Source organism: Talpa europaea (genome assembly GCF_964194135.1).
Source record: "Talpa europaea genome assembly, chromosome: X".
Classification (NCBI taxonomy): Eukaryota; Metazoa; Chordata; class Mammalia; order Eulipotyphla; family Talpidae; genus Talpa; species Talpa europaea.
The window spans coordinates 66,158,660-66,447,017 of NC_140081.1; the positions used below are offsets into that span (position 1 = coordinate 66,158,660).

The following is a 288,358-nucleotide window of genomic DNA, read 5'->3' on the forward strand; positions in this document are numbered from 1 at the left end:
GATTCCATGCCCAGATAACTGTCATTATTTGCCCTTTCTAATAGTTCCCTACACTATAAGCACTCACAGGGTTTTCCATTTTCTCAGCTCACCCAGCGTGAAAAACTTTTTCCCTGGGACCTGTGGTCAAAAACAATCAGTGGCAATTGTTTAACATAGCAGTGGCTTGAGGCAGTGACAAAAGCTGGGACAAACAAAACTTAAAGGGAAAAACGGAAGCATGAGATGTACAAGGGAGGTATGAAGAGCATCAACATATGCCAAAAAATCAAAAATGTCGGGGCCTCCCCTTGTGGCGCAGCAGTTGAGCACTGGGCTGCGAAGCTGCCCACAGCCTCTGCAGCGCCAGTTCCATGGTGCGCAGACCTTTCCTGCAGCACCCGCTGCTCCCCTCAGCAGTGTATTTCCTCAGTCTGCCTGTTCCGCTCCCCGTTCTGGCTCTGGTGAATTCTCTCACCCTCTAGCACTTCTGACTGTATCCAGTGCTTGTATAAACATTTTTTTTAAAGATTTTTATTTATTTATTTATTTATTTATTTATTTATTTATTTATTTATTTATGCAAGCACTGGGTACAGTCAGAAGCACTGGAGGGTGAGAGAATTCACCAGAGCCAGAGTGGGGAGCAGAGCAGGCAGAAGGACCGAAGTACACTGCTGAAGGGAGAAAGCAGGCACGGCAGGAGAGGTCTGCGCGCCATGTGGAACCCTCCTCTGGTGGCCAGGGAGCATCCGGGGATCGAATCGGCGCTGCAGAGGCCGCGGGCAGCCCCACAACCCAGTGCTCAACTGCTGTGACACTGGGGAGGCCCTGTATAAATAAACCTTAAAAAAAAATCAAAAATGTCATGCACACGTTTAAGGTTTCGTGCATATTCAGGGCTGTGCACAAGCACAGGAAAGACCTGAGAAGGTTGACTGACCTTGAGGATCAACATAAATAGTAAATGAAGACTAAGACAATGGACAATTTTCTGCCTGAGTGTCAAAAGTTTGCCCCACCATGCACATAGACCCCCAGGGCAAATGCTGGGGAACTTCTTGATTCCAGGAACTTAAGGAACTAATTCTCCATTCATTACCTGACCAGTAAGTTAACTGAGCAGACTTCAGTGGCCAAATACAACAAAGAACACAGCCTTTACAGAATTAGCTCAGAAAAGTCACTAAATAAATAAAACAAAAAACATGTGACAGGCATGATCTAATTTCCAGAGTTGCCATATTATTTAAAATGTTCAGTTTTCAACAAAAAATATGAAGCATACCAAAAAAAAGTATAACCCACAAATAGAGTGAGAAGCTATTAATAGAAGTTGTCCTTGCCGAAGCCCAGGCACTGGATTTATATATTAAAGCTTTTAAACTATTTTAAATGTATTCAAGAAGCTAAAGGAATCTGTGTGTAAAGAACTACAGGAAAGTATGAGAGTGTTTCATAAAGTAGAGAATATCAATAAATAAATAGACATTCTAAAAATAGAACCAAAGACATATTGCTGAGTTGAAAATTAAAAGTGAATCATAGATCTGAGGCATCTAGGAGGGAAGGATGTGGGGAGGGGTCAAAACAGTGGGGAAGAGCATGAGAACTCGGAGGATGGACTGTGGGTGCCTTGGAGTTGGAAGAACTACGTGACCACTCCTGAGGGGAGAAATCATATATTGTCTAAAAATGAATAATGATGTAAGAAAAAAGTACTAAAAAAGAAAATTCTCACTGAAATAAAAATTCAATAGAGAGACTCAAAACAAATTTGAGCAGGCAGTACAAAGAATGAGTAAACTTAAAATCAGTTGAAATTATCCTGTGTGGGGATCAGAGAGAATAAAGAATGAAGAAAAATGAACAGTCCCAGAGAAATGTGGGAAACCATCAAGTATATCAATGTATGCATAATGGAGTACCAGCAAGAGAGGAGACAAAGAAAAGGACAGAAAGTATATATGAAAAAATGTTCAAAAATTCCTGCATGTGATGAAAACTTAATCTACATCTACACATTCAAGAATTTCAACAAACACCCCTTTGAGAGAGCCACACATCATAACGAAACTGTTAAAAGCCAAAAGCAAAGAGAAAATCTTAAAAGCATCAAGAGAAAAGTGATTTACACATACAGGTGAATTTCAATAAGACAAATAGCTGATTTCTCATTAAAAGCCATGGAGGCCAGAAAGGGAGTGTTGCTGTATTGAAAGCAGTGATAGAAAAAGAATGAAGAATTCTATGTCCAGTAAAACAATCCTTCAAAATGAAGGAGAAATTAAGACATCCCAAGATAAACAAAAAACAATTCTCTGCTATTATAGCTACCTGATCAGAAAAAAATATAAATTCTTCAGGCTGAAATAAAAAGATACTGGACAGTAACTGGAATCAATATGAAGAAATAAAGAGCATAGGGGCCTCCCAGGTGGAGCAAGGGTTAAGCAGGGCACTATGAAGCTGTCTGCAGTCTGTGCATCAAGTTTGATCCCCGGTTGGCCAGGGAACAACACACGGCATAGCGGACCTCTCCTGACTCGCCCGCTGCTCCCCTCAGCAGTGTACTTCAGTCAATCTGCCTTTTTCATTCCCTGCTCTGTCTCTGGTGAATCCTCTCACACACACCCCCCCACCGCTGGCCTGTACCCCAGTTCTTGTAAGCATAAATAAATAAATCAAGAGCATAGGTAGTGGCGACTACATATGTAAATATAGGAGATATGATAGATTTTTTTTGTTTGTAAATTCTTTTCTCCTATCTTAAAGGATATTTGCATAAAACACTAATTATCCATGCATGTTGATGAGAAAACAATGTACAAAGGTGTAACTTATATGACAAGTACAAAAGAGAGGGAGTGGGAATAGAGTTATATAGGAGCAAAATTTTTGTTAATTATTGAAAGTAAATTGGTGTCACTCCAAACATGATTGTTATAAATTAAAAATGAGAAGCCATCCCATAAAAATGGGAGAAAAACTTTGCAAACCATATACTGGTAAAGGTGTAGTATCCAGAATATATAAAAAAAAATTTGAATTTTGAATTGACAAAGAATGTGAATTGACATTTCAAAGGAGATACACAAATAGCCAATAAGCACATGGAAAGATGCTCACATTTTTATGACAATTTTCATCCGTTATTAATTATTAAAGAAATGCAAGTCAAAACCACAGTGAGATATTATTTCACACTCCCCACATGTTTATAACAAAGAAAGTGACAAGCGCTGATGAAGACATGGAGAAATTGGAATTCTCAGATACTGCTGGTGAGAATGTAAAATGATAGAGCCAGTAGGTAAAAACAGTTTTGCAGTTTTTCAAAACGCCAAATATAGTTTCCATATGACCCAACAATTCCAACACTAGGTATATATACCCAAGAGAAATAAAAACATTTCGTTCTACAAAATTTGTACATGAATGTTCATAACAGTGTTATTCACAATACCCAAATTTGGAAACAAACCAAATGTCTATACATTCGTGAATGAATAAACAATATATGTTCTATCCACGAAACGGAGTATTTTTCAGCCAATAGAGAGGGCTGGAGTTCTGATATATGTGATTACAAAAAGAATAAGCTAAGTGAAGTAAGCCAAAACAAAAGACTACGTATTTTACTATTCCACAATAGGTAATCTGTAGAGACAGAAAGCAGATTAGTGGTTGGTTAGAGCTGGGGTGTGGAAAAGGCCATGGAGAAGGGGATGTTAATTTGTATGGGGCTTCTATTAGGGGTAAAGGAAATGTTTTCAATTTTGTGGTGATGTTTGTGGATTACATCTCAATAAACAGAAAATAATTTTTACACAGACAGAAACTTCAACAAGAACAGGTTTTTTTCTTCTTCTTCTTCTTATTTTTTTTTTTTTTTTGGAATGCCCTACATAAAGCTAGGACCCTAGAGACCAGGGTCTTTTTGCAATGAATTTTTCAGTGCAATGCCAATTCCAGCGCTACCACCTCCAGCATTCCAAGAATGGAAAGAGATACTGGCTGAAGACAGCAGTGATGCCTTTCAAAGGTATTTGTGCTAGTCACTAATTCTGAAGAAATGTGCAGGTACAGTGTAGCCCTAAGGCAGAAGTAGCCCTATCACAGAATTGTAGATCCTCGTTATTTTTCTGCTAATTCCAGACTGTAGGCTTGTGGTTTCACTGGAACAGCCCAGCCATTTGGCAGAAAAAGCATAGTCAGCCCAACTTTACCAGTGGAGCTGAGGCCCAAGAGACAACAGTTTGCCAGAGTTGGCCATGTGCTGTGGAGTAGAGAGTGCCAGGGTTTCGCTGAATCCAGGCTGAGCTAGGATTTAGATCTTAGTTCTCTGCCAGCTGCTTGGGAAAAATAGATGTTTTCAAATAGTTCTGTTAAAAATGGCCCTTTGGCAAAGAGCCCAATGGGAAATGAGAGGAAACTTTCAGACCAAAATGGATAAGAACAAAGGGAAGAAAAACATCATTTTTGATATAGCAGGAAGAGCCTGAGGTAACTGGGACATCTGAGTTACAGCCCAGCCACTTTAACTCAGGAATGTCCCTGTACCTTTCTGGGCCTTCTTCCTCATAGGTAAAGGAAGCCATCTGATTGGACTAGATTAGAATTGTTATCCAACATGTTTCAGGGAACTCTAGATATTGCTGTGGACTAAATTAGTTTCCACAAAATTCATATGTTGAAACCCTAACCCCAAATGTGACTGTATTTAGAGATAAGGTCTATAAAGATGGAATACAAGTAACACCTTAACAAGATAGCACAGGCATCCATATAAGAAAAGAAAGAAACACCAGAAACCTCCCCCTTTCTCTCCCCAAGTGCACACAGAGGAGAGGCCGTGTGAGGACACAATGAGAATGTGGTTTTCTGCAAGCTAGGAAGAGAGTCCTCACCAAGAAACAATCCTGACTGTTTCTTGATCTTGGACTTGTAGCCTCCAGAACTGTCAGAAAATAAATTTTGGTTTTTTTTAAGCCACCCAATTTATGTGTGCTATTTTGTTATGGCAACATGAGCTGGCTAATTTAGGTGTAGCAGAGGTGTATAAGTTCACAACCTTCTATTTGACTTAATTTTTAAAAAGTTGACTTTCATAACATAATAAAAGTCAAGGATACACTTATATGTGTCACATGCCGAATGTTGCAGACCACTGATTTTTATTAAACTTTGCTGCCAGGTTAGCTCATTTTTGGAAGGGCTTTGAATAAAGTTTCTTTTCCTATCAGTTTAAATGAAAAGTACAAGGTTATTTCAGGGTAAGATGTATTTTGTTTTGTTTTAGTTCATTAATACACTTAAAATGTTCTTTGACTCTTCAAGTATGTATTGTTTGGAGGTGCAATGTATGCATTGCGTTTTTAAATGCCTTTTTACAATTTTATCTCAAGGATAAGACATTTTATTTATTTTAAAGATTTATTTTTATTTATTTATGCATACAAGAACTGGGGTGTAAGACAGAGGTGGGGGGATAGGGGGGGTGGTTGAGAGGATTCACCGGAGACAGAGTGGAGAGTAGAACAGGCAGATCTACTGAAATACACTGCTGAGGGGAGCAGCAAGCACGACAGGAGAGGTCTGCTGTGTCATGTGGGTCAGCTCCCTGGCTGGGGATTGAACTCAGGCTGTAGTGGTGATAGCACTGAGACTTAACCCCTAGGCCACCAGGGAGGCCCCCAAGAGTAAGATGTTTAAATGAACCAGTCACTAAGCCTAGATTTAAGGAGAGAGAATGTAGAGCCAACCTCTCAATAGTAAAAATGTGAAATAATTTACACGTTTTGAGACTACTATAATTTTATGAATATGTATCTATGTGAATCAGCATTTTCTCAGTACTGTGCAACCAAATACATTAATAAATTCAATCCTGAGCCTGAAAAAAAAAAGAACCACAGCAATAGAACAATCTCACCAATGAAAATAAGAAAGTCATAAATAAAATATTAATGAAATGAATACAACGATGTGTTCAAAGCCATTATATCTTGACCCAGAAGGATTTACACAGGGAAATGAAATGACCAGCACAAAATAATTTACTTATGTTGACTGTGGTAATCACTGGATAGTGGGAATATGTAATTTAATTTTCTTTTTTTTTTTATGTTTCCTAATTTTACTGCAATGCACATGTACCATTTCCATAATAACTAAAGGCTATAAAATTTTAAGAAGGACAATTGGGAGAAAATATTTGCAAAATGTATGCTATAGCTAAATACATGAAGAACTTTCTTAAATAGAAAAATAAAAGATAAAAATTATAAAACTATTATTTCAAACTATATTCATAAAGAGATTAAAGTGCTACCTAAGTATATTAAAATATTCAAGTTTACTTATAAGGTAAATGCATTTATTATTTTTTGCATATTTACAAGACTTTTGTAGAGCAGTTTTAAGTTCACAGCAAAGTTGAAAGAGAAGTAGAGAGATTTCTCGTATTTCCATGCAAAAGTTTCCCGTTTCTCAGCACCCCATTCACAGTCGGATATTTGCAGCAACTGATGAATCTATATTGACAAATCATAATCACACCACATCCATACTTTATAATACATCTTACTCTTGGTTTATGTTCGATATCCTTGTCTGCATTTGGTGCTGTCAGTGTTCCAGATTTTGACCATTCTAATAGGTATATAGTATATCTCATTGTTGTTTTCATTTGTATTTTGCTGATGACATATGATATAGAGCATCTTTTCATACCCTTATTTGTCATCTGTATATCTTCTTTGGTGAGAACTCTGTTAGGGCCTTTGGCGTAGTTTTTTTTTTTTTTTTTTTTAAAGATTTATTTATTTATTTATACAAGCACTGGGTACAGTAAGAAGCACAGGAGGGTGAGAGAATTCACCAGAGCCAGAGCAGGGAGCAGAGCAGGCAGAAGGACCGAGGTACACTGCTGAGGGGAGCAGCGGGCGGCAGGAGAGGTCTGCGCGCCATGTGGGACCCTCCTCTGGTGGCCGGGGAGCAGCCGGGGATCGAACCGGAGCCGCAGAGGCCGCAGGCAGCTTCACAACCCAGCGCTCAACCGCTGCGCCACCGGGGAGGCCCTTGGCGTAGTTTTTAATTGAGTTAGTTGTTTTCTTATTGTTGAGTTTTAAGAATTCTTTGTGTATTTTGGATAATAGCCCCTTATTAGATAGATCTTTTGCAAATGTTTCCCCCAGTATGTGGCCTGTCTTCTCATTCTCTTGGCATTGTCTTTCACAGAGCACAAGATTTTAATTTAATTTTTATACAATCTGACAGATTTCTTCCATGGATCATGTTTTTGGTGTTGTATCTAAAATGTCATCTCCATACTCAAGGTCATCTAAGTTTATTTCCATGTTATATTTTTGGAAATTTTGTGTTTTGCCTCTTACATTTAAGTCTGTGACCATATTTAGATAATTTTTGTAAAGGCTGTCAGGTTTGTGTCTAGATTCCTTTTCTTTTTTTTTTTTTATGTCATCTGTGGAAAGTTTTTTTTCTTCCTCATCTGTTTACCTTTTATTCCTTTTCTTGCCTTGTAGCATTAGCTAGAATGTCCAGTACAATGTTGAAAAGAGGTGATGAGATTCAACTTTGCTGCTTTATACCTGATACTAGTAGGAGAGCTTCAAGTTTCTCAACAATAAGCATAATACTAGCTATAGGTCTTTTGTAGATGCTTGTGTCAACTTGAAAGGGACCCTTCTTTTCCTAATTTACTAAGTTTTTATTATGAATGGGTGATGGATGTTGTCAAATGCATTTCTGGCATCTACTGATAAATTTTTTTCCTTTTTGATAGTTTATGTGATAGATTACATTAATTGATTTTTGGACCAGTGTTAAATACACCATGACAGTATCATAAAGAATAGATTCACAACTGTAAAAGTTCCCCGTACTCCACCTATTTATCTTCCCCCACTCTTCAGACAACCACTGATTTTTTTACTGTCTCTATAGTTTTTCCTTTTCCAGAATATCATATAATTGGAAACACACAGTTTATAGGCTTTACAGACTGGCTTTTTTTTTCACTCAGAAATATGTTTTTAGGATTCCACCTTGTTTTTAGCAGCTCAATAACTCTTTTTTTTTTGATAGCTCATTTAAAAAACTATTGAATAATATTCCATGTATGGGCAACCACAATCTGTTTATCCATTTATGTATTCAAGGGCATTTTAGTTGCTTCCAGTAATGAACAATTGTGAATAAAGTTGCTAATATATTCATTGACATACAGGTTTTTGTGTAGACATTAAATTTTCAACTCAGTCAAGTAAATAATCTGGATGTGCCATAGTTTATTAATCTCATTGACTGAAAGACATCTCGGTTGCTTCCAAGTTTTGGCAATTAGGAATAGAGCTACTATAAAAATCCATGTGCAGGTTTTTGTGTGAACATAATTTTTATCTCCTTTGGGTGAACACCAAGGAGCAGGATTGCTGGATCTTTTGTTAAGAGTATGTTTAGTTTTGCATGAAACTGACAAACTGTCTTCCAAATTGGCTATATTATTTTGTACTCCCACCAGCAGTAAATGAGTTCCTGTTCCACATCCTCACCAGTATTTCGTATTGTCTTTTTAATTTTTTTTTTAAATAAACATTTGCTAACTGGATTTTGAAGGCCAGGGAGATTTCTTAAAACAATTGCATTTTTGCTTTGAAGTTATTCTCAGTCCCCCAGTACTCAAGGAGGGGAAAATAAGAATTCTTCAAGGCTACCTTTAATTAACTCCTTGCAACTTACATTAAAAAAAAAACTTTCATGATTCATTTGTTTCAAATGCTCATGAAGCTATGTTTAAATAAGCAGCATGCCGATTTATAAATACCAGTTGATATAAATGATTCAAAAGACACTATAAAAAGTAAAAATGCAAGACACACAGATAGACTGAAATTTCTAAGACTGTATAATGGATTTATATACACAAAATATAAAGAATGATAATACATCAACAAGACAAATAGACTAACAGAAAAATGAGCTAAGGATGTAATTTGCTACTTCATAGAAAAAGATGCACTACTGAACAAGAAGCGTATATTAAAAAAAAATACTTAACCATGCTCATTTTACAGTCATCGTTGAAAAGAGTCAATTCCTGATAACATCAAGTGTGTTGATAACGTTGGGAAGTAGGAGCTCACACACTTCTTGTGGGAGGGTAAATTGGTTCAACCACTTAAGAGAATTGTTCAGAAACACTTTATACACATTCCCTAACACTTAGCAATTACACTTTTAGGTGTGTGCCCTAGAGAATATAATCTCTAGAATATATTGTATCTAAGGAGACTCTGCCTTACGAATGTTCAGCAAAAAAGACTAATCAATACAAAGTAAAAATCAAAATCAACAAGCAACTATAAATCAGAGACACACTACAGGGGTGGCGAGGGGGAAGGAAGGGGTAGAGTCAAAATAAGGGAGGGGTACACTTGTATGGGGAATATAACCAAAATGAAAATGAATACATTGTGCAAAGATGAAAAAAGATGTAAGAATTATATAAAGTAAAATATTTAAATAAAAAAAAAAGAATGTTCAGCAAAAAGAAAGTAGGGTGCAGGGGGGGGCGGGGAGGGAAGGAAAGAAGAGAAGTATCTTTAACAATCAACAAGAGACTGGGTAAATAATTTATGCTATATCAGACAATTGTACTGGAGTCAAAATGTATGAACTAGATCTACATGTGTCATAATGAAAAAAATCTTAAAAACCTTATCAAAAGCAAGTCAAAAATCAAGTTTAAATTTAAGAAAAATTTAAAAACACACAAAGCAACAGTGTCATAAACTAAATGTGTGCTCCCAAAAAATTCATATGCCGAATTATAATCCCCAATGCAATGATATTTGAAGGTGGGGTATTTGGGAAGTGCCTAAGAATGAATTAGGAAGTGGCCTCGAACCTGATACTAAATCTGCTAGCACCTTGATCTTGCACTTCCCAGTCAGAACAGTGAGAAATAAGTTTCTGTTGCTTATAAGTCACCCAGCATATGGCGATTTTTATAGCAGCCAGAGTGGACTGAGACAAACAATGTATGTTTTAATGGCTATATACATAGCGGAGCACAAAACTATATATGGTAAGTATACACACCAGCTTCAATATGACGGCTACCTCTGCCAAAGGCGGAAAGGGGTAGACATAGGGGATGGGATTTTAGCTGCATCAGTAATATTTTGTTGAGAGAAGAGCCTGTAGTAAGTACAGTAAAATATTAGGTTGCGGTAAAAGTCATGATGCATTTTTGCTTGAAAAACAGAGAAAAATAGATCATGATTTTTCCGACAACCCAATATTAACATCTCTTTAAGCTTGGTTACTGGAAAATAGTGTCTATTATGTCTTTTGGTATATGTTAGTTATTTTTAAATTAAAACTGTAAATTTAAAATTGTAAATACTCTAGTCCATTAAATAAGTTCACATTGAATGAACAAAAATATATCTCCACTTCCCATTCTACCTTACATCATTCTCACACACTTCAATTCTCCACCCTCATCTTCTTCATTGCACTTTATTTATTCTTCTTCCTTTTATAGCTAGGATAAGTTTTTCATTTATTCCTGCACTTCAGGATTTACTTTTCTCCAATCAACTTATTTTACAAATGATTACAGAGGGTTTTATATACAGATCAATTCACCAATCTATGCTAAATATTTATTGTTTTTCTATTGCATGGCAAGCACTCTGCTAAATGCTGAGAATGCCAAGGTGAAAAAGCTACAGAAGCTTCCAAGTCACCAGGCAATTACAACATAGTGTAATTAACACTAAAAGGAGGGCAGTACAAGATGCTATCGGTGTATCTATGAGAAAAAAAACCTAATCTATTTTATAGATGAGATAATCGAGACTTAGTTTACATTATGCTCATGTTCACATAACTGAGAAGGGTTGGAGAAAAGGATTTCACTTAAGCTCTCTAACTTCACATAACCCACAGGTTTAACCAGCGGGCATATTCTCTCCCATACATTAAAGGCCTTCGCTGTTTAAAATAAGCTTGTTGAAAGCCTTAAATTGTTCTCTAAACTTATCCAGAGTGAGTGTGCAGGTTCGTCCTTGACTGAAATCAGTTATATTAAGGTTTTTTTTGTTCTACTTTATTATGAGTAAATTTACTTTTTATGGTCTGCTCAAAGAATGTCCATACTGAGGAGCACAAAAGCTAACGACGAAGCCATAATCTCTGCTTTGAGATTTGCTCCACTATATGTGTTATATATATTAAGGGGCAATCACGAACATGACAGGGATTATAGCAATTATATTTGGGTCTCATTTCTGATGCCTACTTGTGATTGTCTAGGAAAGAATCACTCTTTTTATTTTGAGAAAACATGTTTTCTAATAACATGCAGCTTTGGGGGCACACATAATGTTTCTTGTAGATAGGGGACTCCTCCCTGGACAGATACTGTAGCTGACCTAACCCTGTTGATCAAAACCTAACTGTCTAGGGCCTCCCTGGTGGTGCAAGGGGTTAAGACGCAATCTATGAAGCTATCCACAACCACTGCAGCACAAGTTCGATCCCAGGCCAGGGAGATACCCACATGGCGCAGCAGACCTCTCCTGACTTGCCCGCTGCTCCCCTCAGCAGTGTATTTCAGTCAGTCTGCCTGTTCTGCTCCCGGCTCTGTCTCTGATGAATCCTCTCACCCCCTGCCCCTGCACTTCTGGCCTGTACCCCAGTTCTTGTATGCATAAATAAATAAATCTTAAAAAAAAAAAAACCGTCTAGTACCTTTCATTCCTAATTGGCATGACTTAAATGTCACGTCTAGAAGTCAGTTATGACACACTTTTACCACTTGTTTCATTCTTATCATATCAACAAGGACTGTTTTGATTATTTTGTGAGCTTTTCTTCCTAATTTCTCCTTCAGTTTTCCATTTAAAAACATGTGAACCAGTAGACAAGACATGTTTATTAATTTTAGTTATGTTTTCTTTCTCTCTGACATAGCTGTCAAACTCGCTGAGTTGAGTATCTGTTAGTCTTTGAAATGTGTGCTCAAACTTTCATTTGGTTAAAAACATAGTCATCTAAGGCTCCATTTCATCTGACATGGGAATTGCAGAAAAAACTCTCCAATGGTGGACTTCGTGACAGGCTTACTGGGAGACTGAGGAGAATGAGTGAGCACTGATGCAGCTGTGACAGTGGATATAATAAGAAAAAGGGATGTAAATTTTGGAGAGTCCACTTATGAAACTGTTAATTCAGGTGGATGAGAGTTTAAATCCTCTGTAGTAGCTTGGTATTCACCAGAGGTATAAGTGGCTTTGGAGACAGAGATTCTAAGGGTAGATGGACTTCCTAAGGGATATCATCAGAAAAACGCTCAATGCCTACAACATGTGCCTATTGTTTTTAAAGGATTATTTGAGGGCCTCCCTGGTGGCGCAAGGGGTTAAGACGCAACCAACAAAGCTCTCTGCAGCCACTGCAGCATGAATTCGATCCCCGGCCAGGGAGCAACCCACATGGAGCTGCAGACCTCTCCTGACTCACGCGCTGCTCCCCTCAGCAGTGTGTTTCTGTCTATCTGCGTGTTCATTTCCCCACCTGTCTCTGGTGAATCCTCTCACCCCCACACCTCTGGCCTGTACCCTAGTTCTTGAATGCATAAATAAATAAATAAATATTTTTTTTAAAAAATAAAGGATTATTTGATTGGAGCTAAGAAACCGAGGCTCAACCAAGTTAGTTGTGAAAGGAATGTCTGGCTGTAAAGATGCATGTGGAGTCATATTCAGATCTCTTCCTTTTCAGGCAAGGCTTGGAGTACAAAGCCTAGAAATTTTGCTCTTGAGTTCCCTCTAACTCTTTCAGACATAAATCTGCTCTTCATTTCCAGCATCCACTGTGTCTGAACCTACATCACTTCCTTTAGAGTCTCTTTTCCTTCTGACACCCACACCAAGTACCTTTGTTAGCCTGTCTTGGCTTACTTACCTCCTGTTCATAAAAGTAACTGACCTTGACATGGGGCTTGGACACAATTGCCAGCGCTGCTGCACAACACCTCTGAAGGCAGCACAACTAGGTTCTCAGAGGAATGCCTCAGAGTCTGAAAGCCAATAAAATACAGCTAATCTAGTCTAAAATGTTCATAAGAGGCTGATAGAATTGGTTAATAGACATGTAGCCGTGGAGAGACGTTGGGAACATAGGCTTTGTGTTCAATCTTGTTTTTTTTTTTTTTTTTTAAGTGGGGTACAGGCCAGAGTCGTGGGCAGGGTGGTGAGAAGATTTCACCAGAGAAAGCGGGGATCAGAACAGGCAGATCTACTGAAATACACTGCTGAGGGGAGCAGCGGGCAAGACAGGAGAGGTCTGCTGCGCCTTGTGGGTTGCTCCCCAGCCAGCCGGGGATTGAACTTGCACTCCAAAGGCCGCGGACAGCCTCACAGAGCTATGCTCAACACCCTGAGCCACCAGGGAGGCCCTTGGTTCTTCTTGATCCTTTTTGATTTAGCTTAAAAGTAGTAGTACTTTCAGCTTTTAAGTAGTATTTTCAACTTAAAAGTAGTAGTAGTAATACTTTCTCACATGTACTGAAAGGCAAGACACATTATCCAGGATCTAGCCCAAAAAAATGCCAATTATCACTTATGGTATGTGAAACTCTGACTGCGAAACAAGAACATCTTTGAGAGCAAGACTGTCAACTTCATCTTCTTCCCTCCCAAGTGATATCCAGTAGCAAGAATCTACTTAAAATTCAATTACTTATATGCATCTAATTAGAGGTCATTTTGTTTGTTTTGGTCTTGAATTGTCCTGCAGTTAAAGATGTTAGCAGTTTCTCAACAAAATCTGAAACTAACTGGCTTTTCCCATACCCTTTGAAAGACTGAGTCCAAGGTCTTTACAAGTTCTAAAACACTGGCCTGCAGCCCGGTGAAAACAGCTTGTGATGGCTGCTGGTATGTCACCCAAACCAGCTGTCTTGGGCTGTGGGTCATCCTCTCTTCTACACAACCAACATCTTAGTCATTTTCACAGATAGTGCCCTAATTTCTGCAATTCTAGTAGGAATTCTGAGGCTGATCAAATCATAAACTACAGTTAGTTAAGGATCTCCTCATGCTTTTTTTTTTTATACCTGTAGAGAATTTTAAAATTGATATTCAAATAAAATACAATTCACCATTTTTTAAAAAGATTTATTTGTTTATACAAGCACTGGGTACAGTCAGAAGCGCGGGAGGGTGAGAGAATTCACCAGAGCCAGAGCAGGGAGCAGAGCAGGCAGAAGGACCAAAGTACACTGTTGAGGGGAGCAGCGGGCGGCAGGAGAGGTCTGCGCGCCATGTGGGACCCTCACCGGCGGCCGGGGATCGAACCCGCGCTGCAGAGGCTGTGGGCAGCTTCGCAGCCCAGCGCTCAACCGCTGCGCCACCAGGGGAGGCCCCAATTCACCATTTCAATGGAACAAAGTTTTCGGGATTACTACAATATTGTACAAGTGTCACCACTATCTAATTGTAGGTAGTGGTTTCCAGAAAGAAACTTTTTACCTGTTAGCAGTCACTCCAGCTCCCTTTCCCTCATTCTTTTTTGTTTTTTATTTTCTTACATGGTTGTTCATTTTTGCACAATATTTGATTTCTCCCTGCAGGTGTAGTCCCATAATTCTCTCACCACCATAACACCCATGAGCCATCACCACAGTCTTTTCTGCTCTTCCCTCTGCATCCCCTGCTATGTGCCTCAGCCCTATGAGGTCAGCTTGCAAGTTTTGTCTTTTTCCTGAGCCTTTTTTTGGTTTCCCTATATTCCACCTGTAAGTGAAACCATCTGATATTTTTCTTTTTCCTTCTGATTTATTTCACTGAGCATAATTCCTTCTATCTCCATCCCTGTTGCTGCAAATAGGGTGAGTTTATCTTTTTTGATCACTGAGTAGTATTCTGTGTATATGCACCACGTCTTCTCGATCTCTTCATCTGTTTTTGGGCATTTCTGTCATTTCCATGTCTTAGTTATTGTAAATAGTGCTGCAATAAACATAGGAGTGCAGGTTTCCTTTCGAATTAGTGTTTTTCTGCCCTTTGGGTAGATTCCTAGGAATGGAATCGCCGCTTTCCTCATTCTTTGGTGCTTCCTTTATTCTTTACAAGCCACCGATCTGCTTTCTGTCCTGGCTTTGCCTACTATGGACATATTACATAAATGAAATCATACAACACGTGGCCTTTCGTATCTGGGTTCTTTCATTTAGCATATTTTTGAGATTAATCCATGTTGTAGCATGTATCAAAAACTCACTCCTTTTTATAGCTGAATAATCTTTTATTGTGTAAATATACTACATTTTGCTTATGTGCTAATCAGTTGATAGACATTTGGGTTGTTTCCATTTTTAACTATGGTGAACAATGCCTGTATTAATATTTGTGTACGAGTTTTTGCAAACCATGCATTCACTGGGTGTAAACTTAGGAGTGGAATTACTGGATCACATGGTAACTCTATGTTTAATTGTTTGTGAATGCAGTCTATTCTGCTTGCTCTGGTACTTGGAATGTGGAATGTCATTTTCAAGGCTACCCTGAGCTGGAGGGCAGGGGATTAGAGTAAGTTAAAACACCACAAAGCTTGCTGTTCTTACCAAGAACTGGCTTTTTTTTTTTCTTGAGGAAGTGGCTCCTTATGTTACCAAAAGCATTTGACTTGTTTCCAGATTTCCTCAAATGTCTGTCCTGACAGTTTTTTTTTTAAAATCAGTTTTATCATTGTTTGTTCTGGGAGGGGCAAAATTCCAGAGATCAATCTTTTGCTGATATCCAACATCAAATGTTAAATAAAAATAGCTCACATCTACTTGGGGAAGATTTTATTACTGAACTAGTAAATTGACAACCATTGTTATCAGGATGCAGGTACTCCGGGTGTCACAGTGTCAAACCACTGTTGGGCTGGTAATAAGTTCACCTTCATCTCATGCTGGAACTCTACCGGGTGCAAGTCCACAGAGAACAGCCTTTATTCAGCTGCCATAGAACACTTAGGAAGGGATGACAAATATGACCAGCCTGAGACACCCCAAAGCTCAACTTTGAGCAGGAAAAAGATGGGCCAAAACATTCTCTGAAATACAGGCTATGACTAGAATCTGGCTGACTCTGCGCCTCTTTGGAAACTGCTAAATCATAAAGTTGGATAGAAAGAATAAAGTGATAAACTAAAGTTATAAAATGAATTTCAAATAAGGAACTGAGGACATGTCATCATGTCAGACATGCAAAGCCTCACAATAATAAGGCCTACAGTTTGGATTCACATCCACATTCATAATCTCTACAGAATTTATCCGGAATCAGCATTTGATTGAGAATTTACGAAACTGAAAACGTAGGGGGGATTCTGCAGAATATTCAGAGACAAATTTAAGGACTAGGGCCCTAACATTCTTTTTCAGGTTCTTTGACAGTGAATTAAGCAACTAGAAAACCAGAAAGCTGTCCAAGTGCATTGCATGGCTTTGACAACTGACACACTAGACATTAGACCTTCAGAGACGAGAATATGCCCGTCAAACCACTTGACCTAGCGGTGCTCAGTATGTAAGAAGTCATCATAATGTAACATTGTTTTTTGGCTTTTAAGCTTTAGAATCAACCCATGGACAGGGCCTCCCTGGTGGCCTAAGGATTAAGTCTCAGCCCTATCACCACTATGGCCTAAGTTCGATCCCTGGCAGGGACCAAACCCACATGGCACAGGAGACCTCTCATCTCACTTTCCCAAGCACCCTAATTCTCACTCATTTTCCAGTTTGTGAGCCTGTTGTTCTTTCTACCTGGGGTGTTCTTGCTTTGCCTTCCCTCCACCTCATGGAATTAACTTTTCAGCCTGATGGCTTTATTTTCAACATCTTTGTCTTTGAGAGGCATTCATGATCCAGACAGGGTTGGAATCTCGCCTATGTGTGCCCATAAAATCCTCAAACAGAGTTCAGGTAGTAACTAGGAGTAGAAGCACCACTTCCCGTCCTGCTGAAATCCTGGTGAGAGTTGAGCTAGGGCCAGATGCAGTTGGGCATATTGGTCTGTGCTCTGGGAGAGGGACCAGACCCTGCTGCTCTCCCTTTTTAGAGAGCAAATGAGAGGGCAGCCTTGCCAGAGGAGCAAAAGGAACTCAAGATTTGACAGCAAATTATCTGAGCTTAGGTGCCAGTTTTCCTGGGAGTTGCTGATAATGCCAGCTTCTCATTACCAAGAAACCTTAGGGAAAGTTGGGGTCATATGCAGCCCCTTCTTACTGAGAGGAGAAGGGCACCAAATAGGTCATCTATAGGCAATCCTGGGAGGATTCTTGGTGTCATTCATCTCTCTTCTATTTTAGTAATTATTGTACTCCATTAAAATTGGATGTTTACTTTGTCTCTCCGATTAGTCTGAATGAGTTTTGAGGCCAGAGACTTGTTTCATTGACCTTTATATCCACAACACTTAGCCAGGTTTTATATAACTTTGGTTCCTTTGAATTAATCAAAGAATTAATGATATACCCTCTGACATGATCATTGGAAAGAGTTGCCCAATTAAAATATTTTATAGGCCCTTGTGATTTACACTTATGTTACTATTTGAGTCTTTAAAAGGATAGGCGCCCTGGTGATGGAAAAACTCCTCTATGAGCCAAGTGAGAAAACTCTCAAGGCTGGATTTGAGAAACACCTTAGTATTATCAAGGTGAAGAATCAAGTTCATTTGACTCCTTACTCTGTTTGTGTTGTGTATGCATGTGTGTGTGTGTGGGGGGGCGCGTGCGCACACACACCCACACAAACCCATCATTCTCACTGGCTTCAGTTATGATCACTGAGAAGGGAAAAATACTCATAATGCAACTTGAATTGAAACCATATCAGAAGGTTTACTAATTCCAAGTATAGTCTCTGAAGACATAAAGATAATATAAAACATTGGCATGGGTATTGAAACAAAATCTCCTTTGTGAATAAATGTAAAACATCAAAAATATCTCTAAACTTTTTTTGGAACGTGTTGCTGTATTTCTAGATGTTTGTTGGATAATTTACAAAGCCATAGCAACAGAGGAACTGTTTATTTTACTGCAATGGCATGGTTCTGAGTATCTTCTCCCTGTCTAAGCACCAGCCAGATCTAGTCCCTCTTCCCCGCCCCCACAGGGGTGGACATAAAGACACGACCCCTTGAAGTAATACAGGACAGGAGTCCTTTCTTCTGTCTGACTCCCTCGCAGTTTTTCTCCTGATCCCGCTGTAAATCTGAGGCTTCTAGGGAGCTAACAGACAATTCAAGGGCTACTTACGGTGAAGGAGGGAGCATGGTTCAGTAATAATACTCGGAGTCTAATCCATTGCAGTGAGGAGCATCGTGAAAATACTCAACAGGAGAAGTACATATGTGAATATTCAGGCCCATCTGAAAGAAATGTCCCATTTGCAAATTGGCAAGTAAGGCCTACCCTGTTTCATCTTATTCAGGTCTTAAAAACATCAAGACCTATATTGTTCTCTCGAGAAAAAAATTAGATATATTTTAGGTTGTGCTTAGCATGGAGAAACACTAAGTTTAAAGTGATGAAAAAAAACTGCAACTCAATTTTGAAAAACACGCTATTGTGCCATGAACACAATTGGTTTTAAACTTAGAACTCAAAGGAACTTTATTGTTTTTAAGAATTACCTGTTCTCTTCACTCGGAGAAGTTCTGTCTTCAGAAGTCAGATAGGTTTCCCACTGTAAATGGGCTGATTCTACAATGTATCTCAAAACAAGCCTAACAGGATTAACTTACATTTGGCAAACATCTTATTTGGCCAATATGTATGTGTTACTCATTGTAATTACGTGGATGAGAGTGGATGAGATCAAACGGCTAAATAATGAATAACTTACAAATAGATGACTTTAATCAGATGGTGGGGTCTTAAATTGCTGTTCCTTGGACTGTGAGTCACTAAATATCTAAATACCTTCTCTAAAATCATATGCAGAAAATATTAAAATATTTCATGATTAGTACATGAAGGGATATTTGTCATATATGTACATCAGCCATTGTACTGGAATTATATCCTATACATACAAAATTCCAACAATAATGTCAGCTAACATCACTTCATTAAAAAAAAATTTTAGATTTCCAGTAAGCACATGCTTTCTTGGTGAGGATCAATTTTTTAAAACACCGTGGGATTAAGGGAAATGTCTGTGATAGGATTACTTTTTTGGAAACTGATTTTTTATCTTTCTGCTGCTATGGTCTCATGGGTCAGTGAATGTAAAAATAATTCCCCTACTACTACTGGGGGTTCAGCCAGTTCTCCGTACCTTGAAAGCTATGCTACTTGCTCAGAGAACAAATAAGAATTTATTGTGCTTCAGGGGTGGTCAAAAAGGGTAGTTGTCAGGAATGTAGGAAACTCTAAACGGGGTTTGCTTACGAAACTCTAGGGATGGGTTGATTTAGACCACCAAGCTAACTTGTCCTGGCACAAGGGAAGGGACCTACTGCTTTGAGGGGAAATAAGGTTTAGCATATTTTCTCATTGGTACTAAATAACCCAGAAGATGGGAGAAGAGTCATGAAATGTAATTGATTCTGATCTTCTCATTGACTTTGAAAATTTGAGGACTTGACATCAAGTCTGAAATATACAAAATAAGAAAATTTATAGAGACAGAAAGTATATTAGTGGTTGCTTAGGGGTCATGCTAGGAGGGAATAACGAAGTGGCTACTGGGATAGTTTTTTTTTTTATAGAAAGGGTGAAAATGTTATAAAATTATAACCTGGTGAAAGTTGCTCAACCTTGTGAATACACTACAAAACATTGAGTTGTATATTTTAAATAGATGAATTTTGTTTTATGTGAAACACATCTCAGGAAACTGCTTAAAAAAACAACTTTGGTTGATGTTGGAATGACCCTGAGGCTAATTGCACAAGTTTTTACCAATACAATGTGACTACAGATCTATCTATATCTAAATGAAGTAAGCATTCTGTTTCCTGGTTTATATGAGAGGCAACTTATTGTATTAATTCAGTATTTGCCCTACCATCCATGCATAATGATTATTTTAAAACAGAAAGCACAGCCCAACAGATAGTGAAATGACACCGATCATATTAATGTCTTGAAATTTTGTCTGCCCTACTGAGTCTAGCGTTCCATAGGATTAAGCAGGCACTTGAATCTCCCCCATGCCACAGTTTATACAGCGCATAATTTCAACTACAACCAGTCATGATTATTTGTATGGACTTTCATAGTTATTTGTATGAATTGCATCAACAATTTTTCAGAGCTGTTTTTTTTTCTTCCCTACAGAGGGCAGAATTGAGCTCAATAATCCATGATCTACATAAGATACATTTTTCTTTTTTTAAAACAAAGATACAATCAAACTTTTTTTAAGATTTATTTATTTATGCATACAAGAGCTGGGGTGTAGGCCAGAGGTGCAGGGGCACGGGGTGAGAGGATTCCCCAGAGACAGAGTGGGGAACAGAACAGGCAGACTGACTGAAATACACTGCTGAGGGGAGCAGCGAGCGAGACAGGAGAGGTCTGCTGTGCCATGTGGGTAGCTCCCTGGCCGGGGATCAACCGCGTGCTACAGTGGCTGCCAATAGCTTCAAAGTGATGAGGCTTAACCCCTTGTGCCACCAGGGAGGCCCCATAAGGTAACTTTTTCTTTCCCCAGTGGACATCGCTGTATTTCCTGATTTCACACACTCTCTTTCCTTTTTCTCTTACTCTGTAAACTTTCTCTAAACTTTTCACAATTGCACTTTGTAATAGTAACATCTTCCAACAAACTTAGATGGAGACTTGTCCCCCTGGAACTCCTTGTGGCTACTTTCCAACCACAGAGTGAACTATAGATTCTTTAAAAATATTGGGGGAAGCAGGGAAAGAGTTTATATTACGCAGCTTTGTGATACTTCATTAGATAGTTGTCAAACACTGTCTTTTAGTGAAGGTTGCTTCTCACCTGTTGCAACCCTTTCTTCTCAGAAATTATTTCTCAGGACCCCATCCCCAGTTACCTATAGATAACCAACTCTGACTTTCACCTTGGCACCACACTTAGCCAAAGACAACCTAGTGGTCAGTGAAAAAACAACAGTCTACTCTTAGAAGTCATTGTCCCCATGAGAAACTTGCCCTTGTCCCAGTAGCTTTTCAGAATGCTTACCCCAACAAGATTATGTCTATGTATCTTAGGCAGCTGGGATGTTGCTGTAGAACTAAGCACTTATATTTGTAATATTCCTATGTTCAGATTGAGTGCAAACTGCCAGCTATCCAAAGCAGCTTTCCAATTTACATTTTACCAGCAACATATGTGAGGTTTTTTTTGTTGTTGTTGTTGCTCCATAACCTCATCATTTGTTTTCATCACTTAAAAATTTAGGACAATCTGGTGGGCATGTAGGGGTGTATCATTGTGGTTTTTATATGAATTGCCTTGATGACTAATGGTGTTGCGCACCTTTTAATGTGTTTATTTGCCATTTGTATATCTTCTTTGAAGTGTCTATTTAAGTGTTTTACCCATATTTTCTACAGGGTTTTCTTTTTCTTATAGGAGGTCTTTGCATTTTGCATTACAAGTGCTTTGCAAATTATATATTTTGTGGACATTTACTCTGGCTTCTATTTTCACTCTTTTAGTGGTATAATTTGATGGTAATTTGTGTTCCAATTTATCAAGTTTTCATTTAATGGTTATGTTATTTTTGTGTTCAATTTAAAAAATGTCTTATTACTGCAAAGTCATGAATATAATCTACTATGTCTGGAAACTTTATTATTTTACTTTTCACATTTAGATCTACAATTCACCTTGAAATTGTTTTTTTATAGATGTGAGGTTGAGGTCAAGATTAATTTCTTCTTTTATGGATAGTCCATTGAACCAGAAGAATTAATTTAAAAGAGTTCCTTTTCCATTGCTCTGCAGTGTCATCTTTGTCATAAATCAAATGCTCATATTTATGTTAGCTTGTTTCTCTTTTTTAAATTAAAGTTACGTTGCATTTTAAGATTGTATAAGTTTCAGGAGTGCACCCTTGAAAGTAAGTGCATAGTGCACAGATTACATTAAGTTCACCACTAAATGTCCAAACCTTTCCTTCACCACCTCCTTGTCCTCTTTTCCCCATCTACTTACCCTTTACCCCTTCCTTTTTGTTCCACTAATTAGTCCTATGGCCCAAATGTTAGTTTTCTCTATATACCGTATGTGAGTGAAATCACAGTGTTTGTCTTTTTTTGGTCTGGCTTATTTCACTGAGCACAATTTCCTCTAGGTCCATCCATGTGCTTGCAGATGGCAGGATTTCATCTTTTCTTTATATGTGAGTGAGTAGTATCCCATGTGTATACACACCACATTTTTTTTTTAATAGAGGCATGTTTTATTTATTTATTTGTTTGTTTGTTGTTTTGTTTATACAAGCACTGGGTACAGTCAGAAGCGCGGGAGGGTGAGAGAATTCACCAGAGCCAGAGCGGGGAGCAGAACAGGCAGAAGGACCTAAGTACACTGCTGAGGGGAGCAGCGGGCGGCAGGAGAGGTCTGCGCGCCATGTGGGACCCTCCTCTGGTGGCCGGGGAGCAGCCGGGGATCGAACCGGCGTTGCAGAGGCTGCGGGCAGCTTCAGAACCCAGCGCTCAACCGCTGCGCCACCGGGGAGGCCCCACACCACATCTTTTTATCCACTTGTCAATCAATAGGCAGGTATTTTCCAGTTTTTGGCTATTGTAAACAGTGCTGCAATAAGCATGGGTATACATATATCTCATTGTATTAGTGTTTTTGTATTTTTTTTGGTAAATACCCAGAAGTAGAATAGCTAGATCATAGGATATTTGTATTCTTAATATTTTGAGGAACCTCCATCATGTTTTGAGGTGGTTGCTCCAATTTACCTTCCCAACAACAGTGGACAAAGGTTCTCTTTTCTCCACATCTTCACCAACACTTGTGGTTTTGTTTATTTTGATAAGAGCCATTCTAACAGGTGTGACATCTCATTGTGCTTTTAATTTACATTTACCAAATGATAAGTGATGACGAACATCATTTTATGTGCCTATTGGACATCTTTGGAAACATGTATTTCTAGTTCCACTGCTCATTTTAAAATCTGTTTTTGTTGTTAAATTGTATAAATTATTGATATATTTTGGATATTAACCCCTTGTTGGATATATGATTTACAATATCTTTTATTTAGTTGCTTTTTCATTTTTTTTAACATATTCAATGTTTTTATTTAATTTTTTTAGCAGGCAATTTACATGCCCCCCCTTTCCTTTAAGTTAGTGTGACAATTTTTAGTGATAAATTTCTCCATTCTTTGGTCAAGAATGGAAGGAAATAGTACAAAAAAACAAAACAAGGTCCAAATCACTGCTGCATTTAAAAAACCAACACTTTCACTAATTATATTCAAATAAAATCACACACACATTATTGACAAGCTATGTCTTCAGTGTTTCCTTGTGGCTGGCTTTCCTCACCATTTTGCAAATGGTATTAGTGATACCGGTTAGTTTGTCACTCTGATCTTGGAGGCTCACTCAGCTTCACATAAGTTGAAGGCCCTGGATAGTAGATTCAAAGGTCTTAAAATTCCAAATTGTCTGGCCTCCCCCGGTGGCGCAGCGGTTGAGCGCTGGGCTGCGAGGCTGTCCACAGCCTCTGCAACGCCGGTTCGTTCCCCGGCCGCTGGCGAGGGTCCCACAAAAAAAAAAAAAAAAAAATCCGAATTGTCATGGCTCCATCAATACCAGTAGCATAAAATTTTCAACAACCTGGCTGGCTCACCTCAGAAATAGACACTTGAGAGTGATACTATTCTGGTGCAGGGTCTCCATGGCTTGATTGCCATCCTCAGTCATGGCCTTCTTGTCGGTGTTTCAGAAGTTTCCATGACAGACACGTTATGTTGCATGTTCTCTTTTGGGATGTCTAACTTGGAGGCAAAGGTAAAGCAGCCACAGTCATCATAATTAAAGAGCACTGGGCAGCAACCGTGGCTGGTAACCACAACACGGTTCTCTGAAACAGATGATAACATTCAGGATGAGCAAGGGACTCTGTTTTCCAGTGAAACATGAATGCTTTTTGAGGCATTGGCAACAAATACAGTGCTCTTGTGGCTGACCCAGGCGGCTGCTGCTAGCTGAGAAACTAAGCCCATGCACCAACCACCCATGCCACCGCCACCAAACTCTGACAGCGGTTGTCCAAAAGGCACCTTGCTGGCCCAGCGTGCACTGGCTGGCATTTCATCTGCTTCTTTAATGTAAGCAGAAAACACTCTGCATTTGCTATCACACCATCCCACTGTCAACAAAGCATTGTTGGGATGCCAATCCACAATGAGCGTTGGAGCCAATCGGCTTATTTATGTGCTTGCTTGCTCATCAGTCATGTTCAGATTGGAAGTAAAAGGAGAGATGAGTCATGCTAGTCTCTATTTGTGTACTAGTCTCTATAGTCACTTCAGTAGCTCTAGGTGTCCTCTTCTTCCTGACATGGGACATTAGCATTCCCTTCTCTCCTTGCCATACCATGCGCACCATGTGGAGGATGAAGGAATCTGTCATTTTGTGGAAACTGAAACTTCAGCTGTGAGCCTGTCAGTCCCTTCAGCTGTGAGTCCCTGTCTGGACCAGAGAGTCTGAGGAGAGTCTGATCTTCCTCATCAGTTGTTCTCTTTTGGATACACCCCGGACACACCTGATCGCCTCTGCTCTCAGAAGCTAAGCAGCATCAGGCCTGCTTAGTACTTGGCTGGGAGAATTGTCTTTAAACAGTATCAACAGTCTTAAACCCTGAGTGGATAACTCCCCACACCACACCCCACTCTCCCACTCTGCGAAGTATGAAGGAACATGTTCTGTACACCCGAAGGCTCTCCACGCTCCCAAATGCCAGCTGCTGCCATTCTAAATGCAAATTCATATTCCTGGAGTACATAAATGACTTTATCTTTTTGATCCTTGCTCTTATTTTCTACAGCTAGTATATGCCTCTCCCCACATCTTAGCATGTTAGCATGTACCTGTCACAATTTCTGTTATCTCCTTTGGGTGCTGGCATAAGGCTCCCTGAGGACATCTTCAGTTCTCCATCACTTGTGGCCCACAAAAGACTAAGACTAAATTATTTTCCACCAACTGTCCTAATAATGGGTCCAATTTTTCATGTGAGATGATAAGGCTTTGCACTGCAGAAATGTTTTCATACCCAAAGAATCTGGGCAAACCAAATTACACCTGCCCCTCCCCTCTAGGTAAAGACTCATGTCTTTTTTTTTTTTTTAAGATTTATTTATTCATGCATACAAGAACTGGGGCACAGGGCAGATGTGCAGGAGGGTGAGCAGATTCACCAGAGACTGAGTGGGGACCAGAAAAGGCAGACTGACTGAAATACTGCTGAGGGGAGCAGCGGGCGCAACAGGAGAGATCTGCAGCGCCCTGTAGGACCCTCGCCAGCCAGCCCAGAGGCTGCGAAAAGCTTCACAGCGCTGCGTTCAACTGCCTGCGCCACCAGGGAAGCCCCCTTTTTTTTTAAGTTGGGTAGATTTTTAAAAATTAATTCATTTTCTTACTTCATTGTTAATTTGGGGGCAGTGTTTGATTTCTCCCCTCAGGTGTAGTCCCATTAGTCCTCACCACCATAGCACCTGTGACCTGTCACCACGTTCCTTTGTGCTCGTCCCTCCCCTGTTGTGACCCCCCCTCCCTCCCACTCTCCTGCTGTGTGCCTCAGATCCATGGTCAGCTTGCAAGTGTTGTCTTTTCCTGACCCTTTGTTCCGTTTCTCCATATTACACATATAAGTGAAACCACCCGATATTTATTTTTTTCCTTTGGACTTAATTAATGGCCCATATTTAAAAAAAAAAAAACTAGAAACAACAAATGTTGGTGTGGATGTGTTGGAAAAAAAGGAATCCTCATACACTGCTGGTGGGAAATGTAATCCGGTCCAGTTACTGGAGAAAGCTGTGTGGAGGTTTCTTAAAACACTAAAAATGGATCCACCATATGATTCAGTGTTTCCACTCCTAAGAATTACCCAAAGAACACAAAAGCATGAGTTTGAAAGGAAACCTACACTCCCATGTTTACTGCAGCACTATTTACAGTAGCCGAGATAAGGAGACAACCCAAAGGCCCTGAAACAGATGACTGGATCAAGAAGATGTGGTCTATACACAATGGAATACTACTCAGCAATCAAGAAAGATAAACTCATGCCATTTATGGCAACATGGATGGAGATGGAAAGGATTATGCTAAATGAAATGAAATTCAGTCTTTTAAAAAAACTAGATGTCAATTTATAATACTGTACATCTGAAACCTATACAATGTTACAAACCAATGTTACTTCAATAAAAATTGTTTTACAACCCAAATGCCCAAAAATAGATGACTGGATCAAGAAGATGTGGTACATATATACCAGGGAATATTACTCAGCATTCAAAAAAGATAAACACATGCAATTTGCAGCAACATGGATGGCGCTGGAAGGGATCATGCTCAGCGAAATAAGCCAGAAAGAAAAAGAAAAATACCGGGTGGTCTCACTCATAGCAGGAATCTAGAAAACTTAAATAAGGGACCAGGAAAAAGAATAACTATAAGAAAGTGAAAACCATAATCAACAAACAACCATGAACCAGAGACACTCTATGGGGGGTGAGGAGGGGAGGGATTGGGTCAAAATAAGGGGGTCGCAATTGTATGGGGAATATAAAAAAATTTATATTAAAAAGTAAAAAAAAATTGTTTTACATATTTATTTAAGAAGTCCTAGCTACTAACCTTAAAAATTACTTGCCAGGTATTCCTCTCTCCCCTTTTACTTTTCCATAGCTCGTAGAGTTTATAGAATAATATGTTCAGGAAATGGCTAGTAAGACCGTCTTTACATACTCTTCTCTCCTGACTAATTATCAGGCACTATATAATTGCTTACTAAATAAATACATGGATTAATGGAAATATAGTTGTTACATAATAAGTGAAAAATCAAGCCATAAGACATGCATAATATTATCCTTTCTCATTAAAAATTCTTACATATTTAAATATGCTAAGTTGAAAAGTCTGGAATGATATACTAAAAATCTTTTTAATAATAGTTTATCTCTGGATAATTTAAAATTTTTGTTTTACATTTCTTTTTTTTAAAGATTTACTTATTTATGCATACAATAGCTGGGGTACAGGCCAGAGGTGTGGGGGTGAGAGAATTCCCCAGAGACAGAGTGGGGAACAGAACAGGCAGACTGACTGAAGTACACTGCTGAGGGGAGCAGTGGGTGAGACAGGAGAGGTCTGCTGTGCCATGTGTGTTGCTCCCTGGCCGGGGATGGAACTCGTGCTGCAGTGGCTGCGGATAGCTTCATAGGTTGCATCTTAACCCCTTGCACCACCAGGGAGGCCCCCTTGTTTTACATTTCTTATTTACTGTATCCTCCCTTCCTCCATCCCTCTCTTCTTTTCTTCCTCCCTCTCTCTCTCACTCCATTCCTTTTCTCTTTTCCCCTTTTTTATTCTTTATTTTCTGGTCACCGCAATCAAGTATTACATTTTTAAATGTTGTTTTTTTTTTTTTACTCTGGAATACAGAAAAGTTTTAAGGATAAGCCTTGTATGAAGAGGAAATGGTACTAGACCAGGGCTTGGGAAAAGAAAAGTACCATTAGAACCTGGGGCCTTTCCATCACATTCTCTCATGGCAGAGTTCTCTCTCTGCAGATATCTGTGTGTAGGGACAACTCACCAGGTTCTTGCATGTGGAGACTTTCCTCAGTATGGAATCTCCCACGATGGTGATAAACACTGATTACATTGGAGCGTAAAAAGCACGGTGTTCCTGGGTATAAAAAGAATGGGCTGTGTGGCATTAACCCCAGATGATAGTTAGTTTACAATATTGAGAAAGGAACTCTGTGTGACATCTGTGACTCCAGCTTCAGAAAGGGGATTTTTTTTTTGCTTTTTATTGAGGTACATTAGTTTACAACACTATATAGGTTATAGGGGTACAGTTTCTCACCTCGGCAACTGTACATTACCAGACCACATCCATCACCAAATGTCCAGTCACTACCCACCAGCAAGCAATGGGCCCTCTCTACCTATTCCCTCCCTCCTCCTTCCCTTCCTGTAACCACCATTCCGTTTTCAGAGTCTGTTTGTTTTGTTTACTTGCTTTGTTTCTTCACATTCCACAAATAACTTAAATCATAGTATTTGTCTTTCTCCTTTTTATTTCACTTAGCATAATCCCCTTAAGGTCAATCCATGTTACTGCAAATGGCAAGATTTCATCTTTTATATGGCTGAATAGTATTCCATTGTATGTATACGACACATGTTCTTAATCCATTTGTCTGTAGATAGGCACTTGGGTGTTTCCATATATCTTGGCTATTGTGAACAGTGCTGCAATGAACATAGCGATGTGTATATCTTTTCAAATTAGTGTTTTAAAATTCCTTGGGCAAATACCCAGAGGTAGGATTACAGGACTATAAAGTAGTTCTATTTTTAATTTTTTGAGGAAACTCCATACTGTTTTTTTAGTGATTTTTTAAGACCCTTTCTGGCTTAAAGCATAAAAGAGAAGCCTCAGATTGAATTAGTATTGCAGTAACAAATGTAATTATTTTTAAAATTTTAGTTTTTCCTTCATATTGTCATATTATTGATATATTAGCATGGCACATTTGTAAAAAATAAGAAACCAACATTGGTACGTTATTAGCTAATCTCCAGACTTTAATATTTTACCAATTTTTTCACTAATTCCATTTTTCACATTTAGCATCCAATCTAGCATACCATATTGCATTTAGTTGTCACGTCTCCTCAGTCTCCTGCTTAGGGACAGTTTCTTTCTGCATTGTTCGTTTATAATTTTACAATCAGCTAATTTATAAAAATGTTTCTCAACTTATATCTATCTGATGTTTTATCATTAGACAAGGTGATGAGTTTTGGGAAAAAAAGTCATAAAAGTGATATACCCTCTTTGCATCATATAGCCACATGACATCACTGCTGTTAACCTCCATCAATTGGTGAAGAGGGTGTTTCCCAACTTTCTTCACTTTAAAGATACTATTTTTCCCTTTCCAGTATGCATTAGTTTTACAATAAAATATTTTTAAAAGGAGGAAAAATTATTCCAAGGACCAAATGGCTCCCTACAAATTGGAGCCTTTCTCAGGAGAGTCAGACATTGAAAATATTATTTTCCAGAGAACAGAGAAATATGACTTACTGGAAACTTATTGAAACTTACTGAATTTACTTTCCTCACAAAATTAAATTTCACTCATATTCTTTCTATGCTTTCCTTCAGTAATATAGGACCTGCTTTGTGGAAGCAGTTTTGAGTAGTAAGGGAAAAAGAAAGTTTCCACTTTGTTTTACAGCAATTTAAATAGGAATACTTGGAACTTGATTCTTGGAAGTAACTTGAAGTATTCTACGAGGATCCTTGACCACCGTTATGCTGAATGTACCTTTAGGGTATGGTATCATGGGATGTTTTACCTGCACAACTGAAATGACATAACGAAAACTTTCTTCTGGTTTAAATTTAAATAATTAATTCCTTTGTGGGGAAGTTATTCGATGGGTGCCATCATTTAATTTCAATCATGAAATTATCTGTTATTAAACTTAAGAATACTGTGTAGTATTTAAAAGCATAAGCTAGTTCTGAATCCATTATTTACTTACTATTGTGTAGGTTCCATAATGTTTTTGAGAGTGAAATTCCTCATTTGTATAATTTGGAGACCTTGTCAGGAGCAGGGCCTTGCTGAAGTGGTTTTAAGAGAAAATAGAAGTAGAGTCAATGACTATAGACAAATTTTGCTGTGAAAGAGAGAAATGGAACAATAGCTTGATGGGAATGTAAGGTTATGAAAGTTTTTTATTTATTTTTAATAAAACGGGACATGAAAAAGGAGCGGCGGGGGAGAGAGTAGATAGACAGATGCAACGTGTGTAAGGCCTTATCAGAGATTGGAAGCAGATTCTGCGACAGGGATTAGAGTATAGAGCAGACTGATTAGGATCCATGTAGAAATCGTTGGTTCCAGCACTGAGGTAGGGAAAGTATGAGTCTGGAACATCTGTGGTGCCAGAAACTAAGAGATGAGTCAAAATTGGGGATATGTCAAAATGACAGAAGCTTACAATGGCCAAAGTTGGAGCAATTTGAGCAACAATGTAATGATAGTATTAGTTGAAGAGAATTTATAAACTAACATTCATTAGTTCATGCTGATTTTTTTTTTTTTTTTTTTTTTTTGTAGAATTCAGTCATATTTATTCACCAGATACAAATTATTTCTCCATTATAAATTCAGTCCTGAATTATTCTTTTTTTTTTTTTTTTTTTTTTAAATAAATTTTATTGTTATATTCCCCATACAATTGCAGCCCCCCCATTCTGACCCCAATCCCTCCCCTCCCGCCCCCCTAAAAGTGTCTCTGGTTCATAGTTTTTTGTTGATTTTGATTTTCACTATCTTATAGTTATTCATTTTCCTGGTCCCTTATTTAAGTTTTCTAGATTCCTGCTATGAGTGAGACCATCCGGTATTTTTCTTTTTCTTTTTGGCTTATTTCGCTGAGCATGATCCCTTCCAGCGCCATCCATGTTGCTGCAAATTGCATGTGTTTATCTTTTTTGAATGCTGAGTAATATTCCATGGTATATATGTACCACATCTTCTTGATCCAGTCATCTATTTTTGGGCATTTGGGTTGTTTCCAAAGCTTAGCTATTGTAAACAGTGCTGCTATAAACATAGGGGTGCAGGTGTTCTTTGGAATTGATGTTTCTGTGTCCTTTGGGTAAATACCTAGGAGTGGAATTGCTGGATCATATGGAAGCTCTATGTTTAGTAGGTCCAGAAATCTCCACACAGCTTTCCACAGTGGTTGGACCAGTTTGCACTCCCACCAACAGTGCAGAAGAGTTCCTTTTTCTCCACACCCTCGCCAACATTTGTTGTTGCTAGTTTTTTTAATATGTGCCATTCTCACTGGTGTAAGATGGTATCTCATGGTAGTTTTGATTTGCATTTCCCTGATGACAAGTGATGTTGAACATTTTTTCATATGCCTGTTGGCCATTTGCATTTCCTCTTCAGAGAAGTTTCTTTTAAGCTCTTCTGCCCATTTTTTGACTGGATTATTTTCTTTGTTGTTGTTGAGTCTCATCAGCTCTTTGCAGATTTTTGTGATCAGTCCTTTATCATTAGTGTTGGGTGCAAAAATGTTCTCCCAGTTGGTGGGGTTTCTCTTTGTTTTTGTTATTGTCTCTTTTGCTGTGCAAAAGCTCTTTAATTTGATGTAGTCCCAGCTGTTTATCTTTGCCTTCACTATCACTGCTTTGGGTGATGTGTCTGTAAAGATGTCTTTGATGTGCAAATCACGTAGTGTTTCGCCTATATTTCCTTCTATATATTTTATGGTTTCAGGTCTTATGTCTAGTTCTTTAATCCATTTTGAGTTGATTTTTGTGTATGGTGTGAGGTGGTGGTCAAGCTTCATTCTTTTGCATGTAGCGACCCAGTTTTCCCAGCACCATTTATTGAACAAACTTTCTTTGCTCCAATGCATATTCTTTGCTCCTTTGTCAAAGATTAGTTGACCATAAATCTGTGGGTTTATTTCTGGATTTTCTATTCGATTCCATTGGTCTGTATGTCTGTTCTTGTTCCAATACCATGCAGTTTTGATGATTATGGCTTTGTAGTAGAGTTTGAAGTCTGGGAGTGTGATGCCTCCATTCCCTTCTTTTTTTTTCAGGAGAGCTTTGGCTATTCGGGGTTTTTTGTGATTCCATATGAATTTCATCAATAATTGTTCTATTTCTTTGAAGAATGACATTGAAATTTTGATTGGAATAGCATTGAATCTGTATATTGCTTTTGGAAGGATGGCCATTTTAATAATGTTTATTCTTCCAATCCATGAGCAGGGGATGTCTCTCCATTTCTTTGTGTCTTCTTCTATTTCTTTTAACAGTGTTTTATAGTTTTCTTTGTATAGGTCCTTTACCTCTTTTGTTAGATTTATTCCCAAATATTTGATTTTTTTTGTTTCAATAACAAAAGGGATGGTCTTTTTGATTTCTTCTTCTTCAGATTTATTGTTTGTGTATAGGAAGGCTACTGACTTTTGCGTGTTGATTTTGTATCCTGCCACTTTACTGAACTGGTTGATGAGTTGAATTAGCTTTTCTGTGGAGTTTTTGGGGTTCTCTATATATAATATCATATCGTCTGCAAATAGTGATAGTTTGACTTCTTCTTTTCCTATTTGGATTCCTTGGATGTCTTTCTCTTGTCTTATTGCCCTGGCTAGGACTTCCAGTATTATATTGAAAAGCAATGGTGAGAGTGGACATCCTTGTCTTGTTCCAGATCTTAATGGAATTGCTTTCAGCTTTTCACCATTGAGAATGATACTGGCTGTTGGCTTGTCATAGATGGCCTTTATGATGTTGAGGTATGTTCCTTGTATCCCAAGAATTTCAAGGGCTTTTATCATGAATGGGTGTTGCACTTTGTCGAAAGCTTTCTCAGCATCTATTGATATTATCATATGGTTTTTATATTTCTTTTTGTTGATGTGTTGGATAACGTTGATTGATTTTCGGATGTTAAACCATCCTTGTGCCCCTGGAATGAATCCAACTTGGTCGTGGTGAATTATCTTATGGATACATTGTTGGATTCTGATGGCTAAAATTTTATTGAGGATTTTTGCATCAGTGTTCATTAGGGAGATTGGCCTGTAGTTTTCCTTTTTTGTGTTGTCCTTGTTCGGTTTTGGTATTAGTGTAATGTTGGCTTCATAAAACGTGTTTGGTATTGTCCCTTCCTTCTCAATTTTTTGGAAGAGTTTGTGAAGGATAGGCACTAATTCGTCTCTGAATGTTTGGTAGAATTCATTTGTAAATCCATCAGGTCCTGGGCTTTTGTTTTTGGGGAGGTTTTTTATTACCATTTCAATTTCGCTAATTGTAATTGGTCTGTTTAGGTGTTCTATTTCTTCTTTATCTAGCTTTGGGTGATTGTAGAGTTGTAGGAATTTGTCCATCTCCTCTAGATTGTTGAACTTGTTTCCATATAACTGTTCATAGTAGTTACTGATTATTCTTTTGATTTCTGCTGTGTCCGTTGTGATTTCTCCTCTTTCATTGATGATCCTGTTTATTTGTGCTTTCTCCCTTTTTTCCTTTGTGAGCCTGGCTAGGGGTTTGTCTATTTTATTGATTTTTTCAAAGAACCAGCTCTTGGTTTCATTGATCTTTTGGATTGTTTTTTTAGTTTCAATTTCATTTATTTCTGCTTTGGTTTTTATTATTTCTTTTCTTCTACTGGTTTTGGGGTTTTTTTGTTGTTCTTTTTCTAGATCTTTGAGCTTCGAGATTAGGTTGTTTCTTTGCGTTCTTTCTTGTTTCTTGATGTGAGCTTCTATTGCTATATATTTTCCTCTTATTACTGCTTTTGCTGCGTCCCATACATTTAGGATATTGGTGTCCTCCTTGTCGTTCAATTCAAAGAATTTTTTAATTTCCTCTTTGATCTCCTAATTAGTCCAATGGTCTTCCAGTAGTGTGGTTTTTAATCTCCATGAGGTATGAAAGTTCCTTGCCTTCTTTTTATGGTTTATTTCTAGTTTGATGCCTTCATGGTCAGAAAAGATGGTTGATATGATTTCAATCTTGGTGTATCTGTTGATGTTTGTCTTGTGCCCCAGTATGTGATCGATCCTGGAGAATGATCCGTGTGCGCTTGAGAAAAATGTGTACTCCGTTTTTTTGGGGTTTAGTGTTCTATAGATGTCTGTTAAGCCCAATTGCTCTAGGTCCTTATTTAGAGCTTTAGTTTCTTTACTTATTTTTTGTCTTGTTGATCTATCCATTGTTGATAGTGGTGTGTTGAAGTCTCCCACTACGTATGTGTTTTCTCTGATGTCTGTTTTCAGAGAGGACAACAGTTGTCTGATATATTTTGGTGCTCCTTCGTTTGGTGAGTATATGTTAATGAGTGTTATTTCTTCTTGAAGTATTGTCCCCTTGATCATAATGTAGTGACCCTTGGGGTCTCTTTTTATCTTTTTGAGTTTGAAATCTGTTTTATCTGATATAAGTATAGCTGTTCCTGCTTTCTTTTTTGGTCCATTTGCTTGTAGGATTGTTTTCCATCCTTTAACTTTGAGCCTATTTTTATCTTTTGTAGCTAAATGTGTTTCCTGGAGACAGCAAAAGGTTGGGTTTTGTTTCTTAATCCAGGCTGCAACTCTGTGTCTTTTTATTGAAGAGTTTAGTCCATTTACATTCAGAGTTATTATTGATATGTTAACATCTGTATTTGCCATTGTGTTTGTCTTTCCTTTGATTTTATTTATTTATTCTTTTAATAACTTTTTTTTTTGGCCTTCTTTCATTGTTATTCGTCCCTCTGAGGTTCTGGCTTTAGGACTCCTTGTAGTATTTTTTGGAGTGGGGGTTTAGTTGCAATGAAATTCCGGAGTTTCTGTTTGTCTGGAAAGGTCCATATTCTTTCTTCAAAGAGGAAGGAGAGCTTTGCGGGATAGAGTATTCTTGGTTGGCATCTGTTTTCTTGGAGTCTGTTGACTATGTCCCTCCACTCTCTCCTTGCCCGTAGTGTTTCTTCGGAGAAGTCTGATGTCAGCCTGATTGGTTTTCCTTTGAATGTTATCTGTTTCTTCCCTCTTGCCAGCTTCATTATTTTTTCCTTGTCCTGGATTCTTGGGAGCTTTACTATTATGTGTCTTGCTGTATTTTTCCTTTCGTCGTGGAAGTTTGGTGTTCTTCTTGCTTCTTGTATATCAATTTTCAGCTCCTTCTTCACATTTGGGAAGTTCTCTTCAATTATCTCTTTGAATATTTTCTCTGTTCCTACATCTCTCTCCTCTCCTTCTGGTATTCCTATAACTCTTATATTTCCTTTCCTCATGGAGTCAGATAGTTCCCGAAGTCTTTCTTCGTTCTTTTTCCTTCGTACTTCTCTTTCCTTTTCTGTTTTGGTTCTTTTTATTTCTGTGTCTTCAAGATTACTTATTCGTTCTTCCATTTCATCTATTCTGCTTTCATTGCTTTTCCCAGAATTCTTTAGTTCTTCCATTAATTCTTTGATCTCCTGCATTTCTTTTACTTCCCTCTTTAGGGACTCAATTTCTTTCTTCTGACCATCGTTTTCCCTCTCTAGGGACTCAATTGCGTTCTTCTGATCGTTGATTATTTTTCCCTTATCATTGTTTTCCTTTATGACTTCTGTTAGTTTTTTAATCACGGCAATTTTAAATTCTCTTTCTGGAAGGCTCAGAAATTCTTCCAAGTTATTGTCTTTGCAATCTGGGGGCTGGCTTTCTTTTTGTGGTGTGCTTTTTCTCTGGAGAGTTGCTAGGTTGCGTGTGGTTCTTCTCTTCCCTACTGTCTGTTTTCTAATTTGCCGTATGCGTTGGGACACTGTGTAGTTGGGACTGGCCGGCATCTTGGGTGGGCTTCTCTGTTCCCCTCTGGTTCTTCCAGGAGTCATCTGTCAGTTTCAAGCAGTCTTTACTGGAGAAAGGTCCCTGTTCTAAAATGCCGATGTAGGGACACACTCCCCTGTGCGCCTGGTCTGCCCCGGCGGTGGGTTCCTGCTCCCCTCTGGGCTTGGACTGCAGGCCAGAGGGGGTCTGGCGTGGGCGAACTTACCCCGCTCACCTCTGGCTCCTGAGGAAGCCTTCTGCAGGTAGTCTTTACTGAAGAAATGTCCCTGTTCTAAAATGGTGATGTGGGACACACTCCCTGCGTGTCTGGTCTCAGGCACACTCTTCTGCGCACCTGGTCTGCCCCGGCTGTGGGTGCTCGCTCTCCCTGTGGGCTCAGACTACTTGTTCGGAAGGGGCCCGGTGTGGGCAAACTCCCCAGCTGGCCACTAGCTCCTTCAGGAGCCTCTGCTGGCTTCAAGTCGCTAGGTGGTGCCAGAGATCTCTCCTAGAGCCCTTGGGGAGCTGATTTTCCACCCCGTGGGACAGGGAGCAGAGCGGGGATGGTAGGGTACACCTCAACGGCTTTGGGGTGCTGTGTCTGCCTTGTGCCCCACCGTCGTGGGGAACCCACGCCCCTAATTTCGTGCCCCGGGTCTCTGTTCCAAAGCCCTCAGTTCCAGGACGCGGGCTGTAGCCCAGATCAGTGGGGCGGGAATGGCGCCTTTTGAATCCTGCTCCCCTGCCTGGGCGCCTTGTTCCTGCTCACTCAGGATGGGCCTCCGCCGTCTCCCCCTAATTTCGTGCCCGGGTCTCAGTTCCAAAGCCCTCAGTTCCAGGACGCAGGCTGTAGCCCAGATCAGTGGCGCGGGAATGGCGCCTTTTGAATCCAGCTCCCTTGCCTGGGCGCCTTGTTCCTGCTCACTCGGGATGGGCCTCCGCAGTCTCCCCCTAATTTCGTGCCCCGGGTCTCAGTTCCAAAGCCCTCAGTTCCAGGACGCGGGCTGTAGCCCAGATCAGTGGCGCGGGAATGGCGCCTTTTGAGTCCAGCTCCCTTGCCTGGGCGCCTTGTTCCTGCTCACTCAGGGAGGGCCTCCGCAGTCTTCCCCTAATTTCGTGCCCCGGGTCTCAGTTCCAAAGCCCTCAGTTCCAGGACGCAGGCTGTAGCCCAGATCAGTGGCGCGGGAATGGCGCCTTTTGAATCCAGCTCCCTTGCCTGGGCGCCTTGTTCTTGCTCACTCAGGGAGGGCCTCCGCAGTCTCCCCCTAATTTCGTGCCCCGGGTCTCAGTTCCAAAGCCCTCAGTTCCAGGACGCGGGCTGTAGCCCAGATCAGTGGCGCGGGAAGTTCATGCTGATTTAAATAAATGTGCAAATTATTCCCCCAGAGAATTTCAATGAATACATATAGAAGAGATTGAAGAAACAGAAAATTAATTTTAAGAATACACCACAATAACAACAATAAGAACAACTGATGGATGCTAAAATTGGTGGATAAAAGGTATGACTAGCAACAGGATGTTTGAATGGCTTCAACCTATCTTCCTGTGTGTGTTCATTACAAAGTGGAAAATAGTGATTTTATAATGAAAAAGCATAGTAAACACCTTACTCAACTGACCAAGGTTAACATCACCAGTATTAAGTAAGACACAGCATCAGGTCTCTCCCGACATGTGCACAAAACAGGGCACATCACTTCTGTGATATAAATGTATAATCAACCACCAATTAGGGACATTCTACAAAATAACTGTTAGTCTGCAAAGTTGTCAAGGTCATCCACAAGAAGGACTGACAAGTGTCACAGATGGGAACAGAATAAGGATACATGATAACATAACTCAATGTGGGATCCTGGACCTGATCCTAGATCATGAAACACTAGTGGGGCAAATGGAAAAAATTCAAGTAAGATCTATAAATTAACAGTAACCAGTAAGAAGCCATTTCTTCTGAAAAATCAAGCTTAAGAACTATGTTCCTGGGCAACATGTGCAGAATATATTCCTGGGCAATATGTGCAGGTTATAATAGGACAACTTACCTCTGGATGTTATTTCCCTGGTCTTAAAAATTGTATTATAGTTATGCAAGATGTAATATGTAAGATGTTAACATTAGGGGGAAAAAGATGAAGGATATATGTGAACTTTTGTTTTGTTTAAAGATTTATGCATACAAGAATTGGGGTGCACGCCAGAGGTGCTGGGAGGCAAGAGGATTCACCAGAGACAGAGCATGGAATAGAACAAGCAGACTGACTGAAATACACTGCTGAGGGGAGCAGCGAGCCAGTCAGGAGAGGTCTGCTGTGCCATGTGGGTTGCTCCCTGGCTGGCTGTGGATGGAACTCGTGCTGCAGAGGCTGTGGCTAGCTTCATAGTGCCATGCTTATTAACCTGTGCCACCAGGGGGGCCCTTAAATCTAAAAAGGCTTTTATCGGAGAGCTTATTATCCTAATTTGTATTACTACTCTGAACATTTTTCTTAGTTTATTGATCATTTTTATTTCAGCTTCTGTACATCTTTTCATTTATACACTTTTTATTGGATTATTGATGTTTACAAATTAATTATATATATATTTTATGTTAAGGAAGTCAGTTTCTTCCTTGTGTGTGGCAAATTATTTTCCAGTTTGTCTTTTGATGGTTTTTTAATGGCTCGCACAGGCATATATGTTTTAAACTTAATGATTTCTGCTGATCTGTGGGCAGAAAATAAGGAAGAGTCAAGTAGCTTTAAGTCTTCAACAGTATTCAAAAGAGCACAGAAAAGGAAAAACACTATGGAAATGACTCTGAAATTCTTTCCTCCATTAAAAATTAATTTATTTAAAAATGTACATACAGTAAAATTTATCCTTTTTGGTGTACAATTCTAGGAGTTTTGGCAAATGCATACACTCATGAAACTACAATCAATACATCAAAATTTCCATTATTAAAAGATTCCATGTGCTACTGTGAAATTAGTCTCCCATTTTTAACTTTTGAGTCTCCCATTTTTAACTTTTGACATCCTGATTTATCCTGTCTCCAGTTTTGCCTTTTCCATAGTATGTAAGTGGAATCAAACAGTAAGTAGTCCTTTGAGTTTGACTTCTTCTACACAGCAAAATGCATTTGAGAGTTATCAAAGTCCTTGTATGTATCATAGTTCATTATAGTTTTTATTGCTGAACAGGATTCCATTGTATGGATCAACCAGTTTGTCCAATGCACCAGTAGAGGACATTTTCCATTTTCATTTTTCTCTATTGTTAGTAATCCATAGGTCCAGTAAAGGGCAGAGGTGAGATTTTCCCACCCAATAGGAAGACATTTCTTCTGAAAACTCCAGCTTAAAATTATGTCCCTGGGTAACATGTGCAGGAGGTTATACCAGGACAACTGACTTCTTGTCCCTTAAACTATATTTAAAATTGGAAAGTTAATCCTAGATGAGCAGTATATCAAAGGAATAGGAGTTTGTCCTGAGTATAGTTAGATGATATCCTCAGAGCTGACCTGACAAATATCCTGGAAGTCAAGTGATTGGCAGAGTATTAAAAAACATCTTATTTTAACAATTCTGAAAAAAAGTAAAAACCACCCAAATCATACCATTTTAAATTTGTATAAAGCAAAAGTCCACTTTTAGTCTGTCCAATTCCACCTTCAAAAATGTGTAATTTGTTATGCATATTTCATGTTTTCCTAAATTTACCCAGAAATATATATATGTATATACATATATACATACATACACACATATACCATACACATACAAATATTTTCATTTACAAAAATGAATTACACATATTTCTTAGTTTTTACTTAATACAAAAAACTGGATACCATACAGGTCAGAATGTACTCATTATTTTAATGGCTGCATAGTATTCCACTAAATGGAATACTATGTGTGGAATACTAAATGTGCCATAATTTACTTATTCATTCTACTGATGGGCATTTGGGTTGTAGCCAATTTTTGGTGACTTCATTTAGATATAATTCATATGCCATACAATTCACCCATTACAAGTGCACCTCCATGGTTTGTAGTATATTCAGAGTTATATACTGTACAATTTTGGAAATCTTCAACCTCTAAGGAAACCACCTCAGCTATCACCTGCAGCCCTAAGCAACCACTCATCTACCACTTTCTCTATGTCTGCCAATTTTGGACACTTCATATAAATGTAATAATAGTCTTTTGTGACAAATCTAGTATGTTTTCAAGATTCATTCATGTTGTAACATGTATTAGAATATAGCATGTTCCCTCTGCTTTTTGGAAGTTTGTGACGTATCTGTATGAATTATTTAATAGCTGCTAGAATTCACTTGAGAAAGCTATTTGAACCCGGGCTTTCCTTTATTGGTATTTTTTTTTAATTACTATTTTAACCTCTTCACTTGTTATAATTTTCTTTTTCAGATTTTATTTTTTTCTGTTGGATCAGCAGTTTGTGTTTCTAAGGATTTGTTCTTTCATCGAGGCTATCTTATTGGTATATAGTTGTTCATGCTGTTCATTCATGATAATTTTTATCTCTATAAAGTTGGTAGTAACTTTCCCTCCTTTACTTCTGATTCTAGTAATTTGAGTCTTTATTTATTTAAAGATTTATTTATTTATACATATAAGAACTGGGGTACAGACCAGAGGTGCGGGGATGAGAGGATTCACCAGAGACAGAGTGGGGAACAGAACAGGTAGACTGATATACACTGCCGAGGGGAGCAGCGGGTGAGTCAGGAGAGGTTTGCTGGGCCATGCGGGGAGCTCCCTGGCGGGGACTGAATTCGTGCTGCAGTGGCTGCAGATAGCTTCATAGGTTGCATGTTAACCCCTTGCACCATCAGGGAGGCCCCCGAGTCTTTATTTTTAAAACCTGGCCAATCTAGTGAAAGCTGTCACTTTTGTTTAACTTTCTATGGAACCAACTTTTGGCTTCACAGATGTTCTGGTTTTCTAGTATTTGTTATTTATTTAGCTCATCTTTTTATTTCCTTCTTTTTGCTTGCTCTAGGTTTATTTTACACTTCTCCTTCCAGTGTCTTAATGTCTAAAGAGAACTATTAATGATGTAATCTTTCTTTTCAAATATAGGTATTTATATAGATAAATATCTGAGCACTATTTTAGCTGCATTCCATAAATTGTTGTATCCTAATTTTCATTTATATCAAAAGATTCCCTTATTTCTCTTATGATGTCTTCTTTGACTCACTGTTCATGCAACAGATGTGTCTAATTCGTATTTTTTAGTTCCCCAACATTCTCTTATTGATTACTAACTTCATTTGTTTTGATCAGAGAACATACTCTGCATGACTTCAGTTCACTTAAAGATTTGTTTTATGGTCTATGATATGGTCTATCCCGGCGATATTTTATGTGTACTTGAGAGGAACATGTATTGTTTTTGCTGAATGAAGTGTTCTATAAATCTCTTTAAGGTCTAGTTGATTTATAGTGTTGTTCTTCTATTTTCTTGTTTCTCTTCTGTTTAGTCTATTATTAAAAATGGGGTACTGCGTTTACTAACTCTCTGTAAATTTCATTTAGTTCAGTTTTGGGTTCATGTACTTTGATGCTGTTTTTAGGTGCATATTTGATTATAATTGTTACAACTTGCAATGCATTTTCAGTCATTATGTCTATTTTTAATGACATTTTTTTCATTTTAACATCTATTTTATCTACTATTGGTATTTATAGTTGCCATTTGCATATTTCCTTCTATCCTCTTACCTTCAATCTATTTGTATCATTGAATTCAAAGTGTGACTCTGATAAATAGCAGAGATGAACCTTGGTTCAGCCCTCCCCTCCCTAGTCTGAAAAATCTCTAGCTTTTGATTTTTCCCCTTCATTCTTCCTCTTGCTTTTGTCTGCATTAAACATTTTCTAATGTAACATTTAAATTTCCTTAACATTTTTCACTATATATTTTCAGTTATTTCCTTAGTGGCCACTCTAGAACTGTTCATACATAACTGAATTGGCTTCAGATATATTAATTCCAATGAGATATAAAAACTTTATTCCTATATAAACCCACGCCTTTCCCCATTTTTCTTTGTGGTATCACTGCTGCACATATTATTTCTACATATCTTATTAAACCCAACAATATAATGTTACAATTTTTACTTAATATAACTTCATCTTTTAAAAAAGCAGAGGGAAGAAAGTTGAGCAAGCATATATTTATAGTTTAATATTAACCTCGTTATTTCCCATTTCTTGCTTACTTCATTTGTTCCTGTGGATGAGTTACCATCTGCAGTCACTATAGGTCAATACAATTTTGCTTCTACCTATCTCCTCTGTCTTATTAATGGCAAATATATTATAGTTTAGGCCCCACAATGCAACTATATACACATTGCTTTATAAAATTTTTAAATCATTTAAAACAAAAATACATTTAAGACTGTCTTTTATAATTACATGATTACCTTTACCCATCCTTTTTTTGGTATGTAGATTCAAACTGCTGTTTCAAGTCACTTGTTTTTCACCTGAAGAATTTTCTTTAATATTTCCTGTAAGTCAGGTATACCGGCAACAAATTCTCCGTTTTTCATTATGTGGGAATGTCTTTATTTCATCTTCATTTTTGAAAATCAGCTTCACTGGATATGGGATTCTATTCTATTCTGAGCACTTTAAATATGAGTTGTTTTCAAAAGCTTCTCTTTGTCTTTGGGTTTTAGCCTTTTTATTATGATGTTTATCCTGCTTGGGGTTCATTGAGATTCTTCGATGTGTAGATTAATGTTTCTCATCAACTTTGGGATGTTTACAGCCATTATTTATTGCTGTTCTTTTTTCTTTTCCTGGTACACCATTATAAGTATGTTGTACAGTTTAAGTATCTTATTTCTGTTTAATTTTCTTCATTATTTTTCTGTCCTTCAGCCTAGATACTTTTTCATTTTATCCTTCAAACCTAATGAGTACAGAGTATTACTACCCTCATTTAATAGATGAGAAAACTGAGGTTCAGATGAAGTGACTTGCCAAGATCACAGAATGGTAAGTGTGACTGTTAAGTTCAAACACTGGTCTGACTTCAAAGGTTACGCTACGCCCTCTATACTATTTGAAAAGTGTCTTTTTAATCTCCAGGAACTCAAACTACAACTGGGGGATTTGGGGATGGCTACTTGTCTCTCAGAGAACTCTTTCTTCATATCCCTATTCAGCATTCTTTGCTAGTATTTCCTCTTCTAAAATTCATATACCTAATACCTAACATATATTAGACTTATTGTTTATTGCTTTGAATTAATGGTTACTCAATGGTAGCTAGCTTCAAAGATCACGAGAAAATCAATATTTTGATTTAAAAGCTTTCATTAGAAAAATATATAGCTTTCTGAAGACATGTGTAGGGAAGCATTCATTAAATATGTGAACTGACTTATGAAACTACCTACTATCTCTGTTGATAGTTTTCATTTAACTGCATCTGCTGATATTTAGGACTGGGATACTAGTCATTTATTTACAGGTGGATAACTAGGGACAAATGGAGTCTAGTGAATAGTTCAACATTTGCTTTTTAGTTCTGTATACAGGAGGCAGTCTTGAAAGGAATTTCATCTCTAGGGATAAATACTTAAGATCCCAGATAAATTATAAACACTAACAAAAAATCTGTGAAAAAAATCCTTTGTAATTTGTCCTGAGAAAATTATATTCTTTGTGGCCTAGCCTTCATACTCAGCATATTGTCTGTCCTATATGGCCTTTGATTATAGAAAATATTTTTTACCAATTCTTTCCAAAAGCTGAAATGTATTGTCTTAATTAGATTTTTCTCTCTCCCACTTAGCTTTTCCTCCTTAATTCCAAACAAAATTACTATCTATATACAAATCCTAGACCCATAATTCTAGTGCAAGAAAGACCTCCCAGGATTTACACTCTATATATCTCCTAGCTGCCACTGATTTCTGGAGTGTTATTGGTAGCAGATGATATGAGGGAAGTATCCTGGAAATCTGATCTTTGCTTTTTGTTCTTTCCAAATTCGATCACCAATATTTTCCCATGCAGTTTATATCCATTTACTAGATGCAATGCTTGCAATGCTTTCTCCTTATCTAAAAGAGAAAGAAAAAAACATCAATTTAAGTAGGGTATAAGAATTCAATTCCATTCCAAGCCTAGTCTAGGCTGTTTAGCCTTGGAGTTAAATGTAGGCTATCAAGTGATATAGTTACTTGATTTCATTATCAAACTTAGCAAAATTAAACTAATGGCCAAGAATAATGACAATAAAAACTTGAGGTGGATATTTGAGTGTTTCCTAATTCAATGATATAGATAAATAAACAAGGATATAGTGTTCTAAAGACAATCAAGCCCTAACTAAAAATACATGAGCTTCTAACTTAGATAACTGACTATAAGTATGGTAAGGATGACATAATTTTCAAAATGAATAACATAAATATAAGAAGTTAATCATGGTATCGAGAAAGCTTTGTTTTTTTTTTTTAATGGTAAAGTGGTTGTGGAAGCTCTCATTGGAATTAATATTTAAAAACCTTTGTAGAAATATATAAGTTTAAAGTGTAAGAGTATACAGTGTATAGCAGAAGTATACAACATATGGGCCTCAAAGCCTAGATGTGAGATGTGGGAAATTAGACAGTAGTGGAATTATTGCCCAGAATCTGTGAAACCTTAAGTAGACAAGTTATGTCTTGAGACTGAATCAATTTATGTCTCATATATGTATGTACTACAAATTTTCAAATGTAGATAGCTGCTGCTATGATCAGTAAAATATCCATTAAAATACTTAGTTTATAAAGCATCTTTGTTATATATATGTCCAATTAATGGGTCATAATAGGTGGAAGTCCATGGAATATTTTTGAGTTTAAAAAGGATCTTCATACTTAAAATGACTGAAAATCACCGGGGCAGAGGATGCACAAACCTTCAGTAAAAAAGGAAAGATGGTAAAAGACAATATAAACAGTGGATAGGGTTTGACACTGTTCATGTATAAAAGTACATGCCTATATGTAGATCACTAGGTTTTTTATAAATGATGATCATCTGGGGATAATAAAGGTATAGATGCTACTCAGCTTGCCCCAAAAGAAAGTAGTCTGTCACAGAAACTGAAATCCCTATTACTCTTCTCTTTGAATTACGATACTTAAGTCATGTATTAAGATGCAAATAACAGTTAAAAGAAATGTAACATCATACACTAGTTTAGTAGGAATTATTAGTGAATTAGCATATTAGCATGCAATTTCTTAGTCCTAAAAGAAATAGGAAATAGGGCAGGCACAAATGTTCTGATTACTTATAAGTAATATAATTATAACTTGGTCTAAAAATACTATTGTCAGCAAAGGAAAAACAGTTCTGATACGGTGAGAAGGAAGTACCAACATTAGGGAAAATCTGAGAAATTGGGAAAGGTAGTAGTCAACTGTCAATGGAAGAGAGAAAGCATAGAAGGGAGGATAGGGGGCGCTGAAAATATATATTCCTTACTTACCTTCTTCCCATTTAATGGCTCAAATATATGATTCTCATATGCCATGGTGAAAGGAAAGGGCTATATCTAAACTAGAGAAGGTATAGGTAGTTTCTATTGCATGGATCCTGCAAATGAGTAATTATTCAGATGAAGCTACTTACTGGGGAAGGTTATAAAAGCCTGTCCCCTCATTCGTCCAGTCATCATTCGGAATTGAACTGGAGGTCCTTTTTTCTCCTGGAACCGAGCGAACAATGAGACAAGATCTCTTTCAGTCACCCGAGGGCTAAGGTTCTTCAGGTATAACACCTAATATAAACCAAGGATCAACAGAAATATTACATGAGGGAGGTAAGGCAATTACTTCCTTGTGGTTAGCATTAGTTTCAAAGACCGTGGATTGAACACATGCATCTAAGTTCACTCCCTCCAGAGAACTCCCTGAAACTATAAGAACATTTTATTAAAAAAAACACAAATCCACAAAGCCTGGAAGAACAAGGAAAGCTGAAAATAATAACAATATTTAGAAGCTGGAAAATAACTGTATCAGTGCCCTCAAAAAAGCTGAATCTTAAACCAGCAGTGGGGAAAACCAAGTACTAAATCTATGCCTAAGAATTGTCAAACGGTTCAGGAAATGATAGCTTCAACTACTTTTGGAAATAGATGTAAAGGGGTAGAGTTAAGATAAGGTAGGTAGCTGTTTAAAACCAACTAGATCTTTAAATATCCTCTCCTACAATATGCTGTCATTCTCAGTCCTAGTGAACACTGGAGGTTTATTCTTTGAATGTGGGGGCTACCAGAGACAGTTGAGGGTGTGAATATTGTTTCTGAAAGCAAAGAGGCTAACGGCAATACTGTAATGTATACTGAAAGCTGAGTAGATCCCAGACATTCCCTGCCATTTGGTTACTAGAATGCTGATAGTACCCTCCCAAGCAAGAGTTTAGAAAAGCTCTCTTTAGAGAGTCTGATTAGACAGAAGAAGAAAATCTGAAAACACTGATTTGCAATGGAGAATTTCACCAACAAATGAACTACCCAGATGACTTTAAAATGAAATTCACAGTCAATAAAGGCCTTTAATAAGCTCAGAGCTTGCAATTCATTTTATGGCCCCAATCATAAAAATCAACAAGGATTAGCAGGCATCTAAGGAAAACTGCTAAAATGAAAGACAGAATAGAACAAATAAAAATGAAAATAACCAGGAGGACAAATCCACAAAAAAAATCACAAATATTTTCAGGAAAATAACAGACACTATGTATTCTATTAGGAATGGTCTGCTGTTAAAAAAAATAAATATTCTAGAAAATAAAAAAGAACTCTTCAATACAACTGAACTTGTTACTGGCTTAAAGAAGATTGTTATAAGATGTTTTAAGTAAGCCCATTGTAACTATAAAGAAAATACCTATAGAAGATACACAAAAGAAAATGAGAAAGGAGAAAAGCACATCACAACAGAAAAAAAAAATCAGTGAAATACTAGGAAGACATTAAGAGAGGAAAAGAGGGACAAAAGAGCTATAAGGACTGAAAATTAATAAACTGGCAATAATCAAATTCCCATGGATTAATCAAAGACATAAAGTAACTTAATATATTAAAAAAAACAAGATTCAATTATATGCTGTCTATAAGAAACTCACTTTAGATTTATGGCCACATATACACTGAAAGTAAAAAGGACAGAAAAAGATATTTCATGTAAAGAGTGACAAAAAGAGCAGGGGTGGCTATGCTTATATAAGCCGAAATAGACTTTAAGTAAAACACTGTTAGAAGAGACAAAGAAGAACAACACTTAATGATAAAGAGTCAATTCACCAAGAAGATATGATGATTATGAATACATAGAATACCTAAGTATATAAAGCTTTGAGAGAACTGAAGGAAAAATAGACATCAACATCCTAATACTGGATTTCAATACTCACATCCAATAATGGATAGAAATTTGAGACAGAAGAATAAGGACCCAGTAGATTTGAACACTACAGACAAAATGAACCTAACATACACAGATCATTCCACCCATCGTTGACAGAATACATATTCTTATCAAGCACAAATTGAACATTCTCCAATATAGATCATGTTAAATCACAAAGCAAGTCTTAAATTTAAGAAGAATGAAAAGAGACCACAATGTAATAAAACCAGAAATCAACATCAGAAGGAAAATTTACAAATATGAAGAAATTAAAAAACATATTCTTGAATAATGAATGGGTAAAAAAATCAATAGGAAATTAGAAAATACCGTCAGAGAAACTAAAATAAAACCGTAACATATCAAATTTTAAAGATGTAGCAAGAGTAGTACTAAGAGGGAAGTTTTTAGCACTAAATGCTTACATTAAAAAAGGATAAAGATCTCAAATAAACAACTTAATTCTATATCTCAAGGAACTAGAAAAAGAAACACTAAGACCAAAGTTACCATGAGGAAAAACCATAATAATAAAGGTTAGAGCAGAAATAAATGAAATAAAGATTAGCTAAACAATAGAAAAAATTAACATAACAGCTGGGTTTTTATTTTTAAAAGATTAATAAAATTAACTATCCTTAGCTAGACTAAGAAAATCTCCCTTAGACCCAAAATCAGAAATGAAACTGATGCCACAGAAATATAAAGGATGGGGCCTCCTCTGGTGGTGCAGTGGTTGAGCGCTGGGCTGCGAAGCTGCCCACAGCCTCTGCAGTGCCGGTTTGATCCCCAGCCCCCGGTGAGGGTCCCACATGGTGCGATAGACCTCTCCTGCCGTGCCCGCTGCTCCCCTCAGCAGTGTATTTCGTTGGTCTGCTTGTTCTGTTCCCCACTCTGGCTCTGGTGAATTCTCTCACCCTCCCGCGCTTCTGACTGTACACAGTGCTCGTATAAATAAATAAATAAATAAATAAATAAATAAATCTATCTTAAAAAAAAAAAAAAAAGACAGCTAGGGAGGGGCCCACATGGTGAGGCGGACCTCTCCTGTCTCGCCCGCTGCTCCCCTCAGCAGTGTATTTCAGTTGGTCTGCCTATTCTGTACCCCACTCTGTCTCTGGTGAATCCTCTTACCCCCTGCATCTCTGTCCTGTACCCCAGCTCTTGTATGCATAAATGAATAGATCTTAAAAAAAATAAATGATAATTAGAAAATAAAATATGACTTTAAAAAAAAGAAATATAAAGGATCACAAGAGCCTACAATGAATAATTATATGCCAAACAAATTGGATAACCTAGAACAAAAGGGTATATTCCTAGAAACATAGAATCTCCCAGACTAAACCATGAATAGAATAACTGAACAGATTAATAATTAGTAATGAGATTAAATCAGTAATTAAAAACCAACCAACAAAGAAAAGCTCATGGGTGAATTCTACCAAACATTTTAAGAATTAATGTCAACTTTTCTCAAACTCTTCCAAAAAAACTGAAGAGGACAGAACACTCCCAAACTTATTTTATGAGGCCACCATTTTCATGATACTAGAAGCAGAAAAAGCGAGTACAAGTAAAGACAGCTACAGGCCAGTATCCCTGATGAACACAGATGTACAAAAACTCAACAGGAAACTAGCAAAATAAATTCAAAAGCACATTAAAAGCTCATTCCAAGTGGGATTTATCTCTGGGATGCAAAAATGGTTCAACATAGGAAAAACCATCAACATGATATATCACATTAACCGGATGAAAGGTAAAAATTACGATAATCCTCAACAGGTGCATGAGAAATATTTGACAAAATCTAAAATCCTATCATAATAAAAATGTTCAACAAACTAGGAAAAGAAGGATTTTACCTCAGAATAATAAAGGCTATAGATGAAAATACTATAGCTAATCTCATGCTCAACAGTGAAAAGCTGGAAGCTTTTCTCTAGGCAAGGATGCTCACTCTGTTTTTAATTCAACATGTAATACTGGAAGTCTAGCCAGAACAATTAGACAAAAAAGAAATATACAGAGAGCATCCAAATTGGAAAAGAATAAATATAATGATCTGTTTATGTATGACATGATCCCATGTAACAGAAAAAAATCCTAAAGATTCCACAATAAAACTGCTAGAACTAGTAATCAAATCAAAATCAATATACATAAATTAGTAGCACTTATAGTGAACTATCGGAAAAGGAAATCAAGAAAATAATCCCATTTCCAATAGATCGAGAAGAGTAAGATATGAGTAAACTGAATCAAGGAGCTGAAAGACTTGCATACAAAAAACAATAAAATATTGATCAGAAAAACACACATAAATGGAAAGACATCCCACATCCATGAATTAAATGTATTAACATTGCCAAAAATGTTGATACTGCCCAAAGTGATCTACAGATTCAATGCAATCCTTACCAAAACCACAATTTCCTAATTTTTATGAAAATTTAAAAAATCTAAAAATTCCTATGGTAACAAGAGACCCCAAGTGGAGAAAGCAATCTTGAGGAAAAAAGAAAAAAGCGGGATGCATCACACTTTCTGATTTCAAATTGAAGTAATCAAAACAGTATGATACTGACATAAAAGGCAGACACATTCACCAATGGGACATAATAGAGAACCCAGAAATAAAGTCACACATTTATGAAAAACTGATCTTTGACAAGGGAGATAAAAATACAAATTATGGAAAAAACAGTCTCTTCAATAAATGATATTGGGAAAACTGAGTATTGAGTACCAAAGAAAATAAAACTGGATACTCATAACAAACAAAAATCAACTTAAAATGTATTAATGACTTAAAAATAAGACACAAAACTCTAAAATTCCTAGAAGAAAATAGGGAAAAAACTTCTTGGACATGACATCAAAAATACAAGCAAATTAAAGCAAAAATAGACTAGTGGGACTACATCAACTAAAAACCTTCTGCACAGCAAAGGATACTCTCTGCAAAGTGAAAAGGCAACCTGCGGAGTGAAAGAAAATGATTGCAAATCATATATATGGGAAAGGGTTAAGATCTAAAATATATAAGGAATTGCTAAAACTCAAGAGCAAAAAAAAATTCCAGTTTAAAAAAATGCCAAAGGACCTGCATAGACATTTCTTTAAAAAAGACAAGCAGCTGACAGATAGATGAAAAGATGCTTTTTAGCACCAGTAATCACCAGGGAAATGCAAATCAAAACCATATTGAGATCAATGAGCTATCATATCACCTTATGCCTGTTGGGATGTATTAATAAATAATTAAAATAAAGGTAAGTGCTGGCAGGAATATACTGTGGTAAAACCACCATGGAAAACAGTATGAAGTTTTCTCAAAAAATAAAAATAAAACTTCCACATAATTGGGGCCTCCCTGATGGCAGAGGGGTTAAGTCTCAGGCTATCAAGCTATGCCAGTCATTGCGACATTAGTTTGATCCCTGGCCAGGGAGCTAACCCACATGGCGCAGCAGACTTCTCCTCTCTTACCCGCTGCTCCCCTCTGTAATGTATTTCCTTAGATCCACCTGTTCTGCTTCCCACTCTGTCTCTGGTAAATTTTCTCTCCTCCCCATTACCCCCACCCTGCTAACTCTGGCCTATACCTCAGTTCTTGTATGCACTAATAAATAAAAATAAATCTAAAAAAAATTCCACATAATCCAGCAATTTTACTTCTGGATATATTATCCAAAATAACTGGAATCAAAATCTAGAAGAAATAACCGAATTCCAATGTTTATTAAAGCAATATATGCAATAGCAAAGACACAGAAACAACAAAAAAGTTCACTAAAAGATGAATGGACAAATAAATTATGGTGTAAAAAGATATTATTATATTTTTAAATCTTAAAAAAGAAAAACAACTTGTCATTCGCTATAAAACAGATGAACCTGGAAGCCATTTTAAGTGAAATAAATAAGAAAGAACAAACACTACATTATTCCACCTATATCAGGAATCCAAAACAGTCAAATTAATAGAAGCTGAAAGCATAATGGTGTTTATGAGGGTCTCGAGGAGGGGTAATCCAGGAGGTGTTCATCAAAGGGTTTCATTTATTCTCATAGTTTCATATATGCAAGATGATTAAGTCCTAGAGATCTACTGTACAATACATTGGATTTAGTTAACAATACTTCATTGGATTCTTAAAAATTTGGTAAAAGGATAGATGTTATGTTAACCATTCTTTATCAAAAGAAAAAGAGGAAATTTATGGAGGTGATGGGTTAAGTTTAGGGGATTGTATATGGTGGCAGTTTTTAAGGTGTGTATTTATGTTCAAACTCATCAAGAGGCACACATTAAATATGTACAGCTTTTCTGTATGTCAATAATACCTCAAATGAAAAAAAATAACAAGCAAGGAGGCAAAAGACTGACACACTGAAAATCACAGAACATTCTTCAAGGAAATTAAAAAATACACAAATGCAAAAATGTCCTATGTTCATGGATTGGAAAACAATATTGTTAAAATGTCCACACTATCCAAAGGAATCTACAGATTTAATGCAAAACCTACTAAAATTACAATAGTATTTTTATAGAAATAAACAATCCTAAATTATGGAACTACAAGAGACCCCAAATAGTCAAAGAAATCTTGAGGAATAAGAACAAAACCGAAGACCTCACTACTGTAATGAAAACAGCATGTCTTTACTAGCATAAAGACACACACATAGTCAAGGAACAGAATACAGAGCCCAGAAATAAACACACACATACAGTCAACTGGTCAACAAGGCAGAAAGAAGTAAAAACACAATGAGGAAAGGATAGTTCCTTCAACAAAGTGTTGGGAAAAGTTGACAAATCCATATACAAAAGAATGAAATTGGACTCTTATGTCTTACACAAAAATCAACTCAAAGGGCTTAAAGAATAAAACATAAGATCTGAAACTCCAAAACTCCCAGATGAAAACACAGAGAAAAATCTTTATGACATTGGCCTTGGCAATTGATTTCTTAGATACTACATCAGAAGCACAGGCAACAAAAGCTAAAATAAAGTATACTACATCAACAACAAAAAAAACTATGTACAGCAAATGTAACAATCAGCAAAGTGAAAAGGCAACCTTCTAAATGGAGAAAATATTTGGTAGCCATATATCTGATTAGAGCATATCAAAAACATGACAAATTCCTACAACTCAATAGCAAAAACACAATCCCCTTAAAAAAAAATGAACAAAAGATCAAAATAAACATTTTTGGGACAGAAAACATACAGAAAATAAATACTGATTGAAAACAGTATGGAAGTTCCTCAGAAAATTAAAAATATAACTACCATATGACCCCATAATCGCACTTCCAGGTACTTAATCAAAAGAATTAAAATAAAGATGTTGAAGATAACTGAACTCACATGTTTGCTGCTGCAGCATTGTTCACAATCACAAAAAGGGAGAAACAACCTAAATGTCCATCACAGATGAAAAAAGGAGATGTGGTATATATATATACTATGGAATATTAATCAGACAGAAAAAGGGAGGAAATCTTGTCATATGCACAACATGAATAAACAGTGAGAACATTATACTAAGTGGAATAAGCCAGTCACAGAAGGACAAATATCACTTGATTTCACTTATACATGGTATCTACAGTAGTCAAACTCATCAAAGTAAGACAGTAGTGGTTGCTAGTTGCTGGGGAAGGATGAAATGAGTTGCTGTTCAGTAGTATAAAATTTCATCATGCAAGACAAAAAGTTCTACAGATCTGCTGTAAAACATAATGCTGTAGTTAACAATATTGCAATGTACACTTAAAATTTTGTTAGGAGGGCAGGTCTCAAGTGTTATGTATTTTACTATAATAAAAAAAGATAGAGGAGAAAAAAAGAGATCTCTATTAACTAGCATAAATTATATACTTTATAGCTTCAAGGAATGTAAGAAGAATTCAGAGAGGTGCACCAAAAGCAAAGAGCTAGAAAATAGAGCCCACTAAAATGACTTAACCATTAAACATATGAATAAATATAACTGGAACATATGAATAAATATGTAACAGTAACAATTAGTAGACTGTTTATGTCCCTAAGTATTTAGCATTTAACTATATTTATATGTTAAAGGTAAGGCATAAAATAACTGACTTGTGATTCACTTAGTTGTTTCAGGTGAGCTGGAATTTTAGGTCTGAAATACTCATGATGAAAGCATCATAAAATTAAATAACCATAAAGCGTATGTGAAACATATTGCAAGTTCCTCACCAAGTAAGAAAGATCCACACCAAGCTTGTTCCCCTTTGAAATGAATTTTTTTAAAATCAAGTACTTCCACTTGAGGTGGTCAGTCACTTCTTGCTTGGAATGCATCCTCTCTGCTCCAAATACACACACAAACACATGGATGTATATGTATGGATATATCCATCACATATATATTTATATGTATGTATATAAATTAAGACACACACATAAAGATACAGCTAGACTCAAAAACAATACACTTCTATAAAACAGAAAAACACAAACTCCCAATTGATAATAGAGCGTGAAGCTCTTTTTAGTCTCCTGCAATACACAGTATTGTTTTGCAAGTTTTAAACTTTATATAAGTGGTATTACACTATGTATTCTGCTTCAGTTTCTTGTTTTAAATCTTTTTAAAACAGACTATTTTTAGAATAGCTTTAAATTACAGAAAAATTAAGAAGATTGTACAGAGTTCCCATTTACCCGTTATTAATCTTACAATGGCACGTTAAAATTAATGAATATTGCTACACGCTTTTTTTTTTTAAAGATTGATTGATTTATTTATTTATATAAGCACTGGGTACAGTCAGAAGTGCGGAAGGGTGAGAGAATTCACCAGAGCCAGAGCGGGGAACAGAACAGGCAGACGGACGAAATACAATGCTAAGGGGAGCAGCGGGCATGGCAGGAGAGGTCTGTTGTGCCATGTGGGCAGCTCGCAGCCCAGCGCTCAACCGCTGCGCCACCAGGGGAGGCCCAATATTGCTACACTCTTATTAACTCAAGTTCAGTTTATTTAGGTTTCCTTAGGTTTTCCCTAATGTCCTTTTTCTGTTCCAGGACCCCAGACAGTACATTTACTTTTCATGTGTCATTAGACTCCATCTGTCTGTGGCATTTTCTCAAACTGGCCCTGTTTTTAATGATATTGACAGTTTTGAAAAGTATTGGTTAGGTATATTTTAGGATGTACATCCACTAGAATTTTTCTGGTGTTTTTCTCATGGCTAGACTGGGATTAGAGTTATTGGGAGGGAGACCACAAAGTACAATTTTGATCACATCATATCCAACAAACATACTATTAACATGATTTATGACTGTTGATGTTGGCCTTCATTACCTAGTTGAAGCAATGTTTGTCAGGTTTCTATACTGTAACAAACACTGCTTTTCCCTGCCTTTCCATACTGTACTCTTTCGAAAGAAGTCACTGAGTAGCTCAAGACTAAGGAGAGGATAGTTATGCTACCTCTTCTTGAGGTTGAATATCTATATAAATTATTCTTCTGCATGGGATATTTGTCTCTTTTTTCCCATTTATCCAATTGTTTTATTATATCCTTATGAACTCATGAATATTCATTCTATCCCTTGGGTTATAATCCAATTAATTAAGTTTGTTGCACATATTGCTTTAGCTTTGCTTCTTTGACATATTCCAATGTTTTTGCGTTGTTTTTACAGCTTCTCACACTACAAGATGCTCAAGGCCCATCTTGTATATTTCTTGCCTCAGTACTAAAATCAGCCATTTTTCCAAAGAGCTATGGTTCCTTTTGTTATTATTAGAAACTAAGATCTCGATGCCTGAAGTCCTTTCTGCTGCTGGAGTGTCATTCCATTTAGACCCTCTCAGCTGACAGAGAAAAATTATGTTTATACTAACCTGTGTATTTATACACACATATTTTTATGTGTAACCACTTGTATATATCTTAAGTTAAACATGAATGCATAGTGATGAAGCCAATTATAAACTATTACTACATGAACCATTCTACCTTCCTCCCTTTGCTTATCTGTAAATTCCAGCAGTGGGAAACTGGCTCCCATCCTCTGTCACCCACTTACTTTTAACATACATGTATATTAACATACATGTATATCGGTATCAAAATTGTTAACCAGTATCCCCATAGGACAGAACCTTATCAAACCGACAACTTTTTATAATAAATCTTGACGGTGGGTAGTGTCAACCTTACAGCTCTGCTGTTCTTCATTATCAACTAGGGTATAGTGATTATGTATGGTTGGATTTGCTTTTACTCTTCCAGACTCCACACATTTCCAAAGATAATTTGGTTACCATATTTCCCCCCATCTTTTCATTGAAGTTGCTTAGATAGTCTTGTCACAGTCTGCATTCTTAGCTGAGGTTTTGCAATCTCCTAAATGATTCTTTAATACTTGTATTCATTAAAGGTCACTTCATGCTGTAGTCTTTTAGGTTTTGACAAATGCATGTCTTGCATCCACCATCACAGTAGCATACAGAATAATTTCACTACTCTCAAGAGTGGCCTGTGCTTCAACTATTCATTTCTTCCTCTCTCCCCTCAAATTCCTGGCAGCTACTGATTATTTTCTAACTCTACAGTTTTATGTTTTCCAGAATGTCATATAATTGGAATCTTATAAAATGTATTCTTTTCATACTACTTTCACTTATTAATATGGACTTACAAGAATTACTCTTAGTGATCCTTTATGAACATCTGAAACTTACATGTTACAATGCAAATATTACTTCAATAAAAAGGTCAAAAATATGCTTTTATTGTGCCTCAATGTCTTTTTGTAGCTTGATACTATTTCTTCCTTTCTTTTTACTTTTACAGTTGAGTATCCTCAATTGCATTTGGTGTTATCAATTTTATTGTGATAGGTATGTAATGGTATCTCATTATTGTCTCATTTTATTTTGCAATTCTCTGATAATAAATGATGATCTCCTTTCATATATTTATTTGACATATATATATATATATATATATATATATATGACTTTTTTGAGAGGTGTCCGTTCTTTTGCCCATTTTTAAATTTGGTTCTTTATTGCTGTTGAGTTTTAGGAATTCTTTTTTTTTTATAGATTTATTTATTTATGCATATAAGAGCTGGGGTACAGGCCAGAGATATGAGGGGTGAGAGGATTCACCAGAGACAGAGTAGGGAACAGACAGGCAGACTGACTGAAATACACTGCTGAGAAGAGCAGCAGGCGAGACAGGAGAGGTCTGCTGCACCATGTGGGTTGCTCCCTGGCTGGCTGGGGATCGAACTCATGCTGCAGAGGCTGCGAATTGCTTCATAGTGCGGTGCTTAACCCCATGCGCCACCAGGGAGGCCCTTAGGAATTCTTTGTGTATTTTGGATAGAAGTCATTTGTCAGACATGTGATTTACAAATATTTTCTTCCAGTGTGTGACTCACCTTTTGATTTATTTTTAAAGGATCTTTCACTAGCAGAAGTTTCTAATTTTAATAAAATCTAATTTATCAGTTTTTTCTTTCCACAATCATGCTTTTGGTATTGTAACTAGAAATGTACCATCACACATAGAGTCACAGATTTTCTGTTTTCTTTTAGAAGTTTCATAGTATTGTGTTTTGCATGTAGTTATATGATCAATTTTAACTTAATATTTTTGAAGAATGTTAAGATCTATGTCTAGATTCTTTTTTTTAAAATGTGGATATATAGTTGTTCCAAAACAATTTGTTGAAAAGACTATCCTTTCTCCATTGAATTGTCTTTGCTCCCTTATCAAAAATCAGTTCACTATATCTCAGTGTTTATTTCTGAAGTGTCCATTGTATTCAATTGATCTACAGTCATGTGTTAATTAATTGAAGGTAACTGTGTTCTGAGAAATGCACTGTTGGGCAATTTCGTTGTTTTGTGATCATCACGGAGTGTATGTTATTCTCCATTTTGCTGGTACAGCAATTCAGGAGGGCATCTTGGAAGAGAAGCTGGGTCATTCATGACTTACTAGTTCCACTGTATATTACATACATACAGTATGTGCTTATTAATATACTTGAAGGCCTTGAGGGTCACATTACACCACATCACAAAAGGTTTTAATCTGCAGCCTGCATCATTGCCCCTAAATAACTTATCCTGTCCTTAACAGCTTTGAAACCAGGAACTGATTTGGCCTCCTTATGGATGAACGTCCTTTTAGGAATTCATTCCAGAATAGAGAGGTTTTATCCATAATGAAAATTTTCTCTGGCAAGAGATTATCCTCCACAGTCAGCTTATCTAAGAGTTTCCACAAAATTTTCAGCTGCCTTTATATCAGTGCCTGTAGAGTCAACCACTCACTTGTATATTATATGATGAGTAATGATTCTTGAATGTTTAAATCACCCTCAGGTAACAGTAAGTTCAATGTTGTCATCAGATCCAGCCTTTTCTTTCAATATTGCAAACTTTGTATTGGTTTTGATTTTCATAGCGCTTCTATTTCTTGTCTCCAATCCAGGTCATTAGAAATTTCCCCATATTTCATGAATTTTGTTAGTCTTACTGCTTTCAATGAATCAGACCCTTAAACAGCCTTCATCACTTTTCCAAAATTGTAGCTATGTTAGAATGAGACACATCTGACAGACAAGTAATAACTATCACTGATTATTTTCATAGTCCTCAATCACTTTTAATTTCATTTCTGGGTCAATGACCTCTTATTGGTAACATTAGCAGTAAATTTTGTATACTTAGAGGCCATGATGATCAAAGCAATGTGAAATTAAATCAGGGAAAAGGGAAAATGATACTATGGTAAAGATGGGATGTATGAGGCTGCTGCTAGTGTCCAACACTTCAACGTTATGACAATAGGCATCGCTGGGCAGTAAGAATTTTGGGACCACTGTCATCTATGCAGTTCCTCATTGACTAAAACATCATTCATTATATAGCACATGACTCTATACATCTTTATTTCACTAATGCTTAATTACTTGGTTATAGTAAATCTTGATGGTGGGCAGTGTTTACCCTACAACTTTGCTGTTCTTCATTATTGTGTTGGATATTCTAAATCTCATCTTTCCATGTAAACTTAGAATCAGTTTGTTTATCGCTACATAATAGCTTGCTAGGATTTTGTTGAGATTCTGTGGAGCCTACATATGAACTTGGGAAGACTTGACATCTGAAGAATATTAAGTCTTCCAGTCCATGAACACAGGATACAGGATATCTTTGGATTTATTTAGGTCTTTAATTCTTCAGCAGGGTTTTATGGTTTTCTGCATATATACTCTGTACATATTTTATTAGATTTATATGTAAGTATCTCACTCTTTTGTGGTGCTACTGTAAAGGGAGTAGTGTTTTCAATTTCAATTGTTCACTTCTTAATATACAGGGAAGCAGTTGACTTTTGTATGTAAACTTCATATCCTCCAACCTTGCTATACTAAATTTTTATTTCCAGTAGTTGTTTCATGTTGTTGATTTTTTTGAATTTTCATTATAGATGTAGATGCCATCTGTGAAAAGGACAGTTTTAGTTTTTTTTTCTAATCTGTACATTTTATTTCCTTTTCTTTTCTTATTGCACTAATATTTTCAGTACAATACTAAAAAGAAGTGGGGAGAGGGGGCACCCTTGCCTTGTTTTTGATCAAAGGGGAAAGCACCCAGTTTCTTATAAGTATTTTATCAGCTGTAGGGTTCTACAGATATTATCAAGATGAGTATATCCCCTCTATTCCTCGTTTGCTGAAAGTTTTTGTCTGAACAGGTGTGGGATTTTGTCAAAAGCTTTTTCTACATCAACTGAAATAATATGATTTTTCTTTAGTTTGTTGATGTGATGGATTAATTTATTTTCAAATGTATGAATCAGTCTTGGATGCTGGAATAACTGCCACTTGATCACAGTATATAATTCCATTCCTACATGGCTAAATTTGATTTCTTAATATTTTAATTTTCTAATAAAATATTTTAATTAAATAGACTTTCTAAAATTTAGGATTTCTGCATTTATGCTCATAAAGATACTGGTTTGTAGGATTTTTTTATTGTAATGTCTTTATCTGGTTTTGGAGTTAAGCTAAGGTTGCTCTCATAAAATGAGTCAAAGTATTCCTTCTGCTTCCACAGCCATCAGTTGCATAATGACATTTCTGATAACAGACTGCATATATGACAGTGGTGTCTAAGCTACACCATCTAGTTTTGTGTAAGTACACTATATGACATTCACATGATGACAACATCTCCTAACTATGCATTTCTCAGAACATATCCCCCCCAATGTTAAGAGATACATGACTATTCTCTGGTAAAGACTGTAGAGAATGGGAATCATTTGACAATCCGCTCTCCTATTCCTTATTAACATAACACTCCTGCCATTCATTTCACTAATGCATACATTAGAATTACTTAACATATTACGACTATTACTTTGAACAGTTATCTTTTAAGTTGCTTAAAATAAAAAAAGAATAGATTTTATTTTACCTTTATGTACTCCTTCTTCTATGCTGTTCCTTCTCATACAGAGACTATAACTTTCTGACCTATATAATTTTCTTTCTCTCTGGAGAACTTTGTTAAAAAAATATTTCTTGTGGGCCTCCCAGGTGGCGTAGCAGGTTGAGCACTGTGCTGTGAAGCTGTCCGCAGCCTCTGCAGCATGGGTTCGATTCCTGGCCAGCCAGGGAGAAACCCACATGGCGTGGCAGACCTCTTCTGTCTTGCGTGCTGCTCTCCTCAGCGGTGTCTTTGGCCCATCTGCTTGATCTGCTCTCCGCTCTCTCTGGCGAATTCTCTCACCCTCCCACGCCTCTGACCTTGTATAAATAAATAAATCTTAAAAAAATAATATTTCTTGCAAGGCAGGTTTACTGATGACAGGTTCATTCAGTTTTTGTCTGTTTGATAAGGTCTTTGTTTTCCTTCACTTTTGAAGAATCATTGCTGGATGCAGAATTCTACGTGGGTGGGTTTATTCCCAACACTTTAAATATTTCACTTGATTCTCTTCTTCTGTGCATGGTTTCTGAGAAGAAAGCCAATGCAGTTCTTATTTATGTTCCTCTATAGGTAAAGTCATTGTTTTCTCTGGCTGTTTTCAAAATTTTCTCTTTGTCTCCAGTTTTCTGTGTTCGCACAAAATATGCTTTAGTATTTTTTGGTACTTACCCTGTTTGATATTCTCTGCTCCAATCCTGGATCTGTGGTCAGATGTCATAAATTTTGGAAATTCTCAGCCATTCTTCAAATATTTCATCTGCTCCTTTCTTCTCTTTCTGGTATTATAATGTTTATGTCATACATTTTGAAATTGTCCCATTGTTACTGGACTTGGTACTGTTTTTTTTAACAGCCTTTTTTCTTTTTGAATTTCACTTTGCTAAGACTCTACTGATATGCCTTTAAGCTTACTGATTTATTCCTTCCCAGTCTACAGATGAGTCTAGTAAGGCATCATTTCTATTATACTGTTACTTCTAGCATCTCCTTCTGTTTCTATCTATTGCTTACATTACCAATCTATTTTTGCATGTTGTATACTATTTTTAATAGACTGTACCAAATTCATCTAGTTATTTTAAAAATATGTGCTACCATGGAATACTATTCAGCAATCAAAAAAGATAAACTGATGTCATTCACAGTAACATGGATGGAGCTCGAAAGGATTATATTCTGTGAAATAAGTCAGAAGGAAAGAGAAAAATATTGGGTGGTGTCACTTATAGGAGGAACACAGGGAAAACAAACAAGGGATCAGGAGGAAAAAAGACAAAAATAGCAGGCAAACTATAAATCAGAGACATTTGTTTGGGGAGAGGGAGGAAGCGGGACCAAAACATGGGAGAGAAGTGCACAAGAGACTATGGTGATGGTTCACAGTTGCCTCTGTGGTAGTAATCTTGTGGGGATTAACCTGAGAGGAAGATGAATGAGGATGTAAAAAGTGTATAAATAATAATTAAATTAAATTAAAATATGTGATAATTCAACAACCTGCATCATATCTGAGTTGAGCTCTGAAGCTTGTTTTGTTTCTTCAGATTAATTGCCTAATAATTTCCTTATTGCTGAACGGCAGACATGATGTATAAGGTAAGATTAAACTGAGATACAAAACAGGAGATTAGTGTGAGGTTTTATGTTTTTTTAAAGATTTATTTATGCATACAAGAGCTGGGGTGTAGGCCAGAGGTGTGGGAGTGGGTGTCAGGATTGAGAAAATTCACCAGAGATAGAGTGGGAAGCAAAACAGGTGGATCCACTGAAATACACTGCTGAGGGGAGCAGCAGGCAAGACAGGAGAGGTCTGCTGTGCCATGTGGGTTAGCTCCTGGCCAGGGATCGAACTAGTGATGCAGTGACTGCCAATTGCTTCACAGTGCTGAGACTTAACCCTTTGTGCCAGCAGGGAGGCCCCAAGGTTTTATGTTAATATGGCCAGGAGGCAAGCTATGTTTAACATTAGCCCTAACATCTGGAGATTTTCATTTCCTCTAATGTCTTTGTTTCCTCTGTTTTCTTTGGGTTTCTTTAAAAAAGGCCTTAAATGGTCTGAGCCCTAAAATGTAGTTAGCATATTGAAGATCTGTTGATAAGGTGATTAAGGTGTGAGGTAAGGGGGAACATTCTGAAATCCGGTATGTCTAAGTTTTAACAAAAGACATCAGAAACAACTTCTAAAGGATACTATCCACTGGGAGAATATATTTGCTAAATATATTTGCTAAATAATCTCTATAAGTAATGTGAAAAAGTAAATAGCCAAATAATAGGCAAAGAAATGAAACACACAATTCAGAAGGTTCTTGAAAGGCTAATGAATATATAAGTACATTGCATTTTCCTGGAAATCAGGAACATGCAAATTAAAACAATGAGATACCTTTCAAACATTTTATACTTGCAAAAATTAGAAGTCTAGTACTATAAAGGTTTGGCAAGGATGTTGAAAGAGATCTCTGAAAGCCTGTTCACTGAAAGTTGAGATAACAAAGCCTACTATCACAATAATTCCACTCCTAGGTATGTAATCAACAACAGTGCTTCTTAAAATGTCACTCTCAGACCAACAGCAGCATCATTTCCTGGGAACTTATTGAAAATGCAAATTCCCAAACTGTATTCCAGATACACAGAATAAAAATTCTGGGGGTGGATCTTAGCAATCTATGTCTTAACAAGCCTTCTAGATGATCCCAGTATACATTGAGAATCACTGTAATGGAGCAACATATTCCCAATTTTTTTTTCACTGAGATCCACAGGAAGAAGTGCATTCTATATTTTGGCCCCTACACACATTACATAACACACACACACACACATACACACACACGTTTCAAGAAACAGTAATTTCCCTTACTCTAAGGAATGCAGTTTGATGTTTCGTTTCGTTTTTAAAAATTGCTGGTTGTGACCTACTAATTATAACCTAGAGTTTGAAAAAGTATCCTAGAGAAACTCTTGTACATGTGCAACAGGAGTATGAACTATAAGGTTTGCTGAAAAATTGTAATGGCAAAAAACAGAAAGGAAAAAGTCTCCAGGAGAATGGCTAAATTAATTACAGTATATTTCTACAATAGAATAGTGTACTGTTTCTTATATATTAGAAGTAAATTTCAAAAACATTATGTATATTCAGTCATAAAAGCAAGTTGTAGAAGGATCTATAGAGTATATCAACTATATAGTTTTAAAATATGTAAAACTATAAATATATAAATATGTAGTAAAAACACAAAAATATGCATGGGAATAATAAATTGCAAATTCAAGATAGTGATTTCCTCTGGAAAGGAGAAAGGCAGATGGAATTGTTAAGGGATATAAGGAAGGCTTCTGGTGTCTTTATAAGGCTTTACTGTTTTTTAAATTAAACAAATATGGAAACTATAAAGAATTAAAAAAGATGGTGGGTTGGCTATAAAGCTGGTTTGCTATATTATTCTCCATAGCTGTTTATATTAGTAATATTTAATAATATATTTTTAAAGAAATCCAGCTACCCTTGAATAACAGCAAGTATATATTAGAAATATAGTCACTTGATGGAAATTGCTTCAGTATCCGTCATGTACAATGCCTTTAAAGAAAAAAAAATTCAGGGACAGCTATAACGTAACATTAATTTTTGTGGGGTTTTTTTTTGCCTTTTTTTTTCAAATTAGACACAGCTAAGTTTATGATCTAGGCACTTGTGTTACATCTTTGAGTGATATGTTAATGAAGTTTTCCATTCTAAATATAACATATACCATGAATATGAAATAATAATCTGATCAATAAAACAAATATTACTTACAACTTTACTTAGATATTTGTCAATTTCTCGAGGCTTACAGGCCTTATGTTTTCACTTTGTGCTTAGTTGCCAGCAACCTAAATCACATGTCACATGAAAGTGAGACAGAGCATTCTGAAGAGAAAATTCATGTGCTAACAGTAAATTCTACAAACAGGGGGCTAAGTATTGACCAGTTCCGAAGTACCAAGACTACCAGACATGGTGGTCCTATGAATACTACTTGCTTTATTCCCAGTCTAGGAAACTGGAGGTTACTTTTCCTTCATATTGGGGTTTCTAGTGCATATATACTAGGATCACGTCAAGATTTCTTTAAAATTCCAACGACATTAGAAAACCACAAAGAACATTACAGGAAATATGCTACTTATATACTACGCAGAAACTGAATAGTCAAAGTTAAGAAAAAACAAAATCACTATGCTTATGTCATGATTCTTTGGTATAATCAAAGCTAGTTTAAAAGTATTACTTTAGGTAGAGGTAAATAAAAATGAAAACAACCCATTTTTTACTTGGTTTCGCCTATACCTTGTTTGGTTCCCCTGGATTATATGAAGAAAACATAGGAATTTTTCGGATCTCTTCCTCTGATAAACGATTTCTCTGGATCTCATCTTCGGGGACAAATTCTATTGGCTGCGTCAGCTTCTTAGGCCCAGTCCAACACTGCTCAGGTGAATTATCAATAACTTTGGCCACATGGAGACTGGGACCTTTACCCTGTGCTGCCTGTATTCCCTTGTCCTGGAGTAATGACGGGTTCTCAGCTGTGCCACTATCACCCACTGATGTAGCTGAGACCAGTGAGTGGGAAGCAAAGGGTTCACCTCTCATAAGTTGGAACTCTTCAAGACGTTTTTTCATTATCATCTCTTGGTAAAAATTTTCCAGGTTGTTCATGGGATCACCTTTGTTCTTCTTTTGGGGTTCATCTGGATCAAGACAAAGAGATAGGGAAGTTCTACAAAGCCTACCAATACAATCCTTGACAAATTAATAAAAATTAAATCTTGGATCTCAGATATAGAAATTCTGCTGGGGAAGAACTTAATAACCTGTGACAAATGACAATCATCTATAGCTATTTTATTATTGTTCCTCTTACGCAGGAACAATATAGTGAGGCAAGTGAGGCATCTAGGGTACACAATTTAAGAAGATGTCCACTTTCAGGGCCATACAAGTACATGCTCATCTAAATGATAAGGACATTTAAAAAATGTAACTAGTATGGCATTATCCCACTTCACAAAATTAATAATTCCTTAGTATCATCTAATACCAGTTCATGTTCAAGTGGCCCTGATTATCTCAAAGATATCTTTTTAAATTTGGTTGTTTAATTAGGGATCTAAAACAGCCTTTGGCTGTTTGATATCTTAAGCCTCTTATTCTAATGTCCCTCTTTCCCACCCCTCAAATCTATTTTTCCCCCATCCCACTGATTTATTAAAGAAACCACATCATTTGCTTTTAGAACAAATGATTTGATTGGTTGTTCTTAGTATTGTTTAATTTGTTCCTCAGTTCTATTTCTTATAAACTGGCAGTTAAATCTAGACCTATATGTTATCTAATACAATAGACACTCGTCACATATATCTATTTAAATTAACTTTTAAAATATCAGTTCCTCAGTTAAACTAGTAACATCTGAAGTGTTCAACAGTCATGTGTGGCAAGTGGGTATCATACAGATTACAGACCATTTATCACCATTATAGAAAGTTGTACTGGATAGTGCTGATTTAGAGGTTTAATAAGATTCAAGTTCAGTATTTTTAGGAAAAAACCCTTCATAAATAAGATTTGTACTTCCTACTGCATCACATCATATGGCACAGAATATTTTAATGATGCTGAAATTGATTAGTGGATTCAGGTGGTATTAGTCTGATCCCTCTGTTATGAAATTTTCCTATTCACTTAACGAGTTTTATATCCCTTGATGACCACTGCCTAGACCTATCAATTTATTAAGAATTGTAAAAAGGAGTTGCCCTGATTCTATTATTTCTTTTGCATTTACTTTCTAGAATTCTATAATGAACTTACCGTCATCAATTATTTGGTTTTCCTATACATAGCTCATACAGGAAAGGCAGGATAAACTTGGATTTTTCCCCAATTATTTAAAATCAACAATGTAGTTATAAGTTGGTACCTCAGAGATGTCCAAAGGTGACCAACAATTATTTTTAGTGTAATTGTGAAATCATGTATTTTCATATATTTGATAAGTTTCAATAAAATGTAGTTATTATTCTTTTTGGTGGTCAAATTACCCAATGTAGGACCAGTGAGAACCCCTTCAAAAAGGTTCCTGTATTTCTTCCCAGTTTTCTGGCATAGCAAGATGTCCCAAACTTATCCTGCACATCTCCTGACTCAAACCTGGCCTATTTTTAAAGGACTCCCTGCTCCTTTTGGTGGGAAATGATATTTGGAATCCACAGTGTGTTGTTAGGTGTACTCACTGCTATTGAGTTGCTGCTGTTTCTGGGCCATTTCAGTTGGACAAGGCTAGGGATTTTTTTTTTTTAAAGAGAATTATAAATCATGAATCCATACTGATATTTCTACTTCAAATTTATTATTACAAGAAATTTCTCAGACTCTTTGATTTTAGATTTGTATCTCTTTATATACATGCTTAAAATATTGGTTCCTAATGATAACAGCAAAATTATCTGTCAGTTTTTTTCTACAATATATTTATAGGCTTTTAAAATGTCAATAACAATGCTAAATATGTCCATCAACAATAAACTACTAAATACAGTTTTATGTTTCTTTACAATTACTTTTGTCTTTAAAATCTATTCCACTAGGAATGTTCAAATATTGTTTTAAAATAATTTTGTTTTCTCTGTATGGTTATGCTATCCACTTTATAATTAGGTTCATTTGTTTCAGGTTATTTATGAATTTAAGGGATCTATTGTTTCCCTCTTTTGACTAAACCTTTAAAACTATAAAAATACTTATATGGCTCTAAAGTGAAAACTGTTATATAGTACCTTCACAGAAGTCTTACTTTCATCTCTGTATCCTTCATCGTTTCCTTCCCCATAAACAATGATTTTTATTAGGTTTTGGTTTTATGGTTCCACTATTTCTTTTTTGAAAATATAAGCAAATGGACACACACACCACCCAGATATATTTATGCATATAACTAATTAGTTATTCCCCTCTCCTAAATAAAAGGTAATTTATGGTAAACACGGTTCTGTAATTTATTTTTTATACTTAATAAAACATCCTGAAAATATCCCCAAATTAATGTATAGAGCTCTTCTCTTTCCCTCTCCTAGCTGCATAGTAATTTATTGTGTGGAAATAACAGTTTATTCAACTACTCTCCTAGTGACGCACATTGATACTGTCTCTAGTCTTTTGTTTTGAATAATGTCCTGACAAAGTCTTCTGCATACAGGATTTTATGTTTTTTTCCAGTCTATCTTTGAAATGCTACCAAGAGGTAGCATTGCTCACACAAAGGATAAATGTTTATGTAATTTTTGTACATATTGCTAAATTACATTTTGTAGGAGTTGTACTATTCTACATTTCCACCAGCAAGATATAAGAGTATTTATAGAAGGATTTCTTAAGACTCCAAAAGTGCTCACCACAAAGGAAAATACTGACAAATTCAACTACATTAAAATTACAAATGCATCATCAAAAATATCATAAAGGGGGGGCCTCCCTGGTGGCACAAGGGGTTAAGCACCGCGCTATGAATCAATCCGCAGTTTCTGCAGCACAAGTTCGATCCCAGGATGGCCAGGGAGAAACCCACATGGCGAAGCAGACCTCTCCTGTATTGCCCGCTGCTCCCCTCAGCAGCGTATTTCAGCCAATCTGCCTGTTCTGTTCCCCGCTCTGTCTCTGGTGAATCCTCTCACCCCCCTGAATCTCTGGCCTGTACCCCAGCTCTTGTGTGCATAAATAAATCTTTAAAAAAAGAAAGAAAATTATGAAGGGACAGAAAAGGCACAGAATTAGAAAAAATATTTGTTGTAGATTTAACTTATAAAGGACACAACCATTAGGAAAGTGGGGAAAGATTTATTACCTCACAAAAGAGGAAATACACATGGCCAGTAAATATATGCAAATGTGCTCTATCATATTAGAAATCAGGAAAATGCTAATTAGTAAGAGAATCAGTTACTAATAGAAAACTACCATATTAGCAAAAAAATTTAAAAATGCTAATACCGTATCAGTGAGATTGCAGGATAAATGGAACCCTCATACACTGCTGGTAGGAATGTAAGGTCACAGAGCACATACTAATGTTGAATTACATGCTCACAATACAACACACAAATTATGTGTGTATGTGTTCACATACATAGATGACAGAAAAATTGGGGCATGTGTATACTAGGGTACAATAACAACAAAAATGTTTAGATCAGTGATATTTAAAATAGCTTGAAACTAGCAAAAATGCAAATGTGCACCTAAAAGGAAAGCGTTATAAAACTGTTTTAAGCTTTATATAATGAAATGCTATACTATATAATGAGAGATTTCAGCTACATATGACCAAGCTGGATGAATATACTAATGCATATACTAAAAAAATTAATTCAGTAACTATTATGATCCAGGCACTATTCTAGATTCCTGGGATACATTAATATATAAAACAATGATTCCTTCATAGAGCTCAGTGATTTATATGGTAAGTAAAGGTTATGAGTGCTATGAAAAAGGAAAAATATAGCAGGGTAAGGGGTGATTGGAAGTGCTAGAGGATGGCAGTAAGGATAGGTGCAATTTAATACCGTATTAGTCAAACTTAGAAAGTGAAATTTGAAAGCAAACTTAAGCAAAGTAAGGCAATCTATCATGTTGATATTAGAGGGCCCAAAGATTTGGAACATGTCTCAAAAGTTGTTAAGAGTCTGAAATCATACAAAGTATGTTCTCTAACTACAACACATTAAAGATCCACTACTGGAAGAAATTGGGAAAACACAAATATTTGGAAATTAAGCAACACACTTTAGGAAAATAAAGAAGAACAAAGTAAACACAAAGTAAGCAAAAGAAAGAAAATAATAGAGACTAGGGACTAAATCAATATAATAGAAAGCAGAAAAATAGAGATCAATGATACTAAAGTTGGTTCTTTGAGAAGGTTAACAAAATGGCTAACCTTTAGCTAAACTGACTTAAAAAAGAGAAAACAAAAATGTTTAAAATCAAAAATTAAGAGGAGGCATCATTACTGACCCTAAAGAAAAAGAAATATTTGGAAGGTGATGTTATAGTTTACTTTTGGCCAACATACTAGAATGCTTGGGTGAAAGGACAAATTCACAGAAAGATACAAATTAGAAAGCTGACTTGAGAAGAAAACAGAACAGCTGATTAAACCTGTAATAATAGGTTTAATTAGCAATCAACAATTATATGTTATATGGCAAAAAGAACTTGGTGTGATTTTTTTTTTTAAAGATTTATTTATTTATTTATTTATACAAGCACTGGGTACAGTAGAGAAGCGCGGGAGGGTGAGAGAATTCACCAGAGCCAGAGCGGGGAGCAGAACAGGCAGAAGGACTGAAATACACTGAGCAGCGGGCGGCAGGGGAGGTCTGCACGCCATGTGGGACCCTCGCTGGTGGCCGGGGATCGAACCGGCACTGCAGAGGCTGCAGCAGCTTCGCAGCCCAGCGCTCAACCACTGCGCCACCAGGGGAGGCCCTTGGTGTGATTTTTTTATGCATCTTGAGATAGGGAGACTATACTGGATTATTTTGGGGGGGGCAATCTAATCACAGGTGTCCTCAAAATAAGGGGGCAGGAGCTTCAGAGAGGGAATAGGAGCCACTGTGATAGAGTAGAGGTTGGAAAAATGTGAGAAAAAGAGTCAAGGAATGTAGGTGGATACTAGAAGCTGGAAAAGGCTTCCCTCGAGAACTTTAGAAATTTAAGAGAAAAAATTTACATTGTTTAAAATCACTAAGTTCATGATAATTACTCACAGCACCCTTGGGAAGTAACAGATTGCTAAAAGAACATTATAAAAAACTTAGAGCTAAGATCAAATGGTTAATGGTTAAAAAGTGAATTTTTCTCCCTAATACTGGGAACAAATCAAGATGTCTGCTCTCACCTCAGCACTTCCATTCAACGTTATACTGCAGCTTTTAGACAGTGCAAGGAACCAAAAAAAAAAAAAAAAAAGCATTCAGATTGGAAAAGAAATAAAATAGTCTTTATTCATGTGAAACATGATTATCTACGTAAAAAATCCTAAGGTATCCACAATATAACTACTAGAACTAACAAAAAAGTTTAGTTACAGAATATGAGATCAATAAACTATGTCAACTGTATTTCTATATACTTTCAAGGAATCAGAAAATGAAATAAGAAAGTAATTCTATTCAGAAGAGCATAAAAATGAAGAAAACATTAAGAAATTAATAAAGCGTAAGATCTGCAAACTGAAAACCACAAAACATTGATAAAATAAATTTAAGATTTAATAAATGAAATCTTTCCATGTTTATGGATTAGAATACTCAAAACTATTAAAATGACAATTTCCCCCAAATTGGATTATAGATTCAGCATAATCCTTATCAAATTCCAGCAGGCTTTTTTTTTTTTTTTTTTTTTTGTAGAAAACTTGACAGGCTGCTTCTAAAATTTACACTGACAAGCACAGGACCTAGAATAGCCAAAGCAATTTTGAAAGAGTAACAAAGTTGGAGGAGTTACACTACCCAATTTCAAAACTTATAAAAGATAAAGAGATTCAGAGCATAAGGATAGTCATATAGATCAATGGAACCAAAATGAATATCCAGAAATATACTCTTTTATGACCAACTGACTTTCCACAAAGGTTCCAAGAAAATTCAACAGAGAAGGAATAACTTTTACAATAAATATTGCTCTAACAACTGAATATCCATACACAAAAATATGGATTTGGACCCTTCACACAGAAAAACTAACTCAAAATGAACAATAGATCTAGTTATAAGAGCTAAAACTATAATCTGGAAGAAAACATAAGGACAATATCTTTTTTGTTTTGAGTTCAGCAATGTCTTCTTAGATAAGATGCCAAAAGCAAAAGCCATAAAGGAACAATCTGAGAAATTGAACTTTATTAAAATTTAAAACTTTTGTACTTCAAGACACCATTAAGAAAATAAAGACAAGATACAGACTGAAAGAAAATATTTTCAAATTATATACCTTACATAGGACTTCAGAAAACACAGAAATGTTATTACTCAATACTAAGAAAACAAAAAAACAAATCAAAAATTGTATAAATGATTGAACAGATATCTCATCAAAGACAACATAAGAATGTCTAATAAGCCCACATGAAAAAGTACTCAAGATCTTGCTATTATAGACATTCAAATTAAAACTATAATGAGATATCAATACATGCCCAATAGAATGACCATAATAAAAACAAATAGGCAGTAACAAGAGTTGGCAAGGATTCAGAGAAATAGGAACACTTTAACATTGCTAATGAGAAAGTAAAATGGTATAACCATTATTGGAAAATAGATTGACGGATCCTCAAAGGTTATATACATAGAGTTACCATATAACCCCAAAATTCCATTCACTCAAAATAAATAAAAATAAGGCCACACAGAGCTTGCCCATAAATTTTATATATACAAGCATTATTCAAAATAGCCAATTATGTCCATCAAAGAAACAACACAAATGTCATCAAGTAGTAGAAGGATTATTCTTCTGTAACAGATGTCAAGACATTAAATAGCTAAGAAGTGTGATATAGGTTCTGGAATGGCCAAAAAGACCAAAGGAACAATAGAGAAACCAAAAAAACACCCATGCATATATGGACATCTGATACATGACAGAACTAGCAATACAATAACAGTGAAGGGACATTTTCAATATAGTAGGATGAAGAGTTATCTATATTAAAAAAGAAACAACCCTGAAATCTTACTTCTTACCATATACATATATCAGTTCCAGATGGATTAAGATTTAAATGTTAAAGACAATTAACACATAACTTTTAGAATAAAGAATATCTTCCTGAGCTCAAGTAGGGAAGGATTTATTAAAGAAAACATAAAAAGCACTAAGTAAAAAGGAAAAAATTAATAGAAAATTACATAAAAATGAACTTTTATTCACTAAAAGACACTATGAAGACAGTGAAATGATAAGGCACAGAATGGTAACAGACATTTTCAATACAGATAAACAACAGAGTGCAAGTGTCCATAATAATAAAGAACTTGTACAAATGTATAAGAAAAGTATGCAAGATTAGAGAAGAAATTTGGAGATATAATATTAAGGACATATAACCCCAACACTTTCCAAGTTCCATCTTTCCTATAGAGTACAGTAGCTAAGTAGTAATCACTGAGATTTGCCATATCCCTGGACTTTGGAGCCACGCTACTGCTTTGATGCACACCTAAAGTGATGTCTGAACCAAAACTGCATCTGGACACAAATACAAACCGTTGGAAAGACATTCAGACAGGAAACAGGCATTTCCATATCTGCTAAATGGAGAAGGGAATTAGATAGCCATTTCATAAAGGAGGCTATCGAAATAGTCTGTAAATGTGTGAGAAGGCCCATATCAAAAAGACCAGAAACAAGCATTGGTGGGGATGTGGAAAAAAAGAAAAACCTCCTACATTGCTGGTGGGAACACAGACTGGTCCAGACCTAATGAAAAACAATATGGAGGTGTCGCAAAACATTAAACATGCACCTGCCATTTGACCCAGTAACTGCACTCCTAGGCTTCTACCCAAAAATTCAAAAACACTATTCAAAAGGAAACTTACACTCCCATGTTTTTTATAGCATGATTTATAATAACCAAATTATGGAAACAGATTAAATGCTCAAAAACAGATGAATGGATCAAAAAGATGTGGTATTTATAAACAATGGGGTACTACTCAGCAATCAAAAAAGATAAATTCATGTCATTTGTGGCAACATGGATGGAGCTAGATGGAGTAAATGCTAACTGAAATAATACAGAAGGAGAAACATAAATACCAGATGGCGTCACTAATACATGGAATATAGAGTAACTAAACTAAGAATCAGATAAACACAAGCTTAAAAACTAACCCTTGAAAGCTGACTACAGAACTGAAGCATCCAGAGGGGTAAGGGTGTGGAGAAGGGGTAAGAAAAAAGAGGGAAGGAAGCACAATGGACTATGGTGGAGGACTCTGCGTGATTTGATGGTGGGTGCACTATGGTGGTAATACCTAATGGGACATCCAGATATTATCTCAATTAAAAATATTACATTACTTAATTTAAAAAAAACATGAAGGGGCCTCCCTGGTGGCTCAGGCGGTTGAGTGCAGTGCTGTGTGGCTTTCCACAGCCTCTGCAGTGCGGGTTCAACCCTGCCAGCCTTGGAGCAACCCACATGGCAAGCAGACCTCTCCTGTCTCGCCCTCTGCTCCCCTCAGCAGTGTGTGAGCAGTGTATTTTGTCAGTCTGCTTGTTCTGTTCCCCACTCTGTCTCTGGTGAATTCTCTCACCCTCCCATGCATCTGGCCTGTACCCCGGCTCTTGTATAAAAAACAAAAACAAAAAAAAAGAAAACATGAGGGCCTCCCTGGTGGCCTAGGGATTAAGTCTCAACACTATCACCGCTACAGCCTGAATTTAATGCCCCGGCTAGGGAGCTGACCCACATACGGTGCAGCAGACCTCTCTCCTGTCTTGCCTGCTGCTCCCCTTAGCAGAGTATTTCAGCAAATCCACCTGTTCTCCCCACTGTGTCTCTGGTGAATCTTCTCACCCCCTGCACTTCCTGGCCTATACCCCAGTTCTATGCAATATATATGTATATAAAACAAAAAAAGGCTTCTGATTTTAAAAAAAAAAACATGAAATGAGTTATTAGTTAAAAAAATGTGTGAGAAGGTATTTAATCTCATTAGTTGTAAGAAAATGAAATTAAAACTCCAATGAAATAAACAATATAGGCTTGGACTCCTGAAAAATATTAATGCCCTGGAAGAAAGATAGATACACACATATACAAAGACAGGGGTACTGCTCTAAAGCAAACTAACAATAAATGCAATCTGTGACCCCTGGATTTAAAACTGAGAAACTTTATTACAAACAGATTAGATAACATTAGTGTAACAATGTTGAATATCTTAAGTGATTATAAATATTGAGATTATATAAGAGAAAGTCTATCCATCCAAGAGCCTCAGAATGTGACTTTATTTGGATATAGTGTCTTTGCAGATGTAATTAGTAAAGTTGAGGTAATACTGGATTAGATTATCCCTAAATCCAATGACAATGGTCATTCAATAGACACAATGACTAGTGTTCTATTAAGAAGGCCACATAGGGCCTCCATGGTGGCACAAGGGGTTAAGCACCGCACTATGAAGCAATCCGCAGCCTCTGCAGCACAAGTTAAATACCCGGCTGTCGGCCAGGGAGCAACCCACATGGCGCAGCAGACCTCTCCTGTCTCACCTGCTGCTCCCCTCAGCAGCATATTTCACTCAGTCTGCCTGTTCTGCTCCCTGCTCTGTCTCTGGTGAATTCTCTTACCTCCCGCATCTCTGGCCTGTACCCCAGCTCTTGTATGCATAAATAAATAAATCTTAAAAAAAAAAGGCCACATAAAGACATGGAGAAATAGATATAGAGGGAGGTTGTGAAGTGAAGACAGAATCAGAGACTGGAATAATGAGTTACAACATCAATGAATTCTGGAAACCACCAGAAGCTACAAGAGAAAAGGCAGGGCCTCCCCGGTGGGGCAGCGGTTGAGCGCTGGGTTGCGAAGTTGCCCGTAGCCTCTGCAGCGCGGGTTCGATCCCCGGTCACTGGGCGAGGGTCCCACATGGCGCGCAGACCTCTCCTGCCCCTCGCTGCTCCCCTTAGCAGTGTACTTTGGTCCATCTGCCTGCTCTGCTCCTGGCTCTGGCGAATTCTCTCACCCTCCTGCACTCCTGACTGTACCCAGTGCTTGCATAAATAAATAAATATTTTTTTAAAAAAGAGAGAGAAAAGGCAGGGTCCTCTCCTAGAGACTTTAGAAAGATCATGTCCTGCTGATACTTTGATTTCAACTTCTGGCCTCCAGAAGTGTGAGGGGATACAGTTCTGTTCTTCTAAGTCACAACATGTATATAATAAGTTGTTATGGCAGCCCTAGAAAAATAACACAGTGATTATAGAAAACCATTTCAATAAATTTTGTTGTAAGGAAAAACTACTAATACTACAATATGAATGAATCTCAAAAACAATATGCTGAATTAAAGACACCTTACACAAAAAATACATAATGCATGATTTCAGTTATCTGAAGTTTTAGAACAGGCAAAAATAATAGTGGGAAAAATGAAGATACTAGTTGCATCTGGGAGGGTGGGGCAGGATTTACAAAGAAAAAGCATGATGGAAATTCCTAAGGTGAATGTAATATGCTCTATGTTGACAAGGGTTAGGCTACATTGATGCAGTGATATGCCGGAGGTAGTCCAATGTTTATGCATATTGCTTCCCAACTCCATGCTCAGTGATAACACACTGGTAGATTGAAATCAGCCATGGTACATACAGGGAGTATGTACATCATAGTAACTGGCAAATGATACAACTCTGAGTCTTTTTCTTTTTTTTTTCTTTTAAAGATTAATTGATTGATTGATTGATTGATTGATTTATATATACATACATACAAGCACTGGGTACAGTCAGAAGTGCGGGAGGGTGAGAGAATTCACCAGAGCCAGAGTGGGGAGCAGAGCAGGCAGATGGACCAAAGTACACTGCTGAGGGGAGCAGCGGGCGGCAAGAGAGGTCTGCGCACCATGTGGGATCCTCCTCCGATGGCCAGGGAGCAGCCGGGGATCGAACCTGCGCTGCAGCAGCTGCAGGCAGCTTCGCAACCCAGTGCTCAACCACTGCGCCACTGGGGAGGCCCAACTCTGAGTCTTTTTCTTTTCCTGGAGTGCTAGTTAAACATTTACTAATACATCATAACAAAGATGTATAAGATGTATACATTGGTTAAAAGTGAGCAAACACGGGCCTCCCCTGGTGGCGCAGTGGTTGAGCACTGGGCTGCGAAGCTGCCTGCAGCCTCTGCAGCGCCAGTTCGATCCCCGGTCACCAGCAAGGGTCCCTCATGGCGCGCAGACCTCTCCTGCCACGCCCGCTGCTCCCCTCAGCAGTGTACTTTGTCAGTCTGCCTGTTCTGCTCTCCGCTCTGGCTCTGGTGAATTCTCTCACCCTCCCGCACTTCTGACTGTACCCAGTGCTTGTATTAAAAAAAAAAACTTAAAAAAAAAAAGTGAGCAAACAGATTTATGCATTTCTTAAGATTTATGCATGTCATTGCATGCAAAATTTACATGAAAAGAGAGAAATGCAAATATTTAATTCTAACTAGCAATATGCGTACTGGAGTAGTTAAGGGAACCAAGTTTTTACATATTTATTTTATTTATTATTATTATTTTTAAAAAAGATTTATTTATGCATACAACAGCTGGGGTACAGGCCAGAGATGTGGGGGGCGAGAGGCTTCACCAGAGACAGAGTGGGGACTAGAACAGGCAGACTGACTGAAATACACTGCTGAGGGGAGTAGCGGGTGAATCAGGAGAGGTCTGCTGTGCCATGTGGGTTGCTCCCTGGCCGGCTGGTGATCGAACTCGTGCTGCAGAAACTGCGAATTGCTTCACAGTATATGGTGCTTTACCCCTTGTGCCACCAGGGAGGACCCTTACACATTTATTTTAAATACTTCAATAAAGTAAGATGGTTTGGTAGAAGGACAGATAGATGTGTGAGAAAGTAAAATACTAGTGACAGAATCTAGTTGGTGATGTAATAGGTGTTTGTGACAATAATTTTTCAACTTTTCTATGTGTTTAAAAATTTTCACTAAAGATTGGAAAAAATCTTTTCCCATTTGCATATCAAAAAATAATAACATGTACTTAATCCTATAGTTTCAGGGCTTCAATTTTTATATTTCATTTTAAAACCAATTTTATTTATTATGTAAAATTATGAAGGGAGAGAATCTAAACACATTGCTCAAGTATATAAACAATTGAAGGACATTTTAAAAATCATTTATTAGTTCATGGAAGGAGTATGTACACCATGAAAACTGGCAAAGAAGCAATACTGGGGATATCTGACTGAGGTTCCCAGGAAAATAGGAGGCTTAAGATCCAGCACAAAAGGTGTGATGTTTAATTTAGGGAGGATGTCCTAGCACTGAGTAGAGTAGATAAATTTGAGAATTAGGATGAAGAAGTTAGCAGAGTGCTGCTAGCATGAGAGAAAAAGTAGAAGTTTCTTGCCATTGACAGTGTATACTTTGAAATCAGAAGGAAGAATATCTGCTAAAGATAATAAAATAGGAAAGATTAATGAAGATCTGAAATAGTATAAGGAATGAAAATAGAGAGCTGACAAGGAAATAAGAGACAGACTGCTGAACAAGAGGAAAAACTTTAGACAAAACCAGAGTTGAGGAACCTGCAGAGACATTATACAATAAAGTCATATGATTTGTTTTCTAGTAATGCTCAAAAGTCATGTGCAGAAATAAAGCTTGAGATTTTACCGGTGGACAATGGTTACAGACAAGGAAGCAAGAAAAATGATTCACTGGCAAGAACCCTGGTAAACAGATCATGAAGTATAAGTGAGAGGTGGTAGGAAGAGGAGACTGCAAGGGCTTGATAGTTAGGAGAAAATAAAAAGGTCAACGCAATGGAGATTTCAAGAGGATTGAAATATGGTACAACAAGTGTTAGAGAGTTGTGAGAGCCAGCGGATAAGAAAAAGATTAAGGCCAGGAAGTAATATAGTAGAGCTTAAGATTTTGGAGGAAGTATATTTCTAGAGATAATATCATTGATTTCCCACGGACATACATTTATTTCCAAAAAAAAAAAAAAAAAAAAAAAAACACGGTATGTCAAGACAAAGTAAAATCACACTTAATGAACAACAAAAAAATCTTTTCCAATCATATATACAAGTGACATGGTTAAGAATACAGACTTTTGTGTAAGATAAACCTGGATTTAAGTTGTAGCACTGCCACTTAATAACTGACCTTAAGAAAATCATTTATCTCCTCAGAAACTCAATTTAGTTATCTGTAAAATGGGTACAATACTGACACTACCTCTAGGGATAATGTAAGGCTTAAATGAATTAATGTGCAAAAGTGCCTAGCAAAAGGACTGGCACAAAGTAGTCTTCAAATACTATTAGCTATTAGGATTTCTGAGTAAGATGAATTAAGTGTACCTCACCCTGTCTTTTCCACCGAATACAAATATAAAAACCTGAAGAGAAAGCATAGAGAATTTAAAGACTGTGAAAAGTACACAGCATAAGCCCAGAATTTGAAATAACAAAGAACCTATACCCAGACACAGCATAAACAAACTGCTGAAAAGAAGAGAAACAGTAAAAAGAGTAGAGGAATAAAGAGGAAGAGTTAAAATGTCTTATATTTATGGCCAACTAGACCACTGATTTCCCACAAAGGTACCAAGACATTTAATTGGGAAAGGATACACTTTTCAACCAAAGGTGCCAAAAGACTGGATATCTATATGTACGAGATGAATATAACCTTAGCCTTATACCATACGTGTAATTCAGAAATTATTTCAAAATGGTTCACAGAATTAATTGTATGAGCTAAAATGATAAAGCTTTTAGAAGAATACACATGAGAAAATCTTGGTATCCTTGGGTTACCAGAAATCTTAAAGGGCCAAAAGCAGAAGTCACTTAAAAATTAGAAAGTTCCTAACAATAAACTAGCAAAGAGAGAAATGATGAAAACAATACCATCTGTGATCCAGCAAAAAGTATGATACATAGGAATGATTTTATCCAAGAAAGTGAAGGAGAATGCTGAAACTGCAAAACACCATTGAAAGAAATTGAAGAAAACAAAAAGAAATGGAAAGACATTCCATGCTCTTGGATTGGAAGAATCAATGTTGTGAATGTGGCCATTCTACTTAAAGAAATACCAATTAAGAACCAAATGGCAGTCTTTATAGAAATAGAAAAAAACATCCTAAAATTTGCATGGAACCACAAAGACTGGTGAGGATATAGAGAAAAATGGAACACTTACCCATTGCTGGTGGGACTGTAAACCAGTGCAGCCATTATGAAAGAGTATGGAGGTTCCACAAAAATTAAGAACAACCATACGATCCAGTATTTCCATGAATAATATGAAAACATTGACTCTGGAAGAAAAATGTACCCCTATCCTAAAGCACTGCAGCACTGTTCACAATAGTCAAGATATGGAAACAACCTCTAACAATGGAGGAATGGGTAAAGAAGATATGGTGTAGAAGAATAGCTCATTTATAGGGCCTCCCAGGTGGTGCAGGTGGTTGAGTGCCACACTGTGAAGCTGTCCGCAACCTCTGCAGTGCAGATTCAATCCCGGCTGGCCGGCGAGAATCCCACATGGCGAAGCAGACCTCTCTTGTCTCGCCCACTGCTCCCCTCAGCAGTATATTTCGTCAGTCTGCCTGTTCTGTTCCCTGCTCTGTCTCTGGTGAATCCTTTCACCCTCCTGCGCGTCTGGCCTGTAACCCAGTTCTTGTATAAAAAATAAATAAATCTTTAAAAAAAAGAATAGCTCATTTATAAAATAGATGAAATCTTCCCAATATGGATGAATCTTGACATTATGCTAAGAGAAGTAGGTCAGAAGAAGACAGACAAATATTGTGATTGTTTTTACTCATTTGTGGAATACAAAGAAAACAAACTGAAACATTTATACTCTCACAACAGAATGGTGGTTACTAGAGGGGAAGGCAGTGGAAAGGAATAGGAAGAAGGAACTGATTGGATGGTGGTGGACAGTGACTGGACACTTGGTGGTATGGTGAGAAAACGTAAACTTGGAACCTATACAGTTGGTAAACTAATATCACCTCCATTAAAAAAGCATTAGGATGTTAGATTTTGTGAAAATTACAGAATTTTCAAGATTCAAAAGATGCCATTAAAAGAGGTGACATCGGTGACAATGGCAAAGACCTCACAAAATTGTCTCCTCTCCAGAAGCAAAAACTGTCAGAATTTACTTTTTTAAGAATTCTGGAAATTAACAAAAGGCTTGTAGCAATCTGGAGAACAAATATGCAAGAAAACAGCTGAACTGGAAGGGATTATGCTAAGTGGGAGAAAAAACAGAAGGAGAAACACAAATACCGGATGGTTTCACTCATATGTGGAATATAGAGAAAAAAACAAAAGGCCGGACAAAATCAAAGCAAAACCAGGCCCTACAAATCTGTCTGCAAAACTAAGGAAGAGGGAAAGGTGGAAAGCAAAGTGTTGAGGGGGCACAACGGACTATGGTGGACTGTAGGTGACAAACATCTGAGAAGGTGTGATTCTGTGCCTCTCAATTACACAGTTTTGGAAACCAATGCTACTGCAATAAAAAAAAAAAATTAGAAAAATGCTGAATCTCAGTAATAATGAGTTTTGTGGCATTTTTTTTTAAGATTTACTTATTTATGCATAGAAGAACTGGGGTACAGGCCAGAGGTGTGGGGGGGTGAGAGGATTCACCAGAGACAGAGTGGAGAACAGAACAAGCAGATTGACCGAAATACACTGCTGAGGGGAGCAGTGGGCGAGTCAGGAGAGGTCTGCTGCACCATGTTGGTATCTCCCTGGTTGGGGATTGAACTCATGCTGCAGAGGCTGTGGATAGCTTCAGAGGTTGCATCTTAACTCCTTGCGCCACCAGGGAAGGCCAGTTTTGTGGCATTTTAATATCCCGTTTCCCCATCCTTTCCCCCAAATTTCACCTGAAATCACAGTGAAAACCTGGCAACCACTGGAAAGATAAGAATGGGGTTGGTGTACCATCAAAACACAATTTTTGGAAAGTTGTCATTATTTGACTTATCTGGTGGTCCCATGGAAGATCTCAGAAGCAACACTCTCTTTATTTGACTTCATTCAAACTTCACTTAACATTGTCTTTCCCCAATAACTTTGATCAAACACAACCAGAGGCAATTGCTGAATTACACAGCTACCAGAGATGGTGGCGTTAGGGCAAACAATAGGTTAACAAAAAGCATAGAAGGAAATCCCAGGGAATGAGATATCCACAGGGTGCTCTAGAAAGCTCCGCCATATTTCTTGGAATTTAGAACACCAAACAAATGCACAGTACTGTTCACTGGCCAGAGTTGTATGCACGTTTGCGAAAGCTGATAAAGGCTGTAAGTTCTCACCTGATTAAACCTGAGGTTCTGTGAAGGTTTAAGTGAAGTGAAGGCCAAAATGGAGTTATGAAGTTCATGGCTAAGTATTCAAGACATGCTCAGTTCGTACAGGAAATCACCTAATACTAAAAAACTTCTCAATACTGGGAAAAGCACTAATTTCACCTCACTCCCGTGAGAATGGCCTATATCAGTAAAGTCAGAAACAACAAACTGCTGAGGGTGCAGAGAAAAAGGAACCCTGTACACTGTTGATGGGAATATAAAACTGGCCCAGCCCTTATGGAAAACAATATGGAGGTTCCTCAAAATATTAAAAATAGATATGCCATATTATCCAGCAATCCTGCTCCTTGGTATTTATCCAAAGAATGCAAAAACACAAATTCAAAGGCATATATGAACTCCTATTTTCACTGTAACAGTATTTACAATAGCCAAGTTATGGAAACAACCTGGTGCCCAATGACGGATGAGTAGATAAAGATGTGGTACATATATACAACAGACTACTATTCAGTTATAAAAAGAGACGAACTCTTGCATTTTCAACAACACAGATGAAATTGGAAAAGATTATGGTAAGTGAAATAAGTCAGAAGGAGAAAGACAAATACTGGATGATTTCATTCAAATGTGTAATATACAGAAACAAAACAAAGGGAACAGACAAAACTAAACCAAAACAAATGTTTGAGATAAGACTGAAGAAGTGAGGTTACGAGATGAGAGGTTAGGGGATGGAAACAAAGTGGGGAGGTAGCCCAGTGGACTATGATGGAGAACTATGGGTTTTTAATGGTGGGTGTAGTGTGATGCTGTACATTGAAAGAGTTATGAACCTGTTCTCCTAAATCATATCCAGTGCTGTAAACCAATGTTACCATAATTAGAAAAAAGTTATAAATATACTAATGAAACTCTATATTTAAAACCCCAAAACATGGTGCTAAGTTAAAAGTGATCACATATTATATGATACCATTTACATGAAATGTCTAGACTAGGCAAAACCATATGGACTGACATAGATTAGTGGCTGCATAGACTAGAACAGGGACCTAAAATCATTTATGGGGTAGTGGAAATGTCCTAAAACTGGATTGTAGTGATGCTTGACTAACTGCAAATTCCCTACAAATTACTGAATTGTATATTTAAAATGAGTTTTATGGCATGCAAAGGAAAACTCAATAAAATTGTAAAAAAAAAAATAAAATAACCCAACTACATTATATAAGTTCATTGTTTTTTTTTTTAAAAAAATAAGAAACTTAATTGAAAGAAAGTCATTCTTGAATGTTGGAGTAAGAACCTCTGAAGGGCCTCCCCGGTGGCGCAGCGGTTGAGCGCTGGGTTGCGAAGCTGCCCGCAGCCTCTGCAGCACCGGTTCGATCCCCGGCTGCTCCCCGGCCACCCACCGGAGGAGGGTCCCACATGGCGCGCAGACCTCTCCTGCCGCCCGCTGCTCCCCTCAGCAGTGTACTTCAGTCCTTCTGCCTGCTCTGCTCCCCGCTCTGGCTCTGGTGAATTCTCTCACCCTCCCACGCTTCTGACTGTACCCAGTGCTTGTATAAACAAACAAACAAATAAATAAATCTTTAAAAAAAAAAAAAAGAACCTCTGAAAATCTTGCTCTGTAAAAGCAAAAAGGACAATGTCAAAAATTGTCAAAACCAAAATTTTGACAAGTCTTTGAAGTAAACTAAAGGTTGCAACAATATGAGAAAGTTATTCAAGAAAAACAGCTGAGTCTCAGTAAGAAAAATAAGATTTGTTGCATTTCAACTTTCCATAATTCCATCTCCTTTTCTCCAGCTTTGCCAAAGCTTTGAAATCCAATAATCTCACAACTGTGCTAGCTGTAAAAAATAGTACCCTAGCTAACAATAGAATAAACAACAGTTCTAGAACTCCTGAAAGTCCCATCCTCAGATAACTGTCACTGTTTGATCTGCCTGGGACCTCGTTGAAAAGCTACATTCTAAAGGTTTGTCCTTGACTTGTTTCATATCTCACTCTCAGAGAATAGCCCATCCCTAGGGCATTTGTCAAAACCAATCAGCAGGGACTGCTTAAAACTGCAACTATTTGAGGTGGCATTACATCTTGGGGCTAACAAAGGCTGACAGAAAAAAAAAAGAGAAAAGCTAAAAAGGAAACATAAGGATGAGCCACACTTCCTGATTTGAAAAATACCCTACAAAGCTACAGCAATTAAAATAGCATGGTCCTAGCTTAAAGACAGACATATAGAACAGAAAGCCCAGAAATAAATCCACACATATATACAGTCCCTCAATGACAAAGATATATCCTGATAAGTACATCTGAGGTGATTTTGTCCTTGTGTAATCAATCCAGGCAGGTCATTAGAAGTTTCTCCATATCTGATATAGGCCCTTCTTGAATTTTGTTTCATTGCTTTCAATAAAGCAGATCTTTTTAATGGCTTTTGTCACTTTGTTCTTGTTCTTTAAGATTGTAGCTATGGTAGACTAGGACATGCCTGAATGATGAGCAATAACCATCACTGATTTTCCACTTTTGTAGTCCTTAATCACTTTTAATTTCATTTCCAGTTCAATCATTTGAGGTAGTCTCTCACCAGCATCATTAACAGGGGATTCTGGATGTTTATGGCCCATGATGAACAAAACAGTATGAGATTAAATCAAGAACAAGAGGAAATGAAGCGATCAAGAGACGTGGTAAATCCAAGATGTATGATGCTGCAGCCAGGCATAAAATACTCCCACATATGAAAGCTACGAAGTCATTAGGCAATAGAAATTTTCAGAGTACTAACACATATAAGGATTGCTGTTGACTGAAATGTCATTATGTAAATCATTACTGTAATTAACCAATCTTTGATAAGGGTGCCAGGAATACACACTACACTATTGTCTCTTCAACAAACAGTGCAAGTAAAATGTAAATGCAAAAGGATGAAACTGGACTTACATTACACCACTGACAAAAATTTAAAGTGGATTAAAGACTTCAAATTAAAACCCTAAAACTAAAACTCCTAGAAGAAAACATAACAGAAAAGCTTTCTTTATATACTGGTCTTGGCAATATTTCATGGATATAACCCCAAAAGCCTAGGAAACAAAATCAAAAATAGATAAGTGAGCCTACATCAAACAACAAAGCTTCTGCATACCAAATGAAACAACTAACAGAGTAAAAAGACAACTCACAGAATGGGAGAAATTGTTTGCAAATCATGTATTTAATAAGAGGTTAATGTCCAAAACATATAGAGAATTCTTACAATTCAACTGTATAAAAAGAAAGCCTAATTAAAAAACAGACAAATCATGTATCTGATGAGAGGTTAATGTCCAAAACATATAAGGAATTTTTACAATTCAACTGTATAAAAAGAAAGCCTAATTAAAAATAGATAAACTCTTTGAACAGACATTTCTCAAAAGACACAAAAGTGGCCAGCAAATATATGAAAAAGTGCTGGGGTCACTAATCATCTGAGAAATGCAAATCAAAATCACAATGAGATATCACCTCACAGGCTGTTAGGATGGCTATTATCAAAAAGACAATAGATAACAATTGTTGGTGAGAATCTGGAAAAACTGAAATCTTTCTAACTGTGGGTGGGAATGTAAAATAGTGTAACTGCAACAGAAAATAGTATATAGGTTCTGCAAAAGAATTAAAATAGAAATGTCATGTGATAAAGAATTCTACTTATGGGCATTTATTCAAAATAACTGAAATCAGGATCTTCAAGAAATATCTTCACTCATATAATCACTGTAGCACTGTTCATGATAGGCAAGATGTGGAAATAATTTAAATATCTATCTATGGAGTAAAGAGAGTATGGCAACATGCTCAGAAGACATGATAGAAAAAAAAATTGTGTCAGGAAAATAATCCTTTAAAGCTCAACCAGAAATCAACTAAGTATCTCATGCAACTTGCATGAGCTTATCACTGAAGGATGCCTGATTAACCCCACACACCTGCATTTTTTAAGGTGGGTGTGTCAAGAAAAAAAAATAATAGCATGATCGAAGAAAGGAAAAAATTGACAAAATGGATTAAGTCAACATCTAAACTGTTTGCTCTGAGGCTAAAAGACTGGTACACAGAAAACTAATAAATGTTGCTAAAATAAATTAATGATACAAAGTGAATTGAAGACACTGCTAAGATGCCAGAACTACCTGAAGTAATCTAAAGATTCAATGCAATGTCCATCAAAATCTCAGAGGTTTTTTCCAGAAGTAGAAAAATTTATCCTAAAATTCATATGGAATCTCAAGGGACTCCGAATAGCAAAAACAATATTGAAAAAGAAGAACAAAAGAAAGGTTTTACAGTTCCCGGTTTCAAAATTTACAAAACTTTCAAAAATTAAAACTGTGGCTACAGCACAAAGATAGATATATATGCCAAAGGAACTGGTGAATAGAGAATGTAGAAATAGAACCTCACATATATGGCCAAATGATTTTTGGAGAAAGTGCCAACACCATTCAATGTGGAAAGGACAGTGTTATCAACAAGTAGTGCTAAGAAAGCTGGATGATAACATATGCAAAAAAAAAAAAATACAAAAGGGATCAAAGACCTAAACATAAGAACTAAAACTACAAAACTCTCAGAAGGTAACATATGTTAACAGCTTTATGACATTGGATTTGGTAATGATTTCTTGAATATGACGCAAAAAACACATATTAAAAAAAGAAAAAATAGACAAATTGGACCTCATCAAAGTAAAAATTTCTATGAATCAAAGAACACTATCAATATAATACAAAGGCAACCCATGGAAAAGGAGAAAATATAAATATTTGCATAACATATATCTGACAAAGGATTAATATCCAGAGTACACAAAGAACTATATGTGACCAACAAATAACCAACATTTTTTTTAAATGGGCAAACGTCTTAAATAAACATTTCTCCAAAGAAGATATACAAATGATCAAAAAAGCACATGAAAACATGTTCAACATCACTAGTCACTAGGGAAATGCAAACCAAACCACAGTTTACACCCATTAGGATTGCTATTATAAAAAAAGAAAATAAGAAACTGGAAGCCTTGTGTATTGCTGGTGGGAATGTAAAATGGTATCACCTCCATGAAAAACAGTATGGTGGTCCCTGAAAATATTAAACATAGAATTACCATATGATCTAGCAATTCCAATTGTGTGGGTATATATTCAAAATAATCAAAAGCAGGGACTCAAGACATCGAGGTTACAGCAGCATTGTTCACAGTCATCAAAAAGTTAAAAACAACAGTGTCTACTGACAGATGAATGGATAAGCAATATGTAATAGATACATACAAAGGAATATTATTTAGCATTTTTTAAAAGGAAGGAAATTCTGACACATGCTATAACGTGAATAAACTTTGATGACATTAAGCTAACGGAAATAAGACAGACACGAAATGACAAATACTGTATGCTTCCACTTAGATGAGATACCCTAGAGTAGTCAAATTCATAGAGACACAAAGTAGAGTGGTGGTTGCCAGGGGCTGAAGAGAAGTAGAGAATGGGAATTAAGTGTTTAATGGGTACAGAGTTACAGCTTGGGAAGAAGAAAAAGCTCTGGAGATGGATAGTGATGATGGCTGCAGAGCAATGTGAACATGCTTTTAATGCCACAGAACTGCACGCATAAAAAAATGGTTAAAATGTTCAATTTCAGGTTAGGTATATTTTACCACAATTGAAAAAAATTGTGCTCTGCAAAAGGCTATGTTAAGAGAATGAAAAGACAAGGTATTGACTGGGATAAAATATTTTCAAATCATATGTCCGTCAGAGAATTGTGTTTAGAATATATAAAGAACTCTCAACAGTTATCAAGAAGAAAGTGAACCATCCAATTAAAAACAGCAAGTATTTGAACAGACACTTCAGCAAACAGGATATAAAGATGACAAATAAGCATATGGAAAGATGTTCAACACCACTAGCCATTAAGGAAATGCAAATTAAAACTACAATGCGATACCACTTCACATCTATTAGAATAACTAAAATAAATACCCACAATACCAAAAGCTGACAAAGATGCAACTTGAACTCTCATACATTGCTGGTGAAAATGCAAAATGGTTCAGCCACTCTGGAAAATGGTTTGGCAGTTTCTTATAAAGTTAAACATACACTTACCATATGACCCAGTAATCCCACTTCTAGATATTTACCTTAGAGAAATAAAAATTTATGTTCACACAAAAACCTGTATAAGAATGTTCACAGCAATATTATTCATAATCACCATAACCTAGAAACACCCAAATGCACTTCAATGGATGAATGGAAAAACAAACTTTGGAACAACCATAAAATGGAATGCTACTCAGCAAAATGAATGAACTAGTGATACATTCAGCTTGGATGAATCTCAAAGGCATTATGATGAATGAAACAAGGCAGTCTCAAAAGGTTACGTATTTTATAATTCTATTTATATGATATTCTCTGAAAGATAAAACTATAGTGATGGAGAACAGATCAGTGATTATCAGAGATTATGGGTGGGTGTTGGGGATGACTATAAAATATATAATATGAAGAAGTTTTAGGCTGATGGAGCTGTTCTCTATCCTGATCGTGGTGGTGGTGGTTACATGATTAACATGATTTACAAATCACAATGGTACACCAAAAAAAAAACCCCACGAAAAACCAGGCAATTTTATTGTAAGCTCATTTCAAAATAAAAGATTAGCTGTTATATTATCATAATCATCATATTTATACTTTACTGATTTAATAAAAATATTCAGAATCAGTTGTGAAATAGGATCTAAAAAACATTAAGTTCATTTTATGTCTGGTACAATAACTTAATAGAGAAAAAAATCAACAACACTAAATGGAAAAGCTTTACAACTTCTACTAACTCCTCTCTTTAATATTCTATATCAGGATAATATGCTCCTTCTAGATCATTTCCTATAAACATTGTCACATACTGAAAATGGAATTAAATAGTGCTCAACTTAGAAGTCTCGGACCCTAGGTTACATTCCTAAATCTAACACTGTAAGAAAACTCTCGACTTGCCTTTTGTGCCTAATTTTATCTTCCTCTTCATTGAGGTCATGTACTTGTCTGCACTTGTCTTTTTGTGGTATGCTGTGAAGGTTTAAAGCAAGGAGTTTCAAAGATAGGAAAAAGAACAGATTCATACACCACCCGCCCCGTCCCCCCAAATACCAGGTACTGCTCTAAATGCTTCACATGTATTATCTCACTTAAACATCCTAACAACCCTATTATACTATTAATATTCTCATTTTACAGATGAGGAAATTGAAGCACAGAGTGGCAACTTGCCTAGCATCTTAGAGCTACTAAGTGGGGGAGCCAGGATTTTCCCAGCATTCTGCCATTTCCCAACAAACTGTTCATTTGTGATCCATGCCTTCCTTCACAATGCTCTTCTATATCTATGGTCTCTCAGTCTTGAACAAATAATTCACTCATTCTCAGGCTTTTGCCTATCAGCAAAGCATACATGATTCCCAATTTTATCTCTCTAGTCATGACCTCTTTCCTGAGCTTCACTGCTGCATATCCCAATGCCTCCTCAATAACAGAATTTGATGATCCTGCCATTATTACAAATAGAACTTGTTTAAAAATAAACTCATCACCTTTCCTCAAAATTTTCCCATAAAAGCAAGCCTTGAAACCTCTAGGTTATCTTTGATGCATTCCTCTCCATTGACTCGCCTTCATTCTCATCAACAAGCTTGATCAATTCTTCCTTTGTAATGTCTCTTATAACCATACATACCTCTCTTTTCAATTCCACTGCCATCACTTTAGTCCAGATCTTCATTCCTAAATGACTGTAATACTCTGTAACCATTCTCCCTGCTGCCAGTTCTTCTTCTCTCATCTAATTTATTGGCCAACAGATTAATCATTTACAAATACTGTTTTTATTGTGTTATTCCTGGCTCAAAAACCATATTCCAACCAATTAACAAATGAATAACTAACTCTGGAAAGGTCTATACTAATCACCAAATGAAAGTTCAAAATTTTTAGCTTCCTCTCCACCTCTCACAATTCCCCCAAACGTGCCACAGTGAAATGCGTGTCCCTCTCCTTCTTAAAGAATAGGTAGTATTGAAAGAATATTTAACTCTTACTTCCTCTGAGAGGTCTTCAATGACACCAAAGCACAGTGGCCTTTCCCTTCTCTGAACTTCTACAACACAAGTATTTCTAGCTTTCTTACTAAGTGCTACTTTCCAATCAGACTGTAATTGGCACAAAAGTCATTAAGCACGTCAGGAACCACAAAGTTCTGTGCACCTTCCACAGTGCCTAGAAAATGAATACTAAACTAATTCTGGTTATGGTGGAGACTATTTATTTTGTGCTAATTTATAGTTCAGCCTAAAAACCCTTCACCATCTGGCCTCACCAACCTTTCCAATGTTATCTCCCATCATTCCCTGCCATGCCCAGTACTTCTTGCCACACTGAACTTTTCATTGTTCCCTAGACACATCAGGTCGTTTCACAATCCTGTTCCATTTCACCCGCTAACTGTAACACCCTCTCCCCCTATTTACCGGACAAATGTCTGTGCATTTGTCAAGACTTAATACAAATGTCAACAACTCCTGACTCCCCCAACTAGACTTAGATGTTCTCTGCTGCCTACCACTTTATTCACATCTTTATAAAAGCAATTTCCATGTTGTACTGCAACTGTGTGCATATTTGTCTCTCTCGTGGAATCTATATGCTTCCAGAGTAGTGATAGTTTGTCCTTCCCCTATCCCTTCATTAACTCTTCTTATCTAATGTTAAATCTTTGTCTCAATGAAAGAACATTTCAAAATCAGTGGCAATCACATACCTTGGTAATAAAGAGCCTTAAGGAAGGAATGGCGGTCAGCTCCCTGAAATAAAGACTTTTCTATTTCCATTTCGCGCCGGGTCAACTGTTTGCTCTTTGCAAATCTCTGTGGCAGGCAAAGGATGCGCTGACGCTCTGAGATCCTTTCTTCAATGTCTTGAAGACGCTTCTGTATTGCTTCAGGGGTTGCCCTCAGTCTTGTCCTCTGAAACCAGAAAAGAGAGATGGCACAGATCAAAAAGGACAATTCTGAAAGTGATGATCTGATGCCTCCAATAGGAAAAGAAGATGATAGTTTATAGAAGTGTTAGCAAAGAATTCAAAGAACAGCTACTCTTTTGCCAAGGTCCCTATTCTAGAAACCAAAGAAGATTCACACACAAAATTCAGTTTTAAGAGAATTAGAAATAAAAAAAGATCTCAATGCCAAATAGAGGCCTTGGTATTTATTCTCCAGACCAGAAAATGCCCCACTCACCTTTTCACCTGTAACATGGCTCTTCCAGATCAATATTTCTGTTTCATTGAGCCCTAGTTCCCTGAGAGAAGCAGTTTCCTGATCCTTCTCATGCAGTGTCTGGAATTGGGATAAAGTCATAGTTCCAGCTGCTTCCTTCCCAAAGGGCTTGTACATAGTACCAGGAGCAAAGCTCTCTTTTTTAGACATACATCTGCAACACAAGCAGAAAGGGAGTAAGAACATCTTCAAGTTACCACAGTTCGGAGTTGCAGCTCACTTTTAATAAAGAGTTACAATGAAAATCACAGGCAATGTCTCTCTCATGCCCTATTTCTAGGCTGAAGCACTACTACAATAAAATGAAATGCCATCAATATGCGCTCATCCAAGACCAATAAGTGACCGAATTTAACATTTATTGAGTACGTACTATGCATCCAACACTGTGCTAGGTACTGGGGGCTTAATAAAAAAGATAATAATGGTCTGTGCTCTTGTAGAAGAACATAGGGAGAGGCAAGTAAACAATGACAACACTGGGTTAGAAGGGCTATCTATGTACGTTAAGGGAAGAGATAGGAAAGCACTTAGCTCAGACTTAGAGGGATATGGGAAGCTTCCTAGAGGAAGAGACACACAAGAAAAATCCTGCCTAATAAATAGAAGTTTGCCAAGGAAAGGTGGGTGGGAGCGGAGTGCTCCACGCAGGCTTTAACAGGGGTCTGTCACCTGCAGGAGAGGGTCTGTAATACTCTATCTGCTTGCAAAATCAATACCTACTCCTCAATGGAGACAGAGGTATCAAGCTGATGCTGAAGGAGGCTTTTCAGCTGCCTCTCCCCTTCTGTTTCCAACTCCTCCAGGACATGCTCATCACTCTTCACACAGCTGTTCACCCTGGAGTAGATATAAGAATATACACAGAAAGTAGAAGAGACAGTGAATCCTAGAACATATTCTTTATCTACATTATCTTTAGGGATCCCACTTCCCTACCACTTGATCACTCTTTACCATTCATTTCACAAACATTTGCTAAATACACACAACCCATTGTGCTAGGTACTGACAGAGGTGAAGACAAGTCAATATTCAAGGCATAGTCCCCATCCTCAAGAAGTCTGCAATTAATTTAGTGAGAGGAAATAAATGTGTGTTTTGTGCCTGTGCCTGTAGGGAGAGGTAGGAAGGGGGAGGAGGAGAAGGGGGAAGGAGGGAAGAGGGAGGGGCAGAGGAGAGAATGATACAGAGATGTATATGCCAAATTAGTAGGAGTTCAGAGAAGACAGACATAATTAGGAGTTAAGGTGGTAATGAAGGCCTTGGAAAGGTAATTCTTAAACCGGCATCTGAAGGATTGGGTGTGATGAAGGACAGGAGAACAGGGAGAGCGTGTATAAAGAGACAGAAATATGTTCTCAGGGATAATGAGAAGTTCAATTTAGCCTGCATTCAGGTATGGGAGCACTGGGAGATATCTTGGAGGAATAATTAGATTCAGATTGTGAATGGCCTTAAATACACTAACTAGGGGGCCCGGACTTTAATGTATAAGTATTAGAAAGCAATTTATCAGGCAGTTAAGTGACACCACAAAAGTGATGGTTTAGGAAAATGGATATGGATTAGTAGGAGACAAAAAACAGAAGCACTAGTTAGAAAACAATTTAAATTTATCAAGCATAAGGTCCACACTAGAGTGATAACAGTGGAATTGGAAAGGAAGGATTAGATTAGAGAAGCCTTTGGAAGGTAGGGATCAGGGAGGAGTCAAAGATAACCCACAAATTCCAAGCTGTGTAACTGAGAGAATGAGGGTACCCACAAAGAAGGAACAAGGAAGCTCGAGATTGAACAAATGGTTGTAAAGTCAGCATTGTTTTAGCCATGTTGAGTCAAGGGGCTATTACAAGTGAACCACAGCAATAAGTATCAGGAATACTTCAATGACTGAGTCTGAGGTGACAGTATAACTGATATTGGTGAAAAGGAACATGAGAGATGGTAGAACTGTTGCATAGATTAGCATCTAACCTGAACACAGAAATTTCAAGTCATCTGTGTCGTCAGGATCTGGAGCAGAAAGAGAGCTCTCCAAAGAAGAATATATAGAAACAAATGTGAAGAGCATCGTAACATTTTATAGTTCAGGCAACTGGACAAAATCCAGGTAATGTTAACATGAGCTAACTAACCCTAAATAATTGAAAATTCTCATTCAAGTGTAATGAAATAACAAGACCATTTAAGAATGAAACAACAGATTATAAAAGACAAAAACATTGTGAGTTAACCATAAGGAAAGTGAGTATTAAAAGCCTTTTTTATAAAATAGCCCTTTCCTATTGGGGCTATGATGAGGCTTGAAATATTCCCCATTATTATAAACTAGATTCCCATGCTGTGGAAAGACTTAGGCTTATTTTAGCAAATTTTTAAATACCTGTAAGTTCTGATGTTTAAAAATTCTTTTCTTAAATATCTTAAATTTTACCTAGTATTTAAAATTTCAGTCCTTGCCAAGTTTAATGTGACTTTGAAATGAAAAAAACATGTTACTACCCAGTACACACAAATCCAAAATAAACTGTTGAGTGGAAAAAAAAAAAAAGCAGGTCATAGAAAAATTCATACAGAGAGTGTTCATTTACATAAAGCTTAAAAATGAATAAACTTGAAAGATTTTGTTCAGGATTAAATTCATAAGTGGTAAAACTATTTCTTTTTAAATGAAGGGGATGATTATGCAAAATTCCTGATAATGGTCCCCTCAGGGAAAAGGAGGGAAGAGAAGCAAACAGGAAGGGGCACACAGGGGACTTTCAAGGTACCGGTGACATTCTATTTCCAAGGCTTGTGGTGGGTACGAGTCTATTCTTCCTTAAGCTATAAAGATACGTTATTATGCACGTATGAGATATACAGCAATGCACATGCTTTTAAAAGTTATTTTGAAGCAGGGGAAATCAGAAAGGTTTTTTTTAAAATGGCACGAGGGATGAACAGAACAGGAGAACACATCAGTATGAATTGGATATGCCCCGCCCAATTCCAGAGTGATTATTCCACTTGCAGAATGAATCCAAAATTAATGTAGTGGCGCCTTCAGACAGGCTTTGTGTGCCGTCAGTAATGGTGAGGCGCAGGGTTTCCGCAACGACCTGCCAAGCTAAGGCTGCCGTTTCCTGCGGGACCGGTAGAGGGAGCTGCTCGCAGCAGTGGCTTTCTGTTCCTCTAATACATCGAATCGGTTTTGTGTTTTCCTTCTAAATTTGTCGAAACAAAGTATTACCCGCTTACTTTAAGATGAAAAAAGCACAAGCATGCTCTGGGCACCCGAACCACTCCTCTTCAATGGGCAAACACTGCAAGTATGCGCCCGCCCTGAGCCCCTCTCGGAGAAGGAAGGGTGGGACAGCGGGGGCTGGGGGGGGGGGTGGTGGCTCGGGTTTCTCCGGCACCGGGCATCCGTCGGCCAAGACCCTTTTACCTGGGTGGGTCCATCTGAAACAGGAAGGGAACACAGCATCCGTCCAGCTCCGGGGGCCGGCGCCGTGGCCTGCATACCCGCGCCGGGAGCGCATTCCTGCGGGAACCCGCCCCGGCGGGCCTTCCCGAACTTCGCCCAGCAGGCCAGGCTAGCCCGTCTCCCCTCCTCCTCCCTCCTCCTTTGTTTTCCCGCTCACACGAAACCGCGTCCCCAGAAGGTGACAAAACACAAACACAAAGTAGCAAAATCCATTTTCAAAGTTAAAAAGTAAAACAAGATTTCCCCTCATCGCCTGCTCTCAGACAAGCCCTTACCTCTTCATGTTTCCACAGGCCCCTATCTCTAACTTGGGTAAATAGGCTGCGGACTTCAAGTCCCAGAACTCTACGCGGCAGACTCTAAGGGTATTGTGGTACCGTGCAGGCCTCTGGGAATCGTAGTCCGACAGAGCTGAAGCAATAAAAAGAGAAAGTATTAAGTAACCGTTGCGCTGTAAAGTGTCCGACTATTTCTGTTTCATTTCTCCTCCAGGTTAAAAGCACATACAAAACATCCAGCTCAAAACCAAGGAATCACCCTTGACATCTTCACTCTCATCCAATATCACAAAAGCCTGGCTATTCTCTAATTTCTGTCAAATGCATCCCTAACAATATTGCTTCTGCCAAGGTCTTCTCTGACCTACCCACGGTTTCCAGTCGAGGTTCAGGTCCATCCTCTGCAGTGCAGCCACAGTGGGCAGAAACAACTCAGGCACATCACTGGCACTAGTGGTTCTCTTCTTTCTGTAACAGAGGCTTACAAAACATTGTATTTTCTATCCTAAGAATCAGAAATCCATATATATTCAAGCCCATGGATGTTCCTATTGAAAATTATGATTAATGAAGAGAAAGGATCAGGATAGTAGTAAAGAGCATGATCTAGAAATGGAAATACAAATGTCCCTAAGCACATGAAAAGATCATTTGATGTATAAGTGACATGAAATTTCAAAGGCAACTGATCACAAAATGCCTGGCCTGTACACCTCAAAACTGTCAAGGTCATCAAAGACATGGCAAGTCTGAGACTCTGTCACAGTCAAAGACACAAAATGAGACATGATGACTAAATTTAATGTGATATCCTGAATGGCATCCTGGAAGAGAAAAAGGGACCTAAGTAAAAACTAAACACATGTCAATAAACTTTAATTATGTTCATTAGCTGTGACATTAGCTTATATCAGTTATAAGATGTTAACACTAACGGAAATTAAATGGAGATATAGAGAAATCTGTACTACTAAATTTCCTGCAAATCTAAAGTTCTTTAAAAAGTGTACATTTACAAAGTATACTAAAATAACATTTTCAGCTACCAGACTAGTCAAATCTGTCAATGCACTTATTTTGTTGATGCTGCAGGGAAACTGGTATGACGTCTATGGTAAGCGACTTGAGGGTATAATTGAAATTAATGCTCATTTGCCTTAGAGCAGCAATTCAACTTCTATTATATATAGAAAATTCACTGTGGCATTGCCACAACAGAATATTGGAAAGCAACTTAAATATCCACAAATATGCTATTCATTTACTGGAAAAGTATGCAGCAATCCCAACTATGACAAAGTAACTCTACAGACTAAAACATAGTCAATGCAACAGCTAGGTCTGTAAAAATGTGTACAGTATACTCCCATTTGAGCAAAAAAGGGAGAATATATGTGTATGTTTGCCTGTCTATATATAGAAGATCTCTGGGAAAAAAGGCAAGTGGTGTCTGTTACCAGATAGGGGAAGATACTCATTCTGTTTCTCACTCTCTTTCTCTCTGTTTGTGTGTGTTTGTAACCATATTACCAAATGTGACTATTATCAAATCATTTTTAATTAAGGGAAGCCCTTGTTACATGACAAAGTGCCACAGAAGAAAAAAGATCATGGGTTTTGGGGCTCACACTGCTTGGATTTGAATCTCAACTCCCTGTTATTGATAATATAGCAGAGTACAAATCTGGACAGAACTTTTGCTTTGGCAAGTTACAAGACTATGTGAATTTCAATAAGTTGTGTTTAATTGGTCTAGGCCAGCTAAAATGGGGGTAATACCTCAGAATACGGTGTCTGTAAAGTACAAAACTTTTGATACAATAGTACTCATTTATTTGATTCTGCAACTATTTCACAGGAAAAATTAAAGTACGGTTTTAAAATCACCTGCTAGGGAGGTCATCCATGAGCAAATATTGCAATGTTATCCAGCAGGTTAAGACATATTCAAACTGTGAACTGCATGTGTTTATCTCTTTTGATTGCTGAGTAATATTCTACTGTGTATATGAACCACATCTTCTTGATCCAGTCATCTATTTTTTGGCATTTGGGTTGCTTCCATAGCTTAGCTATTGTAAATAGTGCTGCTATAAACATAGGGGTGCAGGTGCCCTTTGGAATTACTGTTTCTGCGTCATTTGGGTAAACATCTAGGAGTGGAATTGCTGGAACCTGGATGGAGCTAGAAGGGATCATGCTCAGTGAAATAAGTCAGAAAGAAAAAGAAAAATACCGGATGGTCTCACTCATAACAGGAATTTAGAAAACCTAAATAAGAGACCAGGAAAAAGACTAATCAAAATCAACAAGCAACTATAAACCAGAGACACATGGGGGGGGGGGTTTCGGGAAAGGAAGGACTAGAGTCAAAATAAGGGGGGAGGTGCAATTGTATCGGGAATATAACCAAAATGAAAATGCATACATTGTGAAAAGATTAAAAAAGATGTAAGAATTATATAAAATAAAATATTTAAATAAAAATATCCTATTAAAGAGAAAAATAAATAATTTAAAAATAAAATTTAAAAAATGATATAATGTAAAAAAAATTAAAAAATTTTAAAAAAAAACTAACCTGAGATATCACTTTTCACCTTTCAGAATGGCAGAAGTCCAAAAGTTTAATGCACACTCTGTAAATTAGGCTCTAGGAAACAGTCACTCTCAAATAATATTGGTAGAAATATAATTTTTATGACCGTTATGGAGAGAAGCTTACCAATATCTCAAAATTACCAAGGCAAACAGCCTTTGACCTAGCAAATCTAATTAGAGGTATTTATCCTACAGATGCATTAGAGATATAGAAAATGAAATGTGTGCAAGGATTTTCAAATCAGCATTGTTTGCAAGAGTGAAAAAAGTAAATTTCAGTCACATGTAGTTTGTAAAAAAATAAACAGAATATCAACAGAAAAAAAAAAAGACTTATTCAAACTGTGTCATCATGCTTAAATTAGGAAACAGGACCAAAGAGCAACTACTAAAACACACTGTGCTTCCTATCTTGACAACTTCTGGCAGATGGAAAATGTCATAGAAAGTACTAGTTATCTAAAACCCGTTATCTACAACTTTTTTTGCTCTTGAATCATGCAGATAAATGAATACAGATATAATATGCACTACTGCACGGCTTGGAGCTTTGGAGAGAATATGGACAGAATATAAGCATAAACAAAATATGGGTTATATCCCAACCTGCACCAGGTAAATCTTGTATGGTGGTGGGGATGCTGCTTAAGCAAACTATCCAACTGACACATTAATCAACAGGGAAATGGAAAAATACACCAAGATTGCTAGCACTTGTCTCCTGAGAAGGTAGCAAAGGGTGAAATACTACACCGGCCTGAATCACATCAGAATTGTATACAGCTTCTAATAATACATACATCCTGTTGGTACCGAAGTGATAAACACTACATGACAAATCCACTAGGTGGGATGAGTGGAGAATGAATGGCTAAAAAGACATTCACACAGAGTGGAACTGCAACCGGAAAGAAGGTCATAAGCAAGTTTTCTATGTACTTGGATATAAATGGAGCCAATCCGAGCGGTAGATACCAAGGGACAAACACTCAGAAAATTGCACTAGAAGGAAAACCAGGCTATTTCTAGCCCTGCCAAACTTATTAACTGTGGAATAATAGCTATTCCATTTCCCAAAGCATCCCTCTCCATGCTTTAAAAGGTTATCAGACAGTACATTAAAAGCTTTGAGATTTCTAGATGTTATTCATAGGCATAGAGAACTTACCATGAGGTAATTTGACAATTTCACCCCTACAATAATTTATGACAAACTGAAAAATATGCCTCATTTGTCTTTCTGACAATTTAACAAGGTTAGTTTAATTAAGCCTGAAGCTCCTCCTTAACATAGACATATTTTCAGGGTTTGTCCTTTTTAGGTGTTTTGTTTGCAGCACACTTCTGATGAATACATTATAAAGCAATTATAATTTCCAGATATGAAAGATGCTAAAACCAAAAATCTTCTCTTAAAGAGGGATAGCATCACTCATTTAATATTTGAGTAAACAATTGTGCATGCCTTTCAAATTTCCCAAATGAGACAGCACAAATGCTGTTATAAAGAGACTAGACATGACATCTTTTTCAAAGGACAAGAAAAAGCAGATAAGCAGTGGAAAGGGTCAACAATACAAATTTAAGAATTCTCCTTCAGTTACTGTTGTAGCCAATCTTTAAAAACGGTTAAGAGGGACTCAAAACACTAGAACTTAACATAAAAGTTGTCTTAAAATTACTGGCAAAATAGGTTGTTTCTGACCTTTTAATATTTGCTCAACAATGTTATTTTTGTTAGATAAGGGTTAGAATCAGAATCAGAAGGAACCTTAGAGATGATTTAGTCCAAGGCTCCAGATTCCAGATGGTATATTGAGCTCTACTACTAAATCTTGTTACTGTATTGAATTGCAAGCCACTTGTCATCCACGGGACTCTTCTATGCCCTGGACAAAACACTAGAATTCCAAATGCAAAGCTAGGAGTACTGTAGCCTCTTTATAATAAGCACTCTTACATAGTGAAAAAACATGAAGGAATCACAAGGCTCTAGAGAAATGAAAACTAGTTTCTTTCAGCTGGGAAAACGTAATAAGGTCTGGCTCTTTCATATTATAGATAAAAGACAATGGCCAAAATGAAATGATTTGCAATTAGACAATGACAAGACTAATCCAGTATTTCCTCCAACACTGATCTCTTTACTGAATGTGAAACTTAACTTATACACAGTTTACACGATTCGAATCTCCCCCCAAAATAAGGGAAATATCTTTATCTTGGTGTAATAATAGAACAAGGACACAAAAAATTAGAGATTATTCAAGATTACTCACAAGCTGCATTTACTTACAGAAACCACCCACAAAATTTAATGGTCTCTGAAATATTTTCACTCGAAAATTTTGAGTGATTACAAAAACTTACCTGACAACAAGCTGTTAATTTGAAAAGTTTGGGTAGAATAAAGGTCATGTAAATTCTGGTGTTTATTCTACTCATAAGATAAAAATCACTAATCCTCACTCCAAAAGTATTTTCTTCCTGGACTATGTACCCCTCAGGATGGTCATGTGCAGTCAGCACAACAGAAATTCAGGTCAGTAATTACAGACAGCCAAGCTCCAGTCACTCAAAAACTTTCAAGTAGCAAATTTTGGTGTTATACTTTTATTTGTTTTTAGAACATTACCTTTATTTATTGACAGAGATGAAACATGTAACTGAAGGGATCAGACTGTTCCCATGTTAAGAACAATGCTTTTTTAAAAAAAATTCACAAAAATCAACAACTATAAATCAAATATTAAAACTAAATAAGATACCAAGGTATCTGTACATCAAAAGAAAGCACATTGCCTGATCCTTACCCTTTTTAAAATAACCTAATTCAAATCCACAATCAACACTGATTTGTACTGCCTTCTCTGAATTTCTGTGGCACACACTTTCTGTAATGGATAACATATAACCTTGTGTTGTTTTCATACAGACAGGCATTATTTATTTTCAAACTAGACAGTAAATTCTTTTGAGGAGAGCGAGTTTATAGTAACTAGCACTGTATGTTAAAAGTAACAGGCAGCTAGTAAAGACAAACTGGCATTTATTTTTTTGGCAAACGCTTCTCTATGATCTGATTAGAGTGAGAAAGCTGATTTGTGCTCGTAGAAAGGAATGGAATCTAGCAGAGTAAGATATGAACTACAGAGAATCAACATCTATGAGATTTCCTTCTAAACAACAGGGCTAATATTTTAATCTATTAATACTAACAGTCAAACAGTATAATCCTCAACAGTATATATTTAAATGGAGAAAAAGCCACAAAAACAGACAGATTTTACTGCAACCAAAGATTAAAGCATAACTGTAAATACTACTTTATTTAACATCATCTATATTTGTAGGTAATATATAATCCAAAAACAACATGCAGAAAATTTGACCATTCAATTAAAAGCAATCCTGACATTGTTGTCCTGTTCCTTGCAGTGATGAGTCTCAAAAACCTGTGTTACCTCTTCTACCTTCCTTTGCAGCATGCCTGTAAGGGGAAAGGTTATACATCATTAATCTGAGGTCAAAATATTCCAGGAATATTATAAGTTATATTCTCTCTTCAATGTATGATTTATGAGATGCTGAAGATCAATTTGAATAACTAAGTACTAGAAAATGTAGAAGAAAAATCATGTTTCTTAGTTTAGAAACTATTACAAAAACAGTGGACAAGGATGTTCTTGATCTGCTCTTCCCAGCATGCCTCCTTGACATTTATGTTCCATTGAAAAAAAGTGTTAATTGTCTTTCACTCACTACAGCCTAAAAGTGTCATACAGGGTTGTCATTAAATTGAAGGTATAGATTTAGGTAGGTCTTGCTATCTGTAAGCAGATTATCATATTGAGTTGATTCATATTTCTGTTCCTTCCTAATAATTTATTTAACTTGATGGTCCTAAATTTTGCTCAGGGGCACAACAACAACAAAAAAAATACCATTAATTTTACCATACAAAACAATAACTTTCTGTAGTAAAAAATGAGCTATAAGCATGATCATCTGAATCAGTTGTGCACATTTTTCTATTAACATGTCCAATTAAACTTGGCCATTTGTTTTAGTGTTCACTAATACTCACTAGTTAATAAACAATAGGTGTCAAAGATTTAAGAAAAACTTTGCAAGAGAAAAACAAAACATTTGAAGCAATGTAATTCTCATCAGCCACTTGGAAAACCCATGCTGTGATTCTGTTTTTAAAGTATAATGCTTTATCCTATCTTATAATATAGAGGCATTATGTAAGATCACACCTTTGGAACAAGTGCTTAAAATAATGGTTGTCTACTGAAAGGCTAGAAAAACAGTGACAATGAACATGGCAAACTAACGTCCTTTGCGTTGCACAAATGAACAGCTGGATACAAATTTCCCCCCTAAGAACATTTTCAAACTGATAAAAGCCCAAATGAGCACTACAACAAACCATTAACTTGAGGTCAAAAGTGTCCACATAGGCACAATTTACTTAATTTGCTGATTGATACATATTAAATGCAAAGAAGTTCATTTATTAGAAAATGTTAATGAATAAAATGTCAAAAAATACAAGTCAGTATTACTAAGAGATCCTCACTATAAATATTTTGTCATGTCTTTAAATTCAATTCTTAGGATTATTTCTGTATTAACATACAGACTTTCATTCTTTAAGGAGAGAACTACACTTAGGTATTAACTGTCTGGTCCCATGATATCTATTCATCAGTGATTGGTTCACAAAGGTCTATTAAATAATAAGTAAAATGCTAGTAATAGTCTAAATTTGGGGGGAAATATGCCACACACATTTTGACATTATTAAAGAATTGTAGTGAACAATATGAAAATGAAATTAAAATAATTCTATATATGACAGCATCAAAAAGAAAACACTTATGAATAAATTTGCCAAATGAAATATAAGGCCTATATACTAAAAACTACAAAACATGACTAAAAGAAAAATAAATATCTAGGGCCTCCCCTGGTGGCGCAGCGGTTGAGTGCTGGGTTGCGAGGCTTCCCACAGCCTCTGCAGCGCCAGTTCAATCCCCGGCTGCCTGCGAGGGTCCACCACCACCCCACCCCACCCCCCGCCAAAAAAAAAATCTAAATAAGTGAAGAGTTAATCCATGCTTATGGACTGAAAGGCTCAATGGTGTTATGACAAATCTCCATAGACTGATGTACAGATCTAAGTAATCTCTGTGAAAATTTCAGGTGATTTTTGTAGAAATAGACAAGGTTTAGTAGATAAACCTAGTTCAAAATTTGCATGGAAAGGCAAAGGACCCAGTGTGGACAAAACAATCTTGAAAAAGAATAAATTTCAAGAACTACACTATCAACTTTTAAAATTTACTATAATGCTGTAATAATCAAGACAGTGTGGTATTGGCATAGGATAGCCATAGAGAATTATGGGACAGAAAGTCCATTAAAAAAAAACTTTATTTTGGTTAAGATCATATTTTGTCTGCTTAAAAATATTTTTCAAAGAGAACTTCCTCCCAAAAGATTCTGGTAAAACTCCTCTGGCCAGTCCCATTCTGTTTAGGGAACATATGTTTTCTTTGACTTAACCTACTTGAAAATATTTTAGATAAAGATTAACTTTCAGAGAAAGTTACGAAAATAAGAAATTTGGCCACAAAATTCAAACACAGCTTTCTACTGTAGTTATTTTTAAGTTATACATTATAAATATTATTAGATAATATAAAATTCACCATCAAAGGACAATGTACTCTCACAGACACTACTATAGCATGCCTCTTATTCTCCTGGTAGAAAAATAAGGGCAGTAAGAGAAAAAATCCTGATCAAAAAATGGCCAAAAGTCACAAATAGATGACTTGCAAAATGATATACAAATTGGTTATAAGCATTTTTAAAATAGTCAACCTCATTAGTAGCCAGAAGAACTGAAATGAAATATGGGAATTATTTTTACCTATTAAGTTTTAGTGAAGAATGATAATGGTGATTACATCTAGGCTCACTGCAGCACAATTTAATTTAAAACAGTGAAAAGTTGAAAACATTAACCATTATTCAACAATGGGGTACTAGTTAAATAAATTCTGGCATACACACACACACACACACACACACACATATACACACAATGGAAAATTTAGCAGCCATCAATATGTAGAAATTATATGGAACAATATTCATGTATACATGTCTTTTAGTTTTGCATTTCTTTTTCCATCAAAGCTGAGTACAATGTGCTATGTACATATTAGGGACAAATAAATTTAAAAATGTATACTGGACTCCACATTTATATGAGACATTGCTAAGATCTGAAGATACAAAAATAATTAAGACATAATCTCTATTATTAAGGAGCTCAAGTTCCAGTAAGGGAGACAGACATGTAAGTAAGCAACTGTGATAGTATACAATAAATGCTAGCAATACTGTATGTAGACACACTATTAGAATGATGAGTCAAGAAAAGCTTCCTAGAAGAGATGGCATGTAAACTACATCCTTACATGGGAGTAGCTATCAGGCAGACAATGATGGGGTGGTGTAGGCCAGGAAGAATCAGTTGACCATTTATTAATATAGACAAAGAAAGAATAGTGGGTGCATGCAAAATCATAAATACTTTTTTAAAGCAGTGCTGGAAACAAGAGATGGGACTGGAAAAATACAGGTTAGATTGTAGAGGGCACTTTGTAAATTATGCAAAGAATTTAAAAAAAAATTTTTTAAAGATTTTTTTTAAGTTTCTATGTCTGATTTTATTTATTTTTTCACATTTTATTTAAATTTTATTTTTATATTCCCCATACAATTACAACCCCCTTATTTTGACCCCAAGCCCTCCTTTCCCTGCCCCCACCCCCCAGAGAGTGTCTCTGATTTATAGTTGTTGATTTTGATATTTTCTTTCTTATAGTTATTCTTTTTCCTGGTCCCTTATTTAAGTTTTCTAGATTCCTGCTATGAGTGAGACCATCCAGTATTTTTCTTTCTCTTTCTGGCTTATTTCGCTGAGCATGACCCCTTCCTGCTCCATCCATGTTGCTGCAAATTGCATGTGTTTATCTTTTGTGAATGCTGAGTAATATTCCATGGTGTATATGTACCACATCTTCTTGATCCAGTCATCTATTTTTGGGCATTTGGGTCGTTTCCAAAGCTTAGCTATTGTAAATAGTGCTGCTATAAACATAGGAGTGCAGGTGTTCTTTGGAATTGATGTTTCTGTGTCCTTTGAGTAAATACCTAGGAGTGGAATTGCTGGATCATATGGAAGCTCTATGTTTAGTAGGTCAAGAAATCTTCACACAGCTCTCCATAGTGGTTGGACCAGTTTGCACTCCCACCAACAGTGCAGGAGAGTTCCTTTTTCTCCACAACCTCGCCAAAATTTGTTGTTGCTAGTTTTTTTAATATGTGCCATTCTCTGGTGTAAGATGGTATCTCATTGTAGTTTTGATTTGCATTTCCTTGATTACAAGTGATGTCGAACATTTTTTTCTTTTCTTTTTTTTTTTTATAAATTTTATTGTTATATTCCCCATACAATTGCAGCCCCCCCATTCTGACCCCAATCCCTCCCCTCCCGCCCCTGCCCCCCTAAAAGTGTCTCTGGTTCATAGTTTTTTGTTGATTTTGATTTTCACTTTCTTATATTCATTTTCCTGGTCCCTTATTTAAGTTTTCTAGATTCCTGCTATGAGTGAGACCATCCGGTATTTTTCTTTTTCTTTTTGGCTTATTTCGCTGAGCATGATCCCTTCCAGCGCCATCCATGTTGCTGCAAGTTGCATGTGTTTATCTTTTGTGAATGCTGAGTAATATTCCATGGTATATATATGTACCACATCTTCTTGATCCAGTCATCTATTTTTGGGCATTTGGGTTGTTTCCAAAGCTTAGTTATTGTAAACAGTGCTGCTATAAACATAGGGGTGCAGGTGTTCTTTGGAATTGATGTTTCTGTGTCCTTTGGGTAAATACCTAGGAGTGGAATTGTTGGATCATATGGAAGCTCTATGTTTAGTAGGTCCAGAAATCTCCACACAGCTTTCCACAGTGGTTGGACCAGTTTGCACTCCCACCAACAGTGCAGAAGAGTTCCTTTTTCTCCACACCCTCGCCAACATTTGTTGTTGCTAGTTTTTTTAATATGTGCCATTCTCACTGGTGTAAGATGGTATCTCATGGTAGTTTTGATTTGCATTTCCCTGATTACAAGTGATGTTGAACATTTTTTCATATGCCTGTTGGCCATTTGCATTTCCTCTTCAGAGAAGTTTCTTTTTAGCTCTTCTGCCCATTTTTTGACTAGATTATTTTCTTTGTTGTTGTTGAGTCTCATCAGCTCTTTGCAGATTTTTGTGATCAGTCCTTTATCATTAGTGTTGGGTGCAAAAATGTTCTCCCAGTCGGTGGGGTTTCTCTTTGTTTTTGTTATTGTCTCTTTTGCTGTGCAAAAGCTCTTTAATTTGATGTAGTCCCAGCTGTTTATCTTTGCCTTCACTATCACTGCTTTGGGTGATGTGTCTGTAAAGATGTCTTTGATGTGCAAATCAGCTGGTTCTTTGAAAAAATCAATAAAATAGACAAACCCCTAGCCAGGCTCACAAAGGAAAAAAGGGAGAAAGCACAAATAAACAGGATCATCAATGAAAGAGGAGAAATCACAACGGACACAGCAGAAATCAAAAGAATAATCAGTAACTACTATGAACAGTTATATGGAAACAAGTTTAACAATCTAGAGGAGATGGACAAATTCCTACAACTCTACAATCACCCAAAGCTAGATAAAGAAGAAATAGAACACCTAAACAGACCAATTACAATTAGCAAAATTGAAATGGTAATCAAAAACCTCCCCAAAAACAAAAGCCCAGGACCTGATGGATTTACAAATGAATTCTACCAAACATTCAGAGACGAGTTAGTGCCTATCCTTCACAAACTCTTCCAAAAAATTGAGAAGGAAGGGACAATACCAAACACGTTTTATGAAGCCAACATTACACTAATACCAAAACCGAACAAGGACAACACAAAAAAGGAAAACGACAGGCCAATCTCCCTAATGAACACTGATGCAAAAATCCTCAATAAAATTTTAGCTATCAGAATCCAACAATGTATCCATAAGATAATTCACCACAACCAAGTAGGATTCATTCCAGGGACACAAGGATGGTTTAACATCCGAAAATCAATCAACGTTATCCAACATATCAACAAAAAGAAATATAAAAACCATACGATAATATCAATAGATGCCGAGAAAGCTTTCGACAAAGTGCAACACCCATTCATGATAAAAGCCCTTGAAATTCTTGGGATACAAGGAACATACCTCAACATCATAAAGGCCATCTATGACAAGCCAACAGCCAGTATCATTCTCAATGGTGAAAAGCTGAAAGCAATTCCATTAAGATCTGGAACAAGACAAGGATGTCCACTCTCACCACTGCTTTTCAATATAATACTGGAAGTCCTAGCCAGAGCAATAAGACAAGAGAAAGACATCCAAGGAATCCAAATAGGAAAAGAAGAAGTCAAACTATCACTATTTGTGAGCATTTTTTTCATATGCCTGTTGGCCATTTGCATTTCCTCTTCAGAGAAGTTTCTTTTTAGCAATTCTGCCCCTTTTTGATTGGATTATTTTCTTTGTTTTTGTTGAGTCTCATCAGGTCTTTGTAGATCAGTCTTTGTGATCAGTCCTTTATCATTAGTGTTGTGTGCAAAAATGTTCTCCCAGTAGGTGGGGTTTCTCTTTGTTTTGGTTATTGTCTCTTTTGCTGTTCAGAAGCTCTTTAATTTGATGTAGTCACTGCTGTTTATCTTTGCCTTCACTATCACTGCTTTGGGTGATGTGTCTGTAAAGATGTCTTTGATGTGCATATCATGTAGTGTTTAGCCTATATTTCCTTCTATGTATTTTATGGTTTCAGGTCTTATATCTAGTTCTTTGATTCATTTTGAGTTGTTTTTTGTGCATGGTGTTAGGTAGTAGTCAAGCTTCATTCTTTTGCATGTAGCAACCCAGTTTTCCCAGCACCATTTATTGAACAAACTTTCTTTGCTCCAATGTGTATTCTTTGCTCCTTTGTCAAATATTAGTTGACCATAAATCTGAGGGTTTACTTCTGGATTTTCTATTCAATTCCATTGGTCTGTGTGTCTGTTCTTGTTCCAATACCATGCAGTTTTGATGATTATGGCTTTGTAGTATAGTTTGAAGTCTGGGCATGTGATGCCTCCATTCCCTTCTTTTTTTTTCAGGAGAGCTTTGGCCATTCGGGGTTTTTGGTGATTCCATATGAATTTCATCAATAATTGTTCTATTTCTTTGAAGAATGTCATTGAAATTTTTATTGGAATGGCATTGAATCTGTATATCGCTTTTGGTAGGATGGCCATTTTAATAATGTTTATTCTTCCAGTCCATGAGCAGGGGATGTCTTTCCATTTCTTTGTGTCTTCTTCTATATCTTTTAACAGTGTTTTATAGTTTTCTTTGTATAGGTCCTTTACCTCTTTTGTTAGATTCATTCCCAAGTATTTGATTATTTTTGTATTGATAATAAAAGGGATGTTTTTTTTTTTTATTCTTCAGATTTATTGTTTGTGTATGGGAAGGCTACTGACTTTTGCGTGTTGATTTTGCGTGTTGATTTCCTGCCACTTTACTGAACTGATTGATGAGTTCAATTAGTTTTTCTGTGGAGTTTTTGGGGTTCTCTATGTATATTTTCATATCATCTGCAAATAGTGATAGTTTTAATTCTTCTCTTCCTATTTGGACTTCTTGTATGTCTTTCTCTTGTCTTATTGCTCTGGCTAGGACTTCCAGTATTATATTGAAAAGCAATGGTGAGAGTGGACATCCTTGTCTTGTTCCAGATCTTAATGGAATTGCTTTCAGCTTTTCACCATTGAGAATGATACTGGCTGTTGGCTTGTCATAGATGGCCTTTATGATGTTGAGGTATGTTCCTTGTAGCCCAAGAATTTCAAGGGCTTTTATCATGAATGGGTGCTGCACTTTGTCAAAAGCTTTCTCAGCATCTATTGATATTATCATATGGTTTTTATATTTCTTTTTGTTGATGTGTTGGATAACATTGATTGATTTTTGGATGTTGAACCATCCTTGTGTCCCTGGAATGAATCTTACTTGGTCGTGGTGAATTATCTTATGGATACATTGTTGGATTCTGATAGCTAAAATTTTACTGAGGATTTTTGCATCAGTGTTCATTAGAGAGATTGGCCTGTAGTTTTCTTTTTTTGTGTTGTCTTTGTTGGGTTTTGGTATTAGTGTAATGTTGGCTTCATAGAACGTGTTTGGTATTATCCCTTCCTTCTCGATTTTTTGGAAGAGTTTGTGAAGGATAGGCACTAATTTGTTTCTGAATGTTTGGTAGAATTCATTTGTAAATCCATCAGGTCCTGGGCTTTAGTTTTTGGGAAGGTTTTTGATTACCATTTCAATTGTGCTGCTTCTAATTGGTCTGTTTAGGTGTTCTATTTCTTCTTTATCTAGCTTTGGTTGATTGTAGAGTTGTAGGAATATTCCATCTCCTCTAGATTGTTGAACTTGTTTCCATATAACTGTTCATAGTAGTTTCTGATTATTCTTTTGATTTCTGCTGTGTCCATTGTGATTTCTCCTCTTTCATTTGTGATCCTGTTTATTTGTGCTTCTCCCTTTTTTTCCTTTGTGAGCCTGGCTAGGGGTTTGTCTATTTTATTTATTTTTTCGAAGAACCAGCTCTTGGTTTCATTGATCTTTTGGATTGTTTTTTTTTTAGTTTCAATTTCATTTATTTGTGCTTTGGTTTTTATTATTTCTTTTCTTGTACTGGTTTTGGGTTTTTTTTGCTGTTCTTTTTCTAGTTTGTTGCATTTCGAGATTAGGTTGTTTCTTTGAGTTCTTTCTTGTTTCTTGATGTGAGCCTCTATTGCTATATATTTTCCTCTTATTACTGTTTTTGCTGCATCCCATACACTTAGGAAATTGGTGTCCTACTTGTCATTCAATTCAAAGAATTTTTTAATTTCTTCTTTGATCTCATTAGTCCAATGGTCTTCCAGGAGTGTGGGTTTCAATCTCCATGAGGTAGGAGAGTTCCTTGCCTTCTTCTTGTGGTTTATTTCTAGTTTGATGCCTTCATGGTCAGAAAACATGCTTGGTATGATTTCAATCTTGATGTATCTACTGATGTTTGTATTGGGTCTCAGCATGTGATCGATCCTGGAGAATGATCCGTGTGCACTTGAGAAAATTGTGTACTCAGATTTTTTTGGGTTTAATGTTCTGTAGATGTCTGTTAAGCCCAAGTGCTCTAGATCCTTATTTAGAGCTTTAGTGTCTTTACTTATTTTTTGTCTCGTTGATCTATCCATTGTTGATAGTGGTGTGTTGAAGTCTCCTACTACATATGTGTTTTCTCTGATGTCTGTTTTCAAAGATGATAATAGCTGTCTGATATATTTTGGTGCTCCTTCGTTTGGTGAATATATGTTAATGAGTGTTATTTCTTCTTGAAGTATTGTCCCCTTGATCATAATGTAGTGACCATTGGGGTCTCTTTTTATTTTTTTGAGTTTGAAATCTGTTTTATCTGATATGAGTATAGCTGTTCCTGCTTTCTTTTTTGGTCCATTTGCTTGTAGGATTTTTTTCCATCCTTTAACTTTGAGTCTATTTTTATCTTTTGCAGCTAAATGTGTTTCCTGGAGACAGCAAAAGGTTGGGTTTTGTTTCTTAATCCAGCCTGTGACTCTGTGGCTTTTTATTGAAGAGTTTAGTCCATTTATGTTTAGAGTTAATATTGATATGTTAGCATGTATATTTGCCATTGTGTTTGTCTTTCCTTTGATTTTATTTATTTATTCTTTTAAAAACTTTTTTTTTTGGCCTTCTTTTGTTGTTATTCGTCCCTCTGCAATACTGGCTTTAGGATTCCTTGTAGTATTTTTTGGAGTGGGGGTTTAGTCGTAATGAAATTCCAAAGTTTCTGTTTGTCTGGGAAGGTCCTTATTCTTTCTTCATAGAGGAAGGAGAGCTTTGTAGGTTAGAGTATTCTTGGTTGGCATCTGTTTTCTTGGAGTCTGTTGACTATGTCCCTCCACTCTCTCCTTGCCCATAGTGTTTATTCGGAGAAGTCTGATGTCAGTCTGATTGGTTTTCCTTTGAATTTTATCTGTTTCTTCCCTCTTATCAGCTTCATTATTTTTTCCTTGTCTTGGATTCTTGGAAGCTTTACTATTATGTATCTTTCTGTATTTTTCCTTTCATCATGGAAGTTTGGTGTTCTTCTTGCTTCTTGTATATCAATTTTCAGCTCCTTCTTCACGTTTGGGAAGTTCTCTTCAATTATTTCCTTGAATATTTTCTCTGTTCCTACATCTCTCTCATCTCCTTCTGGGATTCCTATAACTCTTATATTTCCTTTCCTCATGGGGTCAGATAGTTCCCGAAGTCTTTCTTTGGTCTTTTTCCTTCGTACTTCTCTTTCCTTTTCTGTTTTGGTTCTTTTTATTTCTGTGTCTTCAAGAGTACTTACTCGTTCTTCCATTTCATCTATTCTGCTTTTATTGCTTTTCCCAGATTTCTTTAGCACCTCCATTAATTCTTTGATCTCCTGCATTTCTTTTGCTTCCCTCTTTAGGGACTCAATTTCATTCTTCTGAGCATTGTTTTCCTTAATGACTTCCATCAGTTTTTTCATCACAGCAATTTTAAATTCTTTTTCTGGAATGCTCAGAAGTTTTTCCAAGTCACTGTAGTTGCAAGCTGGTGGGTGTTTGTTTGTTTGTTTGTTTGTTTATTTATTTATTTATTTATTTATTTATTTATTTATTTATTTATTTATTTATTTATTTTGTGGTGTGTCTTTTTTCTGGGGCATTGCTACTTTGCTTCTAGTTTTTCTTTTCCCTGCTGCCTGTCTTCTAATTTGCCTTATGCGTTGAGACACTATGCCACTGGTACTGGCTGGCATCTTTTTGGTGTGTTCTTTTGGGAGTTTCAGAAACTGGCAATCCAAACGAGTCAAAAACTGTTATGCCAGAAGTCTAGTGAGGCAGTGGTACTTTGAGTATGTTAATGGTCACTGTCACAGAATCTCTCCTCCTTCTGTGTTTAGTTACAAAGGTGCATCCTGTAGTCCCACAGACTTCCCTGGAGGTGGGGCAGCTGGATTGCACTCTGGGTTCCAAATCTCTGGATCCTCCTCTGGGCTCTGACTTCCTGCAAGGTGGGACCGGGCTTGTGGGGGCCTTCAGCTCACCTCTGACCGAGCAGGGAACCTTCTCCCTCTGGCTCCACGGGGAGCCTTCTGCCAAATTTAAGTAGTCTTTATTGAAGAAAGGTCCCTGTTCTAAATGGCGCTTGAGAGACAGGCACACTCTTCCGCATACCCAGTCTGGCCCAGCCGTGGGTGCCCGCTCCCCCTCTGGGCTCGGACTGCTGGCCAGAAGGGGCCTGGCCTGGGCGAACTTCCTAGCTCACCTCTGGCTCCTCCGGGAGCCTTCTGCCAGTTTCGAGCAGTCTTTATTGAAGAACGGTCCCTATTCTAAAATGGCGATTCGGAGACAGGCACATTCTTCCACACGCCCAGTCTGCCCTGGTCGTGGGTGCTCGCTCCCCCTCTGGGCTCGGACTGCTGGCCAGAAGGGGCCTGGCCTGGGCGAACTTCCCAGCTCACCTCTGGCTCCTCCAGGAGCCTTCTGCCAGTTTCGAGCAGTCTTTATTGAAGAATGGTCCCTATTCTAAAATGGCGATTCGGAGACAGGCACACTCCTCCGTGCGCCCAGTCTGCCCTGGCCATGGGTGCCTGCACCCCTCTGGGCTTTGACTCCTGGTCAGAAGGGGCCTGGCTTGGGCGAACTTCCCAGCTCACCTCTGACTCCTCTGGGAGCCTTCTGCCGGTTTCAAGCAGTCTTTACTGAAGAAAGGTCCCTATTCTATGGGGTGTTGGTGATTTTTTTTTTTCTGGTTCTAGGTGGCGCCAGAGATCTCTCCTAGTGTCCTTGGGGAGCTGTTTTTTTTTTTTTTTTTCCCCGTGGGACAGGGGAACAGTGTGGGAGTGGTAGGGGAAGCCTCAACGGCTTTGGGGTGCTGTGTCTGCCTTGTGCCCCACTATCATGGGGATCCCACGCCCCGAATTTCGTGCCCCGGGTCTCAGTTCCAAAGCCCTCAGGTCCAGGACGTGGGCTGTAGCCCAGTTCAGTGTCCACAGAAATGGCGCCTTTTGCACCCTGCTCCCGTGTCCAGGCGCCTGGTTTCTGATTACTCAGGGAGGGACATTCACCTCAAAGAGGGCCCCCGCACGTATTCCTGCAAGCCTAGGTCACAGGCGCGGGGACCTGGGCAGCCACGATCTGCGTATCCTCCTTTTCAAGTGCGCCGCTTACTGCACAAGCTTACCAGCTGGCCTGGGGCTGTGTGTAGGTCTCTGGGAGTCTTTGTTTTTCTCTAATGGCGCCTGGAGCCATTTGCTCACCTCCGCAGAGAATCCTGCAGGGTTCTCCACAGCTCCAGTTCACAGGGTGTGGTGGCTGAAATAGTTCCTTTCCACTCACAATCCCGCTTGATGAGTAGTTTGTTCTTGTTGGTTGTTTTAGTTTTTTTGTTTTTTCCTCCTTTCTGTTGGTCTGAGAGTGCCAACTTTGTGGGTGGGGGAGGGTAGCAGGATTCTGAGCTTTCCTCCCTTCTAGTCCTCTTTTATGGCAACTTTTTCTTCGGGTAGTTTGCTGGAGTCACCCGTTTATCTTCCATGTCCCAGTTCTCACTGGGACCTGCCGCTTTTCCTCACTATTAACTTTTTTTTAATGGGAGATCTTACTCGCAGCGTTTCCTCGCTGCCATGTTGATCCGCCCTGCCTATAAATCAAGATTTATTTATATAAGAACTGGGGTACAGGCCAGAGGCGGGGAAGGGTGAGAGGATTTACCAGAGACAGAGTGGTGAGCAGAACAGGCAGATGGACCGAAATACACCGCTGAGGGAAGCAGTGGGTGAGATAGGAGAGGTCTGCCGTGTCATGTGGGTATCTCCCTGGTGGCCGGGAATCGAACCAGCACTGCAGAGGCTGCGGATGGTTTCACAGCACTGTGCTCAACCCGCTGCACCACCAGGGAGGCCCTTAAGAGTTTTTAATAAAGAGTTGATGAGAACAGTCTCATTTATATCAAAACCACTCTGGCAGTATTGTAAAAGTGAATTGGAGTGGGGTAATACAATCGAGGAAAGGAGACCAGTAAAGTCTCCAGTTAAAGATCTAAACATCTACATTAATCATTGCTACATTTCAAAAACACTGTAAAATAGCAGGAAGGAGATTTTTTTTTTAAAAAGAAAAAGATGAAAACATAAAACCACAAGGACAAAGGCACAAGAAAGCAGACCAAAAGAAACCTGTGAAAATCACAACTAGATGTGTACTGAAAAAACCTAGAAAGGATTTGGAATGAACAGAACTAGGTAATTCAAAGTAGTACTAAAAAGTGGGGCTGAAAATAGGAATATGAATCAGAGGCAGGCCCCTCCTCTCCGTCACATTCTACCCTAGGTGATTCTCCCTATCGAAACCCAGAAGTGGAAGCAAGGAATCTGTACCCAAAACAGGGATTAGGTAAAAGTTTACAAGATTTAGAAAGTTAAAGTTTACAAATTGAACACTGAACTCCTAGTCCCTTCGCTAACAGCTCCTAGAACACTGACTTACTTCTTATTCTTAAGAGTAGAGAAAATATAGGGAAGGAAATAAGCAGAAACCTAATTCCAGAAAATTTCACCAAGCTGAAAGAAAAGGGTTTCTCAAGTGAAATGGCTCACTAAACACCAACTCTCTGGATGAAATAAAGTTACACTGATGGAGTATCATCTGAAATTTCAGTATTCTGGAGGAAGATCTTAAATACTTCCACAGGCAAAAGAAAACATAAATGCGAAGATGTTACATAAAGATTTGGGAATCAGAATGGTCCTCAAAACTAGAAAACAATGGGTCAACTTCTTCAAAAGTTAGAGAAATTATTTCCAAGTTGGAATTCAATACAAGATATTATCAATTGAGTGTGAGGGTAGAATAAAGACCTTTTCGGTCATGCAAGGGCTCAAAAATTTTACTTCACATGCACTTTATCAGGAAGCTGATGGAATATGTGCCACAGCAAAACAGGGAGTAAACCAAGAAATAGGAGGTATAATTAAGAGCCATGAAACAGAGTCAAATAAGAAAGAAATACATGAAATTCAAGACTGCTATAGCAGGGAGAACTTAGCTGAGTAGCAGACCAAGAGATCAACAATTCCAGATTGTTAAATTGATAAATTAGAGATTAGTGGGCTCTGTGAGAGATGAATCCAACAAAATGAAATGGATATATTTACAATGGGGTCACATATATAATGAAGGATAGAATTGTGTTTCTAGCAGTGAACTTAATGTAGTATAAGTGCATGCTGATTTTCAGTGATGCATACCTGAAACTTATATAATGTTATAATGCAATTTTACTTCAAAAAATAAGTTAAAAAATTAGAGATTTAAAGAAAAAGTAGGGAAATATTAGAAAGCAAATGAAATAAAATTCAAAGAACAACAACAACTTAGAAAGATGATACAGTAGGCTACATGGCTGAGCTGTGAATATTTAAGTAAGAATAATTTGAATATTAAACATAGACCTATGTGTAAAACTATATTGGGAGGATGAAGAAAAAGTGTATTTGCACATATAAGTGTATATGTGTATATATATGAAATGGAGTGGTCTATGTTGTATAAATATGTAAATAATGGGGGTGATATTAAAGAGTTAAATCCTCCCCTCCCATTTTGAGAAGTCAGTACAGAAGGCCTAAAATGGAAAAACTAAAAAGTAGCAGTATACATGGTATCTAGATATATAGAAATAAATAATTCAAAATGCAGGCTAAAATAACTGAAAGCGATCTAGAAAGTGGGAAATGTGTTGTGGACAAGAAATTCGGTAGTTTTCATAAACCTTATAAAACTATTCTACTTTTAAGGTGGGGGATGGAGTAGACCTGAAAGAAGGTACAGAGGGCAGAGTGAATCAACTGAAAAGATTCCAGAAGTCTTTAAGAAGTGTAATCGTCATTACTTACTAAAGAAATAGAAATAGTCTACCTGAAGTCCCTGAGTAAATAATAGCAATTAAGTAAATAGAAGCTGAAAAAAAAAAAGAAAAGTAGAAGACGTTAGAGCTCTGGGAGGCCCAGGTGAGAGTGAAGATAACGAGTTTGGTTTTAGACAAGTTTAATTTGAGATGCCTTTGGGATATAACTATGTGCAGATGTTTGTTAACACGGAGCTTTATAATGCACAGTAAAAGAATCATTAGTGAAACTGATAGTTAGCGATGACAACTGAGGTTTTAAAAATTCTGACTATTAGAAAGGCCTTGACAGAGAACACTATCAGATCCAAGGAGAGGTCTTAAGTCAATAATCTAAGCTCTTACATTAAGAAAACAGAAAAAATGCGAAGTGAATTAATTCAAAGCAAGCAGAACAGAAATGATAAAGAGCATATATTAATGAATTTGAAAATAGGAACATCATGGAGAAAATAAATGAAGTAAAAGAGGACTCTCCTAAAAATAATAAATAAAATTCTTTACCAAGACTGACAAAATAAAAATAAAACACAAATCATCAATATGAGGAATGAAACAAGGCATATCACTAAAGAACCTAAAAGTATATCACTACAGATACTTGCAGTCAAAAAAATAGATAAAAAGGAAATCATATAAACAGTTTTATGCTTACAGGTTCAACAATTTAGCAGAAATGCACCAATTCCTAGAAAATCACAAATTATGAAAATTCCACAAGATAATCTGAATAATCTTAGAAGCATTTAAAAATGCTTTGGAAATGTAATTCTAAAGCTCCCAAAAATGATATATCTAGGCCCAGAGGGCTTCACCGAAGAATTCTACCAATTTTTTAAAAAGGATTTATTTATTTATTTATACAAGAACTGGGGTACAGGCCAGACATGTGGGGGGTGAGAGAATTCACCAGAGACAGAACGGGGAACAGAACAGGCTGACTAAGTGAAATACATTGCTGAGGGGAGCAGTGGGCGAAACAGGAGAGGTCTGCTGCCCCATGTGGGTTACGTCCCTGGCCAGGGATTGAACTCCTTCTGCAGAGGCTGCAGACAGATTCCTAGGTTGTGTCTTAACCCTTTACGCCACTGGGGAGGCACGAATTCTACCAAAATTTTAAAGAAGAATCAATATCATTTCTTCACGAACTCTCCTAAAAATTAGAGATCAATATTCCTCTAATAACAACAATGACCAAAAAACAAAACAAAACAAAACAACAACAGGAAAAGACAGTACAAAAAAAAAAAGGAAAAAAGATCAATAATTTTCAAGAATATTTAAAAATCTCAAATGCATTTAAAAATCCTCCCAGTGGCCTAGGGGTCAAGTCTCAGCACTATCTCCCCTATGGCCTGAGTTTGATCCCCGGCCAGGGAGCTAACCACATAAGGCACAGCAGAACTCTCCTGTCTCACCTGCTGCTCCCGTCAGCAGTGTATTTCAGTCAATGTGCCTGTTCTGCTCCCCACTCTGTCTCTGGTGAATCCTCTCACCCCTCCACACCTCTGGCCTACACCCCAGTTCTTTATGCAAAAAAAAAAAAATCCTCAAGAAGACACTAGCAAAGTGATTCCCACAATGTATGAAAATTACTAACCATGACTAGGTGGAATTTACACCACATATGAAAGGTGGATTCAACATTAAAAAAAAAAAAACAATTTAATCCACTATATCAACAAATTTAAGAGGACTATGTCAACTGACACAGAAAAAGCATTTGACAAAACCCAGTACCTATTCATGATAAAAATTCTCAGTAAGTTAGGAAAGAGCATCTACAAAATACTTATAGCTTACTTTAAGTGTAAGTACTTTAAAGTCAAAGACTGAAGTCTTTTCTATAAAGTCAGGAACAATGCAAAGATGTCTGTTCCCATCACTCTTACTCAAAATAGCACTAGAAGTTTTAGCAAGTGTAATAAGATGAGAACAAAATGCCATACAGATTGGAAAGAAATAAAACTGTTCCTATTTGCAGATAAATGCTTATGTAGGAAATGGCAAGGACTATATACTACAAACACACACTCATAACTTCCAAGAACTAAAGTAACTTCAGCACATTCAAGATCAACACACACAAACTATATACACACAAACTAATTCTATTCTTATATGCTACCAAAGAATATTTAGACATCATAATATAAAACAGTACTATTTATAATCACCACAAAGAAAATAAAATACTTAGGTTTAAATCTAATAAAACCCAAATATGTACGTGATGTGGGTGCTGAAAATTACAAAATGCTGATGAAAGAAATCAAAGATGACCTAAATAAGTACTGAAACATACTTTGTTCAAATGTAGGAAGATTTAACATAGTAAAGACATCCATCTTACCCCCAAATTGATCTACAGGTTTAATGCAATTCCTATTAAATCTCAGCAAAATTTTATGGAAAAGTAATTAAATTAGTGAAAACAATTTTGTTAGAGAAAAATAAAATGAGAAGATTGTTCTACCAGATATTAAAACCTGTTATATGGCTACAGAAATGACAATAGTGAGGTATTGATTAATGGAGGGAAAGATACATATATCCATGAAACAGAGTCCCCAGAAAAACTCCCACATAAATATGCCGAACTGGTTTTTGAGAAAGGCGCAAAAGCAATTCAATTGAGGAAGGATAGCCTTTTCAACAAAAGATGCTGGAACAATTGGATATCCATAGGCAAAAACCAAAAAAAAAAAAAAAAAACCCAAAAAACCCTTGATCTAAAATTCACATTTTATACAAAAATTAACTCAAAATAGATGACATCCATAAGTGTAAAAAGTAAAAACAATAAAACTTGTACAAAAAACCAGGAGAAAATCCTCGGCATACGAGATTGGGCAAAAAGTTCTTAGGCTAGACACCAAAAGGATGATGCACGAAAGGAAAAATTGATAAACTGAACTTCACTAAGATTAAAGTTTTTTTCTTATGTGAACAATTCTATTAAGAAGAATGAACAAGTTAATAGCTAGGAGAAAATATCTGCAAATCACAGCCAACAAAGGACTAGTACCTAGAATATACCATGCATAGTCAAAACAATAGTAAAAAGAAAAGGCAATCTAATTAGAAAATGGACAAAAGACATGAATAGACATGTCACCAAAGAGATTATACTGAGGACTAAGCAGCACATGAAAAGAAGTTCAACATCATTAGCCATCAGAAAAATGAAAATTAAAGCAGCAATGGTAACTCCACACATCTATTAGAGTGACTAAAATGAAAAATAGTGAAAATACCAACTGCTGGTGAGGGTGCAGACAAATTCGATCACAACTGCTGGTTAGCATGTAAAATGGTACAGTCACTGTGGGGAAAACAGTGTAGCAATTTCTTATAAAATCTAAACATACAACTACCATATGAACCAGCAATGGCACACTTGGTCATATATCCCAGAGAAATAAAAACTTAAATTCACACAAGAATTTGTGCATAAATGTTCATAGAAGTTTTATTCCTAAGTAGCCAAAAACCAGACATAGCCCAGATATTCTACAATCTGTGATACATGATACATGTATACCATGGAATACTATTCAGGGAGAAAAATAATCAAACCATTCATACAAATAGCAATTTAGACCAGTCTATGAGGAATTGCACTGAGGGGGAAAAAAAGTGAATTCCAAAAGGTTAAATGTGGCATGATTTCATTTAGATAGTATTTTGAAATAATAAAATTGTAGAAACAGAGAATAGATTAGTACTGCCAAGAGTTAGGAACAAGGGTGGGGGAGGGGAAATGTGATGTGAGGGAGGTGGGTCATGGTAATAAATAGCAAACATGGAATTCTTGTGCTAATGGAACTATTCTGCATCTTGACTGTGACAGTGGATATAAAAACCTACACATGTGATAAATCTGTACAGAATTAAATACACACGGAGTAAAACCAGGCAAAATTGAAAAAGATGGTTAGAACGAATCAATGTCAACATCCTGATTGTGATATTGTACTTCACATTTGCAATATGTTACCAATGGAGACCTCTTTATTATTTCTTCAGGACATCTCTATTACTTCTTACAACTGCATGTGAATCTACAATTACATCAATAAAAATTTCAGTTAAAGAAATCTGCAACATGTAATTCCACTAAGCAAAGTAAGTCAGAAAGAGAAAGAGAAATAACAGATGATTTCACTCACGTGGAATATATAAAGAAACAAAGTGAATGGACAAACAAAACAGCAAAAACTCTGACAAAATGGTGGTTACCAGAGGGGAAGGGAAAGGGAGTGGAGGAATGAATAACTGGGTGAATCTGATAGCAGGAATGGTGCTAGAAGTTGGAGGTGGGTACAGTGTGGTATATAATCGAGGTGTGAAGCTGAAATCCTGAAACTCACATAGTATTGTAAAAACAAAAAGGTACATCAATTAAAAAAGAAAGAAAAAAAACTAACACACAAAGTTTTGATCCCCAACCTTTTCTCCCAAAAGTGCCGGCTAAGTAGGCACACATTGATCCTCAACTTTAATCTGTTCTCATGGCTTGATATGGCTGGCCATGTTTTCCATCATCAGTATCTGTATCCTCATTGTTGCATGCCTGCTAAGCCAAAGTCATATTCTAAGGTTTTAGTTATTGCAGTACATTCTTCTGTTTAGGTTAGGTTACCATTTAAAATTGCAGGTGCTTAAGGTATTAAGGTTTATTTCTTATTCAGAAAAGGGGAGAAGGAAGTAAAAGTGGGAGGAAGAGAGGGAGAACATACTAGTAATAGCTACTTTTAAAAAGATAGTCTAGGTGCCTCCTTAGTGGTGCAAGGGGTTAAGACACAACCTATGAAGCTATCCGCAGCCACTGCAGCACGAGTTCGATCCCCGGCCAGGGAGCTACCCACATGGTGCAGCAAACCTCTCCTGACTCGCCCGCTGCTCCCCTCAGCAGTGTATTTCAGTCAGTCCTCCTGTTCTGTTCCCCACTCCGTCTCTGATCAATCCTCTCACCACCTGCACCTCTGGCCTGTACTCCAGTTCTTGTATGCATAAATAAATCTTTAAAAAAATAAAAAGATAGTCTAGTAAAATTAATGTAATTCTTGGCATAAATGTACTTGAATTCTCAGTGCTAACTATGGTCTGATGTGAAGAAGAGTGTTTCTGGAGATGTACAAATCTCTCATTTGGGCTATGAGAATCTGCAACCTGGTATTGCCATTGATACATTAAGGTGGTGATAATACACTCTACTTGTGTATTCAAGGGAGGGCTTAAAAAGAAAAGATGGTGATGGTATCCTGAATTCTTGGAAAGGGGAGACGAGGTGGCAGACTTATTACATTTTAAGTGGTCCTCACATAATCATCTGTTGAAATATTATTTAGTAATCAAGTCTTCAAATTCTACCTTTTCCAAGAAGTCAGCTAAAGAGTATTATCCTCTTTCTTGAATGCCCCCCAACCCTTGCACTCTGTACCTATTCAAGGCAGAAGTGCATGCCATTAATGTTTATACCTCCTACACTAAGTAACACAGTGCGTGGCACATATCTATCTTGTATTTGGCATCACCCTATCTGGTTTTGACTTCCACCTAAAAGGACACCTTTCAATTACATTGCACATCAGTTTTCAAAATGCCTAAGCATATTACCTTATTTGATTTTCATAATACCTTGGGATGGAGCAAATTATTTATTTATTTTTTATTTTATTTTATATGTTTTTTACATCATTTTTCATCTTTGCACAATGTATGCATTTTCATCTTGGTTATAGTCCCCATACAATTTCCACCCCCTTGTTTTGATCCTACTCCCTTCTCCCCCCCACCCCCACATAGTGTGTCTCTGGTTTATAGTTGCTTGTTGATTTTGATTTTTACTTTATTATTATTAGCCTTTTTCTTGGTCCCTTATTTAGGTTTTCTAAATTCCTGCTATGAGTGAGACCATCCGGTATTTTTCTTTTTCTTTCTGGCTTATTTCGCTGAGCATGATCCCTTCCAGCTCCATCCATGTTGCTGCAAATTGCATGAGATTATCTTTTTTGATTGTGAAACCAGCGCCTTTTTCCTCTAAACAACATAGAACTGACTATGATGGGAGAGAGCTAGAAAGGGGTCAGACATAATTACAAGAGTATTAAATTAGGGAGTATCTGAACATGTGCCAGTATTCTCCAGTTTTCAAATTTGGTATTTATCCATTGTTTGACATTATCTATGCCACTTTTCCTACTGATTAGTATATATAATTCAGAGTAAATATTAACTTTAACCAAGTATCAGTTACTTGTCTTTCTCTTTGTAAAAATTTATAGCATTATTTTGAGGTTGGCTTGATGGCAGTGCTGCAATTACACATATGTCTTCTGAGTTGGCAGTCACTGAAACTGCAGCAACTCCATCTCTTCTGGGGCCACTTATGGCAGAGTTGGCATCGGTCTGAACCAATTTGTTATTCTTTTTAAGTATGTATGGAGCCACATTTCTTGGGGGTCTGGGGTAGGAGAGAAGGATAGGGGATTTTTGTTTCATCATATACCAAACCATCATCATGTCCTTTAATATTAACAAACACCATAATAGAGGGATGGGCAGTAGAAAATCTTATACTTGCCATTATTTGAAAGTTACATGAATACTTTCATGGCATTTTATTTCTTTCATAAAGTGTCCCAAAGCTTCAAGACTAAAATATATTTCATTCATAATCATTGCAGTCTTTTATGGGTTAGAGCCCCAATTATTTAATAGCTGCTCACAACATTTAGACTGCTATTTAGGGCAGGAAAAGAAGAATCCTTAGAGCAACTAAGACTGCCCTAAGGAATCTTGTGATATTTCCAAAATATAGTCCCATTAGTGCTGGGCTGAGCATTTATGAACACATTATTTTTTGACATAAAACATTCTTAGTTGTCTAGTGTGATATAATTAACTCTTGCATAAAATGCCTTCAGGATCATTTTAGAGAGGCAGCTTTGTGTGATATATCATGATCATACTTCATTTTACCCTATGCTAATATTTATAGCTTAGGGGGATTGTTTAAAATTGGGTTTTTCAGTGTTGGTATATTTTTTAGGAACTTTGATCCAAATAAGATGTGCTGTAAAAATATTTTTATCGGGCCTCCTCGGTGGCGCAGCGGTTGACGCTGGGTTGCAAGGCTGCCCGCAGCCTCTGCAGCACCGGTTTGATCCCCGGCTGCTCCCCGGCCACCGGAGGAGGGTTCTACATGGCGCGCAGACCTCTCCTGCCGTCTGCTGCTCCCCTCAGCAGTGTACTTGGGTCCTTCTGCCTGCTCTGCTCCCCGCTCTGGCGAATTCTCTCACCCTCCCGCGCTTCTGACTGTACCCAGTGCTTATATAAATAAATAAATAAACAAATCTTAAAAAAATTATTTTTATCAATTACTTTCACCCCTCTAATATCTGAAGAGTTTCAAGTACTGAGATGCCATAAGATGTTTTTAGATACCAATTAAAGTGTGTTCTTTTATCTTCTAGGTTGGAATCTGATACACTGATTGAGGGGATTAGTTTTTTATCCTCTTTTCCTTAAATTATTTGGGAAATCTTAGTGACATTGGTTGATCAGTGAGATTGTGTCTTTTTTCCTAAGTATCATGTTCCACTTCAGAGACTGGAGAAGTAAATACTCTTCATCTGCCAAAGATGGGGCAACAACAGAAAGAAACTTTTGTTTGTGGGCTCATTTTAGGTATCTCTTAAGCTCAACGAAGAAGGGAGTTCATTTGCTTCTCCCCATTGTACTTAATGAAAAGGTATTCTGTCTTTCCATTGTTTAATCATCTACTTGTTTATCTCTGCTCCTCTTTACAGACAAAATGAATTCATTGTCACACTGTTGTTCTTCATTCTAAAGAATTTCTTGTAGGATAGGTTAGGGTACTAACATTCAAAATGATCAAGTCTTCAGCTCCTGTTAGGAGAGAGTGTGTGACAGTTAATATTCTCAGAGCTCTACTTTCCAAACTTCTTTTTCTGTATGTAAATCCAGACTTGAAGTACATTCAATACATCTGCAAAATTAGATTTCTCACTAATCCTGCTTATGTACATTTTGTGCCCAAGTGAATTTCCTCAAGCTGGAGAGCCTCCCCAGATGAATTATATGTAACATGATTTAAATCACTTCCAAATAGTAGAATTTATATTGTTTGTGAGATATATAGATTTTTCTCCAAAGCAATTTTCTTCCTGTTAGTGACTAACACCTATAAATATACTAGAGCCTTGTATAATGCTGTTTTGGGGCCCACGCTCTATGACCACCTCATAGATAAAATGACCTGATAGTATTTCACCAATGAAACCTACCCAGATGGATTCAAATAGGCCAGCCTTATTCTAAACATTTCAGTGTTTGATGAAACAACAAATAGTGTTATGTTGTGGTGCCAAATATTAGCTCAGCATAGTAAGTTTTATTTAAAATTTTCATAACATTTGACAAGCAGGAGAACTATAATAGAAAAAGCACTATTTAGATGGGAGTTAAATGATACGGGTCCTGCAAAACTTGCAAGCTGACCATAGAGCTGAGGCATACAGCAGAGGAGGGAGAGGGGAAGGGAATGGGTCAAAACGGGGGAGGGAAGAGCACAAGGGACTGCGGTGATGGATCACGGGTGCTGTGGTGGTGGGAGAACTATGGGGACCACACCTGAGGGGAGAAATCAAATACTGTCCAGAAATCAGCAAAGACATAAGAAAATAAATAAGACATTAAAAATTCAAAATAAATAAACATACAGGTCATAATACCAATTCTCATTAGCTTTGGCCTTTGGGTAATTACTGAACCTTCTTGAGTTTTAAATTATTTGACCCACAAAGAACACGCAATGGAGCAAAGAAAGTTTGGTGCTGCGAAAACTGGGTTGCTACATGCAAAAGAATGAAGCTTGACTACTACCTCACACCATGTACAAAAACCAACTCAAAATGGATTAAAGAACTAGACGTAAGACCTGAAACCATAAAATATATAGAAGGAAATATAGGCAAAACACTACATTACACACCTCAGTAACATCTTTAAAGACACATCACCCACAGCAGTGATAGTGAAAGCAAAGATAAACAGGTGGGACTACATCAAATTAAAGAGCAAAAGAGATAGTAACCAAACAAAGAGACACCCCACCAACTAGGAGAACATTTTTGCACACATTTTATCACACTAATGATAAAGGACTGATCACAAATCTACAAAGAGCTGATGAGACTCAACAAAAACAAAGAAAATAACCCAGTCAAAAAATGGGCAGAAGAGCTAAAAAGAAACTTCTCCAAAGAGGAAATGCAAATGGCCTACAGGCATATGAAAAAATGTTCAACATCACATGTAATCAGGGAAATGCAAATCAAAACTACAATGAGATACCATCTTACACCAGTGAGAATGGCACATAAAAAAACTAGCAACAACAAATGTTGGCGAGGATATGGAGAAAAAGGAACTCTCCTGCACTGCTGGTGGGAGTGCAAACTGGTTCAGTCTCTATGGAGAGCTGTGTGGAGATTCCTCAACCTGCTAAAGATGGAGCTTCCATATGATCTAGCAATTCCACTCCTAGGTATTTACCCAAAGGACACAGAAACATTAATTCGAAAGAGTACCTGCACCCCTATATTTATAGCAGCACTATTTACAATAGCTAAGCTTTGGAAACAACCCAAATTTTCAAAAATAGATGACTGGATCAAGATGTGGTACATATACATAATGGAACATTACTCTGCAATCAAAAAAGATAAACTCATGCAATTTGCAGCAACATGGATGGAGCTGGAAGGGATCATGCTCAGCGAAATAAGCCAGAAAGAAAAAGAAAAATACCAGATGGTCTCACTCATAGCAGGAATTTAGAAAACCTAATTAAGGGGCCGGGAAAAAGACTAATTATAATAAAGTAAAAATCAAAATCAACAAGCAACTATAAATCAGAGACACACTACGGGGGGAAGGAGAGGAGGAAGGATTAGGGTCAAAATAAGGGGGGTGGGAATTGTATGGGGACTATAACCAAGATGAAAATGCATACATTGTGCAAAAATGAAAAATGATATAAAAATTATATTAAAAAAGTATAACAAATGGTAAAAAAGGGGGGGCTGGTTTCCATCTCACATACAAATAGTGAAATGCTGACTGGACAGTGTAATATTTTAACATATATATATATAAATTATAATGTATGAAATCACTTTTTAAAAGCTAATACTTTAGTTAAATAAATGATCCTACTAACATTAACAGTTGGTATGCTTTACAATGGGAAAATATTTGTACCAACATTATAGACACTAAGCCTTCAAAAAAATTTCCCAGATGTTTCTTATAAAAGATTTCAGGGCCACTCTGGTAGCCTAGGGGTTAAGTCTCTGCGTTATCACCACTACAGCCTGAATTCAATCCCCAGCCAAGGAGATTGAATCCACATATGGTGGAGCAGACCTCTCCTGTCTTGCCCGCTGCTCCCCTTACAGTATATTTCAATAAATCTGCCTGTTCTGCTCCTACCCTGTCTCTGGTAAATCCTCTCATGCCCTGCACTCTGGCCCACACCCCAGTTCTCTACTCAAGAAAAAATAAAATAAAATATTTCATCTTTAAAAATCATTTTAAAAATGACTATAAAAGTTAGAGATTTCTTCAGAAAAAAAACACATTTCTTTTGTCAAAATAGCACGATTTGCTTTCCTGTAAAAATTATTTGGATGTGAATAAACAGACTCATTGAGAAATTTAACCTTAAAACATCTCAGTCCACAGGGCATTTCAGCAGACATGATCCCAATAATTACTTAAAAGCAATATAAGCCAACAAGACCAAAAAAATCTCTTAGACAGCAATATTAAACCCTGCTACTCTCCATTACTTGATCATGTTATTTCCTGATATGAAAAGGAAAAGGTTCCTTTGGTAGGAACAGCAAAAAGGAGCTCAAAGTATTATAAATTAGCAGGCTTTCCCCTTTATGGCATCTTTTTGTCTCTGTTGAGAACCTTTTACATACAAGATCTTACTGCCTCTCTAGCTCAACTGATTTTTAGCAGAAAGATAACTCTCAGTGATCACTACTATCTATTGTTTTTACCAGTGTTGATTGAGAACTTTACCCAGATTCCAAGACTTTATATCCTACCCAAATACTACCAAATATCATTCTTTGAAAAAACTCTCAGACTCTATCATTAGGTACATGATGAAGATTTATTTTTTTATATTCAAAATTGGCTACATTAGAATTATTTTAAGAGCAAACCAATAGAAAGAATACTGTTCTGGTAATTAGGAAATTTGGAAGCTGGTCCTGTCTCTGCTGCAAATTAGCTGTGTGTTCTTTGGGAAGACATTTAACCTCTTTTAGCCACAGTTTCTTCATTTACATAAAGTAAGTCTTTTGCAGTGCTAACAACCTTAATTTTGTTAGTAGGAAAACTGGCTAAGAACTTGACATCTCATTTATGATAAAGATGATACCAGCCAGTGGGGGGAAATCACTATATTTCTTTACAGCCCAAATTACATTATGACATTCATCCCAACTCCAACCAAGCACTGCAAATTGTAGGAAAATATGCAGCAGACAAGAAGACAACTGAGTCAACTTTGTATAATATCATTACTGTTTTTCAGCCTCTGACACTGTCCTACATTTCAGTTCTCGCACCTTCTCTAGGTTTTCAAAGATAATCTTTCTACCTAGAACTGCCTTCTCTGAACCCAATTAATTAGCTATGTTTAGCCTTTTCCATTCCCTTCTATACACAGTAAACTCTGATCTCTCTCCCTACTTTTTCCTGTCCCTCTGTCCTATATACAATAAATTTTTATAATCTTCTCTCCCTTTCTGCATCTTTCCTTCCTTTCACCTTCTTTTCCCCCTCCCTACACACAATAAATTCTGATAAACAGTTCTGCCACTACTATTTACTAACCACCAACCGTGGGCCATCCACTGCTCAAGGAAAAGTAGCTTCTTTTATACCTTACAAAACCCCAAAAAGGTATATATTATTCATCTTATTAAAAATGAGGAAAAAGACTCAGGGAGATTGAGTAACAATTGAGGTGAGATAACAATTAAGTGGTAATGCCTTAACTTGAACCCCTATCAATCTGACTCAGAAACCTCTCCCCATTAGATAATTAATACAAAAGCAATAAACTTAATACAAAAGCAGTACAGAATTTAACCTTCTTCTGATGGCTGAAAATACAGTTTAGAAAAGGATACATTTCTTCCTCTACCATAGGAGAGAAGGAAGTAAAAATGGTTGATGATATAGGTATGTCTGGAAGGGAAAGAAGCGAAAGTATTGATAGTTTATGGTTGATGACCTCTATTAATACAAAGAATTAGGAATCTGGAATGCCAAATAACAAAATATGAATTGTTTTCATAACTCATCTTTAAAAATAGTAACTCTGGCTAGTTAGCCTCTATCTGTCTCAATTACCAAGGTCTCATTATATTCCATATTCAAAGAAAGTCTATAAAATCATTTCTCCCATTTTAAAAAATTCTATAGAAAAGTGGAGAGAATTGTAAAAACCACAAACTTGTAAACTTTTTTACCTAGATTAACTACTCACTGTTGCCATTTTACCACAAAATGTTCTCTCTCTTGCTTTCCCACAAATGATTTTGCTGAACCACTTGAATGAAAATAACAGATATAAAAAAATCTCAAAATAATGGAACATACAACTTCTAAGAATAAAAATGCTTTCCTACATAACCATAATAAGACAACTAGGAAACTAAAATTCCTCAATATCACTGAATATATACTCCATAACCAACTTCTGCAATTCTCCTAAGTAATCTTCTTGTTTTTAATCTAGTGTCCAATCAAAGTTAAAATGATATATGTGATTATGTTTCTTTTAATCTAAGACAGTCTCCTTGATTTTTTTGTTTTGAATTTTTTTGTTTACCATGACTGACTTTTTTTTTTTAATTTTATTGTTATATTCCCCATACAATTGCAGCCCCCCCATTCTGACCCCAATCCCTCCCCTCCCACCCCCGCCCCCCTAAAAGTGTCTCTGGTTCATAGTTTTTTGTTGATTTTGATTTTCACTTTCTTATAGTTATTCATTTTCCTGGTCCCTTATTTAAGTTTTCTAGATTCCTGCTATGAGTGAGACCATCCGGTATTTTTCTTTTTCTTTTTGGCTTATTTCGCTGAGCATGATCCCTTCCAGCGCCATCCATGTTGCTGCAGATTGCATGTGTTTATCTTTTTTGAATGCTGAGTAATATTCCATGGTATATATGTACCAAATCTTCTTGATCCAGTCATCTATTTTTGGGCATTTGGGTTGTTTCCAAAGCTTAGCTATTGTAAACAGTGCTGCTATAAACATAGGGGTGCAGGTGTTCTTTGGAATTGATGTTTCTGTGTCCTTTGGGTAAATACCTAGGAGTGGAATTGCTGGATCATATGGAAGCTCAATGTTTAGTAGGTCCAGAAATCTCCACACAGCTTTCCACAGTGGTTGGACCACTTTGCACTCCCACCAACAGTGCAGAAGAGTTCCTTTTTCTCCACACCCTCGCCAACATTTGTTGTTGCTAGTTTTTTTAATATGTGCCATTCTCACTGGTGTAAGATGGTATCTCATGGTAGTTTTGATTTGCATTTCCCTGATGGCAAGTGATGTTGAACATTTTTTCATATGCCTGTTGGCCATTTGCATTTCCTCTTCAGAGAAGTTTCTTTTAAGCTCTTCTGCCCATTTTTTGACTGGATTATTTTCTTTGTTGTTGTTGAGTCTCATCAGCTCTTTGCAGATTTTTGTGATCAGTCCTTTATCATTAGTGTTGGGTGCAAAAATGTTCTCCCAGTTGGTGGGGTTTCTCTTTGTTTTTGTTATTGTCTCTTTTGCTGTGCAAAAGCTCTTTAATTTGATGTAGTCCCAGCTGTTTATCTTTGCCTTCACTATCACTGCTTTGGGTGATGTGACTATAAAGATGTCTTTGATGTGCAAATCACGTAGTGTTTCGCCTATATTTCCTTCTATATATTTTATGGTTTCAGGTCTTATGTCTAGTTCTTTAATCCATTTTGAGTTGATTTTTGTGTATGGTGTGAGGTGGTGGTCAAGCTTCATTCTTTTGCATGTAGCGACCCAGTTTTCCCAGCACCATTTATTGAACAAACTTTCTTTGCTCCAATGCATATTCTTTGCTCCTTTGTCAAAGATTAGTTGACCATAAATCTGTGGGTTTATTTCTGGATTTTCTATTCGATTCCATTGGTCTGTATGTCTGTTCTTGTTCCAATACCATGCAGTTTTGATGATTATGGCTTTGTAGTATAGTTTGAAATCTGGGAGTGTGATGCCTCCATTCCCTTCTTTTTTTTTCAGGAGAGCTTTGGCTATTCGGGGTTTTTTGTGATTCCATATGAATTTCATTCAATAATTGTTCTATTTCTTTGAAGAATGACATTGAAATTTTGATTGGAATAGCATTGAATCTGTATATTGCTTTTGGAAGGATGGCCATTTTAATAATGTTTATTCTTCCAATCCATGAGCAGGGGATGTCTCTCCATTTCTTTGTGTCTTCTTCTATTTCTTTTAACAGTGTTTTATAGTTTTCTTTGTATAGGTCCTTTACCTCTTTTGTTAGATTTATTCCCAAATATTTGATTTTTTTTGTTTCAATAACAAAAGGGATGGTCTTTTTGATTTCTTCTTCTTCAGATTTATTGTTTGTGTATAGGAAGGCTACTGACTTTTGCGTGTTGATTTTGTATCCTGCCACTTTACTGAACTGATTGATGAGTTGAATTAGCTTTTCTGTGGAGTTTTTGGGGTTCTCTATGTATAATATCATATCGTCTGCAAATAGTGATAGTTTGACTTCTTCTTTTCCTATTTGGATTCCTTGGATGTCTTTCTCTTGTCTTATTGCCCTGGCTAGGACTTCCAGTATTATATTGAAAAGCAATGGTGAGAGTGATCATCCTTGTCTTGTTCCAGATCTTAATGGAATTGCTTTCAGCTTTTCACCATTGAGAATGATACTGGCTGTTGGCTTGTCATAGATGGCCTTTATGATGTTGAGGTATGTTCCTTGTATCCCAAGAATTTCAAGGGCTTTTATCATGAATGGGTGTTGCACTTTGTCGAAAGCTTTCTCAGCATCTATTGATATTATCATATGGTTTTTATATTTCTTTTTGTTGATGTGTTGGATAACGTTGATTGATTTTCGGATGTTAAACCATCCTTGTGCCCCTGGAATGAATCCAACTTGGTCGTGGTGAATTATCTTATGGATACATTGTTGGATTCTGATAGCTAAAATTTTATTGAGGATTTTTGCATCAGTGTTCATTAGGGAGATTGGCCTGTAGTTTTCCTTTTTTGTGTTGTCCTTGTTCGGTTTTGGTATTAGTGTAATGTTGGCTTCATAAAACGTGTTTGGTATTGTCCCTTCCTTCTCAATTTTTTGGAAGAGTTTGTGAAGGATAGGCACTAACTCGTCTCTGAATGTTTGGTAGAATTCATTTGTAAATCCATCAGGTCCTGGGCTTTTGTTTTTGGGGAGGTTTTTTATTACCATTTCAATTTCGCTAATTGTAATTGGTCTGTTTAGGTGTTCTATTTCTTCTTTATCTAGCTTTGGGTGATTGTAGAGTTGTAGGAATTTGTCATCTCCTCTAGATTGTTAAACTTGTTTCCATATAACTGTTCATAGTAGTTACTGATTATTCTTTTGATTTCTGCTGTGTCCGTTGTGATTTCTCCTCTTTCATTGATGATCCTGTTTATTTGTGCTTTCTCCCTTTTTTCCTTTGTGAGCCTGGCTAGGGGTTTGTCTATTTTATTGATTTTTTCAAAGAACCAGCTCTTGGTTTCATTGATCTTTTGGATTGTTTTTTTAGTTTCAATTTCATTTATTTCTGCTTTGGTTTTTATTATTTCTTTTCTTCTACTGGTTTTGGGGTTTTTTTGTTGTTCTTTTTCTAGATCTTTGAGCTTCGAGATTAGGTTGTTTCTTTGCGTTCTTTCTTGTTTCTTGATGTGAGCTTCTATTGCTATATATTTTCCTCTTATTACTGCTTTTGCTGCATCCCATACATTTAGGATATTGGTGTCCTCCTTGTCGTTCAATTCAAAAAATTTTTTAATTTCTTCTTTGATCTCCTCATTAGTCCAATGGTCTTCCAGTAGTGTGGTTTTTAATCTCCATGAGGTAGGAAAGTTCCTTGCCTTCTTTTTATGGTTTATTTCTAGTTTGATGCCTTCATGGTCAGAAAAGATGGTTGATATGATTTCAATCTTGGTGTATCTGTTGATGTTTGTCTTGTGCCCCAGTATGTGATCGATCCTGGAGAATGATCCGTGTGCGCTTGAGAAAAATGTGTACTCCGTTTTTTTGGGGTTTAGTGTTCTATAGATGTCTGTTAAGCCTAATTGCTCTAGGTCCTTATTTAGAGCTTTGGTTTCTTTACTTATTTTTTGTCTTGTTGATCTATCCATTGTTGATAGTGGTGTGTTGAAGTCTCCCACTACGTATGTGTTTTCTCTGATGTCTGTTTTCAGAGAGGACAACAGTTGTCTGATATATTTTGGTGCTCCTTTGTTTGGTGAGTATATGTTAATGAGTGTTATTTCTTCTTGAAGTACTGTCCCCTTGATCATAATGTAGTGACCATTGGGGTCTCTTTTTATCTTTTTGAGTTTTGAAATCTGTTTTATCTGATATAAGTATAGCTGTTCCTGCTTTCTTTTTTGGTCCATTTGCTTGTAGGATTGTTTTCCATCCTTTAACTTTGAGCCTATTTTTATCTTTTGTAGCTAAATGTGTTTCCTGGAGACAGCAAAAGGTTGGGTTTTGTTTCTTAATCCAGGCTGCAACTCTGTGTCTTTTTATTGAAGAGTTTAGTCCATTTACATTTAGAGTTAATATTGATATGTTAACATCTGTATTTGCCATTGTGTTTGTCTTTCCTTTGATTTTATTTATTTATTCTTTTAATAACTTTTTTTTTTTTGGCCTTCTTTCATTGTTATTCGTCCCTCTGAGGTTCTGGCTTTAGGACTCCTTGTAGTATTTTTTGGAGTGGGGGTTTAGTTGCAATGAAATTCCGGAGTTTCTGTTTGTCTGGGAAGGTCCATATTCTTTCTTCAAAGAGGAAGGAGAGCTTTGCGGGATAGAGTATTCTTGGTTGGCATCTGTTTTCTTAGAGTCTGTTGACTATGTCCCTCCACTCTCTCCTTGCCCGTAGTGTTTCTTCGGAGAAGTCTGATGTCAGCCTGATTGGTTTTCCTTTGAATGTTATCTGTTTCTTCCCTCTTGCCAGCTTCATTATTTTTTCCTTGTCCTGGATTCTTGGGAGCTTTACTATTATGTGTCTTGCTGTATTTTTCCTTTCGTCGTGGAAGTTTGGTGTTCTTCTTGCTTCTTGTATATCAATTTTCAGCTCCTTCTTCACATTTGGGAAGTTCTCTTCAATTATCTCTTTGAATATTTTCTCTGTTCCTACATCTCTCTCCTCTCCTTCTGGTATTCCTATAACTCTTATATTTCCTTTCCTCATGGAGTCAGATAGTTCCCGAAGTCTTTCTTCGTTCTTTTTCCTTCGTACTTCTCTTTCCTTTTCTGTTTGGTTCTTTTTATTTCTGTGTCTTCAAGATTACTTATTCGTTCTTCCATTTCATCTATTCTGCTTTCATTGCTTTTCCCAGAATTCTTTAGTTCTTCCATTAATTCTTTGATCTCCTGCATTTCTTTTACTTCCCTCTTTAGGGACTCAATTTCTTTCTTCTGACCATTGCTTTCCCTCTCTATGGACTCAATTGCATTCTTCTGATCGTTGATTATTTTTCCCTTATCATTGTTTTCCTTTATGACTTCTGTCAGTTTTTTAATCACGGCAATTTTAAATTCTCTTTCTGGAAGGCTCAGAAATTCTTCCAAGTTATTGTCGTTGCAATCTGGGGGCTGGCTTTCTTTTTGTGGTGTGCTTTTTCTCTGGAGAGTTGCTAGGTTGCGTGTGATTCTTCTCCTCCCTACTGTCTGTTTTCTAATTTGCCGTATGCGTTGGGACACTGTGTTGTTGGGACTGGCCGGCATCTTGGGTGGGCTTCTCTGTTCCCCTCTGGTTCTTCCAGGAGTCATCTGTCAGTTTCAAGCAGTCTTTACTGGAGAAAGGTCCCTGTTCTAAAATGTCGATGTGGGGACACACTCCCCTGTGCGCCTGGTCTGCCCCAGCGGTGGGTTCCTGCTCCCCTCTGGGCTTGGACTGCAGGCCAGAGGGTGTCTGGCGTGGGCGAACTTCCCCCGCTCACCTCTGGCTCCTGAGGAAGCCTTCTGCAGGTAGTCTTTACTGAAGAAATGTCCCTGTTCTAAAATGGTGATGTGGGACACACTCCCTGCGCGTCTGGTCTCAGGCACACTCTTCTGCGCGCCTGGTCTGCCCCAGCTGTGGGTGCTCGCTCTCCCTGTGGGCTCAGACTACTGGTCGGAAGGGGCCCGGTGTGGGCTAACTCCCCAGCTGGCCACTAGCTCCTTCAGGAGCCTGTGCTGGCTTCAAGTCGCTAGGTGGCGCCAGAGATCTCTCCTAGAGCCCTTGGGGAGCTGATTTTCCACCCCGTGGGACAGGGAGCAGAGCGGGGATACCATGACTGACTTTTTGAAGAGCCCTTGCCAATTATCTTTCAGAATGTCTCACACACAGAACGTCTGATTATTTTGTGATTTGATTCAGTTAAACATTTTTGGTAAGAATACTACATTATCTTTCAGATAGTCCCGCAGTAGAATGTCTGACTATGTTTGATGATTAGATTCAGGTTAAGCATTTTTTAGATCTTTCTTTTTATTTTTGCAAGAAGAACTGGGGTGTAGGTCAGAGGTGCAGGGTGTGTGCGTGTGTGTGTGTGAGTGAGAGAGAGAGGATTCACCAGAAACAGAGTGGGGAGCACAGCAGGTGGATTTACTGAAATACACTGCTGAGGGGAGGAACAGGCGGAACAGGAGAGGTCTGCTGTACCACATGTGTGTTAGCTCTCTCGCTAGGTATCGAATTTAGGCTATAACAGTGTTAGTGCTGAGACTTTACCCTTAGGCCACCAGCGAGGTCCCAGGTTAAACATTTTTGATAGGAATACTACACATGTGAAATTGTGGACTTCTTATCATATCTGATCAAAATTCTCAGTGTCAAACTATCCCACAATTGGTGATATTAAATTTGATCTCTAGGTTAAAGTGGTGTATGTCAGATGTCTGTTGTAAAGGCACATTTTCTCCTCTGTAATTATTAAGTAAACTGAGGGATGATACTTTTCAGACCATGTAAATACTCTGGTTCCCAAGGATCATAAACACAACGGTTTTACCATCCACCGATGACTCGGTTAAATCAGTCATTATGCTGGGCTCTAAAATGGTGATTTTGTCATCACATTGTACAATTAAACTGGGTGAAATGTATAGACTATAAATTAAAGCTCAATACAACTGCTTTTTAAAAAAATAACTCAATAACTTAGTCTATATTTGTTCCATTTCCTGTTAACATATTTTTTTTCTGTCAAGAAGTGACTGCAGTTAAAGCATTTTATAAATAAGGTATTCAAGGTGAGGGTGAGCTTAAAAAAAGAATTCTGTTGAAATATATTCTAAAATGTGGTTCTCTAATTCTACCATTTCTTATACAATTATTAGCTGGTATGCTTTTATAAAGATTTTCCCCCTTATCTCCGCCTCCCCCGCTTTTTTTTGCAGGGGAATATCACTGTGGACTCTGGGTTTTTTTTCATTTCAATATATTATAATCCACTACTGGTATTATTGTTTTTTAATTTTACTTTTCTATTCAAAGGAACGTTGCATTATAACTTTACCTAAGTTTCAGGAGTGCAATATTGAGAATTAATATGGCATTATTCTATTTGATGTTCAAATTAATCTAATTTGGTCAGTACAATCCCATTCAAGTACAATCTTGCATCTCAATGTAACCTCACTAGTCTTTATAAACAATCTTTTTTTTTTCTGGAATAAAATGTCCTAAACTTAACCTATACTTTTCCTGTCTGACACCTGAGAGCAAGTATTTCCCCCAAAAGCCTTGGTTCCTTTTAATGGGGAAATTATTTTGAAACCAAGATTTAAGTGTTAAGTGTGTTCATTGCAACTGGGATATCTGTTAATGCTTCTTGGACCTTTCCAGGTATAGAATAAGAATATGCATTCATACTAACATTTGAATTCAAATTTATAGTACAAATAATAAGGATGAAAAGGAAAAATAAGATCTCTTATCTTTCAATGCAAAGCTTGGTTTCTATTATTATTAATATATTAATGTCTTGCTTTATCCTACTATATATAAAATAGCAATATTGGCATTATACTTCTGAAAGTAACAATAAACCTATTAAGAATGTTTAAGATTGCTTTGCTGTTCTTCTTATCTTAAAGATTCCATCCTAGTGGAAAAACCAGAATAAGGTTTATAGAGAAAAAATGAAGGAACAAAAAAAGTAATGGTGGGATACAAATTGGAACTGTAGAGATAGAGCCAAGATATGGTCCTATACTCCTGCCAACAAATTTTCCTCCAAGTACAACTTTAAAAAGCAACCATAATCCTCACCATGTACCTCACCAGCTCATTCCCTGAATTGATCCGCCTATCTTTCTTCCTGAGATGGGTGTTATGTTATTTGCTAAGGTTCTAGAGCTGGGGGGAGGGGGGAAGACTTGGACATGACAGTGGCCATTCCTGGGGGAATGGCCTTAGGGATGGCATAGGCTCTGATGCGCCCAGACTGGCACAGGGGACCTCCACAGTGCATGTGAAATAAAGTATTACATCTTGACTTGGCCCTGGGACATCTCAAGCAGTCCTGCAACACTGGTCTGGTTATAACATAAGCAACAATAGAGTGCCAAACCCTCCTAAATAGACACTTCTCCAAAGAAGACATAAGAACGGCTACAGACATATGAGAGAATATTCAACATCACTTATAAGGAAAACGAAAATCAAAATCACAACGATTTATCACCTCACCCTGTGAGAATAGCTATCTCAGAACAACTTGAAACAACAAATGTTGGAGAGGATACAGAGAAATAGGAACATTTGTCCACTCTTAGTGGGAATGCAATAGGGTAGAGTCTTTGTGGAAAACAGTATGGAGACTCCTCAATAAAATAAAAATAGAAATACCGTATGATCCAGCAATACCACTGCTAGGAATTTACTCAAAGAATATGAAAGCTCTAATACAAAAAAACTTGGGCATATCTACATTCATATAGCAGCATTATTCACAATAGCCAAGACATGGAACTACCCTAAATGCCCACTAATAGATCACTGGATAAAGAAATTGTTGAATATATACTCAATAGAATACTACTGTTATTACAAAAGATGAAATAGTGTCCTTTAGGACACAATGGATAGATTTTGAGGTGATTATGCTAAGTGAAATGAGCCAGAAAGTGAAAGACAGTTATTACAGAATGGTTTCACTCACGTGGAATATAAATAACCAAAGAAATGAAACTGGCAAGAGCAAAAGTATTTCTTAGACTCTGTTCAAAAATTATACTGATTGCCAAAAGTCCTGTTTCTATCCCTGTCCTCCCACCCCCAATCCGATTCACCCTCACATTCATCAGTTTCAAGTTTAATCTTCCTGTGCCTCATTTAATTAAAATAAATAATGCTAGTTCTTCAGAAATAATATAGACGTACCATGAGTTAAGTAAAACCCCTCCGAATGGACTCTGATTTGAACGCCGCCACTGTACACACAACTTGACGTATCACATTTTCTATTTTCAAACCAGATGGCTTGGTGTTACAGATAAACTCCTACCTGAATTCTCCTCAATCCACTGTAGAGAATCCATATGAGCATTCAGAATTTTGCAGATCTGCTGGAGCTAAAAACACAAGATTTTCAGATTATGATTATGTTAAAATGGTAAACAAAACTAAACCAAAAATTGAAATTAAGAAGTGTTTTTTTCATTTCTGCTACTAAGAAATAGACTGAGAATTTACTAAATGTTAATGGCTTTTTTTGTTGTTTCATATTTTAGTGTTCACATCTATGTTAGTTCAATCTCATTATTTTATAACTGTCAAGAATTTGATTCCTAAAATTCAATGAGAAATTATCACAGTATAAAAATAAGTAAAGAACACTAAGAGATATTTCACAAGATGTACATATAAAAATTTAAAAATTACCTCCTGTCAACCAAATCAACAATTTTTACTAAGTGGGAATATTCTGTTATGAAGTATGTGGGGAAAATAGGTATGTTCATATATAGTCAACAGTAATTGATGTAACCCTTAAAAATGTAAATTTTACAAAACATATCAAATTCTTGAAATATTCATGCCTTTTCTACTTCTAGAGACATATCCAGAGGAGAAAATCAAATCCAAACAAATCTGGTCATGGGGAAATTTTAAATGATAAAAATAGGGAATATCTCCACTAATAAAAAAAGATTGACTACATTAAGGTAAAGTCACTTATAATGAAATGTTATAGTCATTAAAACTATGATTTTAAATAATGGTTTAAAATTTGGGAAAATACCATGAAAGAATATCAAAAGAAGATAGAATATAAAACTTTATATAGTATGCTTCTAATGCTGTTTAAAGCAAAAAAAGTATTTTAACCAGCATAGCAAAATGACTTGAAACAAATATACCAATATATTAGAATAATATAGGTGATTTAATCATTTTTACAGATTCCTGTGCCCCATTTAATTAAAATAAGTAATGCTAGTTCTTCAGAAATAATATAGATTCCCATATTTTCCAAGTTTAATACATTGAATAAATATTAACTTAGTATTTCAACAAATATTCTAGCAAAGTCTAGGATAACATTGAAAATAGGAAATTAAAATGTTATCAAACTTAATAGTATGTAATAAAAACAGTAAATTTAATATATTTTAACATAATAAATAGAAATACAAGAATGAGTTGGAAAAAGGAGAAAAGTGACTGAATATCATACACAATAATATGGACTTCCTTAATAAAATTTTAGATGTTAGGCAGTCTCTCCCATCTTCCCTCCAAAAAGGTAAAAATAGACAGTATCACCATGGATACTATTAAACATACTTGCTATTTTTCTACCCTGACTTATGGCCCATAGTAATGAAGCTTTGTTGACCTGGTTACAATAAATTATTGTACCCAGAGAATATTATTGTTCAGCAAATGTTTTCTCTGCTTCCTGTCCAATGATTTATGCTATCTGCGGAAAGAGATGAATTGTTGCTGATCTCTTGCTTCTTTTGTCCTGTTATCAAGCAGCAATTATCTTTTCATTCACTCATCTTAAACATCTCAATCACCCATGCCAGGAAAAACAAAAACAAAAAAGACTCAAACCAGTTACTACTAGCTATTAAAGTAAAACAAGGCTAAGGAGAGAAAAAAAGGATAAGAATAGGATTATAATTTCCTTCCTCACTTGACTTACTCTGTTCAGAACACTTCTCTTGCATTAATTCAACAATGAGAGAATAGACATTAGCTCTGCTTCATAGCTAAATCTGCATATATTCATCTACACATCAAAATTCTATTACAATCAAATAATTATGAGTTTCGGAATCACAACAGTGATCTAATATTTCATTAAAAAGAAAATTTAAATTGAGTCAACTCTTGATCATCTGTGTGAACACAGGGAAATGGCAGCATGGATAATCCTAGACTAATTTATATTTGTCTTTGTTCAACTTTAGATTCACCCAAAGTAGAGAACAGCATCATTTTTATAGCTGAAAGGAACTTCGAGATTATTGAGTCTACCCTTGACATATTGCAAAAGAAGGAGCCAAGATCAGAGGGATTAAGTGACTTAAAATTCTAATGTTTTCTCAACTATAACATGTTGTCTCTTTATAATTAAAATAGCTAGCAATATGTAAAGAACTGCCTGTATATAATTGGGCAAAGAGCTTACTAAAATATAATCACCACTTATGTATATGTTATTCATCCTCACCGACCCAGATCCTGGCCCCATTCCTAATCACAATCAACTGATAGAAAGTACAATGGAAACATCCACAATGGTCAATTCCTCTTATCATTACTGCCATGGAGTGTGACTGGGGGAAATGAGAACTCTATTTAGCTGCTATGTCAATAGGGGAAGGTATAGGAATAGTAAGGTATAGGTACAGTAAGATAAAGGGAATAAAACAACCGTTTCTTACCACCAAATTAATTCAAGGCATATCAATCCTCTCATTTACATTATGAGTTAAGTAAGTAGGACTCTATGGAGCAGGTGGAAAGCTAATAATCATATTTAACAAAATTTCTATGGGAAAACATTTCATATCTCAAATAGTTGATTTGTTAAACTTTTAAGATCTAATCTAATCACAAATTAAAGATTGCCTGGATATACCTAACAGACTCAAACATATATACTCACAATTATATGAGTATATAATTATGTAAAAGTGAAGAACAAGCTAACTAATGAGTAACAGAAAACAAATAAGAACAAAGAATAGGGAGAAACCCTAAAAATTTAGGAAGAAAATTCTTTTTTTAAACCCTCCTGGGAATAATGACAAAAAACTTAACATTTTTGGTCCCTAAATATTTCCTCCACTACTAACTACACCCATGAGCTTTTTATCTCTAGAGGCAAGTAAGGAACCTTCTAGAGAACAGGAGAAGGTGCCCAGATAAAAGAGCCACAGAATGTTAATTTCATACTAAATCTTAGTTGTCCAAAAAGATAAAGCAGTTACCATACCGGGTCAGTAGTGTCAGCTGGACTTCCAAAACTATTCAGGTGCTCAACAATGTCCTTGAGATCTTGAGTCATTTGTTTCAGCTGAGCATCTATATTTTCTGCTGATTTGTAACTGAAAAAAGCAGGTAAAATAAAGAGATTAACAAGAAATGTTTCTTCCATTATTTATTGTTATCGACATACAAAGATGATACTGCCAACTGGTTTTGCCCCAGTTCCCCTACTTTCTCAATGATTAATAGCACGTTTTTAATGGACACAGCATTCATGACCTTTTCATTGCCATAGTCTAAAAGACTCCACAGATGAAGGCTTTTATCCACCTTGCCATTTTTACAGTCAGCTATGTACCCTCTGGATAATGTTCCAGGGAAACTCTTTGAAGCAAAGGAACTTTTTAGGTGTCAAAACAAACTCATAGGAAGTTTAGATATATGAGAAGTTATTTGTTCTTTAGCAATATTCAGTAAGTGCTGAGATATCTTCAATGATCTTAAACACATAAATTTTCAAAGTAAAACCTTATACAAATATACTCCATCATTCAACAAAAGATGCTTCGAAAAATGAGATTCATAATAATCAAAGGAAGATAAATCTGCTAAGTTGACAACAAATTGATCAGTTGGCTAAATCTCAGTACACACACACACACGCACACACACACACTCTCTTAACCTAGTCAATGAATATGTTTATGAGCATTAAAGTCACCAGAGGCTTTTTCACCCTTGATATCAATAAAGATTAAATGATTCAATTACATTTATAGATAACTGTTTATTGCCTTTCTGTCCCAAACTACTTATAGGTAATTGGTTGGTTAGATTGTTGAAAATTCTAATAAAGATTTTCACAATATAAATCTTGCTACATAAAAGCAATAGGAAGGGAACTAATGTTTTAATTATTTTTTCAAACTATAGTTAGGATCCATTGTCCAAAAACATAACTATATATTTCAGCAAAATGACAGAATGCATGAAAAGCAATGCCAAGAAAAGAAATGTTCACAAAGGTGGAAATGCAAAAGCAGAAACAGAATTAAGGTCAGTACAGATTAGTCATACTTACCATATTTAAAGCACTTACAAAAAGTTAACTTGTCAAACCTTTTAAAAATAAGCTGTCTTAACTCAATAATTCATTGACAAAATGAGTCCAATTTACTCTCAATTTAGTTTATGTAGCACATTCATACAAGTTCTCCTAACAACACTTTATGTCAAATCTCAGTTCTGGAAAGATAAAGTTACTATAGAAACACTGGCAATGTATCGACCAAAGGTAAAGGCTGAATAGCACACAAATAAAACATATCCAGCCCAAGACATTGACAAAATCATTCAATCTCTGAAAGCTTTGTAGTTAGTCTCCCAAAGTGCCTTTAAAATAGCATATGATTGATCTCTGAAGCAACTATATGAACATTAGCTTTAAAAGGAGTCAATACAAATAGGAGTCCAGAAATATTCCACAATACTATGATACCACACACATAAAATTTGTATTTCTAACTTAAGAACAAACTTGACAAACATAAAACTTTTACAATGCTTATATATAAGCTTGAGATTAATAACATTATATAAAATACTATAATAATTCAGAATGATTATTTTCAAGTATCATGAAAAGATAAATGGAAAAAGTCAAATAAGATGATAAATGACAACTATGAGAATTTGTCCTTTTCCTTCTGACTTATCTCACTTAGCATAATGGATTATGGTGGAGGACTATGAGTGCCTTGGTGATGGGTGTGGTATGGTAACATACACATGAAGAGTGTCAATCATATGCAGTGTTGTAAGCCAATGTTACCTCAATAAAAGTAAATAAATAAAAATTTGTCGTTTCCTCCCACATTTCAATCAATTTTACCCATTCTTTAGTAACTAAGTTCTGGCACATTCCTTGATCTTTCTTCAGTGACCTACGTGTTCTCATGTTCCCCATCTGCATGCTGCAGAGAAAGAGACCCATTCTGATCCTTCACAGAAGCCTCTAAAGGGATCAAGAGATCTTCTAGTTCCTTCTGCTGTGACAGGATAAAATCCAATTCTTGTTCCAGTCTGGAAAAAAAAAAAAAAAACAAGTCAACCGAAGGGCAGATGAAAATAATTTGGAGTGACAAAATAAATTTCATAAACTACAACAAGGAAATAAATCAGACCAAGAGATAAATCTTCAACCTTCCAATCTAGGAAATCTAAGGTTCTACCTTTTCTGATCCTGTTTCACTTTTTCCACCTCTCCATGTAAAACAGTAATCTACAAAGAGAAATAAGAGTACAAATATGTCACTAACTGAATTTTTTGCAGTAAATTTTAGAGCAGTATCAATTTTCTTACACAAATATGAAAGATGTCCTAATTCAGGGTGTACATTACCTAAGAAAAATATTTTAAGTTGATCACCCATATTGGAATAGAAAATTAACCACAAACCACAGGTCTAGCTTCTTTCATTCATCTGAAAATACTTGTATAATGCAAGTAGATTAATGAGCATAGCGTCTTACCTTCTCACCATTCTCAATCAATATACGGTCCCAAGCATTGACCTGGGTGGCATGGTGAAGAAAGTATTTCTCTTGATCCTCTAGCTCAAGGTTCCACTTGTATAACAGACCCTGCAGCTGACCATATGTCATCATGGGAGTTACCAGTGCACTACAAAAAAGATGAGTATGATCACATGACTACACTTTTATCCTTGAACTAAATTTGTCATGTGCTTCAATCATTATTCTTTTTTATTTCTGAGTAGTTTTCCATGGCATTGTGGATGTATCATAGTTTAACTCTTCACCCACTGATGGGCATCTAATGACTGTGACTATAAAAGGGCAACTCAGGAGGGAACCTTGGGATAAAACTGTTCCTTATCTTGACAGTGTCAATGTCAATATCCAGAATATGATATTGTACTACTGTATTTCAAGATGTTATTGTTGAGGAAAACCAGGTAAAGAACACACAGGATTTTTTGCTTTAATTTCTTATAAGTATATATTTCTTATAAGTACATGGCTTTATTTCTTATAAGTACATTTACCTTAAAATAAAAAGCTCTATTTAAAAAATGAGCAATTAGAGAGGAACATGGCATACATTTTATGAACACAGGCTCTGAAGCTTGACTGCCTGAATTTTAACCCTGACTCAATCATTGTCAAGTAAGGGTGTGACCAGGATCAAATTATAAAATATCTATGTATGCCGGTTTTCTCATGTATAAAAAGGAACAAACTATATGCTCTAGAATGTTCATTGCAGCACTATTTATAATAGCTAGTACATGGAAGCAGCCTAAATGCCCATCAATAGACTATTAGATCAAGAAGATGTAGTATGTCCACACTATGGAATACTATTCAGCCATAAGGAAAGAGGAAATGCAGCCATTTACAGCAAAATGTTAGGAATTCAAGGGAATTATGTGTAGTTAAGCAAGTCAGAAGGACAAAAACAAACACTGGACATTTACATAATGGACAATTTGACAAAGTAAAATACATAACAAAAACTAGCAAAACATTAACAAATGCTACAAGGGTTTTGAAGTTAAGAGGAAGAAGAGGGGAGAAAGGAACAAGATGATGTTAAGAAATGGTGGTGGGGAAAAAGAAAACAATTACTGAAAAATTTTTCAATTTTTTTCCACCAATTTAAAAATGTAATCAAAAAGAGAACTTACTTCATAGGGTTATTGTGAGGATTATATATAATATAATACATATAAAAGCAGTCATACTGCTAAGCATATAGTAATTATACAATAAATGTTATCTTTTAATCATAATAGTAATTAATAATTGTATTATGGTATTAATGAGAAGACAAAGGTACGCTATTGTTCAACTTCTTAAATTATAGAACTCCGTCCACTAATTGTACCTTTGAGTCACCTAAATTTCAAACACTATTCTAAAGTTATGTGAGCAAATAATATTCCATGGAGCTAGAAAGAATTATGCTCAGTGAAATAAGTCAGAAGGAAAAAGATAAATATCAGATGGTTTCACTTATAGGAGGAATATAGGGGAACCAAATAAGACATCAGGGGAAAAAATAATAATAATCCAAAACACAAGAAAACAAAAAACAAACAGACAATTATAAATCAGAGACATCCTGCAGGGGAGGAGGAGGGAGAGGGTTCAGAGGGAGGGAGGAGCACAGGGGACTGTGGTGATGGTTCATGGGTGCACTGGTGAAGGAAACTCTATGGGGACTACATCTCAGGGGGAGATTAAAAAAAAGCAAACATTGTTTAAAAATGAACAATGATGTAAAAAATATATGAAAAAATAAAAGAAATAATAAAAAGAAAAATTTCCAAAAAAGCTATGTGAGCAAATTATGCTTTGTGCATGATAAGTAAAATGAAACTCACACAAAATTCATATAAATAGACTTACTTAATGGTTGAAGTAAAAGGCACAGAAGTCATATTGGCTGAATCACTGATATTAATCCCAGCTGACACGGGTTGTTTTAGATTCAAAGCAAAGTCACTGGTGGTGATGGTAGTGGTGGTAGTAGTGACAGTGGTGGTGGTAGTTGTTGATGTAGCTGTAAGTGAGAAATGAGAAATTTCCTTTATTTAGTCCTTGAATGTTCAAGGAAAAAACTCTACAAGCATTTTAAAATGTTATTTTGAATAAAAAGTTATTGTGGATTGAAGTCAATGTTGTTGTAACATGAAGTGATACATGCTAGGTCAGGTATCCGTGTTAACCTTTGTGCTGAAAATGAAATACCCTGGATAAACTTGTAGAAAAAGAAAAATTCATAACCTAATCAGGCCTATAACCATGAAAGAAACTGAATTAATACTCAAAACGTTTCCCCAAGAGAAATCTCTAGATCCACATCCTAGAAATTTTAAAATCTTACTAGCTACAGAAGGAGCTGCTCAACCTATACCAACAAATTTTAATCAAATTTATAGCACTAAGTATAAATTTATAGCACTAAGTATTCCCAGTTGAATTTGTTGGGGCACCAACTACAGAGAACAACATAATATTACCTATTACCCTTTTAATTAAAAACAGAGAGGAATTTATATAGGATCCTTTAGAAACTTTTGGTTAATATTCAAGAAATGTCCAGAAAAGGCAAGTCTGTGGAGATAGAAAGTAGATTATTATTTGTATGGAGCTGAGATCTTATTGGGATGATAGAAATGTTCTCAAACTGGATTATAGTGATGGTTACACAATAAAATTAATAAAAATTCAGTAAGGTTAATAAAAATCACTGAATTATACACCTAATTTCATGATATATGTTATGTCTCATTGAAGATAATTTAAAATTACTGTGGTCAAGAATTCATCTCCTCTTACAGGCAAAGATATCAAAGACAGGAAGAGAAAGAAACCTTCCTGTCAGAGGGCAAGTGTTTTATTGAAAATGGAATTCATCCAATAATTTAAACTCCCAACCTCAGTCATGATTATAGTTACAAAATCTATTATAGCTGAGAAGGATGCTGTTTACACACATCAAAAGTTTTTTTAGAATCTTAGTCCTGTCTCAAAATTGTAAGTCTATGTGGCAGAAAGCACAACTCAAGTGGCGACTAGCAACTTTAACCAACGTTTACCATGTCAACTGCACAAAAGGATGGGGATGGTACGCTGCTGTTCTTCACACACAACTAGGCATTAGCAATACCCGACAAATTTTATCCCCAAGCTATGGTGATCATCTTGCTGTAATACAGTTTTGGGAGGACCATGTTACAGTAAGGATTACAATAACAAAGTCTAATGGTAAACATGGCATTGTGAAGATGCCTCAAAAGTACAGTAAATTTACATGGACCTGTGAAAAAGAACTGCCTGAGAGATGTATACAGAATTTAATATTCTCAAAAGAAGCTGGGGTTATGAGATAATTAATATCCCATTTCTCAGCTCAAAGCACCCAGATATTTCTTTTTAAGAGGAGAGGTCACAAACACCACACAGTGTCAATTAAAACTCCAAAATACAGTCAATCTTTTTGTTATGTTCTGCGTCTGGCGGATAAAATGTAAGCACTATAAACCTCGTCTACATAGAAGAATGCACTGCAACAAGGTTCCCATTTATTTAAATGGGAAATATAATTTCCTGTCTTATTCAAACAGATAGTAAGATTTCCCTTCAAACATACTTGGCAAAACTCTTACTCCTATTCCTGTTAGGTTCAAGTTGTCTGAAAACATCACAGTGTTAATGAACTGTACACTTAAAAAATCACTTTAAGCTTTAATAATCATGTTACTATAAAATTCACAGGTAAAACTGTGACAACTATATTTGTAAGCAAAGCTATTATTGATATAAGGAATTACAGATGGGATCAAGCACAATAACAATTTTGAGATGCAGGAGTTCCATACTTTATATTGTCAAATTGAGTTAAGTAGCCTGATCCGAATTAATATTTTCTTTGCAACTAGTAACTTACCTGAGAGCCCAGTAGCAGCAATGGAGGTAGAAACATCTGACAGTGAGGTAAACAGCATAGTGCTTGAATCAGTAGTGGCAAGAGCAGATGCTTGAATCAAACCTAGAAATCAAAATAACAGAGAAATATATCACTAAAATGATTTTTAAAAAGTAAAACACCATTATAATTTAACAAGTTTCAATTATATGGAGAAATATAAACAAAGCAAGGGAAATCAGTTACCTTGAAATCTAGTATCAATCATAGGAAGTAAAAGCCTGATTAAAAAAGTAGTTCATCAGTACTGCTTACTATAGCCAGCCTTTTAGCACCACCATAACAAAGAAATTCAACTCTACTGAAAAAGTAAGAGGGAGATCCGCTTCCAAAATTGAGACATAAGAAGTCCTGAAGCCCCATTCCCAGTGAAATGACCATAATTGGTGAAAAAAAAGTATTTATTGTTTTGAGATATCTGGAAATTGTCCCCAAAAGCATAAAGCAAATGAAGGAGCAATTATTTATTTCAAGAAAATATACCAAAACTTAATAACATTAGTGACAGTTTGTGGCATATTAACAACAGCCCACTGCCTGCCTTGCCTCCTTCCCCCTACTCACCTTGACGGAAACTATACTCCAGGCAGGAGTGACCAAGAGGACCAGACTCCCTGTTCTCTCAGCTCCCAGCCAAGGGATACAGTATCTCTCATTGAGAAGAGCAGTAGCTAGCATTTTTTATTGCCTCCAACACAGAGTTAAAAGTGAAATTCCTGGTGAGTACAGCAAAGAGCTGAGAGGTTCCCTTCCTCCGGTCAGTCATCACTCAGGGCAGAGGCTGTACCCCAGGCACAGCAGATTGAGATTACCGGGGCCCCATCAACTTACCCTGACTGCTTTGCCCTCGCCCAATTGTAGGGCTGAGGTTTCATGTATGAAGATATAAGCAAGAAAACCATGTGCTATTGCCACTGCTCAGCACCCAAAGCACTAGTTTAAAGATCTTCCCCAGGAGTAAAGGTAGCCCATAAGAACAGACGACTCCCAAGCTATCTCCCAAAGAATTGATTTTTTTTAATTTAATTTTATTTATTTATTTTTAAATAAATTTTATTTTTATATTCCCCATACAATTGCAACCCCCTTATTTTGACCCCAATCCCTCCCCTCCCCGCACCCCACCCCCTATAGAGAGTCTCTGGTTCATAGTTTTTTGTTGATTTTGATTTTCACTTTCTTATAGTTATTCCCAAAGAATTGATTTTTGAAATGCAAAACATTATTGAAAGAAACTAAAGATATTCTAAATAAATAGAAGGATTTCATGTTCATGGATTAGTATTAAAATGGTGTGGTAGGGCCTCTACGGTGGTGCAGCGGTTGAGCGCTGGGCTGAGTAGCTGCCCACAGCCTCTGCAGCGCCAGTTCCATGCCCGGCCTCCGGGTGAGGGTCCCACATGGCGCGTAGACCTTTCCTGCCGCCCGCTGCTCCCCTCAGCAGTGTACTTCGGTCCTTCTGCCTGTTCTGCTCCCTGCTCTGGCTCTGGTGAATTCTCTCATCCTCCCATGCTTCTGACTGTACCCAAGGCTTGTATAATAAATAAATAAATAGAATCTTTTTTAAAAATAAAAATAAAATAAAATGGTGTGATAGACAAAAAATGGTCCCTACAGGTGGTGGCAACCTAATACGCAGAGCCTGTAACCCTATTTCCTTACTTGACAAAAGAAACTTTATAAATACGATAAAGGTTAAGTACCTTGAGATAGGGAGATCATCCTGGATTATTGCAAAAAGTAATGACAAGATTTTTACTTTATTATAATTAGTCTTTTTCCTGGTCCCTTATTTAGGTTTTCTAAATTCCTGCTATGAGTGAGACCATCCAGTATTTTTCTTTTCCTTTCTGGCTCAGTTCGCTGAGCATGATCCCTTCCAGCTCCATCAACAAGCAACTATAAACCAGAGACACACTACGGGGGTGGGGTGGGGAGGAGTGGGGGGGAGGCAGGAAGAGGAGGAAGGATTAGGGTCAAAATAAGTGGAGTGGGAATTGTATGGGGGATATAACCATGATGAAAATGCATATATTGTGCAAAAATGAAAAATGATATAAAAATATACAAAATAAAATTTTAAAAAAGTAATGACAAGAATCCCTAAATGTAGACCTATTTTCCAGGCTGTGATCAGAGGGAGAAGTGACTATAAAAGAATGGTTAGAAAGATACAAAATTCCTGATACTGATGGAATTTAAGACAAGAAAACATACTCAATGTCATTAGTCATTAAAAAGTGCAAATCAGGGCCTCCCTAGGTGGCACAGCGGTTGAGCACTGGGTTGTGAAGCTGCCCACAGCCTCTGCAGCACCGGTTCAATCCCCGGCCACAAGTGAGGGTCCCACATGGAGCGCAGACCTCTCCTGCCGCGCCCGCTGCTCCCCTCAGCAGTGTATTTCATCCGTCTACCTGTTCTGTTCTCCGCTCTGGCTCTGGTAAATTCTCTCACCCTCCTGTGCTTCTGACTATACCCAGTGCTTGTATAAATAAATAAATAAATCTTTTTTAAAAAAAGTGCAAATCAAAACCACAATGAAATACTAGTTCAAACCTACTAGGATGGCTATAATCATAAAGAAAGGTAATATCAACTGTTGGCAAAGTTGTGGAAATATCGGAAACCTCATACACCGCTACCAGGAATGTAAAATGTTACTGCCTCTTTCAAAATTGTCTGACACGTCTTCAAAGTGTTAAACATAGTTAGCATATGACCCAGTAATTTGACTTCTAGATATCTGGACAAAATAAATGTAAACACATATCCACTCAACAACATGTAATGAAGTTCATAGAACATTATTTCCAATAGACAAAAGATGGGAACAACCTTAATGAAAATCAAGTGATGAATGGATGAATAAAGTGTGGTATATCTACAACAGTTGCATTTGGTCATAACAGGAAAATCAAGCTTTGATACATGCTAAAACACAGAGGAGTCTTGAAAGCATAACTTTTACTTAAAGAAGCTAATCACAGGGCCTCTCCGGTGGCGCAGTGGTTGAGCGCTGGGTTGCGAAGCTGCCTGCAGCCTCTGTGGCCCCGGTTCGATCCCTGGCTGCCGGGCGAGGGTCCCACATGGTGCGCAGATCTGTCCTGACACCCGCTGCTCCCTTCAGCAGTGTACTTGGTCACTCTGCCTGTTCTACTCCCCACTCTGGCTTTGGTGAATTCTCTCACCCTCCCGCGCTTCTGACTGTACCCAGTGCTTATATAAATAAATAGATAAATCTTTTAAAAAAAAAAGCTAATCACAAAAGACCACAGAATATATTATTCCATTTATATGCAGTGTCCAGAATAGTGAAATATAGAGATAGGAAGTAGTTGCTAGGGACTGGGGGGAGATGAAATGGATAGTGACTGCCAATGGGTGCAGAGTTTCTTTAGGGGATGATGAAAACATCCTAAAATTGACTATGATAATGACTATACAGCTCTGTGAAAATACTAAAAACAAATTAATTATACAAAGAAATAAATCTAAAGAAACTACACAAAGACACAAGTAAGATTAATTGGTTAAGTGAAAATGGAATTCATTTCTTTCAACCTTGCTACAGATCACTGTACATGGCATATGGTAGTAAGTGCCCTATAAATATTTATGTTGAATTAAGCCAACATTTTCCAGACAACAAGATATAATCACATATTATATTTCCTAAAAATAAAAAACTGCTGTCAGGTGCCAGTAACACAAAAGGTGGGCACCAAGATCACACCTACTAGTTCCTCTGGCTTAGAAGAAATTTCCCTCGGGCTTCTGGTCATTTGGCTGCCGTTTTATGTCCTATTTTAGAAGCTGAGGACATGAGTAGGAGTTACCAAAAATGACTGAGATGACACACCTAGTAAATGATCAAGATGGCACAGAGGAGGTTCCTTGCTTCATTCCTGAGACAATCATCTGAATTAATCAGATGGGCATTACACCCAGTGAATCTGTGGTTTGGGATGAAACTAGAACACCTCGTGGATATCAGAGACCAGCACAGCCTGTACCAGAAAGTACAAAGAGGAGATCCATGCTTCACTGAAGGAGAGATAGGTGGACAAAAAAATCTGGAGGTTGTGGTTGGGAAAAGGAGGTTACCTTAAAAACAGCTCTGACAGTCATTAGAAGCCCTGGGGAGAGCTAAACACTGTGGAAGTACACACCCATGAGTGAAGAGAAAAACATGCAGAGGAGCTTGGATGCTCCCTGCAAGAAAACAAGGACAGTATGCTGAACTGTATACCTTCCCTCTTATCCTGTGTGACTGCTACTGACTTCATGAAGACCACAGACAGTTTGCAGACTACAAAGTCTCAGCTCTGTACCCCAAAAAGGAAGGATATCAATGGTACCATAAACACAAGCTCCCTATACTCCAGCATATTCACAACAGCTACATTCCTCCAGGTCACTCCCCTACCCCCTGACTCAGCTGCACTAAGTTCAGATATCTGAAACTACAGAAGGCAAAAGAGGTCAAATATCTAAAATCAGATAAAACCATAGTGCCACTTGCTGGAAAAGTAGAAGTAGTTCAAATTCCTGTTACTTTATAGATACTTAAAACAAAAAGAAAATTAAAGCAGCAAAATGGGAAAACAACTAAACAAACCAACACATGACAACCTGAAACCTCATAGGAGAGAACAATTCTCCAGAATCCAACCACAAGGACATAGGAGATTTTACCTCCCCATCAGATAAAAATTCACAATCATCATGATAAAATAATAAATTTGTCATGATAAAACAAATTTGTGGAAAATCAAAATGATCTAAAAAACTCGGAAAAGCAAATCAAAGAGATACAACAAATCCAGAAAAACAAATGAATGACTTAGAAATAAAAAAATAGATACCAAAACTTTAAATAAGAAAATAACATATTCAGAAGGTAAAAGCTCAATAGATGAGATTAAAAATTCTACAGAAAGCTATAGAAGCAGAACAAACCAAATAGATGATCAGATTAGTGATCCTGAAAGTAACAATACACAAAAGATCCAAGTGGAAAAAAACAGAAATATGGAAAAAATGAGTAAAAAAATCAAGAACTAGCTGACTTCCATAGAAAAGGCAACATAAGGCTTATGGGTATCCCAGAAGGGGAAGAGAGAAGTGGGGGAACAGAGAGCTTATTTGAAGAAATAATAGGAAATTTTCCTAAACTTGGGGAAGGAGCTAAATATACAACTTTTTAAAAAGATTTTATTATTTTTGCATAGAAGAACTGGGGTGTAAGCCAGAGGTGGGGTGTGTATGTGAGAGGATTCACCAGAGACAGAGTGGAGAGCTGAACGGGCAGATCTACTGAAATACACTGCTGAGGGGAGCAACGGGTGGGACAGGAGAGGTCTGCTGTGTCATGTGGGTTAGCTCCCTGGCCGGGAATTGAATTCAGGCTGCGCAGGTAGTAGCCATATGCAAAAAAATATGAAACAAGATCACCATTTCACACCATACACAAAAATTAATTCAAAATGGATCAAAGATGTTAAGACCTGAAACCATAAAATGCATAGAAGAAAACAGACAAAAACACTCCATGACATTGACTTCAGTTATATCTTTGTGGATTTGACTCCAATAGCAAGGGAAACAAAAGCAAAGATAAGCAAATGAGACTAACTCAAACTACATAGCTTCTGCACAGTTAAAGAAATTATCATTGAAATGAAATGATGTCCTATCAAATGGGAGAAAATATTTATTCACACTTTATATATCTGACAAGGGGCTAATACCCAAGATCTACAAAGAACTATACAACTCAACAAAAAAGAAAACCCAACCAAAAAAAAAAAAAAAAAAAAGGACAGAATAACCAAATAGACACTTTTCCAGAGAAGAAATACAGATGGCCAACAGGCAAATGAAAAAATGCTTGTCGTCAATTATCATCAGGGAAATACACAATCAAATCCACAATGAAATACCACCTAATGCCTGTGAGAATGACCCTTATGAAAAAAAAGAACAGAACAAAAAGTGCTGGCAAGGGTATAGAAAAAAGGGAACCCTCATACACTGATATACTGTCAGTGGGAATGTAGACTGGTTCAGTCCCTATGGAAAATAGTATGTCAGCTTCTTAATATATTAATAATAGATCTGTCATTGGATCCAGTAATTCCACTCTTAGGTAGCTACCTGAAAAATGCAAACCACTAATTCAAAGAGATAAATACACTTCTATGTTCACTGCAGCATTATTTACAATAGCCAAGGTATGGAAACAACCTAAGTGCCCAGCAACAGATGAATGGATTAAAAAGATGTGATGTGTAGACACAATGGAATACTACTGAGCTATGATGAACTCTTGCTATTCGTGACGACATGGATGGAACCAGAGAGGATTATGCTAAGCAAAGTAAGTCAGAAAGAGAAAAACTAATATAAGATGATTTCACCCATATTGGAATATATAGAAACAAAACAAAGAAACAGATGAAACCAAACCAAACCAAACCAAACCAAACCCTAGAAACCTGACTGTGGAATTTAGGCTATCAAATGGGTTGATAGAGGATGGGGAGCAAAGTGTGGAGGGGGCCAAATAGACTATGGTGGAGGATTTGTTTTGGTGGTGGATGTGGTGTGATAACATTATTCTGAAGAGGTATGAACCTATATATCTAGAACACATACAGTGTTATATACCAATGCTACCTTAATAAAAAATAATTTTTATAAATGTGAATTTAATTTCTATGCAAGAAATGATCTATTCTTGGATAAATTATATATTTTATGAATATAAATATTAAGTAACTCTTGATGAGAGTGCTTATAGTAATAAGTGTATATTTAATAAAACGCTAATAATTAATTGCTTTTTAATCTTTTGTTGCTTACATCTATCAGTTGAATAACTCATGGCAATGTATGTCCTAAGTCTCTGCTATCCAAAACATCTAGGGTCCACGGGGATAAAGAGGTTAGGGAGGAGATGCTGGCAAGGAATTTTGAACATTATTACATATCACCCACTATTTGAAATGTGTACAATGGAACCTTCCTGCTTCATTTAAGACAAACACCACATGTATAATACCAAAGGTGGGCCTCCCTGGTGACACAAGGTGTTAAGCATCAGCACTATGAAGCTATCAGCAGCCACTGCAGCATGAGTTCAATCCTCGGCCAGAGAGGTGACCCACATGGTGCAGCAGACCTCTTCTGACTTGCCCGCTGTATTTCAGTAGATCTGCTTGTTCTGCTCCCCACTCTGTCTCTGGTGAATCCTCTCACCACCATCCTCGCACGTCTGGCCTGTACCCCAGTTCTTGTATGCATAAATAAATAAATCTTTAACAAAATTTAAAAAATACCAAAGTTATTTTTATATTTATCACTCATTACCTACTGATGAGGTTCAATATTTTTTTAATTAATTTATTTATTTATACAAGCACTGGGTACAGTCAGAAGCGCGGGAGGGTGAGAGAATTCACCAGAACCAGAGGGGAGAGCAGAGCAGGCAGAGTGACGAAGTACACTGCTGAGGGGAGCAGCAGGCGTCAGAGGAGGTCTGCGTGCCATGTGGGACACTCGCCCGGTGGCCGGGGATTGAACCAGCACTGCAGAGGCTGCAGGCAGCTTCGCAACTCAGCGCTTAACCGCTGCGCCACCGGGAAAGCCCGAGGTTCAATTTTTATTATGGGTTTAATGGTTACTTTAATTTCTTCATTTGAATTTTCCAATTCACGTCATCAGCCCATTTTCTCACTATTGTCTTACTGATTTTAACTAAAAATGTACATCAAGTCTGTTTAGACATATATTGCAAAAATCTCCTAGCTCCAGTTTGTAATTTTTTTTGTTTTCATTTTTTATGTAGTCAAATCTTTCCATCATTTTTACTCCTTTATGATTTATACAATTATTTCATGTTTTAAAAAGTGTTCCCTTTTAAAAAAATAAAGTTATTCAATATTATTTTGTAGGAGAAAAATCACAAACTATAAAAACTCTGAGAACAATTTGTGGGAAGAAATAAACTAGTAACACATTCTGTTAAGGACACTGTGAATAAATAGGCAGATTCAGAGAGTAAATAGGGAGTGTAAATTGGTATAACCTCTATATAAACAAGTGGCCAATATTTTAAAATTACAAATGTTTTCATATTACAACTGCATATATCTTTTGAACCAGAGATAATTCTGGAATTTAATCTACAAAGTTGTACTTGTATACCTACAAAGCCACATTTATAATGATATCCATTGCATCACTATTTGTATTGGCCAAATGAAGAAACAACCCAAATACCCATCAGCAAGGGACTAGATAAATTATAGGCTACACAAATCATGGAGTACTATGATGCTATAATAATTACTAAGAAAGCTCTCTACACACTGATATGAAACTTAGTATAAAGCTTATAAATTTAAAAATCAAGGTAAAAAATAGTGTACAGTATGTTATCCTTTAGATAAAAAATAAGGCAGAGTACTTATATATGTGTGTATAAATATATAATTTGCTAGCAAATCCATGAAGAAATGCTGGAAGATATATACAATTACAGTTAGCTGAATGACAGAAGCAGGAGGGTAGGGGTAATATAGGGTAGATGGAAGTCAGTTTACCTGCTTGTACTATAGTCTTATTTTTTAAACATTTGTCTGACTATTCTATATATTTTAAACTATATATAAATAAATGCCCTCTCCAAAGAAATATGTATATATTTTCTTATTCATCTATGCTTTTAAAGTTTATGGTTTCATAAAATACATAGAAGGAAATATAGGCGACACATTACATGATATGCACATCAAAGACATCTTTACAAACACATCACCCAAAGCAGTGATAGTGAAGGCAAAGATAAACAGCTGGGACTACATCAAATTAAAGAGCTTCTGCACAGCAAAAGAGACAATAACAAAAACAAAGAGAAACCCCACCAACTGGGAGAACATTTTTGCACCCAACACTAATGATAAAGGACTGATCACAAAAATCTGCAAAGAGCTGCTGAGACTCAACAAAAACAAAGAAAATAATCCAGTCCAAAAATGGGCAGAAGAGCTAAAAAGAAACTTCTCCAAAGAGGAAATGCAAATGGCCAACAGACATATGAAAAAATGTTCAACATCACTTGTAATCAGGGAAATGCAAATCAAAACTACAATGAGATACCATCTTACACCAGTGAGAATGGCACATATTAAAAAAAACTAGCAACAACAAATGTTGGCGAGGGTGTGGAGAAAAAGGAACTCTCCTGCACTGTTGGTGGGAGTGCTAACTGGTCCAACCACTATGGAGAGTTGTATGGAGATTTCTTGACCTACTAAACATAGAGCTTCCATATGATCCAGCAATTCCACTCCTAGGTATTTACTCAAAGGACACAGAAACATCAATTCCAAAGAGCACCTGCACCCCTATGTTTATAGCAGCACTATTTACAATAGCTAAGCTTTGGAAACAGCCCAAATGCCCAAAAATAGATGACTGGATCAAGAAGATGTGGTACATATACACCATGGAATATTACTCAGCATTCACAAAAGATAAACACATGCAATTTGCAGCAACATGGATGGAGCTGGAAGGGATCATGCTCAGCGAAATAAGTCAGAAAGAAAAAGAAAAATACCAGATGGTCTCACTCATAGCAGGAATCTAGAAAACTTAAATAAGGGACCAGGAAAAAGAATAACTATAAGAAAGTAAAAATCAAAATCAACAAGCAACTATGAACCAGAGACACTCTATGGGGGGTGGGGGCGGGGAAAGGAGGGATTGAGTTCAAAATAAGGGGGTTGCAATTGTATGGGGAATATAAAAATAAAATTAAAATTAAAAAATAAAATAAAAATATAAATCAGAAAAAAAATTTTAAAAAGTTTATGGTTTCCTTTTCTACCTTTAATTCACCTAGTATTTCTTTTGGTTAATCTTTTTAAACAAAATTAATCTTTAGCCCCAAATAATCCAGTTAGCCAGCTATTGCCAATTTATTTATCCTCCATTCCCTCTCTCCCCACAGATGTGAAATATCTTCATAAGCCTAGGTTTGTTTCTGTACTTTAACATTTTCTGAGTTTTTTCTACCGCTATTCTAGAAGAGATTTTCAAATATTATAGAGCCAGAATTCATTTATTTCTATATTATATAATATTTTAAACTTACAGAAAGAGAACAAACTTCTAATACATTTTCATTTAAGTACTCCATCATAACTTTCCTTTAAAAAAAAAAAAAGAGGGCCTCCCTGGTGGCGCAGGCGGTTGAGCACCCCACTGTGAAGCTGTCCGCAGCCTCTGCAGCGTGGGCTCGATCCCGACCAGCCGGCGAGGGTCCCACATGGCGTGGCAGACCTCTCCTGCCACCCGCTGCTCCCCTCAGCAGTGTACTTCGGTCCTTCTGCCTGCTCTGCTCCCCGCTCTGGCTCTGGTGAATTCTCTCACCCTCCCGCACTTCTGACTGTACCCAGTGCTTGTATAAATAAATAAATAAATCTTTAAAAAAAATAAAGTTTAGAATCTTATGAAGTCCTTTCTTTCCCCAAAGAGTCTCACTGTGGTTTTATAAGAATTACATTAAATGTGTGAATTAATTTAGAGATAAATGAAATTCTTATACTATTCAGTCTGTACATTCAATGAGTCTCTTCATTTATTCAAGTCTTCTTTTATATTCCTCAGTAAAATTTGGTGGTTATCTTCATATAGCTCATGCACATTTTTAATTTTTTTTCTTAGGCATTTCACACTTTTGGTTGAAATTGTTAATGGGACCTTTCTCTGGTACATTTCCCAACTACTCCTGCCTAAACACGGGAAAATTATTGATTTTTGTATTATTTATTTTGTAACTGGCCATATTACTGAAACTTTTTCACTAGTGTTAATTAAATTTGCACTTGATTTATGCCCATATTTTAAAATCTTCATCATGTGTCGCAGGCACTGGCACAATTTCAGGAGCCTGACCTTAAATCACCCAAAGTAACTACGGAAAAAAATACCATTTAATATGAGTTGCTTTTAAGTTAAAGGAGTCATACTATTAAATAATAAAGGGCAAAAGTACAGTCTTATTTTCTTAATCATAGAACTAAAGCAGGATTTTTCAACATAGACCTACTGACATTTTGGACCAGATAATTCTTTTTAGTGGAGGATTGTCCCATGCAGAGATACAATAAGAAATATATATTTGGCCTTTGTGCCCCCTTCCTGGACAGAGATCTTAAAACTCTTGTAATTTCCTAAGTGATAAAAGTGATAGGAACATCTTTTGGGTTTGGGTTCCAGCTCCAGAAATAGTTCCAAGAGCATCAAAGATGAAAGGAGTCTTCTGTTACTCATAATAAGCCCCTTTGAACCACACCTGATTTATGTTAATAAGGTCATCTTTGGAAAGCCCCTAAAGACTAGGGACTGGTGACCAGCAGAACCGCCAAGTGATTATAGAAGGTTTGAATTTTCAATCCCACTCTCTGATCTCCTAGGAGGGAAGACAGGCTGGAGATTAAATTAATCACCAGAGGCCAGTGATTTAATTAATCATGTCTACATAATGGAACCATCATCAAAATTTACGATGAAGGGGTATGTAGAGCTGCTCAGTTGGTAAATACATGGAGGCGCTGGGAAAATGTAGAGGACATAGGAAGATCTGGGTCCCTCCCCCACACTTTGCTCTATGCATCTCTTGTTTTTGTTATTCCTAAGTTGTACCATTTATATTTAAACAGTACATTAAGTATTTTCCAGAGTTCTGTGAACCCTTCTAACAAAACTATTCTTGCAAATTCTAGCAAATCCAAGGTGGGGTTCATGTGAACCCCTGATTCATAGTAAGTTGATTAGAGGTACAGGTCACAATCCAGGACTAAAGATTAGTGTCTACAGTGGGGGACAATTTTCAGGGGCAGAGCCCTTATCTTAGTGGGGTCTGTGCTAACTCTGGGTATTGAGCATTATAACTGAATTGTAGGACACTCAGTTGGTGTCTGGAGAGTTGGAGCATTGGTTGGTTTGGGCAGGGGGAACCCACATTTGGTGTCAGAGGTGTTGTGTATAGAAGCTACACACTTTCTGGATCTACACTACAAGACATTTTAGCGGCCAGTAGCACCACCCTGACTGACAACTAAAAAGTCTCCAGATATTGCCAAATATCCCCTGGAAAAGGGGCTTAAATCACTACCAGTTGAGAATCACTGAACTAGAGGAAGGTACAATATCATAATTTCCTTCATCTAGCACTATACCAAAATTAGTCTTTATTCTTTCATGTTTAAGACTATGAGAAATAACATAGAATATTACACAGACACAAGAAAGAAATACAGTCATTTTCAACAAAGCGGAGGGGAATTTGAAAAAATCATATGCAGCAAAACAAGTGAGAACATGAAAACAAATATTGGACAGTCATATAACAGACAATATAACATAAAACACTTTCAAAAACTAGTAGACAGCAACAAAAATCCTGAGGGTTCTGAGGTTAACAGGGATCAGGGAAAGAAAGGGACAAAGGAACAAAAGCAATGATGATGGGGGGAAAGTTTGAGAAAAGATTATACTGAGCTGTAATATCCAGCAACATGTTCGTTTTATGTAAGAGAAAGGTGAGGCAGACATATATTAAATAAATGGCGTAAAATCACATAGCTAGTAAGTGGCAGAGATAATATTGGAATCAAGTTATCAGGGGCCAGCAATCACTCTACCTATATAAACCAACTGTACTTAAAAGCAGCAAACAGACAAATAAATAAGGTGATGCAGCTACGACCAGACAAGCTGCCAGAAGCAAGGCAAGGAGAAATTCTCTGACTCTCTGCTCCTTCCACGCTCCATTTTTTCCACTATTCCCTTCCATTGGCCAATACTACCTGGAAACTGCAAGTTGTCAGCAGGGAAGCTTGGGATATATAGCTCTCTCACAAAGAGCAGCTCAGGGGCAGGGTAAGATATGGAGCTGAGAAGAAACTAACAGAATGCTGGCATACACATACTCTCCTTTTCTGAACATTAGTTTTCTCATTTACAAAATGGACCTGTGAGAGTCATTTTGAAGATGAAGGAATATAATCCTTGTGAAGTATTTAATGTAATGTAAATTCTCTACCTTATGTTAAGAGCACAGAAATACTACTTATTGAGTCAGGGGATGTTGATTTAGTCTCTTGTGTAAACAATGACCCTGACCAATCAGAAAGTTATGGCCAAATAGAATTAGTCTCAGGACACACACACACACACACACACACACACACACACACACGAAAATGCCAAATATTTTAATTAAAAAAAGTGATAGAAAAAAGTGATTTATTTTAAAAGAAGGGGAAGGTGGCCTTATATTACATGATAGCAAGGCATGCCACAGTAGCTAAAATGATGACACTAGAACAGAAAGGATAGATCAATAGAACAAAATAAGAAGTCGACAAGCTGAGCTAAGTATATATAATAATTGGTGGTATGAGAAAAGCAGCACCTCAAATCAATAGGGAAGAGATAGCAACTTAATGAAACACAATGGTTTAACTCACTAATCATTGAGGGGGAAAAAGAATTCTAAAAATATAAACCATAAAAGAAAAGAGCAAATAAAGAATCTTGAGATGGAAATACTTATAGAAATAAGAGAAACTCAGAAAAATGAAAGATATACAATATAAAAATTAAAACCTTAAGGGCTTACATTTCCAGGAAAATTTGAGTACATTTGCAATATTTTCCCCTATATTTCTCACTCAATATAACTAAAACCCTTTGGTGTTGTGTAAAAAACAAACATAAAAAGACCCTAAAAGATGGAGAGAAGAAGGCGATCCCTAGACAACTAGGGATATTGACACTTGAGGAATGGTGTAATATGAGTTCTATAGGTTTTCTTTCTGTCATGTATTTCCCAGACTTGAAACACCAATGGGTATACTTAATAAAACCAAGTTCCAACAAAAACCTATTCTCTAGACAAAAGACAAGGAAAAGAGCAGACTAGAAAGACAGAAAACTTTTAGACAATAACCACTTTAATACAACTAAACACCACGGAAAAAAACTGTTGGTCCCACTCCCCACCTACATCAGCAAACACTGGAAAAGAAGCCTAGACTTCCATCTACCCTTGTGAGGCTACACTGAGGTGTCCAAACACCCCAGGGGCAAGGGTGGTGTCAGAGAAGGTTATGTAGGGAGCCAGATTTTTCATCCCTGTCCTCACAGCGCCAGTAGAAATCAAATCAGCAGCAGGAATGTTTACCCCTGTCCAGCAGGAACCAGGAAACCCTCGCCTCGGATAGCAATGGAACCCAAGTGGGGAAAATGAAGTTCTACTCCCATCCTGCAGTAATGAGGCAGCACCTTTTCCCCTGCCAGCAGTGTCAAATAATGGTAGCTAAAGCAAAGGGTTAAATCAGATTCAGAGTCTCATAAAATAATATGATAATGTGCAGATTTCAATAAGAAAAATCACATGTCCTACCAAGAACCAGGAAAATCTCAAATGGAATGAAAATAAAAATACCGAAAAGACAGAAACATTAGAATTAGCTGACAAAATATTTTTTAAAAACGTAAGACAACAGGGCCTCCCCTGGTGGCGCAGGCAGTTGAATGTCACGCTGTGAAGCTGTCCACAGCCTCTGCAGAACTGGTTCGATCCCTGCCGGCCAGCGAGGGTCCCACATGGCACAGCAGACCTCTCCTGTCGCGCCCACTGCTCCCCTCAGCGGTGTATTTTGTCAGTCTGCCTGTTCTGTTCCCCGCTCTGTCTCTGGTGAATCCTCTCACCCTCCCGCACATCTGGCCTGTACCCTGGTTCTTGTGTAAAATAAATAAAACTTTAAAAAAAGGTAAGACAACAGCACTTCATTAATAAAAAAAGAATTATCTGACAAGGATTTTATTTTTTTAAAGATTTATTTATTTATGCATACAAGAACTGGGGTACAGGTCAGAGGTGTGGGGGGGTGAGAGAATTCACCAGAGACAGTGTGGGGAACAGAACAGGCAGATCCACTGAAATACACTGCTGAGGGGAGCAGTAGGTGAATCAGGAGAGGTCTGCTGCGCCATGTGGGCAGCTCCCTGGTGGGGGATCGAACTCTTGCAGTGGCTGCGGATAGCTTCATAGGTTGCATCTTTAACCCCTTGCACCACCAGGGAGGCCCCTGACAAGGATTTTAAAGCAACCATGATAAAAATGAACCAACAAATAATGACAAAACACTTTGAAACACTTGGAAAAAAAATCCTTACCCCCCCCCAAAAAAAAAACACCTCAGCAATGAAATGAAATGGAAAATATAAAAAGAACCAAATGGAAATTTAAGAACTGAAAAATACAATAATCAAATACAAAGCTAAATGGAAGGACTCAGCAGCAGTAAAATGGAGGGTACAGAGACAAGATGAATGAAATGGAACAAAAAACCCTCAAAAATAGGAATAGAAAGTGACTCTCAACTTAATGAGGAGCATCTACAAAAAAACTACAGCTAACATCATATTTAATGATAAGAAACTAGATGTTTCTCCCCATATTTTCTTGGAAAAAAGTAGAAATGCCTGTTGTCATCACTCTTATACAAATTAGTATTGGAACTTCTAGCTAAGACATTAAGAAAAAAAAAAAGACAACTCTACTAGAAAGAAAGAAATGAGCTTTTATTTTCCATTTTCTTTGTTTCTCGCTAGTTGCCGTGCTGACCATGCACAGTCCAGTATGCCTGGTAACCAGCCCTTGCAAAACTGAGGAAATCAAGGTCTTTCCGCTTACAGGCTGGCAAAATGATGCCAAATCCGTCAAGATATATAAAAACAAACAAACAAACAAGGATAACATGAAGTTTAAAGACCAATGCAGCAGATACCTTGGCCATCACATACAAAGAGATGGCAGATAAACTGAAACAGCCCCTGCCCCCAGGTCTGGCAGTAAAGGAGCTGAAATTAACTAGGTATGCTGAATTGAACTGTTAAAAACTTTTTTAATTTAAAAAGAAAATAAACGGTCCCTATTTGAAGATAACATGATTGTCTACATAGAAAATCTTTAGAAATTTACAAAAACCAACCTACTTAAATAAGCAAATTCAGCAACAGACTATAAGATACAGACATAGGGCCTCCACGGTGGCGCAGCGGTTGAGCGCTGGGTTGCAAAGCTGCCTGCAGCCTCCATGCCGCCGGTTCGATCCCAGGCTGCTCCAGGCCATCGGAGGAGGGTCCCACATGGCGCGCAGACCTCTCCTGCCGCCCTCTGCTCCCCTCAGCAGTGTATTTTGTCACTCTGCCTGTTCCCTTCCCCACTCTGGCTCTGGTGAATTCTCTCACCCTCCCGCGCTTCTGACTGTACCCAGTGTTTGTATGAATAACTAAATAAATCTTTAAAAAAAAAGATACAGACATAAAATCAATTATATTTCCATAATATGGTCAACAAATGAATGTCATTGTACCACTTATAATCACTTTTTAGTAAAAGACGTAGGTGTAAATTTAACAATAGGAAAAGCTCTCATTTGAACAGCATTTCTATCTTTTGTAAAACTGTATTATCCATTGACATTTCCCAAATCCTATGTAAAAAGGACCCATACATAAAATACATTGCTATTTTGGATATTTTTATTTTCTAGCTAACAAAGACCTAGACAGGGTATACAGATAACAAACACAGGAAAAGATACTAAACTTCATTAATCCTTAGGAAAACATAAATAAAAACCACAATATATTTCTATTTGCAAGAATGATTAAAATGAAAAATAGTAATACCAAATGATAGCAAAAAACTGCACAACGCAAACATTACTAGTGGGTATAAAAAATGGTATAGCCATTCTTGCAAAACAGTTTGGTAATTTTTCATAAGACCCAGCAATTGTACTCCTGGGCATTATCCTGGAGAAATGAAGACTTATGCTCATGTACACATTATGTAGGCAAATGTGAGGAACAGCTTTGCAGCTTTATTTGTAATAGCCAAAAGGAAAAGCAATACATATATATAACCAGGGGTAGATAGTTACACAAACTATGGTAAATCCATGCCATGAAATAACATAAAACAGTAAAACAACTGAGATACCAATTTGAATGATTACAAAGTATGTGGAGTAAAAAAAGTCATTCCCCAAAGATTATATAACAAATGATTCAAATGACAAATGATAGTCAGGGAGGAACAGATTAATGGTTATCAAGGTTAAAAAGGGGGTAGCAGCAGAAGGGAATAGGGTGTTGCTCTGAAAGGGCAAAATGAGGGATTCTTGTGATGGCAGAGCCATTCTACATCTTGACTAACCATATCAGTATCAGCATCTTGGTTGTGTTTTGTACTATAGTTATGCAAGATGTCATCACTGGGGAAAAACAGGGAGAGGGTATGTGGAATCTCTGTATTTCTTACAGCTGCCTGGGAATCTACAATTATGTCAAAATTAAAAGCTTAGTTTTAAAAAATTATTGCAATAACTATAAAATTCTAAGAAAAATAGTGCAAATTGGGGAAATACTTTTTATACGATATCAAAGGCTTAAGATACTGCAATTGCATAGCAAAGAGAAAAAATAAGCAGCATGTTATAAAACTGAACAGAAAGCACCAAGTTTATCCGCTTCCCCTCACATACACACATATAATTAGTCAATAAATAATCTGATAAGTAGTCAGCCTTACTAGTAATTAAGGAAATGTAAATGAAGATGATGCTGATATATTTTCACTGTTAAACTACCAAAGCTTAAGAAACAAACACACAAAAAGGGTAATAAAAATATACAACATTGCCGGGAAACATACATTTTCATAAAAACAATAATGACAGCTCACATCTATTGAGTGCATATTACCTGTCAGGCAACTTTCTAAGCATTTTACCTACATTAACTTATCTAATCCTCACAACCACCCTCTGAGGTAAATATTGGAACACTTACAGATAAGCAAACCAAGCACTGGAAGGTTAAAGTAACTGGCCAAGTCAAAGAACTAGTAAATAGTAGAGCCAATACTGAACATTTATTTTTTAGGTTTTTTTTAAATAAGAGATATATATTATTTGTAACATAAAAATTCATTTTCACACAACTAAGCGATGCCCCCCTAAGGTAGTGCACAAATATTGTAGCACCATACTTACCTCAATGCTCCACCTCATTTCTTTATGTACCACAGTGCCATGCACCAACCAAGAAAGTTGACATTATCACTATTAAAAATTATGAACAAGCTATTTCTGTGTTCTCTATAATTAAAAAAAATAATTTTCTTTTTTGGTTGTTTCCTAAATCTCTGAAATCATTCTTTGACTTGAATACAAATATCTAAGTTAATGAAACATACCATAAAGTGTATTAATATCTTAATTTCCCAATTTCTAAAATACCTGAGGCATTGACAATAAACCCAAACATATGTGAATAATATGAATAATAAACCAGAACTCTTTATTAATGCACATTTTGGTTTAGCAAAATTCTAAATGTCTTCTAATTAATGTTCAATATAGGTTAAGTGTATGTTATTGAAGCCTAATAACTTGGAAACTGGTAAACCATATATATGTCTCTACTAGCCAAAATACTCCATCATTTCCAGTGGTGCCATACAACTGACTTATAATTGCATTATTATTTTAATATTCTCTAAAATGTGATACCTATTCCAAAGATAGTCTATCTTATTCTATCTCCTGATAGATTTCATTTTGGAAGCTTTATTTTAAAAAAGGAAAACAGAACACATCAACAAATTGTGAACAAGAATATACTTGCTGAACACAAGCACTAAACAACTGAAGAAAACATTTCAGTGTAACTCTATTACTGCTAAATGCCAATTTGTCTAGGCTACTGGTTCTCAGATGATTATAACTTTTCCAAAAACAAACATTCCTCTAAAGCTAGAAGGAGCAGTCTGGATTTAATTTCTATCACACAAGGGAAGTGAGTCACATTTGGGTTTGGGTTAATCAAATATGAATCTTAAAATCAGTCTTTGAATACTGTGATTCTCCATTAGAGAGCAGAGTTCAAACCTTACTCACAGACTCTCTGCCAAGGTTGAAGGCAGCAATTGGTGAGTAGCAATTCCTCCACTAGATGCCTGAGTAGCAGCAGTAAAAAGTAATCCTGCAAATGCCAGTGGTTCAGTTACATTCCCATGGAGACAATATTTAAAACTGGTGTTACCAGTCTGAGGTGCACTTCCATTAATGCACTTCCACTAATGAAAAAGAACCCTGTGGCAGTTGGAGACTGCTTAACAGAGGTGGTAACAGACCCAGCAAAAGGAGTGGAATGCTACCACCTGGTGTGAGGGGGGCACTGCTTGTTAACAGCAATAGTAAGGGAGCTGGTACCCAGCCCAAATGCCCCTGAAATCACTCCAGGTTGTGTGAAAGCAGTGTTGCCCAAGTTTGATTTTGGTATATTTACTCAAAAATAGAAAAAGGAAAAAAATAAATGTGATAGTTCTCTGATACTAAATGACAGCTAGATAACACAGTTCCAGTCAAATTGTTTTAAATGTGAACATTTATAAGATTTTGTTCTTTTTCCTCTCAATATAGAAGGAAAGATAATATAGGACTGCATGTACAGAGCTCCTTATTTGCTTATCCACAGGAAAATGTCTGCCTAATTTGATCTACTTTAAGAGTACAAAAAGTTTTCAAATATTTTGATGGGGGAACCGGTATTTCAGAAAATTTTATTTTCAGTGGAGACAGCAGAACTTACATTTCCTCTTTCTATCAGGCTGGCAGACTTTACTAAACAATGAGAGTTTTTGTTTTAAACCCTGACTCTCAAAGTCACCCAAGAGGTATCTCTTTAATAGAATTTCTAGAAATTTTTAAATATATTTCATGGCACACCCACTAAAAAGTATTTCATACTTTAAGGTGGCCCCGCCTACCTAAGAGGGACTATTTAGTACTCAATTACAAGTTATTAGGTAACAGAATAGGGAAGCTTTCCAGAGGGAATACCCCACCTTTTATCAGGTTATCAGATGTTACTGAAAGAAATAGTTGTATCGAATTGGATTTAAATAGAAAGGCACTGAAAGAGTGCTTTTTTAAAAAAATTCTGAGATGTGATAGGGAAATTCAAGATTACAATTATCAATTGATAAAGATCTCTGCAGAGAGGGATACTTAATAAGCAAGCAGTCTAATTTCAAGATGACATATGACCAAAACTCAGGGAATACTCCTCCTAAGGTTCATATAAAAGGTAGGGAGAGTACTGACAAGAATTCAGTGTGTCTTGCACCTCAAATCAGAGATGGGTTCAATTTATGACACCATCTTGGGAATGAGTAGCATAATTCCAAATAGTTGACTTAGAAATGCCATACTGTCTCTTTACTCTTTTTATACTCTCAATTGAAAGTCTGTCTTCAAGAGACCACCTTTGTGGTCACTAAAAGAATCTTCAGTGTGTGTAGCCAGAGCTGAGAACAGATGAGCCGAAGATGTACTTGTGATGGAGTCCCCAAATTAAACCTCCTGTACCAGGCGTAGAGAAAGCAAACCCTGTAGCTAAAGCAGTGGTTGCTATCTTTACAGAGCCAAAGGTGGTCCGCCACCTGTAGGGGACCAGCTTCTTCAAAATTACACCTACTCATGACACCAAACCCTAAATAAGGGTAAGAGAGGAATGGAAGAAATTTTTTTAGCAATCTCAATGAAACATCTACTTCAAGATGGTGGATGGAAACCATACTAAAATCAATTTCTAGTACTCCAAACTCCTAGAAATATCAGTTAAAAAGCACTTAATGAAAACATATTTTAAAAACACAAAGCAGAGTTTTTTGAAGAAAGATGTCAATTTTACAAGTGACAGACAGGAAGCAAATTCATATCTCTGGGCATAAGTTAAAAGCTACTTAGCCCAAGGGGGTGACTTGAATGAGATAAGTGCCTTATCACTGGAAATATGCTAGATTATGGGTGCAATTTGAGGCCACAGGGTAAGGCCACATAATCCTCAATCAGCAAACACTTAATGAAACTTAAATATGGGCAATATCTATAGGAGAATGGAAAAGGCAATGGAGACATGCAAGAACCCCAAGCTGACACAAAAAATATGCATCAATGGCTCAGAGGAACCCCAATCTGGTACAGAAAATATGCATCAATGGCTCAAAGTCAATTACCTTTGAGGTATAGAAACTTCAAGCTAAGATACTATCATAAAAACTGGCTAGAGACAGAGGGGGCATTTGGTGGTTTGGTGGAGGGTGAGAAGAACATATGCACATATGGAAGAGCAAAAATGTAAATAATACCCCAAAATAAAACTAAAAACTAAAAATTAAAAAAAAAATCTGGCTGGGAATTGATGAAACACATTCAGGGCCCAGGAATATTTTCCTGTGACATCACCCAACAGTGCACTTCCCCTCCTAGGTCACAGAAGTTTAAAAAAAAAAGTGCCCAGATTAACTCATAAACAAAAATTACAAATCATCTTAGCAAAATGAGATAATTCCCATCCAAAAGATTAGCGATAACAAAGCAGTATGAATGACACATTAAAATGTTTAATATGTTCAAAGAGCTTAAGAAAAATAAAATCCATAAAACAAGTGAATATGAAAAAGAACTACGGAGAAATCCAAGAAATGGATTTCAGTATTAGACATAAAAAGGCTCAAGAGATAGCTTTAAATAGTAGACAACTGACGAGGAAAAAAAAATCAGTGAATTGGAAAAAAGAACAGAGATGAAATCTGCTGGAACACAGGGCAGAGAATGGGATGAGAAAGAACAGAGAAGTTAAGAGATAAGAGGAAAAAAAAAGAGAAGCTTCAAAATACATTCAGAAGGAAAAAAAAACAGAGTGGCAGAGACAATGTTCAGAGTTAACAAATGATTTTGTTAGAAGTGGGAAAAAAAGTCCTCATGGTAAAAAAAAAAAAAAAACCATCAAATGCAAACAGGCAACGTTGCCCCTCCCCAATGACCAATACACACACACACACACACACACACACACATCCCTCTTATAGACACCGTGTTGAAAACCTGTAATATTAAGTACATATAAAGGGGAAAATCTGAGATTATAGAGAAAACAACAGATTTACCTAATAAAGTGTAACCACCAAACTGACAACAGGCTCTTTATTAGCAACAATATTAGAAAATGGTGGAATAATATCTTTAAAGTTAAGGGAAAATCACTGTGTACTTAGAATTCTATCCCAGTCAAGATTTATAAAATGAGATATGACTAAAGATCAGTTTTTACACAACAGCTCTGAAAGGCATTTCTAAGAAATCAGTTTCAAAAAATATTTCATCAAAGTAAAAAGCCCTATTATTTTATGCACCAGAAAAAAAAAGGGGGGGAGAGAAAACCCCACCAACCCGTCACAATTCCACCTTATCACTTTTATACATTTTTAAAGAGCTCTTTTCAATGTAGACATAACTTTTAATCAAACATGCATACATTAAGAAAAAATATTCAGAATCCAATTTTCAACTCAAATTTCTTGACGTCTTCTGTGCCACCAGGAGCGCTGTTGATGCAGCATTTTTAAAAGAACTCATAAGAGAACTAAAAGCCTATGTGCTTAAGCCACTTTTGCAAATATATAGACTTCAGTATATCAATAATTAAATCTCACTTACCGTCTCCTCCTTTCTCTCCCCACAACCATTGGTTTCTAGAAGTTACAGGAGATCCCATATTATCCCAGAGATTTTCACCCAAGCCACTCATGCAAGTTTTGATCGAAGACCTTTTGATATTACATGTACATGCAGGAACAATTATCACATCAGAACTGCAGGAACAATTATCACATCAGAACTGCCACCTGGTCAAATAGGATTATAAAACACCATGAAATACTAAGGCTCATTTCAAATTCAGACGTTAAACTGTAAAAAAAAAAAAATAACGAGTAGTACTAGTGACAGGCAATATTTATCTGAATGTGTTAGTGTTAGTTATGACACACTTGTTTTTAAGTCACATACACAAATGTGAGCTCCAAATGTTGATTTCAAGTGTAATAACTCAGTTTATGGATGGTGTGGAAGAAAGGGAGGCATTCTGAGAAGAATAAGAGTACTTGCTAAAATTAATTTTATATTCCCTAGAGTACCATGCTCCTGAGATTTTAACTGTTATGTTGTTCTAAATAACAATATATTATTATGATATATATCACCATACATTCTATATTTACGATATATAATTATAAGATACTATTATAAATGTTGACAGAAAAAATGATCAAGCCATGGTTTTGATATGATGATAGAAATTAACAAAAACAGCGCCTCCCCTGGTGGCGCAGCGGTTGAGCGCTGGGCTGTGGAGCTGCCCACAGCCTCTGCAGCGCCAGTTCAATCCCTGGCCACCAGCGAGGGTCCCACATGACTTGCAGACCTCTCCTGCCGCCCGCTGCTCCCCTCAGCAGTGAATTTCGTCAGTCTGTCCGTTCTGTTCCCCGCTCTGGCTCTGGTGAATTCTCTCACCCTCCCGCGCTTCTGCCTGTACCCAGTGCTTGTGTAAATAAATAATCTTTAAAAAAAAAAGAAATTAACAAAAACACCTTTGGATTTAGGTGCTGTCATCGATGTCATGCTGCAGGCCAAAGGCAAGTCTTGTAGTAGCCATCCAAAGGTGAAATTTTTTCCCTGTGCCCTTTCATTTGTGATTTTTTGAGTCCTTTGGAAATAATTTAAGAAACTTTCTGCTAAATGTAGTGTATGACTTTACGTTTTTTCTACCTTAGAAATTTGAAAAACATATCCCCCCAAAATCACTTTTGTACTAAAAATGCATCTTCGTTGCTAAGAATTTAGAATTAAAGAACTTCTCCCTCCCCTTTCATTTAGATCTTAAATCTTTAACCTCCTTACACGTATTATTTTAATATAAATTATTTATATATATTACATCATTGTTCATGTACAATATTTGCTTTTTCCTCTCACGTATAGTCCTACCACCAATTCACCTGTGCACTATCACCAGTCATTTGTGTTCTTCCCTCGCCTGTTTTGCTCCCTCCCCTGACCCTGCAGAATGTCTCAGATTTACAGCTGTCTGTTTATTTTGGTTTTTTATTTATTGTTACTATTATTTTTTTCCTGATGCCTTATATGGTTTCCCTATATTCCTCCTATAAGTGAAAACATCCCATATTTTTCTTTTTCCTTCTGGCTTATTTCAGAGCATAATCCCTTCTAGTGCCATCTATGCTGCTGTGAATGGCATGATTTTATCTTTTTAATTGCTGAATAGTATTCCATTGTGTATATATACCGCATCTTCTGGATCCAGCCAACTATTTTTGGGCATTTGGGTTGTTTACATATCTTACCAATTTATTTTTTTAAATTCTGTTTTGCTTAACCAGTTTCTGACAAGATATTGAAAAAGTCTCCCTTTATTATTATGGAGTGTCCATTTCTCCTTATAATCCCATTTTTTTGTATTATTTATTTCAAGTCTGTTATTAGGGACATAGGTTCACAGTCCACAGTCTCTTGGTAGATTTCCTTCCATTCATCACTGTGAAATGTCTATTTATCACTAACTTGCCTTAAATCATATTTTGTTTGACAAAATGTTACCTCACCATCTTTCTTTTTGGCTGCTTTCTGCCTAGTTTATCTTTTTCCATCACTGTGTTTTCAACCCAAGTTATATTAAATGTGCTTATTGTAAGTAGCAAAACTGGAAACTTATCCAATTTAAGAGTCTCTTAATGAGTTTATTTATATTTATTTATTTACTTTGCCTAGAAGCGTTTAGGTTTTAATGGCCTTTATGACTTCTAATGCAGGAATTTATGCAGAAATATTGATAAATAAGCATATTTTTTACTCAAAAATTGAAGTGAGCTTATTTTATAGGCAACAATTGGATCTGTAAACAAAGGAATTGAGTAAATGCATTTGGTGGGTTAATAATAATGATAGTAACTAATTTTCTTGTACCATATGCTTTTATAAATGCTTACACTATTAAATAATTGTCCTCTCATTTGAGACACAGAAATATTAATTAACATGCCCAAAGTCACAAGGCTGTTTGGTCAACTGATTTATTTCTTCATATCATTTTGTGTTTTTATTTGCCACGTTATATGTATCTTTTACCTTTTCCCCGCAATTTGGATAGAGGGAATTTTCTTTAGTCCCTTTATTTTTCCCATATTGGAAATTACATATTCTAATTACAGTTGGCCGTGGAACAACATGTGTTTGATACAGGAATTTCCTTGCAAACAAATGATGTAAACTTACAGTGTCAATAAATGCAGAACAGTACTATATTTACATTTATAGTGTTTCATATATTCACAGTATTTTCTCTTCCTCATGATTTTCTTAATATTTTTTTCTTCTAGCTTACTTTATTGTAAGAATACAGTATGTAATACATACTAAATACAAAGTATGTGTTAATTGACTGTTCATGTTAGTGGTAAGGCTTCCCAACAACAGGAGGTTTAATAGTAAAGATTTTGGGGAAGTCAAAAGTTATATGCAGGGCCTCCCCGGAGGCGCAGTGGGTTGAGCACAGCGCTGTGAAGCTATCCGCAGGCTCCGCGGTGCCGGTTCCATTCCTGCCCGCCGGGGAGATTGCCACTTGGCGGGCATGGCAGACCTCTCCTGCCTCGCCCGCTGCTCCCCTCAGCAGTGTCTTCAGTTTGGTCCATCTGCGTGTTCTGCTCCCAGTTCTGACTCTGGTAAATCTTCTCACCCTCCCGCACCTCTGACCTGTATCCCAGTTCTTGTATAAATAAAAATAAATCTTTAAAAGTTATATGCAGATTTTTGACAGGATGGAGGTCAACACCTCTGACTCCTGCAATGCTCAGGGTAAATTTAATTTAATAATTTAATTTAATAATTGAGTTTTTCTTTAATTTTCTTTTTTTAATTTTTATTTTTTTATTATTTAAAATTTATTTTTATATTCCCCTTACAATTACAACCCCCTTATTTTGACCCCAAGCCCTCCTTTCCCCGTCCCCCACCCCCCATAGAGTGTCTCTGGTTCATAGTTGTTTGTTGATTTTGATATTTTCTTTCTTATAGTTATTCTTTTTCCCGGTCCCTTATTTAAGTTTTCTAGATTCCTGCTATGAGTGAGACCATCCAGTATTTTTCTTTCTCTTTCTGGCTTATTTCGCTGAGCATGACCCCTTCCTGCTCCATCCATGTTGCTGCAAATTGCATGTGTTTATCTTTTGTGAATGCTGAGTAATATTCCATGGTGTATATGTACCACATCATCTTGATCCAGTCATCTATTTTTGGGCATTTGGGTTGTTTCCAAAGCTTAGCTATTATAAATAGTGCTGCTATAAACATAAGGGTGCAGGTGCTCTTTGGAATTGATGTTTCTTTTTAATCTACAAGCTTAAATTCACGTTTCTCTTACAAAGTCTTAAGTTAATTAGTATTCCCTATCCATTAAAACAAATAGGACCTGGGCCTCCCCGGTGGCGCAGCGGTTGAGCGCTGGGTTGCGAAGCTGCCCGCAGCCTCTGCAGCACCCATTCCATCCCGGGCTGCTCCCCGGCCACTGGAGGAGGGTCCCACATGGCGCTCAGACCTCTCCTGCCACCCGCTGCTCCCCTCAGCAGTGTACTTAGGTCCTTCTGCCTGCTCTGCTCAGGGCTCTGGCTCTGGTGAATTCTCTCACCCTCCCCCGCTTATGACTGTACCCAGTGCTTGTATAAATAAATAAATAAATAAATCTAAAAAAAAAATAGGACCTTAGCCCACTTTAGCTTCCCTATGCATATCACTGCTTTATTAAAATAATGGAAAACAAGCCTATACTCCCTATACACAGCTACAAGTGAGAATATCTGTCCCATCATTGTTGAGTTCCTCTAGCCAACCTCTATTTCTCTTCTAAGTGATCTCTTCTTATCCACACTGCCTGACTATAGGAGTTTAAAACTGACAAAACTATAGGTTTTTATGTTGAGTCCAGCTTACAATTCTATCTTGGATGCCTTAATACAAGCACTCACGTTCAAAGAAAGAAATACTAGATGGTAAAGGGCTTCTGCAGAGACCCCACTAGGCTCAGAGAAATCATCAGAGTTCACTGAACACCATCCAGGAAATGCAGATGTTTGCTGCCAGACTGTCCCATTTAAATGAGGCTTATGAAATTAACTAAACAACTGGATAGGAAAAAAACAATTCAATGAAATGCTATTGACTATCAGATGAATAGCATCAGAGCCTCAGTTTCCTCACCTCCAAAATTTTGGCAATTCTACTAAGCAAGTAACCAAAATAGTTTTTAAAAATAAGTTTACAAAGGGCTCTCCATATATATTAGCTTGTCTAATTTAATTTAATGTCAAGTGTTATATGAAAGCTTTCATAAATATAATACTGGGGTTCTCCTCGCTGTCAGGGAAGGAAGAGCAAATCAGGGTTATTTATGAAGCATTTTCTTAGCTGGTGTAGAGAGTGAACATAAATTGGATTTCAAAATATAATTTAAAAAAAATTACTACAGCTATCAAATTTATCAGCATGCCAATTATCGTCACTGTGTACCACCTATAGTCAGTTTATTGATCCTAGGAGTGCTCGGGTAGTAGGAAATCTGACCTTGGATCAATACATGATGATAAGTCATTTTGAGACTCACTACTTTACCACTTAAGCTCTTGAAACTCTTACATAAGTGGGGAAGATTAAAAAAAAAAAGCATTTACTGCATCTCAATCTCTTATCTTCCTTAACTACCTTCAACTTTTGATCTCCTTTCTACAGCGGAGGAAATAGGCTCTGAGACACAAAGGATCTTTCCTAAGTCCAACCAATTAGTAAGTGAAGGAAATAGACACAATGCTTCCATTTTATTTGATGAACATATTAATTAGAAATATAAATCCACTGCATCTTGAAAGGCAGAAACAAGATAAATTCAATCTCACGTCCCTATTCTAAGCTCTTTCAGCATACATGTTTAGGGGCTTCTGTCTCACAATGCATAAATGATTTTTGGGGATCTCTCATGCTATTATTTCTCTATATTACTTTAGGAAATTGTTGTCAAGAGATGACTAGCAAAGAAGCTCCGCCATGTAATTAAATTTCTTTCCATCCTTCTTGGAAGCAAACAGGTTCTTCTTCCTTAAAGGCAACATTCTCCCTAAACTACCTAATTACTTGAAACTATCAAGTTCCATGAATTCATATCACCTGAAGAACATCATTACTGAATGATCTGGCCTGAAAATTCACATAATGTGATGAGTCATGTTATAAAGCCATTCCTATAAATAGCAACTTGTGAAAATATATATAGCTCTTTAGCATAACATTATCAAACTAAGGAGAAAGCAGAGAAAGGAAGGGAAAGTGCAAATTCCTTGAAGAAATCCCTTGTTCCAACAAGAAAGCTTTCCACAAATGCAACTAAAAAAGCAGAAAAACCTCAAAAAACAGCAGGGCCCTTATTTGCCACTGACAGTTACAGATGCCAATTGTAGAAGCAGAAACTGAATTACTAATTTTAGTTTTTAATATTTGAATCACCTAAGAGAAATGGATAGGGAGAGGTGAAATTACTGCAGCCATTTTTTTTTTTTTCTATTTTGAATCAGGTTTTTTTTTTTTTAGACTGAATCTGATTTTTTAATTATTATTTTTTAATTTTATATATTTTTACATCATTTTTCATTTTTGCACAATGTATGCATTTTCATCTTAGTTATAGTCCCCATTTTTCAGGAAGCAGAAATGGATGAAATTTCTAATGGTGATCCTTTTATTTTATGCCAAAATTAAAAAACAGGGTCACTGAAAATGGTGCATCAGTTTGAGTTCAGATTAAACATCTTAAGTAGTACAAACTATCGATCATCTTTCCATTTACTGTTGTGCTCCCCCTTCATACTATAACTCAACAAAATCATGTCAGAATCTTATTTGAAGGGCTAGAAATGGGCTTTTTTAAAAAAATCTCAAAATGAAAATCAGTTTTCCAAATATTAAAAGCATGGCATTGCAGAAGACTGTAAATTGCTGTGAGGTCTCATTCTCAGTGAATGCCTTCAGCAGTTACAAAATTGGGGGAATGGGGGGTGGGGAGGAATTTGAGGGAAGGGAGTGAAAAGAGAAGGGAGTGAAGGGGAGAGTGGGCAGGATTCCAGAGAGGAAGAATCATGTAGGAGCTGAGGACTCTAGAGAACAGGGTGTGTGTGTGTGTGTGTGTGTGTGTGTAGGGGGTAAGGGGTGTGTGTGTGTGTGTGTGTGTAGGGGGTAAGGGGTGTGTGTGTGTGTAAGGGGGTAAGAAGGAGGACAGAACATAGGTGCTGGGTGGTGGGGGAGGGAGGGCAAAGGAAGAACAGGGTTACTGGGAGGAAGGAGGAAAAAGAAAAAAGTAAAACACTTGAGAGAACTAGTCTAAGAAACAAAGGAGGGATGGCATTCAAATGCAAAAGACAGTTCAAAGGCAAACCCACTTTCAGAAGAATTCTCAAAATACTGGATAAGTAAAGCAAAAAACCCTGCAGACTTCTGAAACATGCTATTCAAACCTTAAATAAGCATGCAAGTAATAGTAATCATTAAAGATCAGAAACTATCTTCTTACCAGGCAAGATAGATCTGGCTAACAGAACTTAAAATTTATTTTTTTTAATAAGTCTTCCTTTTCTCAGGGCTACATGCCACATTTTTAAAAAAAGGCAATCAAACATGCTTTTGAAAAATAAGCATAATTCTTACATTCGTACATTTTTATTTTTTATTGTGGCAAAATATGCTAACACAACTTTTACCATTTTAATCATTTTTAAGTGTATAATCCAGTGGCATTAAGTATGCTTACAGTGTTGTTCAACCATCACGACTATTTATTTACAAAACTTTTTCATCATCTCACAGAAACTCTACCCATTGAACAATAACTTCCCACTTACCTCTCTCCCCCCAGCCTCTGGTAACCTCTGTTCTACTTTCTGTCTCTATAGATTTAGCCTATTCTAGGTAATATAAGCATGGCTTACATGAATATTTGAGGCAACCTAAAAGTCCAACAAAAGGGGAATGGGGATTTTAAAAAATGGTATAGTTGTGTGGTAGAACACTTTTACAGCAACAAAAATTAACTAGCTTTATCTACATTATCAATATAAACTACTCACAATGTTTACCAAATACAGTTTTATTCTAGTACAGTATACTATATATGTGAATGTTGAAAGAAAAAAATCATTTATGGTCTTCTACATCTGAGTGCACTTATAAACATAGATTGGAAAAATATGTACCAACTTCAGAAGAGCAATTACCTCTGAGAATGGGAAAGAAATGAGATTGGAAAGGGTACAAAGAGGTCGCTGTAATGTTTGCAACTTTAAAAAAAAACATAAATAAAATATGCAAAATGTTAACAATTGTTAAATCACTTGGTGAATATCTGGATAGTGGGGTGTAATAGTCTGTCCTTTTCTGTTTGAAATCTTTAAGTTTATTTTTTATTTTATATGTATTTTATATCACTCTTCCTTTTTGTATAATGTATGCTTTCTTTTTTTTTATAAATTTTATTGTTATATTCCCCATACAATTGCAGCCCCCCCATTCTGACCCCAATCCCTCCCCTCCCGCCCCCGCCCCCCTAAAAGTGTCTCTGGTTCATAGTTTTTTGTTGATTTTGATTTTCACTTTCTTATAGTTATTCATTTAAATGTATGCTTTCTTAAATCTTTAAGTTTAAAAAAGGAACTAGTTAATATTTTAGAAAGATAGAAAATAAGGCAACACATGTGCTTTGAAAAGGGAGATGGGTTAATATAGGCCAATTATAGCTTTTATTCAACCAGGAAACTTAATTGGCTCCTTTATAAAAAATTTTTAAATTACAAATGAATATACACTCATATAATCTTTGGAAAAGATATTCATAAAGAAAGCTAATCAACGTGAGTGTTATTATGGCACTTGAACCTGCTTCAGTCTGATATAATTCATATATTTTTTAAAGTAAATCATTTTGAAAATGTCTATTCTTATGAGTTAAAAAATACACTCAACTAATTCATATCATGGTTGATCACTACTGCTGTAGCACATTGAAACCTGGAAGAGCAAATACATACACCCAAGAAAACAAAACTCACAGCTAAGGTCCAGATCCCTCCTCTTACATGTCAAGGAAGGCAAAATTTATATAAATTACTTAAAATAACCAAGACTGAACAGTGTTATTGATAACATGGGATAACTGGAAATAAATCTTGTCATAGATTTTGTTAGTCTGAGTCAATTATGGCCATCTCACTGTAAGGAAATTAGGTTGCTATTAATCATGAAAAATATGAAGACTATCAAAAACATAGGAAAAATTTCTGAAGCAGAGGTAAATAAAAGGTACAAAAATTATACAAACAAAGATTATTATGTAAATATGGGTACATATGTATAAAATAGGAGAGGAACAGAAATATTAGTTATATTTTGGTAATAGACATTTTTATATTTCATTTTCTTTTTATCCCTATTAAATAATTTAACCAGTGTTTAAAAATGATTAATCTGGAATTTGTTAAACTATATCCCTCTGTCATAGCTATAGCCCACAGAAACTTTTGGGTGTATTTTTTTTCCCTGTCAGATCTCTCCAGTTTCATTACTTTAAAATTACTAATCAAAAGTCAGAAATTCTGTGGCAAATGTTGTTGGGATACTTAAGCAAGAGAAGCACTCCCGGGCCTCCCCGGTGGCGCAGCGGTTGAGAGCTGGGTTGCAAAGCTGCCCGCGGCCTCTTGCGGCGCCGGTTCGATCCCCGGCTGCTCCCCGGCCACCGGAGGAGGATCCCACATGGTGCGCAGACCTCTCCTGCCACCCGCTGCTCCCCTCAGCAGTGTGCTTCAGTCCTTCTGCCTGCTCTGCTCCCCACTCTGGCTCTGGTGAATTCTCTCACCCTCCCGCACCTCTGACTGTACCCAGTGCATGTATAAACAAAACAAACAAACATAATAAATAAATAAATAAAAACATGCCTCTATTTAAAAAAAAAAAAAAAAAAAAAAGAGAAGCACTCCTTCTGCTTTAACTTCTGCCTCTAGATCTGATAAGACTTTATCAGGAGAGTTCCATTCTCTGTGATCCACTCACTGACAACATGACCCTGGGCAAGTCACTGAACCTCTCTAACCTTTGTGTCCCTCAACTCCTAATTTTTTGAATTTATGAAATTCTCCAGAGAACTGAAATGCTTGAAGATTCAGTTCCAACCCTGGAACAAACCCCTAACTTCCTACCTCCTTAATCCTTAGGAAAATAGTGCCTAGCATTGAATTCTGCCTTGCCAGGGGCAGTCAAACCTGTAAGAAGAAATTATATCCCTAAAGATAAATAGCACTAGTTTCCCAAGAAAAAAAAATATTATTTATTGAATACCAGTGCATCTAGCACTGCACCAAGCACTTTATATACTGTCTCTATATAGACTATATATAGTCTATATATATAGATCTTCTGGGGTCCCACCACAGACCCACAGAATTCCTGGAGACAGCAGGAAAATCTGCATCGTAACACATTTCCTAACTGATTGCTAAACACACAAGTTTGAAAACCAAAGGTCCGAGGTCAGTGTTTTTCAAACGATTAATGACAAATCCTTAGTGGGTTGTGTTCTACATTTCAAAAAATAAAGTGGGCCTCCCTCCTGGCACAGGGGTTAAACACAGCGCTATCAAGCTACTGCCAGCCACTACAGCATGAGTTCCATCCCCAGCTGGCCAGGGAGCAGCCCACGTGGTGTAGCAGCCCTCTCCAGCCTAGCCTGCCTCGCACCCCTCAGCAGTGTATTTCGGTACATCTGCCTGTTCTGCTCCCCACTCTCTCTGGTGAATCCTCTCATCCCCCCGCACCTTTGGCTTACATCCCAGTTCTTGTATGCATAAATAAATAAATCTTTAAAATAAAATAAAATAAAAAAATAAAGTGGAAAGTATCAGAGGTAGGTATTGTTTCTGCAAAATTTATCGGTTATATATTGTGTATGGACTAGGTCACAATAAAAAATTATTTCTTACGAATGGTCTGAAAAGCACTAGTTAGGCATTAAAGACTTAGAATAATGCGCAAGGAGGGTAGAATTTAAATACAAAAGCAAGCAAGAAGGAAGAGAAAATATAACTTAAGCTCCACAAGTATTTAGAGAAATAAGAAAATTTAAAACTCTGATCATCTACAGTAATAAAGGGAATTAAAGTACAGGCAATTTGCCCCAAAAGCCAATAACTTTAGTCAATAACTTAAATATTCTATCTCCATTTTTTGGTTCTCGTAGCTAATAACAAGTAGAAAGGACAAATAACTCAAACTTCAGTAATCCCTAAACCAGATGGGGTGGAAGCTAGAAAAACATGAGAGCAGAAAGGAGGAAGAAGTTTTAGTTAATTCATAATCGAATTCCAATCCCTAGATAACCAAAAGTAACCATCCATTAAAACCTTCCAGTCTCTCCTTGCTCGCGACGCTCAAATAATACATTCAGGGCCCCACCAAGCAACACAACCAATCAGTTCCTAATACTCCAAATATTTATTAAGTCATCCCTTGATTTCTCCCTTTGTTAAACACCAGATCACGAAATTCACGGGAAACTGAGGTCACGACTGTACCCCTGGGTGACGTGAAGACACCCAGATTGCCACGCAGCAGCCGGCTGACTGCGCGCCTCCGTTTCTCCACTCCAAGGCGGGAAAAGCAGGGCGCTGGGTCCTGAGGTCCCCAGGAGATGAACGTCCCGCTCAGCGGTGGAAGAGGCACTTCCCCTGGGGCTTCGGGCCCAGAAGGCTTCGCCTCAGCAGAGGGGCGGAGGTGGGGGGGGGGGTCGCGATACACTCAGGCGCGAGCGCGCGCACTCACACACACGCCAAACGCCACGGAACCCCAAGAGTCTATCACGGGGCGTGGAGGGGGGCGTGGGGAGCGCGAGAAGAGCGGCAGCAATACCTTCTGAAACCTCTGCTCACAATCCCGGCCCGCGAAGCCACCCGTCCAACCCCGCCGCTCCGAGTCCACAGAAAGAGCGGCCAGATCTGGAATTCACGTGCTGGAAAAGCGGAATGGACAGCCAAGCTGCAAACCTACCTTCGTGGCCGCTCGCTGTCCTGACCCCAGAGTCAATGGTAGGCCGCCGCGACGGCGCAGCCGCCTGAGGGGTTGGCCCGGGCCTACGCCGGCCGGAAAGAACCGGGCTCCTCAGTGGGCAGGTTCTCGCCAGAGACAAGCTAAGCGAGACGGAGGATTAAATGGGGTCGACTTGTAAACCGAAGAGGGCAGCCACTGACCCTGACTGGCACGCGCTTGGATTGGTTGATTCTCGTGTGGTTTCAAAGCAGGCTCTTCTGTGATTGGCCAGGAAGTCAAGCGGGAACTTGCAGGTGGTGGTAGGGGGCGGGGGGGGGGGAAGAAAGTTGTTGCCCAGGCAACAGGGACGCAGACCTCGCCACAATAACCAGCTAGCCGGGAACAGACCCAGGTGAGGAAATCCTTAACTTTAGCTGGGGAGAGATGGGGTTCTCAGGTACCGTGGCCTTCAGACAATCTAGGGAGAACTCTAGATCCTGGCGATTCTGAAAGATACCCCCCAAATCCCCAAATTGTTGAGCGAATTGATCCAAGTCCTAAATTCCCCTGCCCTAGAAGCTGACACATCCTTAACCAAAATAGGGCAATTGTATCACATAGAGGATGGATACTGATCAACAGTCAAAATGAACATGTGGAAGCTTCCCAGTGCCTTTCGACTCATACACACTTATAGGTGTAACGCTAATTTAAGAGTGAAAACTGTTTTTTTATTGGTAGATCTATCTGAGTGCTCCACGTTGGGACAGTCACAATAGCCTCTAGTTGCCACATACAGGCATGATTTACCCTGGACCAGTATGGCTTGGTTGGGATATATTTTTTAGGGGGTATACATCTTCAGACTTGGGGGGGGGGATTGGCTTGTGTCACTGGTACGTGAACAATGTCCTGTGTATGGGAATGTGAACGCTGTGGCCTGAAGGTTCCAACGGACAACGTTGGTCAGATCCGTTGAGGGCTAAGAAGCAGTCAGACCAGACCGCTTTCAGTGGGCAGGAGCGTGGTGTTCAGAGACTATTTGTACTACTTGTACCTACCAATATTGCTACTTGCCAAAAGCTGGTTGGAAGACTGTTCTAAGTGGTTGGACTGTCCCTGAGAAAAGGTAAGAAACTGTGTCCAAAAAGCGAAATCTGAGTGAGGGTAGAATGCCAAGTTTGATCAGAGAGGTAGGGGTCATTTTTCCTAAGAGATTACTTTTGTGAGGACGATTCAGAACAGAGACTTTCCTAAGGAAATGAGGAAAGCAGGTCTATTAACTTGGGGGGAAAATTCCCAAGAACTGAAAGAAAACTTGCTGCCTCAACTCCTTCTTAGATTGAGGTGGTGTATAAGAATGAGACAAAGTATTGACAAGTGTATTTATTAAATTTGGCTAAAATAAAGAATAATAGAGGAAACATTAAATCAAAAGAAATTCATTTCCTGAATCCCTTTGAGTTTATGAACAATTCCAGGTACTTTCAAAAACTACCTTCCATTAAATACATTTTAAGTTTGTAAGCTCTGTAAAGTCCCCATAGTTACTTAAGACCTTGTACATTTAAAGACAGTGGGAAAAGACCTAGAAAAAGGAATCATTTTTGCTGTTGTAAAGACAAGGTCAAAATGAATTTTTTTAATAGACCGGGTATCATTGAGGAAAATAATTGTCAAGAAATGTAAAAAAAAAAAGCCAGTATATTATAATCTGGACATAGGCAGTGATGTTTACTTTTGGTTTTGTGAAGAATTTCAACACAGAAATTACTAAATAATTTATATAATACTAAATAATTTATATAATACTAATAAACTACTATGCAAATGAAGTTGCAGGAGAGATGCCAAATTTACTTAAGAGAATAAATGGATTTTGAATACTTTGAAATCATTCAGCTTTAAATAGTATTTTACATAGGAAATGTATTTATCTAGTAACTTAAATAGGTTCCTCAAATAAACTAATTCGGTGCTTCCTTTATTATCCTGATTTTATTTAGTATGTATACATGGATTATTAAAATATAATTTATTTTTGAATTGTCTGGAATTCAGAGTTTTCACTAATTTAACCTAGACTTGTCCTCAATTAAAGTCAAAGAGCCATCCCTATTGACACAGTGGATGCAGGCATATAAATAGAAAGCATGAATTCATCATCCCTCATATCTAGAATCTGACATAATCACAGGTTACTTCAGTGCGCTGTGTCTGGAGCCATCATGGCTGAGCTTGGTGAATTGGCAACTGGCTTGAATGTTTTGGTAATGGACTGGTTCTGACATGTCTTTCTCTCCAGTTCATTGTGGCTAGCACAAAGAGAGATTCCCCCAATCACACCTCTGTCTCTAAAAACCCTAAGGTCAGTGAGGGAAAACCAAACCTGCTATCTAGAAAATGTTGCCACTGGAATTGGCCTAGCAAAAGTAGAAAAAACAAAAACAAAAGGCCCACAAAATTTGTTTTCTACATAGCCAAATCTCAAATAAAAGATTTAGTAATACATTTTGTTTTCAGTAAAATTCCTGCTTAAATTTTCCTCTGTATATATTTATTTTGGATCTATTTAAGTGGCAATGCCTGATTTAAAAATAGGCCGTGTGGCTCCAGAATTCTTTTTTTTTTTTTAATATCTATACTATACTACTTGAGTAACCTGGGCAAAAAGGATTCATTCCAAGGTATAAAGATGGGGGACTAAAGGGTTTCTAATAATCAGTTCAGTTTTAACAAAACAGAATACTTGAGAGAATAATAGAAGGGAAGAACAGTAAATTAGACATGGGGTTATATCCTGAAAGAACTTGATGGCCCAATTCAAGATGAAATTTTTGTATATCAAATTTATAAATGAAAGTCCTACAAATAACGCTGCATAGTTCACAATAAGGCACCTTGCTTTAGTATTTTATAATGTAATATGTTTGTGTCAAATGAACTTTAATATGATTTTAATAAAGATTAATGAATTTTTCCTAATTTGTTGGACTGCTAAAGGAGCTAGTAGAATCTTTATTTCCATTGAATTTAGAATTTTTTTTCCAAAAATTCACATTACTCTTTGATACTTTCAACTATTTAATGATTATAAAATATTTGTGATTCCTTTGTTTCCCAAAATGCAATACCAAAAGAATTGCCATATTTTTAAATTTTGTGTTTACAGATTACTATCACAGTTGATATGGTAAAAATTATTCTTGCTGAAGTGCCAATTTTATCATATGTCTACTTCAATTTAGCTAAATGTGAACCTATGCCTTATTATGCCAGCATAATTTGGAATTTGAGAAGTCCAGTTCCTAATATGCATTAAATATAGTGTCACTGTAAGTTATTGCGAATGATTTGTTTACCAAATATACTCAAATATAAACATTCCAAGGAGTGGCATCCCCTTCAAAGTAGTCACTTTGGGAGGCTATCTAATGCTGTTAGTATTGCTCAAATTACTTTGGAAACTATTTTAGAATTGCCTTGAGGCCTATATAGCACATTCTTTTGAATATCTTTAAAGCAAATCTTCACATTTTGAAAGCAGATGTGATATCTAGATATATCTACAAATCACTTGGAGACAAATCTGATGTGTAATCAAGTGGAGTGATACCATAATGATACCTATTTTCTTGGTGATACATATGAAGGCAATTCTAAAATATTTTGAGCATTCATAGTATAATTTATGACAGTATATAACCTTCTGAGGTGATGACTGTGAAATGCAACATTCATATGAATTTAATCATGCCTCATTCAGTATTCATCAACTGCTATGTGCCAGCTCTAGTTATTGAAGACATTCAGCCTACCAGGATGGCGTCCCACTGCCCACACTGCCCACACTGCCCTGCCTCTCACCAAATGAGAATCAGGGTAAAACTCCTTCCCACCTGGTGAGGATTTAGAGTTAATCTGCTCTCCCCAAATACAGAATCCAGTGCACCCACTGATCCACAACCTTTCTTCATAACTTCCACTGTGGCTACCCAGATGACATGAAAAAGCCTTTGATGTAGTGCCTGGTTCACTCTTCCAGCTGTTACCTATTCTGAACCTTCATCTAACTGCCAAATCTCTTACAATCCTCAAGAAGTGGACTGTGCTTCCCAAACCCCTACTGATGGGTTAGAATCCTAAAATGGCTTCCCTGAAAACAAGAGTATTCAACCTGAGATATTTGCTCATGTGCTGAAACTCCCACTGCCATATCTCTGCCAAGTAGATGTGACTGCATGAATAGCAATTCTGATTGCTACCTTAGCCACTGCATTTGTGACATCCAAATAGCCTTCTTTTAGGTTAAATTTAATGGTTCTAGTTTATTTCCCTCTCATCAACCTACCATACATAAGCCTTATAATCAAGTGCCTGTGGGTACTGGCACTATGTGCCAGATAATAATGATATTTTTCTATATAACCTTTCATATTTTAGCAAACTCTTTTACCTTCATTGCATATGTCCACCACAACAATTCTGTAAGGTAGATAATGCTGGAATAATAAAACAATTTCTGCTATATATTTATATATATATTTAAGTCTAATTATTTATATGCTCTCAACTCAAAATGATGATTATATCATTGCATCTGATATCTGTATTCACTTTCCCTTTTCATAGCCAAAGGTAAAAAATATTTCAAAAAACTTGTTTTTAATGTTAAGTAAATATTTAATGAACATGTAATCAACTAGGACTTTTAAAATATAAACAGGAGCCTCTTTGTTTAATTTAATCTGTCAATTATTCATTTCCATAGCAGACTACTAGACCATACTGTGAAAGAAGATTGTTTTATCACCTCTTATTTCACCTTTTTCAATTTAATGAGTTTCCAGTGTAATGAGTTTTATCATTAACTTATTCCACATCATTATTAGAAGTGATATTCATGCCCAGCAAAATTAAACTTTTAAAGAGCCAATAATAAATAATATATGTTGACTACTTACTATGTGCCAGACAGAGTTCCAAGTTCTTTTATATGTATGAAGCTACTGAATCATTGTAATAACCCTATGAGATAGCGCTTTCATTGTCCCCATTTTACAGATAAGGAAAATGAGGTGCAGGGATCCCCTGCTTTTTATTTTATTTTTTTTAATTATTTATTTATACAAGCACTGGGTACAGTCAGAAGCGCGGGAGGGTGAGAGAATTCACCAGAGCCAGAGCAGGTAGCAGAACAGGCAGAAGGACCGAGGTACACTGCTGAGGGGAGCAGTGGGTGGCAGGGGAGGTCTGCGCGCCATGTGGGACCCTCGCCTGGTGGCCGGGGATGGAGGCAGCGCTGCAGAGGCTGCAGGCAGGTTCGCAACTGAGCGCTCAACCGCTGCGCCACCGGGGAGGCCCTCCCCTGCTTTTTAAAACTTCAACTTGTGCCAATTGATTTTGCAAAAGACCTACATTAGTACCTGTCTTTGCTAACCAAAATAAATGAGAAGAGGATTTTCACCAAAAGGTGAAAAGCAAACATATTGTCCAGTGTTGGTTTCACAACAGTTATTCTAGAGGCAGGGCCAACCTCCTTCCCTTGGAACTACACTATACAGGTTGTACAATTATCTTTTACATTTACTTTACAATAGTGTGATTTTAGCTTTTATGTGTTATTTGGTAGGTTATTTTTTGATCTAAGGTTATACGTTTATATTTTCCATATAATTTAATAGTGATTGCTTCTTCACTTTACACCATTTTGATTTACAAAAGGTTTCATAGGAATGCTCTACTTTGGATATTGGGGGAAATCTATATAGAGAGTTTAAATGATTTGCCCAAAATCACAGGGCTAGAAAGTAAATGATAGCTACAAATGGAGGCAGTATAACTTGAGAAGTCTTACTTTTAACCACTGTGACATACTGCCTCTATGTTAGATGTACAGGGCAATTTAACATTTGTTCCATACCCTTGACATCTCTGATAGGCATTAAGATCAGTTTTCTATTTAAATAAGAAAGTCAAAGCAATAGTAAAACATAATAATAAAACAGAAGATTTGTAAAATACCATCTGCATGCAGATTGATTTTGACAAGTGACAGTTCCAGCTCACATGTGAGAATCTCTCTATAGTGCTGTCCTAGGCACAATGCAAAAATTTTAGAGGATCACTTTATAAAAGCATTACAGAAATGTTTCTTGCAAATTAATTTAATAAAATAATGTTTCAAAAATACCAGAAACATAAAAAATATTACATATATATTATACTTTTTTATTGAGGTAATGTTGGTTTAGAGCACTGCATTTGTTTTAGCGGTTATAGGTTCCTACCTCAACAAGTGTATGTTTTCGCACCATGCCTACCACCAAAATCCCAATGATCCTCCACCACGCTCCATTGGGTCCCTCTGCTTCCACCCTCACCCCCTTCCCTTCAGCCACAATTTTGCAGTAGGCGAAATAAGTCTGAAGGAGAAAATATTATTTATGCCCAAATCACTAATAATAGGCCTAATTTTACAGCCTTTTTAAAAAGTTATTCATTAAAGTGTGATACTGCTAAGATTTTTAAAGATCCTGAATTCCTGCTCCAAATATTACTGTCAAAATTATTTAAAAGACTGATGTCTGGATAGTAGGACTTCAAGTAGTTGTGATTTTATTATTTATATGTTTAATATATTACTTCCTAATGTTTCCACAATAGGTGTATCTATTATCATTATATAACCAGAAAAAAACCAATTCCTTTATTTTGTATGAACTTTCATTAAAGTCAGTGAACCAGCCCATTAGAGTTCTCAAGTGACAATATAATGCATAACATCATCAGGGTTAATTAAGAACTAAAATAAAGCAGACGGTATTGGGCAAGCCTAAGGTAAAAGTGTGCAATGAGTGAAGTTCCTTGAGACATACCCTCCAATAAGTATCCTTTGCATTTCAAAAAATGTAATATATAACCTAGACAGCATACATGAGAGAGGTTAGAAAAAAGGTCTTCTGCAAAAGTATGTTTCCAAACAATGATGTACATTCGAATGATACTGACAATCACTTTTTGTAGAGGTAGAACTTAAAAATCTGCTATTTGAACTAACCTCCCAAGTGATTCTTAAGCACACTAAAACTTGAAAACTACTGTAGTAGGTGTAAAATAAATGCTTGTTAGATTGAGGATGAAATTTTAATAAAGCAAGTTGAGTGTTTGAGTTGACTTGCTGCCCCCAGATCTCTGAGTTAGCAAAATACATACATCTGAAGGTATTTACAATGATTCTCAAGGAAGAGTAAGAGATATAGTTACCCTTCCAAGAGTTTGAGTTACACCATTTAGCTTTTATGAAACACGTTGGTACCTGTTTTCACTAACCAAAAGAAATCAAGAGGATTTTCTCCTTTATCACAAAAAGTGGAAAACAAACATAGTTCGCTGAATTGGTTTGCTACAAGCATTATGCAGGCAGCCCACACCCCCAAGCAGTGAGAGAGGCACAGCCAAACTCCTCCTTGGAGTTTGGTATAACTACTTTACACAGGTTGTACGTTTATAATAACTTCTACTTTTACTATGTGTTAGTACAACTTTAGGTTTTATGTGCTGTATGGTATGATCTTTGACAATGCTCAACAAAAAAAATTCCATGTAAATTAATGGGAATTGCTTCTTCACTTTCCACCATTTTGACCTATAAAAGATTTCATAGGAATACTCTATTTTCAGGTGGCAGTGGGAATTTGTAACAGAGTGATCTAAGAAAAGAAGGGAGACAACAGGAAAAAAATGCATGTCTTAGAATGGAAAAACTAAAATATGTCTTTCTGATCTTCTTTCTCAGAATATGGATTCTGAAAGCATGGATTCTGAAAATACAGAAACTGAAAATATGGAAACTGAAAATACTGAACCTGAAAACATGGAAGTTGAAACTGTTTCTTCAGTTTCTGCTCTACAAGCCCTTTCTAAGCTGCTTTATCCTGAAGAGGAGGATTTTGAGTTCGGACAGGTGGTCATATCCTTACAAATGAATTGTTCTGTTCACACGAAGTTGTGAAACTGTACTTGAACAACTTGTTCCAACCTTGCTGTGGGAGCAGGGTTGTGTCATCTGATACATTCACAGGAGGTTGCAGGGCTGATTATGCATGAGAGCATAACCTCTAGTACATTTCTAGCAAACATAATTATATTTTTTTCTAAACTACCTGAGCAGTGAATAGGAAAATAGTTCCGTAACTATGGTAGCAATAGCCGCATTTCAAAATGTTTGTCATTTATATTTATGACTAGAGAATGCTTGACAACCATTGCAAAGAGCTGTAGCTAGGATTTTAAGCATAGACAATATTTCTATAAAACAAATTACTCCGATTAGACAGTATTAATTAGACCCCCCAAATTCAGTTCCCTTAATTGTTTTTATTTGTCTGCACATGAAAGCAGAACAGAAAATATTTTGAACCAAATAATGGGACAAATTAGCTTCAACCTACTAAAATTGCTTCTGGGTACATGCTCAGATAGAGCATGGTGGAATCTAATTAGTTGAATAGCATTTGGGGTCAGGACCAGTAATCCAGGGAGGCTTGCAAACAGCAAGATGGCCTTTGTTTTGGATGGGAGAGTTCCCTGAAGTGACCTTCATCTATTCCATGGTCACTGCCAGTATTCCCAGAATAATCAAAATCCTTTCATGTAATCCCCTGCTCTCCAGTCTCTTATACCTTAGATGTAAGTGAATCTTGGCTATCAGACTACCTATGTAGAGGCAAACTAAATTTGGGAAAGAGATATTATCATGATCTAGTAAAATATATAGCTTTGATTTAAATTATTTTTTGTTATTATTATAACCAGTTTACCATGAACATACATATCAGTTGATCCTCCCATTTTGACAAGTACAACTTGAATCAGCAGCAAATTCAGATGGACATTGGGTTTCTACCCCACCCTCACTCTTACCTCTTGGAAGAGTTTGATGGAACAGGACAGAATCAAAATTTAAAATGGAAATAAAATCGGTAGAGAGGGAAATCTGAGTGAGCTTTGAGCCAGGACCAAAACTTAAAAATTTTAATGTGGTAAAATTATTAGTAGAGGCCAAGCAAATAAAGAAAAAAAATCAGTACATTAATAGGAGCTTTAAATACTTCCAACAAACACGATACCGGAAAAAATTCAGAAGCATTGTGTCAGTGAATTCGGGAAGTCAAGTTCATTTTTGCTACCTTTAACTGAAATAAAATGATAATTTTCAGGTGGCTACATCCTGGGAAACGTAGTGTATTTGAGAACTAGTGATCTTGAAAAAGAGAAGCGGAAGTTGTAACTGGAGCAGAGTCAAAGATTAGGATTTACCTGGTTACAAACCCTTTTCCTTTTGATGTTTGTCAATGGAGATATTTATTTGCATCTAAAGGTGTTTCTAGGGTAAAAATGAGTGCTTCTGAGAACAGAGAGCCTCGGATCATTTTACCAAATTGTACAATTTATAGAGGAAAATTACTGTAATAATGTATAATTCTGTATATCTGGGTTATAAGCAATTTTGAGATAATTGGTCATTCAGACACCACAGTACAGATATCATTAGAGGATGTAGAATTGGAGTATCAAAACAGTGGGAGAATAATTAATGTTACTAATGAACTATTAAATTTTCCAGGAGAGAAACAGCTTCCCATTTTTTAACGTGTATTAATCTTAGGAACTGTGGAATGATTACAGAGTAATGTGTTTTTAAACATATACTTTTTAAAAACAATATTTAAAACTGGTGCATACACATTGGTTCATTTATCCTGTCCCCACTGTGAATTGTTAAGAATCTGGAAGATTGGAAAGAGAGTATGTCTGTGTTTTTTAAATTCATAAGGGGATCTTAAAACCTGTGGGAAATAAGGTTTACCACTCATCACAGACATTGCAACAGGATGTTCTAACTCTTTTACATATTGCAAAGTGGCATGAATTGCAATGATAAATTGCTTAGGTAATTGAATGCGGATTCATGGTACAGCTCAAATGATATTGGTATAGAAAACAATTGCCAGATGGTTTTTAGTGTTTTTATTGTTCCGATCCATCTTTTCACTTGAAATTTTTATTTTCAATCATTTATTTTCATTAAGTTAATAAACTGAAACTTCCCTCTGTTCTAATACACTGATCCAATAGTTACTGTGCATGGAGAGTATATTTTGGTCAGGAATTTTCAAGGTTTTATTTCTACAGGTTTTAATTTTCCATAGAAAGAGGTATCTGACAAAACAATAGGCCCACGGGTTCCAAGAATTGCTTTCCCCTGCTTGACTATTAGTAGTCTGCTGATTAATAATTTAAGAAAAGCACACAAGTTTATAATGACCTTAGTGATTAAAAAATGCTGTAACACCTTCACCCCAGACACAGCAGTTTTGAAGAACCTTTGGAAAAAGAATAGTCATTGTCTCAGAAAAAGTTTAGATGTTACAGGTTAACTTCTGATTTATAGTTGTAGGAATAGTTTAGCATCACATAGATACAGGTGGGCTTTTCCACCAGCTTTCAAAGATAGACACTATTTCTCTTACCCAAACACGACACCCTAACTTTTGTATAAGTCTGAGTCCTGGAAGGTCAAGGGCAGGGTTCTGAGAAAGGAGAGCTAGAAGTGCTAGTTTGCCAAAATCCAAGGAGATAAGAATTTTTTTTTTATTTCCAACAGTAGAGTGAATTGGAGCTGTAGAGTCTGACATGAACAAGAACAATTAGTAAAAATTGGGATTTTCTTGAAATATTAAAGAACCCCTTAGAGGGCTCGCCACTATACTAATGGTGTCATATGTGTTATACTAGTTGAAAAAAGGAAGACTATTCTTATACAGGTGAGACAGGGGCAGTCCTGTCTTGATATTATGTCTGTGCGGAAGATGGTAAAATGAACTTGTATATGCATGAATGCGAAAGTGTATCAGCATGTTTTTGACACCATTAATTTGGGATTATTGATTAAATCCATGAGTTCAGTGTCATGAGGTGGTAGGACGGAGACAATTTTCATACAATGGAAAGAAGTAAAAGCTGTTATCAGGACTTCTGAATGAGTCATTTGATGTCTAAATACATAGACACTAGTGGTTTCTTTTAAAAAAAAAAAAGATTTATTTATGCATACAAGAACTGGGGTATAGGCCAAAGGTATCGGGGGTGAGAGGATTCACCAGAGACAGAGTAGGGAATAGAACAGGCAGACTGAAATACACTGCCGAGAGGGGCAGCAGGTTATTCAGGAGAGGTCTGTTGGGCCATGTGGGTAGCTCCCTGGCGGCCTGACCTCAAACTTGTGCTGCAGAGGCTGCGTATAGCTTCACAGTGCTGTGCTTAACCCCTTGCACCACCAGGGAGGCCCGGTTTCTTTTTATTTCTATAAAACTTTCCCATATTTCTATCTCCCATCTAACTATCACTAGACACTGCCAAAATGCAAAGATGTCAATGATCTTATACTAACACTTGGTTTTAGCCTTCAAGGAGATGAATGTGGTTCCTTCCCCTATCCCCAATGATACATGACTCACTGGGCTGGAATTGGGGATTTACTCTGATCAAAGATCAATTCTGCTAGTTATGATCATTCTGCTAGTCATGGTTCCAATAAACTAGAATAAATAATTTTGGATGTTCTCCTAGCATTTTGGCCTATACATTTCACAGAGTTGGACATTTTACAAATCTTTAAAAATATAAAAATGTAAAAGGCCCTAATTCTGCTAGTTATGATCAACTTAAACCAAATGCTATTAAACCAAATGCTTTGTAGAAGTACAAGGAAGACACATTCAAAATAATATTTAATATAATGTTATATAACAATGATGGATAATTAAACCGGAAAGTCCTATGAGCTTTTTAGATGGGAAACTTATCAAATTGAAAATATTACTGGTGATATAAGTCATACAAATACTAATTACAGAATGTTGAACTTTTTTTCTTCTCCTCCAGCCAAACTGTTCATCTGCCATCGGAGCAATGGGTCCTGGCAATATTGGGCCGCCAAAAACAGAAATGCTCAAAGGTAAGTTATTTAATAAAACATATAGATCTATACAATCAATATGTTTTCTTTGGAAACAAACCATAGGTAGAGTATAACTAAGACTAGCACTTATTAAAGCTCATCTTAATTGTGGAAATGATGGGCAATCATTTACATATAAAGATGCTGTTTTTACTCTACTGTTGCAGGTAAGTTGTTTCTCTAGTAATGGAAATGAATTTGCCTTGAATTGTTCACAGTTGGGAGTATATTTCCTGAGATAGAAGACCAAGAAAGTTATGTGTGGTTAGATAAGTTTTTATTATTGAGGGTCTAGTTACCAAGATGCTTAGCTTTTTCACCTTCTACCCTGCTATATTTGGCAATTTCATAGAATTCATTCAATAAATATTTAATGAGAGTCTATTATGCACCAGGCAATATAATCATCTCTGAGGCTATGACAGAAATCAAAAGAAAAAGGACCCTTGCCCCCATTGAACTAATAGTCTTTGGGATAATACAATAAAACAAGTAATTACATAAGTAATCTTACATTGAAATGCTTATGGGGTGACTTATAAAGTCATGGTTCCAATAAACTAGAATAAATAATTTTGGATGTTCTTCTAGCATTTTGGCCTATACATTTCACAGAGTTGGACATTTTATAAATCTTTAAAAATATAAAAATATAAAAGGCCCTAATTCTGCTAGTTATGATCAACTTACCAGAGGATGGGCAGAGAAAGGAAATGAAATAAGTTCCTTCATCAATTTAGCTCACTGTAAAAGATTTTATCTGGAAAAATGTATAAAATAATGACTAAAATGAGATCCAAGGGGGTGATTTTATAATTTCAGTTATTATTGCTCTATATACACAAGAGTCTATTTGCCTTATTCAAAAGATATTCCCTCCATGGAAGACAAGTTCAAATTTGGATATATTTCTATGCTGCCTGTATTTCTGATAATGTAGGCCTAATAATCTCTTAATTCTGAGAACAGTAAGTGATATGTCATATTCTATATACAAATCTATAATTAGGATTTCCAAGCCCATGCTAGATAGAAGCAGATAATTTCAAAAGAATTGGTAGAATTGAAAATCTGGCAATCAAGTGCATTTCTGGGGATGCTGAAATGGACTAAAAAAAATGTGGGTCTCTATCTACTTCTCCAATAGCTGGAACAAATATAAACTGGGTTTTTGAATACCTGGCTACTTTTAAGGATGACGTGTAGAATGGTCCTATATAAAGGACAAGTGATAGAGATTTTCTTTAAAGCTCATGTAATTAGTAGTATTCTTTAAAAATTATATCATGATTGCATGAAAAAATTATCAAAGTACTTTTATATAATAAAACACAATGTGAGATAAGATACTTCTATCTAGGTCAGATTCATTGCTTGATTTGCTCTTTTATATAAATATATTTTACCTATGACCTTATATGTTTCTGGAAAATATATAATAGTTCTTCACATATATATGTTGTATAGTACAATTTTCTGTATAATATATAATTTGACATTAAATATTTATACATTATGTCATCATATATGTGTGTGTATATATGTATATAAAGATAAGATGTACATCGGAATGCTAACATTATGTCCAAGCAGATGGATTATAGATTATTTATTTTCTTCTTTTTGCTTCTCTTTTCCTTATTTTCTGCAATTATTACTACAATTATACACTATCTTGGTTGTATAGCAATTTAAAAAATTTGAATCAGTTGTTACTAATTTAGCTTTTTTAGACCAAAACAATAGTGATTACAAATAGAAATATTTTACTTCAGTGATACCCAAACTGAGGAGGATAAAAGAGCAGGAGCAATTTTGAGGGAGAAAACAGGCACCAGCTTCAGCTTTATCTTCCTTTTCTTCACAGTCATCCCTCAAACAAGTGATGGAAATAGAGAGAACATCTGGAATGCCAATGAGGTTCCAGAAGGGGCAGAGCATGGTGACATGTGGGATGCTAGAGAAATACCAGAGTAAGTCAAATGAAGCCAGGAATGTGTTTAGGGATTTAAGTTAGATGTCTCATCTGATACCATTCTCTTTTTGACAAGATTCATAAAGTAACTTCTATCATACAAAAGATAAAAATACAGTGACACACAGAAGGCATGGGTAATTGATGATTTTTTTCCTTCTAGAGCTAAAAGAAATAATAAAACAAAACAGCTTCCCTTCAGTTATGATCTTACAAAAAGTGAAAAATACAGTCATTTCCATTATAAATTTATATTTAATGTCAGTTGTATAACGTGGAACTAACAATGGATAAAAAACCAGCCCATTCAACTATAAGCATTCATAAAAACTAAATTATTATATCATGTTTATGTGTCAAAGACCTGCCTGTACTAACTTAATATTCTACAGTCTTGGTAAAAGACTTTCTCCCTCCAATTATCAGCTATTACTTGGGAATTAATTTATTATTTCTTTTAGGATTATGTTTAGTACATTTTGCAAGCAGGGATGAAGCTTCACTTTGTAGCCTTTTTAACAGGAACTGTAAATACGAAATTTAGAATTAGCATCATAAAAAGCCTTTCTGATAATATAAATCATTTGTACTTTTAAGGTGTTACAGTATGTTTGCATATATAATTGAAATTAATGGTTAAATACACTGAACTTTGAATAATTTGTATTTCAAAATAAAATCTTGATTGAATAGCTTGAAAAACAAAGGCCATATTTACTAAATTATATTTTATAAATACTTAAAACCTTCTATGGCAAGTGATCTGACAACTTTTCTAATTCTGACTATAAAACTGTGTCCAAGGTTTTTTATTATTTAAAAAAACTCTATGTTTCTATCTCCTGCATCAGTTCTGAAAATAGAAGCAGTGGGAGACTGCAGATAATTAACTGAAAAAAGTATCCAGCTTTCAAATAAACAATGTCAAAAACCCATAAACCTCATAAAAAATCAAAGGGAATTTGAAAAACATTTTTTGTCTACAGCTTAAGAATGAAGAGAGTAAATCTCAGGTTATGTGTATATAGTGGCCACACATCCATATAAAAGGTCACAATTCAGTGAGTCATTTGTCATCTTGCCTAATGAATGTCAAATATCCACACGTGGCAAGCTCCAAATCTGAGTAAAATTTCACTTTTCATCCTGATGTTTTTGATGTTCTGTACAAAGAACTCCCTGAAAGCTTTAAATGAATAATAACTCTAGTCAGGATATGAAGAAAATTGCTTGATAAGATTTTCTAAATCTTTATTTTCTATCTTAGACCAATGCATTTCAAAATGTTCCAATGGGTAAAGAGGAAAATGGGTAAAGATTGTGAACCAGCAGCCACAAAAGCAGAATCACAAGTGGCCAAATAAAAAATAATAAGGGCCTAAGCGAAGTCATTGACCTTGAGGAAAAGTATGAGGGTCTTTTTTTTGTGGGACCCTCGCCGGCGGCCAGGGAATGAACGGGCATTGCAGAGGCTGCGAGCAGCCTTGCAGCCCAGCGCTCAACCGCTGCGCCACCAGGGGAGGCCCAAAAGTATGAGGGAATTTATTTGAGAGACTTTTGAAGAAAGTTTTGCTATTTGAGTAGATATAATGAATGAGAGGTAAATGTCAAAGATGATAAGGAGTTTACTAGCTTGGGTGACCGGGTGATGTGGCAGATAGATGAAAGAGAAACAGTGAATTTGCTTAGGGATATGTGGACAGTGCCTTTGGCACATCCCAGGCAAACATATATACCTGGCAGTTGGAATATTGCATCTGGAGATGAGGATAACAGTGAAACTAGAGCAAATCTATTTGGGAGTCACAGGCATATGGATGGGCAAAACCTTTCTATCTTATTTTAAACTGGTTTTACCTTTTAAATACCTGGTAGATGTTATAGTCTATTAAGAAAAAAATACCCCATATCAACTAGCTACTTATCATTAGTCCTGTTCAAATGCCCATTTTTTTCCTTGGGCATTCCTATTTGTAAATGGTCAGAAGTTCAATCTAGTCCTTTAGTCTTCTTATCCAAAGATTTACCATTTCTTCACTAAGGTTGAATTAAATGGAGAATATCATTTGTACACTTGTTTATTTCATCCCATCTAAAAAGATAGGGTATGTTATAACTGGGTACGTCTATAAATGATTCTATTCCTAGGGCCCCAGATTTCGAGGCGCGGAAAGATTTGTGAATTGCTCTGTGTGAAGTGAAGTACTAGAAAAATTTTTCAATGAGCTAAAAATTCTATAGGATTAGATTCTAACTACATTACCAGTGTTTCTATTGTAAATCCTAGAAGTAAAAAAAAAAAAAAAAAAAAAATAGCCATCATTTAGTTCAAATTCATCCCTTCTCATAAATTGTACAAATGTAGAAGCCAAGACTCCATGAGTATAATTTGACCAAGGTCACACAGTGAAATGACAGAAACAGTACTAAACCTATATTTTCTAACTCTGTGGCTTAAACTTGACAGAGGAGGATTTCTAGCCATCAAACCCTTGGTCATTAGCCCAGTGTTTTTCTGAGCCACTGTTTTCAGGAGAGGAGCTTCCTTTTTACTTTCAACTTTGCATCTTATTAGAAGTTCCCACCATCTATTTTATTTGTACAGCTCTAAAATAGTATTATTTTAGAAAAGGAGCATATATAATATAAATCCTGCTTTACAAAGTGAGATGTTTTTGATCGAATTTCTAGACTACTATTCATGTTCTGCTATGTGCCTGAAAAACTACAAGCACTTTATTTATTCCTTTCACTTTTTGTAATATCAGTAGCATGTCTTCATGAGTGCCTAGTCTTTTTGCTCTGTGATAGGCAATTGTTCTTTAATTTGAATCTATCAATGACTTTTTTTTTCCAGATACGAGATTGTATTCAAACAGCATGTGGGAACTGAAGATATATTCCTAGGATTATCAAGGAAAGACACATCAACAGCATGTTGTGAAGATCTAGTGGTAAGTTTCTCCCCCTCCTCCATTTCTGTATGAGCATTATAATTAAATTGATTATTGTATACATAATACCATAGGCAAGGCTGTAACTCTTTCAAAATAATGGTTGCTATGTTTCAGGTGCTAGGGAAATAATAGGATAGATAATTTAAAATCAGAAAATATATACGAAAGTTTACATGTGTTCATAAGATTTACTGATAAAGGCACTTTTGCAGTGAGTTGGTGGGGTAACAGACATCTGAAAGGTGTGATCTTAAACCTCTGACTCATGTGTTATTATGAACCAATGTTATCGCAATAAAAAATAAAAATCTTTTAAAAATAGATTTACTAATAAATGTAATAGAATCACATGATGTAATATACTATGTCCTATTAAAACTGCCCAATCTGCTTGGACCGAATTTTTTTATCCATTTCTGTCCCATGTATGCTATCTGATTGGTCATGAACTTCTGATGAGTTGACAACCCATCAGAATGAAATATTTTCTTCCCTGAATCTATCTTATCTCTTATGATTGCATTTCTTTTAATGACTCAGCTTCTATCGGGGGATATAAAATGGGACCTTTTCCTAATTTTTGTATCTGAATTTCTGATTTAAAACTCCAAAAATATGTTTTAAATGCTACTTTGCTCCCTTATCTGGATGACACTATAGCATATTGGAGAACATCTTTGCTAAGGTGTTTCTTTATAATAGCAACGTTAACATGGACGATACCACCTTACTTTTGTTTATTTGAGCCTCACAATGATCTTGTTGGAAAAAATACAAATCTAACCTAGAGTGGAATGCAACTCTTTGGCAACATACATGGGTAATTCTAGTGTTGGGAATTTAATTTTTCGGATCAGGGGTTATGCATCTGTCTTCTCCCTCCCTCTTTTACAAAACTCTATAATATGGTGTTCTGAGGTGTCCATAGGAGATGCTTGATATTTTTCTTTAAGTGAATGATAAATGGAATCTCTCTTTTGCATGCTTTCTCTCTCTCTCTCTTTTTTTAAAAATTTATTTATTTATTTATACAAGTAATGGGTACAGTCAGAAGCAGGGGAGGGCGAGAGAATTCACCAGACACAGAGCGGGGAGCAGAGCAGGCAGAAGGACCGAAGTACACTGCTGAGGGGAGCAGCGGGCGGCAGGAGAGGTCTGCGCGCCATGTGGGACCCTCCTCCGGTGGCCGGGGAGCATCCTGGATATCGAACCGGCGCTACAGAGGCTGCGGGCAGCTTCGCAACACAGTGCTCCACCGCTGCGCCACCGGGGAGGCCCTGCATGCTTTCTCTTATTAGCAAAATCTGAGACTTTCAATCGAATCAAGTAACATAATGGGAATAGTGACTTTAGGAACCTTTGGAGATTTTTCAAACTCTCTAATGAGTTAAGGTTTCAAGTGATCTTGAAGTAATTAGCTCCCAGGGTTTTACCAGTAATATTCAAATTCCTCTCTCTTAAATTACTGTAAAATTATGTTTTTGATGCCTAGTATTGAGGATTGTTCTAAACTCTGGAGAAATTCTGGACCCTACATAAATAAAACTGTTGTGAGCCTTTCCACTTCTCTCATGCAAAATGCTACTAGTTTTAATAATAAAGGTATCCTGAATGAAGGAATTTTTGAAACTAAATCATACTTCAATATATTTCTAAAACTCAACAAGTAAATACAGAAGACTTCACCCCTCCTAATGAATTCATAATCAATTGGGAAGACAAAACTAACATAAATGAACTCATTTATTATTCAACAAACTCAGAGTTTGCAATTTTAACTCTATCATAAGTTTAGAGGGTTTAGGTAAGACATTTGTTGGTGCTATAGCACTTCACCACCCGTATATAGCTTTTTTCTTTTTTTTCCTCCCCCATATGTTTAATCTTTAAATACTCAGCAAATACTACCACATAACAGATACTGTCCTAACTACTAGGGATACAAATGTAAATAACAGTTGCCTTCAAGGAATTTGCATTAAGGAGATAAACACCTAACAAGCCATGGTGGTTCAGTATGGTAAATACATATTTAGAGGCATATACCACATACATGGAGATGTAAGACAGAAAGAGGTCAAGTCTGTTTGGGAGGATGAAATTTCTATAGTAGAAGACATTTCATGAAGAGCTTTCTAGGTAGAGGTAGGAACACATAAAAAGGTATCCAGGCATGAAATAACATGATCTATTTGAGTAAGCAGTGAATATAACAAGAATAAAGAATAATTGTGGACAGTGGTATACTGATAAGCTGAGTCTGGGTCTCAAAAGAGGCAAAAGTGCTTTGATTGATAGCTTGACCTTTCTCCTGTACTCATATTAATGATGATCTCCACCATCATTGTTTAACCCCTCTCGTAAAACTCTGAGTAAATAGGCTGTTGACCCGATCACAAGTATTGCTTGCTCAAATGTATAAGCTTATTATTCCTGGAGATATTAAGGCATTTCCTTAAAATCTAACACATCATCAAGTTGTGAGTGTGCTATTTATTGAATAACAAAAGAAAACAGCACATTAAATGTATACATTGATTTTATGATGCATCCTAATATTAGAAACATTAAATGGAGAAATTGCACTTTAGAATTGGTGTAAAATTTTATTTAGGTCCTGGACTTGGCCTATATGTAACAATCCAACCCAGAGACTTTGAGAATATCTCTGCTTACACTAAGGAAGACAACAGGAGCACAATCTGTTTAGGTAGAAGGAGTGATTTGGGGATTAAAAGTTCACAAGGGGGGCTCCCCTGGGGCGCAGCGGTTCAGCGCTGGGGTGCGAGGCTGCGGGGTGCGAGGCTGCCGGCAGCCTCTGCAGCGCCAGTTCGATCCCTGGCCACCGGCGAGGGTCCCACAAAAAAAAAAAAAAAAAAAAAGTTCACAAGGATCACAAGTTCAAAAGTTACCCTTCCTAGATTCCAAATAAGAAATCAAGATTTATGAGTCCTAAATCAAAGCACTGCCCTAAACAAAATTCTGAGTTAGGAGTATTTATGTCTTCAGCAAATCTTCCATTCTTTCTTTCTAATCCCCACCACACAAAGTGTTCCATTATCCAAATTCTGTTTATCATCTTCCTACTCTCTGTTGCTCTACTCCCGAGTTTGTAGCTATCAAGCTTCCCTTACCTTAACCTACATTTAGGCATTTTGTTTTTTTAATAAAAATGATATATATTTAAGGCATACAACATGATGATTTGATATACATATGCATGTGAAATGATTCCTATACTCAAGCTAATGAACGCATCATTTCCTCACATAGTTACCATTTGTGTGTGTGTGTGGGGGGGTGAAATCTACCCACTTAGTGAGTCCCAGTATACAGTGGAGTCTTATTAACTATAGTCGTCATATTGAACATTAGTTTTAGAGCTAGAGCTAGGGCAGTGGTTTGTAGGTCTGTTTTGTTTTATTTGGGTTTGAACTGCCAGCTTTTTTCTTCAAACAAAATTCCATGAGATAGTCCAACATATAAAACACCTGAAAGTTCCACTACCTTGGTGAAAAGGGTACTATCATCCATGAGACAACTCCTAGGGGAAAAATTGGGGTTCCTTGGAACACAGTTTGAAAGGTACTGATCTAGACTTTTATCCTTGTATTACAGTTCAGAAAATAAGGTCAAGCTTACAAGGTATGAAATACTCATATAAATTAATGGAAGAATAATGAGACATTTGAAGGCTTTTTCTTCCTAGTTGACAGATATATATTCTTTAAACCTCTTGAATGAAATGTCCTGTGTTATTTTATTTTATTTTACTACGTTTTATTTTCCCTTTCATCCTCTATACTTTCTATCTCTCCCACAAGGTTCCCACTATAATGGATTTGATATATATCCTGGACTATAGATCCTTGAATACATATTTATCATTGTTTGCTACTTTTTTAATTTAACAAGCACTTACTGTGCAATTATTATAGACCAGATACTTGATATACAGTGACAACAAAATAGATAATTTTCTCCTCTCAAGGAGTTCATTATCAAGAGATCAAGCAGCCCATAAGCATAGCACAAATTTTTATAGATCCATTCAATAAAGAAACTATGAGCCCAAATGGGTATAATTTATTACTTACAGACATCATAAGCGAGAACAGCTTGATGCCAGCTTCTGGTGTCCCTTTACCCGCAGGACAATATCAAATTAGAGGGGCCAGATGCGTGAGCACTGGGGTACTTTGTTGCTGAAGAGCCAACTCTCGACTGCAGCCAAGCTGTTTTGTAACCTGCATCTATACCCAAGGAGAGGGAGGTGGAAATGCCTATCCCTTATTGGAAACAAGGAGAAGCATGAGAAACTGCCTCCCACAAATAGGGAGCCTCTCATGAGGGTGAAAAACAGATAAGAAACAGATTTGACGCATCTCTTCACAAGACTATCTTCCTGTGTTCTAGGAGGAACACAGGATGTTCTGCCAAGACTTGGGGCAGACTGTAGTTCAGCCTTGCCTACGTGGCCTATGTGGATAGTGCAAGGTTGCTGGCATGCTATAAATGGAGCCATTCCCCTACATTTATAGGCTATGAATAAAAGTTTTTTATCTTGAATGTTTTCACTTAACATAAAATAATGATCATAGCAAACAATTTATATAACCTTCCTACGTGCCAGGCATTTCTCTAAGAACTTTGCAGATAGTAACGCATTAACCCCCAAACTGACCTTATAAAATAAGTGCTATTATCCCTATTTTTCAAATGAGGTTACTGAAGCACAAAGAAGTTAAGTAACTTGCTTAAGGTCACATATTTAGAATCTGGCAAAACTATAATTGAACCTAGGCATTTTGTACATAATGGAATTTGTGCAAAGTAATATGGATGCAAAAACTGAGATGTTCGAAGAAATTTCACAGTACAGGTGACATTTGACCTGGACATTTGAAAATCAAAATAGTTTGTCAGGGGTGGAAAAGCTGTTTAAGCAGAGTGAACAGCAGAAGCAAAAGCATAGTGATATGAATGTATAATAGGTGTTTTCAGAACCACTTGTGATATTCTTGGAATCCCACAATGCACTAGAATGGAGCAAGAAAAGGTGAAATAGGCATATTTGAGCTAATTGTAAAAGTCCTTGAATGCCATACCATTCACTATGAACTGAATTGTGTCCCTCCCCAAAGTTCTTATGTTGAAACCCTTCCCCTCCAAGTGATAGTATTTGGAGATGGGACCTTTGGGAGGTAATTAGGTTTAGATGAGGTCACAAGGGTGGGGTCTTCATGATGATATTAGTGCCCTTATAAGAAGAGATACCAGAGAGTTTGCTCTGTCCGCTCACTCTGCCATGTGAATGCACAGTGAGAGGGCAGATGTTTACAAATTGGGAAGAGAACTCTCACCAGAAACTTAGCATACTGACATGTCTGGCATATTCAGACTTCCAACCTATAGCATTTTGTTTTGGCAGCCCAAGCAAACTAAGATACCATGACACTTGAACTTTATTTTATAGGCATTAGAGTTATTGGGCACTAATAATAATAAATAATTAGGTGTGTATTTCAGAACAACTTTAGTGGCTGATTATAATGGAAGATTTTTGGAGAGAATGGTGGTTGGAGGAATAATGAAGTCATTTACAACCCTCGTGAAGAGTAATTCAGAAACAACTCACTAATTTTTCCTCTTGAGGAAATTAAAATTGTGTACTAAAATGATTCCAGAGGAGGGACAAGAGAAGGGACAAATTAAGCAGAATATACACATTAATATCATAAGACAAAAGATTCAGTGAGGAATCCTTAGCAGATAAACTTGAATCCTCCTTGAAACATGAATCAGACTTCTTTGGAAATCATTTCAATGACTACCTGGAAAATAAACATGGAAATCTTGTCAAAAGTGTTCACTTGGCTGTTAGAAATACAAATCTTTGTGGAACTCAAAGACATGAACTGGGGATGTTGATTTTCAGAGTTTGTGTTTGTTCTGAGGGGGCTAGAATATACTTGAGTGGAGTACTGGCTTGTTTTGCATCAGGCTTGGAATGAAATAGAATTGACTTTAGGTGCCATGTGTATATTTGGATAAGGAGAAATATTGAGAGGAATTCTAGGAAACTTGCAGAAATGGGACTAACTGGGCCAAAGTAAGTGGCCCTTGGGCCCTTGGGATGACACCATTTAAGAAGACTGTAAGGGAATCAGCGTGTTCACACAGAGAGATTATAAGTTCTCACTGCAGTTCCAGATCAGGTATTGAAAAACAAGAGGAACTGGATCAATGATGAGGTTGGGATTGTGACAGAGCTTCAGAGATACAAACAATGTTAGGTGGAAACAAAAAGCTGTCATAGAAGTAAGATAGGAAAGGAAGACAATCTGCCTATACCTGAGAAACAATACTGATTGATGTACCTGATCTCTCCACTTCAGGGAGAGAGGAAAAAGGAACTCTAGGTTATCGGTGATATGTATGGCTGTACCCTAGTTTCTCCCATAGGACTATTTGTGACAGGAAGAGGGATGGTAGTGGGGAAGTAGGTCAGTAGATTCCCATTTTCTCCCATGGGTGTTACACAGCAGACTATTTCTAAAATCCAAAAATGATTGGGGCTAGGGTTATTGACATTCTGCCATATAGCCCAACATTTGTCTAGGAGAAGGGAAAAAGAGCCTGCCGATATCTTGGTATGCTTTTTTGAGCTGCAATGGATACGTGATTATTTGGGGACTTCTACTTTAATGGCTCTATATTTATAAGGTACTTCATGATGTGACCTAAACAACAAGCCATTAAATCTCTCTCTTTTTTTTTTTATCATCACCTCCTCACTGGGATATAAGTCTTACTGCATCTGTAAATCTCAACTGAGAAAGGGTGAGAGTCAGGGATGAGCTAGGAGTCGGTCACCATCTGGCAGACATAGCCAGGAGTCACATTTTTACCACAGGTATTCATCTCAGAAAGGTATCAATCATTCTGAACAAAGTGTCTACCCATACTTGGAGAATTTTTTTGTTTCTTAAACAGTCTGCTTTTCTAATCCTGATTTCTCTCTTAAGGTTAAATTAATCATATTTGTTTGCTTATAGAGAATAAAGAGTCTTGGCTATTTGATAGTGGAATGGATTCCCTTTTCCATTTTAAATTCTAGAGTATAGACGTCTTTTTTTGTTATGTTATGTTGGATTTTGTTAACTCTTGATTGCTTATATATCAGACTGTGTAGCAGAGAAAAGGATATTTAAGCTATAATGCAATTCTTTATTATCCACTCCAGGCAACACAGTAAACCTTTAATTAAATTACAAATAGTTCTCTCAGTAATATACATACATTTATAGTTAATATCATAATATTCTTTATAATGATGGCAGTGGGATGAACACCTTCTTAAAGGCTAATCTAATTCTATAGACTTAATGTTTCTGATCTACAAAATTTATATACATATACAATTTTAAATAATATCACCATTAGTAGAATTAAAAATAAAAAGTCCCCCATAATGAGATCGATATATACATAGAGATAGAGGTGGGGTGGAGTTTTAGATGTGTTTAGACAGGGATGAAATAAGGGGAAAATATGTCTTATACAAATCACTTGGTAATCAAAATAAATAATTTCACATTTTGATGGTGTCATTTTGAGGAAGTTTCATCAAAATATCTAAATCACGTTGTCTAGAATGCTTGAAATGAAACTAGCAAAATTTTCTGAATCCATGAAAGTAGATTCACAGATTGGCCTTAGAAAATACCAATATTTAAGGAATGGATAAAGAAAGAGGAACTGAGAAAGAATATTTAGAGATGGGAGAAAACCATAATATCAATAGTATCTACTGCTATAGAGAAGTAAAGTCAGATTAGGATACAGAAAGAACTTTTGGAATTGTCAATTAAGAAGTCTTTGGTGACCTTTGGAAGAGGAATTTTAATGGCCTGGCAGGAGTCAGCAACTGGGTAGAAGAAAGCCAGGAAGTGAAAAAGAGAAGACAGGAAACATGGATTGTTTCTTGGGGAAGTTTAACAGTGAAGGGGAGGAGTGGGAGGAGATGGTTGTTGAGGGGCAGAATTTAGGGATTTGGGGTGCGGGGGTGGGATAGGAGAGACATAAGAATGCTTTTCATTTGATGACAAAGATCCATTAATTTAGTCATGTCAGCAAAACACAAATATTACTGCCCTCATGAAGCATGCTTTCTAGTGTGAGAGATAAATGAATATATAAATTTGATTGTACACTGGAAGATGACAAATCAAAGGGAATGAAGACTATAAAAGGAAAAAGAGCAAGGAGAATAACAAGGAATACTGCTATTGGCATTGGCTGTGTTTTTGAATAATGGTCAGAGAAGGCTTCAGTGAGAAGGAAATATTGTCAAAAACTTGAAGGAAATGAGAAAATAAGGCTAGGATATTGGAAGGTTACTTAAGTAGATATTTAAATTTAAGACAAAAGTTAATGTGAGAAATGTCAGTAGAGAACAACTTACTATTCTTAGGGTGGGAGTATGACCCAGGAATTGGTAGATGATTACGATATGGTGGTGCAGTGTGAAACCTTGAGACTTTTTTTGCTAGCTGGAGGAAAGGGTCAGGTCTCGTGGTATTAGGGGGACTGGGAAAACAAAACAAGTACCACTGAGAATACTGTAAGGGAAGCAGTGTCACCAGGGGAGATCCAGATTTCAGTTAGACCAAGAGGTTGAAGAGAATGTTTATTAAGAGACTTTAGAGATAATATGATGAACTCTGTGTTCCAGAGTGTTCCTAATGAAAGGATTCATGAGATGCTAAGAGGGTAGGAAATGGAAACAAAATAGGAGATATGAAGATCCAGATGGTACTTATTAGGTGATAAAAAAGGTCGTGGGAGTCTGAAGCCTCTTGTGTTTACCGACAAATAGAAATAAAAGTACAGTGAATTTCATTCTGGTACTCTCAAGACAGCTAGTGGTGGTGAGGCTGTGAGTGAGTGCAAGTGCCCATAGTGGTCCGGAGGTCCTCCGGATGACTTATGGCTCAAGAATGAACTGAGCTTACTCTTGGTTCCCGTGAGAAAAGTCATGGTTCTATGATCTTGTAAGGCTGACTTGGCAATGTAGTACCGGAATGTTTGAAAATGGTAACATTGTAGAAAATTTATACATTTCTTTAAATAGATATCTATTAGTTTGGGGCCTTAGTTTTGGAGAACACATACCTCTGTGTTATTCTTTTCAGAGGCAAATATTTACATAATTTCAAAGTAGGGATCCAACACCTTTTTTTTTTTTTTAATTTTCCTACAAAATATTCTTGCCCTTGAGAGTTTTTACAAAATATTTAGTGTGGCTGCAGTGGTAAAAATATCTCACATGTGTTTCCATAGTCAAACAATAGGAAATTAAAGCACTGAAGTAATTCAGAATGAGAATTACCCAAACTTTTCTGTAAATCAAAATTTCCTAATGTTGTTTCAAATGGAAACTCAAATAGTCATAACTTTTTTGCTAAGAATCAAATATATTGGGGATGGTTGCTGCATCTCTGTGTAAGAAAAATATGTTTACAATATCTATAACCCATAAATTAAATAAGACTATCTTCTAAAGTGTTAGCCCAAATCCTTCTATATATCTTAAGCTTCAAATGGAAGCTCAAATAGTCTTAACTTCCTTTCTAAGAATCAAATATATTAGGGTTAGTGGCTGTTTTTCTGTCAAATAAAAATATTTTCACAATATCTAGAACGCATAAGTTAAATAAGAATATTTTCCAAAGTACCAGCCTAAACCTTTCTGTATATCTTAAGCTTCACTGAAATTTCAGTAAATAGCATAGGCTGACCAAGTAACATGGCCATGCTATTTGGCCTTTCCATTTCAGATTTCAAGCATATTATAATATGACCACAAACACTTGTCTGAGGATCTTAAGAGTTTGTATTAATCACTGAACAGATTATAGGAATATGATCTTTATTTAAATCTATCACAAGAACAAGAGGAAATTTAAAGTTCATTTTGGCAAGCCCATGTTCATGATGCTGCCCCGCCCCCCAATCCCACAAAGGCCTTGGTATGTTAATTCAGCTCTGTTACAAAACATAGAGGAAAGTATATGAAAGGCCATGAAAATAATCTGTAAACAATGTGACCTGCCTTTCCTTACCTTCAGGAAAGCTTCAAAGTGAATTAGTTCCCAGAGAGACTATGGGAATACTTTTGACTACCTGCCTGAAGATAAGCTGAAAGTAGGAAGACAGGATCTCACAAACTTTAAATTAGTGAACTTTTCCCTATTATTTTCTATTCACAAGGTCAGAAGTCCGGGTTTGAACTTAAGTTAGTGACAGGTACTGTGGTAGCCAGCCTCCAAGATGGCCCCCAATGATTCTCACCTTCTGATAGTCTTCCCTTTATGTAGTCCCCTCTCATAATGAGTAGGGCTGCCTTGTACAACCAATAGGATACTACTTAAGTGAAAGGGTATAAATTTAAAGACTGTTTTTTCCAAAAGATATTGCTTCTGCCTTGCTTTTTGGGATGATTTGTTCTGGGGAGAAGTCCTTGTGTCCTAAGCTCTATGGAACAGTCTTCATGTGGTGAAGCACTTAGGCCTCCTATCAAAAGCCATGTGAGCAAGCCATCTGGGATCATATCCTCTAGTCCCAGTAATGCTTTCAGATTTCTGTAGCCCCAGTCAATATCTTGACTACAACCTCATGATAAGACCCTACGCCAGAACTACCTAGCTAAGCTACTTCCCCAGTTCCTAACTTGGGGAAATTAAAATTGTGTACTAAAATGATTTCAGAGGTGGGACAAGAGAAGGGACAAATTAAGCAGAATGTACACATTAATATCATAAGATAAAAGATTCAATGAGATTATTAGTCCTAATTATGTGGTAATAAACGTTTATTACAGCTTCAAGTCAGAAATTAAGGGTGGAGGTATATGTGGTTTTTGGTTTAGCACTAATAACTAATAACAAATAACTAAAAAGTGACAGAACCAGAATTCAAACTCAAGTTTGACTACAAAAGTTGAGTTCCCAGTTTTATCCTTTGTGAAGAAAGGAATACCAATTCCTTTATTTGGTCAGTGAGATACTGTATTTACTAATGTCGGGACAGTTAGGTCTTAGGTACTATGAGTTACTAGTCAATTAATAGCCATGTTTGTTTTCCAGGTATTCACTGAAATGATTTCCAAAGAAGTCTGATTCATGTTTTAAGGAGGAGTTTTTCTGCTAAGGGTTCCTCATTGAATCTTTTGTCTTATGATATTAATGTGTACATTCTGCTTAATTTGTCCTTTCTCTTGTCCCTCCTCTGGAATCATTTTAGTACACAATTTTAATTTCCTCAAGAGGGAAAATTAGTGAGTTGTTTCTTAATTACTCTTCACTAGGGTTGTAAATGACTTCAAGAACCAATTTGAAGTTCTATGCAAAAATTGTATCTAAATTTCATGTCATAATTTTTCTTCTTCCTCAAATGTCATTTCAACCCTGGGGAAATCATCTTTTACCTTGAAAGAGCTAAACATTTCAGACTAAAGTAACAAATATTTATATCCCACAGTCCAGGTGACATGAGTCATACTGCAACTAAAGAACATCTCAACTCGACTATCAGATTGAATGTTATTATAGTAAAAATGAGACTTTGTCTACTAGAATGTTCACTTACCTACAATTACCTTTTGAAGGACTGTTCTACTTATCTTACCTAAAGCATCTCTGATTATGCATATATGAATTTTCAAAATATAAATTAGGTGGTAGTACTTTGATTAAAATGTTAAGCCTAGCGGCCTCCCTGGTGGCATAAAGGTTAAGTCTCAGCACCACCATGCTTTTGTTTTATAGTTGAACAATATTCTACTCTATGAATATGCCACATTTTGTTCATTCATTTATCCACTGATGCCTATTTGGGTTGTCTGTACCTTTTGGTCATTGATGCTATGAACAAAAACATTATATATGTATTTTTGTTTGAACGTTTGTTTTTGATGATCTTGGGTATATATTCAGTATTTTAGGGTCATGTGGGAATTGAGTTTTTTAAATGAAATATAACTAAACCAATAAATAGTCCCATCTGAGGTGTAAGGGGTTATGTTATTTCTCTTTCGTTATGTCTGCAACTTTTCTAGACTTCTACACTTCTCTAGGAAATGTAGTATGGGAGTTTATATCAGGAAACTGCAAGATGCAATCATTAACCTGCACCTACCACCAGAGCTATTTTTTATACAAAGTGTCCACTAACGTAAAGGCAGTTAAAGCTCCCCAACTCTATCATATACACCCATATGTACCTTCAGAAAAGGAAGGTTGCAGGTGAGTAACCGAAGTGTTTCTGTATAGCTGCAGAGTCAGATAGACCTTGGTCAAAATAAAGATGGTTGCCCTTGGCTGCTCACTAAGGATCTCTGTGTCTCAGATTTTCTATCAGCAAAATGGGAGTAATAGTCCTTGCTTCTCAAAATTGTTATGAGAAAAAGACACAGGCTGGCACATTGCTAGCTGGCACTTAATAAATATTTGTTCTTATTTCTCCACATATTCTTATACTCTTCAAATTAACTGTTCTTTGAGATAACAGCATTTCTCTTCTCAATTTCTCTTTCAGGTTAAAATTAAGCTGCCAAATACAAACCCTTCTGAAATTAAAATTGATATCCAGGAGACGATCCTTGACCTTCGTACTCCAAATAAGTGAGTAAAAATTAGAGCTAGAGTAGTGTATTAAAATATTTTTTATTAATAAATTTTATTTTTATATTCCCCATACAATTACAATCCCCCCATTCTGACCCCAATCCCTCCCCTCCCGCCCCCACCCCCCATATTAAAATATTAATGAACTCTTTAATCAATATTCTTTTTAAAAGTATACATAGTTATTTTCATCACCCCTAAATCTGAAAAAAGGTTAAAAAAATCATTTAACCATTCATATATTTGATCTACATAATAGAAATACATTTGGAAATACCTGGATTCTTTTCTACTTTGCATCCATCCTTTTGAGTGGGTTGGTACCACCAAAATACAGTCCTTGACATTTAGATAGAGTTTGCTTATCTGTCAAATAGTTAGGGGTAAAAATGCCTCATGTCTTGTATGTCATTTTTTCATTTAGTAATGGCTTAAAGAAGCAATATCTTTAATTTTTTGGATATTGTGGGTCTCTGAGGTTAAATTTGATTACAGTTACCTAAAAAATCAACAAAAAATTCTTGTCATCAATTACTTAAAAAAATTCTAAGCTAATTTATCACTCGATCCTCAGGTTGTGTGAATACATTATGAAAATAATATAGATTATCAGGGAATAAGTTAAACATTTTGATATTTTCCAACATAGCTTGAACAAGACATGTTCCCAAGATATAACATGTACAAAAAAATTCTTATATAAGGTATTTATGACAAAACCTGGAAAAATCAGCTCTGTATCTCAAAACTAACTGTATAAAGAGGGAATCAATCAAACCTGGTATGTGCTAGACAAAATATCTCAATATATCACTGTTTTGTTCACTTTTCATCTGGATATATAGCACTTTGGGTGCTATATAATCACTTTGGGTGATTGCTGTGGTTCTTTCTCTGTAACTCATAAACATTTCAAACTGGGTGTGGGGATCAGTCACCTGCTAGCACATTCTCTTCCTTCCATTGTCAGTAACTATAATTCTCTTTTGTTAATCTTCAGGCTTCAAGAAAATAAAAGGTAGATCCCTCTACCTTTTACACAGAAGTAAAAGACTTCTATGTAAACAATTCAATGTACACACATAGCTTCACCTGAATTTCTACAGTAGATGCAGTTAACCCAAAATCATCTATGGATGAATATATATAAAACATTTTATCATTATTTATATAATTTCAAAAATGTATTCTCATAAAAAATCATCTCATGTTAGAAAAATTACATTCACCATTCCTACCATTCACCTCAAGGATTATTAGAATTTGTCCATTGCATATTATATACACATTCCATGCAACCTTTGCAAGGAAAGTTGGTTAAATAAACAGTCAATCTTCCATGATATTTGTGCATTTGTTAAAAGCACACATATATCTACACACCATAGAGTTAATTTCCGTTTTCCTAGCTGTTCTCACTGTTTTCATCAATCTTTAGGCAGCTGCTCTGCCTATGCTGTCATTCCTGATAGCTATCAGAACACACTAAATGAAAGGCTTACACAGAGATACATTTCCATATAGAATGTGGGCTGCTCTAGGTGATGGTGATTGGGATCATATTATACTTATATATTAAATGTTAAGTGCACAGAGGTACTGTCTCTTCAGAAAAATTAAGATAGAAGAAGATACAATTAAGATACGTATCATTTTTCCTAAGTACTAGAGCATTCTTTGGAAGCATGCTACTGTCTGAATATTACCAGAAATGTGTGTTTGAGTTTATTGATATTCAAACCTCCTTTCTTAGTTTGTAACACTATGTTTGCCCATCCAAGGAAAATGAGCAGACATTCTGTTCATGTATGTATACGGCAGAACAAATGAATTCATTTTAACTGAATTGACTGTAATACTAGTCAAATAATAGTCAACTGCATTAGAATTAGCAATAAAGCCAAGATATTTAGCATTAAACAACCAAAAGAAATAAGTCAGTTTACCAGATAGCTCATTTTTTCCCAAGTAGTTATTTTGGCATGTAGATTCCCAGTGTGGAGTTGATAGAAAGGAAAGATGGGGAAAACTGGATCATTTCCCAGAATCTCTTGACTTTTACTTTCATATAGGGTTTCATTAGTGAATTCAAGACTATCATAAATGAATTCCTATATTGTTAAGAGACAAATACAACTTATTTTTTGGTTGAGCGCTGCTTTAGATTGTTCACACCTTTTCTGTGCTCCTTTAATTCAGATTGAGAATTGACTTGATATTTAAAGGTATTGGTACCTTTAAAAAAAGTATTCCAAATAGAATAGTGAATTACATCTCAGTAGCTATTTCTGCACTTTCTTTGAAAATAGTCAATATATCTCCAATAGGAAACCTCAAGAAGGTCACATCTGTTTTTAATTCAGATATATAAATCAAATAATTTATTAACTACATAAAATAAAACTGCATTATGTGAGGATGCACAGGCCAAGGTTGTCCTTCATTGAAAATTCTTAAGAGCAACATCAACTAAAACTATCTCAGCTTATAAGTCTGCAAACTGGAGTTCACTGTAAAGATAACATTTGTTTTTCTTTTCATGTATGACTGCATTTATATAATTTCTAACAAAAATTAACACTAGATAAACATTTGACCAGCGTCTAAACTGTAACTTCTTAAAAAGCAAATATTTTATCAATGTAAAGGCAAAGGGATTAGGTTTATAATGTTTATTCATATTTTATATTACTAATCTACAGTAGTCATTCAAATATCATTTTGTGGTGTATTTTTTTTTGCTTTCCACTCATTTATTTATTCACTAAACAAACATTGTAAAGTCTTCTGGACACTGGGGTAACACCAAAATAAAATACAGTCCTTCCTTCAATGAACCGTACAAGGATAAAGTATTTGTAGAATTTTATTTTGTCTAATTCTAAATCTTTATTCAGATATCAGATAGTAAAACAAGACTAAAATACTTCCCTTCTCCTAAGAGCCTACATAAGTTTAAGTTTCAGTTCATATTGTTCAAAATTTTAGTATGTGAAACCATACTACTGAGGACAAGACAGAAATGCAGGGATAGATGGATCATTCTAATGGCCACTAACTGTCTCTTTTGAATTTATTTCTCTCTGGACAGAGAAGTGCCCATTATCATTGGAACTCCTTCTTCAGCTGATTTATAGTTGTCTTTTAGTGAGATGAATCTACTACCACTGAGCTTTGCTTTCTTTTTAAAGTGAATATGTTATCATTTGTAGAATAAGGGATAAAGGAAATGTAACTCTAGCACAATGTATATTGTAAACAATGTTGAAAAGATGTACTCTAAGCATTTTTTTGCACCAACTTTTTAAAAAGATGCCAAATATTACAAGCTACACTGAGCTACAGTGCAATTTCATTACTTCAGGTGGCGGGAACTGTTTCTCCTACCCTAAATATCTGTAATGGTACAAGTCATGGAAAATTTCTCATATAGCTTCCAGAGAAGTGTGATAAATACTTTTAATGAGCTCTGTTTACTCATTTACAAATGAGTATAGAAGCAATTGATTTTCAAGGGATTTGTTTTCAAATACTTTTCTTTATACAAGTATTCAATAAATACCTCTCAGAATACCAGATTCCCTTACTGATTTGAATCTTACTCCTACTAAAAGAGCTTTTCTGTCCATTTTTATAGACACTCAAAACGTTCTTTACCAAGAATGTGAGGTAACAAGTGTTTCACGCATTTAATTTTCTTCTGATATCAGCATGTGCTGACCCCGTGCATAATTCAGATTCATTTCACTCTGACAGAATTATGGATGTGCCATCCCAGGAATGCATTTAAAGCATACAGCTATCCAGCAACTGAGCCATAAACTGCAAAATAAATGCAGCTATCTCTCACAGGGAGGATTTGTCAATGTATAGTAGAAAGATTGGGAGGCAAGCAGAGAGAAGCACTTTCATTGATCTCGTATTGAAATCATCCTAAGACTGAGTTTCAATACCAACACCTATAGTAGAGATTCAGCATCAAGTTGTATTAGGAAAATTACAATAGAACCATTCCAATTTTCAGATTTTTATCGGTCAGTCACATTCCATGTACACGTAAATATGGTTGGCAACAGATAGATCCAACCAACTTAAAGCTACAAGTTTAATTTTGATGTCTGAGACTATGTTTAGATAATGCAGAATGAGGTCAATTTAGAAAAGGATTTTTTTGCTTGGATTTTAAGGCCAAAAAGCTGGTAAACTACTCATGTTCTTAGGCATATTTTTAAGCCAATATTTATAATGCCTAAATATTGTTTTGTTTTGTTGCTTACTATCATTGTGATGGTATATTTTGCTTTCTGTATCCTTATTAAAAATATCCTCCTGATAATCACTCTAGGAAGCCAATTCTAGGTATTTATTTATTTATTTTAGGAAGCTGATGGTAACCCTTCCCCATCCTGTGGAATGCAACAATGCCAAAGCTTTCTACATTCGAGAGACTGAGACTCTTGAAGTTACCATGACTATGAAAAGAGAATTGGATTTTGTGAATTTCTTCTGAAATTCATTGAAAAAGGAGGGAAAGTGGTAGAATAGCATGGATAAAAATAAAAGCATAAAAAAACTGGTTAATGTTTTCTGTCTTCTATTATTCTGCCACATTTCAGAAACAGCCCAAATGCAGTTACAGTGATATTTTGACCACTTAGTCATTTCTATTACTCTGGTTGCAAATATTGTTTCCTCATACTAGTAAATTATTCCATTTTTCTTTAGTGATCACTGGGTAGAATTTAAAGTTAGATTATTACATGTTGAAATTGCTGAATATGACTATGTAATGGCTGGTCCACTTATTTCAGTAACCTGAAGAATTTAAGCCAATTAATTATACAGACAGTCCCCTACTTATGATTTTTCTACTTTACAATGGTGGGAAAGTGATATGCATTCAGTAGAAACTGTATTTCCACAATTTTGATCTTATCCCTGGCTAAGGAGATGCAGTGTGATACTCTCTCATGCTGGGCAGCAGCAAGCCCCAGCTCCCAGCCAGCCACATGATCACTAGGGTACACCAATATGCTAAGGTCTACCTTGTTGTCAGAGTTCAGGGGATTTTTGTGTTCTCACATTCCATTATGTTTACAAAAAGCCCAAATGTGTCTCCTCCTTCTGATGAGAAGAAAAGGTTGACAGTTCCTCCTGAGATGAAATTCAAGATAATTACCCAACTGTAGGCTAATGTAAGTGTTCTAAGGACTTTAAGGTAGGTGAGGTTAAGCTATGGTATCAGAAGGTTAGGTACACTAAATGCATTTTTAACTTGAATATATTTTCAATTCATGATGGGTTTATTTTCAATTTACGGTCACAAAGTAACCCACTGGGCACAGAGAGCACAGAGAACAATACAATCAACTACATAGCCAAGTGGTCATTTTTATCACCAGAAAAGTTTATTTGGTTGCCTTTTTATTGATTTGATCAAATGATTTAGAGTGTTCTCTTTAGGCAGTCACCATTGTTCTGGCATATACAAATAACAAAGAATTACAAACAGTTTGATGCACAACACTAACATGTTTTACTCGAATAACTTTTTTTCCAGTTTTTAAATTTTAACAAACTTATAAACAAAAAGTACACGTTTCCAAAGAAAAACAAAATTCCGTAACTCATGGATCTTCAGAGATTAGATGTATCCAAGCAAAAACACATATATGTTCAGTTGCTCCAAAGAAAAACAAAATTCCATATCTCATAGATAATTACAGAGATTGCATGTATCCAAGTAACATACATACATGTTCAGCTGTCCCAAAGAAAAGCAAAATTCCATATCTTATAGATCTTCAGAGATTACATATATCCAAGCAAAAGTACCTATGTTCAGTTGTTACAAAAAAAAACAAAATTCCATATATCCTAGGTATTCACAGAGATTGCATGTATACAAGTAACATACATACATGTTCAGCTGTCCCAAAGAAAACCAAAATTCCATACTTTATAGATCTTCAGAGATTACATATATCCAAGCAAAAGTACCTATGTTCAGTTGTTACAAAGAAAAACAAAATTCCATATATCCTAGGTATTCACAGAGATTGCATGTATCCAAGTAACATACATACATGTTCAGCTGTCCAAAGAAAACCAAAATTCCATCTTATAGATCTTCAGAGATTACATATATCCAAGCAAAAGTACCTATGTTCAGTTGTTACAAAGAAAAACAAAATTCCATATATCCTAGATATTCACAGAGATTGCATGTATACAAGCAACATACATACATGTTCAGTTGTCCCAAAGAAAACCAAAATTCCATAGCTCATAGATCTTCAGGGATTACATGTAGCCAAGCAGAAGTACATACATGCTCCATTGTTCCAAAGAAAACCAAAATTCCATTATCTCATAGATATTCAGAGATTACATGTATCCAAGCAATATACACACATGTTCAGTTGTAAAATGTTAATTAAATTTCTATGACAAATACGCTTTTTTAAAAACACCAAGAACATTATATAAAATTAATACAGAATTCTAAAGATAATCTAACAGTTGCTAAGTTTTTCTTAAGTATTCACTTTAGATGCTGTCATTTCTAGTACAGGTAAGCAATCAAGAGTTTTACATATATGCTCTAACCCTGGAATCTTAAGTTGTGACTATATTAGCTTGCTTGCAAACAAAAAGCCAACTATTTTAAGAATGTTTTTAAGTGAACAAGTTGAAAACCCCAAGGAGGGATAAACCCTGAGAATGTACAAGTGTGAGCTTTTACAACCATCACAGCTGTGGCTGTGACTATTGACACCATTCTTCTGAAATAAGTTCTTAGAGTTCAAAATAAAAGGTTTTAACAAAATATCGGCACACTCACAATTTCTCCACCAATTTGTCAACCACTTGAAAAAATACAATAGACAACAGGAAACCATGTTTCACTATTTCAGTTAATATTCACAATTACAGTGCCTACAGCTCAAGACACGGCATCACTAATGAAGCACAAAACTAGTTTATACTGAAATTAAATTCTTTACACCAAGTAAATATTGTTTCCCCATACTAGTAAATTATTCCATTTTTATAATAACCTCTGGCATGTGTGTATCTGAACTAAAACTTCAAGATTTGGGGAGGAACAAATCTTGCTAGGATCACCTGTTCTACTTCCATTCCTCCCACCATTAACAGAAACCTGGAGGAGGTTGGGGCGGTGGACCCTGCACAGTTGAAGAGGCTGCCTGCTGTGTACAGGCTTTCTGCTTTAATACTATCCAATCAAATACGTAGTCATAATGGTAGTTCAGCTTTCTGAAAAGAATTCGGAAGAGCTGTCTCAGATATATGTAATCTGGGGTTTCTTCAAAGCGCAGTCCACGACAATAGTTTAAATACGTGCTAAATTCTACAGGGAACCCCTTACATAAGACTTCAACAGGAGTGGCCATCTTCTTTTCACTAATCTTTTCATATTTTTGTTTCTTTGTGGCAGCCTTTAGTCCCTGCCAAGGCAGGCTGGCTCTATTAAAATACATCAAAAGGTAGCCTAATGATTCCATGTCATCTCTGCGACTTTGCTCAATACCAAGATGTGCATTGATGCTAGCATATCTAGCAGTGCCAGCAAAATTTTTATCTTCTCTGTATGGTATGTGTTTCCTGGTCCTGTTATCTCTATACTTTTTGGCCAAACCAAAATCAATAAGGTATAATTGGTTTAATCCTAAGAAAGATGCCCCCTGTAAAGAACCAGCAGCCATTTCTCTTTTCCTCTTCCCCATTGGACATTCTAAACACTTAGTACAATGGCACCCAATACCCATCAGGAAGTTATCTGGTTTAATATCTCTATGTATAAAATTTTTTGAATGCACATATTCAATTCTACTGATCATCTGGTCAGCTAACATTAGTATAGTTTTCATTGTAAACCTTCTTGAACAGTAATTGAAAAGATCTTCTAGACTGGGTCCAAGAAGATCCATGACTAGCGCATTGTAGTCTTTTTCCTGACCGTACCAACGTATTTGGGGGATGCCAACACCACCTTGAAGAATCTTATAGAGCTGGCTCTCATACAGCAACTGGGGATGCTTGGCCTTCTGCGATTCTAGCTTCACTGCCAGTTCCTCGCCATTGGTGATGTTGATCGCTAGATAAATGTCCCCGAAGGAGCCGCGCCCGATCTTCCGCACCAGCTTATATTTCCCTCCCACAATAAACTCGACATTGGAGGTGGCATTAGAGGCGCTGCTGCTCTCCATCCTGAAAGACTAAAATGGAGGCCAAGACCAAGCCCAACACCACGGAGGAGATTGAGGTCTCTGGGGTTGATCCACAGGAGAAGGCTGTGAGGAAGGCGGCAGAAACCGAAAAAAAAAAAAATTGGTTCGTTCTTAGCGCTAAAAGACCCAGAATCAGCCATGGGGAACCTAAAATCACCACCCCTCAGTAAAGTTTCAGTTTGAGGGCGCCACCCCCACACCTCAGTTTGAGTGGGTTCTCGCGATATCTCACGATGGCCACTTGTTTCTGGGCGGCAAAATCACTTCGCTGCGAAGGCGCTAAAAAAGCCGTGATCCCTATTCCACCCTGAGGTACTCTAGTCACTCCACTGTTACTGCCACCTTATTACTCTAGCCCCAGCCAACACAAAATCTGAAATACTCCCGAGCACACAGTATTATCTAGCCTCCTCAGTCCTTTGCTCAATGCTTAGATATAGTGAGGCAAAAAATATTTTGCCAATGCCTCTGAGGGACTGATAAATGAAAGAAAAAAAAAAAACTAAATGAAAACCATACCGAATCTGAAGAACAATCAAGCAGAACAGGAAAGCTGAGGATGGTAAGGTACAAGGTAAGACCGGAATCCCAGTCACCCTGAGGTAAGCAGAGATTCTGAGGTAAGCGGAGACCCTGAGGCGGTAGAGCCGTCCACTGCCGGAGAGAGTGAAAAAAGTGAAAAAGTTCTCTCAAGATATAGTGCGCAGGTTCGAAATCCCACCAATCATCACGCGACAAGCTTTCCACCAATCAGAAACTACACTGCTCAAAAATATTTGCATGAAGTGAACAGAGCGAACCCCTCCCCCCACTGCCAGCTGCCCTTTTTTTTTTGCCCTCTCCCAAAATGCACTTGGGTTTTTTGCTCGAGTGTTCTAGAAATCTCTATCCCTTTACTGCTGTCCCAAATCCCAAAAAATAGTACGCAACTCTAAAGCAGTAGTTGCTTAGGTATCGAGGTCGATTGGATGCTGTGTCTGTATTTAGTAGTTGAAATCCTTGATATTTAAAAAGAATATAAGGAGACGCGTGGCATGTTTATAAATACCGTTCTCTGTCATTTCCTAGCTTTATTTTTATTTGGACATGCAAACTTAAATGAATTATGCCAATGCCTTCTGCCTCTTCTGTTTTTAGTACATAAGTTTATTTCAGAATTATTTCTGAATAAATTCTATTTTAAAGTTGTGTGACTTGGCCTCAAGCATCATAGTAGAACTGTGGAGCTACCTGGGAGTAAATTTTGAAAAGATATTTATCACTTCTCCATGAATTATTAAGGGATTAAATATTCAAGTAGCTATTTTCTAAACTTAATTCTGTAGTTAACTATCAAGCATTTAGTTTGTGACTAGATCAAATTGTAAGAAAAGACGGAGATTTTTGAAAAAAGTGGTTTGTTAAAGCTCTAAACTCTTGTAGAGAATTTGACTTTTAAATTACCACCATGACTTTTTTCTGTGGGGAGAGACGGCGAGGGGGGAGTGCGATTAACTGAAAGCAAGCTGGTGACTGAGAATTTAATAAGTTCATGATGTTACAGGATCAAAAGAAAATCCTACTTTTCTTTCCTAGCATTTTTAAAAAGACTGTATTTTAAGAATTTAAGATTACACCCTAAAGTGTAAACTCTGGAGCAAGCCTAAGCTGTAACCAGTATTTTTCTTTTCTAGAAAACATCGTGAATCAGTGGAAAATGTAACCCTTTTTCCTGTGTACTGGTCCTAATTACAAAGACCATTATTACTCAAGCTGACTGTATACAAGTTGTCCCTGAAAGAGAAGATAGAGCATATCCAAGCCAACTTGAATTGGGTTTTGGTTATGCGGTACCATATCAATTATGTAATGAAGCAGAGCCTCAGGACTATAAAATGCGATCCTGTAATTTATATCCCTCCACAAATCATCCTACTTCACTGTCCTTAGCCTCAGAAGGAACTTTGTTGTTGTTGTTTGTTGTTGTTTTGTTTCAGCTAATCCACAGGTTTTTTTTTTTTCTTGAAAGAGGAATAGTCCACTAAAACAAATGTAGAAAAAAAATGGACACAAGTGGACACAGTGGGAAATGTATCTTATCAGCATTTTCCAATGAATCTTAATCATTACCAGGAGAAGTGGAAGTTAAAATCTGTCGTGCAATTTCATTAGCCTTCTCTGTGAATTTCTTTGCCTTTCTTTGTGATTCTATAAAATCTCCAGTAGCTTTTGTGAGGATTCAGTCATTCATTCATTTTCTCACTATACATTTTTTTCAACCAACATCCACTGAGTATTTATCCCAAGCCCTGCACTATGTTAGTGCTGGGGATATAGCAATGAGCAAACTAAATTTACTCCCTGCCCTCATGAAGCAGTTTAGCAAGGGAGACGAACAGTAATGAAGTAAATATATATATATATATATATATATATATATATATATATATATATTCAAGTTTATTGTTACTGCTTTGAAAGAAAAGAATGGATGCTTTGAGAATATCTTTGGGAGGAACCAAACCTAGTGGTGGGGCAGAAAAGACTTCCCCAAGGATTTAACACTTCAGATGAAATTTAAATACTTAGGACTTAGTCACACAAAGAGGGTATTAAGGGGCAGAGAGCAGTAAGGTGCAAAAGGGTAGCAATTGTGAAGATTCACGATTGAAAGAGCTTGGAGAAGTTAAGGAAGTGAACACCGGTGTGTGTGGAATAGAGTGCGTTTGGGGGAGTGTGACTAGAAGTAAGTTTGGAAATACAGGCTGGAGCAATGTTGAATTTAGTAGACTAAAGTTAGGATTTTGGATTTTATTCTAAATCCTTTGGTGAAGAGAATGTAATTGGAGGCAATAATGGAAACAGACCAGGCTAGTTATTATTCTACACGTTATCCAAAAGAAACTTCCGCGGTGGTGCAGCGGGTTGAGCGCCGCGTGGTGAAGCTGTCCGCAGCCTCTACAGGGCGGGTTGGATTCCAGGCTGGCCAGGGAGAACCCCACGTAGCGCAGCAGACCACTCCTGCCTTGCTCGCTGCTCCCCTCAGCAGTGTATTTTGGTCTGTCTGTCTGTTCTGTTCCCTGCTCTGTCTCTGGTGAATTCCCTCACCCTCCGGCACCTCTGGCCTATACCCCAGTTCTTGTATAAATAAATAAATCTTTAAAAAAAAGAAATTTCAGGGCCTCCCCGGTGGCGCAGCGGTTGAGCGCTGGGTTGCGAAGCTGCCCGCAGCCTCTGCGGCGCCGGTTCGATCCCCGGCTGCTCCCCGGCCACTGGAGGAGGGTCCCACATGGCGCGCAGACCTCTCCTGCCGCCCGCTGCTCCCCTCAGCAGTGTACTTCGGTCCTTCTGCCTGCTCTGCTCCCCGCTCTGGCTCTGGTGAATTCTCTCACCCTCCCGCGCTTCTGACTGTACCCAGTGCATGTATAAACAAAACAAACAAACAAACCAGCAAACAAATAAATAAAAGCATGCCTCTATAAAAAAAAAAAAAGAAATTTCATTGTTTTGTTTTGTTTTTCTAATCAGAAAAAGAGACATGGTGACATGTTTCAAGCAGGAAACTAACAATACGGAAAAAGCTCTTTAAGGATAAAGCAAAAAACGAAAAAATATCTGTAAGCCAACAAACCATAAATAACCACGCTTACCTTTTTAAGTGCCTTTTATCAAGCTTTTTGTTTTCATACATAGCATGGATATTTTTTCCCCAAATGGAATGATATTGCACAAAGTGGTTTTAAACCTATTTTCTTTTCATTTCCAAGAGTTTCGTTATTACCTTTTTTTTTTCAGAAGTGGGGTACAGGCCAGAGACGCGGGGTGGTGAGAAGATTCACCAGAGAGAGCGGGGAACGGAACAGGCAGATGTACGGGAATACACTGCTGAGAGGAGCAGCAGGCGAGACAGGAGAGGTCTGCTGCACCATGTGGGTTGCTGCCAGCTGGCCGGATCCAACTCGCCACTGCAAAGGCCAAAGACAGCTTCACAGCACTGCGCTCCACCCCCTGCGCCACCAGGTAGGCCCCTCCTTATTACCTCTTATTTCTGGGAATTCTAATTTTATTGCATTGTGAGTAATTACATATTTTTATTTTTTTAGATTTATTTATGTATGCATCCAAGAACTGGGGTACAGGCCAGAGGTGCGGGAGGGTGTGAGGATTCACCAGAGAGAGCGGGGAACAGAACAGGCAGGCGGATCAAAAATACTGCCAAGGGGAACAGCGGGCGAGACAGGAGAAGTCTGATGCGCCATGTGGGTTAGCTCCCTGGTCTGGCGGGAGATCAAATCCGCGCTGCCGAAGCTGCCGACAGCTCCTCAGCAGCTCAACCGCTTGCACCACCTATTCATTTTTTTTTTCTTAATAGGAATTTTCTTTTTTTATTTAAATTTTATTTTTATATTCCCCATACAATTACAACCCCCTTATTTTGACCCCAAGCCCTCCTTTCCCCACCCCCCACCCCCCATAGAGTGTCTCAGGTTCATAGTTGTTTGTTGATTTTGATATTTTCTTTCTTATAGTTATTCTTTTTCCTGGTCCCTTATTTAAGTTTTCTAGATTCCTGCTATGAGTGAGACCATCCTGTATTTTTCTTTTTCTTTCTGGCTTATTTCACTGAGCATGATCCCTTCCAGCGCCATCCATGTTGCTGCAAATTGCATGTGTTTACTTTTTTGAATGCTGAGTAATATTCCATGGTGTATATGTACCACATATACACACATCTTAAAATAAGCCACCTGTACATTTTTAAAGAATAAATGCTCTGTAATTATTGAGCACAGAATTCTATGTGTATTAACTCTTATTATTGTGTTCTTCAAATCTTCCATAGTGTTAATTTTTGTTCTTTATGAACATGGAGAGGAATATTAAAATTTATCACTTATGATAAATTTGTTGGTTTCTCCATATAATCTTGTCAGTTTTTGTTTTATATATTTTGAAAATATATTTAGGTGCAGGCAGATTTAGAATTGTTATATCTTCCTAGTGACTTAATCCTCTTATCAATATGTTATGATGATCTCTATCCCTAATAATATTTGTTACTCTAAAGTATGTTTTGCTAAACATAAAAATAACTACATCAATGTTGATTAATATTTGCCTACCATATCTTGCCTCATCACTTTTCATTCCTTTATGTTTTAAGTATAACTTACATGAACAGAATTTAGCTAAAAGTTTTTTTTTTTTTTTTAAGATTTATTTATACAAGCACTGGATATAGTCAGAAGCGCAGGAGGGTGAGAGAATTCACCAGAGCCAGAGTGGGAAGCAGAACAGGCAGACTGAAGAAATACACTGCTGAGGGGAGCAGAGAGCGCCGCAGGAGAGGTCTGCGGCATGTGGGACCCTCGCTGGCAGCTGTGGATCAAACCGGCACTGCAGAGGCTGCCGGCAGCTTGGCAGCCCAGCGCTCAACCGCTGCGCCACCATGGAGGCCCTAAAAGCTATTTTTAAACTCACACGTTTTGATCAGCCACATTTATTGTGATTAATGACACATTTGGATTTATTTATATTACCTTATCATGGGATTTCTTTTTTTTAATATTTCTTTATTTTTATACAAGAACCGGGGTACAGGCCAGATGCACGGGAGGGTGAGAAGATTCACTGGAGACAGAGTGGGGAGCAGAACTGGCAGACCGACAAAATACACTGCTGAGGGGAGCAGTGGGTGGGACAGGAGAGGTCTGCTACGCCATGTGGGTTTCTCCCTGGCTGGGTAGGATCGAACCCGTGCTGCAGAGGCTGCAGACAGCTTGACAGTGCGGCGCTGAACCACCTGTGCCACCAAGGAGGCCCTGGGATTTCTTTTTTATTCTGTTTTTTTCCTACAACTCTTTTCTTCTTACCTTTTTTTCCCATTTGTCAGTTTTTCACATTATTTTTTCTCCTACTGGTTTGGAAGCTATACATTTCCTTTTTAAAAAGATGATTAAAATTTCTGAATAGTTCTAACCTCCTTTGAAGCAATTCAAGGACTGAGAAAGGCATGGAATAAACCATGCCTCTCCAACTTGGGGTTTCACCCCACCACCATCCTTTGGGTTCCCTTGTCCCTTTTCCTTCCCCTCTCTCTCAACCTCTAGGCCCTCAGGATATTTATTGATATCCACTGGTTTTTAAAATATTTTGCATTATCTGCTATGTGAATGTCTATCATTTGTTTTTATCATTCTGGCTTAGTTTACTTCACACAATTCTCTCAAATTCCATCCATTTTGTTGTAAATGGCTGTATTTTTATCCTTTCTTATTGCAATTGAACTCATCATGGTGGGGATATACCACATCTTCTTGACCCAGTCATCTGTAAATGAACATTTAGGCTACTTCCAAGTCTTAGCTATTGTAAATAATACTGCTATGGACATTGTGGAACAGATGGAGTTTTGTGTTGACAGTTTCACAAACTTTGGATATATGCACTAGAGGAATTGCTGGGTCATGCATTACTTTTTCCTTTTTAGTTTCTTTAGGGTGAATCCAGATTGCTTTCCATAATTGTTGCACCAATTTACATTCCCACCCAATTTAGTCTTTATACTCCCAAATTATTCATTATTATCATTTTTAAAGATTTATTTTTTATTTATTTATGCATACAAGAACTGGGGTATAGGCCAGAGATGCGGTGGGTGAGAGGATTCACCAGAGACAGAGTGGGGAGCAAAACAGGCAGACTGACTGAAATACACTGCTGAGGGGAGCAGCGGGTGAGACAGGAGAGGTCTGCTGCGCCATGTGGGTTAGCTCCCTGGCAGGGGATTGAACTCCTGCAGCAGTGGCTGGTGATAGCTTGATAGCACTGAGACTTAACCCCTGTGCCACCAGGGAGGCCCTATTATCATTCTTTTTTAATTTTTTTTTTGCAATCAATGTTTATTTAGATCTACCCACATGTTCACAAATACTTATATTCACCATTCCTTTTTCTACATCAGAGCTTCCTTTGCAAAGTACATAGTTTAGTATTTCTTTCAGCAAGGGTTTGTGAGTTCTTGATTCTCTCAGTTCATTTCTGGAAATGTTATTATTGACCACACTCTTGAATTTAGTTTAGCTGGATTTAGAAACCTAGGTTGACAGTTATTTTCCCTTAGTACTTTGAATATATTATTTACCTGTGTTCTGGTCTATGTTGTTGGAGTTTTAAAGTCTGCTGTCTATCTCAGTAACTCTCAGTAATTGTTCCTTTGGAGGTAACTGTCTTTCCTCTCTGGTAGTTTTGAAGATTTTTATCTTTGTTTTTGATGTTCTGCAGTTTGACTATGATGTGTCTAGATATATATTTAATTAATTTATTTTACTTTTACTTATGTTTCTTAAATCATCAACTCTGGAAATCCTCAATTATTATCTCCTTGAATATTGCCTTTACCCCATTCATTCTTTTCTTTTTGAAATTTCTCTTAGTTTGTTGGTGAACATTTCTTTTGTTCCTCAGTCTTTTAGTTTCCTTATCACATTTTCCATCTTTCTTTGTTCTTAATACTAGGTGATTTTCTCAGATCTACCCCATAGCCCAATGAGTCTCGGGACCATTTTTAATCTTTCTGGTGATTGTGTCACTCGTAGTTGACAGTTTATTCTTATAGTGTTTTATTGAGATATGTTCTTTAATGGGGGTTTATAAAAATCCTGTGAAAAGCTCTTGTGATCTGTTTTGTAGGAGCACCCCTTCAAAGCAATTTTATCTTTGCTTCTGCCAAAAGCTTAAAGGCAAAGTTTCTCTGGTCATGCATGTAATCTAAATTAAAACCTAAAACACATGAGTTCAGGGCCTGTGCTTTAATTTTTAGAGGAATGTTCTTTTCTTCCATGAGGGCTTGGACAGAGACAGATAAACTTGTTGTTTCTTCGTGTGTGTGTGTGTGTGTGTGTGTGTGTGTGTGAGTGTGTTTTCTCCTCCAACCATATTTAGAGGGTACAGCCCTTCTAAAAGAAGTTTATGATGGGACTCATGGACCCAAGACCTTTTCTCCTGTTCCTATATTTCTTTATAGTTGAAACTCCCTTCCTAGTGCAACCAAAACATTCACCAAGATTACAGCTCTGGTTTTCAGTCTCATTTCTAGCATCTAGAAGTTTGCCCTTTTTTTGTGTGAGCTCAGCTATGTAATTAAAATAATGTCCTTATATTTTGCCTTGCATTTATAGTAGTTACATCAAAAGGATTTTCAGTTAATATAGTTGGCCATATTTATAAAATGACCAATCTGTTTTTTTAACTTAGCAGTATATTTCAAATGTCTTCCTATGTCAATAAATATTCTTCAATGTAATTGTTGTAGATTGTATTTCCCAGAAATCAGACTCTAAGTCAAAGAAAAAATGGAATGGAGAGTGCTCTTGGGATCAACACCTGGTGGAGAAAGGAAAGGAATAAAGATGGAACAAAGAGAGAAGTTTGGTTGCAGTGCTCTGAATCTGGAATAATCACCCAGAATTTCTCCAGGGAGAGCAAGGAGGTTGAACCTTTATACCCCAGCATTTGACTGGTCATTGACTATAAACTGCACCTTTCAAAGGGGTATATCCTTGGGGTAGGTCACTCTCTTCAGCTGAGAGCAGTTCCCAAATATGTCTAAAGGTTAATAGGGTCTACTACAATGATTTGTAATAGTTTTAGAGTACCCCATTATGTAACATACCTTACTAAATATCCAATAATAGTGAATTAGCTATTTCTAATTTTTTAAAAGATTTATTTATGCATATAAGAACTGGGGTGTAAACCAGAGGTGCAAGGGGTGAAAGGATTCAACAGTGACAGAGTGGGAAGCAGAACAGGTGGATCTACTGAAATGCACTGCTGAGGGGAGCAGTGGGTGAGACAGGAGAGGTCTGCTGCACCACGTAGGTTGCTCCCTGGCTGGCTGGGCATGGAAATCGTGCTGCAGTGGCTGGAGATAGCTTGATAGTGCTGTCTTTAACCCCTGTGCCACCAGGAGGCCCTATTTCTATTTTTTTTTCCATATCATAATACTGGTATATTGTACATTCTATTTGTCCGCACCTCATATTTTCCCCGTGGGTTAAATACCTAGAAGTGAAATAACTAGATAGACACATTTAAAATTTTTTGATAAATTTAGCTAAGTTGTCTATCAGAATGCTTGTACTTGTGTATATTTCCCCCATTTCTCTATAACCCTGAATATCCTGAAATAAACTGAATATCACCATCATTTTTCATCATTTCCAATTTAATAAGGAAAAACTGCATTACATAATTTTCACAAATTCCCTTCTTAGACATTATTTTATGTCTCAGTCAGTAGTCACAAGGGAGAGTGATACAATCAACTAAGAATGCCTAAGGTACTCACCTGGCAAAGGGGTGATCTCCCACTGATATTTTCCCTACGGAGTCAATGTTGTGACTGTCCTGGTCTTTGTGGTTCTTATTATGATTGCAAGATACAGCTCAGCAACAAACATCGGGGAACTTTGAAAAAACAAGGCTTATTACTGTGAAAGAAAATCAACAAGTTTTGGGCAAAGGGAAGCAGAGGCAGAAGTCAGTGGATCAAAGAGAACTGCTGAGAAGGCACCCTGCAAATAAGCCCCCCCATTGACACACATCTACAGAAATCACCATCTTGGAAGCTTGGAGCCTCTCCTCCTGGAGTGACCCGCAAGTCTCCTACTAAATAGGCATTTCCTTATGATAGTCTTTTCTCTCTCAAGGCCTGGCTTTTCTCACATGCAAATTATACCTACCAGTGATGACGAATGTAAAGTATTTAGAAAATGAATTCTTGTTTCTGCCATGTGCTAGTCCACCAATCTCAACACTTCATAAACCAAACCCTGCTTGGGATGGGGGGTGTTGAAGAAGCAGGTGGCTGGGACCCCTTTCCATCAGTCTCTTCTCGTGGGTTTGAATCCTCACTTTAATTCTTTAATAAACTCTTTAACTACCATTGAGATTTTTATTCCAGGTAACATTATTCACAGGTCCTGGAGGGTATAGGGCACTCCCAGGGCCACACAGTGAGGTCAAGAGGAGAGAAAGAGAGAGAGTGAGAGAGAGAGAGAGAGGGAGAGAGGGGCTAGTAAGTAAATTCTTAGAAAGAACTTTGATAGAATTATTATGCATAGAGAGGGAAAAGAAGAAAAGATATTAGTTCCCCAGTAAAACATCCAAAGTTACCCATCCCAGCATGGGTTAATGCCCAGCCAAACAGGGTTGGCCCAATGGAGGACAGCTGAAGCCCAAAAGCCTGCCACAAGTCCAAGTCACTTTCTGATGGGGAGGCATTAAAAAGCGGGTTCTGAAACAGGTCTCAGAAAGCTGGGACAAAAGGAGATAGCATATCAAGATAATGGTTGCCATTGTTGGTCTCCCCACCTGTCTATTTTAAGTGTCTCTACATGACTCTCCTCTACATGTCACCTTCCCAGAGATACAAGGTTCACATCAGGCTGCAGGAATAAGAGCTCCCCCCTCTTTTTCTTCTTCCCCAAGAGCCCACCTGCCTTTCATGTTATGTAGCTTCACCTGCACTCAGCTCCGCCCTTAGTTAAGTGGAGCTGGGAATATGGTACCTCCCTTAACAGACTTATTCTTTATTGGTGATATTAAAACAAGAAAAGAATTGAAGCATGTGAAGTGGAAAGTAAGCAGTCAGTTATCTATGCTGCTCAGGACTTTCGAGAGGTGTAGAGGGCAATGTGTTTATTTGAGATGGATGTCTGGAATGGATGCTTAGGTAAACAAAAGCTTAATGTCAGACACTTACATTACAACAAAAAAGCTAATTGCCAGGTACTTACACAATAGACATGGTAGCAAGGCTAAGCAACTTTTCATATATTTATTGGCCATTTGTGTTATTGTGAGGGTCATTTTTTGCTTTTGATCATTTTCTATGAGAACATTTTACTTTTTCTTATTGATTTGTAAAAGCTTCTTATATGGTAAGAATATATAATTTAGTCTTCTGTGATATATTTATAAATCCTTCCCCCAGGATGTTCTTTGCCTTTTAATTTTGTTTATAGTATTTTAATAGGAAGTTTTTATTTTTATGTAGCATATTCTACTTATTTTTAAATTGGTGGTTTTAAAGTTTCATCTCCTACTTTTAACTGCATCCATCTGGAATTTATTTTAGAACAATTAATTTTTAACCTTGTAATACTAGACTTGAACATTATAAAATACATTTAAAACATTCACTGTCACACTCTGGTTTCTCCCATTTAATTTTACCATGAAATCATCCATAAATTATGCAGTTAGAAGAAGAGTTGATGATTTATAATATATTATAAAGCAACAGAATTTGATAGCAATGCACTTTTAGTCAACTCTTCTGACAAGATAATTTTTAAATGTTCCTGTTTGACTATGACATACATTTCGCATATGTATGAATAGGTCTTGCACTGAACTTGTATCAGTACAATTTAAGAATCCTCATTATGACCATCTAACTAGAGAGATGCTAGTAAGCAACCTGTTTTTCTCATCCTTCCATTCTGTTAAAATGGTTTTTCGTTTCTTACTGTGTACAGAGAAGGAGAGTATCACCTTTCAGCTTAAACAGTGTCTAAACACTTGGTCTGAATAATCTCACATTTGAAAGGGAGACGGATTGAGCAGGTGGGTAATGAAAGTGAAGGTAATTTGTTTTTTGTTTACAACTTTTACCTCATGGAGAATTCAGAATACAAGGAAGTCAAGACCAGGATTAAAATTGAATGTTTATGAAAATAAGAAAAAATGACTTACCCCCTCACTTAGAAACTGGGGCGGGGGATTGGAGCTCCATACCCTGCCCACTTGCAGAGGCTGCCTGCTGTATGGCTTTCTCCTTTAGTACTATCCAGTCAGATATTTAGTCATACAAATTTGACAAAAAGACATTCTCCACAAACAGACCAATTACTAAAAGGAACCCCCAAGACCAATTAGAAAGAGTCATTAAATAGTGCCTATGCTGAATTGTGGCCACCCTCTTGCTCAGATGCCTTTTCACCCTACACAACTTCAGGCAGTCTTCTGGATCTTCTATTTTTTAACTTTTCAATCCTTGCTGCACTAAAAACTTTTTAAAAGTCAGTTGAGAAACCCAACTAAAGTCTGTAGTTAATAGTATTGTACCAATGTTAATTTCTAAGTTTTAATAATTATACTATAGTTATACGGGATATCAACATTAAAGGAAGCTGGATGAAGAGAATATTAGGACTCTCTAGACAACATTTGCTACTTCTTGTGAATCTAAAGTGACTTCAAAATAAAAAGAGCATCTTTAAAAAGCTAGCAGAAGAAAAAGAGGGAAAAAACCTATGGGATTATAATCATGGCATGATTGCTCTGTCTTCCTTTCCAGCTCAGAATTCATTATTTTTTGTCCATCCTCACCTGTGTGTTTCAAACTCTGTAGCATGTACTCTACCAAGCAGGAGATCTGTTTGTGAACGATACCTGGCTTTATTGCCTAAATACAACTTGCTCACCAAAAAAAACAAACAAACCAACACCATGAAGAAACAATGAGTTTAATTTTAATTCCAAAAAGATTGATTAATGCACTTTTTTTGCCAGACAGTGAGGGGGTGGTATACTGAAGTATACAGTCCAAAACTTTGTAGTATAGATTGGGAAATATGAATGACACAATACAAAGCCAAACAAATAAAACAATAAGTAACTGTCAAATTGAGTGCTGCAAGACATTAGCAAAAACAGTAGAGTAAGAACTCCAAAAATCCTCTTCTTCATAAAAGCAATGAGATAACGCGTATAAATTCTTTTTTTAAAAAAAAAAAAAAGATTTATTTATTTATTTTTACAAGCACTGGGTACAGTCAGAAGCTTGGGAGGGTGAGAGAATTCACCAGAGCCAGAGCGGGGAGCAGAACAGACAGAGGGACCGAAGTACACTGCTGAGGGGAGCAGCGGGTAGCAGGAGAGGTCTGCGCTCCATGTGGAACCCTCACCCGGTGGCCGGGGATCGAACTGGCACTGCAGAGGCTGCAGGCAGTTTCGCAGCCCAGCGATCAACCGCTGCGCCACTAGGGGAGGCCCACGCGTATAAATTCTTAAAAATTCACCTTCTGATAACTCTGGAAATTAACCAAAAGCATGCACCAATCCGTGCAGTACTTATTCAAGAAAAATGACTGAATATGAGTAAAAATAATGAGGCTTGTATCTTTTAACTTACCCTATCCCCACCTCTACCCTTCCCCGGCTACACAGTGACTTTGAAAACCAATGGGCCATAATCAAAGTGATAACAAGCAGCTTGGAAACAACAAGAGTGAGCAAAGATGAATTTGGCGCTCTTCATGGTTAATTTTATGTGACAGCTTGAGTAGATCACAGTGTCCAGATATTTGGTTAAACACTATTTCTGGATGTATCTGTAGACGAGTTTCTGGATAAGATTAACATTTGAATCAATCCATTCTAATTCCATATAATAAATCATATATGATTATATACGTGTGTATGTGTATATATATGTATATACACACACACACACATATATATATATAGTTCTGTTTCTCTATAGAGCCCTAATACAGAATTATTTCAAAGTTCCATGTCCAGCATTACTCTGATACCTAATCAAAACAAAGACGTTACAAGAAGAGAAAACTATAGGCCAAAATTCCTTATGAATATAAATGCAAGAATCTTCAACAAAATAATAGCAAGCTAAGGGCCTCCCTGGTGGCGCAACGAGTTGAGCGCCGCACTGTGAAGCTGTCCACAGCCTCTACAGTGCAGGTTCGATCCTGGCCTGCGAGAATCCCACAGGGCATGGCAGACCTCTCCTGTTGCACCCGCTGCTCCCCTCAGCAGTGTATTTCTGTTGTCTGCCTGTTCTGCTCCCTGCTCTACCTCTGGTGGATCCTCTCAGCCTCCTGCGCCTCTGGTCTGTACCCCAGCTCTTGTATAAAAATAAATAAATCTTTTTAAAAAATAGTAGCAAGCTAAACCCAGCAATGTACAAAAAGAATTACACTGTTTGGACTTTATCTCAGGAATGTAAGGTTGGTTCAACATACAAAAATCAATCAATGTAAAACAATATATTAACAGAAGAACAAAATTCATATGATTACTTCAATACACACAGGAAAAGCATTTGGTAAAACCAAGAACCCTTAATGACTAAAACACTCAACAAATTAGGAGTAGAAGGGAATTTTTTCTCACCATAATAAAGGGCATTTATGAAAACCCATAGGTGGCATCATACTTAATAGTGAAAGGCAGAAAGTTTTCCCTTATTATCAGGAACAAGACACAGAAGTTTCCTCTTTTATTCAACATTTTACTGAAGGTTCTTGCTAGGGCAATTAGGAAAGAAAAAGAAATTACAGTCATCCAGATTGGAAAGGAAGAAGTAAAACTATTTGTATATGACGTGATCTTATATATGGAAAAAATATACAGATTCTGTATATAGAAAGACCAAAGCAACCCTCAAAAAACAACAAAGAAAACCTCTTAGCAAAACATACAAAAATCGGTTGTATTTATATACACTAGAAATGAATAATCTGGAAATGAATGAAGAAAACAATTCCATTTACAATAGCATCAAAAAGCATAAAATACTTCGGCATAATTTTTTTAAAGAACTATAAGGCTTGGGCCTCCCCTGGTGGCCCAGCGGTTGAGCGCTGAGCTGCAAAGCTGCCCGCAGCCTCTGCAGCGCCAATTCGATCCCCCGCCTCTGGTGAGGGTCCCATGTGGTGCGACAGACCTCTCCTGCCGCGCCTGCTGCTCCCCTCAGCAGTGTACTTCGGTCCTTCTGCCTGTTCTGCTCCCCGCTCTGGCTCTGGTGAATTCTCTCACCCTCCCGCGCTTCTGACTGTACCCAGTGCTTGTATAAATAAATAAATAAATATTTTTTTTTTAAAAAAAGAAAGAACTATAAGGCTTGTATACAAAACTACAAAATATTTTTAAAAGGAATTAAAGAAAAATTTTAAAAAAGGGAAAGATACTCCACGGTTACAGATTGAGAGCCTTTAAATTGTTAAGATGGTAATATCCCCCTAAATTCATCTACAAATACAATACTAACAAAAACCCCAGGTAACCAATTTGCAGAAACTGGCAAGTTGTTTCTAAAACTTATGTGGACATGCAAAGGACCCAAATAGCCAAAACTATCTTTAAGAATAAGAAAGTTGGAGAACTCACACATTCCAACTTCAAAACTTACTACAAAGGCTATTGTAATCAAGAATGTTCAGAATAGGCTAATTCAATACAGATAGAACTAGATTTGTCATTTTTAGGTCTGGGGAAAGGAAGAATGCCAAGTGATTACTACTGGGTGTGAGGGTTTTTTTGGGGGTGACAAAAGCTACTAGAAATAGAAAGTGATATTGGTTTGTGGTTCAATATTATGGTCAGTCTTGACATCTGAAATGAGGTTCCAGTGACCTAACTGTAAGCCTCTCTCCCCAATTTACTCCTGTATGTAAGATCCCTAGCCAAACATTTAAGAGACAAAATTCCTGCTTGTGTCAAGTTCTCCGACATCATGTGAAATCATTCAAACAAACCAACCATATCTTCTTTTGGGAACCAAGGGTCACTCCACCCTCCTGATACTACAAAGTCAGTATTCTCATACCCCCTGCTAATCCACTGTTCCTGAATACAACTCCTATGTAGTTCTGTGTGGAACGCTGTGTACTCTCCCAAGGTTTATATATAATTAATAAACTACTGTCAATCGCATCTGTCCAGAGTCAGGTGTCATATATTTGTCCATCGCTATAGCCCTAGGGTACGATTCCCTTTCTCACCAAAGAGTGAAGAACAGGGCCTCCCTGGTGGCGCAAAGGGTTAAGCACCACACTGTGAAGCAATCCCTAGCCTCTGCAGCAGGAGTTCAATCCCCTGCTGGCCAGGGAGCAACCCACGTGGCGCAGCAGACCTCTCCTGTCTCACCCGCTGCTCTCCTCAGCAGTATTATTTCAGTCAGTCTGCCTGTTCTGTTCCCCACTCTGTCTCTGGTGAATCCTCTCACCCCCTGCATCTCTGGCCTGTGCCCTGGTTCTTGTATGCATAAATAAATAAATCTTTTTAAAAAAGAGTGAAGAACAAGCAATCAAAATATAGTTGTACATATTTGTGAATATACTAAAAACCACTGAATTATTCACTCTACAAGGTTGAATTTTATGGCATTTAAATTATAACTCAGTTGAAAAATCATTAAAAATTAACTGCATGAAAAAATTTGTGCTACATATGATAAATTCTGTAGGTTCAGAGGAATAGTACATCAGGAAAGCTTGATGTAAGAGATTAGTCTTGATCTGGTTTTTGAAGGACAGCTGAGATCTGGGCATTCCAACTAAGTGAAGGTTCACAATTAGGGAATACGGCAGATTTAATACATTGTATGGAAACTAATCTGACTAAATTAGATGATTGTGTTAGGGATTAGCAGAAATAAATCTGGTTGGCAGGTGGAAGGAAAATTAAGGAAGAATTTGAAAGTCAGCAGAGGAATTTATTTTTGATTCAGTAAATCCAGATTTTATCAATAATTTATCTGTTACCTAGTAATTAAAGACCATAGACTCTAAAGCCAGACAGACTTACTGCTGAATTGAGGTTCAAAGTAGTTCTATGATGACTACTGTGCCTTTACTATTTCACAACTTTGAAGTTAGTGAAACCAGTCTGCAAAATCTGAAAGCAGGGCCTCCCCTGGTGGCGCAGGTGGTTGAGAGCAGTGCTGTGGAGCCGTCCGCAGCCTCTGCAGCGCAGGTTCAATCCCAGCTGGCCAGGGAGAATCCCACAGTCTTCTCCTGCCTTGCCCGCTGCTCCCCTCAGCAATGTATTTCAGTCAGTCTGCCTGTTCTGTTCCCCACTCTGTCTCTGGTGAATCCTCTCACCTCTCCCCCAACGCCCCTGCCCCGTGCATCTGGCCTGTACCCTAGTTCTTCTATGTATGAATAAATAAATCTTAAAAAAAAAATCTGAAAGCAACGCCAAAACTAGCCCTACATTTTTTCTGCCCATGGCTAAGTTATTAACCAAGTCTTACCTCTTGTTTTCTAGCCTAATCAGTTAAATGAGATAATTTATAACTCCCTTTGTTACAAAACAAGAATTGATTGTTTTTCCTAAGCAATTCTTCTTCACCAAATAAAGAAAATCTAGCAACCTGAGGTAGCCCTTATCCAGAGGCCTCTGCACACCAAAATGATCTGACAACCAACTCATGTATGGACAAAAGCCCACCTTCACCAGCACCAGTGATTTTTAATAAACTCTGTATTTCCTGTCCCCTGTCTGCTTCTTCTATGACTTCTGCCAAATTCACATTTTCTCCATTCCCAGACCATTCCCCAGCCAATGAGATTCAATTCTTTGGTTTTACAAAATGTGATATCAGAACATTCCTCCAGCTATTTGTAGAGATAAATCTGAGTTTGGGGGCCCCTGTTTCCACTTGGCTGTCTCTACAATAAAGCCTTTCCTTTCCCAGGATCCTGGTTGTATGCTATTGAAATTTATGCGTATTAGGTAGATGAACCCCTAACTGCACTGCATTTGAATCTTGGTATGGCAAGACATCACTGCCATTTTCTTTCATTACCTGTGCCAACATTCTCCCATTTATTCTTTGTTCTAAATATTCTATTTTTTAAAAAATTTAGAATGATTGAGCAACAAAACTGGAAAATTTGCTCCTCAGGTAAATTTTATGCTTAGAAAATTGTATTGTTTGAAATAATTTAACTTGACCTAAGCTAAAATTTACCTTTTCTTGGTTTTCTGGAAATAGTGTAAACACAATGTTATATTGTTCTTCAAGTATTGAGAAATTAACTGTGTGAAGACTTCAGCAAGTGTTTTAATGGCCTGGAGGTCTGAGGTGATGGATAACAGTTAGATTACCTAAAAAATAGATCTCCTAAACAATAGATTACCTAAACAATAGATTACCAAACATTAGATTACCTAAGCAATAGATTACCTAAAAAGTTTAAAGGGAAAAACTGAAAAACAAATTGTCCATAAGGGCTTTGAAAAATTACTATATGTGCTTTATGATCTAGAAGACTAGGCACATATGTAAGGCTGTGCACACAATCAAGAAAGACTTGAGAAAGTATTATGCTCTTATCTTTGGCTGACATGGAGGTTTTGTGCAAGCAAGAAATTTGTTTAAAACAGTTGTAAACTGGCTGAGAGTTGAAGGCATGCCCAACATGCTTACAGAGCCCCTTGGCATAGACAGAGTTTTAGTTCTAGGCATTCAAGGAAATTTCTCATTAGCTGATCACTAAGATAAGTTAATAGAGAGACTTCACTGACCACATATGACAAAGACTACAGGGTTTAAAGATTTAGTCAAGAAAATTCACTGAATAAGGAAACAACAACAACAAAACAGCAACAATAACAAACCCTTGGGAGAGGGGGAAACAATTTACAGGGTTGTTGAATTGTTTAAAATTCAACAGTATTTGATAAAAATTATGACACCTGGAAAAAAAGAAGTTATGAACCCAACACAGGTAAAATATCGGGAACTAGAAATTGTCAGTGAGGAAGCCCAGATATGGGAATTATTAGGTAGACTTTAGCTTAGCTATTTTATTTTTTAATTTTTTTAAAGATTTATTTATTTATGCATATAAGAACTGGGATACAGGCCAGAAGTGCGGAGGGTGAGAGGATTTACCAGAGACAGTGGGGAACAGAACAGGCAGAGTGACTGAAATACACTGCTGAGGGGAGCAGCGGAAGAGCCAGGAGAGGTCTGCTGCACCATGTGGGTAGATCCCTGGCCAGGGATAGAACTTGTGCTGCAGTGGCTGCGGGTAGCTTCCTAGGTTGCGTCCTAACCCCTTGCGCCACCAGGGAGGCCCAGCTCAGCTATTTCAAATATGTTCAAAGGAAACTATGTCTCGAAAACTGAAGGAAATTATAAGAATAATGTCTTCCTAAATAAACAATATAAAGATAGAAATACAAAAATGAACCAAATGGAAATACTAGAGTTGAAAAATATAATAACTGAAATGAAAATTTCACTAGAGGGGTTCAACACAGTATTTGAACAGAAATGTCATAAATTTGAAGATAAACCAGTTAAAATGATCAAGTCTGAGGCACAGCAAGAAAAAAACTGAAGAAAAATGAACAGGGCATCAGGGACCTGTGGGATATCTTGAAGTATGCCCAAACACATATACTGCAAGCCCCAGAGGAAAAAGAAGCAGAAAGAATATTTGAATAACTATAACTGAAACCGGGACTCCTCTTGTGGCGCAGCGGTTGAGCGCTGGGCTGCGAAGCTGCCTACAGCCTCTGCAGCACCGGTTTGATCCAATGCCGCCGGCGAGGGTCTCACATGGCGCTCAGACCTCTCCTGCCACACCCGCTGCTCCCCTCAGCAGTGTACTTTGGTCCTTCTGCCTGTTCTGCTCCCCGCTCTGGCTCTGGTGAATTCTCTCGCCCTCCCGTGCTTCTGACTGTACCCAGTGCTTGTATAAATAAATAAATAAATCTTTAAAATATATATATATAACTGAAACTTCCAAAATTTGATGCAAAACACTGCACAGAACTGAGGCTCAATAAAATCAAAGCAGGACAAGCTCCTACAGAGCCACACTGAGACACACCATAACCAAACTGTCAAAAAACAAACAATGCTTTAGCAAGTGAAAAGTGACTACACAAACACAACTGTCCTCAATAGAATTAGCAGCTGATTTCTCATTGGAAGCCAGAAAACAGTTGGAGGCCATATTCAAAGTGTTAAAAGAAGAAAAATTTAGGGGCCTCCCCCAGAGGCGCAGCAGATTGAGCACGGGGCTGTGACGCTGTCTACAGCCTCTGCAGCAGGGGTTCGAACCCAGCCGGCCAGGGAGAGACCCACATGGCACAGCAGACCTCTCCTGTCTTGCCCACTGCTCCCTTCAGCAGTGTATTTCAGTCAGTCTGCCTGTTCTGTTCCCCACTCTGTCTCCGGTGAATCCTCTCCCCTCCCGCTCCTCTGGCTTGTACCCCAGCTCTTGTATAAATGAAATACAATCTTTTTTAAAAAAAAAAAAGAAGAAAAATTTAGAGGTGAACCAAGTATTCCATATTTGGGAAAATTACCTTAGAGATGGAAGAGAAATCAAGACATTTTACAGATAGATAAAAACTGAGTTTATCTCTAGCAGAACTTCTTTCTCTCATTCAATATCCCTTATGATTATAGAAGCAAAACATTCAGCAAGATATTAGTAACTTGAATCCAGCAACATATAAAAAGGATTATATACCATGACTAAATCAGATTTATTGCAGGTAAGTAAGATTGACTTAAACAACCAACAAACTAGAAACAGAAGGGAAATCCCTCTGTCTGATGAACACTATTATGGAAGACTCACAGCTCTCATCATACTCCATGGTGAAAGAATGGAAGCTTTTCCTTAGGGACCAGGAAAAACACAAGAATGTTCACTCTTACCTCTTCACCACTGTGATGAAGGTATTAACCAGAGCAGTTAGTAAAGAAATAGACATAAAAGGCTCCAAATTAGAAAGGAATGTATAAAATATCTCTATTCACAGATGGCATGGATCTTTGTATAGAAAATCCTGAATAAGTAAAAAGAAAGAAAAGGAAAATTTCAAGCAAATAAATGAATTCAGCAAAATTGCAAGATAGTAGATCAACATATAAAAATGATTTGTATTTCTAAGTAATAGTAATAGTAATAACAAAAAATAATAAAACAGTTAAGCATACAATAAGGTCAAAAGAATTAAAAACTTAGAAATAGGGCCTCCCTTGATGGTGCAGCAGTTGAACGCTGGGCTGTGAGGCTGCCCGCAGCCTCTGCAGCACCGGTTCGTTCCCTGGGTGTGGGCGAGGGTCCCACAAAAAAAAAAAAAAAATCTTAGAAATAAATCTAACCAAAGAGGTGACTTTTGCATTGAAAACTAAAAAACATTGTTGAAGAAATTAAAAAGACCAAAATAAATGGAAAGATACTGTGTGTTCATGGATTAAAATGCATAATTATAGTTAATGCAACTATGCCACCTAAAGCTACAGATTCCATGCAATCTTGATCAAAATGCTTTTTTTTTGGTAGAAATGAATAGATGATCGTAAAATATATATGGAATCACAAGGGATCCTGAATAATCAAAATGATCTTGAAAAAGAACAAAGTTGGAGAATACACACCTCTTAATTTCAAAGTTTATACTATAGTAATCAAAAATGCAATACAAGCATAAGGATAGACATATATGTATATCTATGGAGTAGAACTGATTGTCAGCTGGAATTGATTTTTGAAGAGGTGCCAAGATCTTGCAATGAAGAAAGAACAGTCTCCTTAACAAATGGTTCTGGGACAATTGGATAGCCACAGGTGAAAGAATGAAGGTGGACCCTTACCTCTCCCTATATATAAAAATTAGCTCGAAATGGATCAGATACCTACATTCAAGAGCTGAAATTGTAAGCTTATTAGAAGAAAATATAGAAGTAAAAGCTACATGACCTTAAATTTGGCAATGAATTCTTATTAGATATGACAAAAACACAAACAGCAAAAGAAAAAATACATAAATTCAAATTCATCAAAATTGAAATTTGGGGACATCAAAAGACACTAATAAGGAAGGGAAGAGACAGCCTGTAGAACTAGAGAAAATATTTGTAAAGAACCTATAAAATTTAACAAATGACCCAATTCTTAAAATGGGCAAATGAGCTGAATAGACATTTATCTAAACAAAATAGACAAATGTCAAAAAAGCACATGAAACGATGCTCAATATAATAAGTTATTAGGGAAATGCAAATATAATGAGATACCCTTACCTGGCATTGTATAACTACAATAAAAAGTAAACAAATGTTGTCTAGTTCTTGGAAAAACTAGAACCCTTACACATTGTCAGTGGGAATATAAAATGGGGTGGTGGTTGTAGGAAAACATTTTGTAAGTTCCTCAAAAAGTTGAACTGAATAACCATATGATCTGCAATTCCACTTCCAGAGAATTAAAAATATATGTCCATGCAAGAAAGTGTACACAAATGTTCATACCCGAAATATTCATAATGGAAAAAATGTGGAAACAGTCCAAATGTCCATCAAGACCAATGGATAAACAAAAAGGAGCATATTCATGCCATGGACTGTTAATAAGCCATAAAAAAGAATAAAGAATAAAGTATTATAGTATGCATGCTACAACCTGGATGAAGCTTGTATGATTCCATTTATATGAAATGTCCAGAGTAGGCAAATCCATAGACACAGAGAGCAGATTAGTGTTTGACAAGGGCTGGAGGCCTGGGGAGTGGAATGAACTGAGACTTCTTAATGGGTAATAGGGTTTCTTTTTGGTGTGATGATGAAAATGTTCTGAAACTAGATATTGGCGACGATTTTACAATATTGTGACTGTACTAAAAACCATTGCATTCTACGCTTAAAATGGTTACAATGGTGAATTGTATGTGATGTGAACTTAACCTCAATATCAAAAGGATACAGGATATTGGCACAAGGATAGACATACAGATAACTGAGATATGTTATAAATTGAGATGGAATTGAAAGTCCAATAATAAATCCATAAATCTGTGGTCAATCGATTTTCTGCAAAGATGAAAGACCAATCAATGGGGGAAACTAGTCTTTTATAAAATGAGGTGTCCGGCATCCTAAACATGAATGGTGGTGGTGGGTTAAGGATTGAGATCATTGACACCAGAAAACAGGGAATATTTTCTCAGAAGGTGGTCCTTGAACATCTGAATTCAGAATCAATTGGCGAGTTTTCTAAAATGCCTATTCCTGCCCCTCATCTAGTGAATCATGTTCTCAGATGTGAGACCCATAAATATGCATTTTAACTAGTTCTGTAGATAATTTGAATGCATACTGGTCTGAGAACAATTGGTGGAGAGGATGGTATCATAGGTTTGAAAGACAGAAGAGCCTGTATTCAAATCCTAGCTCTGGAATTAGTAGCCTTCTTTTCTTAAGTCACTGCCAACACCATACCTTCACCCATGTTGTCCTACCTCACCGGTTTAACAGTGGGTTAGTTACTTTATTTATAGTAACTATAATGCAAGTGAACAAACTAAGTTCAAAATCTTAATTCAAGCCTTAAAGCCTTCCTTCCAGTACTATCCCATGTCTCTTATCCCAGCACCTCCAAGGTCTGGTGCTCCCATATCTCCTTTTCATTGTAATATGAAGGGCTTATCTTCCCATTGAGGGTAGGAGACTTGACCTGGACTTTGAGAAATGGGGCAAGACTTCCTGCAGAAATGGTAAAGGAAAGAATGTTCTAGAAGAAAACAAAACCATTAATATGAAGGAAAAGAGGGAGGTTGCTTATGGTTTGAATTTGTCATTGGGACCAATCAGGGAGCTAGATCTGGGTTTGTCATTGGTTTACCAGTTTCCCTCTAGCTTGTAGTTTATGTTCATTTTTCTGACCAGTCAGGGGGGTTGCCCTCACTTACTTTATTGCTTGATCCTCAGTTTCCTTCTCTTGTAGCAACCCCAACTCCAGTGTAAAAACCCCAAGTTTAAGCCTGTGATACTTCCTGATATTTCCAGCCTAGCTGTCCCTTCCCAGTGCTAGTACTCCCTTGAACTCCAACACTAATGCCTTTCTATTACCTCTCATTCTCACAGGAGAGGTCACATCTATTTGGGGTAGGGGGTATGAAAACAAGGAAGACTTCACAGAGGAGGCTCTGTGTAATTTTGAGGACTGGGAGCTATATTCCCCGAGAGATGGAGGGGAAAGTCATTTTAATAAGAGGCACTGATATGAATTTAATTATTTTTAAAAATCTATTGCATGCTTCATCTTCTCCCATCAGTCAATAATGCTACACAAATTTTTAGAGCACATACTAGGTGCTGTGCTGGGCTCCTAAAAACTTGTTCTTTCACTCCAATTTCCACTTACCAAGTCTTGTGTTGATCACTTACCCAGCCATGTACTCTGTAGCTTAGATCCAAGCATGCTGCCAAGTTTATTTGCATGATTCACCTGAGTGATACCTCATATCTTCGATGCAGTGTTCCAGATCCTAGGTAATCCTTATCTTCAAAGCTGTAGACTTACCAAGCAACTAACTTCATTCAGGACACCAGGCTCCTTGTTCTCTCTTCCAATTCACTGCCACCCTTAACTTCCTAGTCCCTATCTGTGATCAAGTATTTTTGTATTGTGGTAAAATATATGCAACATAAAATCTTAACCATTTTTATTTGTACAGTTCAGCGACTAAATTACATTCACACTGTTGTGAAACAATTGCCACACCTTATTTCTAAAATATTCTTATCACCCTGAATAAAAACTCTATACCCTTTAAGTAATAACTTCTTGTTTCTTATTCTCCCTGGCAAACTAATCTGTCTCTTAGAATTTGTGTATTCTAAATATTTCCTGTAAGTGGAAGCATACCATGTTTGTGCTTTCGTGTCTAACTATTTCACTCAGCATGATGTCGTCATGGTTCATTAAAGTTGTAGCATTTCCTGACCTCCACTCTGGATAAAAGAGTTTCATCCCTTTTTATGGCTGCATAATATTTCATTGTATTATATATCACAATTTGCTTACCCATTCCTGAATATTTCGGTTGTTTCCACTTTTAGACTACTGTGATTAATGCAACTATGAACTACGAACATTTCCATGTAAGTATTTGTTTGAGTCTCTGTTTTCAATTCTTTGGAATATATAACTAGGAGTAGAATTGCTAGGTCATATGGTAAGTCTATGCTGAACTGTTTGAGGTACTGCCAAACTGTTTTCTACAACTGCTGCACTGCTTAACAGCAATACACAAGAGCTCCAATTTCCCCACATCCCTGCCAATACATACCAAAACTCATAAATGTATCTATATTGAAAATATGCCTTTACTTAGGTGGTTGACTTTATTCACCATAGGTTATTTAAAATTAAATGTGGTGTCCTTAATTGTACACACTTCAACTATGAAATTTAAGGTGAAGAAACTGAAATGGATTTCAAGTCACAATGACAACAAAACTGAAAATCTTTGAAAGAATTGGAAATGATTGAGGAAAGAGAGACTGGTGTCCTTTGACACCCTTTCATCGACTGAATTCAAATTTATTCTGGTGACAGCATCTGCAGTTGTGATAGAAAGGTTAACATTTCATAGATCACTTAACAACTCTGCCCAGAGCCATTGAAGTGAAGAGGTCAGCAGACTGGGAAGAAATGACACTATGCCACTCACATCCTGAGCAGTTCCTTTTAGTTGATTATTCTAGAACTTTTTGGGTGATACAATTTGGCCATTTCTCCCTATTTTTAAAGTACTCAGGCAATTTAAGCATTTAAATGTTCTCCCATCTGTGAGAGGCTTAATCACTTAGCCCTGCATTTTCAATCTTCTTGAATCAATTGAAGCCTTACAAAGTGTTCTTTTAGCTAAGGTTGGAAAGAGAACAGCGGCAGCTGAGCCAACCCTATTATTTGGTATCAGAGTGAAGATCAGAGCTAGTGAGGTAAGTTGGGCTGCCACCAACCCTTTAACTCATCTTGCAGGGGGTCTGAAAGCACGACCTGGAGACCACCTGCATCAGAAATACCTGCTGGTGTTCTTTTAAAATAACTCACCCTGACTAGGGTGACTAATTATCCAGGTTTTCCTGGGACTGGATTTTTTCCCCATACAATGAATTATCAACACTAGAACTGGGAAAGACACAGACAAGCCAGATTGGGTTGTCACCCATACCCCTGACCTATTGAATCAGAATCACTGTTTTCTTATAAATACTGAAGTTTCAGAACTACTGCAGTCTCCGAAGCCCTCCACTTCCTCTCCCCACTGAGGAACATCTCCCTACCCTGCTACAGGCTCAGTTTTTCTTTTTTTAAAATCGAGGTAACATTGCAAACATTGGTTTACAGTGCTGTATATGATTTAGGGAAATAAGTTCAAACCCCCACAGATGTACATCACCATGCCACACCCACTGCCAGAAAACCCATATCCCTTTACCATAGACCATTGTGTGCGCACCCCCTTTGTTTCTACCCTCCCTCCTCCACTAGTAGCCTCAGTTCTGTAACCATATTTCTAGGCTTTCTTTTGGTTTAGTTTTGTCAGTTCTTTGTTTTATTTTTCTATATTCCACATAGTAGTGAAACCATCTGGTATTTGTTTTTCCCCTTCTGACTTTATTTGCCTTGCATAATCCACTGCAGTTCCATCCGTGTTGTCACAAATGTTAAGATTCCATCTTTTTTATAGCTACATAGTATTCCGTTCTGTAAATATAAGACATGTTTTTATTTATTTGATTTTTAAAAGATTTATTTTATGTACTTACACATACAAGGCCAGAGGTGCAGGGAGTGAAAGGATTCATCATAGACAGAGTGGGGAGCAGAACAGGCAGATCTTCTCAAATACACTGCTGAGGGGAGCTGTGGGCAAGACAGGAGAGGTCTGATGTGCCATGTGGGTCAGCTCCTTGGCAGGGGATCAAACTCATGCTGCAGTGGCTGGCAATGGCTGGCAATGGCTTGATAGCACTGAGACTTTAACCCCTATGCCATCAGGGAGGCCCTATACCACATCTATTTTATCCATTCCTCTGTTGTTGGACATTTAGTTTGTTTCCATAACTTGGCTATGGTAAATAAGGCTGCCATGAAAATAGGAGTGCAGATATGACTTTGAATTAGTGTTTTTGTATTCTTTGGGTAGATACCAAGGAATGGAATTGCTGAGTCATATGGCAGATCCATTTTCAATCTTTTGAGGAACCTCCCTACTGTTTTCCACAAGAGCTGAATCAGTCTACATTTCTACCAACAGTGTAGGAGGGTTCCTTTTTTCCAACACCCTCATCAACATTTGCTGTTGCTGTTTTGTTTTGTGGGTTTTTTTTTTTCATATAAATCATTCTCATGGAAGTGAGGTGCTATCACATTGTGGTTTTGATTTACAATTCCCTGATGATAAATGATGTTGAACATTTTTTTTCGTGTCAGTAGCCTCACTTAGGCACTGCTCTTATTAACTGCTTTAGTTCTTACCATCTTCCAATATTACATGTAGGTATCCCCTTTCTTCATTTGGAAGGCTGTGCTTTTAGGCAATATAATGGCTAAGTAAATATCAGGATTATCACTGTTGTTTGTATTCATATGCTAGGTGAAGTAGAGAAGAAGATATAGACGTTCATTCCTTCATTTACTCATTCCTTGAACATTTACTGAGCACAGTTCTAATATATGCATATATAATATATGCAGAGAGAGAGAGAGAGAGAGAGAGAGAGAGAGAGAAACCATCAGTTGCTCAATGGGGAAAAAAAGAACCTAAGTTTAAGTGTGAATACAGACACACATGTAGGAACATATGGCTGGCTTGTGTCAGCTGGCATGTAGATGGAGAAATACCCATTTTCCTAGAACTACAACTATTTGAGAATATTCATTAATCCAACAAATACTTATTGAGGGCCTTTTATGTGACAGCATAATGCTAGACGTTGGGATATAACAGCAAGCAAGACAGATCTCCACTTGCATGTTTAAATCCTAGCTCAGAAAGAAAGATAAAATCACAAACAAACACATAATGGCAAGGGTTTTGATAAGTTCTATAAAATTCATAGATGTAATGTGATTGAGATGGTGGGTCTACTTTTGATTGGCTGCCAAGTGTCTGAGATGACACTTGGGACAGGATCTGAATGATTAAAAAGTCAGCCATTTACAGATCTGGGGGAGAAATGTTCTAGGCAGAGGGAATAGATAATGCAGGAGCCTGAAGGTGAGAAGGAACCTGGTAAACTAGAGAAATAGAGAGAAAGGTGCTGTGACAGGAGGGTCATGATCTATGGGAACAGTCATTTGAGGGGCAGGCAGGGTTTAGGTTATGGGGATTTGTGGGCTTGAGTCAGGGGCTTGTGTTTCATTCTTATTCTCAGTACTTGTACAGAGAAGATGCCAGAAAGTTTGAAACAGAGGAGTGAGGTGATCAGATTTATACTTTTAAAGATTTCCCTGGTACTTTTGGAGAATAAACCATAGTAGAGTAAGAGTAGAAGCAGGAAAACCAGTAAGGAAACTGTTGCAAGTAGCTAATGTGGAAGATGGTGGTGACTTGGAGGACTTTCATCCTCTTTTGCTGTTTCCTTGTTCTCTGCTTGACTTCTAAATTTTGGAACATTTAGGACAATCTTAAATGTATTATGGAGTTAGGGTCAATAGGTTTTGGTGATGGTTTGCATCATTGCATAAAATGAAAGGGAAGACTCATAGGAATTCCCAGGATTCTTGAATGGTTGAATGGTAGGATTATTTACTAAAATGAGGACAACTCAAGAGGAGATTGTCAGGTACCAAGAGTTCAGGTTTAGACATGAAAATTTGATATGCCCAATAAAATTCCAAGCTAAGTTGTCAAATAATCAACTGCATATGTCTTGGGTTCTGGGCAATGTCAGAGTTGGAGATGTAAATTAATTTGGAGGTCAACAGCACATAGATGTTATTTAAAGTCTTGGAATTGGATGGTATAATCTAGGGAAAAAATAAAAGAGAAAAGGCTCCTAATCTGAGCCCTGGAAACTCCAAAATTTAGAAGTCAAGCAGAGAACAAGAAACAACAAAAAAGGATGAAAGTCCAGTGAGGTATAAGATAAACTTGGAACACATAATATAGGAGCTGGGAGTGGGAGGAAGCAAAAATTTCAGGGAGAGAGAGAGTACTATTACACCCATTTTACAGATTAGGAAACTGAATCAAGGGAATGTAAGTAGCTTACCAAGGTCACACAGCTAATAGTGGAAGAGCAATGTGTTGAGCCCAAGCAATCTAATTTCAGTTTGTGCTCCTAACTATTTTGACTGTTCATCAAAGTCAACTGTAGACCTGGTTAGCACAAAGATTGTGGGGTCTTATTCCTAGAACTTCTCATTTAGAAGGTCTGGCATGGGGCCCAATATTTTGCATCTCTAACAAACTCCTAGGTGTTGCTGCTGGTCCAGCATCCACACTTTGAAATCACTCTCCTACCATATGGTACCCTTCATATGAAAAGAAAGGCTTGTGATACTGCCGTTGCTTGCTTTCTTCAACTGGCTTTGAAAGTTTCTCCCTTAGGTTGCAGAGGAAGAATGATCATATCACTCTGTCTAGAATCATTGGATGAGAGCAACTATATTTCTGACTAGTACAGTAGAGATCAGTTGTTCTCTAGGCTGAGGGCTACAGTGGGACTAGAAAAAAAAAAAAACAGAGTCTAGGTTTGGAACTCCAGCAGGGTGGGACTGAACCTTTAGAGATCCCTGGTCAATATCGACATTCTTCTACTAGTCTGTCCTTTCAGGCCTCTGTTTTAGTTTCATAAAGCACCAGGTACCAAAAGCATGGAGGGCTCTGGGGAAACAGAAGTCTGAAGAAATGGATCCTGTGAAGTTTAAGGGCAGAAAGAGCAAGAGTAATCAAAGAATAATAAATAAGCACTTACTGTACACTAGGCAGTTTGCATGAATTATCTCAGTTCATTCTCGTAACACCCTATTAGCTAGACACTATTATCCCATTTTACAGATGAGGAAACAGACTCAGTAGCCTAAGTTCACAGCAGAAACTGGAAACTCTTGCATCAAATCTCCAGTATAATTTCAAAGCTCTTGTTCTTAATCAGCACTCTAGAAAATGACAGACATACAAGACTTTTTAGATTATCTCTGCAAAGACAAGATGCAAAAGAGGAGTGGCATGGCTTGAGAAATGCCTGGCCTGGCAGACTAAGTGACGTTGCCAGATCAGATGGAGGTAGATGGGCAGTGCAATGCCCTGGGCCAGTGTCTCTGACATTACTGTGTGTGTTTTTTTAAGTCACCAGATTTATAAGAAGGCAAATAGTCCACCAATAAGAATACCGTATGCGAGAAAAAAGTGTATGAGATGAGACAGGCGAAGATGACCAAAAAAGAGTGTGTGTAATGTACACAACACAAAGTAGTAAATTGGGGGCAAGTGAAAAAGTATAGGCATTTAAGTGAAGACATTAATGGAGAAAAAGGTCAGTGCTAAAGCATGAAACATCTAGCAGAAGCAAACAAATTAAAGGCTTTTATCACATTGGAGAGCTCTGGGGTTGAAGATCTTTTTTTTCCTTTTCCTTTTTATTTCTTAGCTTTTCTCTGACTTCATTTTAACTGAGGATTTTAACTCAGAACTGTATATTAGTGTGCAATTGTAGAAAATTATACAGAGAGAGCCCTGTACACTGCCCCGATTCTCCAAATGGTAACATGCAAAACTAGTTTAGTATCACAACCAGGATGTTGATATTCATATAATCTAACAATCTTAATCAGATTTCCCCAGTTTTTCTTGTACTTTTTGTGTGTCTCTGTGTGAAGTGATATACAGTTTTGTCACCTGTATGGGTTCATGTATCCATCACCACAGACAATATATTAAACAGTTCCAGCCTTCCTGTTGCCATTTATTCTCCAAGTTCACCTCCATCTCCCACCATATTTTATTTAACTCAATATATCAAAAATAGCACTTTACCATATAATCTATATAGAAATTGGTTTTTTTAATGATTTATTTAATTTTTTTATACAAGAGCTGGGGTACAGGCCAGAGGCACGGGAGGGTGAGAAGATTCACCAGAGACAGAGCAGGGAACAGAACAGGCAGACGACAGAAATACACTGCTGAGGGGAGCAGCGGGCAAGACGGGGAAGGTCTGCTGCGCCATGTGGGATTCTCGCTGGCTGACCAACCAGGATGGAACCCGCACTGCAGAGGCTGTGGACAGCTTCACAGCACGGCGCTCAACCCGCTGTGCCACTGGGGAGGCCCATATATAGAAATAATTAATGAGATAGTTTACGTTATTTTCTTTGTCCTAAGACTGAAATCTGAAGTGTAATTTACATTTATAACACATCTCAGTTCTGACTAGTCCCATTCATTTGCTCCATAGCCATAGACAACACAGATTTATACTACACATATTGGCAACTAATCATTCATTATCATATATTTCTAATTGAATGTTTCATGTGTATATGTCTAATCTTTCTGCCTAACATGCAAGCTCCTTGTGAACAGAAGTCTCACCTTATGATTCTTCCACATGGCCCTCAAGTGTTAGCATGCTGCTAACATTAGGTAGTAGCATGAATAAGTGATTTCCATTACATCATTCAAGAAGCTGTAATTCACAATTTAGTAAAGAGATGTGGCTGAGAAGCAAGCCCACTGGAGACATGCAGAAATCTGCATATGACAGCTGTAATTGTTTCTCTGATAGCAAGCTATCAGACCCCAGGCAGAAGAGATAAAGACCAAAGTGATAAGAATACCTTATGATTCTCAAATGAAAGGGGCTAAATTCAAAGTATAAAATGTGCATCCTTTCCCACTACCATTCCATCTTACAGATGAGAATAATAAAATGCAAGATGAGTGATTTCTACCTCTGATAAAGTATAACCAGCAAATTATTACCATCTAAGCACAGAGAGAGCCCATTTCTTTTGCCCCCGTATAGACACTGTTTTTTGAAGGCAGATAGACAGTGGCAGGGTGAGAAAGAGATGGGGGATATATAGAAATCAGCTTACAAATTTTTCCCCAAGTATATATTCCCAATCCCTACCCTAAGGCGCACACAGCCTACCCACTGATATATCTGTGTCTCATCAGAGTCCAAAGCAACTCAAACACACCTTGGACCCCAAAATCTTACTTTATCTCCCCCAAAACCCAAACAGCTTCAAATCGCACCTTATATCAGTTGGTCATTCAATATCTTATTCATTAATTTATTCGGTGTATAATGCATACCAAACACTACGAGGGCTACATATAGACAAAAGATAGAATCGTTTCTCTCACAAAACTCAATCTATTGTGAGTTTGTGTGTGTGGCCATGATGGCAGAGAGAATTACAAACTATAATGCCACATGAAAAACACTACAGAAGGTGTATGTGCAATATGCTATTATGGAATTCTATGCAGCAGTTATATGTGTGTATATGAAAAGATCTCCAGATATGGTATTGAAGGCAGTGGTTCTCAAAGTGTGGTCACTGGACCAGCAGTTTTAGCTCACCTGAGAATTTTTAAGAAATGCAAAATCTTTGGCCTCACACCAGACCTATCAAGTGAAAAATTCTGGAGAGGGGAATCAGAAATTTGTGGGTTTTTTTTTTAAGATTTATTTATTTACACAAGCACTGGGTATAGTCAGAAGCACTGGAGGGTGAGAGAATTCACCAGAGCAAGAGCAGGGAACAGAACAGTCAGAAGGACCGAAGCACACTGCTGAGGGGAGCAGCGGGCAGCGGGAGAGGTCTGCACACCATGTGGGACCTTCCCCCCCCCACCCTGCCCCGCAGCTGCCAGGGATCTAACCGGAGCTGCAGAGGCTGCGGGCAGCTTCAGCAACCCAGCACTCAACCACTGTGCCACAGGGAAGGCCCGAAATTTGTGTTTTAACAAGCTCCTCCTTTCGTCCCAGGTGTTTCTGATGCAGACTGATATTTAAGAACCATTGGTTTAGAAGAAAAAAAAATAAGTTGCAGAATGAAATCTAGAACATGATGCTGTTTATGTATTTTAAAAAAATGATGTCAGTGCACATATATATTTGCATGTGCATGGAAATCTGGAAAAAAATTCACCAAACTGACAATAGGTTTATCTCTTAAGAGGGGATTAGGATTGCAGAGCAAGGAAGTAGGTAAGTGGGTCTTTATCTTTTTCTGCATCATTCAGAGCCTTTAAAATAAGAATGTAGCATCTCCGCATGGCCATTTTAGAACAGGGACCTTTCTTCAATAAAGACTGCTTGAAATTGGCAGAAGGCTCCCTGCGAAGCCAAAGGGACAAGGTTCCCTGCGCAGTCAGAGGTGAGCTGAAGGCCCCCACAAGTCTGGTCCCACCTGGCAGGAAGTTGGAGCCCAGAGGGGATCCAGTTTTTTTTGGAACCCAGAGTGCACTCCAACTGCCCCACCTCCAGGGAAGTTTGTGGGACTTCAAGACACACCTTTGTAATTAAACACAGAAGGAGGAAATATTCTATGACAGCAACCATTAACATACTCAAAGTACCACTGCCTCACTAGACTTCTGGCATAACAGTATTTGACTCATTTGGACCGCCAGTTTACGAAACCCCACAAAGAGCACACCAAAAAGATGCCTGCCAGTACCAGTGGCACAGGTCCCAATGCATTCGGTAAATTAGAAAACAGGCAGCAGGGAAAAGAAAAACTACATGCAACCTAGCAACTCCTAAGGGGAAAGACACAACACAAAAAGAAAACCAGCCATCAGATTGCAATGACAGTGACTTGGAAGAACTTCTGATCCTTCCAGAAAGAGAATTTAAAATTGCCGTGATTAAAAAACTGACAGAAGTCATAAAGGAAAACAATGATAAGGGAAAAATAATCAACGATCAGAAGAATGAAATTGAGTACCTAAAGAGGGAAGTGAAAGAAATGCAGGAGATCAAAGAATTAATGGAGGTGCTAAAGAACTCTGGGAAAAGAAATGAAAGCAGAATAGATGAAATGGAAGAACGAATAAGTACTCTTGAAGACACAGAAATAAAAAGAACCAGAACAGAAAAGGAAAGAGAAGTACGAAGGAAAAAGACCGAAGAAAGACTTCGGGAACTATCTGACTCTATGATGAAAGGAAATATAAGAGTTATAGGAATCCCAGAAGGAGAGGAGAGAGACGTAGGAACAGAGAAAATATTCAAGGAAATAATTGAAGAGAACTTCCCAAAAATGAAGGAGCTGAAAATAGACATACAAGAAGCAAGAACACCAAACTTCCATGACAAAAGGAAAAATACAGCAAGACACATAACAGCAAAGCTCCCAAGAATCCAAGACAAGGGAAAAATAATGAAGCTGACAAGAGGGAAGAAACAGATAACATTCAAGGAAAACCAATCAGACTTCTCCGAAGAAACACAACGGGCAAAGAGAGAGTGGAGGGACATAGTCAACAGACTCCAAGAAAACAGATGCCAACCAAGAATACTCTAACCTACAAAGCTCTCCTTCCTCTATGAAGAAAGAATAAGGACCTTCCCAGACAAACAGAAACTCTGGAATTTCATTACGACTAAACCCCCATTCCAAAAAACACTACAAGGAGTCCTAAAGCCAGAACTACAGAGGGACGAATAACAAAAGAAGGCCAAAAAAAAGTTATTAAAAGAATAAATAAATAAAATCAAAGGAAAGACAAACACAATGGCAAATACACATGCTAACATATCAATACTAACTCTAAATGTAAATGGACTAAACTCTTCAATAAAAAGACACAGAGTCGCAGGCTGGATTAAGAAACAAAACCCAACCTTTTGCTGTCTCCAGGAAACACATTTAGCTGCAAAAGAGAAAAATAGACTCAAAGTTAAAGGATGGAAAACAATCCTACAAGCAAATGGACCAAAAAAGAAATCAGGAACAGCTATACTTATATCAGATAAAACAGATTTCAAACTCAAAAAGGTAAAAAGAGACCCCAGTGGTCACTACATTATGATCAAGGGGACAATACTTCAAGAAGAAATAACACTCATTAACATATACTCACCAAATGAAGGAGCCCCAAAATATATCAGACAACTATTACCATCTTTGAAAACAGACATCAGAGAAAACACATATGTAGTAGGAGACTTCAACACACCACTATCAACAATGGATAGATGAACAAGACAAAAAATAAGTAAAGACACTAAAGCTCTAAATAAGGACCTAGAGCGCTTGGGCTTAACAGACATCTATAGAACACTAAACCCAAAAAAATCTGAGTACACATTTTTCTCAAGTGCACACAGATCATTCTCCAGGATCGATCACATAGTGGGACCCAAGACAAACATCAACAGATACACCAAGATCGAAATCATACCAACCATCTTCTCTGACCATGAAGGCATCAAACTAGAAATAAACCACAAAAAGAAGGCAAGGAACTCTCCTACCTCATGGAGATTGAAACCCACACTACTGGAAGACCACTGGAATAATGAGGAGATCAAAGAAGAAATTAAAAAATTATTTGAGTTGAATGACAAGTAGGACACCAATTTCCTAAATGTATGGGATGCAGCAAAAGCAGTAATAAGAGGAAAATATATAGCAATAGAGGTTCACATCAAGAAACAAGAAAGAACTCAAAGAAACAACCTAATCTCAAAGCTCAAAGAACTAGAAAAAGAACAACCAAAAACCCCAAAACCAGTACAAGAAAAGAAATAATAAAAACCAAAGCACAAATAAATGAAATCAAAACTAAAAAAAAAAAAAAAAATCCAAAAGATCAATGAAACCAAAAGCTGGTTCTCCGAAAAAATAAATAAAATAGACAAACCCCTAGCCAGGCTCACAAAGGAAAAGAGGGCGAAAGCACAAATAAACAGGATCTCAAATGAAAGAGGAGAAATCACAATGGACACAGCAGAAATCAAAAGAATAACAAGAATCTACTATGAACAGTTATATGGAAACAAGTTCAACAATCTAGAGGAGATGGACAAATTCCTACAACTCTACAATCACCCAAAGCTAGATAAAGAAGAAATAGAAACCTAAACAGACCAATTACAAGCAGCGAAATTGAAATGGTAATCAAAAACCTCCCCAAAAACAAAAGCCCAGGACCTGATGGATTTACAAATGAATTCTACCAAACATTCAGAAACAAATTAGTGCCTATCCTTCACAAACTCTTCCAAAAAATTGAGAAGGAAGGGATAATACCAAACACGTTCTATGAAGCCAACATTACACTAATACCAAAACCGAACAAAGACAGCATGAAAAAAGAAAACTACAGGCCAATCTCTCTAATGAACACTGATGCAAAAATCCTCAATAAAATTTTAGCTATCAGAATCCAACAATGTAGCCGTAAGATAATTCACCACGTCCAAGTAGGATTCAGTCCAGGGACACAAGGATGGTTCAACATCCAAAAATCAATCAACGTCATCCAACACATCAACAAAAAGAAATATAAAAACCATATGATAATATCAATAGATGCTGAGAAAGTTTTCGACAAAGTGCAGCACCCATTCATGATAAAAGCCCTTGAAATTCTTGGGATACAAGGAACATACCTCAACATCATAAAGGCCATCTATGACAAGCCAACAGCCAGTATCATTCTCAATGGTGAAAAGCTAAAACCATTTCCATTAAGATCTGGAACAAGACAAGGATGTCCACTCTCACCACTGCTTTTCAATATAATACTGGAAGTCCTAGCCAGGGCAATAAGACAAGAGAAAGACATACAAGGAATCCAAATAGGAAAAGAAGAAGTCAAACTATCACTATTTGCAGATGATATGATAATATACATAGAGAACCCAAAAATCTCTACAGAAAAACTAATTCAACTAATCAATCAGTTCCGTAAAATGGCAGGATACAAAATCAACACGCAAAAATCAGTAGCCTCCCTATACACAAACAATAAATCTGAAGAAGAAATTTAAAAAAAATCTCTTTTATTATCGAAACAAAAAAAAATCAAATACTTGGGAATAAATCTAACAAAAGAGGTAAAGGACCTATACAAAGAAAACTATAAAACACTGTTAAAAGAAATAGAAGAAGACACAAAGAAATGGAAAGACATCCCCTGCTCATGGATTGAAAGAATTAACATTATCAAAATGGCCATCCTACCAAAAGCAATATACAGATTCAATGCTATTCCAATAAAAATTTCAATGACATTCTTCAAAGAAATAGAACAATTATTGATGAAATTCATATGGAATCACCAAAAACCCCGAATAGCCAAAGCTCTTCTGAAAAAAAGAGAAGGGAATGGAGGCATCACACTCCCAGACTTCAAAATATACTAGAAAGTCATAATCATCAAAACTGCATGGTATTGGAACAAGAACAGACACACAGACCAATGGAATTGAATGGAAAATCCAGAAATAAACCCACAGATTTATGGTCAACTAGTATTTGATAAAGGAGCAAAGAATATGCACTGGAGCAAAGAAAAGTTTGTTCAATAAATGGTGCTGGGAAAACTGGGTCACTACATGCAAAAGAATGAAGCTTGACTACTACCTCACACCATACACAAAAACCAACTCAAAATGGATTAAGGAACTAGACATAAGACCTGAAACCATCAAATACATAGAAGAAAATATAGGCGAAACACTACATGACATGCACATCAAAGACGTCTTTACAGACACATCACCCAAAGCAGTGATAGTGAAGGCAAAGATAAACAGCCGGGACTACATCAAATTAAAGAGCTTCTGCACAGCAAAGGAGACAATAACCAAAACAAAGAGAAACCCCACCGACTGGGAGAACATTTTTGCACACAACACTAACGATAAAGGACTGATCACACAAATCTACAAAGAGCTGATGAAACTCAACAAAAACAAAGAAAATAATCCAGTCAAAAAATGGGCAGAAGAGCTAAAAAGAAACTTCTCTGAAGAAGAAATGCAAGTGGCCAACAGGCATATGAAAAAATGTTCAACATCACTTGTAATCAGGGAAATGCAAATCAAAAAACTACAGTGAGATACCATCTCAAGCCAGTGAGAATGGCACATATTTAAAAAACTAGCAACAACAAATGTTGGCGAGGTTGTGGAGAAAAGGGAACTCTCCTGCACTGCTGGTGGGAGTGCAAACTGGTCCAACAACTATGGAGAGCTGTGTGGAGATTTCTTGACCTACTAAACATTGAGCTTCCATATGATCCAGCAATTCCACTCCTAGGTATTTACCCGTTATGACGCAGAAACAGTAATTCCAAAGGGCACCTGCACCTCTATGTTTATAGCAACACTATTTATAATAGCTAAGTATGGAAACAACCCAAATGCCCAAAAATAGATGACTGGATCAAGAAGATGTGGTACATATACACCATGGAATATTACTCAGCAATCAAAAAAGATAAACACATGCAGTTTGCAGCAACATGGATGGAGCTAGAAGGGATCATGCTCAGCGAACTAAGTCAAAAAGAAAAGAAAAATACCGGGTGGTCTCACTCATAACAGGAATTTAGAAAACCTAAATAAGAGACCAGGAAAAAGACTAATCAATACAAAGTAAAAATCAAAATCAACAAGCAACTATAAACCAGAGACACACTGGGGGTGGGGGTGGGGAAAGGAAGGACTAGAGTCAAAATAAGGGGGGGAGTGCAATTGTATGGGGAATATAACCAAAATGAAAATGCATACATTGTGCAAAGATGAAAAAAGATGTAAGAATTATATAAAATAAAATATTTAAAAATAAATAAATAAATGTTAGTTAATTCTAAAAAAAAGAAAAAAGAATGAGACACAGATTTACTGCCAAAAGAGAATAGCAGTAGCTAACACTTATTGTGTGTCCACTGCTTGCCAGATATTTACTTATGATTTCATTTGTGAAATCATATGCTCAGGTGGCCAGGGGAACAAGCATTATCATTTCCATTTTATACATAAGCAAACTGAGACTCAGGAAGTTTCAAAATTTTGTTCAAAGGCACACACCAGAAGTAGTATTCTCTCCCACAAACTAAGGAGCTATTAGTATTAAATGAACAGTGTTCATTCTATTCAGCTAAATGGGGTACACAGACAACCAAACATGGTCTACTTTAATGTCAGAGTTGTATTTTGTGTTATTATAATCACTGGACTATGATTTTAATAATAACCATTACCTCTTAAATGTATATAGTATATGTTACAAATATAGTCATTCCATTTATTTACTTTCTCATTCATCATCCTTTTTCAAAAGAGCAAGGCACTGGAGAAGAAAAGAATGAGATTTTCTCATGTTTCAGGAAGCCCGGGGGCTTGTAGGAGAGAGAAAATGCACTACCAGAAACATTTACCATATGCATATGTATAAAGCATGCAATGAGATCATTTGCAGGAATAGCCTTTAATTCATGAATTCATTATTACATTGATTTTTTTTCCTCATTTAATCCTCAAACACCATGGAAAACATAAGGATGAAGAGATGGATAAAAATAAAAATAAATAAATAAAATAAGAATGTATTCAAATATTAATCGAGTTTTTAAAAATAAAAAATATTTCAAGGTATTTTTAAGTGCCCTGGAAACACAAAGGAGAGAACTATTAAATCTTCCCAGAGGAGGTAGCCTGTGAAGGCAGCTTTGGGGCTGTCCCACGCCTTGCTCGACGCCCCATGTTCAGGACATGGCTTAAATTTTTGCAATCTTGTCTGTCCTGATGAAGGCGTTTCCAAAGTACAAACTTATTTCTAAAATAGTAGAGTAGACCACCAATTATCCCCTAAAACTTCAAGCCTCGGTAAAAGTACTAAGCTAAAATACTGAGTTCAAGAGTGAACTCGATAGAAAATGTGACTACCTTTCCAATACAAAGAAATTGCCCTCCACCCTGTGTTTTATAAGCAATGTTGCTCTGAGCAGCACATTAGGGTGGGTAAACAGCATAAGGCAAAGATCATTATTGATTCACCCTGGGCCAGACTCATTCAAATTCAAAATGGAAAAACCCTAGAGAGTCATCCACATCCTTGGCTTTCAGTGTCCAGTGACAAGCCACTTTGGGGAAAAAGTCATGCCCTTTAGAAGGCCAAGCCCTGCATCCCATTGACCTACTCTCTTTTACAGACTGTTTTGGATCTTTCTAGCTGATGAGACTGGTGGGAGATAACTGAAGAGAATAACAATGGTAGGATTCACCTAGAGCCCCTAGCATGAACATGGCCTTTTCAAGTCATAAAGATAAATAACTATCTAAGCAGGATTCTGGGGAGTTTGTTTCTGGTAAAGTGAATTTGAAGAGAAAAAATATATAGTCGCATTAACCTCTGCCACAGCTTTCCAGGCAAAGCTTTCATAACTAATGTCATAACTAATATGATGGCAGGAAGAAGCTCTGCAGAATGGGCCAGGCTGCCCTATATAATCAAGATGGGTAAAGAAACCAACAAGCTGGGAGGAACCCCTATCATTAATGATCACTTTTTGACAGACTGGATACTAGAGGGATGGATTGATGCATCCCAGAGGTAACTGGCTTGATAGGCTATGGAAAATGGGCAAGTGCAAAGTTTCTGTTGCTTCTTAAAAGGTATGAGATGGAGAATAAATGCAATGTGTTGGGTGTTTGACTTTGCAAACAGGGTTGATTGTGCTAAAAGAGCTTTTAGGGATTTTGCCATGTTAGGAAATAGCTTTGGATTAATAAAGGACTTGTAGATTAGGACTTGTAGATTAGAAAATTCTCCTTGAAAATGGACTTCTTTGATTTGGGTCAAGAATTTTGGTCCATTTTCAATATTATGTGGGACCCTTGCTCTCTGCTGAAGTATGTCAAAGCTTGTAGCTAAGGTCAGAGAACTAATTAGCACTCAAATGATTTGCCTTGACATGAGGTGCTGGGAAAATCCCATCTTTTTTGAGATAAAGAATTTTATCATGCCATAGATATTTTAAAAATGTTTACTGGATACCTACTACAGGCAAAACACTATGTTGAATGCTATAAGAAATACATGTCAAAATACAGCCTCAAGGAGTTTATAGTACAGTTATGGAGTGACAGTGGAAGAAGAGTTGAATTAGCATACATGAAAAGTCAAAATTATAATGGTACAAGAGCAGTTTATGATTCAATGCCAAAATAGTGATACTAACAAAAGGTCAGGTTAAAGATGGTGAAATCTTTGTGAATTGGACAAGTCAGAATGTTTTGCAAAGGTAAGAAATTAAATGAGGTCTTCGTAAGCAAGGAATCTAAAGCTTTTATCTTGGGCTTTTTTTTTTCCTCTGTGTTTGAAAAGCTCTCGGTGGGGTTGACCCATAAGTAGTGGCCACTGATGATTGATCTAGGACAAAATTATAAAATAAAAAGCTGTCTTTCTTGCCTTATTATCCTATTCCTATCCGAGGCAGTATCCTAGCAGTTCTCAGGTCACCTAGAGGATAAGGAGTGGCATCCAAGTTGTGTTCTCTATTTAATATACTTTACTTGTCCAGCATCACATTTTTCTCAAGATCCATATTCTCCTTGGAAATTGATTAAGCTAAGGTGGTAATTATCCATAATGGCTTAGTATGATGCTCTTTCCAAAGAGTGTTTTGTAAAATATATATCACTAACTATCTCTGTTATGTTGCACTGTTTAATTTTCAAAACAACATGATGGGGTAAGTTGTATTTTTCCTATTTATCAGATGAAGAAATTTAAACTAAAGATATGAAGTAAATTCAACAAGTTTAACTTATTCAAGTTTTTTGTGTTTATCGAATAAACAAGTTAAATAAAAGAGATAGAATGTGAGTCCAGATCTGCCATATGAAACCATTATTTTGATGATTTATCCAATCCAAATGAACTGTATACAGTTGAAGATTCAGATGTTAGCAAAAATATCAGAGTAGGGAATTCTAATGACAAATTTCTCCACAACAAAAACAGCAAATAAATAAGCAAACACTATCAGAATCAACTTTTTGGAGCTCTGGAAATTAATCAAAGGTTCATAGGAACCAGCCAAAGTCCTCATCAAGAAAAGAGAGGATGGATATTGGGAGAATTTTGTGACTTTATTCACTAACTGACCACTAAGTTAATTAACAGACATTAGTGGCCATAAACAACAAAGAATACAAACTTTGAAAATTTTTTCAGTAAAGTCACCAAACAAATAAGAACAACCACAAGAAGGAGCAACAGACAACTATGCAGAGGGGGGACAATATTCTTGGAGCTGCCACATAGTAATATTTCAACAAAAAAGAATAAGGCAGGCAGAAAATATAAGCCCATAGGGCCCATCCTCAGGGAAAAATAGAGGTTAATAGAAACTGTCTCTGTGAAAGTTCAGACATGGGACTTATTAGAAAGAGACTTCAAGTCAACTATCTTATATATGTTCTAAGAGATAAAGGAAATTAAGTACAAAGAAATAAAGAAAACCACAAAAATAATGCCACTAAATACAGAACATAAATAAATAGATGGAAATTATAAAAAGGAACCAAATGAAAATTTAAGTGAAAAAAAGACAATAGCTGAAATAAAAAATTTACTGGAGGAGTTCAACTTCACATTTGAACCAGGAGAAAAAGAGCAGGTGAGACAGGACAATTGAAGTTACCCACTGTGAAGAGAAGAAAGAAAAAAGAATGAAGAAATACAAACAGTGCCTCAAAGACCCTGAAACACCATCAAGTGTACCATCATATGCCTAATGGTAATCACTGAAAGAGATATGGGTGGGTGGGACAGAAAGGATATTTAAATAAATAGTGACCCAAAACTTCCCAAATAAAATTAAATATACGAATTTACATGTCCAATAATCTTTGAAAATCCACAAAAAATAAACCCAAAGACTTTAAACAAGAAATCTTATAATTGAAGAGTCAATAGACAAATTCTGAGAGCAGCAAAAGAGAAGCAACTCACATATAAGGGCTCATCAATAAGATAAGCACGTGATTTTTCATCAGACAAGAAGGCCAGAAGGCAATGGGATGCTATTTTTTTTTTTTAAGATTCATTTATTTATACAACAAGCACTGGGTACAGTCAGAAGCGTGGGAGGGTGAGAGAATTCACCAGAGCCAGAGTGGGGAACAGAACAGGCAGAGTGACGAAATACACTGCTGAGGGGAGCAGCGGGTGCGGCAGGAGAGGTCTGTCGCGCCATGTGGGACCCTCGCCTGCGGCCGGGGATCGAACCGGCGCTGCAGAGGCTGCGGGCAGCTTCGCAGCCCAGCGCTCAATGGCTGCGCCACCAGGGGAGGCCCGGCAATGGATGTTATATTCAAAGTGCCAAACGTAAAAAACTGTCAAACAAAAAATTCTATATTTGGCAAACTGTCTTCCAAAAAATGAAGGCAAAACTAAGACGTTCCCACATTAAGTAAAATCTTTGAGAATTAGTTGGTAGTAGACCTGTCCTACAAGAAATGTCCCAGGCATTCTTTCAGAATGAAGTGAAGACACTAGACAACAACTCACATTCATATGAGGAAACAAATAGCACTGCTAATGATAATTAAATAGGTAAAATATAAAAGTCGGAATTACTGTATTTTTGGTTGGTATCTCCTCTTTTTTTCTAGACAGTTTATTTTTTTTTAGAGGCATGTTTTATTTATTTGTTTGTTTGCTTGTTTGTTTGTTTATACATGCACTGGGTACAGTCAGAAGCGCGGGAGGGTGAGAGAATTCACCAGAGCCAGAGCAGGGAGCAGAGCAGGCAGACTGATGAAGTACACTGCTGAGGGGAGCAGCGGGTGGCAGGAGAGGTCTGCGCACCATGTGGGACCCTCCTCCGGTGGCCGGGGAGCAGCCGGGGATCGAACCGGTGCTGCAGAGGCTGCGGGCAGCTTCGCAACCCAGCGCTCAACCGCTGCGCCACTGGGGAGGCCCGACAGTTTATTTTTTTATATCCAAAAGGGCAGGTTTATTATAAAAGGGAGAGAAGAAGAAAGGACACTTGCCTAGACACCAGCGGGCAGGAAGAGCTGGCCCAAAAGGGACAGGTTTGCTGAGAGAGGCCTGCACAGTTGCAGGTGGGCGGCCTTGAGGAGAGCAGCCTCCGCTGAGGGAGGTCAGTGAAGAGAAGTCCTGTCATGGTACAGGTCACGGGGAGGCTGGAGGCTGCTGCCCTGCAGAGGGAGAGAGAGTTGGAGAAATGGAGCACCTGCATGGGCACAGGTGGGCAGAAAGACTGCTGCCTTTTTCCTATACAGTTTAAAAAACAATTACATAAAGCAATAATTATGAATCTATGTTGATGAGCACAAAGATGTATAAAGATGTAATTTGTGGTCAAAAAATATGAAGGGGAAAGGACAGAGTTACACAGAAGAAAATTTTTGTAAACCATAGAAATTTAGTAGGTATTAATTGGAGCTAAATTGCTATAAGTTAAGATGCTAGTTGCACTCCTCAGGAAAAAAAATACTAAAATTAAATTTATAAATGAGAATAGAATCAAATTAGTAGACTACGAAATATTTATCTAACATAAAGAAAGCAGTGATACAGGAATCGATAAACCAAAATGATGTAAGATATGCAGAAAACAAATACTAAGATGGCAAAGACAAGTTCTTCCTTATCAGTAATTAAATTAAGTCTAAATGAATTATGCCCTCCAATTAAAAGAAAAAGAAATGGGAAAATTATTCAAAAACCATGTTTCAACGATATGCTATAGACAGAGATTCACTTTAGAACCAAGGACACAAGTAGATTGAGAATGAATGGATAAAAGAAGGAATTGCTTGCAAATAGTAACCAAAAGAAAACTGGAGTGGCTATGCTACTATCAGAAAAAACAAATATTAAGACAAAAATTGTTACCAGGAAAAAGAACATTATACAATGGTAAAAGGGTCAATCCATCAAGATTGAAGGGTCAATCCATCTTTATAAATATAACATTTATAAAGATACATACAACGAGCATTAGAGCCCCCAAATATGTGAAGCAAACATTGACAACGTGGAAAAGAGGATTGGACTGTTCAACAATAATGGTTACAATAGAACAACTGGAGAAAAGATAAAGGAAATAGATTTAAACAATACTATAAATACAATCTAAAGAACTCTCCACACTTCAACAGGGGAATATGCATTCTTCTTATTTGCACATGAAACAGTCTACAGGTTACATTGCTGGTGGGTATATAAAATGGTGTAACAACTATAGAAAGCAAATGGGGAATTCCTGAAACAGTCAAACACAGAATCACCTTACGACAGCAATTTCACTCTTAAGTATATACTGAAGAGAAGTGAGAGCATATGTCTGCAAGAAGACTTCTATGTCAGTGTTCATAGAAGCATTGTTTTAACAGTCATAAAAGTAGAAACAACCAAAATATCACCAATCAATAATGGATAAACAAATTGTCGATACAATGGAATATTATTCAGCCATAAAAAGGAATGAAGCACTGCAATATCTACATCTTGAAACCATTATGCTAACTGAAAGAAGCCAGACACAAAACACCATGTATGGCATAAGTCCATTTGTATAAAATGTATAGAGAAGACAAATCCATAGAGACTGAAAGCAGACCTGTGGTTGCTACAGACTGGAGGGAGGAGGAAATGGGAAGTGACTTTTTAATGGTATGTATTTCTTTCTGGGGTGATCAGAAAGAATATTCTGAAATTAGATGATTGTGAGGTTTGCACAACACTGTGAATAAACTAAAAGCTACTGAATTGTGTACTTTAATAGAGTTAAAATGAAAATTCTGTGTTGTGTGAGTTTGAAAGATTCAGACAATCCTTTTGGTCTTAACAATTAAAATAGTCAACTTTCTGCGGATACTTACAAAATACAGAGAAGGAAGATCATCGGTTCCAAGGTGTGTGAAAAACCAGTGATAGGAGATAGCAGCCCACAACTTGTAGGCCTAATCTGGCCAGTGGCATATTTTCGTAAAGTGTGTGAGCTATGAAGGTCCTTTAGATTTTTAAAAGTGATGAAAAACCACAACAAAGAAGACTATGTGACGGAATTTTGCGTGGACCACAAAACCAAAAATATCTTCTTCTGGCACTTTGAAATCAAAGTTAACCCTCATCTGTAGTGATGATGAATAATAAACCCTTACATTTATAGAGGGCATGTCCATTCAGAAGACATCCATTTTCTTTCTTTTTTTTTTGAAATACAAACCATTTTATTTGCTCACAGTCCTTCTGTTGGTCTCATTTGGGTCACTCATGTAACAGCTGTCTTCTGGTAACTTCTCTGGGGCCAGAAAGTCTAACGTAGTCTTGATTTCATATATGGTAGTTATTACTGGACCCCTTGTATCAAACAGACAAAGATGGGGGGATGGGTACTCTTCACATAGTTGTGCTCAGGCTTGAAGTTTAGATTTAGAAATGTCCGCACCTTCATTTACCCCACATTCTATACTCAAAGCAAGTCATAAAGCCAGCCCAGAATTAAGGGGTGGAAATGGACCCTCATTCAGATGGGGAAAGATGCGAAGTCACACTGCAGAGAGACCTGTAGAAGGAATTATTATGATGTCTTTGCAAATACTTGAGCACCATGTTAATAGACATTAGAAGACATCCATTTTCAAAATAACCTTGTGAGGTAGATGAGGTGTTGTTCCTCTTTATAAAGTGGAGAAACTGAGACTTGGAGAGGTTAAGTTACTTGTATTCTTGCTCTGACACTTGATAGAATTCAGATGGTCTGAATGTACTGTGTTCTACCCCTCCAGCCCCCTGCCTCTCAGAGCATTTGGACGAGCAGAGATGCTGTGAAAGCACAATAATACTCCTTAGACTTGACCGTTCAACCCAAGATTGAGAAAAAGGCCAAGAGAGCTTTGGCTAACTATTGCTGGGATTTCTCTCTCAGTTTTATATCTGCTCTGGCAATGGTCATATATTTTTCTAAGTGAAATGCCACCCACATTGAAGGGATCAGGAACCGTCAGACCAAAATTTTTCAAGTGTCATGGAGTTGGACTGTTTGCTATATTTCAAGCACATCAGGTCAAACAATATAATAAAAATTGACTCCTTGGTGATATGTCCTTTTTACACAAGTCATGACATTCTTTCCTTCCTCTAATATCCTGCATCCAACCTGCGTCTTCAGCTGTCTGCTGGACAGCATATCATCCGGTTGCTATTCTGTCTTCCTTCCAATTTACCAGATGTCATATTTCCCTAGCCCGAAGGAGCTCTGCAATATGTTGGGGAGGAGGGATGGGTTGCAATTGGTACGAACATTTCTTAATAGTACCTGAGGGGTCAGCCGCAGCTTCAGAGGCAGGCTCCCCACTTCCAGGTCACTGTTTTCTGTGCCCCTCTTCCCCCTTCACCCCCGTGAGCCTGGTTTAGTACAATTCCAGGCCCCGCTTCTATACGATCAGTAATCTTCTCCAGTCAATTTTGGATGATGTTCTCATATAGAGGGGGGAAGGAGCACGGCATGCACTGTTGATTCAGGTGCTCAAGGGCTATGAAGTAAATGGCTGCCCCTACTGGAGTCACTGTAATAGAATTGTGGGGGATTTATAATTATATCCCTCCATACAATTCACTTAATTAATCAGCCCTTCCCACACACTTCCATTAGGTTCCTCTCACTAGGTAGGCCATTTTACTCACAGCATGTAGTGTCACCATTCAGTTCTCTTCCTGCCCTTCTTCTTGGGGCTCCTTTTCACTGAGGGACCAGCATAACCTCTCCTCAGGTGCTCCTTTTTAAAATTTCAGGTCCTTGCCTTCTCTGCCCAGAGAGAAGATGCAAGATTACTAGTTAAGGCCTTTGTGTTTTGAATTTAATCTACATGACCAAACTCCCCTGATATTTTCAGAAGCAACTTCAGTTCTCCCACCTAATGTTTCAATTGCATCCGTGGCCTGGATACTAGTTTAATTTTTGCATACCTACTAGGGGAAGGAATTTGAAACCCTTTTCTTGCTTTCATTGCTGGGTCCTGATCCCCTTGCCTGTAAAACTCTAAATATCCTTTGGGGAAATAATGTTAATAGCCATTTTCTTCTATCTGGGTGGTCCCAATGTTTTTTGTTTTGGTTTGGTTTCTTTTTTCTTTCTCATGCAAAGACTGTCTTATCAGCACCACAATCTCCAGCTCCTGGCTATCTGTAGCATCTATCTGGGCTGCCTCCTTGTAGTCTTCCAAATTTCCCATCTCTCTCTGGCCCAACTCTCCAGTTTCTAAGATATGAATCCTGGGACAGTCTTCGTTATTTAATGCTCCTGTTTCTTGGGGGCACCTGTACCTGGCCGAGAGGACTTGACAGTGAGACCAAGCTGCCGTGTGGTTTCTCTGCTATGACTTAGCAAGAGGGCAAAGGAAATGCTCCTTGGATAGCTTCCTTCTTAGCCCTTTTCTCTTTCAAATCCTAAACTTTAGTTAGGGAATTTAGGTGAGATTTTTAGTTCAGATTATTATATATTTTTTATTTTTATTTTTTAATGAGAGGTGGTTTCTTTTTTTTAAAGTTTTGTTTATTTATGCATACAAGAGCTGGGGTACAGGCCAGAGGCGTGGGGTGTGAGAGGATTCACCAGAGACAGAGTGGGGCACAGAGGGACAGATTGACCAAAGTACACTGCTGAGGGGAGCAGCGGGCAAGCCAGGAGAGGTCTTCTCTGCCATGTGGGTAGCTCCCTGGCCGGGGTATGGAAACTCCGCTGCAGTAACTGCGGACAGCTTCGTAGTGCTGATGCTTAACTACTTACACCACCAGGGAGGCCCCTATTTTTTAGTTTTTTATTGAGATTACGTTGGTTTACAACACTGCATATAGTTCAGGGGTATGGGAGCATTGAGATGCATGTTACCACACCACACCTACCATCAAAATATCCATAACCCTCCACCATAGTTCATCAGGGCTCTTTGCTCTTTGCCTCTCTTTGGCTCCTACTCCTCCCCACACGCTCTGGTAGCCTCAGCTCTATAGTCACACTTCGAGGGTTTGTTTTGGCTTGGTTTTGTCTATATCTTTTCAGCACAGATTATTGACCACTAGAAGTGAACTGAAAGTTACTTGTGCCTTAATGGTGAGACAGGCCGGTGGATCAAAAAATCTCTGCTATTCTAAGCCATTTTGTGAACTGCTCTTCTTCCCTTCACATAAGTATGCAGCAGGAGTGAATTCTGTAGTTTAAAGTTCTCTTTTTAAAGGAGTAAGTTTTTAAAGGAGTAAGTTTTCCATGTGCTACAGCAAACATCTGTAAAATTAGTGCCACTCAACTATATTCTGGAGGATATACTGGAAGCTTAAGGTAGTTATTCACTACCTTGTGTACCAGTGTATTATGAATTATTAGATTGAGTGCTGCTGAATTAGCACAATTCAGCGATAGCTTTTAGTATTGTATTGCTGATGGGAATCTTGGGTTCTATGCTTAATTATCCAGCAATAGGCTAATGATCTTTTAAAACTGTAAATCAAAACATATTACTCTCTTATTGAAAATCCCCCCGTGGCTTTCCATTGGACTTTAAATAAAACCCAAACATCTTTCTGCAACTTACAAAATTCTAAATGATCTGGCCTCTGCCCACCTTTCTGATCTCATCTTACACCATCTGCCCCCAACCGTCACACATTCTATAGACTTCTTTCTGTTCTTATAACCATAAACCTGTTTCTACCTCAGGGACCCTGCACCTGCCATTCCTTCTGCCTGATATACTCTTACTCCAGAACCTTGAATATCTGACTCTTTCTTCATCATTCAGATATCAGATCAATGTCACTCTCTCAAAAACCTTTTCACTAACCACTCAATCAAAACAACAACAACAACAACAAAGCACCTTTTTCTTCAGGTCACTTACTTTCATGTCACCCTCTTTTAGTTTCTTCACAATAGTTCCTACAACCTAGAAATTAATTTAATTTTCTATGTACTTATAATCTCTCCCCCTAAAGAGAATGTAAGTGCTATGAAATAGAGGCCTTGAGTTTTTTGCTCACTGCTACGTCCCCAGGACTGGGCACAAATATGTGTTGATCAATGAATGGATGGCATATGATGTTAGCTCATAGCTCGCTGTCAACTTTGCTAAATGATCCAAGATGATTTTCTGTCACATATCTTTCAAGACTACAGTTTTCAAAATCTAACAGTTCTTGGCTTGGACTGTCAATTCATTTATTCAAGCATTTACTGAGGGCCAGTAAAATAATACTGAGGGCTCTAGGAATATCAGAATGAGTAAGACTGTGCCTTCTGCCTTCAGGGAGCTCATACTCTAGGGGGGAAATCACATATACACGTGAGTGTAGTCCAGTGGGGTAAGTGCTACGACAGAAGCTTAAATTAAATGTTGTGGCAATGCTAAGGAGTAAGGGCCCATCTTTTTTGGTGCCAGAGAAGGGATGGGATGTTTCAAGAAAACAGTCTTAGAGGGAGTCATATTTGAGTTGGAACTTGAAGAATAGATGAGTCCCTTGCGAAGTGAAGGCCAGGAAGTACATTCTAGCATGGATGGAATATTGGAAAGGAAAAAGCATCGGTTATTCTGGGGATGACAAGTAGAAACCTGTTGAGTTGAAAGTTCCCATCTGGCAGGGGAAGGAACAGCTATATGATGATTTCTATATATACTTTACATCCTCTCACAAAAAGTAAATAAAATTGCCACCTGAGTATTAAACTAGTAAAAGCTACATGCAAAGGATGTGATTAGATATTTGGAAATCAACTAGGAAATTATTTGTAAATGTATGACTGGAAATTTGGGGAACGCTCAAAGCTCCACTCAAGGTGATCCAGGACAAATCGTAAGGACTGGAATGCAACTGTAATTTTGTAAGTGGAAACCAAATTAATTGTATTACATATTACTTGCAGTGAATAGAAAGCAGCTGGCCAGCTAGAAGCAAAGAAATGACCATTACCAGCGAGCTCCATCCAAGAGAAAGTTCTTGGCCAAGTGAACCGAGCATTACGGGTTCCTTGCCAAGGTTTGCCCTGTAGTTGATGAGAGTGCTTCAAATTGTCTAATCTGAGACACTATTCTTAAGATCAACTAACTCCCCTTCTTAGGATTTTATGCTCACCAAGCAATCTTTTGATAATTTATTTGGCTCCCCACACAACTTGCCTACAGGAAAAAAATGCACTGTTCTGCCTACTCAGGCATTTTGGCCTATTTAACAATTACAGTTCTCATTGTAAATTAATAAATTGGCATTCTGGCATATATATAATCAGAATGCCTATATATGTGGATGATAGACAGATATAGATATAAGTATGAATTTTTTAAAGTATCTATATATCAAAAAGACATATGAGCTTGCTTAAGCTGACTTGAGTGAATTCACTCAGTGAATCTATAATCTTTGGCTTTGCAACGCAGCAAGCTAATTTTGAGTCTCCACCAAGGTGTTCAGCCATCTCCTGTAAGCAGTCAACTTGCACTCCCCAGGTGACAGAGCCCTCTGCATTGCTGTGTGAGGCATTCCGAAGTTTACTAAGGGGATAGCGCTCATCTTTCTATGTTTGCTTTCAAATATGCCATTTGTACTGAGGAGTTCAACCTGAGAGAGATTGAACTATAAAAAGGTGTGTGGACAGAAGAAATTCCTGTTTCATTTTGCTTTTTCTTACTTTCGGTTCTCCAAAAATCAGACCCTGAGAAAAGGATTCGGGCACAGGTGGTCCATTTGGGAAGTGATCTCATCAAGAACAAGAAGGAAGTGAGGGAAGTAAGACAAAGAGGGGAGAAAAGCTAATAACAAATGTTAATGGAGAAGTGATTCCTCTGGACAACTGGGACTCAGTCATGCTGGGAATTCTGAGAAATCATGTGAAACATGGCTCAGAATTGTCACAGTGGGGGACACGGGTCTGTGATATTTACCCATGGGCTTCTATCCCAACTGGATGAAGGTTAACTGTCCTGCACTTCCAGGTTGCAACTGCCTGAGGCAGAGAAATCTTCTAAGAAAGTCTCAAGCAAAGAGGAGAGAAAAGCCCCTTGAGCTGGCAGACTGTCAGCATGCTGGAAACTGCAGCTGCAGGTGAAATTAAGTGGACTGAGGAATATGGACTGCAGCATCGATAATGTTATTGGAAACAAATATGACAGACTACAAGACCCCAATGAACATGTGAGCAAAAAACATGAACTGACAAATTGTACCCAAAAATATAAATGCCAACAATTATACTTCTTAAACATTTAACCTTGGTAGTAATCAATAAAATAAAAATGAAATACCATCCTTCCCCCCTATTAAGTTAGCATGTTTTCCCCTATCAAGTAAACACATTTCAATTAAAACCTGTTTATGGGGATACACTGTTCACTGAAGGTGAAGTTGTAAATTGGCACAACCTTTCGGAAAACAATTTTTATTTTTTTAAAAGATTTATTTATTTATGTATGTATGCAAGAACTGGGGTACAGGCTAGAGGTGCGGGGAGTAAGAGGATTCACCAGAGACAGAGTGGGGAACAGAACAGGTGGACTGATTGAAATACACTGCTGAGTGTAGCAGGGGACGAGTCAGGAGAGCTCTGCTGTGCCATGTGGGTCACCTTCCTGGTCAGGGATCAAACTTGTGCTGCAGAGGCTGTGGATAGCTTCATGGTGCTGTGCTTAACACCTTGCACCACCAGGGAGGCCCAAAACAATTTTTAAAAATATGTATCTAGAGCCTTAGCAATTTTTATGTCTTTTGACAGAGTAAGTCCTGGAAAAAGACAACTACAAAGATCTCAATGTTACTTATAATACTAAGTGTCCAAAAATAGGAGACTGGTTAAAATAATTATAATATAGTCATATAATAAAAAATAGCAAGTGATAAAATCATATTTTCAAATATTCAGGCACATTGAAAATGCTTATAATATTAAGTTAAAAAGCATGTGAAGAGTTATCTGTACCCCCTCATGTCCATCACAGTATTATTCACAGTAGCCAAGAGTTTGGAACATCTTACATGTTCATCAACAGAAAACTGAATAAAGAAGATGTGGAATATATACATGATGGAGTACTACTACTAATCTATTTTTAAAAATATAAAATCTTGAGCCTTCCTAGTGGCGCAAGGGGTTAAGACTCAACCTATGAAACTATCAGCAGCCACTGCACCATGAGTCCGATCCCCGGCCAGCCAGGGAGCTACCTATATGGAGCAGCAGACCTCTCCTGTCTTGCCTGCTGGTTCTCTCAGCAGTGTGTTTCATCAGTCTGCCTGTTCTGTTCCCCACTCTGTCTCTGGTGAATCCTCTCACCCCCTGCACCTCTGGCCTGTACCCCAGTTCTCGTATACATAAATAAATAAATCTTTTTTTTAAAGATAAAATCTTGCCATTTGTAACAACATGGATAAAACTTGAGGAGATTATGTTAAGTGAAATGAGTTAGAAGGAGAAAGACAAGCACTGCACGGTTTCACTCATATGTGGAAGATGAAACAAAACAAAGAAAAACTTTTAGACTTTAAGAGCAAACTAGTGGTTACCAGAAGGTTAAGGGAGAGAGGCTGGGAAAATTAGTTATAGGGTGTACAGTGATGGATGGAAAACAGACTTTTGATGGTAAAAATAATGCAGTATACACAGATACTGATTTATAAGGCTGTATACCTGAAACTTATATAATGTTATAAGCCAATGTTATTTCAATAAAATTTTTTGTGATAATAAACAAATATAAATAAGTAAGAAAAAGGCTACACTGTTAGCTTTTTTTTTAGAAGATTTATTTATTTATGCATACAAGAGTTGGGGTATAGGCCAGAGGTGTGGGGGGGTGAGAGAATTCACCAGAGACAGAGTGGGGAACAGAACAGGCAGATTGACAGAAGTACACTGCTGAGGGGAGCAGCGTGTGAGTCAGGAGAGGTCTGCTGAGTCATGTGAGTTAGCTCCCTGGCCGGGAATCGAACTCATGCTGCAGAGACTGTGGACAGCTTCATAGGTTGCATCTTAACTCCTTGCACCACCAGGGAGGCCCACTGTTAGCTTTTTTTAAGAGGACAAGATTGTTAATATCTAATCTGAAGAAAGTAATTGTACCCCTAGAACAATTCATATTATGGTTATTGAATATATAATCAGTATTCATGGTGCTAGAGAACTTGTGAATAAGAGGGCTCACAAGTTGCAGGAAAATTATATTGCATTTAATATATGTCTGGCAAACAGATAAAGAACTTGTGGGGGGAGGAGCAGAATCCATAACTATTCATACAGTATGAGCACAACAATTTTTTTCAATTCAGAGATGATATTGATTGTAAGTCGTTGGTTTACTAATAGCTTTGGGGGAAATAAATCATTAATATATCAAAATTTTATTCTCCTGACAGTAATGTGTGTGTGTGTGTGTATGTGTGTGTGTGTATATATATATATATATATATATCTCCATTCAATCACACACAACTTTCTTCTGCAAGAACACCACCAAAAGTAGCTTAAGCTTTCTTCATATTTCATAGTCGAAAGGTTCTTCTGAGTTACTTTTGGCCATTGGCAGTGATGCAACACATTGTGGTGACAAGTGGCTGCTCTTCATAACCCCAGTTTGTGATGAGGTGACAAGATCGTGTCAAAGCACATAGAAGAATCCCAGGGGGAAAAATAATAACAATACAAAACACAACACAACAAAACAAAAACAAACAGGCAATTATAAATCAGAGACATCTTGCAGGGGAGGAGGAGGCAGAGGGATCAGAGGGAGGGAGGGAGGAGCACAGGGGACTGAGGTGATGGTGCACGGGTGCATTGGTGAAGGAAATTCTGTGGGGACTAAACCTGAGGGGAGGGATAAAAAAAAAGCAAACATTGTTTAAAAATGAACAATGATGTAAAATATATATAAATAAAAAATAAAAACAAAATACATATATTATAAAGATTAAAAAAAAAAAAAAAAACGAATCCCAGGATTTCATCCACATGTCCTGTTTGGTTAAACTCATAATGCCTTTTTCACTTTTCCTTGTGTTTTTTTTTTTTTCCAATTCAATTACATTAGCTAGAAATCAATCAATTTCTCTGAAAATCACTCAGAAGCTTTTGACAGATAGATGTTCAGTGTTTGAGTAATAGTCTCTTACAATGCATGAAACGGTCACACCAACCTTTCCTAGCTTTGAAATTTTTATGATCTATTCCAAGAGATTTGGCAATTTCTACAGCCTTTAATTGCATTGTCTGGCATGTGACAGGCAATCTTCGCAGACACAATAATTTTTCATTTCAATGATGCATCATAGTGTAATTTTTAGAAGACATTTTAAGTGACAATTAGGGAGAAAGCCAAATTTAAGTAAAAATTTAGCCGTGAGTGGTGCTACCAATGTAAATAACTCAATTGAAGTGACAGATGAACAGATACCCTCTGTGCCCAGCTAGTCGGCACACACATAAGTGATGACAACATCATAGTGGTTTCCTTTGCTTGGCCATTTGCAGTCACTTCACATCCATTATAAGATGCTCTCTCATTTCAGAAAAGAAACATATGTCTTGGAAGTAAGAAACAAGGTATAAAATAAGTTCACATTGTGTATACAAACACACACAGAAAAAAAGACAAAAAATGTGATATTTCATGATAAAAAGGAAATGAACAGATATTTACAGCAGTGGTCTCTAGGTGGTGGAGCTGCAGGTTGTATTTATTTCTGTTTATCTTCATTCCCTAAATGTCTGGAATAATCTGTATTACTGTTAAGTGTGAAAAGTAATAGGTGTTTAAAAAGACTGGTGTTTCTCTTTTGAAGGCTGTTGTTCCCTATGGGAAGATGAAAGTTTGGACTAGAGAAAGACAAACTTTAATTTGAGATAGATGGATGTTGGAATTCTAGTAATCTTTGGATCTTCCTAGCCCAACAGAACAAATAAACAAGTACTCTCAACTCAGAGATGACTTAACAGGGAAGAAACAAATCAGAAATTCTGAGGCTACCGTTGTCATTTCAGTCCAGTTTCTGATGTGTCACAATTTTGACAAGTCACTTACTTCTCACTTTGTTTTCTCACCAGTAAGTGGAAAGAATACCTTCTGCCCTTCTTCCTTGTGGCAGAACTAGGGTTAAAAATATTGATGAAACACTTCACACTCTTGCTTGTGTTCCCAAAAGTAATGCATATTTAGATCGATCATCCATATATTAGCCAGTGATGATCTTGGGACTGAAGCCTGAGGAAGTGTGTGTGGGGGTGGGGGGGTGAGGGTGTAGGGAATGTGCAGGGAGATATGTGGTATGGGTGAGGGGAGATGGGGAGATGAGAGATGTGGAGTGTGAGTGTATGAGCCTGTGAGGTGGGAGCTATGGGGGGGGGTGGATGGGGGATGTGGAGTATATGTGGAGGTGTGTTGTGGGATAGGGAGTTGAGAAGCTTTAATTTCACCTAATTAAGGTGGCCCCAGTTCCCCATTATCTGTTGCTGACAGGAAGTAGTACGTGCAATAATCAAAAATCAGTAATTGCTATATTGTCATCACCATTGTCATTATTCCCACCACCGAAAGGGCCTGATGAACACCACCCTGTCCCAGGAGGGTTTCCACTGTCACCCCCCAACCCCCAACCTTCACTGTCCTACCCTAGGAACTTAGGTCACTCCTTTTAGGTCAAACCATGAAGACCTTATTGAAGATGCTGACATTTTCTGGGAGATGATGGGTAGGGATTTCAGAGGACTGTGTGACACAACTAGGAGTGACCACAAAGTGAGGTGCCTGGCCTCACATTGTTGCCTCTGACAAAGCCATCCTGGACTGCAGATAAGCGAAGCAGTGGAGGAGACCAACTCAAGACCTCAACCTATGCTGGCTCATGCTGATGCTTGTAGGCATCAGGAGAGAGAGGAAAGCAAAGTCAAGGCAAGCTGCAGATATCGGCCTCCAAGTCAAAAAGACCCCAGATTTCCCTCCAGGCTCACAAGCGTCTTGAGGGGAGGTCTAAGGAAATGTGTGTGCAAGACTGGGTGGGAAGGTAGGCTTGCGTTTACCAGTAGCAAGCTGGACGATGCTTTGGACAAGCCAGCGGGACACAATAATTGATTGCCTTCTTGCTGCAAAATCAAAATGGCTTTTGATGTTCAGCCATTCATTGCCGTAACTGGAATAATAACACAATTCATTTTAGCTGCAGCCCTGCAAATGGATAGCTTTAATAATGGCTAATTTGGGATGATGAATGTGCCATTTGGGGGTGACATTAGTGCTGAATAAGGAGAAGGGCGTGCAAGAGACAGAGGGAGGAAGGGATGAGCTATACAAGACTAGTCGTATTTGCTAACCTCTGAGGCTGCCAGCCCTTCAATTCTACTCCACAGTATTGATTTAACAAGCACCTGCTACCCACTTAGCACTGAGGCTGAGGGTTAAGGGGAGATTTTTGAAGAGATATGGAACTGGGGTAATCATATGTCCTGGTTCCCCTGGCACAGTCCTGGTTTATGCTGGGGCTTGGTGCAATTGTTAGCAGCCCCTCCTCCACTCTCAAAAATGTCTTCATTTGGGTGATAAATTATATTGTCATTCTATGTAGCTCACTTCCTGCTTTTCACAAGCATACATTATATGACATCAGGAGACAGTATGTAACCAATAGATGAATCAAATATGCACAAGCACCCACATAAATACTTAGAAGTTCGAAATTGATGATGGCTGTGGACTTAAATACAAAGAAGAGGACTTTCACATGCGTGGGGATGAGAAACTCAAAACACCACAGCAACGTTAATGTCATCCCCGTCTTACAGATGAGGTCCAGAGAAAGGAACTGATTGCTCAAGATCATAGATCTAGAGGGTAATAGTGTCAGGAGTTGAATCCAGGACTGTTTTAACTGCAAAACCAATTATTTTCTCCCCTTCAGAACAGACACCGGGGCTGGCTGGAGGGATCAAGGAGGCACAGAGGCAAATGTACCATTTCCAAAGAATAGAATCCACAAGAAAAGTGCAGCTGTCAAAAAGTGGGAAATGTAAGACTAAGAGAGACTGTAAAGAAATTTAGGGCCTCCCAGGTGGCGCAGCGGGTTGAGCACAGCGCTATGAGGCTGTCCGCAGCCTCTGCAGTGCCAATTCAATTCCCGGATGGCCAGGGAGATTCCCACATGGCGCGGCAGACCTCTCTTGACTCGCCCACTGCTCCCCTCAGCAGTGTATTTCGGTCCGTCTGCCTGTTCTGCTGCCTGCTCTGTCTAGGGTGAATTCTCTCACCCTCCTGCTCCTCTGGACTATGTATGCCCCAGGGTTTGTGTAAATAATAAATAATTTTTTTAAAGATTTATTTATTTATTTATACAAGCACTGGGTACAGTCAGAAGCGCAGGAGGGTGAGAGAATTCACCAGAGCCAGAGCGGGGAGCAGAGCAGGCAGACGGACCGAAGTACACTGCTGAGGGGAGCAGCGGGTGGCAGGAGAGGTCTGCGTGCCATGTGAGACCCTCGGGGAGCAGCCAGGGATCGAAGGGGTGCTGCAGAGGCTGGGGGCAGCTTTGCAACCCAGCGCTCAACGGCTGCGCCACCGGGGAGGCCCCAATAAATAAATCTTAAAAAAAAAAAAAAAGAAAAAGAAATTTAAGTGAAGTAGGATTTAAGTGGGGTATGATTTCAGAGGGAGGAGGGTTTTGCACTAAATTTGAAATGACTGATGAATACAGATTAACAGAGATCAAAGATCATATGCATATGAAGTATAGTCTCCAAAATCAGGGTGCTATTTCTCGGAGATGGAGAAGTGGATGGGAATGGGGTAAACAGGAGATGCCCATTATATTTTTAAGGTTTTCTTTTAAACACAGTAGTGAATAAATGGGTGTTCATCACACCAATCCATATATATTGTATATGTGCATATTTCATGATAAAATATTTTAATAAGAGAGATTGGTTTTTCCAGATGAAGGGAATGTATTAAGCAGGACACAGAAGCAGGGACACTAAATGGTTTTTCTGGAGATGGTTTAAGTAAAACCCTTATGTCTGGATCAAGCATTCATAGTCTTCCTCTCAGCATAGCACAACACTTTGAAAGTCTCGTTCAGGCCTCATTCTTATTTGACTCACGCCTAGGAATTTCTAAAGATGCCCATTTACTGCCTTTTTCTAAGATGTGTGACCCATCTGTCTCACTTGTTTCGGGGCGCTGTGAAAGCTGCACTAAGTATTGGCGGGTTCACTACTTGGGAAATTTGATGTGTGAACAAAAGCTTTGGGTCCTCACCAGTTTTTGGCCCCCTGATTGACAGCTGGGGTCACTTCACCACCAAACAGGGCTGCAGCAGTGGCTGCTGGCACACTGTGAGTGAGGACTCCAGAGAGCAGATACCATGGCAGGTACAGCATGGGGGCCATTATGAAACCCTGGGTCTGGCTGGGACATTCATCAGGAGGGTATGATGGGGCACCCTGAGAATCCCTCCCATGCCCCTGTCTTGGGACAGAACTTTAAATATCAAGGTCAGTCTTACTCCGGGCCAAAGCCTTGGGGCTAAGCCCTTAGCCACTGACATTATCTTTTTCATTTCAATCTGGCCCACTCCAAGTTCCCCTAGCTGCCATGCCAGCCAAGTACAGGAACTGTAGAGGAATCAGAGGGGCATCTCACATTTTCTCCTGGGTAGTTATCCTGTAACAGGAAGTGCTCATGGTTTGACTCAGGCATGTCCTCCTTACCAGGCAGTGCATTCCCAGGGTATGGGCAGTGGTACTAAAACAGTGGGGGACAGGTCACTGTTTGTGGGTTCTCAGCCATGCCCTCACATTGTAAGATATCACTCAGGCTTAAGGTGCAACAACAATGGGGCTTATTAACAAAGGGGAAATTGGGGGGAAAGGAAAGAGTTTCTAAGACCACAAATGATCAGTTTTCTTACTCCAGATAGTGACTTCAGTGTCCAGTAGTCAAAAACAAAGCCTGCTCATACTAGATGTCATTGTCCCTTTGGCAAGAACCTGGAGCTGGTGGCACCAGTAAGTGGTAAACCAGGATATAGTTCATAGTGGCAGCTGGAGGTGATCTCAAGGGGTGCTGCTGAGGTGGCACCACAGCAGCCAGCAACACGTAACCAAAGGCCGGACTGGCCAGTGCCAGACACTGGACCAGACAGTGCCAGATGCAACAGCACCAGGAGGCAGTGCTGGAGGATCAGAAACTGTGGACAAGTCTCAGAGGTATCCAGACACAGCTCGACAGTGCTGATCTGCACTGGTTAGCAGGCGATGGTGCCAGAGAATAGGCACCAGTGCTACAGCCCTTGGAGAGCTCTCTGCATAAACCAATAGCAGACAACCCTTTTAGAGACACTAGGCACAGGTCAATGGTGCTATTTTGCAGGCAATGTGCTGGCAGAGCCAGAGGCAGGACAGTGGTCAAGCTACAACTTGAAGTGAAGATCCAGTGGGAAAATCTCAGTCCTGATGAGTCTCCTGTATGAATTTGTCTGCGAAAGTCTGAGTCCCAATAAATCTGTCTGCAGAAGTCTTTCCAGGAAGAGGTCCAAATATGTCTGGTGATCCCTAGTCCTCCCAAATCTTCTATCCCCTCCAGGGTACCTGCCTTTTGAACCTGACTGTTCCATTTACAGTTCCAGCTGTTTGGTGCCAATCCAGTTTAAATATGATTGGTCCACTTACCATCCTCAACAGTCTCACAAACTTTGAATGGCACCAGTGAGAGCTTGAACGGGATTGGTCCATTTATAATTTTGGAGCTGTATTGAAAAGTGAAACAGTGGCCAACTGTCCGGGCATGACCTACACTGAGGTCAGGCAGGCAATTACTGATATCACCACTGTTGGAACCCAAGAGGGGAAATTTGAGGGAAAAAAAGATGAGATACAGACACACACACACACACACACACACACACACACACACACACACACACACTGGAATACTATTCAGCTATCAAAAATGATGAAATCTTGCCATTTGTGACAACACGGATAGAACTTGAAGGGATTATGCTAAGTGAAATAAGTCAGAAAGAGAAAAAACCAAGACTGATGATTTCACCTATATGTAGAATATAAAGAAAGAAGCAAATCAACAAACAAACACAGGAAAACAAAACAAACTCTAAGACTCTGACAACAAAATGGTGGTTACCATGCGGGAAGAGAGAGCATGTGTGTGTGTGTGTGTGTGTGTGTGTGTGTGTAGGAAAAGGGAGTTGGCAGTGGATGGTAACTAGAACTTTGGTGGTAGGTGTGGTTCAGTATATACTTTTATGGAGGTGTGAAGCTATACTCCTGAAACTTAAATAACACTGTAAACGAATGACACCTCAATAAGAAAAAAACAAATGTTCAGATCCCTCCCCGGACCTGCTACTGGCGATTCGGATACAAGCTCAAATTTGAGAATCACCACTAGACTAGACTGCAAACTAAATTAACAATACAGGGTAGACATAATCTGCTTTTCTAACTCCCCATTCTCTCAATATTTCTTTTTTCATTGCTACACAGAAGATAAAAAGGAAGACGAAAACATATTGATGGAGAGAATATATAAAGCCCTGTTTCCTAATTAGAAGAAATTCCCTTTCTGTTTTACTTTTTGGATTTATCTTTTCTGACCAGACATTTCAAATGGAACCCATGGCTGGTCTGACTTGATTTGTGCTTGATATTTATTTCTCCAATGGCTTGTTGCTACTGGTAAAAGCTTCAGCACACAAAACAGAATATTTGGAACACAATATGAATAAGCATTTTGAATAGAGATTTCATTTCATTACAGCACTGGCATGGTGTGTTTTACAGCTCTCATTTCAGTTCCAGTTGTGAGGACTCAAGGAAGGCAAACAGATTTCAGAAAATAAATAAAGAAAATAAAGGGCAAAGGGAGGGCGAGAGATATACTCCCCAACTGGCAGATCAAGGCCAGAGAAATCTGACTTGATTTCATATCTATATTTCTCCTGTAGCTTGTTACTACTGGTAAAAACTCAGGCATTTGGAACACAATATGAATAAGCATTTTGGATAGAGATTTCATTTCATTACAGCACTGGCATGGTGTGTTCTAGAGCTCTCATTTCAATTCCAGTTGTGAGGACTCAGGGAAGGCAAACAGATTTTAGAAAATAAAGGGCAGAGGTTGGGGAGATAGACTCTTCAACTGGCAGATCAATTAGGAATCTAAATAGATCTAGAGAGCTAAATTAGTCAGGCAGTTTTATAGCAGGGGGAACAGGGGGATGCAGCGCTGGAGCATAATTAAGCTGTGGAGCCCTCACCACGGAAGGAGGGGGCTGGGGGACAGCAGGGCTGGCTGAGGGCTTGGCGGGGAGAGACCAGGGACAGGAGGGGGCTCTGTGGGAACGCCCAGGCAGGCAGTAAGTGGTATGGGGCCCGGGGCTCAGGCCTAAGGGCAGGAGGCATGGAGACTCTAGGGCCTGCCTTTCCAGCCAGAGCCGCGGGAGATGGGTCAAGACAAAGCTCCCCTGGGACTGGAGTGGGCTCTCCCCTGTGCACCTGCCAGTCTGAGGGAGATGACTAGGAACTAAGTCAGATGAACCTCCTGCTGGTCTTCCTTCTAGCGCCCCCATGCCTCCCCTGTACCCCAACCAGCCTGCGTGAGGCTCAGGCCTTCTTCCCAGCTTGCAGGAACACGACTGTTTTCCTCCAGCTCCATACCAGGCAGAAGGCCTTTGCACAGAAAGCCACTCTTCGGCCTGGGTTTTTGTTGGCTTTTAAATGAACCCATTCTCCCTCTTTCTCTTCCTAGGGTCTTCTGGGGGCCCTGAGTGGACCCGCCCTGGGGCTGCAGGCGTGTCTGCACAGAGCTGTGTGCTCCCTGATGTCCATTTTCCCATCACATCATGGCAAATGTGGACAGTCCACCTCCTGGCGCCTGCCTCAGGAGAATCTCAGAGCATCTCTGGGGGCAGGAGGAGAGGAAAGCTCCAGCTTCCCCAGGGATGGCAAGTGGGGAGGAGGCACCTATGGTGGGGGGGGTGGGGAGGGAGGAGAGGGAGGGAGGAGAGGGAGGGAGTGCTCCAGACCAGGCAGGAGTGTGCTCTTAGCCTTAAGCTGACTCTCCCTGGGAGTGCTCTTGGTGCCAGCTGGCCAGTCTTCAGCTGTGAGTCAAGGAGATGTGTTCCCCGGGTACGTGGGGTTCAGAGGGAAAAAGGCATTTGTCCAACCAATGCACAGAGGACTAGAGGAGTAGATTGTTACCTCATTAGGTGGGTAGTCCCAGATGTTGGCGGGGGGGGGGGTGAAGGGGGTATGTGTGTGACACTTTCATGGTAGGATCTAAGATTGCTTTAAAATTTCAAAATGCTAAAATTGCCACCATTGGAGCCTATCCTGTGTGTTAAACCATTGTGAACTCTCAAGGTGCATTGTCATTTAGGAGAAGTAACAATCTTTTCCCAACTTCTCAGCAAGAATTAGCAAATTAGGTTAGGGTAGGCCTCACTATGCAGGCAGAGAACCTTAGAGAGAGTTCCTCTGCATGGACATATTTTTAAACAATTTTTGTTGAAGTAATATTGCATTATAACATATAAGTTTTAGGTGTTCATCATTATAAATCAACATGTGTATAGACTACATTAAGTTCGTTACTAAAATTCCAATTCCATCCTTCACCATGCAGTTTCCCCCTTCTCCGCAATTTACCCACCCTCCTCCCTACTTCCCTAATTGGAAAAAGAGGAGGTGGCATGTATATATACACAATGGAATACTATACGGTCATAAAAATATGAAATATTGGGGCCTCCGCGGTGGCGCAGGGGGTTGAGTGCAGCACTGTGAAGCTGTCTGCATCCTCTGCAGCGCAGGTTCAATTCCCAGCTGGCCAAGGAGATACCCACATGGCGCGGCAGACTTCTGCCTCACCCGTTGCTCCCCTCAGCAGTGTCTTGGGTCCGTCTGCCTGTTCTACTCCCCACTCTGTCTCTCGTGAATCCTCTTACCCTCCCGCGCCTCTGGACTGTACCCCAGTTTTTATATAAATAAAAATAAATCCTAAAAAATTAAAAATTAGAAAAACATATTAAAACAATATGAAATATTGCCATGTGCATGAACCAGGATGGCCTTAGAGGACATTATGCTAAGTGAACTAAGTCAGATGGAGAAAGACAAATACCTTATGGTTTCATTCTTATGAGGCATATAGAGAAACCAAACATTTGAATGAACTAAATAAAACAAAGCTAAACTTTTAGACATAATTTTAAGAGATAAGGCTAGGGTGTGGAAGGGGCTGTGTGGCCTCGAAAATGTAGCTGTGGAAGGCAGACAAATCACAAGGGGTACTGGCATGTAGGAAGTTTGGTGCCTCAGGGCAGGAAGCACGGCAGGAGCTGGTAGGTTAGTTGTCCAAGGCAAACATTCCTCCATAGTAGAGTGTTGCAAGCACGGACAGGGCCTCAGCGGGCCTGGATTTTAGTATAGCTGCTCCACTTAAGAACTGTATGATTTGGAGTGATTTAACTATTATGGATCTGTCTCTTCCTCTACTAGAAAATAATGGTTAATCCCTGTTTTACCTGTCTCATAGAGTTGGGGTTTGAGAATTAAAAAAATAATAATAATAACAAAACTTTATATAAACTAGACAGTGAAGTATGAATGAAAGGATTATCATTCTTTTATTTCACAATCTTGTCTATGGCTTCCTATTACCGAAACTAATGGAGACTAAAGTATGAATTTCTGCCTGGTTTTTGGTAGGGAGGAGCCGTTAATTTGTGTTCCTGGGTCTGAGTTTCTTGTATTTTCCGCCTTATCTCCTGGCAGCCTGTCCTTTCTCCATCCAGGTCCCAGCACTGTTTCTGGGCCTGGGGGCATTTTAAGATGCTTTTGGTGGATGGCTCACACTGCAGGAAGCTAAAACCCGCCTCCCACCCCATATCCCCTTATGCTGCAGCCCTCTCCTCAAGACCTCTTCTTTGCATTTAACATATGATTGTGCCCACATTTTCAAGCTAGCTTTTTAAAATTTTTCTGGAAATTGGGGAGGGGGGCTAATTCCTTTAGTTCACTGAATCAAACAACTCCAGGGGGCATACTGTTTCTATCATAGTCCACAGTGTAAATGGTATCCCCTGGGGCTCCCTGCTTGCAGTACATATTCACATCCCCACCCCAGCCTATCCCCCTAACTTTGGCTTCTTCAGAACTGAACCCTTGGGCCTTCCCTGGTGGCGCAGTGGTTGAGCGCTGGGCTGTGAAGCTGCCCACAGCCTCTGCAGCACCAGTTCGATCCCCGGCCACCTACAAGGGTCCCACATGGCGTGCAGACCTCCCGCGCTTCTGCCTGTACCCAGTGCTTGTATAAATAAATAAATAAATAAATAAATAAATAAATAAATAAATAAATAAATAAATAAATAAATCTTTAAAAAAAAAAAAAAGAACTGAGCCCTTTATCCTCTCTTCTGGGAACACTGCTCTGACTGCCAAGGTCAGGTGTGATGCTCTTCTGCTGTTTCCACACCTGCCTGTGTCTCCTCTGCTTGAGCACTGATCATGCTTCTGAATGCAGCGACCACCTGTCTTTTTTTTTTTTTTGCTTTTTATTAAATATTTATTTTAGATAAGTTCTAGGTTTACAATAATTTTGAGAGGAAGTTATGAAATAACGCATATGCCCCTCACCCTATTATGCATACCCATCATTCCCCAGAACAGTACATTTGTTACCAAGGATGAAGCTGCATGGCACATCATTATCACCCAAAGTTCAGAGTTTACCTTAGGGGTTATTCCTGGTGTTGTACATTCCATGGGTTTGGACAAAAGACTAATGGCATATATCCATCATTAGACATCATATAGTGTGTACTTCCACTCCATGTAAAATCTGTGCTCTCTCAATTCATGTATCTTCTACTATCCTGACTTCTAGTGACCATTGATCTTTTGTCTCTTTACCTAGTCTCTTTTTTTATTAATTAATTTTTTAAATTTTTTACATTATTGTTCATTTTTAAACAATATTTGCTTCCCCCCACCCCCTCAGGTGGAGTCCCCACAGAGTTTCCTTCACCAGTGCACCCGTGCACCATCACCTCAGTCCCCTGTGCTCCTCCCTCCCTCCCTCTAATCCGTCTCCCACCTCCTGCCCTGCAGGATGTCTCTGATTTATAATTGTTTGGTTTTGCTTTGTTGTCTTTTGTCCTGTCTTTCTCCACCACTACACTGCACGCTTCTTAAGGGGAAGAACTAAGCCCCCCTCTCTGTCACTATCATGCCTCCTCCGCCGGGGCCTGGTCAGCAGTAGACATTGAGTAAATAGTTGTTGAAGGAGCTAGCACTCTGGGATCCTGAGCATTGTGCAGATGGAGAACTTTGGGAGAGCAGTTATGATTTCCCTGCCTCACCCCCAAAGGACACTGTGCTTATTTAATTACTTGTGTGTAGGGTGGGGGGGCTCAAACAGATGTTATAACAGCTCACTTAGCAAAGGACAGTGATTAGGGTTTTCTTTTATTAACTAAATAGACAGCACCCAAGTGGAATATTAAAAACCAGATGGCACAACTTTCATTTTGTGTGTATCTGGAAAGGAAGCACTGAAGTGCCAGCATTGTCCTGTTTAACCTTAAGATCAGTCTCAGAAGATAGTCTCTACCCACTTCTAGGTTGAGGCAAATGCAATGAGTCATGCAGATCTAAGCTTCCAGGCTAGGTGAACAAGGTCCTGTGTGAATGAATGCATTTGCCTCCACCCGGCACTGCTTTTCCTACTACCGTACCTGGGAGAAAGTCAAGGATAAGACTGAAGACTGAAGGATAAGACTGAAGACTGTCCATTATGAACTGAATTGTCTCTTGAAAATTTGTAAGTTGACTTAACCTCAGCTCCAGGAAATATGGCTATATTTGAATAGGGCTTTTATTAGTTTTTTAAACATCCTTGTTTATTTTTCATAATATAGTATTTTTCCCTCAGGTGCTAGCACCATAGTTTTCTCACCCCCAAACTGCCCAAGGTCCTCTCCCACATTCCATCACACTCTCCTCTCACCCCCATTCTCTACTCTCTTCCCATCCCGCTTCTCCCCTTCTGAGTGTCTCAGATCTGCAGTCAGCTTTCAAAAGTCATCTTATAGCTGTCTTTGCCTGATCCTTTGTTTGTTTTCTCTAGCTTCCACATATAAATGAAACCATCCTATATTTATCTTTCTCCTTCTGGATCATTTCGCTTAGAATAAGCCCTTCCAGTTCCAACCATGTTGCCACAAATGGCATGAGTTTATCTTTTTTGATTGCTGAGTAGTATTCCATTGTGTATATATACCACATGTTCTTGATCTACACATCTGTTCTGGGACAGATGTGTTGGCTATTCTAAATAGTGCTGCCATAAACACAGGAGTGCGAGTTTCCTTTCAAATTAGTATGTGCTTTTTGGATAGATACTTAGGAGTGGAATTGCTGGGTCATATGGTAGATCCATTTTTAGTCTTTCGAGGAATGTCCACACTTCTTTCCATAGAGGCCGGACCAGTCTACATTCCCACCAACAGTGTAATGGAGTTCCTTTTCGTCCACACCCTTACCAGCACTTCTCGCTTATAGTTTTTTTTCTTTTTAATATGGGCCATTTTCACAGGTGTGGGTTGGTCTCTCATTGTGGTTTTGATTTGTATTTCCCTGATGATAAAAGACTTAATAGGGCTTTTAAAGAGGTAATTCAGCTAAAATAGTGCCATTGGGATGGGCTCTAATTCAGTCAAATTGATGTTCTTATGAGAAAAAGAAATTTGGACATCAAAGAAACGCCAGGGCAATTATGCATAGAGGGGCAGCCACGGGAAGAGGCAACAAGAGGGTGGTCATCTGCAAGCCAAGAAGAGCAGCTTCAAAGGAATCCAACACCTTGATCTTCAACTTCCAGCCCGTTAAACCTTGAGAAAATTGCATTTTGTTGTTTAAGTCAGTCTGTCTGTGGTATTTTGTTATGGCGCCTTGGCAAACTAGATTGGGTCCAATCACTGACAAACCTTGAGCTACAGTTCAACTTTGGGATACTAGAGTAACCTCAGCCCCATCCTTGAGCCTGAATTATCTGGGCCTCTGACAAGGGATCATGACCAAAGTTGGGCTCCTCCCCCCACATACACACTCACCCTAAACCAAATATCCATTTCTTCACAGTTTCCTTCATTTGTCTTTCCCCCTTCATTTACTTACTCCTTCACTCACTCACTCACTCACTCACTCACTCACTCACTCACTCACTCAGCAGCTATTTAGGTGATGCAAGAGATTATAGCATCTTGCCCTCAACGAAGGCTATAAGGTTAGAGATGAACTAGGTGTGTGAGGCTCAGATTATTGGACTGGTCAGTGAAGGAACATCAGTCTGTGTATAAAAAGATCTAAGACTTGAAATGCAGTATGGTGTAGCAGGTAAGCAATTAGACGCCAATGCCACTCTAGCCAAGGTGTTGCAATTGAGAGGGTAGACTTTAAGGTTAACCTGGAACTTCCTAGTTAAATGTTCTCAGCAAGTTACTGAATCTTTCTGTTCCTCAGTTTCCCCATCTTGTAAGTTGGGGCTGTAGAATATTGTCTATGTCATAGGCTTATATTAAGATGAAATAAATTAATACACAAAATTCTTAGACTGATGCTTGGCACATATTAATCACCGAATCAATTTTACTGTTAGAGCATTTAGGGGCAGACAACCTGGCTGTCACTCATTGGCTATGTCACCTAGGGCTAGCACGTGACAAGATCTGCCTCAGCTTTTTACCTGAGGAGATGCTGGAGAGGATCAACTGAGAACATCAACATTTAGGGGTATTGGAAACTGTGGGGGTGTATTATTGTTGTTACTGGGTTGAGCCTTGAAAGATGGTGCAGATCTGACATGAAAGCTACCATGTGCTGAGCACTTGCGTGTATGCCAGGAGCCGGGCTATGTGCAGACACCAGAAGCAGAGGCCACAGATAGTCCCTCTTACCTCCTAGTTCCTCCAGCACAGGCACATGACAATGTGCTTGGCCAAGCTGATGCTCCAACCCTGGACTCTGAATCCTGAGGGAGTTCAAGGTGGGTGCCAGTGACATGGTGGCATTAGTAGTGAAGTTTAGCCAGACAAACCCTGAGATGTGAGCTAGTTGGGGATCACCCAGTCCAGACTTCTCTGGTTTCAGACCATTTTCTGCGCTGGATAGCCAGCCTTTCGGCTGATTCTGTGAGCAACCTGCTCTCTTTTCAATAAACCTCTCTTCTGAACATAACTAGAGGGTTTTTTTGTTTGTTTGTTTGCAACAAGGGGAACCGCTTAATACTGTAAAAAAAAAAAAATTATGTATTTCTCCCAACAACACTGAATGGTGTTGTTTTTAATTCCCATTTGCTGATAAGTAACTTGGAGCTAGACTTGACTCTGGGTATAGACTTAGCAGTACTTACCACTGCAATGTCCTGTGGGAAAAGATTTTTGAAGAGCGTTCCAGATGGAAGTCTCCCAGTCAAACCCAGATACAGCACAGCATAAAAGGGGTTCAGAGAGAGTTTCCAGATTAGCAGAAAGAGAAAGTTCATGCTGGAGATGGGAAGAAAACTGGGAAGAGGACTTGGGATCAGCAGTGTGGATTCTGTTTGTTGGACATCAGGAACCATTCATGACCTTGAGCTCTAGCAAGTAATATGCTAAATGTTAGCCTGAGTATGAGGTGACAGGGACTTAACTGGGTGAGGGCAGAGAGAAATTCTATAGAAAGATTAGGCAATTCTTGACTAATTAATGACTTTGGGAGCTAAACCATTGCCCACACATGTGTGAAACAATTGCTTGTTTACAAAGTGGAATCCTAGCTAGTTGGAGGCAGTCATCCCTCTGGGCCCTCACAGCCTAGGTACAGTTATTAATAACTAATGGCTCTCCCACCTCTGACTCCAACAGCCCAGCAGGACCTCATCCACTTATAGCCTGCTGCCCTTTTGCTACAGCTGTCAGCAGTGACTCAACTGACAGTACTTTAACCTGCATTTCTAGCTCTCTCCTGGGCTTCTTGTTCCCAGCCCTTAACATAGAATCAGCGTTCGTGATTCTAGGAGAGGGGAGAAGGGGATGAACCAGGCCCAGCCCTCTAGCTAGTGTCTCTGAGTCAGGTCAGAGTAAAGTTGATTTCAACCAAAACCCACTGTGACCCTATGATCTCTCTCTCTTTCTCTTTCTCTCTCTCTCTCTCTCTCTCTCTCTCTTTCATTTTACACCATATCTCTCTTTCCTTTTACACACACTCTCTCTCTGCACCTTCTTTTCACTCTTTTCCTTCCTCTTCCTTCTTCAGTTCTCCTTTGTCTCACTGGTCTGCCTATTATTGTCTCAATTTCCTATCCCATCCTTCTTTCATGCATTCAACAAATATTGAACCCTACTGTGTGTCTGGACCTATGGTGCTAGAAATATAGACATGAATAAGACACAGGTTCTGCCCTCTAAAGAACAATGTAAGGAAGATACAAACTGTAGAATTAAGACCAGGGCACATGAGAACAGAGGGGGCTGCCTTATTCAGATTGGAAATGGGAGAAAAGAGAGGGAAATTTTCCTGGAGGAAATTATACCTGAACAGAATCTGAATTTTCCTGGCAGAGGTCATGCAGGAAGGAATGGGCAGAGGATATTCCAAGCAAGGGGTGGGAGGGGGGTCACAGAAACAAAAGCAGAGAGGTGAGAAACAGCTTGCTGTGTGGAGGGAATAAGC

General features: G+C 37.5%; 4 protein-coding genes across 4 annotated transcripts; 1 reads left to right on the forward strand and 3 right to left on the reverse strand.

Moving 5' to 3' along the window:
• Nucleotides 1-43,556: 43,556 nt before the first annotated feature.
• RBM41 (RNA binding motif protein 41) lies at nucleotides 43,557-98,938 on the reverse strand (the record flags this gene model as incomplete). Its single annotated transcript, XM_084258983.1, has 10 exons — nucleotides 43,557-43,723; nucleotides 45,288-45,435; nucleotides 63,944-64,347; nucleotides 87,837-87,908; nucleotides 89,653-89,857; nucleotides 90,131-90,323; nucleotides 90,893-91,009; nucleotides 93,917-94,052; nucleotides 94,641-94,743; nucleotides 98,891-98,938. The coding sequence occupies 10 exons, from the start codon at nucleotides 98,936-98,938 to the stop codon at nucleotides 43,557-43,559; spliced, it is 1,593 nt and encodes a 530-aa protein (XP_084115109.1).
• A 977-nt stretch (nucleotides 98,939-99,915) lies between these two features.
• Nucleotides 99,916-166,636, reverse strand: NUP62CL (nucleoporin 62 C-terminal like; the record flags this gene model as incomplete). Its single annotated transcript, XM_084258984.1, is given in 13 exon segments — nucleotides 99,916-100,010; nucleotides 136,543-136,609; nucleotides 139,489-139,600; nucleotides 141,429-141,563; nucleotides 141,713-141,762; nucleotides 142,014-142,164; nucleotides 143,916-144,069; nucleotides 145,960-146,061; nucleotides 165,055-165,229; nucleotides 166,490-166,515; nucleotides 166,518-166,590; nucleotides 166,593-166,606; nucleotides 166,609-166,636. Coding segments are annotated over 13 exon segments (1,182 nt in total).
• Nucleotides 166,637-187,920: 21,284 nt separating this feature from the next.
• On the forward strand, nucleotides 187,921-214,275 carry DNAAF6 (dynein axonemal assembly factor 6; the record flags this gene model as incomplete). The annotated part of the gene is made up of 6 exons (XM_084258397.1): nucleotides 187,921-188,085; nucleotides 192,069-192,141; nucleotides 194,012-194,117; nucleotides 196,977-197,073; nucleotides 209,677-209,762; nucleotides 214,146-214,275. 6 exons carry the CDS (start codon nucleotides 187,921-187,923, stop codon nucleotides 214,273-214,275), a joined length of 657 nt encoding a protein of 218 aa, XP_084114523.1.
• Nucleotides 214,276-216,919: 2,644 nt separating this feature from the next.
• Nucleotides 216,920-217,999, reverse strand: LOC311187641 (casein kinase I-like; the record flags this gene model as incomplete). Its single annotated transcript, XM_084258985.1, has 1 exon — nucleotides 216,920-217,999. The coding sequence occupies one exon, from the start codon at nucleotides 217,997-217,999 to the stop codon at nucleotides 216,920-216,922; it is 1,080 nt and encodes a 359-aa protein (XP_084115111.1).
• Nucleotides 218,000-288,358: the final 70,359 nt, after the last annotated feature.